This window comes from Camponotus floridanus, unplaced genomic scaffold (assembly GCF_003227725.1).
Source record: "Camponotus floridanus strain SB8 unplaced genomic scaffold, Cflo_v7.5 scaffold20, whole genome shotgun sequence".
NCBI classification, from domain to species: Eukaryota; Metazoa; Arthropoda; class Insecta; order Hymenoptera; family Formicidae; genus Camponotus; species Camponotus floridanus.
Genome location: NW_020229326.1, coordinates 1,353,557 through 1,641,914, shown reverse-complemented (window position 1 = coordinate 1,641,914; position 288,358 = coordinate 1,353,557). Strand labels below are relative to the sequence as shown.

The 288,358-nt window shown below is 41.0% G+C and overlaps 10 protein-coding genes across 22 annotated transcripts; 7 read left to right on the top strand and 3 right to left on the bottom strand.

Moving 5' to 3' along the window:
- The first annotated feature begins 19,506 nt into the window (after window positions 1–19,506).
- Window positions 19,507–21,842, top strand: LOC105249929. The gene is made up of 4 exons (XM_011255730.3): window positions 19,507–19,590; window positions 20,125–20,434; window positions 20,798–20,983; window positions 21,361–21,842. The coding sequence occupies exons 2-4, from the start codon at window positions 20,180–20,182 to the stop codon at window positions 21,406–21,408; spliced, it is 489 nt and encodes a 162-aa protein (XP_011254032.1). The 5' UTR covers window positions 19,507–19,590; window positions 20,125–20,179; the 3' UTR covers window positions 21,409–21,842.
- A 41,328-nt stretch (window positions 21,843–63,170) lies between these two features.
- Window positions 63,171–64,549, top strand: LOC105252714 (ER membrane protein complex subunit 8/9 homolog). Its single transcript, XM_011260237.3, has 5 exons — window positions 63,171–63,437; window positions 63,693–63,769; window positions 63,842–63,911; window positions 63,985–64,079; window positions 64,229–64,549. The coding sequence occupies exons 1-5, from the start codon at window positions 63,234–63,236 to the stop codon at window positions 64,398–64,400; spliced, it is 618 nt and encodes a 205-aa protein (XP_011258539.1). The 5' UTR covers window positions 63,171–63,233; the 3' UTR covers window positions 64,401–64,549.
- A 424-nt stretch (window positions 64,550–64,973) lies between these two features.
- On the top strand, window positions 64,974–66,864 carry LOC105252716 (PITH domain-containing protein CG6153). The gene is made up of 6 exons (XM_011260239.3): window positions 64,974–65,211; window positions 65,576–65,758; window positions 65,894–65,937; window positions 66,007–66,081; window positions 66,164–66,268; window positions 66,399–66,864. The coding sequence occupies exons 2-6, from the start codon at window positions 65,588–65,590 to the stop codon at window positions 66,604–66,606; spliced, it is 603 nt and encodes a 200-aa protein (XP_011258541.1). The 5' UTR covers window positions 64,974–65,211; window positions 65,576–65,587; the 3' UTR covers window positions 66,607–66,864.
- On the bottom strand, window positions 66,812–68,079 carry LOC105252715 (thioredoxin reductase-like selenoprotein T homolog CG3887). The gene is made up of 4 exons (XM_011260238.3): window positions 67,792–68,079; window positions 67,436–67,565; window positions 67,175–67,358; window positions 66,812–67,095 (listed from the first exon to the last, which is right to left on the bottom strand). Exons 1-4 carry the CDS (start codon window positions 67,926–67,928, stop codon window positions 66,965–66,967), a joined length of 582 nt encoding a protein of 193 aa, XP_011258540.1. The 5' UTR covers window positions 67,929–68,079; the 3' UTR covers window positions 66,812–66,964.
- A 366-nt stretch (window positions 68,080–68,445) lies between these two features.
- Window positions 68,446–71,275, top strand: LOC105252717 (conserved oligomeric Golgi complex subunit 6). Of its 2 annotated transcripts, XM_011260241.3 has the most exons (9): window positions 68,451–68,634; window positions 68,785–69,059; window positions 69,146–69,290; window positions 69,363–69,574; window positions 69,649–69,872; window positions 69,948–70,339; window positions 70,411–70,572; window positions 70,722–70,883; window positions 70,958–71,275. In XM_011260241.3, the coding sequence occupies exons 1-9, from the start codon at window positions 68,557–68,559 to the stop codon at window positions 71,189–71,191; spliced, it is 1,884 nt and encodes a 627-aa protein (XP_011258543.1). In that variant the 5' UTR covers window positions 68,451–68,556; the 3' UTR covers window positions 71,192–71,275. The 2 variants fall into 2 exon arrangements, with proteins under 2 accessions (XP_011258544.1, XP_011258543.1); XM_011260242.3 differs by lacking the exon at window positions 70,958–71,275 and having other exon boundaries at window positions 68,446–68,634; window positions 70,411–70,579.
- A 226-nt stretch (window positions 71,276–71,501) lies between these two features.
- On the top strand, window positions 71,502–97,992 carry LOC105252719 (serine/threonine-protein kinase N). 3 transcript variants are annotated; one of them, XM_011260246.3, is made up of 18 exons: window positions 71,502–72,004; window positions 75,673–75,801; window positions 77,772–77,973; window positions 85,527–85,630; window positions 86,263–86,470; window positions 87,205–87,359; window positions 92,305–92,556; window positions 92,627–92,777; window positions 92,855–92,942; window positions 93,018–93,373; window positions 93,454–93,692; window positions 94,727–94,894; window positions 95,392–95,709; window positions 95,801–95,952; window positions 96,033–96,252; window positions 96,332–96,439; window positions 96,513–96,653; window positions 96,797–97,992. In XM_011260246.3, the coding sequence occupies exons 1-18, from the start codon at window positions 71,981–71,983 to the stop codon at window positions 96,938–96,940; spliced, it is 3,159 nt and encodes a 1,052-aa protein (XP_011258548.1). In that variant the 5' UTR covers window positions 71,502–71,980; the 3' UTR covers window positions 96,941–97,992. The 3 variants fall into 3 exon arrangements, with proteins under 3 accessions (XP_011258548.1, XP_011258549.1, XP_011258547.1); XM_011260245.3 differs by lacking the exon at window positions 71,502–72,004 and adding an exon at window positions 74,320–74,838; XM_011260247.3 differs by lacking the exons at window positions 71,502–72,004; window positions 94,727–94,894 and adding an exon at window positions 74,319–74,838.
- LOC105252718 (cell wall protein IFF6) lies at window positions 87,981–92,164 on the top strand. Of its 2 annotated transcripts, none has more exons than XM_011260244.3 (2): window positions 87,981–90,508; window positions 90,599–92,164. In XM_011260244.3, exons 1-2 carry the CDS (start codon window positions 89,657–89,659, stop codon window positions 91,826–91,828), a joined length of 2,082 nt encoding a protein of 693 aa, XP_011258546.2. In that variant the 5' UTR covers window positions 87,981–89,656; the 3' UTR covers window positions 91,829–92,164. The 2 variants fall into 2 exon arrangements, with proteins under 2 accessions (XP_011258546.2, XP_011258545.2); XM_011260243.3 differs by having other exon boundaries at window positions 89,336–90,508; window positions 90,596–92,164.
- A 3,020-nt stretch (window positions 97,993–101,012) lies between the features above and the next one.
- LOC105252727 (tRNA-splicing endonuclease subunit Sen15) lies at window positions 101,013–102,051 on the bottom strand. 2 transcript variants are annotated; one of them, XM_020027986.2, is made up of 5 exons: window positions 102,006–102,042; window positions 101,855–101,920; window positions 101,672–101,753; window positions 101,409–101,580; window positions 101,013–101,300 (listed from the first exon to the last, which is right to left on the bottom strand). In XM_020027986.2, the coding sequence occupies exons 2-5, from the start codon at window positions 101,876–101,878 to the stop codon at window positions 101,021–101,023; spliced, it is 558 nt and encodes a 185-aa protein (XP_019883545.1). In that variant the 5' UTR covers window positions 101,879–101,920; window positions 102,006–102,042; the 3' UTR covers window positions 101,013–101,020. The 2 variants fall into 2 exon arrangements, with proteins under 2 accessions (XP_019883545.1, XP_011258562.1); XM_011260260.2 differs by having other exon boundaries at window positions 101,855–102,051.
- Window positions 102,052–103,821: 1,770 nt separating this feature from the next.
- Window positions 103,822–203,021, bottom strand: LOC105252720 (ankyrin repeat domain-containing protein SOWAHB). 7 transcript variants are annotated; one of them, XM_025408269.1, is made up of 16 exons: window positions 202,859–202,985; window positions 202,653–202,714; window positions 201,475–201,855; window positions 200,780–200,932; window positions 187,555–187,590; window positions 187,187–187,291; window positions 140,060–140,071; window positions 130,141–130,143; window positions 117,145–117,243; window positions 116,914–116,919; window positions 109,296–109,368; window positions 108,695–108,787; window positions 107,221–107,299; window positions 107,083–107,107; window positions 105,383–105,409; window positions 105,002–105,029 (listed from the first exon to the last, which is right to left on the bottom strand). In XM_025408269.1, the coding sequence occupies exons 1-15, from the start codon at window positions 202,983–202,985 to the stop codon at window positions 105,404–105,406; spliced, it is 1,260 nt and encodes a 419-aa protein (XP_025264054.1). In that variant the 3' UTR covers window positions 105,002–105,029; window positions 105,383–105,403. The 7 variants fall into 7 exon arrangements, with proteins under 7 accessions (XP_025264050.1, XP_011258550.1, XP_011258551.1 ...); XM_025408265.1 differs by lacking the exons at window positions 107,083–107,107; window positions 107,221–107,299 and adding an exon at window positions 103,822–104,571 and having other exon boundaries at window positions 104,872–105,029; window positions 202,859–203,021; XM_025408266.1 differs by lacking the exon at window positions 107,221–107,299 and having other exon boundaries at window positions 104,921–105,029.
- A 3,650-nt stretch (window positions 203,022–206,671) lies between these two features.
- Window positions 206,672–277,453, top strand: LOC105252722 (homeobox protein araucan). Of its 2 annotated transcripts, XM_025408283.1 has the most exons (8): window positions 206,672–206,967; window positions 211,357–211,599; window positions 246,333–246,731; window positions 255,007–255,140; window positions 261,580–261,938; window positions 265,611–266,622; window positions 266,745–266,825; window positions 274,310–277,453. In XM_025408283.1, the coding sequence occupies exons 2-7, from the start codon at window positions 211,492–211,494 to the stop codon at window positions 266,782–266,784; spliced, it is 2,052 nt and encodes a 683-aa protein (XP_025264068.1). In that variant the 5' UTR covers window positions 206,672–206,967; window positions 211,357–211,491; the 3' UTR covers window positions 266,785–266,825; window positions 274,310–277,453. The 2 variants fall into 2 exon arrangements, with proteins under 2 accessions (XP_025264068.1, XP_011258554.1); XM_011260252.3 differs by lacking the exons at window positions 206,672–206,967; window positions 211,357–211,599 and adding an exon at window positions 232,877–233,632.
- Window positions 277,454–288,358: the final 10,905 nt, after the last annotated feature.

Genomic DNA, 288,358 nt, shown 5'->3' with positions numbered 1-288,358 from the left:
TTCGCGCTCGTATATTATCGTTATCCTAAAATTGTCCACTTGCCCCGTAAATGGCTCCATCGCGATGAGGAACATTAACATTCCTCAAGTAAAGGATTCTCGGATTCTCAACGATCCATCCAATCCTAGCGAGGAAAAATGGAGATGAACTCCCCGAGACACGCTAACAAGGCGCGAGCGGGCGTGGCGTGAGCGAACGAGTCTCTTAATGAGATCAGCTCCGTGGAAGTGCGCGGTGATGCGGAGATTCGCGAGGTATCCGGCCCGAGAATGACGGGAGAGAGAAGCTCTTTGACACTCCGGTGCTGTTAACTAGAAGAAGAGAGAGAGAGAGAGACGACGGAGGGATAGTAACGAGGAGTAAGCAAGGGAGAGAGCAAGGTGGAAATGCGGCGAGGCCGCATCTTGGAAGACTTCCTCGAGCTCATTACGCCGACAATAATTAACGTTGCATAAAGTGTCGTTATGGAAATAACCGAGGAACCGAGTAGAGCGCGGATGAAAGGAAAGAAAACAGCGAGGAGAGAAGAGGCGAAAAGTAACGGAAAAAAGACCAAGAGAGATCGCGAGAGATAAAACACACACACATACTATCCCAACGTTTTCCGCGTCGACGGAAAATGTTTCCATTGATAGCGATCCGCGCAGCTTCGCGGGATATCCGCGGCTTGTCCGTGTCTATGGTTTCTCGCGCTCCTTCCTTCTCCAGAAAATATAATTCGAATCCGTCCTTCGCCCTGAAAACCGATGAGAGGCGGTCGAGACGGAAAGGATGGCGCTTTTCGCGCTGAATGTCCAATTATTGTATCACGAAATATCTCTTAGGAAATTGGATAACGCGAACTAGGTGGATCCGCGAAGGTGGAGCGCCTGAATAAAGAAGGAGGAAGATTCTCGCGGGCAGAGAAGCGCAGCTGAAGGAGAGGACAGCGACTCGCTGGAAGAGATACAGTCACCTCATCATGTGCCTCATGTTATATATAGATTCATATGTATATAACTGTCTACGTGGAAGAAGCGAAACCGCTGGCAGAAAACGCCAGTCAACTACAGGCAGTATATGCGGAAACCGCGACGAAATGACACTCGTGCTGGCGCTAATTGGGCCCTCGAGGTGACGCCATCAAGAGGGATGCTCTTCCACCCTCCGAGTATGCCCCGACCAGTCCTCCCTCTGCCGCCTTCCTGCCAGCCCTCCCCCGACAATCTCTTTCAACTTCCTCCTCCTCTTTCTTCCTGCTCATGCATCGCGAATCGACGCGATAGAAGAAGATTTTGAAGATGAGCATATTGTCGAGAAGAAGAAAAGAGCAAAGAAATAAATATTTAATCATGTATTTCTCACATTCTTTTCATTCCATAATTTTAAAATATTTCAGTATATTAAGTATCATATTTGGATTGCGTTTAATATTCAATAAACTATAATAAGAAGACGACTTGTGGTTAACTTGCTATAATTTAATTTTTAAATAATTTCGGAGTTGGAAAAAAAGAAACTTAATCAATGAAAAGTGGATAGGACGAAGGAATGCGAAATTGCACACGAAATCATTCTGAATTTATGATTGCTCGATCAAAGCAATCCTTGATTTAGTCTCTTTGATAGCTCATATCACATACGAGGTATTGTCGTGCACTCCTTCACGTACGATATTTGAATGAAAGGAGGATATGAGCACGTGAAATCATCCACGCATACAAATCTCTACTTTTGCATGTAAGATGAATGCACAATGCGAGTGAAAAAATAAAGTTCTAATTCAAAATTAATTCCACAACTGTGTGAATGTTACTGCGACTGTGCAATACAAGCACAAATTATGTGTTTTACTTTAAACGTACTTTAAAAACAACCATCAAAATAATAATTTTAGCAATACAGATTTGTGCCTTGACATTATGTGCATTACTTTACAAATACATCTTACAAACAAAAATCGTAAAATAAGAAGACCACAAAATAAGAAGAAGATCAAAATCGTAAGACTCACCATACGATGCTCCTCCTCTGTCGATGGACCGCAACAAGTCACGATTCGTCTGAAACAATAGAGAGAAATTGCGTATAAAGACAACGATCATTGCTTTATATATACATATATAACGTCGCGGGGAAGAATGAGCGAAAGGAGAAAAGAGGTCCACAGGCACATTCGGGGACGTGCGAGAGATGACGGAAACTGAAATTAAGCATCATGCCGGGCATTAAGAGAAATTATCTGCGTTATGCCTCGATCGTATCTTTTATGGACTTTTGCAGGCACAACGAGCGAAGGCGAGGCAGCGAAAAGCAAGAAATGAGTCGACGGAAATTCGTTGAATTTATATAGTCTGATATATATATATATACATATACAAATACTATTTTATTGCGATATTCAAACCATTTACAAAGACATCTCACCAAACTAGCTCGTTAAATATTTTATGATACGATCGACTCGGCATTTCTCCCCTTCTAAAGCGTCCAAGAAATGATAGCGTGAATGAAATCGAATGCAAAGTCATATACAAAGGGGAGCGCGGTTTCTAAGACAAGTGCGATATAATACAAAGATAAGTACGTCGTCACGTCCGTTGAGATTCATGATTACGAAAAATTTAATTTGTGAATAGAAAGTTTCATTTGTGGCTAAAAAATGTATTTGATTATATATAATCTACAGATATTTATGCAATAAAAATTAATTTATTAAAAATTTTGTAGAAAAATGATTTTACCGGACAACCGAATTCTCCAAACTTGTAAAAAAATTCTAACATCCGCACGATTCCATCATAATCCTATTTTATACGACGAACTTTCGCGGTTCCCCTTCTGTATTTCAAGTTTCTTTCGTTGGTCAGCGCATCGCATGTAAAGCAGACAAATAATAATTGCATCATCATCCAAAGTATGTGCGCGGCTGGACGAAACTGGGACAATATATCAAAAGGAGTAGACCATCTCGCTCTTCTCTCGCGACAGAGACTCTCGTGAATAAAGTTTACCCATTTACAAGAATGGAAACTTTTATTACGCTGTTATGAAGACGCATTATACCACGGAAAATAGTTTTAATGTCTCTTTTCGCACTTTCGGAATTCCGTAACGTTCCGCGTCCCGATCTCGCAAGTTACAAAGTAGTTACGCTATCCCTTTCGATAATGCTTTCAGAATTCAAACATTTGCCAAAAGAGGATATTAAGCAAGTGGTCTTGTATATAAACAATTTGTAAAAAATGTGAGAGAAATCAAAATCACGCTCTCCGCAGATTAATTACTCGGAAAAATATTTCGTTTAAAATAAAATAAACTTTACGCACATTAGAGAGAATCATATAATTAATTTTCAAATTACATTGATTTTTCTCGAGAGCTCGTGACAAAAACGCGCAAATGCGTGCACGCATATTTCGATTCTGGAGCATTAGTTGGAGCATTAGTGCCGACATTCTAGGTATAGAATGTGCTGCCGAAATAAATGACCGGACGTCGCAGGCAGGCATTCATACACTCGGCAGTGACTAGAGAAGTGCCTTGCTCTAGTGCCTTTCGGAATTCCGATCGAGGAGTCTGTACGAGAGAAAGAGAGAGGAGGAAGGAGGCGGTGGCAATTCGAGGAAGGAAAATGAGGCACAAACAGAAAAAGAGAGAATAGAAAGAGAGAATAGACACGCGAGCGAGCGAAAGAGCATGAAGGAGGCGGTGGATGAATCGGTCGATGGGGAAGGAAGCTCCTTTCATGTCAGGATAGTGAGCGATCGACCGAATCGCAGGTGAGTGCCTGCGACCGCGTAGGATTATTTATATAAACGCCGAGTCACCGGTTATTAATGAGAGGTGCCGCCTCCCTCTGTCGGTGGCTATCGACGAGTTCTATCCCCGAAGCAATGCCGGGCTTATATGTCGTCGGGTCGGGTCACCAAAGGTGTCGACCGATCGATGTTCTCCCGAAAGACGTCCTCTACCCGAAATGATTCGGCAAGCTCGATAATAACAGTAATTAAATCCTGCTTAATATTAATTTTTGTTTGCATCAAGGCTGATGATCTCAATCTCCATATCTTAGCATTATTACATATTTAAATATCTCAATATATTCTATTAATTATCCAATATTTATGTATAATTAAAAATTAATAGGATATTTTCATATTTTTCGATGCTGCCGTTAAAACAACGTACGTTAGCTATCTGCTCGATTTTTCTGCTGAAAGTTATAATATTGCACGCGAAGAAAAGTTTTTAAATAAAGAGAAAACTTGTTTCTCTCCTCCTTAGGGTTAAGGTAGTTATGGCGAGGCGCAACGAAATAAGCTTCTTGCCGACATCAGTCGCGTGTCAATCCTTTTGCAGTAGATGTACCTAATCGATCTGCATTTCAGATGCTTCAGAGCCGCATAAGAACCGGCGGACGAGATTTAAAAATTCGTTTCGCCGCCCACGCATCGTTTTCTCTTCCGTGCGTCCTCTTTATTGCACGAGAGATCCGTCTCGGACGAAACCTGCACACCTGCGCGTCTGGCTTCCTTCCAGCCATTGACGAGATGAGTGAAATATGAAGGTTTCTGAGGATGCACAGCAGAACGGGGACACCTGGATTTAGCGATCGTTCTCAATGAAGAGACCCTCGACCGAAGGTTAAAAATGGAGTAAAGGAATGACTGGTCGCCTTTACCTTCTTTTTTTCAAAACCACTGAAGCAAGTAATCTATCTCGAGGGACTTGCAGCGACCTTTGCCAAAAACGAGACTGTATTCTTCGAATATCTCTCGTGAATGACCCACTTATTTTTAACACGGATGTAGTAGCTGTTGCAAATTTACATGTAAATATCATTACCTTAAAAATTTAATTACACACAATTCTTTATGGACGTCACGAAAATTCATCCTTGATTATTTCTAACATTTTATCAATTTTTGACGACAATTATTTTGCCTTCGTTTTCATTATTCACTACTTAATATTTAACAATAATTCCGTATAAAATTGAGAAAAAATATAATTGCACAATCAACTTGCGAATTTATTCACATTGCGAACTGTGCCGTACAGTCTGTAGTTTTCGGAGGCGGCTACGACCACCGCGGCCGTAGAAGGGAGGTTAAAAAGAAATCGTAGGGGTTTATGGTGGAGACGCGGGCGACGCAGAACCAGGTGTCACGAGGCAGCTATACAAAGAAATGATGGATGTCTGGCACGGCAACCCTCGTAACGTGTCGTGCCCTCGGCACCTCAGGTGTCACTCTGGGTCCATGCCTCGTTATCTCGCCGATAGGAGAAAATAAAGCCGATTCTTTCTCACCCTGCATAAAGCCGACATATCGTACGCAAGAGACAGCGCACGACTTCTTTGTTTAATTTATATGCAAATTATGCGGTTTAATATTATACGTAAATGTTGCGTTTATCGGAATTATTAAAGTTAAAAGTAAAATATATATATTATTTTTATTTAAAAATTGTAGAGTGAAGCTGTGCATTATCGCGAAAATAAACACAAATTTTTGGCCTTTAAGGTTGATTCCCCTTTCATGAAATTGATAATATTCACTTTCCTAGATCCAAATATGGCTTCAAGTCATCGAATACATAGGTGGCGTGAAAATTGAATAGCCGATTGTAATCCTTCGAAGGGATTCTCTTCTTCCCCCTCTTCCCCTTCCAATTCCTGACCGGCAAGAACACTTAGAAGTAAGAATAGTGGTCGCGCGCGCGTGTTTCTTCGCACCTGGCAAATCCAAAACATCTCTCGAAGTGGGCTCTCGCTTTCGTTCACTTACATGGGACCTCTCGTGCCTTTGTCGGGCCACGCGCCCAAAGAAATACAAAAAAGATTAAAACGGATCTCTCCGATCTATCTCTCCTACTGACGCGGCGCGTATATTTACAGGGCGATGTAATCGCATTTGTATCATTGATATATAATAAATGTAATAATAATTATTATATAAATGAGATAAAAACGTTAATAAGCTTTTTCAACAGATCTATATCTTCTTAACGCGACGTATCGTGCTATGAATTAACGTTAAGGAAACAATATATTGTCACGCGGGGATTACTTATATATATATATATCTTAATCTCGTGATACGACACTCTATCTAAAGGAAGAAACGCGGTCAAAGCGTTGGTGTCGACACCAACGACGCGAGCGTGATTCGTGTAAGGAAAGATTTTCTTTCCTCGCACGGTCCGGTGGCTTCTTTTTCGTTGGGATAGGTCCTGTCGGGGCACCTCATTTCCTTTCGAGTTGTCGGTCGGGGATTCGGTTCTACAGCGTGACAATTCTTCCTCTCTTGCGCCCGACTTCTCTACTCACTGAAGCCCGAGCCGACAATGGATCGTTGGTCCACCGCGTAAAGAAATCTAGCGCAGAGACGAGAAATGGAGAGGAGAAAGATGTGAAAGAGAGAGAGAGAGAAAAAGAAATTTGTTATGTTTCGAGCAAGTTCTTTTAACACAATGAGAAATAATCAGCAATATAAGAAAGGTGATACTAATAACTGAAAGAAATAAAATGGCATAATATCGCGATACATACAACAAAGGCATATTTATATATCCAATGTGCTAACTTATAAATTTCAAAGAAAAAAAATAGGTAATTTATAATTATAATATTTGATTAATATCGCAAATTAGTTTCTTGAAAAATACTAAGAATATTATAAAGTCTATCGTTTTGTTTAGAATTTCAGATACAAGAGTTGTGATTTAAATAGAGAGAGAAAGAAAGAAAGAAAGAAAGAGAGAGAGAGAGAGACACGAGGGAATAAGAATGAAAGAAAATAACAATAGGATATATACATGGAATTTTTTCGAATATATAAGAAAATGTCATTCATACGCACCGCAGGTCAAAATCGCCATTCATAGAAACGACAACCCCGAAATGAGCTTGACCCAGATGACCATAAAGAATCAATGAGCTTATAAAGCTGCGGGCTAAAATCTATATTACTTGACCACTATTTTAAATAGAATGGAATTTCAGCCATTTTACAACACACATTATTCACATCAACAATAACAGAATAACGATCGATTATAGAGTATCTGGTTACGTTCAAATTTCTATTGTAAATTTATAAAAAACTTTTATCTTTTCCAAAAGGCAAAATAAAAAACAAATAATGAATAGCTGTATTCCAGATATATCACATAAATATGTTATAACTAGCTTAAAATCACCTAATTGTGAAGGAACTTTTTAGGAGCCGTAAACTGAAATATATATAGAACGACACGGATCAGTAGCGGCAGTTAAAAAACAAAAAAGCGCAAAAATAATAACATCGAATCCAAAAGAGAGAATGAAAATGGACTACTGGCATAGGCAAGTGAATGAGAGTGACCTTGACAAAACATCGCGGCCACAGAATGAAGCCGTTGAGCCACGAGAACAAAGAGATTCTGTCGTCCTTTGTCAGATAGTGTCCCTATCTCCGTCTGCCCAACGTTCTCTCTTTCCCTCCAGACTTTTATCTCACCTCCCCATTTCTCTTTCACTTACTTTTATCTACGTCTGTTTGCCACTGTTCGGATTATTACGTCGTCGCTTTCACTGTCTGTCGGTCATCATTTGAGTCTGCCTATACATTGCTCCCATTATTTACATTGCTCCGCTATTTGGAGAATAATCGACAAAAATTAGCATAATGTGACAGAATCGGAAAATTGTAACAGCTTCACACAACATTTTTACAATAAAATGTGTATATTAAATATACATTAATCTTCTTTCTAAAAAGTAAAGATATAAAAATGTCAAAATGGTTCAAATGATACAAATCAAATAAGAATGCGTTTTTGGTTTCCAGCCTTCTTTTGCTTCTTATTTAATTTTCTTCCTCCAAACAACAAAATTTAATTAAATGATCTGAAAGATATTATTTCTATCTATAAATTTTAAAAGCTGAAACATTAGAATATAAAAATGTTCAATTTTTTGAATGTTACTTTTTACAATATATCATAATAAATCGAATTTGACAAGTATAATAAATCGTTAGAGCCAGCTGACCTTTTGCCGTTCGGGGAAGGCGACCTTTAAAACAGAATTCACTACTGACCCTTTAATATCACTGACTTCTCACTCGCATTTTAATGTATAATTAATTAAGTCAAAGTTCACGCCCATAATGACACGCCAATAACCAATCGGATAAAATGTCGAAGGCTTCGGTCAGTTTCCTCGCGACGCTTCTGCTCGGCGATCTCGTGGAAGAAGAGAAAAACGGAAATGCTAAGGACGTGAAGACACGCCAGACCTGTCGATATCAGGGGCGGCGACGTCCCTCGTACCAACAACATCGGATGACAGGGGGTGGAGAGACGATAACAGGAAGAGAGAAAGAGAGAAAGCCAAAGAGAGAAGAGACAACAGAGTTGAACAAGTTGGAAAAACACTTAAGCGGGCAGCTAATGCTTTTATCGCGACCCTTGATTCCACCCTCGCCTGATTTTCGGCGACAAATCAAGGCGCTTGTCCCACCGGGAACGGTAAATACGGTTTTCGACGCCTCCGCGTGAAATAATGCGCGCGTGCGTGCGTGCGTGCGTGCACTTACGAGCGGCGCGAAAATACGCGCGAGCGAGCGCACCCACCCAAGGAGGGTGAGAGAGGGTGAGAGACGAGCCGAGTGGCGGAAGAATGGCACTTTATTAGTGTTTGCAAACGACGTTCCGCCGTCACGTCGTCGCGCGACGTTCCCCCATTTCTGGAACGATTTATCAGCGCCGAGGCAGCGCCGTTTCGTTTCGCTAAAATGGCGGTATTCGCGTGAAATCATCCGCACGTATAGAATGCGGCTACAGTAAATTTCCGACAAGTACGCGAAGCGTCATACGTTATTGAAGAATGTACGGTACATCGCATGCTTGATGCATGCAACGCGTGATGTTGAGGATGATCCTCGAGTGAAACGGAGCGGGAAATAGAAAATACATTATATTCCACGTGTCTCGTTATTTTTCGTTTCAATTATATGGCGCGATCTACGATAAAAGAAAGTAAAAAATATGCCGTTGCTCGATATCTCAAGCTCGCAACGGCTTGATTCTTTATCGATTCTTTCTTGGCGCTTGCCTCGGATTGATACTTTTTATTCCCAAGAATCGATACGAGAAGCGGTTGTCCGGGACAATGATAAACCGTATACGTAGAAGCTTGTTATATGACCTGTCTTTCTCGTAAATCTGAAAATTCGCGCACATTAGATCCACGAAACGACACGGAGAAATTGCCCGCCATTGCTCTCGAAAAATAGCATCGCATGCGCGAGCCTGCGATTAGCGTAGAATGTATGTACGCCACGTTAATCGGATTTTCGATATACGGACAAATTTCTAAACCAATTCTCGACATACAACATCTCTAACAAATCTCTAGGTTGTTGATAAAAGTTGCATTACATACGCGTCTCTCGAAGTCTAGGGAACCTGACATGCAAGAGAAGATCGTTCCGAGGGATATCGTCGCGACGTTCGCCATTTTTTCGAAACTACCGGTCGAGGTTGGCCCCAGAATCCACAACGGAATATCCCCGAGCCATTGAAACAAAATGCCCGAAATCCACGCTGTTTCGAGTTTCACCGCGGCAGCGACGAGGGCAGCACGTACCATTCCGGGGGATGCATCACCCCCGAGTTTCAGGTTAGCGAGAGCCGTTCTGTAGAGGTTCGAAGTAGGCGGTAGGGAAGGGAAGTAGGAAGAGATGGCGCGTAGGGACGGGAGAGGACGAAGGGGAGACGACGACGGCGGAAGAGCAGGAGGAGGATGAGGCGGTGGTGGAGGATGGAGGCACTCCATCGCAGTCCGTCGCCTCGTCCAGAGGGTGGGAGTAGCCGGCGGCGGGGTGGTTTTGTCTTCCTTCGCTCCCCTCTTCCGCGCACCCCTCCTCCGCATCTTCCAAGTGCGCTTGCGTCCTGCCGAGCCACCCACCCTCTTCCTGCGCCGGCCCGTTTACCCTTCCGTCCTCCTCCTCCTCCCCCGCTTCCCCTCCGCTCCCGTTTTACCCCCCCGTATGTCCTCGCGCGCCACCCCTCTATTGATTTTGTTACAAACCGGCTCCATCCCGCCCCCTCCGGTCTCCCGCGACGTCGCCCTCGCCGACCCTCGCGAAGTCCGTTGGAGCGATACGCGCCGATGCGTGTACACGTTGATATATAAATGTATATTGTTTATACATATTTCGCCATCGTCGTCGTCGTCGTCATCATCCCGAACGACTTTGAATTCCGAACGCACGCGACGATAACGCACCGGCTCTCTTACGACTGAGCGTAGTCGATAAAAGTGGAAGTGTAGTGACCCGAAAAACCAATTTCGAGCATCCGTTTCGAAAATAGCCCACGAATCATCCGCGTCTGGTTATAGCAATGATCGATAAATTAATTTTAATTAATTATATCATTTTAGATTAAAGCCATATCCATTCTACAGAGACGGAAAAGCAGGATATGGCTGCGTAAAAAATCTTGTGACATTTTGGCAAAAATATTTACATGACGAAAAATAAGCAACACTTTTATCCATACTATAAATTTAATATTGTACTATTCATTGCTTTAAATTAAAACAAATGAAAATGCGATGCGAGGAGTCGGACGTCGAACGTTAAAATGTGTACGTTACAAACGAAATAATTGTAGAAGAGGCCAGCCCAGTTTTTCTCGCGAAGACAAATACTCTTAAAATTGAGAAAATAAACGCAGGGTACAATGTTTCCGATACAATCGCTGCGTAGAAAGCGTATAATTTCCGACGTGGAGCGCGAACACTCGCGGGGGATAAGGAGCCCTCTCGCCAAATACATAGAGGACCGTATAGTAGTTTGCGTTCGCCGTATACAGAGCGTATTCATTTTTTTCTTTCGCGAGCTATTTCGCCCGTTCTCCACCACGTGCACACGCAGCCGACATTCGGTCGGCCACTCATGGCGGGCCCCCAACTGGTTCAAGTACCACGTGCTCTCGTGGTTCGCCCTTGCGCTCACGTACGGCCAAGAAGTACTCGATGGCATTTGCGGTGGATTTGGCGGTGCTCCGCGCCGCGGGAGCCCCACTTCTGGCCACCGGTAACCATAGGGTACTCCCTCTTCCTCCTCTCTACGCGCGTTCCTCTCGTCTCTCCCGCCTTCCTACCCTCGCTCGCCCTTACGGACGCTCGAGAGGCCCCGTATGATACCCCCGTGATAATCTCCCGTCTATCGGGAGGGAGTCACTGAGCGCGGATTAAAAGGGTGCCTTTTATCCGGGGGTTCCGGCAAGATCTACATTTTTTCTCTTTCTCTCTCTCTCTTTCTCTCTCTTTTTCTGTTTCGCTAAGCTCTCTCGATATTCGTCAAGACGTACGCGCGTAATTCGCGCAGAATGTATTCCGCGGACGTCGTAAACGATAAGTGCATTTTGCGAAAATTGTACAGCGATTGTATCAACGTATCTCCTTTCTAAAATTCTGTCGCGCGCTCACAAACGACGACGTTTGTTTGTGCCGCTACTTTGCCGCGGAGTCGAGTAATTGCGAGAAACTAAAATATTTGGATCGACATCTGCCGGCTTCGTTTCTGTAAAGGAAGCCGGCCTCCTGTCTGTCTCTGTTAAGCCGGCTCCCGCGTAAGTCAGGCATGCGAAGATTCGAGAGCCTTGTTTCGTGAGATCTCTGTGTGCAATTACATTGCTCTTGTAGATTGTGTACAAAAATCTCATATTTGAAAACTACGGCAATATACACTAGCTAAATTATAGTATCATTTTTCCATATCAACACCGACAATACTATATTTTATTATATATATAAAATAATAATTATAATATACATAAACGTTGACTATGCAAATGTCAAAATAATTTAACATGAAAAAGTAAAAGTGCATTCGAGCGAACGAAATTTCGGAGACGTATAAATAAATTTACAATTTAACACTTTAATACAAGTTTGATATAATTTTAAATAGACGTTATTTCACCGGGAACTTATTTTCAAGTCTAATCTGTAGAATACGTCGATATAAAATCTGTCGAGATTAACCGACTTCTCTCGGAACACAAGAGCGCGCTATCGATAAAAATTAATATACTTCGTCAGTCCTTAGACAGATTAATCGAGGAGGTAATGCTCCATTTATTACAGTAAATCCTCGCCACGTGTTCGTCTCCTTAGCCAACAATTCGGCGTTACGTAAGGTTTCGCGTTCGAGGGATAGAATACCCGACCCGAGAAATCAGGCTTGCGTCCAAAGTGGGTTAATAAAGCGATATTAAAGCCACGGGTGGTAGACCCTACGGCAGAATCCCTCGTGTCCACTCTGCGCGGTCTTCGGCCAGCGGGAATTACGTGTGAGAGCCGCCACCCCGTGATCCACCATGGCGTTTCATTAACGCTCCGCTGTCTCGGCACGTTTTTGCGACAAGCTCGATTATTAACTTCACGTTTTATTTAGAAGCTTTTATCCCGCGCGTCGTGTTTACCTGTGATCTCTTTATATTTCGTAAATAAAATTTCTCAATTAAATTTTATTACGTAATACAATTTTTTTAAATATTCGATTGATTAAAATAACGAATGATTGCGTTATAAATATAAATAAGTATTGCAGATCAATTTAAGCAGCAAGAGATCAATATAGTATATATAGCTATTATTATAAAATATATAAACTTATTTTTCCTAATATAAATTTTATAACCTTTTCATTTAGATTTATTATGCGATCGTTTTTTTTATATTTTTATTCAAAATATTTTAAACAATGCACGTTAAGGATGCTTTGTATGTACAATTCCAGCAAAAAGTAGCTGAAAATCAATATTGATGAATATATCCACTTTTGGTGTATTTTGAGTATGAGAAATTGCGTGGAATATTACAATTTGATCTTAACTATAGTGCAGAGATGTATTTTTTAATATTTATTGCGCTTTTACTAAAATATTCCGAATTTTGTTAATCGAAAGGATTAATTTTTGGCAGAGAATTTCGCCTTGTGACAGATACATGGCTAACTTTATTGAATTATATTTAATATCTTTTTAACCAGTTAGTACTTGTATAATATTATTTGAACAAATATTTCCTCTGTATCTAAATTACACTTTTACAAATTTTAAACAAATTCTGAATATTATTTCCATGTGTTTTTGTCATTTGAATCGACGTGGTTATACGTTTCCCATAAGAACACATGTTAATTCGGTGCAAATTAAAATCCTTATAACTTGCGAACGCTTTAGTGAATCGATTTAAAAATTGTACCGAAGATTCTAAACATATGTAAGGACATTCTGTACAATTTTCATTAAATTCTCAATATTTTGAAAATAGATACGAAACATCCTTAAGCATAATTCACCGAGTACTATTTGGACTCGCGATATCATATTATCTGAATTAAAGAGAACTATCAAGAAATAGATCTACCACTTTCGGATGTAGCGATACATTATCGCAGCGTAATCTCTACGAATGTAGAATTTTCAACCGCATATTCCCGACCGCTCTAACTACCCGACAAGGTTGGACACGTAGAGTAGATCGGCAAACTGTAAAGTTTACAAACACCAACGCCCCGTGGTTATTATCCCGTAATCCCGGTGTTTTACATGTTATGAGGATGCGAGAGAGGCGGTCTGTTACCTGCGACCTTCGGTCTTACGTTATTACACACCACGTTCACACATGGTCCATACATATCTCACCGAGAAGAAAGACCCCGCATGATTTTACATAAATTTCACGAGTCGAAACATTATCCGCGAGCGACCGTAATTTACTCGGAAAGTTACAAATATGCTACTGTGTTCCATAATCAAAATATCATAAAGAGAAAGCTGTAACGCGATTATCTATGTGGTAAACAATTATTGTTATCCACCTAATAATTATTTCATGCAGATTAGACGACGATACATTTGTGAAAGTCCCGATTAACGAAACTTTTCAGAATTCTCGCGTTTTACGCAGCTAAACGCGTGTAACAATTGGAAGGAGAGATCCGTCTTAGTTTCGATTTACGCGGGATCGCGTGGGACTTGGACGCGCGTGTTTTGACACACGTAGCCCACCTACACGCGCCACCCCCTCGATCGCACACAAACTCGCACGAGAACTCGCCATTAAATGCATTAGGACACGTTTAATAGCGCCGAGATCTCTCTTCTCGTTATGTAGCCGGCTGCTTGCGTTGGGGTTGCCGTGCTCGTGCTAGCACACCCGGCGAGAGTGTCTAGTTCTCATTGTTCCCGCGCGTCAGACACGTGGCCGTGGCACGAGTCCAGTGATATCGAATATTCCTCCTTGTTTTCTCCGCTTTTTTCACAGCCCCTTCTCTCTGATTGGCACTTTAAAATCCGGACGATCGTCGGGACGATTCGGGACGCGCGGAAGGAAGAGAGAGAAGGGTGTAAAAAAAGAAAGAAAAGAAAAAAAGAAAAAGCGAACACCCACGGAGGTCGGCCATTCAGCTTGGCTCGGATGTCGTTCCCGCGAACTCCCGTGTGTCGGGAAGTTTGCAGGCTAAATTGACCGCGCGGCTGCGATGAAAGCGGTAATTTTCAACCGCGGAAAATCCTGCCCGACGCTGAAGAGTAAATTGTATTTTTTTTTTGTTTGCGCGCGTTCGGGCAGACACACGAATACGCCAACGGCGAATTACCGCGACGAAGTGATAATCTCGCATCTCGAGCTGGCGCGACTATCTCGCTTATACCGCGTTCCTCCGTTTGAATCAACATTGTGAAATTATCGAGATCGTTATTCGTGTTGAAGTTGAAAATTCTAAAGATCCCGCGCTTCAACGACGATATCAGACTATTAGCACGAAGATGCGTTAAAATCCGTACGCCCTGTTTCCCCGGTTTTCCTTTGATATCTCTGGATACGAATAATTTATCACCTGCGCCGCGGAACCCATCCGCGTGGAAATGTATCAGGTGCTCGGGCATTCCCTTTTTCCCTGTCTACCATCGCGCGGTCAATTAATAGGAGTCATTTATAAGAGCAAACCGGGGAATCTGGGAATCCGCGATCCGCCCGGAGGCAATAAATCTCAAGTCGCCGAGAGGCGGCATGGTAGCGGAACCCCTCTTGTAAGCTGGTTGTATTGTAGCTATTACCGAGCCATGCATCACTAGGTAACAACCGCACGATTCGCCGTCTCCCTCATTCCGACAGCGAAACATCTTCCCCTCCTCTCCTTCTCTCTTCCTCTCTCGGGGAAAGAGCGCTAGGACGTCGTCGTAGGAAAGCGCAGGAAAACGCGCGGCGCGCGTTTGGGAAGCTGCGCAGCTGATATCGGACCACCCAGGTTATGCCCTGGATACCTTCTGGTCCGTGGAACGTTCCGTAGGGGAAAACATTACGTCCGATTCACGCACGAAGCGCGATGTTATGGCAGGAATGATGAACGATCGCTGTCGTTAATGAGCGAATCGCGTCTCGCGGCAACGAGTGTTTCGGTGCTCGTAGCCGAAAAAGCTGAATAAAAGCGTCCGTTTGTAATTTTAGCGACTCTCCTCTCTTAAAATTATGCGACAACGTGAAACTCGCGGCTGACAAAAAATATTATCCAACGACAAATAAATCTTCTTCTAAATAGACGCTGTGCTGCCGTCGCGATTTTTTTTGAATCTCGAAGCGAAGACACGCTGTGGACATATTAAAGCGTGAAAATATATATTAAATCTTTTTTTGCGGCGATACAAAAAGCCAGAATCAACGACGATATCTTGGCACTTTCGAAAACATTTGCGATCATTCAATCATTCATTTGACCTGTACGATACAACGCGAAGCAGACGGTGAGAAAACAACGGGCGATACTTGGCGCGCGTAAAACAGAGGATCGCGAGGAAAAAACGATGGGGTAGGAAAATGCACGACTGAGGGAGAAGACGGAGAGAAAAGGAGAGAGAAACGGGAACAGAATATATACGCGCCGTGGTACAGCACAGTCTCTCGCTCTCTCTTTCTCTCTCTCTCGCCGGACAACCGACAGTTGGAGGAACGGGGTGGCTGTCGAGGAGGGTAGTACCTGCCTACTCCTCGCACCCTCGCTTGGCGCTATAGTAACAACACGGGGAAACATAGGGAAATCAATATGGCTTCCGTTGCCCTCATCCCTCTCGCGTGCGGCCCTCGCAGCCGGCGTCGTCTCTCGCTCTCGTCCGATTTTCTCGCTCCTCTCTCGCTACCACGGAATTACGTCTCCCCCCCCGGGCTCCCTCGCTTCGCCCATCTCTGTCTTTCCCATCCTCTCCTTCTCTCTTGCTCCGTTTCTTTCTCTCTATCTCTCTCTAGCACTCGACGCGGACGGGTGAACCCATTATAAGGGGGTGTTACTCCGGGCCAATCCCCAACCATCCGGAGAGAGAAACCGGAGAAGCGAGAGTCCAAGAAGGGCGCATGTGCGTTGCTAGGGCCACCGGATGGGTCGCGCGATGCGATGCGATGCGATGCGATGTGGTTGCGACGCGTTGTAATGCCGCGTGTAACGTATATCAGGTATACTGAAAATATTTTAAAATGTATTTACGAAGCACGTACGCCAATGTAATTTGCACTGTTATATAATAAATTTGTCCAATGGTGTAGCAATCGTCTAAAATGTATTTCTTTAGCGAAGAAAATAATCGAATAAGAATAACAACTGAATAAAATAATGTCCTCTTTGTGTTACTCTTTGATATTTCTATTAAAATCAAAAGTAGAGATATACTTTAATCATTTTGTATAATTTTACGAGATGTCTTGGGATACAATGTCAAAATTTCCAAAAATCATACATAAAAATACCATTGTTAGCGTTACGCAAATTGTATCGCATTGATAATAAAAAGTAATTATATTTATAATGCAATATTATTGATTTTCTGTGTTTAATATGTGTTTAATGTATATATGTACATATATATAATGTGAAACAATTGTAAGAAAATTTATAATTTTAATTTTAAAAAAATATGTATATGTAGAAATGTATCGTATATTAATGTAATTTCTAAAAAACATCTATCTTATAATATATAAAAGTTAAAATCTAAATTCTCTCTCTCTCTTATAAAAAGCTCAAGATATCATGGATGGCTCTCTGACGGCAAACCATGAAACTCGAAATCAGAACTTGCATGTCGGTAACACGGTATCCATGTGTACAGAAGGTAAAGCTCTCACAAGCGATAACTGAAATTCATGCCGAAATTTGAATAGTAACGTCGCAATTGTATATACTTGTGAATAGACTTATATTTATGAAAACATTATAAGAAAAAAAAAATTATTCTTATATTTCGATGCAAAATGATGGTCCACGTTGTTACCACAGTACGCGAGAAATCTCAGCTGATTTCAAGCTGAATTCGCCTCCACCTTTCAATCAATTCGTTCCCCAAGTACCCCCAGAACACTCATCCTCCGCAGCAGATCAATTCAAGAATCGTGAAGAAGAATCCCGACAATTCGTAAAGAGCTGAGATATCTATATTTAAAGCTTTCTTTGACGGTGCATGTTTCTCATTCAGTTGGCGGCGGGTCGAGCTGCACTGTTGCGGGAAACATCCCCCCATCATTTTATCACACCTTCTCTTTGTGTGAATCCAGCACCGTTAGCCTTCGTTATATCTTACATACCACTTGGAATTTATTCTTCTCACGTTGGTCTACTCTAGTTGATTAATAGGAGAGAAGAGACATCAGGAAAGGTCGTGGAAAAGTCGCATCTTGGGTACACACTATCAGGAGTCTTGAAAGAGAGAGAGAGAGATCCTTTCCCGTTTTATAAAGTTTCTTCTGCTCCTTTTTCAGACTATATATCGATAATTCTGAATCTTTATTCTAGAGAAAAGTACCACAGTACAGAAGAACGCGCGATTCATTAATCACGGAGCTTATGAAGATTTTTTTAACTGGTGAACCTTGGAGAACTTCATTTTATCTAAATTTATATATTTCTTAAACACTCGTAATTTAACGTTATTTAATCAATTATTCATCAACACATCGATCAAGGAGGGAAGAAAGCCATTCCATTTAGCTCCTGAATTTTATCTCCATTAGATGATGACGATGATGATGTTTGTACGTGCGTGCGTTGTATATATATGTGTGTGTGTGTATATGTGTATGTATGTGCATGTGTGCGTGCATATATATACAGCTTCTTTAAATTCTCGTAGATTGTCTTTCCTCGTACAACTTTTCTTTATTTCTTTCCTGTCATTATAGAGGCTACTGTGAACGAGGATTAACGAGAAAGAGAGAGAGGCGCACAATTTTCTTTCAAATATTATATACATTAGAGAGAAGCTTTCCTTGTAACGATTCTTTGACAGCTCAAACCATGGTTCACCGAGTGCCTGGTACGAGTCTTAAGAGAACAAATTGACTGAAAGATTAAGAGGACGAACTACATATACTGTTCCAGTCGACGAAACACTGCATCGAATAATGTCCATCGCCCGTAACATTCACTGAGTAGCATCAGACCACCTTATTAAATTACATTTAAAACCTTTTATAAAGGATATGATACCTACATAATCGCTTGCGAGAAAACTCGATCAAATATACAGAAGAAATTATGTTCTATTGTACGTGTTTTTACAATCTGCCCTGTGTCTAACAAAATCAATATAATATCAGAAACAAGTTTATATGCAAATTATACATCAAAATAATAAGAAATAATAAAAATTGAAGAATCAAATTACAAATATTTAATACAATTTTATCCTAGCGGAACATCAAGTAAATAAACTCGCAAAGAGAAATAGAATCAATCAAAAATTCGTAGTTATCCTGAATATCCTCTTTTACCGGTTCTGTATCACGTATGGTAAGTGATAACAATTGTTATAATCCAATGATATCTGTCATCGAGCAATTATTATTCGAAATGTATAAAGTCATTTCCTGAATATTAATAATATGATTAACTGATCTCTATTAAAATAATATCAAAGGAAAAGATGAGAAATTGCAGTCGGTAAAACAGACCATATCATAGACTAAGACTTGCCTGCACCCTTGAGGTATCATAGAGTTGCGGTACGTTGGTATCACACAACAGGCTGCGGATATCAACGGAAAATGGCCTTACCAACCTCGTCGGTAAGGGAGTTCTCTCAGATCATAAAGTAACAGGATTTCACGAGAAAAATTCAAAATTTTCAATAATCTATTCTACCTTCATATTTCACCTTTATATTAAAAAAAAATTCTACTTAATATATTTTTTAGTTGTCGGATAAAAACAATTAAAAATACAAATGTTATAAAATTACATCTATATTTATTTATTTCACGTGTGCTTTAATTAATTTAAAATTTCTTCTTTTTTAGATATTTACATGTTGTGTCTATTTATTACTGTTAATCTGTTTAATTTTAAAGGCTTTTGCGAATAAAATATAGCAAATAATGGAATATTTTCGCGCTTGAATAATAACGTTAGAAGGTCGTGTTTATCATCACGCGTCCTCATATGAAATGATGTACAAGCGAATAGATATGCCAGGATATATACAAGCAGGACTTTCAGTTGTCTGTTGAAGTATTGTCGTAACGGATCGTTCGGATTAAAGCGACTACATTAATCCAGGTAATGTCGATGTGAAAGTGAATTTTATTACAAAAAATAGTGAAGGATAATCGATTTAATAGTATATCGAATAAATTGAGAGAGATTAATAGTAATCATAATATTCTTCGTGATGGAATAATTAGTTTTAAACACAATGTATGTAGCGTAGACTTTAAATTCTATTTTTTCACAAATGTATATGTAATACAAAAAAAAGAGAGATGAGCGATAATAAACGTACTTGTGCTTTTTTTTGCATGATTTAAATAAGAAATTTTGCAAATTTTTAGTACTTGTATAAATTAAAAATTTGATTTCACTGTATAAATATAAATGTATTCATTTTTTTCCATTTAAATAATTTAAACAGTGTTGTGATGCAAATTATTGTTATGTAAGAGTGTTGTGACGCAAAAATATTGACGCGAGCAAAAACTTATAGAATATCTTATGGAAAATATGCAAAATGACAGATAACAAAAAATCTTGAATTAGGGCGATACAATCTTGTAAATATCATGACATATATATTATCATAACAATCCATTTTAGGTCGAAGTATTCGCGTTAAGAAGAGGGATACACCGACGCTAACAAGATAAAAATCATGGCATTGACGTTAGCGCTACCGTTAATGGGTCTAGATCCGGAATGCTTTTCCACATTGAGCATGAAGCTTCTTAAGCTCGAGAACGAACAGAACTCGAGAAATTCACTCGAATCCGGACGGGTTTCTCCAAGTACCGGAAGCGAGTCCAGCGGTATCAGCAGTCTCGCACTGTCCAGCGAATCCGCGTCAGCCGAATTAACGCCGATTTCATCGAGACCGGAGACTCCCGTCAGAGCGCCGAACAAGGAGAAGGTAAACATCACGTGCGTTGCCGAATAATTCAGAACCGATATAAAAAGGGATTGCCGGAATCCCGTACCGAAAGAGAGAGGAAGATAGGGAGAATAAAAAAATCTCGGAGAAATTATTTTTCTGAAGAGTATTTGCTTAATCGAAAAAAGATGATGCGTGTGCAATTTATAACGTTATTGATATTGACACATGTGTCTCTCAAAGAATTACTTTTCCAAGGAATATATGTTTATATTTCGAAAAAAGATAATATGCGATTATTGTATTTTCAAATTATTAATATTGGCGCACGACATCTTTCCATTACTTATTGTACAGTCTTTTTCATAATGATTATAAGTAAGAAAAAGAGATTTTTTTTAGATACATACACCAATTCGCATAATGCACGGAGGACGTGACATATTGAATTTGGGAGCAAATATCAGGCCATCGTTCAATTGGGAAATAATAGATCGAAAGTTGTCTCGACATGAGATTCAGCATATTATAGCCAATCGTTCAGTATATTATCGACTACGCGAACAACCGCTTAATGATTATTCAGTGGTATGTATGATATAAAATAAAATAACATTAATATTTTATACCCCATATCCTCACCCTTTTTTCTTTGAGAAAAAAATTTCAATACAAAATTAATATGAATAATATATTTAATATAAATAATATAGTATATATTCAATATAAAATTAATATGAGTAATATAATATGTGTGTATATATATTATAGAATATATATACATATATATTATAAAATATATATACATATATATTTTATACGTGTATGTAGAAATTGTGTGTGTGTATATATTATTTTCTATAGTTTAAAAACGTTATATGTGTATTTATATAATTAATAATCTTTTTTAATATTATTAAGTTTTTAATATTATATTATATTTAAAGTGAAATTCTGTTTTATAGAAACGCTGCGACGAATGTGGATTTTGCGAACAATCATGCATCTTTTAATCGAGGTGACCATAAAATAATTAACGTGACAATAATGCCCAACGTGCGACATCGTGGACAACTAAACTGTGATAGATCGAATAAGCGGCAGCCGGAAACGGAGACGTATCATAAATCGAGCGTGTATAGATGTATATAAGATTATGTATAGATCTAAATATTTAGAAGGGGACGCGACATATTTCGCAACATGAAACGTGAATATGATAATAATTCATATCATTTACAATTATATTAACAACTTTGTTTATTACTCGTATATTGAGGAAGATATCTAGTTAAGTTAGAGAAATTCGAGTGTATATATGTATATTTAAATGATATACGTTCCTCTACCGGATACGGGCTGCAATGATCTTCCTATTCTTATTATAAGAGAGTGATGAAATTAAGATAAGAGCTGAAGTGAATTTTACGTGAATCAGAATAAAAATACGTCAGGATAATCTATAATGTTTCTATAGCGTTTATAATCTTAGATACTATAGTTCTGAATTTTTTTTTTTTTAATTAGATAAAATTAATTCTATCAGCTCGATTCTATGATTCATCTTTGATGACCCCCCACACTCTTATAAAATAGCTTTAACTATATATAGTGCGTATGTACATAATTATACTTCGGACGAATGACGATAGTGGCTGTAAGAATATCGACGCTTTTTATAGTCGTCCGAATGTAAAGTATCGTGTGACTACAATCTGCTTTTTCATCGAACGATCAAACGATATTAGATCCTTTACGCATCATGTGACGATCTTTATAATAATAAATTAGACGATTCAATTGGAAAAAAGATTGCAAGTTTATTGGATTGCAATCATATTTTGAAAAGCAACACGCTGTTCAAAACTTTTCTACATGTATTCTATATGTATCTCTTTATACAAATTTACTAATTTAAAGATATATCTCATTGTCAAGATTGTCATCGACGTAAGTCGATCGTATATCGTTTTACATTTTTTGCAATTGTATGAATAAGTGCCGTTAACGCTTTATGCAGTATCGTTCTAATGACGCACCGATGGACAATATCGCGTAATATAATATCATTTAATATAATATCACGAACGATCGGCAATGTTTATTAAGCGCCCGAAAAAAGAGAGAAAATCAATCCTTACATTTTTCCGGTAAATGTAATACCTGCTACGGAGGATATAATATACAATTCTACGACGGCACATATTGCATATATATATCTTGACCATTGTTTATGAATGCATGATAAACAATTTTTTATATACCTCAATATTGTTGCGCTATTATAATTATACCTATTTTTACACCAAATAAAATTATGTAAAACGCTCGCAAAATGTCAAAGTTATTCTTATTCTTGTAACGTCCTCCATTTTATACATTCGACTTTCGATTTTTAAAGAGACGAGGGGATGGACACTGTAATTTTTCTTCCTAAAATTAGAAATTTCGCACCATAATATATCGTCGCGTGTTGCCAAAATCAACGGGCCCTTCCAGCAGCGATACTTGAGCCGCGTCAAAGATAAGCGGACTCGGCGAATTAGTGTGTAAATTCGCGCGAAAGGCATTAGAGCCGCACAAGGGGATTGATCGCTCGGACCCTCGTGCCTCTGCATTGTTTCAGCTCGAGCGTAACACCCGGCGTGGCGCTGCGGCCGATTCGATCCACAATCGCGCTCGAACGATCAACACTTTGATGGGAACGACCACCGCTTGCGAAACTTGCGTCTGTTCACGCACGTGCATTCTCCAGCTCCTTATCGGACGTGCGACATTCACGGATTTTTCGATATCCGCGCATCCAAAGAAAAGGACGAATCAATTACTAAAAAAAAAAGAAAAAAAAGAAAAAAATTCTCATCATAAAAAAATTATTCTCTACTAACATCCGATGGTATTCATATTTAATAATTTTTATAATTCTGCAAATTACCACCTGTTTTCGCTTAATTATCAATTATTTTGGAGGCGAGTATAGGTTATGTTTATTAGAATAATAGCGAATTTGATATCGAAGTATTACCGAGTTGCTTCTCGTTCAGCGATCGAGATTAAGAATGTTCCTCGTTTAGCGATTTGTCGCGTTCGGGCCCCCGACACTTGCTAAATACGTCACTGGCGTTTATATCGCTTGCGCGTATTTCGCGGGGTGTGCGAGAACCTTTTAGGCCGCACGCGTGTATATACACTAGCGATATATGCACGCGCGCGCGTTGGAAGCGCCCCGTCCGTGCGTGCACGCGCGGATGCGTGGGTGCGTGCAACGCGCGAGAGATGCGCAGGACGACTATTCAGATATTGTTGTTATTGTTGAGGGAACAATCGCCCGTCAATAGGCCGCCTCGGCACAATGTATCTATTCAGGTGCGGTCAGCGGTGCTCAATCGATCAGGATCCACCCTTTGCGAGTCTCGGAAAAAGCCCCGCGTGACCGACGAAGACTGTCAAATGTGCATCACGAAACTTTCCGTTCCAAGATTTATTCAGCCTAAAATCTTAATTACCCACGAATGGGATACTCTTTTGTCTCTTTTCTGTCTTCCGAGGAAAGGAGAGTTACCGCTTGACTTGCGTATTTTTATTTTATACGATATAAAATATATATTTGACGTTATTCTGAGAAGCGAAATAAAATTGTCAAATTAATTTAAATTATATTAAGAGATGATTGGTTTATTGACTAGTAGCTAAAATTATTTTTACGATTCTCGCAATGTATATATATTTTTTAGTATGTATATGTGTTACGTATTGTGTTTATAATAATCATCTTTAACATATTTTCAATAATTTAAGTTATCGTAGCTTAGTGGACGAATTGATACTATGTGTATATAATGTGCGATTGTGTGTACAAAGTGCGAAATTGCATTGTAAGGACTCGAGTCCTCCTGGTCACCTCGGATTATCAATTGAAGCGTGAAATGAATCTTGAACCGCAATGAAACGTATCGGTCTTTGACATCAAATCGTAACCGTTTAGACGTTGTACCAATCATATTGCCTATTACCATTAATTTGTTTAATCTAGTTTTTGGTTTCTGTATCAATATTGTATCAGATTTAAGGATTTTTAAATTAAAAAAAATTTCTCATAACTAAATTTTAATTTCTATATTAAAAGTCAGTATATTAAAAGTTTTTATAAATTTCTAGAAGCTCTCTCACAAGTAAGTACTGTAAAAGAATAAACTTTAATCTCTCTATGCAAGCGATATCTCGGATTGATATGATAAATACCTGGACGCTATCCTCATTTAAATGTTTAAACGAAATAGACTTTTATAACGACTGAATATAGATGAATGTGTCAATTGCCTATGATTCTCTTATTCGATAAGTCAGAGTTTGAATAGTCAAACGGACGACCGTACGTCGTAATGATACATGATCGACTCGCGCGAAGACGCGCTGAAAAGAGACCCGGTCGTCGGCGACGGAGAAAGAGAGGCCGCGAGTGAGAGCCACTGTCGCGAGCGAGGGTACCCGAGTTCCGCGGCTATAGCGATGATTACGTATGCGGGAATCATTGTCGAGTAACGCGCGATGCACATGCAAAGGCCAAAAATCGTCGAAATCAGTCGAGTTCAACATCAGCATTGTACCTGGGCTTTGTCTCTGCCTCATTGTTGTTGGTCGGTGCTCCTCCCCCTTCTCTCTCTCTCTTTCTCTCTCTCTCTCTCTCTCTCTCTCTCTCTTGATAGAATCTACACGTACGCGCGAGCCGCGGCTGCTGTCCCAGGATGGCTTCTATAGCTGGTCCAGTCACGCATCCAGGACCATTCGCTGGTTATGCCGGTTCCGTGGATCGGTATAACCCTTTTACTTTTAAAACGCGCATGTATACATGCCATTGGAAAAAGGACCACGACAAAGCTAGATGGATAAATGTAAATTCGATACTTTTGCCGTGTACTATTGGCATTTCAAATCTTTCCCTCTTTATCTATAATTATGATCATAATTATAATTATAATTATAATCTTTATTTATAAATCAATATCAAAACGATGAAATAAATTAGTTTGGTATTTTGACAAATCTTTTTAAGCGTTTTAAGAGTAGCTTTTGAATTCTGTTGTATATTAAATAATATTACTTTTAAAGATAAGAATACTTATTTCATTAAAATAGAGCAAGTAAATGTAAAATTCATAAATTGTTCGTCAATTCTTAGCAATTTTCGTACGATAACTCGCGCCTCTAATTCAACCCGCACCGCGAGTAAATCCGATCTCACGCATCCGACGCGCGATCGAAACGAAGGAAAAGGAGCCGGCAGGGCGAATCCGTGTCTGCCTTTTTCCACTGTGCATAATACAGGTGCAGGACAGATAGGACAAGATCTCCGCGATGATATTGGAACGAGAATGAGTGAGCGAGAGGGGTAACATCAGCGGCAGAGCAAGGCGAATCCGGCAGAGGAGGAGAGGGGGGGCAACGAAGCGCGGAGGGCGGGGGAAACGAAAGAGAGAAAGAGAGAGAGAGAGAGGGACGGTAAAGAGAGGGGGATAGGAGGAGAAGAGGGCATAGAGCAGCTGAATAGGAAGCGACACAATGGACCTGGGTGGCTGTGGAGGCGTGTTATCAAATGGGTTCCTCATTCACATACTGCGGCCTGAGCTACCTGTGTCTGTCTGTACCGGTGTCTGTCTGTTATACTTATTCATACCGCCCATTGTGTCCTCCACTGTTGAGTCGAGTTCAGTTCAGTTGAGAACGCGATGGAACGTGCCACAATGCACGAATATGGGCTGCGCCGCACCTCCTCCTCTTGCACCCGCTCCTTCTGCACCCTTCCTCGCATCCCGCGTACCTCTTTCTCTCGCTCTCTCTCTCTCTCTCTTTGCCATTTGCCACCCACGGTCCAATCCGCGCGCGCGCGCGCGCGGGATTCGCCGGGGCCGACTGAAAAGAAAATTGCGTCAGGAAATTGTATCCGCGAGAAAACCCGACCGATAATGCCGAGTTCTTGAAGCGTACACGTCGCGAGATTTCTCCGCCTCGGCGACGGCAACGGCGGTCGTCGAATCTTGCCGCCGACTGTCTCGTTAGACGAGCGCGCGAATTTCCGCGGGGAACGATCGATGGCCCCCGCGGATCCCATCCGGAATTCCGGGATGCGCTTGATATTCGCCGGCAATGGGGGGTATTATCGCGACGCGGTACTTGTCAGAGACGATAAAGACAGGCTAATATGACGCGAATGGGAGAAAAGTTCAACGTTACCAACGTCTCCACTAAAAGGATAATCTCATCCCGATAAAGTTTCTCGTGCGATATTACAATGAGAAAATTAAAAAGATACCTTCTTAGAGAATTTAAAGGGACGATAACTTTTTCTCTCGGTCGCAAGATACGTTGCCGAAAAACGACGAACGAGGAGAGGATCTCGAGAAGGGGAAGAAGGAGGCGCGGATGGTTCTCGTCGCGGTCGCGCGCGACGATATGGAAAGAGAAAAAGAGAGACCGTAATACGTATATAACGTATAAGCCGGCCATAGGGCCCTGGATGAGCCGCCCGCGGACGCAACGGCATACAAAACTCGCTCAATACGTCATTCAGCCGAAGAATACGCCTCGTTCTCGCCATTTTGCTCCCAGAATGAGAGTTTCAAAGGGAATTAAGGATTCAAAGGCATCTTTTGCGCAGCGCCCATAAAACGTCCAACCGCCGCCGCGGCACCGCGTCTCTCCCTCTCCCTCCTTCCCCATCACTCTTTCTCTCTCTCCTTATCTACTTCCGTCTTTCCCTTTTCTCCCTCTATAACTCCTCGTAAGCGTCGTCGCTTGCGTTTCTACAACGTTCTCAAGAGAGGAGTCGTGAATCGCTGAAGCGCCCGTCACGTCGATGAAATATCCACAGAGGAAGGATGTTAAGTTCGTCAAAGTGTCTGGTCCAATTTATTTAACGCGCCCCCATTTAACGGTAAACATGCCAGTCGGATTTTCATCTCGATGCAATTCTCACGTGACACGTGCGAGGAATTTAAAAGCAGGTCACATTCTTCGATCACGAAAAAAAATAATGATACATCTCTCGAATCAATCGATATTGCTCCGATAATTTATGACATTTGAACAATTTCTCGCGAATATTATTATTTGGTTACGATCATTATGCTTTTGGGGTGGCGAATAGATAAAACGAGGACGTACCAACAGAATCCCATAAACGTCCACGTCACCGCTCAAATAGCCGGCCAATGTCCCAGTAACCCCAAATCTGTCTACACTTATCCGTGGAAAAAAAAACTCGCCCTTCATATTTGACGTTTGTTCGGTAAAAAAATGCCCCGGGCCACATGCACCCTCGTACACATGCACATAATCCCACTCCGCGCGAGATGACCTTTCCTATTTACGGCGCTCGCGCGGAACAAATTCGGACGACGATCACTGTTTGCGCTATAAGATAACAAAAGGAGGAGCGGCGGTCGTTCCCGTCTGTCTAGGATTGCGCGATTAACATAAAAATGCGACGGCTCGTAAAAGGCCACCGTATACATACATACATTATGAGCATTATATATCGCGGGAGGGTTATAGTTTCTGATTGTTATTCATATACGGTCGGTAGCAGCGGCCGAAATTCGTGCCAACGCGTGTATCGAGTCAATATAACGTCAACCTAACATATAGAGGCGAAAAATATCGCGAATCTCAATGATATATCGATGGTAATTTTCTCCTTTATACAAACTGTCTATACACAGTGCGAGACATTTAAATAAAATTGAAATATATTCCATCATTTTATATCATGTAATATTAAAAGATTATATCAATTTATGATATTATATTAATTTATTTCTCAAAAAAAAACTTTGCTGCAGTTGCAAGTCTCGAAGAGAAATATTGCTAAAAATCTCTCTGCAATGATATTTACCTCCCATTTTATTTATAACACAAAATACTAATTAATTTCTTTTTACTGACGTTCGTATTCCGTACGAATAATTCACCTTTTCGCCAATAATGCCTGCCTTCTTTTTAAATATCTAACGTAACGCGCGCAAATTTAAACGTTTACTCACCCACTCTCGCTGCGCGGAATTAAAAGGATGAAAGGATGCACCGCTTGTCCAGCCGCATTGCTGTAAAAGCCGAAGATCTGAAAGCACATCACAATAAAGAGTGAATAAGTAAAATATCATCGAATACAATTAAATTAATACAAAAATTAATTTGTGAATAAAAAAAAAAAAATTTATATATATATAATTATATTTATATATTGTATATTGTGAATTAAAAAAATATATAATTATATATATACATATATACATATATATATATATTTTATATATATATAAAAAATATAATACAACATCCGTTAATTTATTTAGCGAATATAATTTCGATCTTCAATTTCTGCAATGTCTGATTACGATCGACAAACGTTCGTCTATTCAGAAGCTGCTCGCGGACGAAATCGAATCTCGTTCGCCCTTTCCTCCGTCGCGCGACACATCGGTATTCTTTCCGTATCCAACACACATTCTCCGCATTATATTTTTCGTTTTATATTCTCCTCTCCTATTTGCGCGCGCGAAAGCGCGCGGCCATACACCGACCTCCCCCGTTTGAGCATTGCCGAGGCCTTATCGGCAGTTATCGGGCCGTGATGTCGCACAATGGGGCAGACAATGCACGGGACAATACACCCTCCGCTTCTAGACTATCCGGCCCTCTCTCACCCGGGGCATCCACCGCCCACCTTCCTACCGTCGTCGACTTCTCTCTTGGAATCAGCGCATCCCCGCCAACTTAATAAACATAATAGCTGACTATGCCGCCCCGTGGTCACAATGAGAGCTCCGCGCAAAGAGATACCAAAGATACGAGGCACCGGCATTGTGTGCCCTGCTCTTTCTCCATCTCCCTCTCCCTCTTTCGCTCCCAGCTTCCCCGCCGAACGGATTATATGTCGACGTGCCGTCGCGCATTTGCCATTCACGAAAGAGCTCCTTTGAAAGAAAGAGAGAAGAGAGAGGGATCTTTGTTACTTGGACGATGAAAGACGAAGAGATTCGCTTCTAGTTATTATCAAATGGTACGGAGTCAATCGAGAGATAATTATCAGAGAGCTTTCTTTACAGTTGAAATTATACAGTAGTTCAATCGTCATCTTCGTGTAATCGTGTTAGAATTTATTTATCGTAGAGTCGTGAAAAAAACACAATCTTCATTTATTTTACTTCAAAAACTTTCAATATAAAATGTTTAACGAATAAAGGTGAGAACTAAAGACTCGAGGTGAGGGGAAAAAGTAGGTAAAATTTCGAATTGCGAGACATTTGTCTCTCGACACGATTCTCCCGTCGTGGTTTGATTTCAAAGGGTGAATTGCCGCACGCATCATCGGATCGACTTCACGCCCTCGTGTATAAACTCCCACTCTACTCGACCTACCGCGGGCTACCCGAACCACCCTTCGCGACCGAACAATATGCTTGTCTTCCCCGCCGCCGTGTAATTACTCTAAACCACGTGCCACCACAGAAAGAGAGAGAGAGAGAGAGAGAGAGAGAGAGAGAGAGAGAGAGAGAGAGAGAGAGGAGGGGAAGTATGTAAAAGAGAAATAGAGAGCGCGTGAGCTGATGCACGAGCCATTGAAAAACGCAGTCGAGCGCCCATTATTTCGAGAAGTTTTCACTTTAAGCGCATCGGATGCCACACACGACTATGCGTGTAAATATATCCGAAATAAATCGCAACCAAAGACACATGTGACTCGTGATTATCATTGCAACGATAAAAAGTTTCGCACTAAAATTTGTATCGAGATAAAAATGCAATGATTAAATTTGAAAATATTGAAAAATTACTACTTATTTTTGTAATTTTTAAAGTACGTACAAATAAATAATAAAATTTATAAATATTAAAATTTAAAAAAATTAATTTCAGCAATATTTTTTGTCGACATTTTCATTACCTTTATGTAATATTCTTTTATTATCAAAATTAATGAGATATTTCGATATAAACAAACAGAAGAATACGCGATATCTATAATTGCAGCTTGATATCGACAGACAGATTTCCATATAACATCTTGCGCTTGTTTCCTGGCACCGATCGTATCTTCGAAATGACATCGGAGAAACGTTAATTAAACGAGCAGATGCGCCGAGGAAATAGTAAATCACACAACCCCGCACAAATAGAGATCGTTCGGAGCATCGCGCATCATATCGTCGCCAGGTTATCGGGATAATGATAAATCGTTTGTTCAAACGGACCCCTTCTAAACCACATTATAACTCGCTGAAAGGGTCATAGAATGCACACCCCTCCAATAGAAGCACAAAGTGAACTCAAATAAAGCGATGTTTAAAAGGCTAAAAATTCTTAAACTCTCAATAAGGGTGCGGTCTCTAGATTGTTTCAAAATCAGACAGATGCTTCTTTAGTTAATACACTTACCAAAAGCAATACTATCGTAAATTCACATTTGACAAAAATATAGAATCGTAAAAAAAATTGAAAGAAAAATTTTATATAAGGAGAAAATATAAATTTCTCAGTCTTTCGATAATCGTTTTAAATATTCTTGACATGAGATTGAAGGCTCAGTCTTTTCTGGCAGTATAAAAAAAATGAACGATCTTGAAGAATTCTTTTTGAAGATTTTTAGAAATCGATTTTTTTTATGTTTTACATGTTTTCATGGATGTTTAAATAGTAAACGTCAATATTTTTAAATCTTGAATATTTAGCTTTTTTTGATTCAATACGAACTTCTGTGCGTAGCGTCTTCAAAAATGCATGGTTTGATAGGTTTTTTTTTGTAAAATGTTCCACGTATAATTGTCTGCAATAAAAAAATCTAGTTTTATAAAAAAGTTTATTCTAATTTTATTCCATAGTATATTTTTACGATACAGAATTTAATTTTATTTAAAAAAAGAAAAAATGATAAAATAGTGCCATTTTATAATTAAATATATTAATTTCCTTAAATATTTCACCTCTTAAACATCAGAAAAATATTAAATATTAATTTTTTAATTGCTAATTAGATTTAGTATCTAACAAATATCCTCCAAAAAACTATCCTTATTCGAAAAGCAACATGTTACATCGTCACTTTTGAATATGCGTAAATGCTCCAATTGAAAAAAAAGTTAAATATTCAAGATTTTTAATTACTGATGTTATTTACATATCAATAAAAACATATGCAAAACGTCAAAAAGATAAATTTCTAATATTTTCAAAAAAAAAATCTTAAAAATCAATTATTTTACTGCTAGAATAGACTCGGGCCCTTAATGCGATCCAAATCCCTCATTCATCAGCACAAGCTTACGCCGTCCGCTTCAAAGCCAAAATATCGAAATAACATCGGCGGCAGATTAACAAGTAATTAACCACATCGGTCGATTCAATAGATAATCCGGAAGACGGCAGTAAAACAAGAGGTAACCTCGTGGGATTGCCGTCGACGACGACAGCGGCGGCGGCAACGGATGACAGCGGTAGCGCGGTTGTGTAACGGCGGTCGCGTTGGCGAAGGTGGTGGTTATAGTGACAGTGGTGGTGGCGTCGGAACCGCCCCGGCTTTGCAACCCCGGCGAATGGAGTGACAATGCTGCCACGAGATTCACAGTTCTCTACCACCCCTTTTGTCTTTCCCCTCTTACTCTCGCGGTCTCTCGCACGCGTTCTCGTCCCCTTTCATACCATTTGCAACTTTCCGGCCTCCCTCGTCTTTCCACCCCACCGTCCCGTGGCGACAGCGGCCCTCTTTCTACCTTCCTATCCACGCCGCGAAGCCTCTTTATCTCGTTTTTACGTGCATTTGCCGTTGCATTCCCAGCGGATGCGTGCCTTGCAAGATCTCGCCGAGAGATTATCCTCAACCGTCAAACGCGCGGATCGAAACGCTCGTGTAACGACACTTCGTCATGAAAGATCACGGAGAGAGAAAGGTATAATATATATATTTATGTTCAATTGCCTTTTAAATATGTTTGTGGAATTTTCCATCGCACATATCCAGCATTCCCTTCTCATAGAACTTTAGAATCGAATCACAAAATTTATTCAATAATTTTACGTCGATAATTCTTTTTCCCCCTAACAATTAAAAACTTTTACGCCGCTCTCAAAATGAATGATATTGCCTTTCCAATTAAAAACGAGTTATTTATTACGATAAATGATTGCGTAATTTATATACCTATTCAAAAGTCATTTTTAAAAATTCTCGAATATATACATATGTATATGCAAATGCTAAAAATCGTATTAGTCGCTTAATTTCGTACGCACTTGATGAAATTTCGATTTAAGGCTCATCGAGATATTTAAGGCCGAAATGAGTCTTTACCTCCGCGAGACGGCAGGGAAAACGCGCACACGTGCTACAGAAAGGAAACAGGGATCGGGGTGGGAAGCTCGCGTGCCGGTCGAATGCGGAGACACGCGATCGAGTGGGACTGGGAAGAGGGATGGGACACGCGCGCGGACCAAAGCATATCGAAAGAATCCACCACTCTTCCATTTCACAAGGACATCCAACGCGTTCGGCATCGCACCCCCGCCGTCCAATCCCCTCCTCTTCGCCCTTCCATCTTTCCGCTCTCGTCTCGATGTCGTTTCCCGCCGCGCGGCATATCCTCACCCTTCGCACCCTATCTCGCGCTCTCTCCCCGTATCAGATCGAGTCCCTCTATTTCGCGTCCTCTATTATTTCTTTTATCAATCTGCGCGCTTTCAGGACGCTTTGAGGCCCGCTGAAAGCTGCGCGATAAATCATGAAATGTAAGAACCCATACGTACGTGCCCGAGCGAGCACACATGAACGCAACCCGTACACATGTACGCGTGTAGCAAGCGTATCCCTGTGCAAGCGGTTCTATGTGCGCGAATATATCCGCGACGAACGAACGAACGAACGAACTGCGTTTTCGTGTAAACTGCTCGCTCGTGTACACACGTACGAACGCGCGCTCATATTTGCTGTATATTTAGAGAGATGCGCGTAATACGTGTGTGTGTGTGTGTGTACGTACATAACCGACGGTTCAATAGGCGGCATTGCCAGGGCGAACGCTATCCATACAGCCCGCCAGATGAGGTCTTCTAGCTTCCGTCGAGTCCGCGTGAAAGGATGCCCCAATAATATTCCATTCACCGAATCACCCCCTCATCCCTCGCCAGCCTCCAGCCTCGTTCGTCCGCGCGCACCCCTCCCCCTCCCCCCGATCGTCGATATATATACTCGTCGTCCGGCCCGACCCGTGCCCAACGTCACCTACCATTGATTTTTCATTCCTGGGCTTTTCAATAGTTTGTTACGAGCTTTCCTTTACGATGACGCGCGCCCCATCCCCGTAATAACCTCCCTCGTTTTCTCCTTCGGCTTTCCTTCGACGCGAAGAAAATTCTAGTTGACGATGGGACACATCGCTTTATTAGAGGATGCATCGACAGGTTCTTTCCGACCCTACCGCGCGATACATATCCGCGAAATATTCTCCCCTTTCTCTTTTCTTTTAAAGAAAAATTAGTATTTTTAGAAATACTTAAAAATTTATAATATTGACATATCACAATAATGACACGTTAGTATCGATAATAATTTCAATATTAAAAAAAAAATTTCTCTCTTCTAAAAAAATCCAATTTTATTAACGAGATCGTTTCCGCGTGTCTTCGCAAAATTGAAGAGACTCGGCCAACTAGGTTTGGCTTCCATTGCCAAAAAAAATGAACACTTAACAAGCATGACGCAGCGTGTGGCTTGGCTAGGAAATCCGTCGGCGCGAATTTCGCCGTGTGCGAAACGGAGCGAAAATAACCTATAACTTTAATCAGGGATGAATAAAGGCAACCCTTTTCGGTACGGCGCTGTGTCAAGGCGAAGAATGGAGATGAGGATGTAGCCGAGTATCGGCATTGTTTCCAAACAAAGCACGCTTTTCATACCCACCCTCCTCTCTCTCCTCCTGCCCCCGCAACGTACCCCCGCGCTCCCCGCGGTTCCCCCCATCCGGGGATCCCGCCCGCGCGCTCTCTCCGCGGGCGCGGCGGCGGTTCAGTCATTTGACACGTAAAGAAGTCTGGCAAGTTGGCATTGTGGCGACCGCGCCACGCCATCTTCGATCCATTGTTGCCGCGCCACTACCAAAACCGCGAGACCGCCCGCTCACCCCAAATCTCCCCCTCCCCGTCCTTCGCGCGGCTCGCCGGCTAAAAGTCAAACCTCTTTCACCACCCTCGTCAAACCGCGAATAATGACGAGTCGATCGCCCGCGCGCTTTCTTTGAGGATCTTAGTCATTCAGGACGGACGTTATGGGATTCGAACAAGTGCGGTAGATGATTTCGTAGCTTTATTATTCCCCGTTGAATCAAAGTTCATTTAAAGAAGAAGGGAAATTTGAATTTCGTGAAAAAAAAAAATGTCGAAACTCTTTGAATTGACAAAGAAGCATGTTAAGTAGATCCACGCTAAAATATTTAAACAACAATTCAAAAATAATTTGGATTCAATATGCTAATCTAATAATGCAAATTACTCGTGCTGTAATTAGATCGGATATAACATCGCTATAATGCACTACGCGAATTAAACGACACGTATACGCACAAACACACTGGCATAACGTAACTGACGTAATATATGCATAGTGATACGATTAAACTTCTCAGCATAATTGATTAACTGACTGTGTCGTGGAGAGGCTCCGTTCGAGCGCGCTTTCACCCCTTTCTCCCCCCCTCTCTCTCTCTCTGCCTCTCTTTCTCTGCGGCGACTATGATTCTCCCCGTAAAGTTTCCCAGGCGTTTGTCGCGGACTCTGTATAATAAATATATATATATATATATATATATATATATATATATATATATATATATATATGGAAGGTTCGTCATTGGTTCCGCGAAACCAACTTCCTATATATTATACGGATTGCAACTACAAGCTGTACGCACATTCTCTCCGTGCTCTTCCTTTACCGCTCCACATACAATAGAATGATATAAGGCTTCATCATTGTAATCATCATCATGCATACAATAAGGCACGTATATGCATAGAGGAAACTCACTCATACATTTCTTCGTAATACTTAAAGATCATTGATGTAACACTATAATTGCATTAGGATGTTTTTTTATTTTATATTTCCTAAACAAAACGTTTGTCATGTAATTACTCGAGTGTAGTGGAGATTAATCGTAAAACAAATTTTTTTAAATAGATTATTCTATTTTTTTTTGCGAATTATTTAAATTTGCAATATATAAAAATACATTTGCGAATTGTTCAGAAATAAACTGAAACAATGGGACAATGAGAAACTAAAAATTCAAGTCATGCGATTTATATGTGACTTAAAAGTAATCGTCTTGCCATTCTTGTACGGCATCGCGATATCCAATTCGTATAATGTACTCCTGATTTGCAGCTATAGCATCGGCTTCATTCAAGTTCGTTTTCGCGTACACAGCAACGTCCCTTGTCGCGCGGGATACACGCGAATTCAAGCACGACTCACGTGCGAACACAATGACCTTCTCTCCTCTCCCTTCCCTCCTCTTTCTCTCACTCTCTCTCTCTCTACGCGCAATCGGAACGACGATTATGTCGTATATGCGTACGAGTAGCACATAATGCAATAACGCGAATCAGTGTCCTCGGGAGATGCTCGCGAAAGCATTACCCGTAATGTTATAATGCCGTACAGAGCGTGTGTGCACGCGTCACACGTGCGAACATTAATAAAGGACCGGCGTCTCGATATATCGACGTTCGATGAATTCCTCGAGCGAATGAATTATCGGCACTTGTATTATACGACTTTTAATAATTTAATTCCTATTTTATTTTTATTTCAATGACACAAATGTATGTAATAAATGAGAGATGTACGAGTGTTTCTCTGAATGAATCGATTGCGTATAAAAATGCGGGAAAACAGTTTATCGCGTAAAGTGACTCAAGAGATTCGGGAAAAAAAATCAATGAAAAGTTAATGCGCGCCCAGTAGATTGATACCGATGAGGGCAGAAATCGCATCTGCGTCAAGAAGCGATCTTTGTCAGCGGCACTGAGCTATCGCGAGACAAATAATCGTCTCTCGACAGAGGAACCTGTTAAAAGTTGCTAACTCCCGTGACAGAATAGGGTGCCGCGCGTTGAAAGGATATAATAGACATGTACGCACGCGTGGAGAGCGGAAGCTGGCTGCAACGTCCTCGTCCACGAATGGGCGAATGGGCGGAGGGGAGGCAAGTAGGGACGCAGCGTAGGGAAAAGGATCATCGACAGCCTGGGATTTCAGGAGGAACGAGGACAACGCGAGACCATACGAATATGTTATACGCTCAAGCTCGTTCGCTCGTAACCGCGCAGCAGAATAGACGAATTGTTCGGCAGCGGGGCTTTTGTCTATTTTACGGAGTTCCAAGGGCTTCCATTGAGGGACGGGCGGGAGAGACGGGGACGCGGGAGAGCGGAGGAAAGGAAGAGAGCCGAAAGCTCGGAAATATATTCTCAACTGAATGTTGTACGGATTCGCGCACCGGGCGTTCCTAATTATTGTTTTCCAGACATCCGTCCTTCGCCTGGTTGCCGCGGTGACTGAAATGCATCGTTGTAAAAGTTTCCTCCGTTCGCAAACAAGCGCAGCGAGCTATCGCGGTGCGGAAAGGATTCCGACTTCTTGAGCCCTTTTCTCGTCTATTCTTGGCTCATTTCCCTCGTATGAAAATAACTCGTATATAATCAGACAGTATAAGTTGACGTGAATTCCATGCATGTAAATAAGAAAGAATCTCTCATTTAGTTTTCCAACGGTGTTTGATGAAAAATTCGCCCGTTGATTGCATGCGTGATGTTTCATATTTGTAATTATTCGTTTGTCATAAAATAATACTATTGGTGAAATGTGTATATTACAAAATAAGTGCAATATATTACAAAATAATACAATATATTACAAAAATAACGCAATATGTTACAAAATAACGTTTATATTACAAAAGTGCAACCATGAAAAATTTTACTATCATTAGGAGAACCTATTATATTTCAAGTGTATACATATCTAATTGTCAGCATAATTTCAAAAATAATCATATGACAAAAAAAAAAGATAAATCTGCCAAAAGACTCAATGTTATCTTTGTGAGATAATGGGATATCGTGAGATAATTTTCTATGGGACACATTTTAAGAGACACACTGATATCCTTTTTGGTATCGTCAATGAGAAGTGAATAAGTCGAAATACGATAACGGGAATGCGAGCAGATCGGGGAAACAGAGGCGCAAAGGCTGAGGATAGGAAGGAAAATGGAGTGGGGATAGGGGTTGATGGTGAGGCAGTCGTATCGGTTAAGTGGGGGAAATTGCAAAACAATGAGACCTCGTGGTAGGGGTAACAATGTGAGGGACAATAGGCCTGATAATGTGCCGGAGAATGGACGCCTAGACAAAAGAGTCGAATAAGGGCGCGCTCACCTACCCGATCCGCAGCACCCACGTTACACCGCCGTCTCGCGTCGTTCGCGCCGCGTACGCACTATGCACGCACAAAGCAAGACCGTAAAAAAGACGCGCGCATATTTTTCAGTCGAGTGTAGCCACGTGAGCGTGAAAAATGTCAAAATCTTTCGTTACGAATAATAGCGACGTGAATAATTTATATCGGGGACTTTTTCGGATTAAGTTTTCCTTTTACGCAACTACTGTTAAAAAAATATCATATATTTCATAGTTTCATATTCATATGCATTTTCAATGCTTTAGAATTCATAGGATAATTAGCTTTCTTCAATAAATATAAAGAATAATATTTTTCCTCTAATAAAATATCAGAGAAAGTTATCTTTTTCCCAATCTTTTCGTTCTTTTACATATAAAAAAATATTTTATATAGAAAATATTTTTGAAAAGAGCGCTATTTTTTATTTATGTTTTTGCGCGTACTTTTATACAAATTTGTTGATAAAAAAAGATAAAATAGAAATATATAAAAAAGATGTGGAACGTAAACGAGATAGAAATAAATGTTTATTAATTATGTTTTGTGATCTATATAATCATGCAAGAAATTACGATAAAGAAAAACGGGAATAATGTACGAAGCACATCCGTATACCGGAGATTAATATCTGATGTTGCGACCGCGACGTCCGGTCACAATGTAACTTTGCATCCTGATAAAGTTAGAAGTCAAGAGATTGCAGGATGTCAGAGAGAGCTCGAAGAGCACGAATTTATTCACCCTGTGTTCGATTATTTTCAATTTAATGTTCACCTATGAGATACATATGTATGATAATAATTATTCTTCCATCCGATTGATTATCTAAAAATCAATTTTTGAAAATTTTCAGGTAAAATCAGAAAATCAAGCAGAGAAAATCACACAATAAAAATTTAACTTTGACAAATCTGAAGATACTTTAATATACGTATAGAGAGTGCATTCAGATTAAATTTAATCTACTAAAATGAATATAATAAAAAAATCTTTTTTAAGTTTAATAAATTTTTTTTTACTTCACAAACTTGCTTTTGATTTATCTTGAGACTCACAGTAATGTTTTTGATAATTGAATATCTAATATGCGCCGCGAAAGGATGAAAAAGAGCTAAAAAAAATCACGAAAAGAATAAAAAAGTTTTCACATGTTCCACCTCGTGGAAAACGTGTCTCGGGATCGGCGAGTGAAAGACAAGCGGAATATGAAAAAAATTAGAAGAAAAAAAAATAAACAAAAGAGATGCGCAATGCGAAGAAAAAAGAACTGACGAAGAGGGAAAAACCGTAACGTTGTGGACAAAAGTGGCCGTGCAAGACGGCGAGCATAGTTATAAACGGTCCATAGAAATTCGCGGTGTAGCAGAATGCAAGCATCTCGCGCGCGTGTCTTCTACTATGCGAAAGTCTGGTACACGTGACTGTTATTTAAGCTTCGCGACTCTTTCATGTCTCTTGTGTCTTACATGCGAGACTCTACCATGGGGTGCATTCATTACGATGAATACCGCGCAAGGTCCCCACAATGGCCTTCTTACTCGAGACGCCACGAGTCTCGGAAACGCAGTCGGTCAAACAACATCTTATCTTTCAGTCTTGGCAAAATTACCTTGGCCAAGTAGTTTGTAATGAATTTAATTCTACTTAACAAACATAGGAATATTTTTAAAAAATATCGTCCTTTTTATATAATGATTAATTGGCTAATATAGCACATAGAATATATTCATGCTCGAAATTCAGATTTCCGCGAACTCGATAAAGCAGAAATGAAAACTATATATATATATATATATATATATATATATATATATATATATATACACACACAGCTATATATATATATATATATATATATATATATATATATATATATACATACACACACACAAGATAATGCATATTTTTTATTACATAAAATTTTGTATGATGATAAAAATACACGCTTTTTTTACCAATGACATTTCGCACCTATTTAAACGGATGAAAAGAGAAGAAAAAATATTGTGCAGATATTTCTAAATAACTATTTCAATTTATTTGATTACCAAATTACCAAACGTAGAAAAAGTATATTATAAAAAATTTTATTTGATCATAAAATCAGAAATAATTTATTGTATTTAATATAAAAATTGCACTTTTATATAAGTATATTTTTAATATACCTATTATTTGCATTTTAATCTCTATTAAGTTTGCGAAGGCTCTTTCTCTTTCTCTTCTCAACGTTTCTTTCCAAGAGCTACAAGCGAAAAGATTAAGAAGAAGACTCGGATCGCTATTGATAAACTATGATTCGTATCCGCGAATCAATAAATCTCGTATGCGAATTTTCGGCCGCGAATCCTAAAAATATTTTACGATTAGCTATCAATCCATGAATTCCGCTCGAATTAAAACACATACTAAAAATCATTGTTCGAGACATAAATCCAAGTTATATTTTTGAAAGCATAATTTGAGCGCAATAATGAAATCTACATGTTAATAGATTTAATAAAAAAAACCACTACACGGTTAACGTAAACATTTTCATATTTGAAATTCACATCGCAAAAATATATATAAACCGAAGTACCGGGAGATTATCTTCCGGAAAACTTTGCGCCGTTAAAGTCAACTAAAGAGAAAAACTCGAGGTATAATAAATTCTTTTGCAGCAACCAATTTCTACGAGCAGGACGGCCGCAATCTTTGCGCGGCTTAAGCAAAGTCGTCCTATCGCGAAGTCGCCACATCGCGGATCCGCCGTCCACCCCGTTATCCGCCACCCCTCCAGCTTCTTCACTACCGGTGCCCTGTGCGCCTCGTCGTGAAAGTGCAGGGGATGAAAGGAGAACAAGAGAAGTACAGACAATGGATTCGGTTCGCGGCTGTGTTGGTGGCGCTGCATTGTCGCCCGGCATTGTTGCGGCCCGGTTATTGTGTCGCTGTTTTGTGACCGATCGCAAGGTGGCGTGCCTCGTATGCGCGAACCCCGTCCACGATCGTTAGGCACGTTCGCGATTATTCGGAAGAACGATCGTTCGACGATAAAACCGGCTTCGAAAGGCGCCCACCCTCCCCTTCGCCTCTTCCTTCCTGGTGCACGCGAATCAGGAAGGGAAGGTGATGTTTGTGAAGTTAACGGTGGGAACTTTTGTCACATTGACTTTACTCGGAATGGGGAACAGGGGGAGGAGACCACGCTTAAGAATTAACGCCACTCGCGTACCTCTTGGTCCACGAGACGAGAGATTTATTTACCATTGCTTCTCGGTCTCTTCTCCCTGAAGACTGCATCTTCTCTTGAAAGATGAATATCTTGATCGGAGCTTGCAAAACTATATACTCTAATAAAGATTTCGAAATAATACATCCCACGTTCGTGATAAGCTTTTTCCACGAATCGGCCGACTGCTCTTCTCGTTACTCGTTTGCAAAACTTGCGGTATAAAAACGCCTGTCATCCTCCTCGCTCCCTTCCCCTCCCCGACATGACACTACAAAACTTTATTCACAAGTAGGAAAAACATATGAAGGAGGAAAAGAAATCGGAAAGGAAGAGGGGGGGGAGAGGATCGGAGACGAAAGAGCGAGAGAGAGGGAGAGGAGGGGAGAGGATTCTCTACTCATCCTCCCGTAGGTCTCATTGTGTTGGACGATTGTCTTAGAATAATGGCGGAGACTCACAATAGTGACTACAATGCTTGCTCGTTTAACAATGCGATGACGTCACGCGGCGTCGTGTACGTGAATGTACCGGTACGGGCGCCCCGGCATCGTGTGCGTCGGTCTCTTTAGACTTGGTCTTTCTTCCCCTCCCTCTCTTTCTTCGCGATGCCCGGTCGCCACCTTTCTCCCGCCGCCGCGGCCACCTCGTGCCTTCTCTCCTTTCCGCGATTCTTTAGTTGGTTATTCAGGAACCACCCTCGTCCACCCGCGGGTCAGCGGCGACGGCGGCGCCAATAATGCCGAGGGGAAGTCATCGACGGTAACGCGAAAAAAGATCGACAAGGCGTCCAGCTTTGTGGCAGCGTGTTATCACGATGATGAAAGCAAACACAACGCGAAATATAAAACAGATTCTATTATCAAAGCAATTGGAAAAGAAAGATTGTCTGTTAGCTTCCTCAGAGATGTCGAGCTCCAAGTCCGAATTAAAAACCACGTTTTTTATATAGTTAATACATACATACATATATATATATATATATATATATAATATATATAATATAATATATATAATATAATATAATATAATATAATATATATAATATTTCGAAGTTGATTATTTCTTTAATCTCTCTTATTAAAAAACCGAATTGTATGTGACACGATTGAATATTATCGATTAATAAGTGTATGGGATTAATTTAATTAATTCAATATATAAATATGTAAATAAATAAATAAATATATCGTGTCACACACAATTCAGTTTTTTAATAAGAGCGATTAGAGAAATAATCAACTTCGAAATATTGCTTTTAGTTATCGATCAATTTTGACTTTTATTACTCGGGTGGCCGCGCGAACCCTTCGCTCCAAAGCACCCCTACGCGCTTGCGGATTCGGTCAAATCATCCCTTGGGATGAATCGAAAATGCAGTCCGTCCCACCTTTTTTACGCTACGCCATAGAGCCTTACTCAGCAGAGCTATTAAACGAGATGATAGGCACGATTATATTGGTAACTTTACACGTCAGTTAAAAAGATGACGGAATGGCCTCATGTATACATACCCTTCCGTATATGAATCAATCTACATCTGTTAAAGCATAAGCGGTTTCAGAAATAAAATATATAATATAGTATGAAAAAATGAAAAAAAAACATCAGAAAAATACACCTGAATGCAAATTATGTATTCGAGAGCGGTACAAACTTGATCCGATTCAACAACAAAGATTTATTCGACATTCAATCAATCCAAACATTTTCAATCTAACGTTCGATGGATATGAAAAACTGATGCCGAGACCGAGAGAAAGAGAGGGAGAAACGACTTTGCATCGATGCGAGATGTACCAACGATAGGTTGCAAAGATTTCGCAAAAGACGCGTGGGCGAAGGGTGATGAAGAAAGAAAGAGATAAAGGAAACCCAGAAAGACAGGGGTACATTGTGCCCGGCCGCTTGATACTTTATTCCGTATAAAAGGAAAGACGGAACAATGGCGGGAACGCGGAAGAATGGAATGAAATGGGACCGAGGGAGACTGATAGAAAGGAAGAAAGCAGAGGCGCGCTCGCGCCAGTGTGAAGACTCATCACTCTGTAAACAATGCGCAAAGCGAGAGTGACTCAAAGAGCGGCGAGATCGTCAGAACTCCTTCTCAAATGAGACAAGAGAGAGGACAGAGAGAAGTCGACACGGCGTGGCGCCGTCGTCCTTCAGATATTTCCACGTGCCTCGTTTTATACAAAAGTAAACGTACACTAAATTTAGGAAATTTGAGGTCTGTAAAGTTGGCACCCCGAAACGGCAAATTTTTATCAAATTTATATGGTATTCGATTGTCTACAATTTATCTTTATTTGTCTATAGCTAATCGTTTTGTGTCTATCTCCGAAAAAAGAATTTTAAATAAACAAAATAATTGAACAAATTTCATCATGAGCACTCAAATGCGTTATAATAAATAATTTATTATTATTATATATTGTATATTTAATAATGTGGACAATCGAATACCACATCAATTGCTAGCTTTGCTGGCCTGAAATATCTGGTCTAAATGTCTAAGAAATTATGTTTCCCTTTGACTGAAAAAGAAGAATGAGAGAAAGAGAAAGAGAGAGAAATTGCACACACAAGCAAACTTTGATAAAAATATAATTTATTACATATAATAAATTAAAATATAATATATTATAATCGAAAAAAGATTCTCACAACACAGGAGAAAAATTTTTAACATTGGAAATTAAATTCTTTAAAATACAAAAATTTTTTTTTAGAATAAATGTAATTGTAAAAAAATGAGGAGAAACTTTTTCTAGATTAAATATGACACTTTTTTATATTTTAATATAATTTTTTTATTATAAACAGAAAATTTTTCTGCGAATACTGGAATTAATGAATATCAATGTACCATTGCTCAAAATTTTTAGTATCTAAGAAACAGACACAAAAAATATAAATCTCAGCCCATATCGATATAATAAAGTTAATGACTTATCTACTACAATAATAATAGACCGTTGACAAGCGTGATTACCTTCAGAAAGAATCATTTAAGCCGAAGAAATTGACTAGTCGAATTGGACTGTCGAATTGACAGTCGAAAAGAAGTGAAAATTAATTTTAATTTTTCTAGATAAGCGTATCGATCGAAATATCGCTTTTAGTGCATATTTCAAGAATAATAAAATTGATTTAAGGCATTTTTTCTACAAAAAAATTCAACAGTTTTACAATATTATTTGATTTTAAAATACATGCTCCATATATGTCTATTATTAAATATAATTTTACTTTTTTAATATCATCGATGAACATGTAACAAAAAAAGTAAACGGCAACAAAAGATTGTAATCGTTTCATCGCTTAACCGATTGGAATGCGTCGAAATTGCAGGTTGTCGTGGCACGAATACATCGCCATTAGTGCGAGATAAAACGTTACAAACTAGGGTTGGCTCTATAGAACTTAGAATTGCACGGACAGAGAACGAGAGAGAGAGAGAGAGAGACAGAGAAGGGGAGGGAGGATAAGAGGAAACGGGAGGGCGGGCGAGGGGTTGAAAATATTTAGACATCCGCGAAGGGATGAATAAGACTAAATTGTATCCACAATGCTGTCTCAGAAGCAGAGGCGCTCTGAATAGCCTTAATAAACTCGCTGAATCCTCGGAAATATTTCCAAGCTCTGGAGGAGTACCGAATGCGGCGAAAACTCTTCCCTTGACTTCACGTTCTTCCCTGCTTTAGCACAACGTTCGCCCTCACCCCCTCTCGCCGTCACCCTCTTTATCGTCTACATACTGAGGTAATGCGAACACCTCGGAAAGCTTTCGGAAATTTTCTCAAGACGCTCCGCGACGAGAAAAATCAACTACCGAGTGTTAATAATTGACGCCGTCATTAAATGCACGGCGAGTCATCATCATATGAATGTCCGCGTTAAAAAAAGTTATCGCGTGCCGCGCGCGACTCTTGATTATACCTTCTCAAGTGAAAATGAGATGTGCGAATAGAAAAAATTACGGCAACTTTATGCGTTTTCGAGACATTACCTCTCGGGAAAACTTAAAGGCGCGCGCGGAAATGTACAATATGAAATATCGAGGCACTCTTACCTCAGGTTGCGCGAAAATATTTTCATCTTACCAGTTGATAGCTCGCATTCGATATAAAGCATCGAAACCCTCCACGCGCTGCCATTGCGTTCGCATTACTCGGTATAATATGTAGATTTACCACCGAGTGCGATACAATTTCACCCGTATTAAGGAGAAAGCGTTCGCCCGTTCTCCCAGCGAGACGATTTGTTCGAGGCTCTCGCCCTCCGGACGTACGCGATCCATTTCCCAGAGCTTTGACTCCCCGCATTCGATGTAAACAAGTCTTCGCGCTTTTCGCAAAACGTGACCGCAAGATACTGTGCGATTTCATTTCGTCTTTAAATACAGGAAAATGTCTGACAAAAAATTTATCTTTTTTCCTTTTTAGTAAAAAAAAATAATTGTATCTCAAAAAACTTAACGATATACGTCGGATACCTTCGATCTATATCCCCAAGACGATAACCGACAGATCATTCGAAGTTCGCCATTCGCGACTTCCGGCCACGACCGAGGCGAACGAGAACGTCGTCGGCAGGAGACGCGGACGGAGGGAGGGAGAGAGAGAGACCGATGGAGGAGGAGAGCGCGGAGAACGAAGCCGAGCAGAAATGGATTCGCGATTTCGTATGAATCGCTAGTTACTGAATAAAGTCTTTTCGCCTGGGCTGGCCGGAGCCGGCGATGGTGGCTGGCTTTACTTTATTATATGTATATTCGCGCTGCAGAGAGCGCGGAGGATGAAACAGGGCTTTCGCGGAGAGCAGTCCGAGGAGGGGAGGGGAGGCGAGGTGAGGAACGTCGAGAAGGAGGAGGACGGGGGAAAATGGGAGAGGAACGGGTATCGCAAAGAGGGAGTTGGAAACGCGCGGGGGAAGGTAGAAGGGTAGCGGTGGTGGTCGTTCGACCGTGCGGTTCTATGAAATCAAAGGCCACATTGTCACCGGAATTACCTCCATTCGGAAACGACGTATTCAGGCTACCGGGCGCACGTGGAATTAACCCTATTTGTTTGCCGCCTTCGAGTCGCGTGTAACGAAGCCACGATTTATTCCGTATATGCTTGCTCGCTCGCCGACGAAAGAGAGAGACGGAGAGAGAGAGAGAGAGAGAGAGAGAGAGAGAGAGGGCGGGAGGGAGGAGGGAGGAAAGGACATCATCATCCCCGCGTGCTTCGCGCGCGCCGTCGATTCAAAGCGTCGAGAAATCGATCGAGAATAAGGAGAGATGGAGACATACAAAGAGAGAGAGAGAAAAGGAGGGAGGGAGGGAGAGAGAGAGACGCGCCGCGCGCTACGCGGGACCCAAACTCGAAGGCGCTCGGGAAAAGGAGCTCGCACCGCGCGGCAAGAATCTGAATCGCGGCTAATGAGTCGCTGCTCGATCTACTTGCTGAATTACATCTGCATGTGCATGCCCGGTAACTACGGCGGCTATTGTGCGCGAATATCTCGGGCCGCTCTACACTCGGCAGATTCGCCGATAGTAATCGCCGCCAACGACCTTTGCCAATCGCACGTGTGCATCTCTCTCTCTTGTCGAGATCCTATCTCTATTATAGATAGCTAACGATTCGAGAATCGATCCGATGATTCAAACGATTCGAAGGGAATCTGTGTATCTCATAATCTTATTATAAAGTTAAATGCGAAAAAATTATCATTATTATTATTAAAATTTTTTAAAATATCAAAACAATGATATTAGAGCGGTAATTTTAATAAAAATTTATGGGGAGAATAAAATGTTTAGGCGCTAATGTGCGCAGTGAGCTCATTAATCGGCGACCATCCGTAACACGTTACCATATTGCCTACTCACGGATGAGGAAATTAGAGCGTATCGTGTCTGTCAGCTGTTGGCGTTACGATTAACCGCTCGAAATTTCACGGTTGCAGATGATACCGTTTAATTGACCGACCGGTGTGCGCCATTCTTGTCAATTTCATTACTGGGATGATCATTCTAAGCTTTAATCTATTACACTGTCTAATATAAATTATCAGTTCCGCAACATATGTTTCTGCGCTATGAGCAAAGATCCCGTGCTACGAAAGACGACGATAATATCATTCAAAGATAATTCTTTCGTAAAATTTACTATATATATCTCGATGCTTCGAATTAGAGCGCCGGTAACGACTGCGAGTTTCACCCACGTGCAAACCAGCTACCATATATAAGCGCACGTGCACAGGTGGCCGTTTCTTCCATCTGGACATGACATGGAAGGATGTTCTCTTCTTGATTCGCAAATCATCCCTTTCGTATACAATCATTTAATTCTCTAAATTTATATTCGCAAAAAAGAAAAAAGTATAAATTAATTGTATATATTCTAATTAATTGTACTGAATTAATTATATTTTATTTAATGCAACATGTGCAAAAGTTACACATAACATATTCTAAATAGTATATTAAAAAAATGTAGAAATGTAGAATATCAGATAAAGATAATTTATACCTATAATTCATTATATTTTTAACTAAATTACATATAATGTATTTATTATTTAATTTTTTAATTTAAATAAGAATATTGTACTTTTTATAAAAAATTTTTTGTAAAAAACACGAATCAGGATTTAAAAAAATCATTTATCTGCTATTTTTATAATCTCTAGTATATTGTTTAAAACATTTTTTGTTTACATTGAATAAAATATATGAATTAATTTATACTTCTTTCCTCTTTTTTCTCAAGTTTGAAACTCTATACAATTATATAAAACTGTATATATAAATATTTCACAATTTTTTATAATATTAAATGTCTAATAATTGTAAAAATGTTTAGAATATTATTTCTGTATTTTATTTTTCTGATATGTATGAAATACCTAGCATGAGCGATCGGTGTCCGAGACGAATTACATGCGCAAAAGTTAGACAAAAAAGTCGCAGCGTTCGCGGAAACCGAGCTTATCAAAGTAGACACACATTGTATAAAGTTTCACGCGAGTGTCTAAGTGGATTTGTAGAAATAATCGTGATCGCGAGTGAAAGTGGAAAAAGCGAGGAGCGCGTGAAGAAAAACAAATGTACGCTACTTCAGCTCGCAACAACCGAAGCTTACCATGAACAGGGATTGCTGGCCTTTTATGTTACCAAACCCCTGGCATTTGCCGCATCTCTCCCTCTCTTTCCCATCTTTCTCGATCCTTTTTTTATCGTTGATACTTTATCTCATGGCGCCTCTTCCTTTCCTCCGCAATCCTCTACGTATTATTATTTTTTTATCAAACTTGAAATAAGCCAGCGATGAATCAAATATGTCACATATGTAATATTGACTCTCACATTATCAATAAAACGAAAAAGAATAAAATAATGCTTTCCGGTGCGCATATACGTATGAGAGGAGAGGAAAAAACTACTTATTAATATTAAAATCTCATTAAATAGAATTTCGTTAATTGCATAACTTGTTAATTTTTTTACTCATTAAAATTTTTATTTTTAATTAAGTAAAATAAAGAATAAAAAATAAACGTGACAATGCATTCATTAAAAATGAGATTTTTCATCATTGTATACTCTGCATTTAAAATTATTTTACTCTAAGCAATTAATTTATTAATTGAAAATAGCAATCTCTGGTTGTCTGTACAAAATTATTATTCTGTGGTCAAACTCGAATTTTCGTTGAACATTTATTGCTGGCATGTTAAACGGCATGGTGATTACTGATTACAATATTGATGGAATTCATTAAAATTTGGGTACATTAAAATTTAATTGGAATTTATTTTGATTTTATATAATTGATTATTTTGATTTTATATAATTGATGCAAATTGCAAATATTGCGATATATTCTTTCTAATTTACCATATTATTAAATAACAAGACAATTAAATAAAGAGTATTAAATAACAAGAGAGAGAGAAAGAGAGAGAAAGAGCGAGAGAGAGAACTGAGAATAATACATTTAAAATATTATTTCTAAATTTTATAACGTGTATAGAAATTCGACACGAAGCACATGCACAAAAATTGGTGAAGAAAATTACTTCGCGGAAGCGAGCCGAGCCGGCCGAGCCTTATCGCAGATAGATATATGTATATGTGCACTTGGGAACGCAAAGCGCGCTCGAACAGGGAAACAAGTAAACATTGCTTGTTCAAATATATAAAATACGACCAAATTAATAGAATATTACAAATATTATATGAAAATTAAATGTTAAAATATTGATACACTGAGAAAAAAATGACGTTGAATCAACAACAACATCATTGTAATTGGAATGTATTTTATTAATTCAATAACATTATCAATCAAATCAATATCAATACGCCATGATACTGATTAATAATGTTATTAAATTAATAAAATAATTCCAATTACACTGATTATTGATTCCACATAATTTTTTCACAATGTATATTAAAAATTAATATTACACACACACAAATATATAAGCTTTACAGATAATTACAATATCGTAAAAATAGGCAAAAAAAATCGGCGAAAACTGTATTTACCATATTATCGAACGCGCTTTTTTCAGTTATATATTTGAAAAAAATTACTCCAAGCTAGGGACTGAACAACGCCACACGTGGGTCGCGCGCGTCTGTAAGAGAGACGCGGCTACGAAAAGATTTAAGAGAGAAATGTAACTCACCATCGGGATGACGAATCCAGGTCGAATCGGCGGAGAAATTGGGCGGCGATGGCGATGCCTGGCGCAACATAAATCAGATCCCAATCCCGGGAGGAGGTGATAGAGATACCGACCACTCTAACGACCACTCGGTCAAAGCCAAACGTCATTGCAACCCGCGGCACTACATCCAGCAGCGGCCTCGGCGCGTGACGCGCTGTCACGATCGTCGCGCAAAATTCAAAACCGAAATTCCGCGCATTGTCCGCGCGTCACCGCGTCACTCACACGCGGGATTCTCTAAATCATCGGCGGCATCGTCCCGACACTTCTCGCGGTGTTCCGAAACGAGGTGTGCCACCCGGCGTGCCGCCAAAGATGCGAAGGCACGCGCGCGAAAGAAGTGCGATCGTCTTTACAATTCGGCTCTTTACCCTCCTTGTCGCGTCCAAGGACCCGGGTTTTCATTTCCATGCTCGTAATTGTGCTCCGATCCGCGATACGCTGTTATCTTTATTACGAACAAATGCCCATTTGAAATGCGCAATTTTATATCGAGACATCGAGGGAAAAAAATAAACAGAATTTTCTTGAATGATCTTTCAATATTTACGCGCAGAAAAAATAGAAAAAAAGTCTGAGAAAAAAAATGTTCACAAGAATCACGTAACACAAGAATTTAAAATAAACGTCAGAGTTGTTCTCTCTTTAATTAAGATTTTCAAATATATTAATCAAATATTATCAAATAGCTCTTTTACGATATATAAAAAAAATGTATCCCTCTATTCAATTTATATTATAATCGTATTGATATTTCGATTACGCAATTTATCACGTTGCTGTTGAAATACGAATTGTCAAATTTTCAAAGTAATTCGAATTCTAAATCATTCAATGCGACGAATAGAAAAATTAGAGAAATTACCTCTACGAGTGAGATTACTAAAATTCACTCCCACGATGTTTCGTTTACTATTAAAATCGAAACGGTGCACTCGCGTATAATAATTTTCATAGAACGAAACTATGAACGATAAAAACGATCGCACGAGACAGCGAAACGAATCGCGACCATCGACGTTCAACGACACTCCCGATCTTCAATATTGCACAGACAGTTTTTCGACTTGTTTGCAAATGTTGATGCAAACGATCGCTCGTATTGAATCGAGAAAAGAAGCGAGGACGGGGCGCGAGACTCGACAGCGAAATGACAATTCGCGTTGCGCGGCAGCGTGGAAACTGATCGCCGTTCCGCCGTTGCTGACGATAGCGGCCTAGTCGGCTCCCCCACCGCGTCTCACGTGATCATCCCCACCCTCGCCCACGGCGCGCTAACGCGGCTATATTCATGGAATAATATGTATAAAAGAATTCGCGAGTCCCGTTTTTTGTCGCATATTTATACAAATTCCCGCGTATATTTATGACCCGGCAGGACGGAGAACAATACAGCCGTCATAGCGATAACATTGTATCGAATCTGAACCTCGTTTTATGACCAAATTTTGAGTCAGCAAAGTCTTGAAAACGCGCGAGTCTCCATTATGGAGGCTAACAGAATTCACTTGCACACACTCGACACTTTGATGAAGCTTGATATACACTCAATTCAACACTCCTGACACTTAGATCCGGCACTCGCGACGTTATATGCGCGTGATTCGATATTTCCGACACTTATTTCACCCTCGGCGAGTAAACGATCGCGAAAATCGCGGAGCTACATCGGAGCTCGCGATCGAAACTGCGGAAGACGAAGCGACTGAAGTGTGGCGCGTATCAACTTCTTTGCAACACGTTACGTCATGTCACGTGATACATTTTGAACATTTACCACTGCAATAATCCGAATACTCGACACTTAAAATTCGGCATTTTCGATATTCGCGATATTTAATTCCAAACTTTCGATATATTGATTTTACTTAGGGCGAGTAAAAATTCTGTACATCATATCTCGCTACCAAACTGCTATGAGAAAAGTGAAACGACTAAAATATTCGACTGAAACATTCGACTGAAACATTCGACTGAAATATTCGACTAAAATATTCGAAATATCCAAAATGGAGATTCTTTAGAACTAACAGGTAACCGAGAACGCAAAAAGAATAGGGTATGTTAAGAAAAGGGAATAGAAAAAGTATAATAGGACAATTTTTTTGTATTCTGAAAAAGAAAAAGAAACGTTTCTTGAAAACGATATCACCGAGTGACCATGAAAACTGAATGAGAACTGAAGTAGTGACAGGTCAGAGATTCTGAAAAATTTTTAACACATTAAACATATTTTACAGAGTTCTTTAGATTAACCTAACCTAACAATAACTTTTTTATTTCTTTTTGTATTTCTAAAAGTTTTTTCCCGTGAAATCTTTCGTTATACCAAACAAAATTTATACTTAATGCGTATATGTACGTGTGTGTGTGTGTGTGTGTGTGTGTGTGTGTATATGCTCATACACACACATACTATGAAACTGATACACCTTTATGTAAACAACAATACATGCTTTATTCAATAGCGTACAATAAATGCTTTGCTCCATGAATACTATCTGGTATACGCGTGTGTTCAAAAGTTATATAATTAAACTTTATTTATAATATAAACAAAAAAAGTAAATAAAGTAATTTGTTTGCCTGTAAAAATAAATGCTACACGATAAATGAAATAATTATTAATAAATTATAGAAGAGCTGCATTTGATAAGGGATTAATATAGGTAATCCATACTAAGAATGGTAACTCGATACTTTGCCGGAGGTGCTTAATTGATTGAGGTCAATTGAACGACGAGCACAATCAGAGAGAACAATCAGTAGTCTGCAAATTATTCCAATCATGCAATCAAAAGAGAGGACACAACGTTAAAAAATTAATATAAATCAAATGTATGCGTCATATTTAATTAGATTTATTATATGACTTAAACGTGTATGATTCCATATGTTTCTATTTTATATTGTATACATAATTCTTGTTTTCTCTTTTTTACATTAAAATATCTTCATACGTTTCGACAAAACAGGTAAAAATCAGGCTTATAAATAATGCCTACATTGTATCCTTTTCGCGCCAAGCTTGCCGAGTGCATAAAGGCCGAGTCAATATAGTTGACGATATTGTGGTAGCGAACGCGCTTTTGTATAAGGAACGCTCGGCGTCTTAATATCGCGGCCGCAAGGATTAACCACGAGACCCACCTAAGAATGGAAGGATCACGGTGGGATTCTAATTAAACGGAAAATAGCTTCATTAAGTTCGTAACAGCCCCGGGGCCACACTCCACGATGCTAAACCTATGCCATGTCGGAAACGGAGGAGCCAACCGACCTCTTCCCCTCTTCCTCGTTCGATGTATGCACGCAGGAACATGTAACGAAGAGTCGTGTATTCCGTAGGCGAATATGAAAGGCATCAATATAAGCGAATCGAGGATAAGCGAGTTAATTGGCTAATCGATTTTCGTAAATTAGGGAAATAAAGCGAGAAAATGGAGAAGCGCGATAAGAAAATGGACGAGTGCGATAACATGCTCGATTGTATTATACATTTTTGAATAATTTCCTGATTAAAATTCGATTCCAAATTGTGTGATAATTTACCAATCCATAATTTAGCAATCTTACCTTGTCTCATTTATCGTTTTCGATCATCATTCGGCCTCCTTCTCTCTTTCTCGGTTGTGATTCGTTTTACTCATTGACGCATCTCTTTTTACTGGCCACTGGTATTTTTACAGTTTATCATATAGCCGATCTTCGCATCGTACACTGCTTTACGAGCGAAACACTCTCGGATATCCTCCATTGATGTTGCATTTTCCGAAGGAGGCGTTTTGTGGCCACCGACAAAGAATCGCGCATCAAGTGGACAAGAGAGCGATGCGCTTTATATCGTTTTATCGTTCGCAGGATGTCGTAAAACGAGCTTTAACGAAAGAAAATTCATATACGTTCATATACTCTAGTAAAATTTTAAATTAAATATATATAGAGAGAGATGCTTTTTTCGCTTTAAGCTTCTTTTGTACGAAAAAAAGTTATTCTTTCTTCAAGCCAATAAATTTTCACATAATTTGAGAAATATAGAAAATCTCTCCTCTATATTTCTCTAGTTAATTTAAATTTGACTTTGTTTTAAATCAATGTTACCATTGTCGCGGATAAAGTAAAATTATCGTCATATGTATAGAAGACGAAATGTAAAATCAAAACGCAAACAATAAAAAACGATGAAATTTCGACATCAAAAACTCGACGTTTTGATTTTCATGCGGGTTAAATGCGCGACGATGCATGCTCGCAATAATGCTCACCTGCAATGCTAGCGCGGGAGATCTCACTTAGGCAATAAAAAGAGACAAACGAGGCGGGAGACGGACAGTCGAATTGGCGATTGCAAATTGCAGATCTATGAGGACGGTTTCCACAGACCAAAGAGGCGAGCCGAGAGACAGAATGGTACGTATATAACTGCAAGAGGAGATGCAAAAGAGGAGAGTTGCGTGCTGAGGAATGGCAAAGGCAGAATGCAACGAATTCGAAAAGAGCAGAGTCCCGCGCCTGCATACGTAATGCCATCGAGCCATTGTCAACCGGCAACCGGCCCCCTTTTGTCTACCCAAGGGGGTGAAAGGAGGGAGGGGGAGGTGGCGGCACAGTCCGCGCCCTCAACACCGCGAGCCGCAGGCAATTCTGATCGCACCGATATCGATCTTCGGCCGATCATTTGCATGCTCATTGTTCGACGACGCCGGCGCGACGAACAATATTCCCATAGTCGCGAGCTGTCCAAACAGATTTTCTTCAACCCTCTTCGCCCTAGGATTAGATACGCGAAGGTTGCAAGAAGGCGATGATATACGATCATGAAATTAAGAATATAAGTCCATATTGCTGTGCGAAAGATGATCCCAATCGCGAAATGATGTTTCTGCACAAATAATGTGAAAAAATGTAATTATTGTACTTGGATTATAACATGCAGAAAAAAGACCTATCTTTTTATGGTCGATTAAAAAAATGATCTTTTTGTCATTTGGAATTGGTGATTATCGTGATATTAAAATCTCGCATTCATCAAAAGAGAAAGATAACGTTATTTTTGACTTGAAATATCTTTTTTGGCGCTTCGTACAAAAAGGCAGAATCTCCTCTATGATGTGTCGGCAAACGGGAAATAGGGAGATGAGCAATAGGACGGGAGAAAACGGCGCAGAAGTAACGAAGGGAGATGGTGAAAGAAAGAGAGAAGGAGATACATCGCTGCACATATTTTTATGTCATAGCGGTAGAGGCGATGCATTGTTGTCGCGAGACAAAAGCAAATGTGGCGGAAAAATTGCGGGGAAAAGACGTGGCGCGGGGTTTCGTGGCGTTCGGGACGAGTGTCGGGAGGGTTGAAAAGAGTGGGAGAGGACCGGGAGGATGGGAAGGAAAGAGAGAAAAAGAGAATGAGAGACAGAATAGAATGGGTTAATGTAGGATCTCGCGCGATTACTTGACGATTATTTTCACCGAATGTTCTATGAAATTCACGCGCGAAAAGTATACAAGTCACATGCGCAAGGAAGATTACATAAATAACGAGTGTAAATTTTGTCGTAAATTTAAACAAATTATGAGATGCGGGAAAAATAGCCATGTCGAAAGATCTCAACAGGACACGAAGAGCAGGCGCTTTAAAAAAATACGTTTTTATAAAAATATATTGTATAGACTCTATATGCTTATAATTGTAAAATATCTATACAAGTCGTCTAGTCGTATATTTATATCCATCGTATCATACTTGTACGAAATGCGAGATAGAAACATTCGGGGCAATTTTTTCCAAATATTTCGCGAAATTTCCGAGAATCTAAAAAAGACAAGTCTAACACGGTACAGTGGCGATTAAAAAAAAAGAAAGAGAAAGAGGGGAAACCGTTCGAGAAGAGACGCAGCGACTACAATTAAGGCAGTCAACCCGTAGCTGGCTGACTCGTTCCATTGAGGGAATTAGCCTGCTCAGGCAGCGAACTATCGAGCAGAATTGAGAGTCGGCAAGGAGATTTCGCAGATTATCAAGCATCAGTTGCCGGGAAGAATAAGCAACCGCCAACCGTCATTTAACTTTAACGCTCCAACTGTCCAGCTCCGTCCCCGGTTACCCCGGAGGGTTTCCGCCGATCCATGCTAATTAAATCTGCCTACATATATATATATATATTTCATCCTTTCCCCCTTCTCTCTCTCTCTCTCTCTCTCTCTCTCTCTCTCTCTCTCTCTCTCGATTCTCTCTACTACTTGTGTCCTATACAGCGCGAATTCTCGGCCCGAGTTGTTCCGACGATTCTCAAGCACGCTATTTATGCGCGCACGATAAACTAGGTGCTCTCACTTTCGCCTCGATTCATTTCTGCTCCTGTCGCGTATTAAGCCCGTCGCCCTCACCGTTCGCAAATTAACCTTCTAGAGTCTATGTTTTATTTTCGGAACGCATGTACTTTTTTTTATGGTACATAAATGAGTGTAAATATGATTTCAAAATTAAAGAGATTTGATTGAATTGTAAAATAATATTGATAATTGGAAATAGATAAATGAAATATTATATAAATAACTACCTTCAATACACAAATATACGGAGGGAAGAGAATGGAGCTCGCAAAGACCTGCTTATTATTGCGAGAGTAAATGCGTTATCTGTATTTCATTCGGACAATTTTCATGCCGTTCTTAGACTTATTTTCCTTTCGACGTCAGCAGTCGGAACTGTGTCTTAGCGATGGTATTCTCTTATTCATTTGATTCAGCTATACGGCTTACACTCGACGAAGCACAGGGTAAAGCGCAAGAGTATGTGTTATTCGTTTCCACAATAGCGTCATTGTTGGAGCATTGTGCTTCCACCCCATTCCGTAGATTCGTCGCGAACACTTTACCTCCTACTCCTGGACCGTTCACAAATACACACGCACCGAGTTTGCTTTACACGCACGAGATCCCCTTTTCTCCAGCTTCTTCGTCGCCTTCTTCCTCTTTTTCTTTCTCTTTACATCTTCCTTACGTGTTCTTTTTCTCTCTCTCTCTCTCTATCTATCTATCTATCTATCTATCTATCTATCTTCTAATAGGTATCATGCGGCTTCGCCCATTATCGTACAAGAAAGAAGCGTTTCTTACATCACTGATATCAACTACTTGCTACGATCGGTAATAATTTTTTATCAGTTTTTGGCGAGAGTTCACCTTCTGTGCCGGATTTTCTTTCGATAAACTATAATCGCTAACGCTATTCGCTAAGATACGAGGAACAGAAAAGTTTTTCTTTTTATAAAATTTCAACGAATAGCGCACACAATACCCTAGAAATGGTCGACGGTATTTTCCAGCTATGGCAAAAGTTGCGAATATAAACGCGTGCACCCGGGCGACCATAAACCCCGCGAATTACTATGTGGCTGTTCACAGGAACGATGCCTGATTAACGACGGCGCGCGGTGCGACATTGTGTCCCAGGGTTGCTCGGAAAGGGGACAACGGACAGTAATGCGCTCATCTCTCAGGCACAATAGAACAATGCGTGCCATAAGTAAAACGCGTCCACTTTCACGAAATACTCGCGAACGTGCGCGTGTAGGTGTGTATATTGTGCTATCGACTGCGCTTCGAAGCTCGCTTGCGCGTATTCTTAAGTATTGTTACCCTAAAGCACTTTTATGTAATGGCTTTTCGCACATTCTTCGGACGAGTTTCAAATATATTGCGTAATGATACAAAAATATAGGAAATTTATATATCTTTATTACAAATATTTTTATTACAGGCCCTTTATGACAGATTTGTCATACAAACATATATGTATGCGTATAAAAATTTTTACGGTCTCTTTCGCTCATAAAGCTAATTTAATTTAATGTTTTATATATCTCTCCCGTCGAATATATAAAATATATAAAATTTTTCTATTCAAATCTCTTTTGGATTTTCTCAAACAGTTAGCGCTTAGCAACGAGAGATAACTATGAGTCGCTGACAAACAAAAAGAATCCAACGCACGAGCCACCGTCAAGCAATGTGCGGAAACAATGCGGAGAAGAAAGAGACGCTATCGCGTAACAATGTGGACAATGGATAGATGGTCACAACGAGAAAGAGAGAGAAGAAGTAAGAGAAAAGCGAATAAGGTTTGCAGAAAGTGCGAACGCAAGACAAAACAAGGCAGAAGAGAAACCACTGTGGAATTTAAACATCTAAGATTATATTTCTTCTAGTGCTTCTTTGAGTGACCAATAATTATCCTGGTGAATGCAAAATGTGATCGAAAATATTAATGCGTTGAATGTGAAAAGCGAGTTTTTATATCTCATAATTAATGTTATTTCATCGTGTCCTCCTCTCACGTACAATATTCCCTTAATTAAATTAAATCGCTTGTTCGAAAGCGAAAAACGCGTTCGACGATCGACACTTTATAGCAGACGAGTCAAGTCGAGAAATCAGATGACCTCAAACCTCCAGGCGCTTTTAATCATCGCGCATCTGGATAACAAAAAGAGAGACGGTTAAGGTGCATCCACGACGACGTGGCAAAGCGGAGCTACCACGTGAACGTGTCCGTCTACGATGAGCTTTATGATTGAAAGAGAGAGCGATGGGATGAGTTAACAATGTGTGGGAGCGAGAAGGAGAATGTCAAGTGGACATTGTTGACGGTGACAATGCCGCTGAAATTGCCGGAGGACAAAGAGGTCTTATGATGATGCTGCTGGCGAGCGAGCGAGCGAGCGAATAGAGCGAGTTGCTCGTGGACAGGGACACCACTGTATTCTCCGCTTCACCCTTTGCCACCAATCTTCCTCCCCCTTTCCCGCGTCTCCACAACACTCCTTCGCCACTTCCCGCTTCCTCTTCTCCGCGACCCTCGCATTATCCGTCATTCTCGAATACTCCCGTATTCCGATATCGCGTGTGGCGTTGTCCCTGTCGCGGCATCTTTACTCACGAATCAGTCGCCACTGCCCATTAACCCGTTATACCTTTCTCCTTTACGAGTGATCTGTGTTGAATATCTCCTTCAATAATTTAATGGACGCTTAAAGATGGCGTGTTACGTTGATACTTAAAAAGTATCGAAGTGTATTGTTGCCTCTATTCCGCGATGACTGGTTATTTCACTGTGGTTACTTCGTGAGTAGCTGTCATCGCAGAGATCATATATAACTTGACAATTCAATGATAATAAAAAATTAAATAAATATGTTTATGATTAACTTCCTTTTTGCTATCGACGAAAATTTTTTGTTTCTTTTGCAATATATTCAAGATTTTTATTAAAAATAAATGTTAGAAAAAATATATGTGAGCATTGTTGCGTGTATCATTTCAACAATGGAGTAGCTTTTAGCTTTTTGAATCATCATATTTAAAAAAAGGATATGAAAGATACAAGATTGCGCATTGTTATGAAATTCAATCAATTCTTAAATCTGTATATTAAATGTATAAACAGTCATCATACTCGGTCGAGCGAATTCTTTTGATATCGTTACTCTGAATCTGAATCTTTCAATAAAGGTAATTCGTGAAAGAAGTTCACGCAATTATCTTTTCACTTGCGTCTTCATAATCCTTCCATAAATAGTATTGCAGATATAATTAACAGTGTATATTCGATATAATCTCAATAAAAATGTTGATAGATCAGTGGTTAAAAATTCTCATACTTGCTAACAAAAAATTCTTAAGAAATTTTTATCATTCGCTTTAGTTTTAACTTCATGTACAAAATTTGTGCATGATCGATAGAATCGTGTTGTCTTATCGCGCGTAATTAAATTGATGGGAAGAAATTCAATTGCCAGGTAATCACATTTTTTTCTCTTTCAACGAGCGAATTTAAAGTAAACGTGAAATTTGAAGGCTGATTTTGCGTTCGCGCTTCCGTCTATATGCTACATTATCGTAAATACAGGCGTACATAGTGCCGTACTAATACACGTATATTCAAGATACGTTTATAGTATGTATATGTATGCATGTATATGTATATATATATATATATATATATATATATATATATATATATATATATAGCCAACGTTCCTTGCTTTCATTCGTTCGCGGAAAGAAGTAAAGAGCTTTGTCGCCGCGGCATCAAAAGCTTGAATAACGCGACGATGAAAGAAGGAAGTATCGGTACAAGAAACTGCACAGTGAATACTGAAAAGAATGTTGTCGCGAGAGGAGAGGGGGCGGCGGCGAATGAGGGGGATGAAAGAGTTAAGAAAGAGCGGGAGCGAGCGGCATTGCAAAAAAGGAGCGACAGATAGAAAGATAGGCAGAAAGAGAACGCGAGAGGGGGCGGGGGATAGAGGATGGGGAGAAAAGAGAGAGATGCGCTCTCGCTGAGAAGAAAATCTTTTGAGGGAAAGTGATGAGCATTTCTGTGGGAGATCTAATACAAGAGCGACGAGAGATAGACATCGGGAAAAATTAAAATGTCTTATAAATTAGCGCGGAGGGTGGTATGCTCTTACGAATTACCCCCGTTGAAAGAAATGATTATTTATTACAACGTGTTTCATTGTCCAAAAAATGTAGAGGGCGATTAATTTTTATTATTTTTCAAAAATGATTCCTAAACTTAAGAAAGTTTTGAAAAATATTATATAATGATACACCAAATATTTGAGGCATTTAGAGCAAGATTGTACTAATAAATTGAACACATACCGTGGATTTAGTTTCTTTTACAGACTTTCAGACTTTTGCCTTGAATGCCTCTCGTTTATACGAAATGCAAGATGTAAAAAAGTATCGCGACGTATCTGTAGAATTGCAAATAGTAACAATAAATGCCGAATGAAAGGCAAGCGGCGAAATACATGAGGAAGGATTGCGTACTGACAAATGCTTCTTCTACGTATGCATCGGATGCGTCTACGTTTCGCGTCTGATTGTCGACGCTAGCCGTCGTCTCCAGCGTTCGCGAAAAGAGGAGCATTTCAGCAGCCTGCATTCCGTTGCGAGAGCGGTGGGCGAAACAATGTGGCTTTTGTGAAGCAAAGAAACGGCAAAGCCCGCCTAAAGAGAAAAGCTAAGAGCGATTGAAATACGCTCGTATGTCCGCCCTTCTTCCTCCGTTTTATTCCCTCCTCTTTCGGATCTCGCTACCGTGCTCGCCACCGTTGTTTCCGCGCCTTTTATATTTTGTATTACAATAAATGTGTGTGAAACGTACATATGTATGTGCGCGCGCGCGCGCAAACATGTGTCTACGTAAGCGTATATATGAAGTATAAAGTTAAACGTGCTGCTAAAAAGATCGCGTTTTGAAGAAAAAGTGACATAATTTTCATAATTTTAAAAAATTTCTCCTTCGAATTCGAAAAACATCTCTGCATCAAGCATATCCTCTGCATCAAGCTTACAAATTAATGAATGTGAACTTGAAGATTGTCATTCGCGACAAGAAGACAGAGGAAACTGTGACTGGGAGAAGGAATTTAGAAAGGGGGCGGGAGGAAGGATAAGAGCAAAAGAATGAGAAAGTAACGACGGGGACCAGAAGCGGTCGACAATTGAGGGTGGTATGTGTCGAAGGAGTATTGGTAGACGCAGATCGGAAAAGGGGGATAGAAAGGGGATGGGGCGAGAAGAGGGGATCGAGGAAAGCACATGGGGAGGCGGCATGGGTGGTTGCAGGTTGGTAGTCAAGACTGCCTTCAGATTTCCAGAGTGAAGCATTGTGTTCCGAAGGCGCATTGTCCTCGCGTCGGCGGGAACTCGACAATGCCGAGTCCGTAAGTTAGTAACCCTACCGTAAAAACTTATCTCTCTCCGCCCCCGAACCGCCGACCTCCAGCCTCCGTGATTCCGTTCGATTTCCAACCTTCACCCCCATCCCCCGTTCTTTCCTATCCCCCTCTTTATTGGCGCATTCTCGGCCCTGGGCCCCGGCGTTTCCGAAGACGCCGTTTCCTCCCTCTTTCCTCCCTTTCTCTCTCTTTCTCTTCAGGTTGCGACAGAACAATTCCATGCCGCAGTTCTGACGTCCTGAAGAAGGATCTTGTGGAATCAAGTCAACCGTCGCGTAACGAATCCTCGTGGCTAAGAACGAGCATCTCGTTTCCGCGAGTATCTTTAAATTGAGCTCTATGATAGCTCCTGCGATACGAATCAAACCATATGTCTTTTAAAAATATATCTCTCGTAAAGAAAATTGCAAATTGTTGGGGGACAATTATAATTGAAAGAGACGAAAGGTTCCCCAATCATTACTATTCTTACTATTACTATTCCAGCTTCTCACTTTTTATTAATCGACGACTTGTGACTGTACGTCTTCTCACGATGAAAACAACGGCTAGCAAAATGTTAATTGTATCGACGATTCAAGTGTATCGCGGGGAGGCGGCAGAGCCAGGAAGCAAGCACAATGAAGCACGGCGGCGCGCGATTCCGAGAGTCGGAAGTGAACGTTCCGGGGAGCGGATACAAACATCAGGGGTTGGCGGGTGGTCCTCTTCTCTCTCTCTCTCTCTTTGTCTCTCTATCCCATCTCATTGGAGAACTCAAGTTGCCGGCCAGCCGGACAACGCGCGGTCGCCGGACAAAGCTTCTCTAATTGTCCCCATCAGCGGCGAAGAATGGACCGCGAGCCTGCCTCTGACAATTTCATTTGTAATTTGCATAAGGCTTATTAAAATCACAATGAATGAGGAGGCGTCCGCTGTTGCTGCGTCTCATGGCGATGATCGACGACGATCGTCCTCGTAACTTCTCTCAAAACTGCTTATCGCGCTTATCAAGAATGTAATTAAGGTCATTCTTAGAAGAATGGAAAGAAGAGTATAATTTTTTTATTGAAAGATATTGAATTCTAATTTCTAAATTTACGAAGGAAAAGATGACTTAAAGCGATTTCCAAATAATTTGTAATAAGTTAAACATGTAATAAATCATATTTATTATTTTCATCTCCTGAAAGAAATTTTTCAAAGCTATTCATGCGTGTGAAAATATTTACAACAATCTAAACTTCTCTTCTTGCAGTAGATCCGTCTGTTATCCTTGCGCAATAATCGTTTACATTTAGAATCTCTGGTTTAATTTTCTCCAACAAATTTCTGAAAATATACAGCTGTCTCATTTCAAATGCAGAAATTTTTCAAGATGCAAGTAAGACAAACAAAATTAATGGCTATATTCGATCAATAAGTATTTAAAAGCGTTTGATCGGCGATTGAAATAAAAAAGCAAGAATTTTTTTTCAAACACTTTGAAACACTTGAAACTGCAGCTAGTGTATCTACGAATCTGCTATAGGGAAGAGAAGTCTCTCATGTTCGCCAGCCTGACAATCGCAATGTTGGCAATACTGGCTCACACTGCTATCTCCTCGCGTCCGCTCGCGTTTACAGTGACGTTTACATTTGACAATGACGAATGTTTTCTTCTCGCCTCGCGCGTACTGTAAAATTATTCTACACGCAACCAAGTATCCGCATTGCGCGATTAATGGTTTGCTACTCGGCAAACAAAAAACCAAGGACGGCAGGGCGGATCTGTACATCGAGGATGCGATACCATTATTCCACATATGCCTACATGTTTCCCCAATGGCGGAAATAGCCCTTACTTTGGTAAATATTTGACAAATTTCGTGATTGTATTATCGTGATCAAGCTTTTCGCAAAATTCTACAGCCTAGTATGTTGCCTGAAACGTGTACCTTAATGCATGCAATAATCGATATATGACGTGACGTGTCAATGTCCTAACCTATATCGCAACGATGAGGTGTCATAACGAGTTTATGCATTTTATTTTATTAATTTTCTTTTCATTCGAAATGTTAGAATAATAGTAATCTTGTGTAATGCTATTTAATATTACAGGTGGACCAGTTAGCAGTTAGCAAAGGCCTTATCCTGGCAGGTTATTACCTAGCCAATGAGAATATAAATGATTTAAGGTATCTTATTTCCTTGATCTTATACATTGCATTGATTTATTTTATTGATTCATTTTTGTGTTTTTTATGCAGTACAGACAGACCAGCTCACAGAATAGCAGATAAAATTGCAGATAACTTTAATAGTGCGCTACTTGTAGTGGTAAGTTTGCTATAATTATTACATCAATATATATTTTATATCTATTTCTATAAATCTTATTACTTTTTACCAGGTGGATAATCGAGAAGTAACTTTAGGTATGGGATCTAGTCCATTGAGAATTTCACAGTCCACAGATGGAAAATGGAAGCTAAAGGATAAAGCAAAGTAATTATATATTTTTAATATCATTTTGAAATTATAATTTTATATTTAATTATAAATAATCATTTAATTCTCAATATAATAATTATCATTTAATTCTCAAAAGGTCATCCATTTTATGTGGGCAATAAAATATATTTATTCTGTTGTAGTATAATTTACGAAGGAGGTGTTGCACACACAGATGCGATGTATTCATTACTAAAAGCAGAAGAGTACAGGAATCTGATCGATTTCGACAACCATCTCGATAATGTTACTCTTGATTGGCAAAATCAAAAACTTAATAAAATTATTGATGAGGCTGTCGACAAACATAAATAGAAAAAAGACAATGCAATCATTCCACACATAAATCATACAAAGATTGTTTTATTTATATGTTACGTTGCACTCTATATATATTTCATTCACTGTATGCAAGTAACAAATGTACATATGCTATAGAATTTATAAATGAATATCACTTGTTTTTCAATATTAAGATTTTACTTCTATATACCTATCATTCCAACAATCTCTTGTTTTAAAACTATATCAACTTTTTGAACAGAGAAATTGCTTAAATACCTTCAATTTATTATACTTAATGATTTTTAATTATTGATGCTAAATTTTTTACAAGTGGCCATTTTTTACAGCCATTTATATTATTTATTTTATATATATTCTCTACTGAGAAGACAAAAAAACTGAAAAATTATTAAAGATATTTAAAAATACAATTTTTAAAACTTCACAAATTATACAATCTTCACTTGAAAATATAAAAGTAATTACAATTGTACTGTAACATAACTTGAAACGTATATACACACATCACTTATATACATTCACACACACACACATCGATTTCCTATTATGCAAAAGAAATATTGTTTACCGACCGATTAGATATACTATATATTGAAAAGGAGAGGGAGCTTCAATGTATGTAAATAATTCTTCAGGACAGCTTCTAAGTTTTCTTGCCTGTGTGTGTCTCAATGGTCTCAACGGTTTCAACTGAAAAGGAAGGTTCTATCTTTGATATGTAAAATATTGCTTTGTTGCAATTGTTTTATTGTTGAAGCGAGGTAGTTATGTGCAACTTAACCTATCGCAGCATAGTAACATACATATTCTTCAAATAAAGGTACGTGACAAGTACAAAGATTGCCAATCATCTTTGTAGCCGGCAACAAAATATTTTAAACATATTTAATACATATTGAAAGAGATACGAGCAAAAATGACTTATTTATTCTTTGTGAAAAATAAATATAGTATCTTTCAATTCGCATGTACAAAGAATTTATGACAATAAAAATTATACAATACATATATTTACGAATAAGACGGAGAGAGAGCGAGAGAGAACAATATATTTATATAAGATAAAATCTATGATATATATATATATTTTTTTTTATTTTGAATTTAATCAAGTTTCATTTTAATATATATAACTTGGGAAAAAAAGTTTGTTTATTATGGTCTTATTCTTTTATTCTTGATAGGATCTGCAAACAATGGAACATCATTGTAATTGTGGCAGTACACACGATACAACAGAATTAGGTGTCAATTATAATTTATATGAAAAAATAGATAAAGATAGAGTACAATGTTTAAATGAAGATGAGGAAGGTAGTGGTGCAAAAGTCTTCAAAACATGGGAAAATAGATTAGATAAATCAGAGGTATTCTTAATAAAAATAAAAATTTTAACAATATTTTTTTATAAATCTCAAACATATTTTAATAAGAAATGAAATTTTGTTTCTTGTTTTACACTTTTTAAGTTTATTTTATTTTTTTTGTAAATTTTATTTTAGTATGTCCAAAGTGACATAGATCCTGAACTCCTGTTCAATATACCGTAAGTACTCAAATATTTATATTAAAGATTGTTTCATATTTATACATAGCATGTTGATTTTTTTTGCAGTTTCACAGGAGATGTAAAATTAAAGGGGCTTATTATAATCGGAGATGAGGATTATTCACCCAAAACAGTAAAACTGTGAGTATAAATTAACAAAAAAAATCAATATTCAAAAAATAAAGGATGAAAAATATTTTACTAAATTTGTGTATATCAATAGGTACAAAAATCGACCACACATGGTATTCGATGATGTAAATACTAGCCCGGAACAAGAATTTGAGTTAATCACAGATTTATATGGAGTCCATGAATATCCTGTGAGGTATATATCTGCTCATTTTATTTATATTTGTAAGATTTATGAAATTTTCGTAACTATAATTACAGACAAGATGCTTATACAAGATATTAAAATTATATACAAGATTTAGGCATTATAAATTTTGTTACAGAACAGTAAAATTTTCATCGGTACAGCATTTAAGTCTTCACTTTGTTGGTGATCAAAGTATGGAACAAATTAAAATTTATTATATTGGTCTCAAAGGAGAATGGACTCCAACTCATAAACATGGCGTGACTATTTGTACATATGAAGCACGTCCCTTAATTAGTGATCATCCAAGTGATTTTAATGAAATTAGCAGAGTGATTAAATGATATTTTGATTGAAATCTATTTTTGAAATCTTGATCATAAACATAGGAAACAAATAATATTGAAAAGATACTATTATAATGTACTGTATCCTGTTGTGGAAATTCGTACAAATATGAAATATTTTAATGAAAATCCTGTAATAATAAGAAATTTTGGTAACAGTTTTATTTCAATTACATTTATATCGTTCATATTCTTATTGGAATTATGTAATCTATGATAAGAAATGTACATTAAAGAGTTTACTTACTTAGCAAATATATTGTACATATTTTCATCACATTACACCAGTAACAAACTTCCTGTGTGGCATGGTATATAATTACATTAATTTTCAAATATAAAATAAAATTAGGTTTTATGTGTGAAATTTGATCTTTCCAACGTCCATATCTGAAAACTGCATGCCTAAGTGGAAATCAATAATTTGAAACAATTCAAGTGGTTGAGGTATTCTGCCCGTTTCAAGTTTTGACCAAACAGGAACATCTAAAACGTATAACAAATGCAATCAGACCAAATATTTAACTTACAAATTGTACAAACAACAAGTATAATTTATACTTACCATTAAAATGTATTTCAAATGCTCCTGATGATATCAATTGACCTTCTATTGCATTACAAAGCAAGAAAACCAATACAGAAGAATAAAAACGATTGCTTATACACCATTGCCATACTGATGTTAAGGGCAATCCAAAGTCGACTCCACTTACAATTAGGACAATTACCAATATTTTCAATGTTCCCTAAATATATAAATTTGTATGAAAATAAAATATATAAATCAACATAGGGTCAACATGGAAGCAATGAATTTAATTACCAGTATTTTCGCAAATAACATTTTGTAACCTGGTGGAGTAAAGTTCTCTCCTTCGATGTGAAGTTCCGGATACTTTTGCTTAAGAATATTCACATATTGTTCAAAGGCTTTTCTATAGCCGCATGAGTAGCTGTAATAAGAAAACATTAATTTTATTTAAAAATAATCAAATTTCCAAACAATAATGTACCAACGATCACCTTAAAGTGATATTAAGCTCAACAAGTATCTTGTTAAGCCCATGTTACATTTAACGATCGTTATAACCATTATCTTATAAGACAAAGACGAATGTCTCTAGTTGCGGTTGCTGTGTTTACCAAATAAAAATCAACAAGCTCGATCGTTAATCTTACCAGTAAAAGAATCTTAACGTCGGCCCTGTCTTTGCGCCGAATTTGCTTAATGGCACTTCCTCCAGCTCCTTGCTGTTCGCATCTATGCTGTGCACCAGCAAAATCGCGAGGATACACAGACGTATTAGCCAGCGCATATTTATCCTAATTCATCGAAGAAAAAACAATCACACTCACTCACGCGACAACTAAATGCAACTAAATGCATCGAATTACTGCATAGTATCTCGGCGTATTCTACTTCTACGCGTTCGTTCTCCCTCCTTGACTTTCGCTCTCTCTCTCTCTTTCTCTTCGCGTTACATCGATTTATCGAATCGAGAATATCGATTATTTATTAGCCTAATTTTGCTAAATAATTTTCTACATTTAACGAGAAAAAAGGATTAATTATCCATTATATTAGATCCCAAGCATCCTTATTTCTTATGCTAGTTCTGATCCTTGAAAAATATCATATTCGTTCTGATAGATATCAATAAATTATTCATTATTCGCGTCCCAGAAAATGTAATTATTGCATGTTTGTCGAAGAAATTTTGATCTTTTTTTCGTTTATGTCGACGGCATCCAAAATATAATTTTTTGTTTATTTTATTATCTGCCAGAAATATAAAAAAATTGTTAAGTCGTATATATGAAGTTTTGAAAGAGACTGTACATATGGATGACGTGTACCATCTGATATTGCTGTCATGTTCCCATTGACATTTGTATATAGGTTATGCGTTACTGACTTATAAGCTTTAAAAATCTGAATTCGCGATGAGCGAGAAAAACATTAATTCCGCTTTAGTGCGGCGAGTTAATAAATTATTGGAATCTAGAATAGAACACGATAAGGTATAAACTTTATGATAAATCATAATTATTTATATTTAGATGTTATTTTGTAAACAATCAAAGTTAAATGGATTTTAAAATGTTAAGTGACTGCGATAAAAAGAAAAATGTCACAATTTTGTGTAATATATTTCGTGTGATATATTTTAGGACACGTTAGAAGCTTTGAAAGAGCTGTCGACGTTTTTCACTGAAAACACATTGAACTCTCGCCGAAACTTGCGTAGCAAAATAGAGAGAAGGAGTCTGGCAATAAATGAAGAATTTTTGGCTGCCTTTAAGGAGGTGAAGGCTTCCTTGGATGACGTTTATCAGGATGTTTTAGCAATGAATACAGCTGTACAATCTATGACTAATCGCTTGCAAGTTACGAAAGCTCAAACGTCACAGCTTATAGAACAAACAACAAAGCTCCAGAATGAAAGGTAAGACAACTTATACTTTGAACGATATATAACATCTATCGATAATGATTGCAATATCAATAAAAGGTATTTGTTTTTATTCTTAGTCAAATATTATCCATACAACAGGAAGTTGCGAATGCATTTATAAAAAATTTCCAATTGACTCCATCAGAATTGACCATTTTGCATGGGTCAGCTAGAGAGTCGCCCATAACAGAGGAATTTTTTTCTGTAGTTAATAAAGTACAGGTAATGCATTAAATTTATTCATTTTTGATAGCAATAATTATTTCTGGTGCTTTAATTTTACTGTCAATCTAGGATATTCATGGCAAATGTAGAGTGCTTATGCAGTCTGGTTATCAGACTTTGGCTCTGGACATAATGCAAAGAATGACACTATTGCAAGAAGCAGCTCTTGAAAGACTATATCGATGGACACAAACTCATTGTAAAAATGTAGAAAATGAATGTTTGGCGCCATTACTTGTTAAAGCTATGAGTAAACTTCAAGATAGACCAGTATTATTTAAGTAAGATGATTAACATTTAAGTATAGATATTATATGTATTAAATGTAAACAAAATTGATATTGAATATTTTTAGATATATTCTAGATGAATATTGTGCAACTAAAAGAACCGCCTTAGTGGGATCTTTCATAGATGCATTAACATTAGGAGAAGGCTTTGGTGGAACACCTAATCCTATAGAGATGCATGCTAATGATCCTAAGCGATATATCGGTGATATGCTCGCTTGGTTGCATCAAGTAATTCCTGTAGAGAAAGAGAACATTCTTACCTTAGTGAAAAACTGTGATAAAACAGGTAACAAATGATTTTTCTTTAAATAAAACACATTGTAAAATATAATCTTGTAATATTAAAATGCATTTATTGCAGATGTGTCAGATCAGGTGAAACAAGTGTTAAGCAACATCACAGAAGGATTATGTCATCCTTTAAAGTCGAGAATAGAGTATGTTATATCTACAGAGGCACCAGCAACAGTATTATACTCAGTCACGACTTTAATTAGGTTTTACCACGCCATTATTGAACAAATCATACCCGATAGTGTTTTAGATCAAACACTGTCAGATTTATTGGCCTTGAGCGAGAAAAGCTTTCTGAGCAGGTTGCAAAGAGAAACGAGAATCGCTCTTGGAGAGCGCGCAGAACCTCCTGGAAGTGATTTAATTCCTGCTCCATCTGTTTCTAGATTGTTATCGCTTCTAAATGAAATATTGTCTGTTGCCAGTATAGCTGAAGATAGGGAAAAGGACATGCTACAAGTATGTATAGCAAAAATATTTTTTTCTGTATTTTAATATTTATTATATGTTACTTTGCATATGGTTGACAGATTGTGTCGTGTATTATTGACCCATTACTTCAAGAAGTTAATGAAACAGCGTCTAGATTACCAACAGTGGATATGGCTGTTTATCTTCTCAATTGCATGCATCAGATACAATCGACGCTAGCATTGTACGAATACATGGATCAGAGATTAGAAAGGTTACAGGTGATTGGTTAGTTTTTATCTAAAAGATAGAATTAAATATAATTGTGAAATTATATCGAAGTTATTTCCTTGCTTTTGGCATCTACTTGTACTTCATGCATCTATTTTTGGCTATTATTGACGTTATAACTGCAAATAATATGATTCAGGCACAATCAGATGCGCAAATCGACACGCTTACATCAGAACAGGCTAGTTCATTGGTAGCGCACTTGAATCTTGGTTCGATTTATACTATTTTGCAAGGACGTGAGCAGGGACCACTCTCATCCATACCTGGCATGGATGCCCTCAGTGTGAAAGAATTCACTGTGAGTGCGATTCAGTTTAAATGACATACAATTGTTTGCTGACATCATACTTAATATATTAATTCTTTACGTAGAATAAATTAGAGGCGTTCCTGGTAATGCCGGATGTCTTGCTACTGCCACAAATAAGTTTATTACAAAGCAACAATCATCGTACGATTACTCAGAAGCGATCGTTTGAAGTAATTGGAGCTATATATAAACAATTGTACGATTCCTGTCACAATCCGAAAAATTTGTATCAAAATCCTAGCAGCCTCTTTTCCAGAACACCCGAAGAACTTCTCCAGACATTAATTTCTCAATAAGTGTGTATTTTTCTTACAGACCTTCAAAGATGTACACACTACATGTATACAATTAGACGATAATAAATCGTATTAAAAAATGAATATTTAATCCTTTATAAACGCAAGATATATCGATATAATTAGCTTATTTAACCACGAATTTATCTCCTCTTATCGAGAAATTTCGATAAGACATTCAAATTTAATATCTCGTGGCGCCAGTGCTCGCGATTGGTGCGCGATTTCGGAGCGTAGGTAACGACGAGCGCTGATTGGCCACGCGGGACGCGTCGCCGCGACGGCGCCTTGCGCGGCGATTGGCCCGGCGTTCTCAGTCAGTCGCCAGTCTGGTGCGGTGGAATGTGGTTGCGTTTGCATCTTGTTCGCGCGTCTCTCATTCTCATTCATCCGTCTGTGTTGTAGTAGTGCGCGCAGCTCATCAACGTCATCGTCATCGTCGGTTAGCGACGTTGTCGACAACAATTCCCAAACTCGGACGGTCATCGCGCTTCTGTAGAGAGAGAAGAAGAGAGAGAGAGAGAGACAGAGAGAGGGAGGCAGACTCGTCGTCGACGCCGCGCGTCACATCACGGCTGCCGTCAGACGCGAAATGCGGCGCCGACGCAACGCACGCAGTGAAATATAACTCCGGCGCCGCGGATAACTCGACGCATACCATGGACCACCACCTAACGTCGGCACTCGGTGACGCGCACAAAGGACGGATGGAAAGCGACGGTAGTGCGTGAAGCGGGTGTGCGAGAGAGCGTACAGCGAGAGAGAGAAAGAGAGAAGTGCGGGAGCAAGATGGCGGAATCGAGCTATTATCAGGTGAGTCTCTCTACGCATCTCTTCCTTTACGAATCTCGGGCGCGCTCTTCGAGTCACGGAGGCCATAATCGGTCACCTTTCTCGGGACGCGGATCCTCGCGAAGAACGCTTTTCCCTTTACCCTTCTCCCTCGCGGGGCGCGTACACTTGTACGGTGGCTCCAGGTGTGAGGGGCGGGAGGAAGAAAGGCAGATCGCGCAGGCTTTCCCTCATCGCGATGACGGGAAATCGACGCTGTTTTCGTCGCTGCTTGGCGACGAGCGTACTCTCGAGCCGACCAGAGAACCAAGCGTGATGGATCGCGCACACCTGATGTGCATCCGATTTCTTCCTCCCTCGCCTGCTACCTGCGCCCATCGTTCGCGTTATTTTGGCTCCGTTCAACGGCTCTCGCTGTGTTTCCTTCCAGATTACCGTAGAAAGCATGGAAGGAAAATTTTTAGCCATCGAGAGAATTAAACGACGTTGATGCAACCAGCATCCTAGTTGCGGATTACTCGGCCTAATTGACTCTGCGCTTCGCGGTTTGTCGCTTGCTCCGAGATGGGATTTTTCTATTTACAATGCGAAGGAAAATTAATTCGGGCTCGCTCAGTGCATACGTTACGTTGCTCTTCGCAGGTCGTTAATTTCGCGAATCGTTGCGAATGTTCAGCGTCGAAATTCCAACTCGTCGAAACAATACCGATTTCACTCCCGTAATCGTTTCACTTGATGTATGTAGACGGAGAAGGAAGGAAGGTAAAGTCACAGGCATTGGTGGAACCGGTCCCGACTGACTTTTCGCACCGGTCGGTCCCCGGTAACACCTGCTCCCCCGCGAGCCTTATTTACCGACGAGATCGTCGGATGGGACGTCCGAGAGGAGCGCGTTCGGTCGTGACAACACGAGCGGATCACCGAGATCTCTGGATCGTTTAATATAATACGAATCGGAGAATCGAGAGTCATCGGAATCAGCGTCGATTCTCGCCTCGCGAAACTTTCACGCTTGTAACTGCGAATCTCATTTTCAATAAGGAATTCGACATCGTACTATTCGCTCTTTTAATTCTGTCGAGGATATCGCGGGTGTAATAATTTTAATCGCGAAATATTATAAATTTAATTTTTTTAAATTCTTCCTTGAAAATGGAAAATTGATCACTTGTATGTTGACGCAGCGATTTTCATAGTCATGTACATACATATATACGTGCGCCAGATTAAAATGTTTTTCTCGTAATGCTGTTGTAATGAATTATTAATGGATCAATAATTCAATGCCATCGCAGATGTTAGAGATGTTTTCTAAATTTGACGTTGCGCTCAACACACGTAATGATTCGCCTGGGAGGTTTGCATCAGCAAAAACAATTCTCCATCTCGGAGAAGCGGAGCTCGCGCTTACGTGTGACTCAGACATTGCTCGTTTATATTTCTCAAGCTCCTCAAAGAGCAAAAACGCTCGGGGAAAAAGGAAGTTCCTATGACGTCGCGATGTCTCTTGACCTCTCGGGATTATTGTACATGGCACAAATATTGTGGAATGTATAAAATTAGATCGTGCGTCAGTGTATTAGTGTCGGGCATATTTCGTACGCGAATTCCCCCCTCGCGAGAGAATCTCCTAAATTAATGTCCAGATGCTTTCATTCTCCTTGAAGACAGTTGGAGTTTTCATCATTTCCTATCTCCGTCTGGCAATTTGTAATTTGTACAGTATAATTTGTACTCAAATTATAAAAAGAGATTTTGCAACAATTTTTCACATATTAGCCATTTTAATAAATATAATTAATAATCGCATACTGTTACACAATAATCCAATCAACAGCTGTATATATAAATTACTATACATTTAAATTAATTTATATTTTATAGTATTATTATTTTTTTTATAAATTTATTTTTTTCGTTACAAATATTTTCTATACTAAATTAAGATACAAATTCGTACATGTTTTTCGCGAGAAATTGATAAATTGAATTTATCACGAGCAGCCCAATCACTACATAAAATGGATTGAAAAAAACAACTACGAAAATTTACAAATGGGACCTAATGCGATACGAACGTGCTTATTTACTTAAGTTTATGTACAAATCTCGTAACACAATTACACGTGATGCGATTACATCAAGTTAGGTACATGTTAGCTGAGGAAATTAATCGGTTGTTTTCTTAAGCACCTTCGTCCCCTTTATGTAAGCATCGTGAGTAGACGATAAGCGTGCAGGTTTTGCAGTCGAGTATCGCTGTTATCGGCACGGCTGATAAGAGATAACGGCCCGCATCGGTATCCGTCTCTTCTTCAGTCAGTTCGAATTCTAAAATTCGACTTTGGAGACGCGCGTGTCGGGCTCTCCGATAAAAGCGCCGTTTTGTTACGCATCTAGGTTCCGAGTGTAATAACCATAGTAGAAATACAGTGCGCGGACGTGATATTGTGGATTTTCGCTGCAACAGGTGGTCGACGTTTACTCTGTCCGTGCGATTGCAACTACGGGATTATCGCTCATGGTGATTGTGTGATTCAGCGACGGATTAATCGGAAACTGTTGTTGGTGTTTTTTTTTCTCGTTTCTCAAACACGCGTGTCTTATATCGTGTTATTATTATAAGACGATTATCTCTACGGCGTGTAATCTCTGTATTTCGAGGCATCGCGCGATGCGTTAACAAGGGATAGAAATATCTCAGACATTTTCGTTTCTTATTAAAGTGTATCTCTCACGGAATAAAAATGTCGTTCATCAGTGTGAATAAAAAGAAGAAATTGGGCGCGTGCAGATGCATCTCGTTGACCAAGACCAGTTCTAGATACCTCCGGACTTGCTTCACGCCGCATACGGTACGTTTTGAAATTGCGTCGAACTTTAAATCAGAACTTTAAATTGGAACGCGCTCTTTGGGAAAATCGAACAGCTGACAATTGTCACCGGTGATTCAGAATCACCGACTCGTGGAATGCGATTTGTAGATTCTTTCTATCTTGTTGTACGTTTCGAGTGTAAGTTCGTTATGAGAGCTTAATCGAATATCCTTGAATGTTTCAATGGGCAAACTAATTGAATCGCAACGTGGGGTGACACCCATCGACGCACAATGGACGATGTTATTTCGCGTTAGCATCGCGAGACCGCGAGAGATCGATACTTTCCCCTCCCTCGCGTGTGTTGCTCGCCTAGAGTCTATATCCGTATCTCTCATGAGTAGGCCACATGTCCGCCGCGCTAGACGATTTCCGGTTAGGAGAGGTGTATTTCGCAATGTTTTCTCGCCGATATCTCCGATCATCGACACAATTTCCGCGCTATTATCTTAATACTACCGCGAAATCGTTATTATGGTTGGAATATTAATGCAGGTGTAATGTTGAAAGATTACGCGATCGATATTATATACACGGAAACGCAATATAATATTGATCATCAATCGATGTGAATCATAATATAGATGAAAAGTAAATTGAATATATTTTTAATACCTTCTTTTTTCTAAACTTTCTAAACTTACTGATAGAACGAGAGCTGAAATTTTATTTACGAAATTTAATTTAATTTATTTTTAATTACGGATTGAATTCAAGAATGATTAATCATCGACCTTATCGTTTTATCTTTGCTTTGCCCGAGTCCTGCTCGCAGTAGGCGTCAATAACGCGAAATCTTGGAATCTGTTTCAGGGCGATTACATCAGACACCCGGTTCTTTACGAACTGTCGAACAAGTATGGAGTGGCTGGCAGTGACCAGGGACCCTTGCCCGCTCGTCTCGACGTGCTGCGAGAGCACATACGCCGAGAAATACGCAAGGTATGTCGAGTTTCGCTTACGCCTTCGTCGACTGCAGCTTCTGCGAAGCTCTCTTTTTCTATGTATACACGATAGCTGCTCTCAACACCATTCTGCGTGTTTTCTTTTCCCTCCGTTCTGGGTACCGTCCTCTTTCCTTCTTTCTTAAAAAACCCTACATCTTAAATAATGGTAATAATAATAATAATAATAATAATATTTAGGTTTATTCTTTTATTTTGGAAATTACTTGAATTAATCTTTCCTTGTTTAATCTTGAAACACCCACTGTTTTCAATCTGTGTCTCGAATAAGAAATAGATCGTTTACAATAGATTTAGATATCTATCGTACTAGTAGAGAAACAAAGGATATAGGATTAATTCGCTCATAATTCTGTCATTTCATAATCGATAGTAACGGGTTCTTCAGTAATATTACGTCTCTGGCTATGAGATTACAAGACAGTAGAAAGAAGGTTACGCGCGATTGATCTTTTCGCGTGTATGCTTGTGTTTTAATATCCGGTGCGAGTAGATCTCATGATCGATGATTTCCGGATGAGCGTCTCGGAACATGCGTTTTAAATCACGCTGCGAATGAAAACTTGAGGGTGGTCCGAACGTTTCTGCGACTCATGTGGAAACGAGTTTCGCGTCCGGCGATATACGATTCCCTTTCTCTCTCACTCTCTCTTTTTTTCCCTCGCTATTTCCTCCTGTTCCATCTCTCGGTATTTACTAAGCGTCTTTACGAGAGACTCGTTATGAGCTGTCTTTAACCAGTGCCTACTGTTAATGGATCCACCGCGAAATAGAGCTGTTCGTGTGCAAATGTAATAATATACGATAAGTTTCTTAACGTAGCACATTTTCATAAATGCTTGTTAGCCGGAGCAATTTGCTGCAAACGGTAAGTCAACTATACAGACAGAATAAATGCATATAAAGTGCCTCAGAAAATGATCATTCATTGAGCTATTATTTCGTCTATAATTTTCTCTTCTATTATTTTGTTCTTTGAAATATAAATAGTTTTTTCTTTTTTTTTTTTTTAGTAATTATTATTAAAGAAAAATTATTTTGGTTCAATATTTTGATGCAATAGTTGGATATACGTAATGTAACATGCTCTAGATTAGAAAAATAAAACTCCTATCGAGTGATTCATCGCGAACATTCGCGGCGAATGTGCAACAGCCGGTAATAGAATAGCGAAGGGTATCATTGGGCACGTGTGCGATTTTACGTCTCATTTGCTATACGAAGGAGCGGCACGATGGATGCGCTTTAAGCGAGGCAGTATAATAAATGTATGCAGTTAAATTTCGCGGAACACAAGGCTCCGCTTTTTCGCCCGAAACGAGCAGTGGTCATTCACAACTGCTATTCGATTCGCGATGCACGTGTCTCGCGTGTGCTCTCTTAAACCAAATAAAAATATTTCCGACTAAAATAGTGACACATAATGAGTATTACTGATATTTTCCGTAAAAATGTTCATATTTTGTTCCTCCATATTTTGTTCCTCTTATGTCTCGCTAATTAGTAGTGAGATATCACCGGAAAATTAGTCATCGTGCATATGTAGCTTTTAAGGTTTTTTCTCTTTATTTTAAATTGTTATTTTTTGGGAAAAGAGAGAGCTCTTCCCCTCCATTCACACAAAGATATTTAGAATGAAACACATATTCAAATGAAATTAATATTAAAATTCAAAATAAATTTCTTTATTTTTTAAAGATATGATAAACCTATCTAAAAATAAATAACACTTAAATTCAAATATTTCTGTAATAAAATATCATTATAAAAAAATTTATCATATAAATAATATTATATGAGATACTTAAAATACCATTGATTGAAACAGTCTCTATCTCTGCAACTTTCAATGAGATTTCACTATTTGCAATATTTTGCTTATAATTGAGAACAATATTTATATCAGTGATAATTTTATTTATGAATTTTTGCATTCTCTCTTCGTAGGAATTGAAGATAAAGGCTGGTGCAGAGAAGCTGAGAGAGGTCGCGACCGATCGCAAGTCACTCTCCGACGTCGCGACGATCGTGAAGAAGGCCAACAGCAAGCTGAACGAACTCCAGGCGGAGCTCCAGCAGCTCGAGAGTCAAATTATACTGACACAGGGCCAGCCCCAATCGCCGCAACAGAATCACTCCAATGGTCAAGGTTCGTAAAGCACAGCCATGAAAAGATACTATCTCTTATATTTGCTTCAAGTTTCTTCCAAGACGATCATGAGCGAATTTTATGTAATGAAACGCCGTCTTCAATCTCGATCTCGCGACAATCATCGTAGAAAATACTAATAACGAGACATTTTCTCGTCGGTTTACGACTTAATTTAATAGATATTATTACATGAATCAGCATAAAATATAGAAAGTTGTAAGCAATTAAAATGTACTTTGGAATTCAAGGCTATTATACGATAAGCGCGTATCGTGTTATTAAATATTCGAGAAATCTTTTTCCATTTTCGAAAGCCATTTCTGATAATTTCACGTTTATATTATTACTCGCAGCAATTATATTTTTCTACTGTTTATTTATCGTGTATCGATAGATATAATATAGTTAATGTTCCGGTATACAGCTCCCTGACCACGCTAACGATGGTTCTATGTCGTTAACGAGGGAACACTTAATAACTTCACCCGCTAACGAGGCGACGTCTTCGGGTAAAGCTCGTCCAAGCATGCCGGGAGCTAGACGTCCTATGTCGCCATTATGTCGTCGACAAATCAAGCGTATCTCTTCGACGCAATGACGTTTCTGACTCATCGATCGTTATATCTCTGGTAGATATGAATCCATATATTAAAGTTAATGGTCGATGAGATAAATATAAAGAAATAGAGAGATAAAGAAAGGGAGATAAATATAGCGAGGGATATATTCTTCTCATCGTAATCGTTCGATTAATCAACAATTATAATAATATATGAAAATGAACATGCTTTGATATTAAACTAACATTATTCTTTCTCTCTTTCGACATTGATCTGTGTATCAGGTGGACAGCTCCGTGCTGTTTGCGATTCGATCTAACGAATGTATACACGCGCGACGGGTTAAAACGGCATTCAATTCCACGCAATCACTAACATTTTCGATCAGCAATAAAGGGACGGTAATTATGCATCTGCGTGTCGACTTTCCTTTAGCTCGAAATCCCTCTCTGTTCCTACCGCGGGAAATGTAAATTGGGAATGATTAACAGAATTCTTTATAATCAGAGGTCGTGGCCGTCTCTCAGTATTGCAGTATCGCGTGTTTGTCGAGTTGATAATATAAATTTAATCTCGATGACTTATTTTATTTAACGCTATCGTTTGACTGTGAATGTTTCTCAGTACTGAATATTTAAAGAGAAATTGGTTTCAAGGAGATTTATTCATTTATATCGCGCGTCACTGTTTTAAATCCTTATCGGACGATGGTTTTATACGATCGTATATGTAAAATTAAAATAGGCTAGCCTAACACGTTCACTTGTGAGCAAAGAATCGTTTGACTCTCGAGGAATATTTTTCGCTGCGTTACTTCGCGATGAGTTGTACAGAGGAACTACAGTCTTGCGTTCGCTTTGAATTGACGGTAAGTGGTAGCGGCTATTTATATCTTGGACCTCGACTCTTGGCTCTCTCTGTATCCACTCCAGTTAAGTCAGTCATCATCGTGTATTCGGTCTCGAGATTCAGCAACCTGTCTTGGGGGTGTCTCATTCAGTTTTCCTCGGTACGATTCCAATCGGCCGCGACGAGATTGAATGCAAGGCGGTTCTGCCATTAATATTCAAAAGCTCAACGATCACGACAGATGATAAATGTCAAACTTGGAGCATTTGATTCGAAATAAATCGATTCGATCGGGAGACTACGGTTTCGGAATCTCGCGGGAGAAAGTCCGACTCTCCTCTCGTCCCTCCTCGATGTCTCGCGATGGCGCAAAGCAGACGCCGACGACGACGCTCGTTCACTTTCCAGTTCCGCCGAGACGGCGAAAACGCGCGTGCACGTCTCCGTGTGTGTAAACGCACACATGCACGAGACGATCGAGAGCGCGTTACGAGAGAGGCGATCGGATCGAGCGATCGCGAGTACCGTTACACGTGCGTACACCTTCGGGGCCCGAAGCTCTCCATCGGGCACTCCTGCTCTCCCTCCGCGATCACCACCACCGCGTTCTCATCGCTGTATATCGAGATCGCGTTACGGCCGAATCGAACCCACGCTTTCGCATTCCATCGTCGACGCTCTCCGGGGAAGTCCTTCTCCTCCTTCCGTCTGCCCGCCCCATCTCTTATAAACTACCTGTCCCGGGCCCGATTTAAGATCCAGCCAAAATCCCGCACGTTAGAGGCATAAAATTCTGCGGAGAAATGATTAAAGCGGAGAGGCTAGAATCTTTTTTTATTGCTAATTTTTTTATTTCTTTCCATCAGAAATGTACAATATTTTTGACGAATCGCTATAAACAAAAAACTTTATTATAAAAATAAATATTTTACATTTTCCTCCTTTATTCTCAACGTGTATAAATTACTTTGATTATCTTTTCGTGGAGGGAATCCCGGATGAATCACGATTCAGCGATATGTTTGCGCTACCCGATCGCGGAAATTCTGCTAGATTTAGATACGAAACGAATCGATTTCAAGCTTATTGACCACGCGATACCGCATGAATTTATGAAGTGCAGTTTATCGGACATGTGCACGAAGTACGTAACCCGGTAACGGTACGAGGGCCGGGAATTTATGAGTTAATAAATTTTAAGTGGCCGCGCGTACAGTTCGCAACTAAATAAGTTACTTGAGTCGTTATTTAAAGCGCTGCCACCGTCCTGCAACATCAAAGTTCTTGCTTTCGTGATTGAAATATTCGCGGTTTTGCGAGATCGAAAATCGTAGAATTATTCATCAGTAACGTAATAATAACACAAGCTCGATTGTTGGATTATTTAATTTATAATAATTTCTCTCTCCCTCTCTCTGTCTCTCTCTCTCCCATGCGCGTACATATAATGCATTGTTTATCATTTATTAAAATTAAATAAAAATATCCCATAATTATCAAATATATATATATATATATATATACACATCAAACGTACGATTAATGAAATTCCACAATGTCTGTCGGATGCCTGTCTGCTGCACGAGCGCATTGCGTTCTCGTAATTGGAGCAACGATTCACATTCACCTCAGAGCTCGTAAAACCTCTTAATCGAGTTGGCTGCTCCCTTTTCGCCGATTACAAATCGGTACGCCTCCTGTGATCTTTATTACATGCAGAGAGACGTCGTTTTACGATCTCGATGTTTGTTCTCGTCGACGCTGCGTCGTTCCACACGCGCATCAAGACATAATTACGTTTGATTATGTCATCAAGATATATTGGTAGAACGCTGTAATCTAGAAAAATCATAGTGTAAAAATATCCTCGAAGTATCTTTTCTAACATACCTGTGACGCAAATATTATGACGATGATAAATTTATCACGGAATCCCAGATTCTCGAGCTAGTAAATCGGCAAACAGATTAGATCGATAAACCTCATTGAACTGTGAGATCTCTTATTTCGTTCGTGATATCGGTGCTGTCTATGCGCTCTCCTCTCGCTCGCATTCGCGGATGACAATTGACAATGACGCCTACTATCATTCAATGATTGTGGATAACCGATAGGTTCCGGTAGCCCTCCTCCCTCCTCCCTCCTGGCCATATCAACCATTATCGAGGGTATCACAACGAGCGTCATTCTCGCAGATAATTATCCAATTCATCTCCTCGTTGCATCTCGGGGAAATTGCACGTCACGAACGCACTGCGCGTGGATCAGCAGTGCGGTATTGCTCGAGTATCCTTATCTCGAGTGATGTTCGCTTAACGGCCGCCACATTACGCGCTTTTTAACGCAGCACTTTCTATCAAACCGGTCCCGATTTTCTCGATCGCCAACCGATCGGTGGCTCTATGCTAATAACTTAACTGCTACTTCGCCGAATGCCCGGGGTTACCCACCGGTAGGTTTTTCGAAGCGTATGCTAATCCCTCGGTACGCTTTTGCCGTTTATGCAAATCGCCGCCTCGGGTATATTTATGGTAAAATTTGTCCGGTGCGCGATAAAAAACTGCGCCAAAGGTTACCGGAGCATCGAGACAGTTCTACTGAAGATATTACAAGGTGTTAAGTCTCGCGTTCTTGCTACATAGATTACATATCATTTGCAAATATGGTTGCTACCGACGAGGATGCGTCATCCTCAACTCGATTGTTCTTTAAAAAAGGAACAAGAAAAAATGCCATTTTTTCTGCATCCTGTAATTTACGGCAATTTTTTGTATCTTAAGAAACGCACAGTAACATGTTTCGTAACATCTGCGAAATTATTATCTTGCGTTTTTTTACAATCTCGGTATAAAGTTTCTAGCTGGTTTCAAAATTTTTTTAAAGTTTCTTAATCTTTTCCTTGAAGGAGTTCTTGGAGATTAAAAAATAAAGTTGATAATAATATGTTTATTTCAATGAAGATCAATTTGAATTAGACGTTCTTTGCAATAGAGTCGGAGCGCTGTCTGGAAATAAGAAAATATCAAGATAATATTAGATTTTAGAATAAAAAAATAATAATCTTACAGAGGTCTATTAACGTAAGCGTTTGTTATACAACGACATGTTAGAGGAATACAAACGTTCGTATGTCGAGCTGGCTTAGACTTATAAATAAAGTGCTTCGCGCACTCGCGTCTCTCCCATACGGTAATTATTTTAATCAATGCCGTAATAAGGATGTTGCAGACTTAACCACCACACACGAACAATCGTTTCTTACATGCATTAACGAACTGCACAAGAGCTCTCCCTCACGATGCGTTCATGCTTTATGAATCGCTAACTCACGCTCGCTGCAGAGAGATGGAACAGCTTTGACATGAACGCAAAGTTATGAATGGGACCCGAGAGAGAAGACAACATCGTGCAATGATAGCGCAATGCATATTGCGGTTACGTGTACAACCGCATATAATTTCCGACTATTATCGGGGATCATCATACGTATAAATTTTTGCCCTGCGGCTTCGCGTATTAACGTTGAATTTTTTAAGAGGTAAATTAAACAAAAAGAGTTTACGTTCTCTTTGTCCGATGGATTTTTTCAGGTCCGGAGGGATATTAAGTACCCTTTCGTCTAAGCATACACGGGACTGACAAAGGCAGCTGCTTGCACTCGATGGCCCGATAGTTGTGCGTTTTGCATAACTATCGCTACTTCAATTGCCTTTTCTTTTACTTTCGCTGCTAGCGAGAAGACGGCAATTATCCGCGTCTCGAGTCTCTCTCTCTCTCTCTCTCTCTCTCTCTCTCTCTCTCTCTCTCTCTCTCTCTCTCTTTCTTCGAAAGGGTTGCGTGTGCCACACTCGTCCGAGTCGTTGAACCGGTAAAAGTAGCCACGAGTGAGCCGCAGTCACCTTGCGTACCACCCTTCCGTTTTTTCTTCCTCGTCAAACTCGCGCAACGATAATCTCTCGGTTCGTTTCGCGCCATGGGACGCCGAGAAAAGAGAGGTAGGGGGACAAGCAATTGAAAGAAGAACCAGAGGAAGAGGAGGGGATGTGGTGCGACGAGGACGTTGGTGGTGGTATCAAAAACAAGGAAGGCCTTTGTCGGCCCCCGCAAGGGCAGAGACGCGGAATATAATGGGGCACGTGTTCGGCCGAGCTGCGCTAATGACACGGTTTCGCCGGGGCTCTCTCGATGCCGCATTGTCCCCGCAAACTCTTTCATGCCGCCTCCACCTCCACCTCCGTCGTTTTCGCCGCATTGTGCAGTGCACCCGTGTGCGTATCTATGTCTGTGAACTCTCCTCCTCGTTTCTCTTCATGTTATATCCACCTATGCGCCGATCCGAGAATAATAGCCGTTCCGCGATTGTCCGAGAGGACTGTCAACGATACCGCGAGAATCGATAAAATTTATTTATGAACGGGAAGTTTGTTGGAGCTTCAACTCTTCTGCGATCGGCTATAATTAGATTCTTGCCAATCAGATGCTCTTTATAGCGAAGAATACATTATGGAAAAGATCTATTTATATTGATGAATATCAAATATTTCGATAAATAAACGCGTGTCGGAAATAATATTCTTTCTTGCATGTAACTCTAGTATCAATTCTATCTAATCCAATATATATTTGCCTTCCTAGAATATGTCAGAATTATGCATCTCAAACTAAACGGACATAAATAACATTATGAATATTAGAAGTATGGCAATCGTTCGTGCCAGAATGAAACGATTGTTAGAATGCATTTTTGGTGAGTTGAAGTATTCGCATGAAAAATCGAATATCCGCTTCTCGTCCGCGCCCTCGCCTCGCCTTATTCGGACATGTCGATGTGTTCTCGTATGCATAGACGGTATATGTACGAGCGTGTTGCTCCCGTCCGTTTGTTTCATCGGCATCGAACGGACGCCACGCATCGTTTATCGTATGTGCACGCGTGGGTGTTTGTACATGCGTGTGTGTGTACATGCGGGGAAATCGTGGAACCGTGGCGTGCACGTGTTTGTGGTGGCTTCCTCGCAGGTACGAGCGCATAATGGGGCATATTTCAATAGAGGAAAAAGTGCCCCACATCGAATCACTAACGAGCTCTAAATTCGATGCGTCGGTCGCATGCGTAGACCAATAATAATGACCAACGACGATGTAAATTGCCCCCTCGAAAATCGTATGCAATTAGTCTTAAAATAACGACGCGTTTTATTTCGCAAACTGACGTTTCTTTTTTTTTTTTTCGTTGAACCTATTATACGAAAGACCGATTCAACTTTTCACCAACAATGCGAAGCACGAATAACGATGCGACATTCTTTGTGCAAATATCCTTAATGAGGGGGATTCGCGATTAAGGACGCATTAGAGCGCGTCCGCGTTATTAAAATATACACGTATAATAAAAGATTACGTAAGGTACATTGATTAATGTAATTGCTGCAAGTTCCGGCGGGCGCGGAAATAACGCTCGTAATTACCGACCTGCGGTTCCCACACTGTTCCGGTACGAGTTATAAATGTGCATTTTATTGTGCATTGTGTAATATAATATTATTACATTACGTTTATATATATTGTTCGTATATAAATTGTAGCCGCAAGTTGATTTGCATATATAACGATTCGCGCACGCCAGAGAGATTCTACGTCTCTTAGAGATGTTTATTGTAATAGACAGGTGAAATGAGTGCGTAGCGAGGAGAGGAAGAGCGATGGGAAATTCCGTAACGGTGCGTTTCTGAAACAAAGCGGAACGTCACTCTTTTTTTTTACCACACTGCCTGCGGACTCGAATACGTGGGAGTCGACACAGAGTCGTTAACGTGTCAGCATTGGGTTATGGAAAGTAGGATCCGAGCGCCGTATGCAATCTCGTCGTCAAATCATAGAGATTGTCGGATACGAGACCCGCACGCGTCTGCGGCAAGAACGCGATTCGCTTATGCGATGATGCGAAAAATCCTGACATGATACGAAGAAAGATATTCGCGGAAGTAAGCGTAAGAAAGCGCGAGCGTAGGAATGTGTTTGGAGAAAAATTTATCAAACTTTATTTTCGCTCCCGTCGTTTAGCATTGTGGGTGTCGCTAAATACATTAGATCATATCATCGGATTCTTTCATTTCGTGAACGCTTCTATTTTTGTTTCAGACACGCCTCTATCACCGATGGGGCCTTCGTCGCCGAGTCAGGAAGGTCTATTCACGGATCTTCGGCTTCTGTCCTTGGAGAAGCAGCTCAATATCGAACTGAAGGTAGATGCCGCTAAAGAGAGCCACTGACTACATTTCCCGATCGCACATAGGTGATCGTGATACACTTGACGAACACGGATGATGTCACGTGATATCAAAACTATCATATTATCAACTATCATGTTTTCTATGAATTGTTACGCGCATACATGTTATCGCAGAATATTCGATAAGACAATGAGTGTTCCCTTGTCTTCATTAGTAATACAATAATTATCGATATTTTTCTCGGTATGATTCAGAATAATTATCGTTAAAACGTTGTTCGACGCTTTCTGCAAACAACTTTGGTAGTTCTCTTTCACTTTTCTTGTATCAGAGCCTTGCGTGAGTCAGCGCAGTGAGCCGCAAGTTTTTCCCCCTACTAAAAATAATCTCTCGTTATATCACGCGAGGATTTGTGAAATAATTAGAATAATACGTTCAACTCTTCCCGATTGTTACGTATTAATGCAATGTTTTAATTGCCCCCAATTATCTTTTATATTCTTCTTCCCATCTTTTTTTTTTTTTAAAAAAAAGGTCAGTTTTTATGTACATTGTAGATAACATAAATAACATAAGTTTATACTAATTTCAATATTATTTTAATAGATAGTTGTACGAACTCTTGCCATTTATATTTGCTACAGGTCAAGCAAGGTGCTGAAAATATGATACAGAGTTTAACGAGCGGCCATCGTGATAAGAAACTGCTACAGGAGGCTCAACAAATGTTAGACGATTCTCGCGCCAAAATCGAGTTCCTACGCATGCGGATAATGAAGGTGCGCCAGGCGCGACAGCAGCAGCAACGAGATGACTCGTTGCCACCGAATGGCGAAGCATCTAGCAATAAAGGTATATTGGTTTTATTAATGCCTGGAACGAGAATTTGAGAGAAAGATAAAACAGTTGAAAATATATATGTATTTAAAAATTTTTTTTTTGCAAATAAAATAATCGACAAAACTTTTCACCGACATCGAATGCGATAAATTTAAGAAATGCATGATTTAAATTTGTGATATTATTTATCCAATATAGATCTCTTTTTAAAAACTATTGCGCTTATTTAATTATATACGCGAGAATACATATGTCAGAAGAAGATTCGGTAAATTATCTCGGACACATTGTATTGTCGACTTTTTATTCCAATTGTTTGAACGACCAGTTAAACTGTATACATTTCATTGTTAACGTAAAGTTTACACGGAACAGCGAAACAGTAAGCTGACATTTACCGCAGCAATGAAATTGTTCCAGAACGCGATACGCGTTCGTATCTCATCCAGGAATTTGTATGCCACGTATTCAGTATAGAAGTACAATGTGGTTACGTTCGTCATTCATGAATAAATGGCATTTCTTGGAAGGAAGCGCTTTGTTCGTAGAAGGATATATTCGTTACGCGCGTAATGGTATGCTTTTTCCATGATAGGCACGATATAAAGTATGTGGGTAGATATACGTTATATAAGAAGATTATTACGCGCGTGCGTTGTTGATACGCGAGGAAACTTTGTATGACTTGCGAATGCAATTTTGTGACGAATATAACATAAATAATAAATGTAATAATGTGCTTATAGATAGGTACGAGCCCAGCTTGGAGCTCGCGTTGGAAGAGAGGGTGGAGGAGCTGCGGCATCGATTACGAATAGAGGCAGCTGTCGTAGAAGGTGCCAAGAACGTGATACGTCTTCTACAAAGTGCCAGAGTCGCTGATAAGAAGGCCTTAACCGAGGTAGGTGATTTATTTCCTCCCCAATTTGCTGCCCGTCAAAGGTAGAAGTGAATGAAGCGCGGGGATCTGTACGCGACATATAATCCGCGAAAGGCTTTTGTAATATACGCGCGCGCGCGTATGTGTAACGTTAAAGGAAGCCATTTACGTCATACTTCTCTGACACAGCTGTTTCGAAACGATAATAATGTGGAAACTGTCTGACTTCACCTCTCTCGATGAAAATATCTTATAATGCGCGGACAATTGCTGGTTCTAGTAAAAGATGAATGTTTTTTAAGAATTGATAGATGACATGTATGTGGGAATATCTCATTTTTTATTTGTGGAATTTTAAAAACTTATATATAATATATATAGAGAATATTTTTCTCTATTTAATTATATAAGTTGGACAATTTTATAAATATATATATATATATATATATATATATTTTTTTTTTATAGAAAATTATATATATATATATATATATATATTTATTTATTTATAGAAAATTATTATAAATATACGTATGTATATATATATACATATATATATAATAATTTTCTATAAAATTATCAAACTTCTAAACTTATAATTGAATAGAAGAACTTTTTTAAACAAAGTAGTCATTCTATGATAATTGAATTATCGTTGGAGACTGATTTCGTTCGAGGCCTCGGCGATGAAAGAGCGTTTCTCGGTTACTCCGGAAAACGACTTCTCGTCGACAGCCAGATTGCGATGTCGGCAGCGTAGAACGTGTCGACGTGGACCCCGTGGAGAATCGGTGGCGACTCTATACGCGCATTTCTCAAAATAGCCCTATCCGCACCACCCCGCCGTACATCTCGTGACGCCTTTTCGGGTCGCGCTTAGTTACCGTCTCTCGAGGAGGACTGGCATCATCATCCAGTATCCAGTAAGCACCCCGCGATAAACCGACATGTGTGCACTGGCCGACCGCGAAGGAGGTGCTCGTGCGATGTATACATTTCCGAGTGGATATCCGTTCAGAAAGATATCGATCATACATTCGGATAATCGCGGCTAGTTAATTATACGATTTAAATCCGAAGACTGAGACACAAAGCCGTCCACGAATGTTACGTCGCCCCCACTCACCGAACTCCAAGAAGATTGACGTCTGTTTCAAAATTGGTTTGAGCTGTCAGGAGGCCTATATATTAAATCGAACGTCTCTGACCGTCTGAGTCATAAACAACCCATTACTTATCGCGAAAATTGGAATCTTGTTCCATCTTTTTGATGTGTGTGCGTGTATAACGTATGTGAATTATTCAGAGAGAAATCGCCATTTTTCAGAGATCATAAGTGCGAAAAAATAATTTCACGTGCACGTAAGATATTCAAATTCATCTCTGACCGCCATTCAGCGAGACTAAATGGTACAAGCGAGATTTTCGAAGAGATTAGCGCATCGGTTTTCGTAACATGGCACATGACTGGCTCGATGACTATGCATCATTATTGCGCACATTTATTATTGCGTCGGTGGTCGTCGTCATATATACGAAAAGTGCCGCCTTATTCCAGATATATTCTTAGTGCGACTGTACGTTGCGCTCCAAATTTATATTGTGCTAATTATACGCGTCTCGTCGTCGCTCAGTTTGTTGCAAGAGACAAAGAGAGACCACGGTGGTTGCAACGATTGCGGAAGTTGTTGTGTAATACTCAAACGACAAACTGACAAGTCACAAGGGAGGAAAGGAGGGGGATTTCGTGCAACGAAATTATTCAATACGAGGAAGCTACTTTGATGAATTGGATTTTTTTCGAGCATCGACGTTAGAGTTTTTTTATCAGCGATGTTGTCGGAACGAAAAGAAACTATTCGCGCTACGATAGTTCTCGAATATACGGAAATCCGAAAATAGATCAAGTAACAGGAATATGCAATATCGCAGTATTACTATCCTTCTGCGAAAAACTGTGCTACAGACGAAACTGTGAAGCACGAGCATGACTCAACTCGAAGAGACGTTATTATATAAGATCTCTCTTCGATGCATCACGGAATCGGTCGAGAGAATTGCATGAGCGACCGCAAGTGTCACGCGTAATCATCAGCAAAACTTTGTGTAGAGAAAAAGAGAGAAAGAGAGAGACACAAATCCATGAACAGAAGAAGAATTCGGACGAGAGAACCGGAACATCGTCTCCTGAAGAAGAAGAAGAGGGCGGATCGTTCGGATGTTTCCCTATCGCGGCAAGAGAGCCGATTGAAGAACGACAATGTCCTGCGGTGGATAAAGGCGCGACGACGGAGATTGAGGAAGAGGAGAGGCGCGAGATGTACGGACGTAAAGATAATTCGGCGGGCGACGGAGGTGCGAGTCAGGTGCCACCGTGGCTCGTGCGCGCCGAAGTCACGATCCGTCATGGCGACACGGTGACCTCCGAGACCGTGCAAATGCCGCCGGGCACCACCACGACCGCCGACGCGGGTGGCATCCGCATGATTTGTCGCTGGAACACAAACGAGCCGTCCAACTCCACGACAGCCGTGCCAATCACCGATGCGTTTCCGTCATCCTCGGGCGGTTTCGGCTTTCAACGGGGAAATATACTGTTCACGTCCACGCCGCCCGAGAGACCGTCCCAGAAATCGTCAAATGACAGATCCTACACTCTACCGCGTTCAAGCTCATCGGGCAACGAAGACTCTGTCTTGTCCAGGAGCCGAGCCAATGATTCCGGCTACAATAGTGAACAGTTCTCGCGCGCCTACTCCAGTCTACCTTCGCGACGTCCGTCTCAGCAATATAATCGTCGGTGTAAGAGCACGTGTAAGATTGTACTGTCCACTACTCCTGAGAAACCCGCGAGTTCCATCGAATCTGTCGATTCCTGGCATCATCGGCCCTCCTCGCACCAACGTTTCTCCCGTCAACAATTCAGCGCGGTTCCAGAAGTCTGCGAAGATTGCGCAGAGGGAAGCGCATCGAGCGCCTTCACCACGCATTTTTGCACTCGCGTCGCGGAAAAGACCGCGAGTAACCGGGCCACAGCGATCAGCAGAGACGCGGCTTCGCAAACCACCGACATCGAATCGGTGCGGTCTTCTTCAACTGTGAAAAGTAGTAGAGTTGGGAGGAGATTAGGCGCTGGTGCCTACAAATCTGACGAGCAAAAAAAGAAGGAGGTGAGTCATTCTTGATGGGTTTTGAATGTAAAAAAATTTATTGTATTGTGAGTGAATCTGGAATATTATGATTGTCTTATCTTCCAGCAGGAAATTCGATCGTCTCCAGCATCGATTGAGACCACCAGTTCCGGTCCTCCCATTGACACGGAAAAATCGGATTCTTCCGCGAAAGAGAACAGCAGTAGCAAACGCAAGTCGCGGACGGTACATATCGACGTGTATTGCACAGGATCCGACGACGACGCCAGCACAGACACGACCAGCGAGAACGAACGCAGCACGCCCATGACCGTTTTTGAAAACGAAGATGTCAAAGTCACTCATACGCAGGCAACGAATAACTTACCGCGGGGATTCCAGGACGCGAATGCGTTCCTAAAGCGCAGCGCTGAACGACGATGCGCGAGCTTTCGAAATACACCGATGAGAATGCCCTCGTTGGCCAGTTCCAAGGGATACGACAGCGACGAGGTGCTGAGCTCTCTCTATCCCTCGCGATTCAGTTCGTATAGCGGGATACGAGATCTAGATTCCGCTCCGTCTATGGCGTCATCCAGTACAGCTCTCTCTCCGTGCGATTCGACGATTATGACGTCATCGAAGGACACGTTCTCGGACATCGAATCCCTGATCAACAGTAAATCCGGCTTGACTCCTTGTGATAGCTTTGAATACGCCAATTCCGCGGATCGTGATAGAATACGTAAAATGGATATTTTAGCGAAAGCCGGTGATGAAAAGAAGAAGACTTGGCGATCGCCGCAAATCGAACGGAAGCATCTCCTACAAAATAGGAAGATGAGGGAGTACTTGGAGAAACACGAGATAGGTTGGTCATCTGGAGAAAGTGCCGAGGATTCCGATGAGAGTGGAGCAGTTGGTTGGAATTTCATAGCCGGCGATGACAAGTCACTCGTTAAAAAAGATTCGATCATACATCGCACGAACAAGGACCAAACGAAAGAATCCAATGCGACACGCGGCAATTATGTCCCGTATTCGAATGTTCTACGTGATCGTATCGGTCCGTTTAGATCCAAGAGCCCGTCTCCTCTTCCTTCAACCATACCCTCCCGCGTAACGTCTCCCTTTGCTGCGCCATACGGAGAAAGAACTGATCATATTATGAAAGCTTCAAGATTTGGAACTGTAATCAGCGCGTTTCGAAAGCCCGGTCATCATATAGGTCCGTCGAAAAATCCAACGTGTACGTGCGAACATTGCCGAAGATATTTCGAGGAAGGAGCAACGAGAGGACGGGCTTATTCGTTGAGTGAACTCGAACGTCATCCGGCATTCAAGTCACGAAAAGAGTGACATCTGATATTTCGCAATAGCTGTTGAAGATTTGAAACAGCTGATATATCAATTCTGTAGGCTCTTTACACAAGCTTTCCATTTTATTTATTATAAGATATTTGTATGCCATGAATTGCGTTCCATTGTTCACGGTTATTGAAGGACACTGTAAATTTGTACATTGTGATTTGTGTGTTTAATTTATATTTCTCTTGAAATATTCCATATATCATAGCTTTTTTTATCTAAATTATTTCAAAAGAGCTGTTAAACACATTCTGTGTTGAAAATTGAGCATTTATACAAATTAACAAGGATGTATATATTGATTGCGCTGTTAATAAATATTAATTATGTTGAATATCATATTTGTGTATCTATGTATATAATTATATTCCTTTTGCCAACATTAAACTAATATCATATTAATATTTTATGTATAAGATATCTTATATATAAAAGTATATTTTTTTATAAATTATAAATCACTACAGGCTCAAGCAAGCCTCGCGGAATCCAGTCGAAAATTGGATTTGCTCAGACTGTCCCTTGAACTCAGAAGACAAGAGCTACCACCTGATAGCGGTACTGCAGCTCAATTAAAAAGAGAATTAGCTAGCGTGCAATCGGCTAGTCCAGTTCCTGTTACTTATACATCATTACAACCGTTCCGCGGTCCTTTGGAGAGTAAAACTACCATACCAGCTTCAGTATCGAGATGCGCCGCTGTCACAGGAAAATTAGAAGTATGCCGAATGAGAAAGTACAATGGTATAACTGATGATTTCTTTGTATAACACGCCATGATATGTTTAGGTAAGGCTTATGGGATGTCAAGATTTGGCGGAAGAAGTCCCTGGCCGTACACGGAGAGAACATCCTGCTAGTCCTGATTTACGTAGCTTCGTTAAGGGTGTTAAAGGACTTAGTTCGAGCAAATCGTATAGTGTGAAAGATGAAACAAGCAGTAAGATTTCAATATTTTGTGATTAACGTTAAAAATTGCATTATTTTGAATCTGTCATTGATTGTCATTGTTTCCAGATGACATTATGGCAGTTATAAAATTGGATAATCAAACTGTAGGACAGACTAGCTGGCGTCCATGTTCTCAACAAGCTTGGGACCAAAGGTATAAATTATATACTTAGTTAACAATATTCATGTCAATAATTTTCACGTTGTGTATGCATATATATATTTCTAGGTTTTCCATTGAACTAGATAAATCGAGAGAACTTGAAATAGGCATTTACTGGAAAGATTGGAGATCTCTATGTGCAGTCAAGTTCTTACGTTTAGAGGAATTTATTGATGATGTCCGACATGGCATGGCCTTACAGTTGGAACCGCAAGGTCTCCTGTTCGCGGAAATAAAATTCTTGAATCCAATGATATCGAGAAAGCCTAAGTTGCAACGTCAACGAAAGATTTTCAAACAGCAGGTGAAAAATTTCCCAAGAGCAAATCAAATGAATATAAACGTTGCAACTTGGGGTAGATTGCTTAAACGTTCGGCACCTTCAATGCACAATTCCAGAAGCTCGGAAAGTCCACCGACAGGTAAGACAAATCAATCTCGCTATTTACAAATGTCATGCAAATCTTGCAAAACCTGAAAAAATCTACCATTTCATTTGTAGGACCACAACCATTGCAACTTGTATTTGATACCTCGATAGAAGATAAACCTGAGACTCCCGGCGAAGTGCCTGATCCGGAGAAAGGTGGATTAGGCGGTGCACGGCCTTTGGGAATGTCAACGACGACTAATAGTCCAACTTTACCACGTCCGCCAGAACATCCTCCCCCACCGCCACCAACTGTTACGAAGAAACCATCTATACCTGCACCTGCACCACCTCCTAAATTAGATCAAGAGGTAAGTTTCTTACATGTCTTTTTATATATTATTGTCGTTATTTTTAAATTAAACAAGCTCAAACGTCACACATATGTTGATATGCGATGATATTTGTTGTTTATTGTATAAATATGTATTAGTCACACACAATATCTGCTTTTGCTGTAAGAACCTTTTTTGATAAGATAAGATTGCTCATGTTGCACACATAAATTTATATCATATAATTATTATATATGTGCAACACGATATTATACAGAATGTATATGTAAAAAATTCAATTATATACTCTCTATATATACTGTCTAATCAGTATATATATATATATATAAAATTAATTATATTCAATATATATAATTTATTATACTTATATCATGACATAATTTCTTATACTTTTTAATCACCCTATAATAAAAATATGAATAGTAATGTGTAAAAATGATCTCAAGACTGGGAATCTTGGTTATGGGTTAAAATAGTTTACAAAATAAATGTGTAATATGTGAAATATATATATATATATATATATATATATATATATATATATGTGTGTGTGTGTGTAATATAAGTTTACTTTTTAAAGAGAAAGTTTACTTTTTAATCTAATGAGTGTATGCATTTACACTACTATCTTGATGTGGCATGTTATCAGATATATTATGCATTTCTTCAATTACAAAAAATAGTATTAGTTTATATATATAATTTGTGCACTTGCTTCTAGAAAGAATATCTCTTAGTCATTAAACACAAGTTTTTTTTTCATTAAATGCAAATATACAAGCTTTCTGTTTTCTGGCAGTTTATCTTATCAATTATTTCACAATGAATGCAACTTTATTTTCTTGCATTCTGTTAATTTTGAAAAAACAATAATTTTCTCCCAAACTCCCTATGATAGTAATTTAAACTATAAATACATATTTTTTCTAGATTTAAATTATATTAGCTATATACATAGTGCATGCGTAAAATTAAAACAATTCTAGCGCGAAATCTAAAGTTTACTGTGATTTCAATTGAGTATTAGTGTTAAAGAGGTAGTAATGTAGTTACAGAGTGCATTAAGGGAGTTTGATTTTCTGCACAACGAGGAAAAGGGCGGGCCTCAGGGTGCAAATTTGAGGCCCCTGGTGACAGAGCCCCGCCCTGTGCTGATTGCACCACCCTCTCCACGCACACCCTCGCCCCAACCTGTCGTCGAGTTTCCTGAGGATGAGGTACATACCTCCACGTACACACAACATTGCTTTGCTTGCTTTAGTGTATGTTGTTATTGGAAAAAAAACAAATGTATTTTCTTTTCTTATTTTCAATGCTTCCATTTCAATTTATAGACTATTTTTTTATTTTTACATAAAGTTATACCCTTCTATATTGATTTATTTATTTAACTTTCAGACTGTGCACGCTTCTGCATGTATTTTTTTAAATATTATATTAATAATATATAATATGTATAGAGATAACTGATAACTATTATATGAAGAATTGAATAATTAAAACATTATAAGTATTGTAACCTGTACCATTGTACTTACAATTACATATTCCTATATAAAGTGTCTTAATTTTATAATACACTAACAACTAATTCTCTTTATACATGATATGTAGAGATTATATTTAACCAGCCATATTAATCTCACTTATAATAATACATTGAAACAATACATTTGTGTATATATTATTTCAATTAAAAATCTTTATTTTGCAGGCTGTATATGAACTGCCAATCAGACCTCATCAGTATAGAGACAGTGCCTATGAGTCGAGAAGACATTCTCAAATTAATGGTATGACTTTGGAAAACTTTAGACTGCTCTCCGTACTCGGTCGTGGACATTTTGGCAAAGTGATACTATCGCAATACAGAAACACGGGAGAGTATTTCGCAATCAAGGCCTTGAAGAAGGGAGACATTATAGCTAGAGACGAAGTGGAATCATTACTGTCTGAAAAAAGAATATTTGAAGTAGCGAATACAACGCGCCATCCTTTCCTCGTAAATCTATTTGCGTGCTTTCAAACTGAGGTATCACTGAAGAAATAGTATTTTTTTCTCTAATTTTTCTGATACGGTTGGTAAGACAAAAGAAAGAATAAAAAGATGATTTTTTTTATAGGCACATGTCTGTTTCGTAATGGAATATGCGGCTGGTGGTGATCTTATGATGCATATACATGCCGATGTTTTCGGAGAGCCACGTGCTGTATTTTATTCAGCTTGCGTTGTTTTAGGATTACAATACTTGCATGAAAATCGCATTATTTACAGGTACATTTATCAATTGCTATTGTAATATGTTAGTGAATAATGCGATGATATATTTTACAATATATATTTTGATTTTACAGAGACTTGAAATTAGATAATTTATTGTTGGATACGGAAGGTTATGTTAAAATCGCAGATTTCGGCCTATGTAAAGAAGGCATGGGATATGGAGATAGGACAGGTACATTCTGCGGTACTCCTGAATTCTTAGCGCCCGAAGTTTTGACAGAGACTTCTTATACACGAGCTGTAGATTGGTGGGGACTTGGAGTCTTGATCTTTGAAATGCTGGTTGGAGAGGTAAAATTTTATGACTTATAAAATATATTATATTTTCATCTTACCAATACTCGGATAAAATATTAAAAAAATGTTTCAGTCTCCTTTCCCAGGTGATGATGAGGAAGAAGTGTTCGATTCCATTGTAAATGATGAAGTACGATATCCACGATTTCTTTCTTTGGAAGCGATAGCAATCATGAGAAGAGTAAGCATTTCTTTTATTTTCTTATTATGTTGATTTAATATATATTTCTTATCTACAAATTCCATTGTTACAGTTATTGAGGAAAAATCCGGATAGAAGATTAGGTAGCAGTGAAAGAGATGCGGAAGATGTTAAGAAACAAGCATTTTTCAGACATATTGCTTGGGATGATCTGCTTTTAAGGCGTGTAAAACCACCTTTTGTACCAGTAATTGTAAGTATTAGTTTCATTGCTGCATAAAACTTGAATACAGTATTTCCCTATTAATAGAAATTGAATTTTAAATATCGACATTGTCATTAGACTAGTGATAAGATTTTAACATTCTTATATGAGAAATGTTTCTTTGTTACTAGCATTCGGTGGAAGATGTAAGTAATTTTGATGAAGAATTTACATCAGAGAAGCCACACTTAACGCCTCCAAAAGATCCTCGGCCTCTCAGTGACTTAGAGCAAGGCCTATTTAAAGACTTTACTTATATGGCTGATTGGTGCTAGCCATAGGATTAATATCTGTGTGCGAACGGAATTACCAGCATGTCATAATTGAAGAAAAAGTTGTTTTCACTACTACAAAATGAAATTTTTTGCACAACTGCATTAATTGCAGGTTGTTTATTTGAACAATATACATATATATATATCTCCCATCATGTATACATATTTCGTATTTTTTAATATTAACGATCGCAGTATATATTAAGAAGAGAAATTTTTATTGAATCTCAGGTTTTCTCCATTATGCTTTTAATAAGTATTTGATACATACTTGGAGTTTACAATCTCCAGTTTCATATTAAATAACATATATATATGCAAATAGATAATTGTTAATGTTTATACGGTTGATGAGATATATAATAGTGCTGTCAATATTCAAGACTATCTGGTTATTTCAGATATTACTCAGATACATTGTTTAATTCGATATAGACAACTGAATGAGAAATTATACATAGAATATTGAAAAAATTGTTGACTAATCGATTCTGCTCAATATTCTATGTATAAAAGTATATTAGATGATATTATTAAAAACTAAATATTTTTTGCTATATGCATATACACACATATACATGATAAGCTAATAAAATCCTACTTATTTTGTAGTACTGATTTGTTTGAAAATATTGAAACATGTCAACTTTTGTTTCTGTAAAAATCTAAAATTATAATAAATTCAAATCATGCTACTTTGTTGAAATAGCTATTCCTTTAAAAATTTTAAATAGTGATAAAGGTGATGTAACGGTTTAAAAGTATGACGAATATCTGGGTAATATCAATATAATTTATATTGACAGCACTAGTATATAAATGAGTTCTTTAAAATTGATTAAAAAATTCTCATCAAATATGTAAAGAAAGAAACGATGAAGTTATCCATCTTTTGACAGAGAAATTTTTTCGTATAAGGATAAATAATTTTAGACTACATTTGCATAGAAGTGATCTCTTCAAACATCGTCCTGTCACTAGCTATTAAATATGTATCATTGTTCTTTTATTTGAAGATGTATTCTTTTCAACACTTTATTATCTATATGTACTACTTTTATGTACAGTAACACACACGTAATTACTCGAAAATTTTATATAAAGTAGAAACTGTAGAACTTTTAAAAAAAGGATAATCATAATGCAAACAATAATTAACACATTTATAGGGAAAACAAAATAAATCAAAATGTAGCTAAAACTTGCTCATGCTCATGTGATAAAGAATTGAAATCGAAATGGCGCTATATATATATATATGCAACAATAATGATCATAACATTCATGCGCTTTTTAATTAAATTTATCATATTAACTATTAATTATGATAAATGGAAATTCAATTCATTTACTATTTAATTTTATTATAACTGGTTTTGTGCAAGATTATGGTGACTTTAGACAATATGAGCTTTGACATTGTGTGAAGCAGCATGTTTATAATATCGTATATCAGAATCCTTTAAGTTTGTTTAACATATATCCAATTATTATATATTTGCTATATTTCGTTATGTATTAGTTATGTACATTCATACTCTAGTTTATGAAATAAGATAATTTTACTGATATGTGCTAAATATATATTATGTATATATAAATATATAACCAAATATTTTGCAAAGTGGATAATAATGGATGATATTTCTATATTTAATAGCTCGAATATTGTGTGGTGTAGTATTACATTACATTATCAATATTTCAATTAATTTTGCCACACAAAATATCCTATTGTGAGACAAATTCATATTCTGATATGAGCATATATTTGAATATCTTTTAAGATTTGATTCTAATTTTGTAGAAAATGATGAAAATTATATAACTATGTTGAAATAGTTGTTAGATTTTACATTTGTGCTTGTAAATTAATTCCTCTTGTAATTGTAAAACTTTTCATGATCTATATATGATAATTTTAATATTTAATAATTAATACTTCATAAAATTTAATCGTTTCTAGAACTCCCACACACAAATATCAGTTTAAATTGAATTCATGATATGTGCTTCATTCATTTTATAAAAGGTGCCTACATAATAATTGGACGATTTTTAATAACACGCAATATAACTAGAAAATTTTTTGAGTGTTATAATAAGTGTATATATACATATATATATATTATATTAAGTGTATATATATATACATATATATATATAAACTTTTCGATTTGTCATTTTTATTTTATAATAATTGTGCGAGAAATTGAAGATTGAATTACGAACCTTATAAAAATAAGAATATTTCAAATAAAACTTGTTAGATTTTATGCAAATTTTGTACAAAACGATATAATCGTTATTTAATGATTCAGAGATTATTCAGAGATTATAGTTTATTTTTAATTTTCATTAATTTTAACAATCAGAATGTTTCTTATCAAAGTCTATTAAGTATAATCTATTTTATTTTATTCTATTAATTACAAATATTGATTGTGAAAAGTTTCTTATATTGATGAAATCGACAAAGTTTTATTTGCAATACTTCTCATTTAAAAATAATCAAGCGTACATATATAATCACTAGAATTATTTGTGAAACCTTTTTAATATCAAGCATTTTACATAGTACGAAAATTAACTGTATCACTAGTGATAGATTCGAGTACCTCTTGAGATCTAGTTGCCTTACTGCAGTTATGTGAATTGACCACTTTTTGGTATCTATTTTATATATAATTCTTATACACAAGAGGGATGGTTTAGATCTGTAAAAATATTGACGATCGATTTTGAACATGCTATATAATAATGGCAACTAATCGGAAAGATATGAATAATACACATAAAATCTTTAATGTGCCTGTTTTTTATATATTATTATTATTATATGTAAGTTTTAAAATCTAATTTGTAAATCTCATCTTTTTGCACACGTATTATGTGGTTTTCTGAAATAAGGAATTCAATTAAAATTACATATACAGCAATAAAAAAAAACAGGCAGAGAAAAGTAGGGCATCATTACAGTTATTAAAGATACGTCACATGTGAGAGATTATTAGCCTAATTTGTAAAGCAATTAAAATAAATCTAAAATTTATGTTGATATTAAGATTGCTTAAATTTTGCGAAAGTATGTAAGATCATCTAGATATCTATCAATACATATGTATATTATTTTTATATCTTGTAGTGTTTAACAATAATTTTTTTACACAGCTCTTAACTGCCCTAAAGTGTATGAAAATCGTATAAACAATTTCAGATGAAATTATTTTTGTCAAAGAAATATCATTTTCTCTACATGCATTTTACATTATAGCTTAACATACGTTATAAGAAAACATTATCATGTGTATAAATTATTTTTCATTGATATTACATGCAGCTTTGCAGAAATTAAATAATTTAACGACTTTGGAATGTGTGTCGAAAACGCAATGATTTAAAGACACATAGAGAATATGTACATATATACAAATATATATATCGTATAGTCTTTTTTGTAGATAGATTTACTTTTAGTTCATAAGAATTTTTAAGTTATATCATTTCTCTCTTTACACATTTTTTTATATATACATAATATTTTATAGCATTATTAGACTTAAGTTTAATTATAAACTGTTTGCTGTATTTATCATTAGTTTTATAATAAGTGAAGAAAACGTTATGTGCCTCGTATTTTGTAGTGTCTACTAATTAATACACGAGAGTACTAAGGCTAGATGAAGATTTTTTAAGAATTAATTTATTCGATGAATATATATTTACAGTGGCAGCTTATTACGTTTCGTTTTACTAAACAATTATATGCAATTCTTAGAAGTATTCTCAAAATCTGCATTATATGCGCGCATGTGAAAATTACTTTAAAAAATAAATATTAAAAATATACATCTTTATACTATCTTTATCCTCTTTTATCTCACACTTTGTTTGTGCCTTACTATATATTTCCTTCCATATATCTCTTTTGTATTTTTTAGAGAAAGAGAGAAGTGTCTTAAAAATTTTCATAAATTCATATAAACTACAAATATGACAACATCAAAAAGAAATAAATACAGTAATATAGTAAGCAAATATATATTACATTAAAATTCAATATTATGTATAAAAAAAATATCATAATATCTCCAAACTAGAATCAGTATTTGAAGATTCTACAATAACACTTGGACCAGAACTAGTATTTTGATCTTTTGTTTCATGAGCAAAAACTATAGTTTTTGCTAATTCATATAAATTTGATGTATTCCTGCGAATCTCTGTCTCCAAATTATATTTCTTTTCTTCTTTTTCTTTCAGTTGTTTAGTTGCTTCTGGTGCCGCTGGTTTTATAAGCCCCGCGCTTATTGTATACAAAACACTGCTGCTATCCTCAGATTTAAATACAAATGTCAATCTGTTGAATTTAAATTTGTTATTTATATATATGTATGTGGAATACATTAAATATTATATTTTATAAAATTATACACAAGAAATATCAAAGATAAAATCCTGGAATTACCGTTCATTTTGTAATGCCTGTTGCATTTTCTCAATTTTATCAATGGAAATGCTGTACTTGGTTGGCCAAGGTATATAGATTTCCAGTGAAGAATGCTCTCGTTTTTTTACTTCGAGATAAAATAGATCAAGTTCCTCCTTATACTTATATTTGACATCCCAGTATCGTTTTACTGTGAATCATCATAGCAATAAATTATATATAAATTTATTTACAGCTTACTTATGTATATTCTGTATTGTGAAAATTGATTTATACCATACCTTCGCACAGTTCAATGTAGACATAAAAGGCGGTACTTGTTTTCACAGGATCGTTACAGCCAAGTTTGCATAAATGATAATACTGTAAGCATAGAAAAATAAAAATCTTTTACATTCATACAAATAACTCTTGATTGCATTCGTCTCTTTTTTTTGATTATTTGAATAAAATACATTACTTACACTAGGATGACATATGTCGTACATTTTCTCATAAGCGTGAAAAAAAATTTTGTATGTCTCGTCCTTCTACGAAGTCAAATTATTATTTCATTTTGCACATCATGGCTTGAAAAAATGCAAAATATAAACAATAAAATATATTTACACGTACACATTGCCAAGTCACTCGCGATCATTTCATGCCAGTCGCCACAGGATGCGAGTCCATCTAGTGTTCAAGATATATGTTAAAAGCATTATCCGAAGAGTACGATTATTTATCTTTCGAGTTGAAATACAATTTTCTAGAGTTACATAAAGATGTCATTGCATAAAAGATATAGGTAGAGAAATAAGGATGAAAACAGTGTTGGAATATATTATATATATTGATTTTAAATATTGTATACTAAATAAAATATTAGTTTTAGTGTCTTTTGTGTTACTGTATTGTGATTTATTTTAAATTTCATAGGTTATATATAGTTATACAATATTTTAATATATTTAAATATATTTATTGCTTCCATATTATATATTACAAAAATAAAATATACAATAATAAGAATTATAAATAAGAATTCTAGTCATATAATATTTTATTGCTGTATGCTTAATTTCGAAAGAATTATTAATACTTTTTATTGATAAATATGCATTAAACACTTTTTTCTTGATATAATAAATTAGCTTGCGTTAATTACATATAACAAATAACATATTGTGCAAAAATTTGTTTAGAGTATGCTAAAATTATGGTATGTATATTGTAACACCATGAAGGCAAAATATGAAATTGATGTACGCTCAAGATGAAAAAGTACAAAAGATTTGTTCTATGAATTTTAAATCTATTTTCTCGAATTACAATTTACAATAAATAAGCGTATTCAAATATATTAAATGTTCCCTTCTTCCTTAAGCTTTGCACACGAATGTGCGATATAAAAAATATATTTTATATATAGATATAAATACATTTATACATTTATATGTTTAGATATATAAAATATATTTTAAATCGAATTTATTAAATAATTTAGTTAAGAAATTATATATCAATACTAATATCGCAAATTATCATTGTGAATTATCTACTTAAATATACAGTACTTAAATATACAGTCATCAGTATTGCGTCACTTATAGAAATAGGGAAGTTTATTTCAAAGAAACATAAACATATATAAATATTATCTATATTTTATCTATAATCTATATTTTATTACTATTTTATGTTGTAAAATATTTTATATTGTAAAAATTAAAAATTATAACAAATACAATAGATATTTTATTTTTCAAAATAGCTTTTTGATCCTTTTAATTACTGGATTTTAATTTGATAGAATTATTGTGAGATAAGTTTTTGATATAGAAATATATGAAAAATGACACTTATTAATCAAGAACAATTGTATGCCAAAGTATATGAAATGATATTAAAAATAGAAGATTATTTTAAAGAGTGAAAAAAATTTTAACATTTTTGATATTGTCTCTTATAATTTTTAATTTTTACGACTTTAAAACATAAAATATTAACAATAAAATATAATTATAATTTATACATATACATACATACATATATATATATATATATATATATATATATATATATATAAAATTATAATTATATTTTATTGTTAATTTTTACGACTTTAAAACATAAAATATTAACAATAAAATATAATTATAATTTTATATATATATATATATATATATATATATATATATATATAATTATAATTATATTTTATTGTTAATATTTTATGTTTTAAAGTCGGAAAAATTAAAAATTATAAGAGACAATATCAAAAATATTAAAATTTTTTTCACTCTTTAAAATAATTTTCTATTTTTAATATCATTTCATATACTTTGGCATACAATTGTTCTTGATTAATAATTTTCATTTTTAGCATATTATATATATATATATATATATATATTATATATATATATATATTTTTTTTTTTTTTTTTTTTCTTCTATTCATTAAAGCAATGAATTCCCTATTTCCATAAGTTATGCGATACTTTTGTCTCTTTTCTTTCACCGGTATTCTAAAAATGCACATAATTTAATAAACTTATTGAAGGAAGTGAATTAAATAAAGATCACTAATGAAATTTTAAATAAACTACATATATATATATAATGGATCCGTATAATTTCTCTATCAGAGGCATGTATTGTATCATAACTGAACATGACAAATAATAACTGAACATGACAAAACAATAATTCCACAGAGAACGGTGCGAAAAAATTTAAAAAGCTTAAAAAATTTTTCGTATTTATAAAAAACCGTTAATATCGTTCGCTTTAGACGTAGTAACACAAAAAATTTCCAAAGGAATTGCTAATTCCTCCTAAGAGACTCCTCGAAGTTTCTCCTTCTAAGCCTTATGCATACGAATAATCACATAAATGATATTGACAAATTACAGTTGCGCGGATCCTCGCCAGGCAGAATCGAAGCCGCAAGCCGTATCCGAATCGGAGTCGTTCTGCTGGACATTGTTGGACGCGTTGACGGAATTGACGGACGTCGTGGACGTCGGTCGACGATGGACAGCCCGACTCGGTCGACTGACTTTGCCCTGTAATAACGGGGTAGTCGGCTGACTGATGGTCTGCTGTTGCTCTTGTGATGAGCTGAAGTCTTGCGGCCGTCTGCTCTTTCGTTTTTTGATAGGTGCGTACTTCGGCGGTGGCATCAGTTTGTGGTCCAGCTTGAATATATGCGAAAGACGAATAAAATATATTAGTCTGTAAACGTTGCGATCTGTTGCACTCGCCTTTCGCATTTGAAGAAAGAAGAAAGCATGAATACTTTTTACTGATCGCGGATATATTAATCAGATTTTGTTATTTCATTGCGAATGCATTCACAAAATGAAGTTTTGTGTATGTTTGCGTGTGCGCTATCTTGTACAGAATGTTATAATCAAAAAGAAATACTTCTCTGTTAAGAAATTATATATTATCTCAATGTAACGCGAGACGTGTTGAGGAATCCGAGAAAATGATACCTGAACGTTATCCGCGGATCCCCATGACTTGTGAATCTTCTCGTTGTTGCTGCTAGCCGTACTGCTGGTTGCCACACCCAGGAACTGACTGAAGGCTTCCGTAGTACGTTTCACGCGAACGTTCAACGAGCCAATTCGTAGGAAACCAAGATCTTTCTCTGCATATTCAATCAATCGTTCTATTATGGTGCTTAAGGGAGCTCTCTCGTTACTCTTCACGTTAGTATAACTTTGCTTGGAAGAATATAGCCAATTGTGACAGGGAAGTGTATTTTTGATCATTGTTACTTTACTACATTAATTCTACTATAAATGTGAGAATATAAGGCGTTCTTCTTAAAAATTATGAAAGTTAATATTGAAAAATAAGCAAAATTATTGTAGTTACAAGTTTGAGAAAAAGAAGATTAAAATTAATATGTTATAATGTTAATGTAATCTATTTAGATTATTTCATGCGCCAAATTAGTCTCTACTAAAACGCTTGGACACCAAAAGAATTATTTCTTACCTGCATGCTTTTTCCTTGCTTTTATTTCTGAAATAAAATAGAAAATCATTTGAAACTGTATCTCGTACATAGTGAGAAATTGGGAGATCGACAAGTGATGTAAGATTATCATGAGTTAGAATAAGATGGAAAAAAGTTATTTTTTTAGTATAGGATTTTTTATGTTAGAAAATATGCCTAATATATTTGATAATTTTTAAGAAGCGATTATATATAATTTTCATTAATAAAACGAATCTACAATTAAAAATTAATTTAAAACAGAAATGTTATTTGTATGATTAATAAAATGATATGATACGCGCTATTATATAATATATGTTAGGTATATAAGAAAATAAGAGAAAAACTCTCTCTTACACAAGGAAATTAATGTATGCGATTAAATAAATTAGTAAAAAACGGGGCCTACTTTCCCTTTCGAGAATTATTATATATCCTGTCTTACTAAGTGTAATAATTATCCAGTGTGCGAATAAAACTGAATGATGCTGAGAATCAACTGGAGTGAGATACACATGTGTTTCTCATGCTCGAGTGTACATGCTTTATTTACGTACAACAACGCATCACATAAGGGCAATAACAAATAATAGCAACGATGTGTGATGTGAAACAAAGTATTATAACTTATATAACAATACAATCAAAAGAGATTCCGCAATAATCTTATTATCACTCATAATTGAAAATATAGCACTATGTTTTCCTTTTTCATCACTTGCTACGTGAAAAATGTAAGTTTGAAGATTAAATTTCACTTCACACATATTGCCAGAGTTACACACAATATTATTTCTCTACGATGCCAGAAATCTGATGTACCACTGCCACTTTGACAATTCACGTTTTATAATCATAGCAAATTATGTAATTAAAACATGATAAAGAAGAAACAAAATACAAAAATTTTTTATGTAGAAAGAATAATAAAATTTACCTCCGATTGATAAGTAGTTATATATCAAGCAGTAATAACAAAGTAGTAAAAAAATTTTATACTGAAAAAATTGATCGGTAATAATAATTGCCAAATGAATTAAATTGTATTGTTTTAATTGAATATTTGATAACCATTATTATTATATTTAAGAATATTAAATTAATATTAAATATTTAATGAGTTCAATTATGGGCAAATTTTGTTTCTAATTAAATAATTTATACTATCAATTAAACTCTTAGAGATTCTTTGAATTAAATACTTCGTTATCTCGATTAAATCTTTTAGCAATTGTTATTATAACGTTTAATGTTTTTAGCGCTATTTATCCAAATCATTTAGCTATTACTAAAAATTTTTTCAGTGATATTTAAAAAGGGTAAAAAAAAATATTTTTTGCAGGATGATACAGTTATATTATTCTTAAAGTAAGTACGTCAAAGCTAAACATTTTAACATTTTTAGTACATTTCAAACATATTTAGCAAAGTAGTAGACGAAGACTTGTCGCTTATAAAGTGTCAGAAGCGAAACAGATTCGTATTCGAACCCGCTTTTTAATCTTGGCAAACAATATCGTCCAACGAATCTCTAGACCAGTTCGCGCAGGGAGGTCCGTGAAACTTTAAGATACTCACGTCAGAGAGGTGTGCAGAAAAGTGACAGTCATACGTTACTCTAAAAGGTGCGCCTACGTACTTTAATGTGACGACACAAGCGCTTTACTACTTTAGCAGAGGTGCGCTTCTGAACTTGCCTGAGCGTAGCGGCAGCAGTAATCCCTACAACAGAAGAATACTTCCAGAACCCCGAAGTACTCACCTAGGAGAGCCCGTTAACACCATTCCGGCAATTCAAATATATCGCATCATATTTCCCGACCGGATCTACGTACCTTAAATCTAAAGCGACAGAAAGATATCCTAGAAATCCCGAGGGAGCAGTATTGTCGGTCGTAGTATTGTCGCATGCTGCTGAGAGTTAATTATATAGTATTGAGAGAGAGGAAGGTGCTGAGATAGACGTGCGAAGTTTAGTATACACCAAAAATTATGAAATAAAAAGTTTAAGTCTATCTAAAAAAAATCTACCTGATCTAATATTCGATCTGTCTAAATCAGTATTAGCTTACAAGTGCTAGTACGATATCATGCAATTCTCGTATAGATTAAGCGCAATAGCCATCAACTCGTGCTGGAGCGTGACAGGAGGCGAATGCCGCGAAACGAGCGTGGAGAACGTTGAACAATGATCGACACGGGATATACGGGGCGGAAAGCAACGGAACTTTGACGGGACACACTTACAAGCGGTGTAAATTACAGTGTACTTCGGAGCGTAATTGGTTTTCCGCGAGCGAAGGAGTTGAAGGCACACACGGAAAGAATTCCTTTAAAAACTTTTTTTTCCAGACGACGATTATGTCTTTTGTTTTCAAACTACTTGTTATGCAAACTACTTTCTTCGTACAGCCTGTTTCTACATGTATATACAGGACGAAAAATACTTCTCTATCGTTAATAAGTGAAAAGAAAGAAGATTTCGATGTTCCCAGGATTAACTTTGCTGCTGCTATTTCGTGGCAAATTGGAGAAGATGTGGGAAAAGAACTAACGCGAATAATTTACAAAACTTTCTAGTGAAATCTTTTCTTTTCGTCAATATACTCTCTTAAATAAAATCGATGCATCTGATCATCACTGAATAAGCAGTGGTTTCAAATAAATATAGCATTGCAAACAATAAAAATAATTAATTTGTGATTGGCTGTTTCAATCATATTTTAATATTAAATATTTTATTAATTTCAATGTTTGTTTTATTTTTATTTTATTCAATGATATTTTAAAATGCGTCATATATTTAATATATGAAATAAATTCAATTAGCAATATATTTTGTTAAATAAAGCCGAGTCTTGTTCGCTTTTTTTTGTAGATTTACATTTTAAGAATAAAAAAATATGATACACATAATTCTAAATTTGAATATTAATTATACAAAATTTTATTATAATCAACAAAAATGGAGAAGAAAAGTGTGTCTTCACTAAAGCTCGGTGAAACACTTGGTGAAATCTTATTATTGCTTTGCAATGACATTTTCACTAATTCAATTTGAGAGAGTAAATTAGACTATTTCCTCTTAAATGAAATTGGAATGAATATTAGACAGCGTTTTATAAGATGGACCAGAAAGTGCTAAATTTGTGATTAATATTCCGATTTTGTAGTACAGAAAATTACGAGGAACATCTCAAAACATCCGCGTGCGCGAGACAACGTAACCCTCTATGAATATTTACAAAAGTTGCGTCACATTCCCCTAAGTGGCGCGTATTTTTTCTTAGAGAGGGAGAATGTACTCACTGTGAAACGTGTCCTGGCTGACTGCTGCCTCCTGCGAGACCAGATATTGTCTGGCCTTTCTACCGCTATAGTCACGTATGTCCTGATTCGCGCCTGAAAATATATTTTCAAAAAACATGTTAAAAAGCGAGACATTACGACCTTTTTGCTATGGAATTCGCTCTCTTAAGTGAAATCAGTATATTATTACAGATAAGCAAGATTTTACAGCATTGTAAATAGTGAAATCTCACTGAAAAAATCATTGATATTTAAAAAAGAAATGAGCCTTGCAACATATATAATTATATAATATATATGAGATTAATTTATTTATTAATTATATAGTAACATTTTATTTAAAAAATATCTAATTTTTATCAAGAGTCTTGTTCATTTTGTAGATTTAATTATCTGAAGAATAAAAAAAAATTATGGTACATATAATTCTTCTTCTAATTTAGAGATTAATTTACGAGACGAAAGAGCAAAGGCCAAGTTTTCGTTGAAGATCAATGAATTACTCATTGATCTTTAATGAAATTTTGTCACTGCTTTAATGACAATTTTATTATTTAGGCTTAAAAGAGCGAAAAAAGGAGAAACTCTTGCGTATACTCACCATACACTTGAACCAAAAGATTGAATATATTCTCATGGCCGAATTGCATGGCGATGTGCAGCGGTGTATAACCCTAAAACGATGACACAAATTCGTTTAATACACTCGTTTTCGCACACGTGTAACAATTCTCGATCGTTTAAAGAATAATAAACCTATCTCATCCGCATCTTTCCACCGTGCTAAACGCACGGAGCGTTTAAGTTATATTAATTAAATTCTACCGGGCGTAAGAAGAACGTGTGTCGATAATTGGTCGAATTAAAAGACCGACGATACATGGTCATAGTTCGACCGGCGTGTAATATCACGCCAACGAAATGTTCGCATCTTTTCACGTTGACGCAAGGTGCACATTATTAATACATTAGAGACGTTCGGCCTACAAACGGTTTAATGAATAATTTATCTCTAATTGCGTGTACGTATGGGTGTAGCTCTGTGCTGTCCGCCACGTTTCCGGCGTCAAAAAGGATACGCCAATCTCTCCCGCTGGAAGGAAATCATAATAAGGTGGATGAAAAAATAATAGAGAGCCCGTATCACACCTCTCGTCGCAAGTACCGACGCGTTGCGTATCTTATTAGGATTTGCTCGAATGCGTGACGTGCCTTCGCGAGGGAGCGATGAAAAAGAGAGAGAGAGAAAGAGAGAGAAAAGAGACCGAGAGGGAGGAGGGAAAAGAAATTAACAGAACGGTGCCGTCGCAGAGACAATGAGTAATTAATGGCATCGTATTATGAATATCACCTCGAGCGTGCGAATTCGCATTTCCGCGACAAAGACGTCGCGATCTGAAACAATCCTTACGTGCGTGCGTGCCTGCGTGCTTGCATGCGTGCGTGTACGTAAGGGACGGCGATGCCGCGAAAGCTAGCCTCGCGTGCATCGCCCTTAACGTCCTGCACGCATGCACTTTCATCCGGCTCCTCTATGTGAATCTTTTTTCGAACACAATGTATTCGATAAGATAGATAACAGATCGTTGGCCGCCAGTTAATCTCGAACTTGGACTTCGATCAACATTTTAATTGGGAGGTTTTAATTAGCGCGTATTCTTAATGCTTATTTAATGTTGGAAATTAAGAAAAAAGTTCCGAGCAAGTCAAGAGATCATTTCCTGATAGAGGTTCGCTGCTCGTCTCTATCTATGAACCAACAGGACGTGCGTGACTTTAGATATATCGTGTATAAATCGATCCTACGTACAAATAAGCAGTCAATGAACACTGTGTATTTTGTGATTAAGCTAAACATATTATTAAGCTAAGATACACACAAGTTTCGATGTATGTTATAATCAGCAGGACATAAAAGAAAAAACGAATATCAGTCCAGACTTGTTAAGTGGACGATATTATTTCGCACACATCTTTATTAAGCGTCGTTTTATTAAGATACGGTATATCAGATTGATCTACAAAAGCAAATGTTAGAAGCCGAGCCCTTACATTCTGTTCATCGTGACGAGCGACACGTCGAGATCCTCGGGGCATCACCGTTACGTGCGCCATTTATCGCGAGGGCAATAGTATTAAGAGAACGTTATCTCGCAATTAGTATCGTTCGACTTGGACGGAGCAGGTGAAAAAAAGGGCTTGCTTTTTCAGCTCGCACGTCAAATAACAGCTGCCGCTCCGATGTTTACCAAGATTGTATCGATACACGAAGTCGATGCGCGGCCAACGCGACACTGCGTAATAGTGTCATTGGTAGTCGCATAAGCGAGTCCGATAAGGGATTCACGAATTATTGATCCCCTGTCGTCGCAAAAGATTTTAATCACCGAGATAATTTACGCTCTCCTTACGTTGAATAGCGAGAAAATTATTCATGACACTTATAGCGTGAAATAATTGCTCGCTCTTACGCGTATCTCTCGCGTCTTTATATTTATAAGCAGTTAAAAATATCATTTATATCCTCCTCTTTAGATACGTAGATTCGAATTTAAATCCAAATTTTATGCCGCGATCGTTTCGTAGTTAACGCGCGTCGTCGCTCAACGTACCTCTTTCTTGCCGAGAGAAACTGGTTTAATTTAGATAAAAGTCGCTCGAAGCCGATCAACCGAGAGTCAGCCAAGCAACAAAGTAGTGCGGATTAAAGTATGCAAAATGCAAAGTCGCAATATACGAGGTGTTTGTAGAATCAAACCTTGAAGGAGATTCCATAGCTTTAACGATGTATGAGATTGTTTTTTTAAATTATTACCTATTTTAAATGTGCTAATGTAAAAAAGGTAAAAAAAAATTGCAGCAATTACAAATAAAAATGAGACAATATAATAAAATAAAATCAAAATTGGCTAAATTTAATATTATTTATTTATTTTATCTATATGTGCGTTTGTGTAATTAGAAGAATTATTGAATAAGATTAAATTAGACTTTTTTGTTAGCGTGAGTTTTGGAAGCGTCTTTTTTTCGCTCATGAATTTATTTTTAATCGAAATGTAATCGGTTGAGATTGATTGTCAACGTGAAATTTTTACAATATCTTTTCCATTTATTTTTAATAGACTAATAAATTAGGACGGATATTTGTTGTACTGACACATGTATGTACGTATGTATATATAAGTTTGTATATTAGTTTATTAAATTTCTCACGTGATTTACCATTTAATGATTTTCGATTTACAGTTTCTGAAAATACTTACAATTAGATTATTTAATTTCTCATGATTAATTTTCAATCTTTTAACATTTCACTCATAAGACAAATATTTTTATATATTTTTTAAAATTTTTTATAATATAAATGATAATGCTCATCACTCGAAAATAAAAAACCTATATAGCTCTAGAAATTCTTATATTGTGTTTCGCTACAAAAAAATACTGAGACATATTTGTTAAAATATAATCGTCAAAATCATCGAAATTCTTTTTCAAAGTAGCACAAACTCAATTTAAAAATATTGCTCTTTGAACATGAATAAGTATCATAAATGACAGAGGAGCAAAATTAAAAAATTCACGGTACATGCAGATGTTGGATATCAACATTTTTGAATACATCGAAAGTATATCATTAATATCATTAATTGTTAATTATTTGCAATCGACAGGCTATTTTTTTCTCTCTTGGCAGTTTTTCACCTTAATAATTCACAGACAGTATCTATGGTAAAATGAAAGTGCGCTCGGTCAGGGACACCCTGTATTCTTGCCGCGGGCTAACATTCGTGAAAGAGTACGCTGTAGCGATGCTCGTGTCGATAAGTACGACAAATTGCGCGTAATTGTGTACGTATGTATGTGTGTGTGTGTGTGCACACGAGTCATTATCCGGTCGAGGTGAAAATGCGAACAATCTACTTGAGAGTACGTTTCATAAAAATATATGTAACACATTCATATATAATAAGGAAAAAAACTAGGTGTATTGAAGTGAAGGCGAGTAAATATTTTTTAAGAAACTTTTGAATCCATTCCCATATTGGGAGAATTTACGAGCGTAATTTGAGTTCCTTTAACGAACATCATACAAGCTTACGAGATGAATCACAAAATAAAATAATAAATTACAGAGAAAGCTATTTGCAGATTGAATTTGCAAACGTAATAGATTTCGCTCCAATTCTGCTTGCGGTGCGCGTAATCGTAATACATTAAAGCTATGTCGTCGGTACAAAGCCCGCGGCGGAAAAATGCGTAACGAAAGGGTCGATTTGAATCTGTACAATGCTTTTACCCTCAATTAAGCCTACCCTCGAGATACGCCGGGCGCGACATTTGGTCGCGCTATGAAGGCGATTAAAAAATCGTCCCCGTCGTCGTTCGGGTTCATGAACGACTGTATATCGTTGGCGTTTAATATCGAACTTGTGCAATAAACGATAGTGACAAATGTGTCAAAACCGCGATCGTAGTTATCGAAACGCGGGACGCACCCTTTGCGCCATCGCACCCTCGCCTGCGATACGGTAGAGCCGGGAGAGAAGGGTTGGTCGCTCGCGCGTGTAGAGAGAATGCCCGCTCACCCCCCTCACCCTTCCAAATTTCTAATTTATTTCACTTTAAAATCCCCGCGTTTTAGATACGCGCGAAAAAACTTACGACGGTACATATACGACGATCACATATATATAGAGCGGAAAATGGCACGTATGGGGTAGACATCGTAACGCGTCACCCTTTTGCCAGCTCCAATAGCGTGCGACACGTGTGTCCTCGCGACAAGTGGCGCGACACCCCCCTGGCCAATTCACGCGCGTCCTCCCTCACGCATCCCTTCGCGATACGGATGTGCATGTACGAGGTGTCGCACAAGTAGCGCGCTTACCCCTATCCTGGGAATCAACTCGAAGGAGCACTCGTTGTTTAAACATCCAAATATCAATAATCTTTGAATAGAAAAAAAAGTAGGAAGAAAATTTTAATGATTACAAGTTACATCTTTGAAAGTGCAGGCTTCCAAGCGTTATGATATTTGAATTGAAATATTTTAAAGAATAATTAGCAAGAGATCCGAAGAATGCGAGTTTACTTGAATTTATATCGAATCTAGATTTCCGTGATATCAGGCGTGGAAACGGGTGATTTCTCAAACACCCCGTACATGGGTGGGTACATACGCGCGGAGGACCCCCCTTTTTATGCTCTCCCGACGATATTTTAAAGTAGCAATGTTCCGGAGCACACGGAGCCTCGAGACAATATCGCGTCCCTACCGCCACTTCGTCTTCGTCTTCCTCTCCGTTCGAGTACCCGCGCTAACGTGTCCCTTCTTCCTGCCTCTTCCTGCCTCTTCATTTCTCTCCCTTTCTCTCTCGCTCTTTCGTCCTGCAGGAACAGGACAGCTGCCGGCCACCAATATCACGCACGCGTATATCACCGTTGAGGATTTTCAATTTTAATATTTTCCTACATCGGGCCGCCTTTACGAGCCGCTATATCATAACGGCGCTTCTCCTTTTCCCTGCTCCTTCTGGAAGGGCGAAAAAAGCCCGGGAAAGGAGCTCGCGCGTTCCGAGGTTATCTCGTTCCTCAACGTAGGCTCGCTCGAAAATCGGTAGGAAAGCAATATCGTTTTCCACGATGTCTATCGTGTAGACATTTCTTATATGCCTCGTATATTTCGCGTGATAGAATTTAACTTCACGACAGCTAAGCTAATTTAAAATGAGAGATACGTAATTCTTGTCATATGTGCAGTAAAGATTTACAGATTGAAATTCTCCGCCATGGGAGCGGTCTTATATATAATAATTCATTTACGTTTAAATCTTCACGGTTTGAATCTCGGTAACTCATAATTAAAGGATGGTAAAAATGTAATAGATAATTTTTCTCTCTCATTATTATAATAATTTCTCAAAAATTCGATCCACGAAGTGAGTTGAGTACTAGTGTATCTAGTATTTTAAACAATTAATTCTCGATCAAAGATTATATTTCGAATGGATCACCCGTTGCACGAGGCAGATTCCGGTTGCATCTGGAGCCTTAACCGCGAACGTCGTTGGCTGTCGTACGCCAGGCAAGGATGCAGGCGCCACATGGGCGGCTTACGAGGGACACCTTCCTCTCCCCCCGGGGCACACGGTGAAACGAGCGGCCATCCCCCGTTTTTTTGCGGGGATTAAATGCAAGGCGATGCAGCGATAAGCCGGTAGAAAACCACGGTAGAAGCGGTACCGGTGACAGATTACGCCGGTGACTGCGATCCGCCTCTTCGTCCACAGGCCGATCGAGGATAAAAAAAGTTGCGAATGGCGGAATTCTTACGATAAGTAAGCCGGAGAATAAAATAATCACAATCGCGTTATGATTTTTCACGCCAAGAGTATCAGACAGCTCGTTGAGATCGAGAGACATTCTCAGCTTGCAGACAATTGCAAAACTTGCGACGAGACGCTTGTGAAGTCGCGAAACTTTGAACGAGGAAAGATTCCAAGTTAAATTAGTAATGGTCAAACATTCAAAAACATTCATATGTGAAAGCGAGAGAGAATAATTTTATTTACTTGCCATATTACTATACTCTTTGTAAAATTCACTATCGACTTTTCCCGACTCTTTTCCAGCAAACCTGTCTCCCGGAGAAACCGGTATCGATGCCCGCGAGCGACGGATATTAGTCGTGGATAAAATCGAGCGATTCCACGCCAAGCTCCGCCGGATGATCTCTTTTTTTTTCACTCGTTTCTCTCCTACGTCCTCTTTCATTTACCGCGGGATTGGGGAAAAGCCGGTGGCCGGGATAAGCCGTAGAAAAGCGCGGCGCGGGAGCGACGCCGGTGACAGATTACGCCCAGCCGCGCGATCCGCAGTCTGGTCCTAAAGCCGCGCCGTGAAAAAGAAAAGAGAGAAAAAAAAAGGAACGTCCAGAGAGGATTCGCCGAGGACAGATCCCTCGTCCGGGGTGTGGATTACCTATTCTACATCGGTACGTACACGAGCGCTACCGTATTCATTATATCCGGGCTGCGTTAATCCTTGGCAGCGGCGCATCGAGTCGGCCCCGAAATTGTCATCGGGGAAGGTACAGGAATAGCGACGCGTGTGCGCATTAATGTGTTTCCCCGTATTATGGAAATCTCTTGTACACTCCATTTTTATCCTGTTACACACGAGTCTCTCTCTCTCTTTTTTTCACTGCTTCTTTAGATCAAGTATTTTCTCGATGTCGCGCATCTTAAAAGCTATCGAAATATTGATGTAGAAAAGATTCTCTTCTCAATGTTTGTTTTTTTTCTATGGACAAGAAGAGGCTTGAGAAAATGAAGGTGAGGAAGAGGAAAAGAACCGCGGTGTCGACAAGCCAGTTGGATTACATCGCGGAAACAAATGAGTCTACCGAGCGCGCCAAGGAAGATCTTACAAGAAGACAAATGAGCCGACTCTCGAAATGTATGCGCTTCGAGTTCAATTTCAATCTAATGATGAGTCGATAGGAAAGTTAAACGAATCGTCTCCTTACGATCTTTTTTTACAAGTCCGCATAAAATTATAAGTTTATCATTTAAAATTTAATTTAAAATCATAAATAAATAGATTAATTTTATCCGATGCAATGTATGCCTATATCGGCAAAAAATAAAAATAATTTTACTATCCACGAAATAACGAGACAGACGAGAAGCCACGATGGAGTTTGTCGCGAGCCGCTAACGAGGGGGAGCTCGTTCTTTCCCTCTTTCTTCTCCATTATAAGTACTTGCCGTCTCTCGTCGTGAAGCACTCGCTGGCTTATATAAGTCTTATAAAGAGCAAAGCGGCGGGACCACACACGTCTGATCCTATCTGCGGGCTTTTCTGTGCGCTTCCCCGCTCTTTTTCTCTCTCTCCTTTTCTTCTCGTCTTCCTTCCTTCTCACGTGGACTGACTCCATTTGTTCTACCTCTTACAACGTGAATCGTTCCCTAAACCGATCCCATTCTCCGTACGTCCGGCAAATTATACGCGATCGTGATAAGGACTGCCAAGGATATTATCCGAATGCATTTGATGTGTTTTGTCTCGATGAACAAGCACCATCGACGTAGGAAATAAAATTCGTTTGAAGCAAACGTTATCCCGATATATAAATTATAAATTGCTATTTTCATCGACTGCGATTTTATCATAAAAGAAAATAGAATTTAATGTTGAAAGAATAAGACACTTACCCCATTCTGCATTCGATGGAAACATCCAATGACCGGAAACAGAAAAATATGAAAAATTAAATTGATCTTCAATCTTGTAAAGACTAATAATATAACATCGAATATAATGTAAATCGCTCTAATATATTCTACAAATAAAATTTCTGATTCTTCAATCTTATAACATCTAAAAAAAGCACTGGTTTGAAACAATTTTTTTATACAGGAATCTCAGAGGAAAAGGGCACTCACCGTGGTCTCGTTGACACTCTTGTTGTAGTCCCTATAGGTGCCCGCTATTAATTTAATGATGTTCTCCTCGCCGTGTTTGGCGCCCCAATGTAAAGCCGTCTGCAACACGCGCGAAGAAAGACGGGGTCATAATTCGACGGTCGTTTAAATCGCACGAGACCGGAATTACCGAGCGGGGTTTTACGAGGAAGCTGGCGCAATGGGAAGGTGATAAGTAAAAATGTATCAGCGCCGAGATTTATGACCGCGGCTGTGGATTTTTCGGGCGCCGAAGGTGGCCCGATTGCAGAGACACGACGCGAGCAGCTGTAACGTATTTTCGGGATGACACGTCCGTGAAATATTCGCGAATTAAGCGACGGCAACGGCCCGGGTGTCAACCGGGACGAGCTGAATGAATGGAACCCATCGTCGGGACGTGTTCGAGAGAGAGGAAGACTCCCAGACCGGCAATCGATTATAGTCGGAACGGAGAGGAGCAAATGCGACTCCAGGAAAGCCGGAAAGGGCAAATAAACGGAGCTTGAATTTTATTTCCACTTAGATAGAATTAAGCGACACGAAAATTCTTCGAGAAGAGAAAGTCTTGGTCTGATTGCAATGGAAGATGGCAACATTCACTTTTTTTCTTTTCTGATATAATAAATATTATATATTTTTACATTTTAAATGCTATACATATTTCTATATTCTTTAAATATTTCTTTAATTAATAAATTAGATGTAATAAAGGATACAAGCAATATTGTAATTGATACTTTGGTTATTAAAACACAGCTTTTTTTTTGTTTATATTTTTGTTGCATGCTTTGCTTCTCGTGCACTTAATAAAGTGCACTTAATAAAGTTATTATTGCTACAAATTATATGCTCGGTTTCTTGAAAAACGTGTAATTCTGATTAATAATACCGTTAAGTTATCCGTCTCGCAGCAAAGTCTCTTGTTTAATCGCAGCCGCGTTCGATTACCCGCATCATATACTCGGCTATCGAATATATATGCACCCGACTGTGACCGCACTGCGGACCCTAGAGTCCGAAATTAACGGCGAAAATTAATCACCAAACCACGAACGCGACGTCGACTATTAACGCGACATTCTCCGGCGAGTCCTGATCCGAGCGAAGCGCGCCCTAAAAGGGCGTACACGTTTTTCGCGGCAAAGAGAGGAAGGGAGACGGTAGAGTAAGCAAGCTTTCGTAACGGGACATGCGTTTTAATTTTATCAAGCCCGCGCATCCCGCGGGTAGATTAAAAATAGTGTCGGTCTCCAGATTCGCGCGGGAACGTCAACGGAAGCTGCCCTCGACCTGAAGCCGGCCGCTCGTACGTCGGCCACCCTCTGCAAGTCGCGGACCACCTCATTAGCGGACCGGGGAGGAAAAAAAAAGACACGTTCTAACGAGGCTACGTACGTAATGACGGGAACCACGCGCGTGTATGCGTGAGCAGGCACATACGTGGCGAGTCACTCGCACAGGTACGAGGGACTCTCGTGCGACTCTCTCATTTTGTATGCGCGGTCCTCGCGGCAAATTAACGGACGACGGATCGAAAGGTACGCGACACTCGCGTCGTAATATTACGTCGCCACGTGCAATGCTAATAAGGTCGGAAGGATACGAGCTATACGGGATTAATCGATCGAATTGGTGTGATTGCGCGGGTCGAGCAATTAATCGGCTTGTAACGAGGATAAAGAATATTGACGCTCAAAATCTTTTCAAATAAACTGAGATCTATCTAGCGTGCAATTTTCATTGTTTCTCTCTTAAATGGAATTAGTATGTTATTGATAAGTAGTGTAATTTCAGTTAAATATGGTATTAGAAACGGTAAAGTTTTTCATCGAAAGAATCAATTAAGCTGTTTCAATTATATTTTTCAATTATATTTGAAGTATTATTTATTTTATTTATTTATTTTATCAATCTTAATCATATTTTAATATTATTTTTGTTTCTTATAATGTTAATCATATTTATTTTTACTTTTATTCAATAATATTTTGAAATATGTTTTGTATTATAATATATATATGAGATAAATTCATAAAAAGAAGAAATATATGTCTTGTTAAAGAAATATTTGAGTTTATCGCATCTTAAGAAAAAATGTGATATGCGCATGTAATTCTAAATTCGAATAAATTTTACTGCTATAATCAGTGAAAGAAAAGGTGGAGGAATAAAATGTATTATAATTAAAGATCAATGAAATGCTCACTTGGATGAAATCTTGTCGCTGCTTTAATCAGCGACATTTTTAGTGATTTAATTGAAGAAGATATATTCGTCGCTAATTTTTTCTTTAATTTTCTAACGCGTTATCTCTCTGTATACGCTACGGATAATTTGAAGAGTGGAGCACACACACGGAATTTACGCATACGGACGAATAATTAAGGGGGGCGCGCTGTCGCTGTACAATTATTAAACGTAGCGCGCATAGCGCGCGGCCAGGCCAGGCCGAGCGGAGTCATTAACCGCGAAGTGCGCGGACATGGTCCATCTAATACGCTCTACGCCGGCTGGCGAAGATGCAAGAATCCGGCTGAATTACACGGGGCGAGGTGCGAAATGAATTTTTACGGTGGTCTCGCGGGGCCATCAGCGCTTATGTGGGTATATCCCGGGGCCGGGCGCACACTACCGGGTGCGGACCACCGTCTACTTCCCCGACCTGGCGTGCTAACGAAGTTTTATGAAGCGCGATAGCGCCATACCTACCTACGCCGCCGTTGACTTTGGCGCTCCTTAATTTGTGAATGCTGCGCGGTGTCGGGCGCGCCGCAAAAGAATGGTATGTCGGCCGACAACGTGATATATCTTCGCTTCCTCCGCCCCGGGACTTCGGTCCGAGTATAGAGGCTACATATCGTGGCAAGTATACAATATATATATATATATATATATATATATATATATATATATATATATATATATACGGTAGCGTTTATGCTTCCCTTTTCTCCCCCGCAAACGCGACTTTCTTCGAAAACGATCCGTGAGAAAGCACGCGATTCGAGTATCGATTTCGCGTCCTCCGTTTTAATGACAGTTTCTGAAAATCTAACGCGAATCAGATAGGAAGGTATCCGCTTCTCCTTCGCTTTGATATTAATTGTGTTGGAGTGGCGTACATATGTATATCTAATTTTTACACTAATTAAAGCTTTAATTAATCTGACGGTAGCCGGTCGTGGCGCTAACCCGATTGCAGCCGAGATGCGAGATGACTACCGACCGTGACGGTTACACTAGTCGGAGCCGCGCATACAATGTGCATCGCTTGACAGTGTCACTGTTGTAAACTCAAAATGAGTTACAACTTGTAGCGCAAAAAATTATTGCGTATTTATTATACATATATCTCATCGAAATAGGGCGCATTTTCATCGGAAGGATGACGGAGGAAGGCAGATCCCCTTCCGTGGGATCCAACGTTCTCGTCGACGGCGGGTGTACGCCACATGTGCGCGAAACTACGTATAAGCCGCAGCTATATAGTTGTCTCTCCGCGGATGCTGATTAAGCCGGGAGCCTGGGAGACCGCGGGCGGTTCGGGTACCCCCGAGCAGCAACAGCGGCGACAACGAGAGCGGGGCCCAGCAACGGCAGCGCAGCTACCGCGAGCCACCGCTCTCTGATGTATGCGAGCGATACAGATATCTCCGGCAAGGAATTTGCGTTGAATTAGCGTATAATCGGCGGGCCGATCTGCTCATACGGAATCCCGCGGCCCCGCTTACACGTGTCCCGAGAGCTGTATTCTCTGCGCGAACACAATATTTAGTGGCGTCGTCGCCGGCTTCTTCTCTCTCTCTCTCTCTCTCTCTCTTTCCTTGCCCGGATCTCCTTCTTCTCCCGTGGGATCCGCCGCCTGGTATGCGACGAGTCTCTTTTTCTCTCCTCCCTCCCTCTTCTTTCAGCTTCCCTGGCCCAAATTTTTCCTTTCCCGCCGCGCCGAAACGACTGGGCTGAGAGCTGCGGCGCGATTTCGTTATTAAGATGGGATTTCGAGATGTAGCATCTCGCTCGACTTGCGCCGGTATTTGTGGCCAGTATTATAAGACCGTCCGCGGCTTCTGAACTCGTGTTAATTGGCTCTCGACGGCGTCGCGCAATTATGCGAGAGAATCCGAAATCTATTATAAATATGTATAAAGGCTTTTAATTAATTTTTTGTGAATGTTTCCTAGCTGTTACTCGAAGCGAAAGTTACACTTTATCGAAGAGATGACAATTAGATTCGCGTTAAGCGACAGAGAGAAAATTATATTTGTCGATCGTTCCATCGAAGATAATCGCGGAGATACTGCTGTCATGAGGGTTACAAGCATTAACAAATTTCCTCATCTCAATCTGTGTTCCTTAACTTCGCCATTCATCTCGAACATCCGTGAATCCTTTGGATGAGAGAGCGAGAGAGAGAGAGCAGAAGCCGGCTGCCGATCGAGCCACGAAACGCTTGCGGTGGGTCGTCCGGATTCAGCGGCGCGATTCGATCTCCCAAAGGTCAATTCTGGGAAATCGGGGGGAGACGTCGGGCGCGTGTCTTCCGATGGGAAGAGAACCAGGGAGGAAGAGGAGGACAACTAAAGGTAAGGGGAGAGGAAGGAGAGAACCGGGTAACGAGCCTCCGGTCACGTGTGCGGCGTCGGGCGTCGAGATGTCAGATCTATCGGCGCGTGCTCGATGGCGCGTGTCTTCGCCTGTTGATCAGTCCTGTCGCTTTTAACGTCGTGCCCGACGTAACACACGTCGCTGCAGGATTGTCCGCCCGATTCAAAGTCGGAGTTAGTCACGAATTCGTGATCGTCGCAAAGATCTTTTGTACGCGATGACGATCGCGGTGTACGAAGACAAACAACGTCGGATAGATAGATAATGAAGATAATATTTGATGAATCGCGTTCGACAAATAAGCGACGTCAAACTGACAGGAGTACCTCCTACTCCGAAACGTCATTGACACGAGAATACTTTTCTTTCGACGTCGATCGATATCGCCGAGCAAAAATTGCGAATTGTCTTTCGCTCGCGCCGTCACTCGGCCGTTGAATGTAGATAAATGTCGAGAGAGGAAAGAGTGTTTTATTTCCTGCTATTGCGTCAAGGAGGTGTGTTGCCCGGAATCCCGTAAAAAGAAGAATGACGCCGTGTGGCGTGCCGGCTTGAACTTTCGCGTCTTGCGCGAAGGATACACAGGATGCAGGAGGTGTCATTAGCATAACGTGGAAGAGTCGTGGTTCGTGATTTATTCGCCATCTCCCGTTCTTTTCGCTCGTAATTCCACCTCCACGTCGAGCAAACACGACTCCGGGAGCCAATGGAGGCATCCGAAAGAGGAGAAGATCTATTAGAAAATAAATTCACACGAACACCTTCGAAGCCCGTGTATTATATTCTTGCGAACGATACGAGCAAAAAAAAAAGAGATACACGTGATTCTAAATTAAATTATAAAAGTGAGATTTAAAATTAATGATTTTACATTCAAAATTGTACTATGTAACATCGCGATTAAATTATGCTCGATCGAAAAGAGAGACGGGAAATTGCGTTGCACGTTCGATCGCGAAACGTTCGTAATTATGTAGATTTCTCGCTGATTTATCATCATAGATGCTACATATCGCGGATTGACGCGCTCACAATGTTATCCATTGCCATCAGGCAATCCTGAAATTGCGATCCATCGTACAATTGAAAAACCGCTTCCTCGTTCGAGGAAATAATAAGAACCGCCGCAACGGATCGCGCAAACGAGGTGTAACTGAAATCACTTGGGGCATTCGCTCAAACGAGCTGTGACTGCACGAAGATCTCTATCCCGGCCGCCGAGTCTTTAATTTCCTTGCAGATTACTAGCTTGCGGCGCGCGATATCCCCTTTGAATATTAATTTTTTGTGGAAACGTACGCGTAGGTTACACCTACGATGATGCGCGAGCGTAATTAAAGCGTAATAAACGAGAGAATAATTCGGTTCTTAATATTCGCTTCATTTTTAATTCGTCCTTAATTAGGCCCAAGTAAGTAATCAACGTGCTTAATGAACGTTTTAACGGCGACGAGACTATGTAACGCGTTTCTGCTCCAATCTTTCGAAACATTCGAGAAGACGACTTTGGCCGAGAAAGAGAAAGTGCGAACGGCGCATGATACATGTACGCGTAATCGTTTTAGAAAACTAAAACGATGGAGAGTTTAAGGACTAGCGAGATCGGTAGGTGAATCCCGAACGCGAAGCGCGTCTCTGCGAGATTTCCTGCTGTCGCAGGTGGCGTCGACGAGCCGCGACGCGACAAGACATCGCCATCAGCCACGTCCATTACCTCGCGAACGTTGATGCGGTCCGATGAGCATCGCTAGTCAACAATTTCGCTAGCCGCTCGCCTAGCGAGCGAAACGCTCGCGGCCGCGTCTTACACGTGCGACCGTGGGAGACCGGACGTCGTGGATTTACTGTTTTTGAGCCTAAGAGGAAGCGTACAATGTCCTGGACAGTAGCTAGTGATCCGCTTCTAACTGTCTCCCTTCCTTTTTTCTCTCTCTCTCTCTCTCTCTCTCTCTCGTATTATTAAGTATTTGAGAATTAGAAGGAACGTGTGTTCAGAGATCGAAATCGCGATTGGTCTCTATTTTTCAAACTTTGACGTTCGCAATATTACCATTTTCGAGCTAAGCTAAGATCTCTATCGCTAGCCTCGATGCAGATTTATCGTTTCGATAGAACGATTGGTTCCGCTCGTCGACGTTTCGGCAACGACCCCCGAACGCTCTTACCGCGCGAAATCATCGATATTCACCGAACCTCCGGGATCCCTCCGTGGTTTCGTGAATCACGAGACTCACGGATACCTGAGCTGCATACACATATACACACACACACATCCACCTGCAGCGGAGTTTAAACGATTAACGGGAGCGGTTTCCCGCGAATAATCGATGTCCCCCGATGTCCTCGGGCGTACGGCAAAGTTCTCGGTCGTCTCGATCCAACACGGTATTTCACGGGGGATTACGCGGCTTACGCTTTCGTTCGATCGTACCCCGTCCTGTATCCCCCCGTCCATCCGCCGTCAGGAATTATCGGTCGTGTGTCGATTATATTTCGCGTAGGCGCTTATCTTCGGTCTCCCCGGAAAATATACGGACTTCTCCGGAAATTGTTACAAAGAGCTACAAGAGATTCAAGCCGATGTTCAAGCCTTAGAGCTGTTCCAAGAGCTAATTTTCATCATATTAATAATCTAGCGAACGCGCGATACCTCTTGCAATTCTTCTTGTACGAGAGCAATAAAAAGATATCTCACCGCTAAACTTTAGATATAAGAAAACAAGTACAAATTACATTTCTATGATACAATTGACATGTCTCGGGAAAATAAATATTTACTGATCGTGCGATTGAATCGTCGTCCGAAAGCTCGGTTTACTCGCTGTACAACGATCCAGTAGATCGATCGGGGATCGAACGATTTGCGGGCCCGCCGGTGGATACAGAAGCTCCTTCTCTCTCTCTCTCTCTCTCTCGGTTCAGTGCCAGGAAGGGACCGGCGGAAGGGGTGAAAGGGTAAGCCGCTTTGCGAATGAGCGGAATTGCCGAACCGCGTTTGGGACGAAGGGAGTAGGCGATTAGGTAAACCCGGGATTAGTTGGACGTCGCTGCTCCCTTCGTTCGGGATCAGGAGAGTTGCCTGGGAAGAGGGGGAGGGAGACCCTTCCTTCCACCTTCGACTCAGACTCGGTGTAGTTTCCACCTGCCTCTCCACCGCTACTACTGTTGGCCTAACCGAGTTCGATTGCCGCCACTAATAATGCCACCCTTGATTTACATGATTGGATTGGCGTCTCGAAATTGAAACTGCCGTCCGCGCGAATCTAACGGAGAGAGTGTGTGTGAGAGAGAGAGAGGGACTCATAGCTCGCTTATGTCTTGTATCAGGACATTGAAATTTAGCAGTAGGACGCACAATCTCTTGGACGTACAACGATCGTCGAATATCCGATGGAATCGAATGTAACGACGTAATGAAAATTCGCGAACGTATCGTATTCATTGCGCGATCTTTCTCTCTTCGATTTTACGTAAAACTGAGAACGGTAAATTTTATATTTCCCATTTTTTTCCTACTCTTTTGATATTGCTTGCGAGTCGAGCGATCCTCCAATACCGTGAGAAATCGTAAATTCTCGTGTGGCCATAATCATACTTGAATAATTCCCCTCCGCGTCTCCCGGATGTGTGGGCAGAGACTAATATATTTCATAGATGCAACAAGAGGACGCTGTTTTCTCGGCGAGACCGGACCCGGAGAGATTAGTATGCTCGTATCTGCATGCACGCGAGATCGTATCTGCCACGAGCGCGGGTCCTTTGTGGATTTTTGTTTGCGTTGCGTACGTATTTATGTGAGCGTCCTTCCTCTTCTTTTCGGCCTTTCTTCTCCGCTTGCGCCCTTCTTCCTTTTCTTCCTCTTCTTCTTCTTTTTCCCATACCATAATCGCGGAGAACGCTTCTACTTAGGAATGCTCCGAATGATTCGCTTCGACCAATCAATCTTTAGAAAGTTACTGTCACACGGCACGAATCTCTCCGGAGGATTTCTTTTGGACTAGGCAAATCATATTCAAATGTCTAAGAAAAGAAAATTTCACCGGCTCTATTTTCAAAAAAATTCATATCTTCGTGTGTAAATTTTTATTTTTCTAGTAATTTTTCGTAAAATACTTAAAAAAAGATTAAAAAGATTAACTATTTCTAATTAAAAAATTTCTTTAAAAAGTTATTAAACTATTAAATTTTATCATCCGTTTATAATTTTTAATTCTTAATTCGTTAAATTTCTTTGACTTTTGTGGCACATAATCCAAATATCTCGACATGCTTATTGATCGTATAGAATTCCTGCGCGGCCATTATATCAATATCACTGTCGAGCTGAGAATATATATCCATTGTCTTGGCGCGAATCTATAATCCCTACTGTGTACCAATTATCTCGTCCAGTCTATCTGCGTTGCATGCAAATTAGACCTTGATTATAGAAGACATAGAGGAAGACATCGGGCTGCTTCCTCACGAGCCGAGCTTTCGTCGTTCACCGAAGGCAAATTAGAGGACCGTTCGAAAAGATTGTTTTCCGATCGGTTACACAACCAGGTAACACGGAGCGTAAAATTATGATGCCGGTGTGTAGAACGTAAATGTGTCTTCGGATCCGTTGGTGAGACGATAACGATGGCGCCAGGTCGCAACCACAATAGAATCGTTGTTCAGGGAAAAGTCGGACAATAGTCGGACACAAGGAGGTGGAGTTTTTGAAAATCAGTCTCGTCTTTCGAACGGTCCTCAGAACCGCAAGTTCCGATGACCTATTTTACCTGACGAGAGATGGATTCGTTCGAGGGCGAAGCGGTCTACCGAAAAGTACGAACCAAAACGATATTTGCGACCGACGATGCTAATCCGATTGCGCGACTCGCTCGTGCTAGTCTCCTTTGAGACGTAACCACCGGCAAACTCTCCTTCCGTTACGCTTTTGTGCAAGTTGCAGGATCAGTTTCCTCGACGACCGTTCGAGTTGGCCGGCGACGACCATTATTTCGTAATGGTTCCTTGCCGAACAGGACGGAACCTGGAGTAAGTGTCGAATCCTTTCTCAAACTTTGTCGTAGCTTTACTTTCCATAATTATCGATACAAAGCAAAGTGTGCCAAAGTCTTTCTCGGATGATGCGTTATTAATTACGAGCGAATCGGTATGCGTTCCAGTAAAGTGTGGGAAACGCGAACGGCCGCTCCGGCTGGGAAAGGAGCATTAAAGGAAGAGATGAACTTTTTTGTGGCAATTTCAGCGCGCGCGTCAATTAAATTACCGCGATGCATCCGGACCCTCGGGTTCGATCGAGCCATATAGGAAGCGCATCGCGCTTGAATGAGACTCTTTCCCACGCGAAACATCTTTAGGCACTAGCATCTCGTGTGAGATTGCATATTAACAGATTGCCTACACACGTAATATTGTAAGTAATATTAAAATTTGAGGATAGATTTACTTACAATAAAAAATATCAAGAAATAATTCACGACCTGTTAAATTATCAATGAGAAACTTTTGACGATATCGTTATCTTCTGCAAACTTTAAAAATTTACACATTTATTATATTATTAAAGTATGTATACATGTTTATTGCTAAATTTATTGCAAATAAAAAATCCATGAATCTCCAGAATGAATAAAAATTCAAGCAATATCACACAATTTTTATGGTACTCATTGTCAGCTAAGCAGAGTTTCAAGAACCCCAACATTAGCATTCACGGACTGCGAGCTCGTCGTTTTTCGGAAATACAACCTGGGAGGGCAGAGTAAGTCGCGCGATCGACGCGTGAATGCAAAGGGACCGACACGGAATAAAAGACACCGAGGAAACGAAGCAAAGCCTCTTGGAAGGCAAAGTTCTCGAGTCGAGACTCCAGACAATTCGTCGCATTAATATGTCGCGCGTGAGTCACGCTAGCGCGTTGTTAGTCGACGAGCGTTCGGTTTTCTGTCGGCGATCGAGATGACGACGCGGCGATAATGACGACGCATCGTAGGCGACGTGCGATTGACAACGATGACGCATAATGGAAATTGATCGAACGCGTCGTCTCTTTTTTCCTTTGTTGTTGTTGCCTCGACGATGGCGCGATGAGAATTCCATTATTTGCGCGCGGCGCGAGGTACGAGAGTTGACACAGAAATAGGCACCAGAAGTCGCATACGCATCCGCGTCGTTTAACGCAATTACCTCGCTGCCGTGCAGACGTGCGTGAAATTTCAATATCGTCCGTGTTGCAGCCATCTTTCCCCGTTAGTTGAACGTGCTTTTATATACACGAAAGCCATTGGACTTGATAAAATTTTGTCTGATTTAAAAATAAAAATGATACCTTCTTCTCTCTTTCTCTCTTTCATCAAAAAATCAAAAAAATATCAAAAAATGATTCGATTAAAGTGAAAATTGACAAGATCGTATGGTTTGGAAATTTCAAATTGTTTTTAATTTTTTTTTATAAATTATCAAGAGATCAAAATTTAAAATTGAACTGAATTGCTCAACGTTAAAATCCCTCGCAAAATTTTATAAACGTTGAAAAAGAATTTTTATATTCGGAGATAAAAAGCTTCATACTTCATGCGCGCGTAAAAAAGAAATCGTGACTCAATTCAACTCGATTAAAAACGGTATGCCGAGACAAACGGTCGAGCAGGACTTTCCATTCAATTTCGAGCATAGAATGTCCTTCAACATTCTCGCCCGCAATTCAGAAACATTCCGTAGGACATTAAATGACGGACCGAGGCCAGTCGATAACCAAGCGTACAAGAGTAATATTCCGAAAGAGAGAGAAAGAGAGAGGGTAACGTATAACGCGTGCAAGGGTGGCACGGAGTGTCGCTTCGGGTACGAGGGGGGTGGGAGGGGAGGGTGGCGGTACGCAACACTCGACACAAGGGTCAGCTACAGATTTTTGCGGGCAGGTCGGACCAGGCATCGGGCAGCTGGCGTGCGGTCAGCCGCTCTACCCGCAGCGTTGCGTCGGTCGTGCATCACCGGCCACCGTATTAACCCCAAGCCCGACGTACTCGGCCAGTACCGCAGGCCGCAGAGTCCACGGGTGCCCGCCAGCGGATCCCGCGCGCCGAGATCCCGTCCTCCGCGTTCCGCCATATACCCCCGATTACCTACCTTCTCTTCCTCCCCGCGCCCTCCCAGCCACGAGATACGGCGCGTATTAACCGTAATCGACTGCGGCGCATCTAGCGTTCTAGATCCGTATATGTATATTTCCTTTTACTGAATCAGCGAAAATATTTGTATTTTTGTACGTGTTTTATGTCGCACTGATTAGAGCAGATTTCATTGATCAATAATTATATTTGCTAGATGCTTCTTTTATTGTAAGTTGTTATTTTTAATATCTCTTTTAATATCTTAAGATGTGATATATCCAATAAAGAATTTTATAAATAAATTTCTTAATCAAACGCAGATATTGCTTTAATAAGATATCTTGTTACAAATTTATTTCACATATATAATGATGATAATAATAATATATATATGCATTTTTTAGAAAAATAGAACTGATTTATGTAGTAATTGACTCTTTCATTTACAACAACAGTGCTCAGACCGTCAGTTATTAATAATTATTATTAATTGCTTTTCAATGTTTCATTCCATTTAAGAAAGTAATAAAAAAATGATAGCGCAATGTGTCTCATTGTTTCTCAGAATCAGTACTAAAACATATTTTCGTTTCAAAAAGAGCATATTTTATCTGGGACATATAAAGAAGATGACAAATTTATACAATTGATTCGAATGGATTAGGCTCTTTTATATCGGCTCGCAAGAAGATATAGTTGACTGTGCGTCGATGGGTCGACAGGTGGCTGGTAGAAAGGTGAAAAGATAAACGGCATCGAAGGATTGAGAGAGAGCTAGCAAGGGCTCATATTCCACATAATGAAAGCATCGACATCAGACGGGCCGACATTGTCGAGTAATCGAAAGCCGCCGTTAGGCGGGGCTTATATAGCGCTTTAGATCGATAAAGTAATTTCGATTGACGATAAACGATAATTGAGAGAACAAGTGCTCGTCCCGCCAAGTTTCTCGACGCGAGAGGACTTAAGCTATCGAGAGGGTACTTTCCCGGCAATCGATTTCGTCATTTTCCATATAAATCAAAAGATACGTAAACCAAATGTTGGCAGATAAAAGGGTCAGAAATCAGGGACGAAAAGAATAAAATTTAAATGAAATTTTCCAATTTCTCGATGATAAATCACTTTCGCGACTGTGTTTATGCTTGAAAAATCGCCGTCACTCGTGTCTAATTTCGTTGCCCAATCGAGCACCCGACTTCCTCGAATATGATAAATGATCGCGCGACGATATCAATAAAACATCGCTTGCACATGTACTTACATACTGCGGCGATCCACGATGAGTGTGCAGATCCGTCCGTCCAGGATGCGTAGCAGGAGACGAGGCGTGAAACAGAAAGGACGATGGTTACACGCGTATCATGCGCGTCAGCCTCGTTAGTATTAATTAAGACCTTATTTATATAGCGTAAGCACGATTTGCATATACGTCGCGTGGCCCCGTCGAGCAAACAAAGTTCAGCGCGTCGCGCGCCGTAGATCCATCATCGTTGTCATTACCGCGTCGCGGCTTGATTGTAACGACGAAATTATCGCCTATATATACGTCGACGATTGCTGACAGGCGGCAATCACGGCCGACGACGATCGTGTACGGGTCGAGCGATGGCCGAGCGATACAGTCGCGCCGTTAAAGGCCTATTCGGACTATCCGAATTTCTCGATCGACCTCGGACGATTCGTCGATGATCCTTTCGGACGTTTCACGGCATGACATTTCAGATAGATGTCGAGGAGGAGGCGAGAAGGGGGACGGGCGCGCGTTGATCTCGATTACGTCGTACCTCGTTGCGATATCGCAGCAACGAGGTGCTCGAACGGGGCTTAAGGTGCTCGATTCCGCGTGCAGAGTAAGCGATGAGGATCGCGAAGACGAGGAAATTCGAGTCGAGATTTCCAAGGCAAAATAGCGGGAGCGTGCGACGAGGGACGCGCGCAAGGGCACGGTGATCCGTCATGATCAAGCGGGAGAGCTGTGATTTAATTGTCACCGGTACCTCCGTGACGAGATGGCGGAAAGCGTGCAGGGTCGGGTAAGTCGCGACGCCGCTTGTCAGCGAGAAAGGATTCTCGCTACGTGCCTTGCGTAAGAAACGCTGTCACGATGTATTCTAAAGAAACCTAGTTTCCGTTAGAGATCTTTGCGCTCGATCTTATGCAAAATTTGTTGAAAGGTATTATGCACGATACTTATATTGTCCTCGAATTAGCTCGCCCTCCTTCTCCTGTATATTATCGCGACGAGTAATCCTATGATGAAGAAACGATTGAAGAATGAAAAGTATTTGAAAAAAGCGCGGCGGCCCTGGCGGCAGGAAGGTAATAATCAAGGGAGAGTGGAAGGGTGGATTGCGGGGTTAAGATCGACTTGATTCGCAGTCAGGTAAAACGCAATGGTGTTTCGCGAATCTCGTTCAACGAGCGGCCACGATATCCAGTCGGATAATTATAAAAGTGCTGTAGAGAGAGAAAGAGAGAGAGTCACCGCCACCGCGAACACATGTAGCCCTCATACCACCCTCACCCTCCCCCTCGAATCTCCCTCTTGTTCACCAATGCCGACACGCACGCTCGTTCATTCGCACGCACGCACGCACACGCACGCATATATATATATATATATATATATATATATAATACTCATATGTATGTGTGAGTTCTACAGGCTGCGTGTGTCGCGGTTCTGTATAATTTGACATGTTGTCGTACACGTTATTATTCAGATAGATCTTGAGATACGCGCGCGAGTCGAGTGTACCTCTCTTCTTCGTTCCCCTTCGTTCTCTCTCTCTCTCTCTCTCTCAACTTCCCTAGTCCACCCTCGTCCACCCCCCCCCGACCATCGTCTTCTCTCGGTCGTCTCGATCTACCGGCCGACACTCGTGATCTCGCGCGAATTAAATATTATGCGTAATACTGCATGTATTATATACATCTCTGTGTTGCGTGGTTTTTTTCGAACGTGCCAACAGATTAACGAAAAAATAATCCAAAAATGTATCCAAAGCATATTGATTAAGTAGTGCTCATTTCCATAATAGCGTTCGTTATCAATGCTATTCCGAGTTTTTTTCGTTCTATTATTTTCAGCCCCGTTTTTCTCGCTTATGGATTCTGAAAGATATCGATAGGTTTAATTAATATAAAAATTAAAGTCCCGATTTAATGTAATTAGTCGGATATTACTCTCCTTTAAATTATTCAATCTCTAATTTTGCCGAAAACTCCTCTTTTATACTTTTAAATGGAAAACTATTAGTTTATTATCTTTTCGAGATAAATAAAAGCTCGGTATCAATTAAACCTATTAAAGCCTAATTAAAACCTATTCCCTCAGAATTCATAAGTATGAAAATCGAGATTGAAAATAGGAACAAATTTCGACCCCGGGAATCCTTTTTCGCTTTTGACATTTTTACGCTTTTAATATCGATCATCGTGCGAGCGCTAATCGACCTTGTTAGCGGGTAGCGAGTCGCTTTCGAATATGCGCATAATAAAAAGCGAATTATTCATCCCTTTACAATCGAGATGTGCGATGCAACGAATCGCGAGCTGCGCTAAATATTCAAACGCGCGTGTAATAAAGCCGCGCCAAGCGCAACCCCGCTCTCCGTCTAATTATTCAAAACTTTTTCAAGTCACGGCGATTTATATCGCGCAATTAGCTCAGCCTGTAACGCTAATTGGAATGAGACCGCATACATCCGCCGCGCACTATACGACTGATAAACGCGGTCTGTCTCGTTAGTCACCCTCTTCCCCTTTTCCTCTTCGCGTCGTTATCTCTTTTCGGGGAATACATTTCAACAAAATTGTAAAAATATCTCTATTCCACTTCTCACTCGCCGTTATTGCAATATCAAGACCGATTAGATAGAATATCAGATAATGGAATATTTTTGCGGGCGAAAAATTCTCAAATCGAACTGGAAGATCTACAATTAATATGTACGATGATTGGACTCGAATGTAATTTCGATATTTCTTTTTGCAACTCTTTTGTGTTCACGATCGATTTGCAATTCTTTTATATAGTATCGAGATAAAATTAAAAGTAAAAAGTGTAACAAAAATATGATTATTAAATCAATGTAGAGCGCTAAAAATGTACATAATAAAGAGAATATTTTATTTATTTTATAGATATGTATATTTAGTTGAATGCGAAGGAAAGGGGGCAATACGTATAGCATGCTCGGAAGTTTACGCGATCGTAATACACGTCGTTAAAAAGTAACTACACTTTGAGCGCGTTACTTTATCTCTCATATTTTTATTCATCAAGACTTATGCCTATCTCGCGCAATATTTTCATTATAATTACAACATTACCATCTGACAGCTGCGAATGAGAAACCGTGCCAACCACCTCGGGAAAATTCATGTTCGTCGTGTAAAAACATAAATTAAAATCTGTTAGAAATGCTGGTTGTATCAATCAATGTCTACCTAGGAAAAGGTAGGCGTGAAGATGCTCCGTCATTAAGGAGATTAACATTTTAAATCTTTTTTCAAGATTAAAAAATAGCGATATTCATCGGACAAACTTTATGGAATTTTTACAATGCAACGCACATTATTCTTCACTTGTCGAGTGTACATAAATTATTATATCAATTACAGTAACAGAATCGAAATAAATATTCATTGTTTCAAGATTTACAACTGTTCTTGTAACTTGTAAATGATTTAAATTTTATCGTAAAACGAAAATGAAATCACGTTATTTCATAAAAAACGAGATGTACAGCGAGAATGGCAGAACGAGAGACATATCTTTATAATCCTATTACTCAAAGTCGAATTCGCACGAGTGATTATAGCACCGGATAACGATGTTAGATGTGGCATGTAAATACCTTGCAGTAGATAACGCATCTACGGCACCGCCCTTTTATCACTGAAACGCGCTCTGTAATTTTGAAATGTCGTCCTGTTGCATTATCTCGCTTCCTGCCTGCTCGAGGATCGGACAAACTCTCACGAGAGTGTCCTCGGTGTGTTTCGTACAACACACTCGTAAAGATACGACACGACGATTCGGGACTAGAGATGTACCTTAGATCGCTTAAATCGCGAGATGGTTTGCTTACGTACGCGCAATACGCACCTGCGTAACCCGCTTAAAACTATCTCGTCTTCTCGCAAATGCCTCCCCCCGTTCTACCCCTGCATATGCATAACAATGCAAGAGGGGGGTCTTTTCTCTTTCTCTCTTTCTCTCTCTCTCTCTAGTCGTACATCGGAGAGATCTCCCGCGGTAGATATAACGCCGGCCCTAAACATCCGCCATTATATCAAATTGTGTATATTTCCCTTCATAATTGCTCGAATTATACGCATTATGTAAATCGGTATGTTAATGCCCTCTCGCTCTCTCTTTCTCTCCCCGTTCCATCTCCGCATCCCCTCGCCCGCGATTCTCTTCCCCTCTGCTCCCCGCGCGCGGCGCTTTTACCCGCCTCGGCCGGGGATTACAGCAATTTCGTTTAAGCGCGCGCGCTAAATATTACTTTATGCTCCTTTTATATCCATCCGGTATCTTCGGGGTAGACGGAGAGACGGGCTCTAAATCGCGCGCGTTTTAACGCACTCTATTTACATAATATTTCGCCCGATCGCGGTGCTAAAAAGGGAGGCGATCGGCTCCGTTCATCGTTCGCTCGCGTCGTCGCGAGATGAGGATCTAGCTAACGATCGACGTATAAAGTCAGGATTCACTCTAAATAATCTTTTGCAATTTGTCAATCACGGGGGCCAAGTGACTGGAATAATGATTACGGCTTAGAGATACACAAATTTTGCCCTCTGCTGATATGCATTTTTCAAAAATATCGCCTATCTTTTTGTTTTAAAATGGAATGCTTAATTTATAACATTTATTGTAATTAAAATCGATGGGTTTTGATGAAAAAATTCTAGTAAAATATTCCATTGAAGTGAAAGTAATATGCAATACGAAATTATACAATCTTAGCAGCTTGATCTCCATAATACGTTATAATCGATATCTCGTAATATTTGCTGTTACAAAAAAATGCAATATGGAGCGCACTTTTTCCCCGTTAAGATGCAATCTCGCGAAGCGTATGAAATTTAATGCATCGATAAGCTCGCGCTTCCTTATTGAGGTATCGAGAACTTCGTCGAATTTGTATCCGTCCGACTTGGAGCAACGATCGATAAATAATCGCGCGATAATCGTTACACGCCCCGAACATCATTCCGCATTTATCTTCATTTCTAGACAGAGTAACACTTTGCACGAATCGAGGCCAGATACACGCATTTCGTCGCAAATTGTTTCGTCCAAGTGAAGTCTTTGGGGACTCTGCACGTATATATACGTCGCTCGTCTTTTTATTTTTCTTCAAAGTAACGGCGCCACTCTCTCGCCCATTTTCTTTTTACCGCAAAAATTTGCCCGAACAATCTGACGCAGGTAATCCTGCGTCTCATTACCGGGCGCCAATTATCGAATGGACGATTGGATCAGGTGCGGTGGCAAACGATCTTCTCGATCGAGCCGCGGACGAGAAGAACGACGACGATCGACGGCAATTTCGATGATGATACGGAATTATCCAGCGCGAAGAGAGAAGGAGAGAAAGAGAGAGAGATAGAGCGTGGTATCCCGAAGAGTGGTATTCGCTACGGACTCGAACTAGTAGAGCTCTCCTCTTCGTACGTCAAGCCCCCTACAATATTTTTCGCGTATCGCATATATAATATATATACACACATACGCATACATGTATATGTATAGAAAGAGATGACCATCGTTGGATCCGCGGGCGAGGTTCGTTACGGGATCCGTGTGATTTTCCATGCAAATTGAGTTGTTCGCCTGTCATTATGCTAATAAAAATAATGGCGCGTCGCGTAGGGGTAATGCAGTTGTGGTAAATGAACCACCGCGCGTCGCGATCGGAGGTCCATAACGTGGTCGCATCGCGGATCGCGACACCGCGACATTTTTTCGCGCTCGTCCGGTCGACGACAGATGGTTGACGAGACGCACGGTGAAAGTCGCTCTCCCGATACCCTCCTCTGTTCTTGCGATACCGGAAAAAAGAAAATGTTCAACTCATCGCGTGAGGGAAAGCGAGACGTCAAAGATTCATCCCACGATTAGTTTTCATCACTCGCAAACAATAACGTATTTGAGAAGAAAAGTTCGACTCCGAATTATTTTCTCCGCGGAAAATTATTTCAGAGGCAGATTTCCCCTCTTCGTTAATTGATGGAAAATCAACGTTGATGTAAAAATTGACGGAATTTTTTGACACGCGCATCAAATTCAAAACTGTCAAACCTATCTGTATTCATTTTCTTGAGCTGGCAGACGCGTCTCGTGAAACGCGTTGCGTACGTTCCTTACGTCATACCCAGGGAGCGATGCGTCTTCCTCGCACGAGCTTCGATAGCAGCTTCGATACGCGAGAATCGCGCATCGCGCGAATGTAACAGCATCGCGATAATAATTGCGTTTTATGTAAGATGCGCGCGCGCTAAATTGACGCTACCGGTCGAAAGTAATAATGCGGCTGTGTGTGTGTAATTAACGCGCATCATTGTGTTCGCGCCATTTAACCCGGAATTTTCCCCCGGCGGGATTAATAATGCATAGGACCGAGACGAGAGGGACAGAGATCGGCGGTATCTTTTCCGCGTGCGAGCGCGAAAATGTGAAGGCGGCGCGCGTCAATGGCTCGTTTCTCACAAAGCGAGCGAGAGAGCCGTCAACGACGCCGGTGCATCGTGGGACCGATGGCGGAAACGTCTGCCGCGCGTTACGTGCGTGCATAATGCATATCGCGTGACTCCGTCACGGATCCGGACAGTTACACCATGTACACGCGTAACAATATCGCGTATCACGGCGAATCTCTCTTTGCCTACCGACGTCTGGCATTTTAATCGAAGCCGCGAAAGAAAGAGAGAGAGAGATGGAAAGGAATCGTCGGGAGAATGCGTATCTTGGTATAGGAACGGATGGTAGCGTAACGAGCGGCGTGCGTACTAATAATAAAATGCAAGAGCTGCTCGCCTCTCCTTCGCGCGTATAGGGCACTCGGTATATTGCATATTACGACCGGCCGGCCGATTACATTGTAGCGCAATTACGTTATCCCTATGTTAGATCTATGCTAATCAACATTGTTACGTCCGGCGTTGTATCATGCGATCGTAAAAATCGCCAACGTGTAACATTTTTAAGTAAAATAAACAACTTTTTTTACAACGCGATAAACGCTCCGCGACTATATATAATAAAGCAATATATATCTCGGATTATAATATAATCGCGCGGCCAAGAATCCCCGCAAGACCGTAAGAGATTTTACCTCGCGTCCTCTTTTTCGATACGAATAATTCGTGGCCCTCTCATCACGACAAAATTATATTCAAATCTCTCTCTTTCTCTCTCTCTTTCTCCCTCGTTTCGTTACGTGCGATGGCTGACTCTCATAAACCCATTCGGAACAAAGCTGCCATAATGACGGTTTATCGCAATTAAAATTATACTTGCTGACTACTGTTGTAGCACAATTACGCTATCTGCCGGTGGATCTGTATTAATAACCGCAGTAATAACAACACATTTTTTTACGTCGAAACGTTCTTACCTCCAGGCTTATCTAACCACGCAGCCTATTATACGTTTGATGAGAACGTTAAGAGGATCGGCCGACCAACGGGTTCCGGTATATACTTGTAAATTTGTTTACAATTAGTTTTCCATTTCCCGCCCGGTTACATAATTAACGAGAGGCGGAACAGTTATTTTTTAATTACCTTAAAATAAGTTCCCTCGCGTTCAAACTGGATTTTTTACGCGACGATCGTCGTTGTGTATGTACAAGCGTGTTCTCTCTCCGTTCGACTCATCGAAAAACGATGGCAGTCCACAAAATTACAAAAAATCGATCTTAGATAGTGTGTTGAATCCAACAAAAACGCAATTTGTAAACGTCGCGTTAGAAAAACTGTGATGGCACGCCCGCTGCGCTTTTACGAGCTGCAGGTTCAGCATGTCGGCCAATTACACCTTCCACGGTTAGGTGGTTCTCCGTCTTAACGGGCAGTTAGTACCAACATAAATGTCCCCGCTGCATGCTTTTAATTGCACGCTTATATTATAGCACCGTGCTCGCGATATGTCTATGTGAAACGGCGAAAAAATCGATAAAGGAACATTTCAGAAGCCAAAGTATGCGAGGCGAATAATAGCTGGCTCTCTTTTGATTTATTTCCGTGAAAAATTATCAATTAGATTTTATCAAAAAAAGTTTCTAATAAATTTCAAGAGGTCTCTTTTCTTTTATTTTTCAAAAATTTCTATTATATCCTTCGTTAAATTTAAATTATCATTAATTTAATCGATTAAGATCAGTAAATATTTTACTAATTTTTTTTTTACTAATCAATGACAAGATTTTGCTCCTTTGTCTTATATCTCATTGATTATGATGGTAAAACTTTGTACAACTAGTATTCAAACTTAGAATTAGATGCATGTTATATTTTTTTATTCTTAAAATAAGACGAATCATAAAAAGTGAACGAAATTCTTAAATAAATTCTTGATTAAATTCAGATATTTCTTTAATAAATAAAATATTTCTATTAATTTATCTCACATATATAATATTATAAGATTCATTTCAAATATCACTGATTAACATTTATTACTCCAACAAATTCTTTCAATGATATTTCATCGTGTGATATATATTTATAACTGAAACCACTTTTTATGAATGATAATATACTGATTTTATTTAAGAGAATTCTCATATCCTTCTTAAATCAAAATATACAACGATACGATTAAAATACAAGTTGACGACGAAGCCTTTTATTCACACTTTTAACAATATTCTAAAACTTCTTACTATAACTCACTCGATCGACATTCGTTTTCATCGCGTAGGCGTGCGACATGTGGGATTGCTGAGTCGCGGGGCCCATCGTGAATCCCCGTCCCCTCCTAGGACGAAGCGGGCTCAAGTGGGTATACGCGCGTTAACTTCTGGCCCGCGTAGGGATACTCGAATTTCGATTATTAATTTCATGAGGGACCGCGACGGGGTGCTACGACCTCCCCCCGTGCGTGTCAAGCCGGGGTCGAGCCCTTCGTCGTGGCTCGCCCTTGGGACCCCTCTGAGACAATGGCCGCCCGCGGCGCTCAATGTCTCCGACGACGTCTGGGGACCCCCGTCGGGACGCCGAAGCGCCACGGCCGCAGTTTTAATGCTATAGAGACGTCAGTTATGCATATCGTCGTTTCGTATTCGGGCCCATACCTTCCCTTCTCTCCCCCGATTTATCAGAACGAGCGAGTTGCCGGCATGATCGACTAAGATGAAGCGACATTACGTTATTGTCGATGGATCCAGAATCGCGTATCTGTCTTTTGTCGACTAATGATATTTATAAATTCCCCTATTAGTTCTGTTATCGGGATCGTGAGAATGCATGCACATTTTCCGCAACCTATCCAAAGGATGAAATAATCCGCGTAAAGGAAAAAGGAGGATTCTATTACAACCAATTATGCGAGATATGAGCAGGTAGAGAAGTTCTTCAATAATTTATCAAGTTAATATATATTTTCTTTGTATTTTGCGCTGCGAATGCCGTTATTACTTCAACTCATTAAATATTATTCTTGACTGTTTCTCGCCCATTATTGCGGATGATGAAATTAAAATAATAATCATTGGTTGTAATAGAGATCCATAGCCTTGTAAATGCAACGTGCTTGCGCGAAAATATTACAGATAAACTTTTCAAAGGAAAATAATCACAGATACTTACGCCCTGCGTAAACGATTCGCGGCGATATCCAGAAAGATTGAACCAGGTCGATTGGTCGATCCGTAGCATGTAACAGAAATGCGTGCGTTAATAATCGAAGAAGTTTCGCGTTACGAATAATTACGAGACGGGTTCGTCTCGCCTTCGCGAAACTTTTTCAGCGATTAGCAATGTAAACTACATGCATGTTGATACGCGCGAAACTTCTCGTTGGCCAGCACAGCTTCTCGTGCTTACGCGAAGAAACTGGCGCTCCGCAATTATTAATTGCCGACGGGGTCGGGGCACGATTTTCTCGGGGCCGAAGCCATTACTTTGTAGCATTTGGCGGTAACTTAATGACCTATACTCACGGAAGTCGGATCCTGAAACAGAAAAAGCGTGAAGGCACGGGTTAGACATGCCGCCCTTAAAAATTCACTTGTACGCTGCGAAACGTTTAATTTTCAATTTTAAGGATCGAGCGTAGCAGCGGCGGTAGGGAGGATGGGTAGGAAGAGAGGCAGGGGCGGCTCCACTCCCGGTAGCCAGTTTCTGCTTTATTGCTCCTTCTTAAATTGCATTCGTTTAGAAATTCCGCTCGCACCGCTCTCGTCGATCGTATTACGCGCAGGTGAGTACGTGCTTACACGTAGGAGGGGTCGAGCGAGGGACAGTGGGACATTAATGCAGGCATAATAATCGGATTGTAATCGGCTGCGCGACGAAATAGCCCTCTCTCTCCATCCACCCCGATCCGTGCATAATGTCGCGCGCAGTTTTCTAAGTATAAAGACGTTCGACAATTTGTTATGCATGCCTCGCTGGACGAAAATTGCATTTAATTCGCCGTTGCTCCTCTCGTGTTTCACCACGATGTAGCCGGCTGTCCGCGTAGGGTCGAGACGCGGATCGGTGGACGGCCACGTTGGCTACATAAATGTAGATGTTTCATTTAAAAAGCCATTTTCGCGTGTTTAGCATAATACGTAATCGCGCGAAAAAAACCGCGCCGGATCATTCCCGATCGAGCGGGTTACTGCGTCGTTAATCGTCAGATAAAAGGAGAATATCGCGAGCGCAAAAATATCCCCCGCCTCCTGATCGATATTCCCCGAACAGTTTATTCCGAGCGTAAATGAGATTCTATCGAAGTATGGAATGCAAAGAATTCTCCGCTTGTGATTTTTTTGTATTGATTAAATCGATATAGATAGTCCGCGAAACAGAGGGAGAAAGGGAGAAAGCGTCATTTATCAAGCGTGTAATATGGAATGTAAATATTAAATTTAATTATGACAAAATTTTATTAGAATTTATGAATAAATTTTTAGAGAAGCTAGAACCCGCTTAAGCTTCCATCATGATATAATTCACGATTTATCTAATAAGGTAAATGACTATAACTTCGTCAGCGGATATAATTTCGTCAAGCCTTCTTAAAATTAAATAAATTAAGCAATCTCGCGTGTATCGATTATATTTCCCGATTTGAACATCGGAAATATTGTCGATATACGAGATTGCTTAATTTATTTAAGAAGGCTTGATGACGAAATTATATCCGCTGACGAAGTTATAGCCATTTACCTTAATTTGTTATTCGATATATATTTTTATCTTTCAATTCATTTTATTTTTTAATTTATTATTTTTCCCTGCTTTTTCATCGACGAAAAATTCTATAGCTGACTCCTGTTTCGTTTAAAAGCATTGTAACAGCCACGTCGACGCTGCACTGGCGCGTTTCAATCAATCTCCGAGTAAATGGCGATTGGACGCATCGCGTAACTCACGTAAATCGCATGCACACGCGCGCGCACGCACTCGCTTCGATCTCTTTACTCTTCGGCGGACAGTTTTACCACCTTGCGACAATATCGGGTTGTCAGGCGATTCGACAACCGGGGAGAAACTCAATTGTCGAAACGGCGATGTATCGAGACCAATATACTCGATCCGTACATCGCGAACGAGCGAAACCTCGGCAATGAAAGTCGTCGATAAACGGTATAAATTTTGGTTTAATTAAAACTCGATATCGCTTGTATTCCTCTAATCCCTTAATCTCGAGACGACATGGCTATATACGTGTCGAATTATAATAAACGTGTGAGAAGAAACGCGCCGGCATTTCCACGTCGACCGCGAGAAAACTTTCGAGAGGGAGCAGTTATCGTTATTCGCGGTTAAGAGGCGGAAGACGAGAGAGCCGCGTGTTTCGAGTCCCGATTCGACATCTCGAGGCGGCGTACAAGATAGATGGTAATACGATTATCCATGGGAATGCTCCGGGAACGCGGGAGAGCTATAACACGATTGCTACCAGCGGCCGTTATGAACACAGAGTATCGCGCCAATAAACGTTTGTATGAGTTTACGGAAAGAGAGAGGGGATGAGGGGGGGAGGGAGAGGAAGAGGGAACAAAAAGGGCAAAGAGAAAAACGCGAATCGAGCGAAGCTCGAGGAAAGAGGAGATCGAGAGAGGAAGGGAGGAAGCTGGAGAGGATGCCTGTAGAGAGGCTCGCCGCAAGATCGCTTCGGCTCTCCCACCGGAATTTCAACTTTTAATAATATAAAGCGAGGGAGTCTCGCGTTGTTACGTTATGATAGCGCGCGCGCCCCGCGCCAAGGGGAGACGGGGGGCGAATTAAAGGCGGTAGAAGGAAGTTCTCTCTCCGGTCTCTCCCGCTGGCTCGCCTGCGGCCGTGGCCGGGGCCGGGGCAAACCGCAGCACAGGCACCGCCGCCACCGCGTAATTGCCGAGCTCTCACTTACCGGTCGTTCGATTGATTATTATTTTTACGCTCCGCGACCCCGCCTTGACCCCATGGTGTGTGCGAGAGCACGGCGGCCTCGCGCTCTTTCCGATCTCATCATTAAGGCATCGCATCCCCGTGATACGGATGCGACAGCGTCATCGAAATGGACCATCTCGCGGAACGAGTTCTTCATTTATCGAGGAAAAATTCCGAAGAATCGTTCCTGTGGATGTCTGAAATTTTGCGAATTTTCCGATCTCTTCTCGGTAGTTTAATAGAGTTAATTTATTACGACATGTTTAAATTTGATCACCGGGCGCTCTGTATTTTTTTCCTTGATAAGACTGACCGCGCGTTCGTCGCGATCTACGAGCTTCACATAGTATATAACATTGTAGTCGGATCTATCAAAAGAGCTATCGACGATCGATCGGTGGCGGGCTATTATCTTTATATACCTCGACCCACCTGACCTTAATGTACCGACCGATGCCGCTCCTTGAATCATGTTATTAAACCGCTTGGTCTTATGGACAAAGGTTGCCAGATGCGGAGGAGGAGGGCGGGAAATGGCGAAATCACGCCACGAAAGAGGGTTCCGAGAGAGAAGAGACGTTCTTTTTCCTCTCTCCTCCTTTTATTTCATAATCAAAATGTGAATACACCGGAAGCCGTGATCGTATAATTAAATAACAAAGTAGGAATTCCTCGGAGAGATTGGACGGTGGTGATCGCGCGCCGGCTTTTTATGCGCAACAGAGTGCGGCGATTACGCGGTTTAGCTCGACGTGGCGCAAACAAATTAAAACATCCGCCTAACGTTGCCGCATTTTAAGCGTTCACCTCGCTCGGGAAGCTCGTGAATACTGAAAGCGACGAGGAGGTGGAGAACGCGAAGGAGAGGATCCGTAAGCGATGCTTTCGCCGCGCTTTTTCTTCCGCGAGATGCACGGAATAACTGGACGCAAGACGGGGCGAACAGGAGAGAACCCGGCGAAAAAACTCCTAGAGTATGAGAGAAGCACAATGAGCCGTATAAATAATAAAAAAAAAAGCTCATCGTTGCACGGAGTTGCGAGACCGAGGAAAACCCGGCCGCGTTGTACCGAATAATAATTACATCCCTCTGTTATACGTACAAAATACAGCAATTTCTCCGGAGAGCTTCGCCGACGAACCCCTTGCGAAAGAAATACGTTATCCGTCCTCTCGTCGCGGAATTTCCGCTCTTGGAACTATAGCGGCAGGTGTTTCGCGAAGCAATTTAAAGCTCAGTCTCGCTGATGAATGAGGGATACCTTGTAGGGTATATGTATATAAACGTAAAAAAACATATTATGTAAATTGCGTGTAAATATCGCTAAGTAATAATTGCCTCACGAATTAATAGAACGATCGATCATATCTTGCAGGGATGCAAATCGAGTCTCGAGTCTGTGATATCGACCATGAACTTTAAGAAATGCGCGACCGGTTTACTCATTTAAACTAAATTATTCCAAATAAATGAGCGTGTCCTTTCGAGGGAGCACCTACATATCCCCCCTCCGTGACATTTATTCACCCTTAATTAATGATCCGCTCGAAAGTCGGCAGGATTAATCGCGTGCAATCAGATCACCGTAATTAATTACCTCGTGTTGGAAGCACTTTGTTTGCGTCGGCGAGGGCTATCTTGATGAAACAAAATTGCGCGACGTTGTATCTGAAAATGTGCAAGTCAACGCGCGATACAGACGACTTATTCTCGTCGACGGACTCGTCGTTTTCTTTGCTTATTTTAAGTACGTTCGATAATTGTTGACTTTGCAAACGACCGCAAACTTTATTACTCTTTTTCGTAAAGTTATCCTATTAGAATTTACTTGACGTATTTATTCTTCCCGACTCGGTACAGATGCAATTCGTATTAAGTTTGTTGCTGCGAAGTAGCAATAATAACTCAAATACTGGATCTAAAATATCTATTCGTCGATTACTTTTTTTTTCGCAAAAATCGATAATTCTGGACATGATTTTTTCATCTTTTCCGCCGAGCTTATTTCTATCAGTTCCCCGGGAAACAGCCTATAGCATGTATAGAGAGCCATATTTTATATAATACGACGGTAATAATGTCAGATCGTATCCGAGAGACGAGAGACTCGTGGAGATGGTTTACGACGTGCGAGCGAGTGAGGAGACTCGCGAGAGCGGAGGTGAAAGGTCTTTACGACTCTTCTCTTCCGCTCCATCCTTTGGCGAGACGCTCGGGTAAACTATTTCCTCGGCTAAACCGTCGGTCGGACTAGATCGGCGACGAGAGATCCCTTTTTCATATATGAAACGGAGTACTCGCGTTGTACCGACAGCCAAGCAGATGCGTAATATTTCGGTGAGAATGTATGTCATCCTGGCGACACGTCACGATGATAAGATATCGTAAGTGTCAACCATTCTACGCTCAAATACGTATAACTGTGATATAAGAGGAGACAAGATTCCGCCATTCGCAGGATATCATTGAGGTCATTCCCCTTTCTATCTTTCTGATGGAAAGAAAAGAATCGTTCCAATGTGCCTAAAAATTCGGCGAGGTCATTCGCGATTGCGAAATATCCGTTTCTTTCGACGGATCGCCCGGCTGAGAATCCCAGGTTCGTGGGCGTGACTATTAAGATAATCGGCGACGACCATTAATAAAACTAGTCTGACGAATCGCTCGCGGAAGTCGAGGAAAACGAGTTAGGGCCCCGGAAACAATAGATCACATCGTTGTTAGCGTCCGAAAGAGGGCAATAAAGAAGCGAGCCTGCGTGCCGGCTTACGTTGCCGAGCCGCTTACAGGATGACGAACGAGCGTTTCGGGTGGCAAATCTTATCAACGGTAGATAGATAGCGCGAGACAACTCTTTATGCGCGTCTCGGACGGATATTCCTCGCGAGAGGAAGGATCTGAAAGGAGAAGAACGGAGAGTCAGAGGTCATCGAGGCGAACACCCACTCCGTACTCTCCGGAAAGCCGCACCCAAGTAAATTATCATGCGAAAGACGCAAACGCGACCGTAAATCACGATTATCAATCGTGCGTGCGATATGGAGATGAAAAAAGGTACGAATAAGATCGTAAAGATCTCTCTCGGAAGAGGAGTATTCTCGATCTAATATGTGAGATTCTTGTGATTTTTATTTTAATGTCGAATTTCGCTTTCACGGGAGAAACGTAATCAATGGCGGCCGTGGAAAACCCCGCGATTTTCCACGGAATTGCGTTAGCGCACGATACGCGCGATTCTTTATTAGAGAATCTGTTATTTTGAATTCATGTGGGTAAAAAAAACATGAGATAAACAAGTCGCCGGGTGAAGATGTAATTGCGACTTCAATTACGCCAATGGTTCGTTACAATAGTGCACGCGATCCCTATCGGCTCCTTGCTTTCCACAGCGGACTGGATTTCTGGTGTAACTTGATTTGTCGAGAGATTCGGTGAGACTATTTCTGTTTCCGAATCTCACGCTCTCGTCTCTAGTGGCATCACACTTTCCTATCTGTCGAATCAAATAGTATCGTATTTTCGCGATAAGGGAACACGCCTCGAATGATTTTCCTCTAACTATTGTGTATTTCTCTCGTTTTCACTTTATGATTATATATATATATATATATTTTTTTTTTAAGATAAAGTTTATCAGATACGAAGAATAGAGTAAAGAAAATTTTGCGTCCATCGCATCGTCCCATCAACGTACATTCCAAACTCAATTTGCGGCATCGTTTGACCCACAAGCTCAGAATGACAGCCAGACGAGACGCGACGCTCAACCCCTGACGGAATAATTTTGCTTTCCTCGGGCATTTTACGAACGAACGAGTGGCGCCTGGTCCACCCTCTGACCTATTCCCTCCTTCTATCCTTTCCCCACCATTTTATACCCGTGGGCGGATCCCGGATGGACCTAATAAATTGTTTGTTGTAATTAAATGAGTTCGAGGGAATCGTGTAGGGCGTGTGGGGTGGCAGGGGGAGACGCGAGTCGAGCGAGGGCGAAAGAGGAGGGGTGGAGGAGGACAGAGGCCTGGGGAATAGGGCCTCTATATATAAAGGAATAAAGATGAACGGCCTATGGATGGGCCGCTATCTGCGCCGCTGGAACAGAAACACGCTCGCGGCGCGACAGCCCCTGACAAATGACGGCCCGAGCGGGGCTATTGCCGCCGCCCCCCAGCAACCCCTCCTCGCAAAACACTCCGCAGCGTACCCCTCTATGCGAAACGGCCGTGCGAGCCACCCCCGACGCCGTCGGGGCCCGGGCCATGATTAAACAGGGGGGAAAACGAAATTGAGCGGCGAATATTCCGTGGTGCGCGTCCGAGTGCGCTTGATAAACTCTCGATTGGCTCCGTCGAGCAACATGACTCTGCGGGCCGCTTTCACGGGAATGATCCGGGGCTCGTGGAACGCTATCGCCGGATTTTTTTTCCCCGCGCGCGGAAAGTTTTTGCGCGAATATTCTCGCTGATAAAAAAAAATAAAAAGATGGAAAGAAGATAAAATGTTAAGTTGCTCGGGAAGAGCAACTTTTCACTGTTATATTACCGTGTGGATATTCGCCAACGCGCGCAATCCCGTTCTTGTCCTCTTAAGGAGGTCTCTCAGACTCCTCTTCTACGATGAAAGAACAGAGCGAACATATATCAGGGTAGAAGGCATATATCCCGCACGAGAACGTCGTCCACGAGAATGTAACCGCGCTGCAGCGAAGAGCATTCTATTTGATTTGCAATTCGAGCGGGTCGTCCTCTCGCGCGCGGCGAGGGGAAGAACAAGAAGCCTGCGAACCGCTTATACATCTATGTTACGTGCGTGTGCTCGTCGCCGAGATAGGACGGGACGGGGCAGAAGGGGAGGACCGGAAAGACGAATTGAAAGTTGCCGCCGTTCCTCGTGTCCCGGGGTGAAAACGCAATCTTCGCGAAGCGGCGGGGCCCATCGCGGAGAGAAACGAACAAATTGATTTTAGTATCTCCTCCTCCCCCTTACCACGTCGATCCAAGAGAGTTTTCTCCGGAATCTCGACGCAACGCGCAAGAAAAATCGCGCACCGTCGTCCTCGACCTAATTGTCGGTTCGACCTTCCGGCTTTCTTTCCACCGTATGCGGCGATTTCTTTTGCGAGAATGAGAAACGAAATGATTTCGAGAGAAAATAGATTGTGACTTTTCATCTCGCGAAAGCAGGCTATAAAATTCACGCGACAGCAATTGAGATAATCAACGAATCATCGACGGAATATATCTGGGCACGTGAATATATAATTAATAATTAATTATTACATAATTCTAAAAAATTCAATTACACGCGATTAACATTTATACAAATTTCTTTTTCCTTGTTTTTTTTTTATATATCGAGATCTTTCATCTCTAGCGATGAGAGAAACCGAAAAAGAGCGACATAGAACAATTGCTTCGCGCTCGATGGACCACGAGGACCAAGAGGGAAAAATGCGCTATCGATACACACCAACGAGACACGAGAAGGGGCAGAGGAGAAGGGAAACAAGCACGGATAGATTCGGAATGCCGCCGATGGATTTGACAGAGAGGCTCTCGCCAAGCGTTGTCGCGTCATTTTGTATTTTATTTTCGAGAGTCGCGCGCGGATTGGACACGGTGCATTAACAGCACTCGTTGTAATGCTTTATAATTCCCCGCGTCTGCCTCTCCTCCTCGTCCCTCTTGGCGCCAGCGGATAACAAGGGGAAAAAGGCACAGCTCGCACTACCAGCCGTCGGATTTTTCGTGTGATAAAATATGACGTCAAAACCCCCCGGGTGAGCGAGATGCGCGTTGAATTAATCCGCGAATTTGCGCGCTAAAAGCGCTACGCTCGGATCACAAGAACAATTTTGCATCGGGTTCCCAACAGGTCTCTATTTTGATAGACTATAGGAGGTGAAAAAGTAAGTAAGAAGCTTGAAATATCACTCTGCTTTCCGAGCAATCTGTCAAAAAAAATATTTATGGGTCGACCGATCGGTCGAATATCGCGAATCGATCATAATCTCGGGAGGAATTCGAGGCAATCCGCGCCGGGCTGGCGTAACTCAGCGCGAGCGAGTATAATGGAACACCATTTGCCGGTGCACGCGCGTTATTGCGCTCGACGAGAGCGGAGCGGGCGCGAGCGGCATGGCGCATCTTTTATTCATCCGACAGAGTGGAGCCTTAATTTGAATTGAATAGGATTTATAAATTATTTCAAATTATAGTCGCGACGCATGACCGCCGGTACGGAGCCTGCCCGGAGCCCCGGTAGCTACGCGAGCGTCGACGACGAAGAGGAGACAACGACGACGACGACGACGATGCTGGCGACCGGCGATCACGATACGCCGCTCTTTACCGAGTCCGGATTGCACCGACAGGTGCAGCGAGTATACCTCGTCCCAAGCGAGAGAGAGAGAAAGACGGAAAGAGAAAGAGGAGACGACGAGCCTTTTTCTTGCGTCGCCTTTTGCCGAGATTCTCTTACGTAAGCACGTGCACGCGGCTTCTCGCGATGGAATTCCAAGTCCCCCGGGCGTCATTCAGTCGGATGTCCGCGCGGCTCCCGCCCGGAGATGAAGAAGAGCATCGCTCCCTTATACCCCGGATCTCGTCCGGGATTCGTGACCAGTATTCGGAGAGGTTGGGATAGAGGAGACGAGAGGCGAATGAGGAAAAAAGCTCCGCGCCGCGGGAGAAAAAGTCGCGGCGAGGCGATCGCTGGGTGATGCATCGATGCGGTCGAAAAGAAGAGGAATCAGGTTCCTCGCGATGAATTCCTACGGATGTAAAAAGGGATCGAGGCTTTATTACTCCCGATAGAAATGTATCGGAACGTCAGTAACTTGTCGTCATTTGCAGCGCCAGCCTCTCCGACGATCTCTCCCTTTCGATCTCTTCGCGCTTCTCGATTCCACGATCGTCGTGAAGATTGCGATTCCGAAAAATGTTTCTTCCTATCTTTCAAGATGACAGGTTTTATCGCATTTCGCTGAGAAATATATGCGTTTTGAGAGGGATCTGGCGAGAATCTGCCACGAGAGCAACATAAGAATACGATAATCTCCAAACATCGGTGGCAGGCGATAAATTGAGAATGATAATGATCATCACGCGAATCATGTTCGATGAAATACGACTTTGACTTTATTCTAGATTATGTATGATTAAATTAAAAATAATTAAATTTAACCTGATTTAATCAATTCTACCATTAACAATCATCAACGAATGAAACACAAGAGATTCGACGCAATTATCTCTTATCTATTCATCTTCGATCACTTATCTCTTCTTATTTTTTCCTGCCAAAAATATGTGCAGGGAATTCAGAAAGGACAAGTTAGAAACGTCTCATTCCGGTCGGGAAAAGAGGTCCGGCGCCGATATTGGCCAGGTCAAGTCTTGTTCCCGTGGAATGATACGTGACGTCTGTCGTTTTGCTTCGTCTCCACCTTTCTTTCTCAGCGTGTGGGCGGCAAGAAACCGAAGAGCGTTCGCGTTATGAATTACAGATTGGCTTGTGCGTACGTACGTGCGTATTGGTCAGACGCACCGCGGGTAACGCATACCTGCGTCGCGAGGAGTTTAAGGCGCCGCGTCGAGTACAATAAGAAAGAAAGAGAGAAAGAGATCGAGGGAGAACGGAACGAGAAGAAGATGGTCCGCGGGATTGAAAAGAAGGGAAGAGAAACGACCAAGAGTGAGCAGCAGGTTGCAAGTCGTTCAAAGGGGTGAAGGAACCGCTGTCGAGCTGCCCATTCTCGTCTGTCGTCCTCGTCCTCGTAGGAAGAAGACAGTGCGGAGAAAAAGAAGATGGAAGGACGAAGGAGACGGAAACGGGGAGAGAGATGGGACGGACCCGCGGATGCACGCGTGTGTACAAATATACATATACATATATATGTATATATATCTATAGCTGGGATACGTCACCCGATTAATTTGTTGTTAGCAAACAGGTTGGCAAACTACGAGCGGATGCTGGCTCGAGCAAATAAAAGAGCCTCCATTTATTAAGCCGGCAATAAAATAGCGCTCCTTCGTTCTTCGTTTCTCGGCGATCCTTCCTTTTCTCTCTTTCTCTCTTTTGCTCTCGAGTTCCCGTGGGTGGAACGTCGAGAAAGAAGGAGGGTTATACGGAGAAGGGTTATACGGAGCAGGGGCAGGTTATACGGTCGGGGAACCAGGACTGATTTATGCGAAAATCGGGGGACTCTCAGCCCCAGGATCCGTGGACCGGAGGTGCACTGCGTGGAAGTAATGCTCCGCCACACCGACGAAGCGAGTTAATCCACCCCACAGCCTGTCGGAAAGCCACGAGGAAGTATCCTGACGAGAATCGAGTTGTCTAGATTCCTGAAAGGATCTATAAATAGAACGATTAGCCGTCTGATTTACCGGGATCTCTCTGTTGAATCTCTCTTTTGAATCAAACACTCGTTCGATATTAGAATATCGCGTTCAAATCTCCGCCCGTTCCCCTCTAAATCTCGATATATCTTAATTATGAATTCCGACAGTCGAGATTTACGATCCTAAAGATCGCGCGAAAAACATGGAGAAAAATCATCGAACCAATTCACTGTAAAATAGAGATCGAGATATCTATTAGATCGCACACAAACACATATGCCACTCAAAAATTGATTTACGACTTATAAATTTCCTCGTCAGTTGTACGACTAGGTGTATATACGATTTCATTTTGCTAGAGTGCGAGTCTTATCACGAATTTGAGGTCGCAACATGACGCGGGTCCAAACGGAAACGACTTCATCTCGAGAGACGATCCGACGTTATACCGAATTTCGTGCAGCGGTGGGGAAATAATGAGGGCGAAGAGGGAACATCATCAGAGGATATCATTTCCAATGGGCGCGACGGTGGTGGCTATGTATACGTTCCATCGCTTCGGGCGGCCACGTCCCCCCGGCTTATGCCAACCAACGGAGGCACCATGGAAACGACGCGTCCCGGGGTCCCATGCTGCGCTAGGAAGCATATATCCTCCGCTATCTAAATAATTATCGCGGCCATTACCATCACGTGGCGTTGTCCGGTGGAACCAACGACGCGACGTAGCGCCCCACGCCGTATTACGGCCAGGGATATTATGTATAGGTCGGTACACGTTGTGCGTGTATCTATGCGCGCGAGCACGTGTGTGTGTGTGTATCGAACGACCGAGCTACCGTGTACGGACACGAATATGATGCACCTACCTATTGTTCGGTTAGGTATCTTGTGGCCGCGAGAGAAGAAGAGAGAGAAAGAGAGGTGGCCGACAGGACTTGCCTTCTTCAATAGCGACTTTTTGACTTCCAACCGCGTCACGAGACGAACCTCGCGGCTTTATTGATCACGCCACTTATACCGACATGTGTCGCGATACTTATCGTGCGTCGTGTATATACGCATACCGTGTCCGGTGACCGCTGATGTGCGCTCGACTATCAGGACGTTTGAATGAAGCTCCCGGGACGTAAAGTAGGCTTCATTTCTCCGCGAGAGAAACATCTTCGAGATCGGAGATTATTCCGCGGATTCTCTTCTCGATGATGCGAGCCATTTTTTCCCCGGTATTCTATATCATACCTCTTAAAAATTTTCATGGAAATTGACGACTTTTTCGATATCCTGCAAGTTACATTTATTACATTTATTTCCACGAAACCGCAAAGAATACACGCTCAAAGGAAACTACAACGAATGTAAATTGAAGAGAGCGATCGTACAGAATAATCTCGTTACCGGAGATATTACCGGCAGCGCGATGTCATACTAGGTAACAGGAGGGTGAGGAGAGGATGGCGAGAGCCCGAGGCAAGCGCGTTTAAGAACGCGCTTCTGCAAGAGCAACCGAAACCCGCTCTCTGCTACCAGACTCTCCCTCTCGGCTCGAGGGTAAAGGCACCGCCAATTAGCTCGAAATAATGAACGCATTTCGGCATCTTTTGTTTTGCTTCCGTTCGCCGCCTCCTAGCTAGCTAATCCGGAGTTCGCCCGGAGCGAGAGAGCGTGGCATCACAATGGAACGGAGAGAGAGAGAGAGAGAGACTCGTGTGTTTCAGAAATTTACCGACGACGACAACGACGACGACGACGACGAATGAACGACGATGCAGGAACATTACAGTTACCTGCATCGACCCCGGCCACGGGTAATAGCATAAAACGTGCTCTTCCACTACACCGATTCTTTGGAAGCTAAATTATTATTCCGTGGTACGGTTGCGTTATTTCTCTCTCTCTCTCTCTCTCTTTCTTCCTCCCGCGAGAGAAGATTTTTGACTATTCCGGTCTCGCACACAATGATGATGAAGAGATGTTCTAACGAAGAAACAAGACCCGCGGGATATTAAACATGCGGTGAAAACGGAAAAATGTAGAGGAACAATGTTAGCGTCAAGATATGTCGACTACGGTTACGCTTTACATTTGCCGTTAGCAAGCCGTGAAAGATGTGTATGCAAGTAGAAGCTTCATCATAGAAAAACATCTTTCCCCAACGTCTTCGAACCAAATTTTACATTTTTTCTGTATTAATGTTCCTTATTCCTGGTCGAAATTTTTCTTCCATTTTCGATCTCAATTTTCAATCCAGCATTTATTTTGAGGTTCTAAGCAATCGGATTATTCTCATTATTTAATCTAGTGTAGTTTTTCCGAGAGCTCTTTTTTAAATCTTTAATTAAAGAAACTTTTCATTTATCGTTTCTCTGAAATATAAAATTGAAGAAATTGAACTTTTAATATAAATCGAATCTCTCTATCAAAATCTTCTAGAATCTATAAAAACGAAAAGTTGAAAATAAAACTAAAATTTCGAACTGACATTTGAGAAAATATTTTTGAGTCTCTTGATTCGAAGATAACATTGCATAAAAAATATTTCATAAATATAAGCACAATTTTCAATCGCTTCAGATACGAAAGTTAAACCCGGTTCGAATCAACCCTGGATAATTCGCGTGTATTCGCAGCAGCGGAGCTGCGAAGAAAAGAGAAAAAGGAGCACAAAAAGGAGAAGAGAAAGAGAGAGAGAGAAAAACGGAACGTAACGAAATCTTTCGAGCGGGCAAAAAGCAAGCGGCGCGATCGAGTGAGAACGATTCAATCAGGAGCCACATAAATCTCCTCTCCGCGGTCTCTCTCCGACACGGGAGAGATCCCTTCTTTCTTTCCACGATCCACCGACCAAGAGACCCGCGTTGTTCCTCGTTCCTCCCATCTCCCCCCTCGCTCCCCCCGGCCTCTCCCGATCTCGTTCTCCATGCCACGAATATCCCGGCCGTGGTATTAATTATGCGCCGTATGCGCTCGCGGGCATTCCACAGCCGGTACCAGTATTTGCGCCATTGTTCATCCGCGCTCTCCTCTCCCGTCCGCTACAGTTTCGTTTGCTCCCTTGTTTTCCCCGCCCCCCCCTGTTCGCCACCCCCTCCCACCCGCTCGTGTCGGCACGTCTTTTCTTTTTACCGCGTCTCGGCGCGCTTTGACGCAACTTGGGCGAGCTTCTCGATAGCGACTTGCGCCGCTTCCTACTATTCGACATCGTCGTCATCGTTCCCGTCACGAGCCAATTTTTCGCCGCCGACGAAACGTGAGCCGGCAAGTCGTTTCGCCAGACTCGTCTTTCACGATGCCGCGGCGAAAAGAACCGATGAGAACGCTCAGATTCTGTTATATTTTTAGTAACATTGTAAATTATATAGGTCAATAAAGAAAAGTATAAGAGAATTACAATTTTCTACGATATTTTTATGACAAATATAATTTTATCAAATTGCTCTATTGCGTTACAATTTTGAGATATTTACGGTTAAAATTGTAAAAAGTTATTTTAATGTATTTTATTATGCTATAGCTGTATTATATGTTGGACGTGTTGAATAAATATTGTTGCGATCAAAATTAATAAATATGTTGTTAGACCTTTCAACTCATAAAAGAATATGATTATATTAATAAAATATTCATGGCTAAATATGGGATATGTGAAAAAATTGCGAATTAGATCATTAAAGGACTCTAAATAATTTTTAATTATGTTTATTCACATTTTTGGCTTTTAAATCACTGAATATGGTTTCACTATACTGAGAAAAAAATAATGTTGAACCAATAATCATCAGCGCAAATACTCCATTGATTAATAATGCTACTGAATTAATAAAATAAATTCCAATTATACACTGATGTTGTTGATTTATTATTTTTTTTTCAGTGTAATAAAATTGATAAACTCAAAATAACAGAATTAATATAGCGAATGTCAAAATATATTTAAAAAATGTTCGGATTTTTACAAGAATGTATACATATATACATACATGTAAAAATTTATGTATACATTTCGTCAATTTTAATCAATCTTATACACATATATATTTAGTGATCTAAAAAGTCTTTAAATTTAATAAATAAATATAATTGAAAACTATATTTGGTTCTTATATATATAATAATATAATTTACAATTTCTGCAATCAGAAATATTCTATTAATTGACATCATAAATTGCTTTTCAAAAATTTATGAAAGTCCTAACAACATGCTTAAGAAAAGTTATAACAAAATTTTTCAATATGTCATATATATACCGTAGGTATAACATTTGATTGAAATAAGTCTTAAAGTAGCTCCAAAAAAAGATCTGTCTCACTTTTTTTCAAATTTTTCAAAATTATGTGGTCCAAGAATTTAGAACCTGAACTCAACGTCAGAAAACCTCGGCAGTAAATAATAATGATTCATTTTCTAACGTTCGAAACAAATTTATTTTTTGTTAAATTATGTTATCATGTATTTATACGAAATATTACGTCTGAATTAATGGTAAAGCAATACATTATTGCCAAGCGGATAGAATCGGCGTAAAATATAGTACGATAAAGACCTAAACTTGTTTCAATTTAAAACTCGTGATGTCATCTTGTCCGGAATTCTAAAATAATCTCGCACGCGGAATGTCGTTATCTACTTTCTTAACCATCGTTATGTTTCTACTCGTTCAGCACGACTTCCTCCTCCAGGTTCCCCGATATTCCCCCCAGTTCGATAATTTATGAACGCAACATCCTCAATCTGGACACGGAATCACAAATAATGTGCTCTCTTTGAAGACGCATTTTTGGACGATCGAGATGACGGCCTTTGACTCTACGGCGGCTATAACGGACTCGAATTCCATCTCTCTTCCTATCTCCCATCTTTCGTGTTCTCGACGAAAGCGCCGCGGCGGAGATATACATGTTTCTGCTTGAATATAATCAACGTCAAGGGTGTGCGTCCTTAGTACATCACTGCCGCGTACAATTATGTCAGCGATGACGCGAGGAGGAAAAGACGGAGAACCCTCGAGCGGGACGCGAGGCATTAAAGTGTCAGCGGCTGGAGTTCATTTAAATCCTGAGATATCCACGTGGTCGTTTCTCGCGGCGCATGTGACCGCGACGCTTTTAAACGCGATGGCTTTCGATATCGGTATCTTTGCGCTATTTTATTTCACGTTTATTCACGCTTTTTTCGTGAATTAGGCTCATTGACTGAGCGCGTTTTCTAAATTTATTAAATCGAGCTTTCTAATAAAATAAATTGATTTATTTACACATGGATGTTTGAGTCGCCGGAAAAACAGCTGTTTCTCTCACGTTCGTTCAGCAATATTCGCGATTTTGATAGGATATCCCGTAATTCCGGGGTTGACACGATGCTATAATCGCCGTCGGAACATTCTCCGAACATCATAATCGTCAGCGGCAGATTCTCATAAAAAACCCGGGATGAAGAGCGACGTTTTCCCGTCCTCGTGACGACTGTTGTTACTAGCGGCAGCGACGGCGGCGGCACTTGTGGCACCGTTAATTTACAACGGCGTTACCGAGTGGAAAGCATCCAGTGGCACTTTTTCAGGGATGATTGATTCAATTGCATCCGCGTGCCGGGTGTGCACGGGACGTTACTCTTCCTCGTCGAGGGCCCTGCTAACCCCGTTATTATTTCCAGCGGCTGCGGTCCGTGTTTTTCGGCGGCACGGCTGTAAACCGCGCCGTTTAAATAAATGGTACTTTTAAACCGATATATTATGCCACCGCCTCCGCCGCCGCCGCCGCCGCCGCCGCCGCCGCCGTCTCGCTCGCCCTTTTCGCGTCGCATTCGTCCAGCCCCGAGAGTGATGGACTGCCGAGAGTGCACACGGATGACTGATTCCCCGAGTGCACGGAGCGCGTATTTCTCGCGCGGGGCGAGGGGAGCGCCAGGAATAGGGGGGAAAGGGACGGGGAGGAGGGAACGCAAAGTGTCACTGGTGCAAGTGAATGTTTTGACAGTGAGTCGCGCTAATCGGTCTTTCCACTTTGGTCTGATGTACGGGCTCGGCTGCGCTTCCCGGCGATTTCTAATTACCGGGGGAGCGCGCATAGCGCGCGTTCCCTCGCTAGTCTTACTTGACACTTCAGAAGATCCCGCTGATCGTCGCCAACAAATGCGCGCCTCGCTTTCGAATCGGCGCGACGTTAGGACGGATGGAGATCGTGACAATATGGGCGACGATTATATTCATGTTTCTCGTATGTACGCAGAACGGGAAAATACATCGAATGTCTCGCCCCGTCGCGATTTCCAGAGTGCGAAAATATACTGTAATAATATTGTAAGAAGGAACGTTTCGCTGTTGGACGAGAAAGAAAATATGTTGGCGCGTTTGCGTAGAGGAGTTTTACATTTTTTGGAGTAAAAACCGTATTTCGTCCGTTGAATGATAATTTATCGCACGAGAGAATCGCTCGATGAAGTTGCTACAGATTCATTTAGCGCGGCTTGTAACGCTGTATAAATATTATATTAACATTTTCGCTTCTCTCCTGGCGTATTTCTCTTTGCGATACCGCCTCAAACTGCCGTCGCAAACTGCATTCGCTACATTATTATATGCGCTATCCTTTCACAATGTTACGCAAGAGTTTTTGCAAATTTATTCATGTAATTAGTCTTCTTCGAGACTGACGAGAATTAAATAAATATACTTTGTTTTCGATAAATAAATTGCCAAAGGCAGAAAAACACCGCCTCCGCCATTCCACGTATTTTTCGTCAAGAAACTCGACCGTCGCACAGAGGTATATTTTGAATTTTAACCGCGATGGGTGACGAGAGGATTATGCGTTTGTTTGCGGGCCATCGTGGCAATGATACGTAGGAGGAAAAATGAGAAAAAAATCCGAAGAAGCGAGACAAGGGGGAATGGAGAGGAGCGAGGGAGACGGCCACGCCGCAAGAATGTTGAGCCCGGAACAGCGACGAGACACGCGGCGACACGTGTAGGTTGAAGAAGCAAAATATATAGAGATATCCGTGAGCACGCGAGTGCTCTTCCCGATCTCTTCTTCTTCTTCTTCTCCGTCCTCATCGTCGTCGTCGCGAAGTTTGCTCGCCTCGGTTTCCCAGCTGCGCGACTCTCGTCAACGCGACGGCGGCGGCCCACCCTCGGCGTCCGTTGGCATTCCCCGCAAAAAAAAGGAACATTCGCCCCCTCGCGCATATAATGGCTCCCTGGCAGTTCTTCTCTCCGCACGAAATCATTTTTTTTCACCGCGCGCAGAAGAGAGACTTCTCCCCCCGCGGCGAATGGTACCTCCACTGATGGTGTTTCCGCCTACAAACGAAATTCCTTTCCCCGAGTCAACTTTGTGCTCGTAGGTTAATACAACATCATCTGATGGAACCTTAAATAGATATTTAATAAGTCCTATTTGATATTTAGTTGGAGTTCTTAAGTTGCTTGACCAAGTTTATTTCTCCGAAATCTCGGAGCAAGACGCGAGAACAAATTAGATAAGCGCGACTTCTCCAATGATGGATGCCTAAAAGTATGTACATTTCTCTGCTTGTAAGCTAAGCGGGCAGGCGAGTGAAACTCTAAGGGCGCGTTATAGAGAAGCGTCGAGGCACGGCGTCGCTAATTGGGTGGTACCGTCGACGGGAAGAGAAGACTCGAGAGAGAACGCTCTGTATGACCCTCGACGTTTTTGTCCGCGTCACCTCGGCGGCGGCGGAAAAGAGGGTCGCGGTTGGTCGGAGTAGTTCATCACCGAGTGAATTGGCGGTGTAGCGGTCATAGCGTGAATCCCGGTCGTTCCATCACTGCTAAAAGGCCCGGGAGTGTTTCTCGTCTAAGCGCGCGTCGCTCCCTTTGCCCTACCATCGTCCATCGTCGTCGTCGTCGAGGTCTTTCTCTCTCTCTCTCTCTCTCTCTTATTTCTCAGACGGGCAACCCCTTTTCGTGCCTGTCGACTTTCCAAAAAGAAGGCGGTCTCCGCGCATATAGACGCGAGAGGACAGAGTGCTTAATGGCGACGATTACTCAACGGATCGAATGGGCTGCGCGCCACGACCACCGCGCGTAACGAAATACCAAAATAACGTCACCAATAAATATACCAGGCACGATGTTACCGCGCGTGCGAGACCCGCCTCGCTTCTTCTCGAACCGCCGAACCCTGGCCCGTCCGACGAATGGCTCCAGAATTAGCCAACGGCTTTACGCTTTCGGAAAATCGATTGTGTTTACGCGTTGAATTTCGTCTCACAATAATCCTCGGCGTTAAAGAAAAAAATATCTTTCGAATAGGCGGTAAGTCGTATCGTATAACGGACACATCGAAACACGAGAAAATTTACAACGAAACGTCTCGAATATCCGCGTCATAGATTATCGAACGGAGATTAACGACCGCGAGTAAAGTGTTATCGTGGAGGCAGCTTGATCGCGAGCAATTTGTTTGTCGGGCGAAGCAAGACAGCGTCGCGCGAGCGAGGACTATCGAGGACGAGAGAAACGATGGCACGCCGACTCGCGAGCACATAAATTACCAGGCCACGCGGCGGCGAGGGGAGACGGTGAGTTATTTGCGTGTGACTGACGGAACGCGCCAGCTGAGGAAAGGCATCGAGGTAAATAGCCCGCACACGTTCCACGACGGTGTCGTCGTCTCGACTTTTCGTATTCCCGCCCGAGGGGTAATGGAGCGTCCGACGGGCGTCCCCTTGATTCCGGGGACTTACTTACGGGACGATATTCGCGTGGAAGAGAACGCAAGAGGCTCTTACCCTGCACGCGACCTACGGATTGACAGCTGTGCGCGAGAGATCTGTCGAGCGGCAGATTCCGCATTTGATATACAATTTTAGGAGCGTTCCTGTAGAATACCGTTCCGTCCCGATGGATGGTATAATGAACGGTTCCACGCGATGCCTCTTCATCGGGCTAAGTGTTTTTGGCAGGTCCGAGATGTATCTTTTAAAAAAAATTGCGGTGTCATTACGCGATATTCGCACACGGCCAAAAGTTTCGACCAACGTAATGAACGTTCGCGTTTTGCGAAATGACATTGCGCATTTTACGAGGCAAAAAAATTTACGTGGCGAGAGGAAGAAGACTTATTATGACGACTGATTTTAAATTTGCTTCCGCTGTATAATATATATCCGTGACTATGTAACCATAATTACGTAAGCTGCTAGATAAATGCGGAATAGACAAAGCCCTTTCGCAATTCTTTACAGAAATATATGCCAACCTGTTCGTAAGTTAATGGCGCTATTAATTAGTTTCGTTTCGTTAAAGCGAGGCGCGGAATCTTGTCGTTGCGCGGGGGAGAATTAAGTGAAATAATTAGACAAATTAGGACAGGCGGCAAGGGTGGCTGGCTGAAGGAATCATTTATCATTAGGATCCGCTATTAATTCCTCGTTAATTCCTCCTTTCCTCGTCAAGCAAGATAAACGAGTGGCTCGAAGGTCTCGTAACTCGGCTCGCGGGCTCTGCGAGAGGCACCGGGACCAGGAGGACCGGAACGAAGGAGAGGGCAACCAAAAAGAGAGAGAAAAAAGGAGAGGAAAAAGTGAGGACTCCGTTAGGCGAGATACGAGTCTGATAGAGCGGCGATTGCATATATCGCGCATACAAAGAGGACTGCGACGTCTCGCACTGACGAGCGTATAATAAATCAGTTGGAGAATCCGTATGAAGTACGATGTAGATCTACAAGAGATGGACGCGATTAGACGCGGGAGGAACGTGTACGTGGAAGAAGTGCTCCGGGCGGTGGAAGAAAATAAGAAAAAAGAACGCCGCGGTAGAAAATAAAGAGAGAAAGGGAGAGGAGAAAAAGGGAGGAACAACGGAAATATACGCGGGCGATTATTATGCTACCGATACCACAAGTGAGAGCTGTTTGTCTTGAGCTTTCGAGGAGAAAAGCGAACCCCTTCTCGAAACACATCCTCGAGTGGCTCTCGACGGGAAGCCCGGATGCTTCTTCTCGGACGGCGAGGACCATCGTAATACGTACGTCTCTGAAGAGCTCGTATGGCTACTCTCTCTCTCTCTCTTTCTCTCTTTTTCTCAAAGAAAGAGAGAGACCTTGATGTTTTGCCGGTCCCCTTCAGGATTCTCACGGAAAAAAGAGCAACATTAGCCCTCAGTGTACACTGCATGCATGGCCTTTCAAGGATTTCCATACGAGCCCTCTTCGTGACGGCAACATTGAAGCAAAGTAGTCGTCGTCGAGGAGGCATGTCCGTGCAAAAGCGCCGCTCGATTAAGTATTTATTATGATGCGTACACTCGACGCTTGTCAGAGTTAAATCCTGCGAATTGTGCTCAAGCTGTTTGTTTCTTCATTCATTCATTTGAAACTCCTTACGATACGTCGCTAGAAATTTTCTCATTCGCGCGATTTTAATTTGAATTGAAAGCCGATCAAATTGCCCGAGTCGAATTTTTCTCCTACTTCGATCTCAATGTTCAATCTACTTTGATATTTTATAATTAATTAAATTCTTTTTTTTAACTATTTAATTTATCATTTTGCTGAAAACTCCTATTGAACTTTTAAAATGTAAAACTGTTTGTTTACTATTTATTTGAGATATAAAGTCGAATCAATATACACACACATTCCACATTTTCTATATATATTAAATCTATCGAAATTTTTTTAAAATAAATGAGAAAACTAAGATTGAAAGTAAAATTTCGGCTCGGATCCGATGGTTATCAATGATTTTCAAACGAACGCAACCAGCGCGTCGTATCACCTAGAATTATCCGGTAAACGCGACGAGAGCTCCCGAATGTCGCGGATAATGTATACGAGAGCGCGCGATTGAGTCAGAGGAACCCGTACATTAGGGTCTTGACGTAGCGAGACTAACCCGATGCACGGCTCGTTGCCGCTGTCACCACAGCACTATCTCACTCATTCGTCCTCGCGTTTAAACTCCCCTCCTTGTTTCTCCTGCGCGACGCACCCACGCGGTCCGTATGTTTGGATAGACGTATATATCGGTCCAGACCGTAAGGTAAGGGCCCTATACGCACCATCCTCATAAGGCACGGCGACTGAGAGTATTTATTAAGCGTGGCCGCCGTGCCGACAGTTATGACGTGGAGGATCGCGTTTATTTGTTTCCACGGTGCGGCAAGAGAAAACGAGAGCCGCTGAAATATCTATACTGTCGTCTACTAGTAGAGTTCATCATGAAAGAAAAAAAAGCAAACAGGAAAAAATTAAATTCAAGATTTTTTGCAATATAATAGGAGAATCTTGATAATAATAAGAATATCTGAATTTTAATATCCGTCAATTTTTGTTTATAATATCAAATTATTTTGAATAAATAATTAAAAAAAGAAAAAATGATATAAAGAAACTGAAATTCTAGTATCTAACTAGAATTCAGTATCTAAGAACACTTTTCTTATATTTTCATTTTTGCGCAATTCTTACAAACTCTTTATTTACTTTAAATATTAGTATTTTATTATTTTCTTATTTTAAATATAATTATAATTTGTCGTTTTTTATTTTATATATTAATAATTTATTTGTGTAAAGAGCGAATATTTATATAATTTAAATAAAGATTTACAGCTTCTTGCCTCTGTTTTTTTTAAATGTCTCTGCTAAGAAATTATTTCAGATAGAAGGAGCAATTATATTTTAGAAACGATAAATATATACATTTTAATTTGTATTTTTGTAGTTTCTCGAAAATCTTTAAACTCTTTAATTTATGTTGAAACTATAATATATCGCAACGATTCTTACACAAATCTTTCTTCATCTAAAATATTTGTTATTTTTATATTGTTACCTCCCCATTAATTTTATGCTACATCTTTTCTCTATTTCTTCCGTGAGATATAAATAAATAAAGTAAAAATATCTTGTGTCTAAAGTTATTTGAAGTCTTTCTCGTTGTTAAACATAACAGGTTCCCTTATTAGAACGTCTCGATCATTCGCGAAATAATCCGACATGAAAAAGAAACGGAAGTAATGCACTTATGAACGTCTGATGTCTATTCTAACGATATTCTAGAAAGATGTATCTAGAAGAATGGCAGTATCGCGAGGTCGTTACGTATTGTTTTACGATGGTGCGGGAAGCGTCGTACTAGTGTTGGATCGCTTCTTTAATCGCGCCGTGGCTATTCCGGAAATTAGTTTTCGCCGGATATTTTCCGCGAAGTCTGTGTATCCTGCGATTTTTGCATATCTATCAATCTACCGCCGCTATCGGCGACAGTTAATCTGCGCCAGAGGCAATGATCGCGTCCATCGTCCGAGAAACAAACGTACCGTGTCGCAAGCGGTGTTCGACTTTGCGGAAATGTAAAATCGTACGCGATTTGATCTGGCCGAGTTATCGAATCCTTGACTTCGGTTTCACTATTCTTATCCGGGGACGATACGAAAAAAAGAAAAAACTTTCCAGCTTTTGAAAAAAAAAAAAGATTGAGGACGAGAGCAAATTCATACGATGCATCTCTGAAGCCACTTGGATAATTTGCCTGATCGGTATCTCGCTCTCTTTAGCAAAGGCGGATTTACGATTTCATGCCTACGATGTGACTCTATGATCGTGTATATTCCGAGAAACGCGCAAATTTATAGATTCTTCGTGCGCGCGCGCACGTCTGCAGCCCGACCGAATTTATTTCCCGACCTTTTGAAGACGCGTGACGTCATACGTGCCGCGAAACAGCGCGGCAGAAATCAGAGGAGAGAAAGCGAGAAGAGTACGAAGGAAAGAGAGCCGCGACGTCCACCCTTACTCGATCGCCAGTTTGTCACGCGTCAGGGAAGTTAGCAGGCGCTATCCAGAAGGGGTTGCACCTGCCGTCACGTTGTCAAGGCTGGGCCGAAAGATAAACGGGTCGCCTTAAGTCGCCGCATTAATTACCAATTCCTGCCGGAGCGCTTCCTGACGTTTGCTTCGGCCGGCCGGGGAAAACGTTACCGGCGAGAACGTTGAGCCACTCTTCCCCTCTCTCTCCTTATTCCGTCTAGATTTAACTAGATATAAATTTCCCGACATTTTCTGTCTCTTTCTCGCCGTGGACATCGCGCTCTCGACGAATCGCCGCGCGTGAAACGCACGAATGATTCCGCCATGTCGTTTACTTTCTTTCTTTCTTTCTTTCTCTCTCTCTCTCTCTTTTAATGTTAGCTATCCCTATCCCCCTCATTGCCTGGTGTTATTATTAGGGTCGTAACCGGGACCACAAATAATGTCTCCGGTCTGGTGAGTGACGGTGAAAGAGGAGAGGCGCGCTCGCGGGATGATCCGCGAGTCTCGAGTCTTGCCGTCTCGCGCTATTTATGGCTTTCGGGCCGGTCGACAATAGGGATCCGAGTACGAATTGAAAAAAGGAAAACAGATGTGCGGCAGATAAAAAAGAAACGCATGTCGCTTGAGAATTTGGCCGAGTGACTAAAAATATGCGCGTTGGAATGCGAGCGAAGTGGAGCGCAGTGTCGGGAAGACAAATCGAATACATGTATAAAGAAAGATACACGAATAAATCTAAGCAAAATAGAGTAACGTAATAAAGGAATATTAAAAGATAATAATCCTTGTTCCCCCTCCCATTTTAGATCTGGCAATCCTGATGATCAGAATCAAATATTCACTTAACGGCCAACACGACTGAGAAGCGGAATCTGAAGCGTCTGCATCCGGCTCGCTTGAAAATTACAAGTAGACATTGGCTCGAGGGCCGTGAGAGAAAGTGCACCACAGGGGTGCATTCGTTCCCACCGATCGTTGCGGGGCATCGCGGAAGACGGCGTCACGAAATTAATTGGATGCGCGTTAAATCCGACAGTGCTCGTTCGACTTTCGCACCGTGTCTTTCTCTCTTACCCGTACCTTCATTTGTTTTAATAAAAATAAGCCAAATGATAAGAAAAACAGCCGCGACGACGACATTTTATCGACGCATTATTGAATGCGCCGTCCAATTAAGATCAAAAAATGTCTTTTAAATCAGCGACGTTATAAGAGATAACCGATTGATCGTGTTTTTTTCACAATGCAGGGAATCGGCGTAGAATTATTTATACCGAGAGAATTTAAATTGTCAAAAGGAGATAAAGTGCTCCTTTAATGACTCCGATTTAATCGATAATTATATCACTGGCTTATCGATCCGCCGCATTTATGCGAGAGAAAGAGAGACAGAGAGAGAAAGAGACAAAAGAAAAGAGGAGAACCAGGTGCCCGTGCGTTTGTGAGTAGCTCGACCGGCCACACAGAGACAGGAGAGCCCGAGGGCGCAAAAAGATGCGTGTGGCATCCGTGGTGGCTCATTAACCGAGCTGCCTCTAAATTGGCTTCGCGGCAGCTCCGCAGCTACTTCTTAGGCTGGCCGTGGAATATTTATGCTCGCCGCGTGGCGAAGAAGCGTCCGTCCGTTCGACTCGTCCGGACCGACTTGGCTCGCAGAGACCTCGAAATCGCCTTATCGGCGATGATTTACGCGGTTGGCGCCCGCCGAAATTGCCCGCACCGTATGGCGCGATTTATTCCGCACGACTGACCCACTTTCGCGCGATATTATCAACCCGGTGACTGATTTATGAACACGAAAATGTAATAACCTTCGGAATGTGAACTTGATCTCTCTTTCTTTCTTTCTCTCTCTCTCTCTCTCTCTCTCTCTGTCAAGTTTAATCCCCTACTAATAGAAGATTCCATTAATTATCATATTATAAAATAAATTGAATGAGCCGATAAAACTCGATTAATATATGTACATATAATTTTCAGAAAATCCGAGGCGTGTACGACTGCCCGTTGCCTATAAATACGGTGGCTACTTTGTATCGTCGTTTATTTTTCTCGCCTCGAAACGGAGAGAAAGACAAATTGCGGGGAGAAGAAGGCGTGCGCGCAAGAGCGAATGCTTTACCTTTGCGCTTCGGGAAAGTCGTAAAGATCGGCTCTCTCGCGGGGAGGATAGGCCGCGACATAAGTTAGCATCGTCGTAGGTAAACCTATCGGCGAGTGATTTTTTCCGTCGTGGCTCGTGTTCCTGATTTACGGACCACGAGTTCAACGTGGCAGGTAAGAGCCTACGTACGTAGGCCATCCTATACTAGCGCGGGGAAGGTGCACGCTTATACCTGGATGGCGTAACGTTTTATGCGACATTAACGGTATATACGCCGCTGCCGCGACGATGTACGCGTACGTAATAGTGCCCCTCCCATAAATTGCTTAAGATCGACCCTTATAATCTCGATTTGAGCGTAACCAATCTCGCGGAACGCGCTGTCGAGATATCGCTCGACAGCGTTAATCTTTACTCGAGAGAGAAGGCACCGAGAAAAATTACACCGCGACAAAGAGAAAGATAATCGGACGTAGAAAGATGCAGGTTGTCTTCTCGTATCAGAGATTTCAATGGAATTTATCACGAGATGACATTTAACGAAAAGCATTTGAAATGTCAATATCGAGGAATGCTAGCATGAAAAACATTTTTTTTTAAACGCAATTGTAAAGAGAAGTATATCATGATTCGCAAAAATTCTTATAACGTTCGCATATAATGAAAACGGTCATAATCTTGATTGCAGTTTGGTGATAAAATTGCACGTTACTTGGCCGCACGAAAGCGCCTGTCGACCAACAGGACACGGAATGTTAATGTAATCGCCAGGAGAGGGTCTCCGCGATGTCCTCAATTGATATCGCCGTTTTAACGATCTACTTATACAAGTACTGTTGTATACGTCGCAGTATTTTCCGCAAGTCTCGTGTACTATTTCAGCGGCCGCGAAGGAACCGAGTGGCAATTATAATTTCATACCGGATTACAAATATCCGCTCAATGTGTGTTGTAGCGGAATGAAGCAACACGTTCGCAAATAGCGCGATAATAAAAAAATTCAGATTCTTGTAGTCGGCTATTTTCTTAACAAAAAGAATATTGCTATAAATTTATTTCATGTATAATATTAAGATAAAAATAAATATTGTGTAATAATAAAACATTTTAAGATATCACCGATTAAAACAGCTACACATTATCACTACCTGATTCCGCTCAGCGAGATAATAAACGCACATAGGGACGCAAATACGGCATCGTTAGTACTGCTGCGAGAGGAGAGGGTTCGAGTAATGCAGCTGTCAGTTATCACTGCGCCGAATGTAGTCTATGGCGAGCAGCTTGGCGAAATGGTGTTAAAACGATGCATCCTTAATGTTTTAATTATGTACATTGAAAGAATCCATGATATACAATTTCTGCGTCCGCATATATAATTCCACTTTTAGAGTCGCGTTTAAAATTGCAATTTAGCGGGAGTGCAAAGTTAAATTGACGATCGCATGATGAAATTTTAATATTATATTACGGTGTGATAAAAATGGAATCTCTCTTAAATGGAATCAGTGCATTATCATTGACAAGCAAGTGGTTTCGATTGCGAGTAATAGCACTATAAACAGTGAAATCTCGCTGCGCGGAATCAATTTGTGATAATGTGTAGCTGTTTTAATCGGTGATATTTAAAAATTTTTTATTACAATATTCTATTATTATACAATATTCATTCTTAATATTACACATAAGATAAATTTATAGCAATATTCTTTTTCTTAAGGAAATAGTTAACTACAAGATTTTTGACTGCAAGAATCTTTATTTTTTTAAATCTTACTACATGTTAGGAATAAAGAAGCGTAGCATGTATATAGATTTAAATTTGAATACTAGTTGTATAAAATCTGGATGCTATAATCAACGGAACATTAAACGAGAGAAGAAGCAAAATGTGTTTTCAATGAAATACTTATTAGTCTTTGGCAAAAATCTGCTGCAATCAGTGACACATTTTCACCGATCCAATTTAAGAGATTATGAAATACATTTCATCGACACATTTGGCAGCTAAATATGTGAAATATATAAAAAGTAAAGATATATAGTTATTTTTGGAGCATTATCTTTATATCTTAATTGTATTTCTGTTTACTTGTTAGCAAGTCCGGCGCCAGTTTCCCATCGCGGATATATATTTTCCCCGGACGTGATTAATTAAACGTCGTTAGGATAGCGCGTGACAGTCTATGGAGAACAAGCGCCAAAACCTGGAAGCGATTTATAAGCATTCACGACGCAATACTCTGGAGTTCTCAAATTGGTAAAAAGACACCAGCCATTTCGTCCCTTTTTTCCTCTCATTTCCTCCGCCCCCTGCTAGCGCGCGACCGAAAATATTTCTCGACGAATCACTCATCGTTTATGGTCTAATTGGCTGAACCCCGTACCAAACTACGGCGCCAGGCGCCGCGCTTCATATAACATGTAATAAGATTTCGAAATTAAAAAAAAAACAATTTTTATTATAAAAGAAAAAAAGAGAAAGTGGACGTAATAAAAATTGTATAACTATACAAAATAGAGATTAATTTTTATACGATAGTGTGTCAATAATTTCACAATGAATGTGAAGTGCGTGCTTAAATTTTTACAAATCTTAACAATTGTCGTAAAATTTGTTGCGTCATTAATTAGTCATTGCAACTCAAATACAATAGATTGATTAATCGATCGCATTCCTCTCATGGTACGCGTGTGGGACTCTGCGGAAGTTCCAAATTTCCTGCTGCAGGAGTGGAGCGAGCCGACGCCAGCTAGTCGTCGAGGCGTTGCTGCCGATCAATCATGAGGAGTCGTCGATCCGGCCCCTTCGGGGGGCCTCTGCGGTAGATAAATGACAGGACGACGAGCGGGCATCGCGCTCCTTACGAGTCCGCTCGTGTTCTCACGTATCCCTCGAGACGAGGCAACTTGTAACGTAATACCCGAGTCTCTTAGTCGTAGTTGATTCGATTGCGAAGAACGGTCAATGTTTAGCCCGACACCGAGTGTCCTGCGTCGTGACCTCTTTTGTCGCGTCACGCATCCTCCAGTGGCTTCGAAACCGGCGCGTAAACACAAGCGGCTTTGCGGAAACATGCGTGTAGCACGTGTCCCGACGCGTTTTCACATGCGTCGCGTGACTACTTGAGATTGACCAGATACCAAGCTCGCTCGATCGAGTTTCTCTCTTTGCGCAAAATGGCCGATCATCATCATGGGATCCGCATCTTCGAGAGCCCGACAGAGAAACTCGATTTAGCTGCGTGTCGTTTCGGGTACTTGTAGAAACACGAGCGCCCTTTGCATTCTAATGAGAATATAGTGCGCCCTGGTGTACATATATACGCGGAAACAAACTCATGTATGAGAGTCCTTAAGCTGATGAAGCACTCGAGATAGCTCTTGGCGCTAATCTACTGGAATTCGGGGCGGTGTCGAGTATAAACGTTAACAGTCACCAGATTTTAGCCCGGATATAACTGTCACCCGAGACGACGTTGTACGTTATGCTAATAATTAGGAGACGCACGCCCACGTCATTCTCGCTTCCTGAAACTAGAAATTCAGTCGCTTCACGGTTTCCCGAAATCTATATTCTCCTCAAAGTTGTCGGTCGTTCCACGCTCGGACCGTGATAAAACATGCATTTCAAAACATAAGAAAAATACCCAGATTAAAATAAACGACAGCTATCTTTTGAGGGTAAAAAATGCCGAGATTGTTTCATATATTTTTCAATTTCAAATTTTCCGTCGAGTATAGAATTATAATTTATAAATGTTTCGAGAACGCTGCTCGTCAACTGCGATTCGAAAAATCACACGAGCATGCACCCTTCCGCGGTCGTTGGTAGAAATTACGCAGTTTCGCTAGGTGTAAATTACGAGGCAGACTCGCGGCTTCATCTCGGGTGACACCCCACCTTCCCCTTCTTTACCCCCGGTAGACGGAATCGAGTAACTAATGTAAGAACGGGTCTAAGGAAACCCGGGGACGATTCGGAGAGGCAACGGAAATGTCTCCAGTAAACTACTAATCACCATAAACCACCGGGCTACACGTGTTACGAATTCTCGGCGTAGATAGAGGAATCACCGCGCCTCTCTCTGTACCTCCCTAGCGTTTGTTGTCCCTTCGGGGAAACCTCAGACGTTTATCTCCATGCTTCTCCCAGCTTCTTGGCTACTGCCCTCTTGCGTAATATTCCCTCTCGCAACACGTACCCCCTCGTTTTACGGCGTCTCTACGACGCGCGTCCGTATTAAAGTTACACTACAAAATTGCAACAATTTTTTTTAAGCGTCACATTAAAAAGCGAATCGATATCGTTAATAGAATTGTGATAAAAATATACTTGCTACGGACAAACTTAATTATATTCTAATTTATCTTTCTCTTTAGATAAAAGAAAAGAGAGAAAATTATTAATCACGTCATAATAATCTTCTTCGGAGCGTAAATATGTCTCGTTATATGTATTTATTAACGCGTAGTTATATATCTGCGTGTAATAAATTTGCATGGCTGCAAAACACATTCTTCATCGGGCGATCTAATATGTTGCGTATCAACGGATATAAACTCCCCTTGCTTCCCGGTCGATTCCAATGTTGGCGTATACGATCGTTCGATTCACATGGCGATAATTCTAGCTAATCTATCGTGGTGTCGATGGGCAATCGATTGCGACGGCGAGGTGCGGAGAGGGGTCGCGGGGACAGGCGAGCGAAGCACCGGGTGCAACTGCACAGCCATCCCACTGCGGAGATTTTAGCCGAACAAACACGCCCACGGGCATCTTCCTAAGTCGTCGACATAGCGTACGAAGACACAAGATACCGTTCCCCCCCCCTCTCTCTCTCTCTCTGTCTTCCTTTCGGAGGCGAGAGAACGCGAAGGGTAGAGGGAGGAGACATTCGTCTCGCATTAGCATATACACGACGAACGAGAGAGAAGAGGCGCAAGGAGGGCGAGGAGAACAGGGCGAGAGAAGAGGGAAACTCTCTTAGTTGAAGGGTGGGGCTCTTATCTGTTCTCTTCCTCTCGGAAATAAAAGTTGCTACATCGTTTTTACGAAATATCCGCTACAATGTCGATTATTCAATGCCAATCATTCTCGTAAAAGGGTAACAAATTTCTTTATATTTAGATAAGGAACTTTTAATTTGCCTTGAAAAATTTATCCCTGTCGCGAGTGCCTTATTCGCCGTAATTCGTTGCTACTTGATGTGTTTGTGAGAACGAAAAGATAGTAAAAGAATCTCGTGCGTCATTTAAACGGCGATACTTAGCGGAGGCACCCTTTTTTTCACCGAGATCGCTGTTTCGGGAACAAGTGTCGCAGAACACATTTCACAACGTAAAACAGATATAGCGTAATAAAAAGACGATGTTTTTCTCTCGAAGAGTTTACGAGCAAAAAATTTTATACCGTCATGTTTTCGACGTCACGTGCGACGCTAAGCTCGAGCGAGGAACCGCCTGGGCTCTTCCCTATTTGTAGAAAAGTGCCAGAAAGCTCGACTCGGACCTCGACTCATTATCGCGTCAATAATGTTTACATTCAGGGGACAGTCGTTGACGAGATAAACGCCTTAAATGACACGATAAGTGAAGCGAGAAGGTAGTCCCTTTTCTTTTTTTTAATTAACATCGTACATACGTTGAGATAAGGCACAGGTGAAACGGATAAGGTTACATTCCGAACTTGCGACGCGGTTTCAGACGGACCGATTTGCTTTATCGCCATATCGAGTTGATAATATGCGAAAATGTAATCGTAAAATATACTTTAAGATAGACTGTGTATCGTAATCTCTGGGCCCGTCCGGACCCGCGATCACCTGCCTCCATTATACCTCCTCTCTCGTTCGCGACGCCATTAACTTACGTGTCACGGCCGATATTTATTAATTATATCACATTAATCCTCCCGACCCAAGAGATTACAGAACGAATGAGCGTCCCGATAAAACGAAGCCACCGCGCCCTCGCAAAGAATGGTATCCTTCATGGCGAGCGGTGGATATGATAAACCATCGGATAAGGATCAAGGAGAGCGGCTCGATGAGAAGAGCGAGGACGAGAGAAAAAGATCGGAGGAAAACGGGGGAGGAGAGGAGAACGTGAAACCAGAACGCCGTAGTCGCCCAAATTAAATCCTCGGACGTCGAAGCTATAGAACGGACCGTTTGCTACGCGAAGAGAGAGGCACGAGAGAGGACCAAAAAGATGGAGAAAAAATTTTACGAGGGTCTAACGGGTGGGTTGGGTCGCCTCACGATGTATACGAGGAGGTATACCCGGTCCCGCCGCATCCGGACTCATGGACCGTCCATCCGACGATGTACAACGTCCGACGTTCCTACGCTGGTACGTTTCACCGGGCCGGAGGTTCTGGCGCCGCGCTGGGCACAAAGTCACTCTGGATCTCGTTCGCCATATCCGTCCCTCCCGGGAGGGTCGCGGGCCAACTTCTTCTTTCCGCGCGTTCCGCTCGTCTCGTAGGCAGAGTTGTTAAAGTTATATTGCCGGGCGTTAAAGCGACGCGAGCGCGTCGCAAAAACAATATGACTTTATTGCCGTCGCACTTGGAAGCGATCGTCCTGCCTTTGGTGGTAGGTATTTAGAGACGCGAGCGCCTGGTGTCTGTCAAGGAAATGTCATGACGGTTCTGCGACAGTTTCCCGAATGAACAAACGGTGACTCAAAGATAGCAACGTTCCAATAATCGAGTATAATTCCTGCCGTATTGTCGCCGTTACGTCGCAACGAGGTGTCTTCGAATCGAGGATCAGCGTTGATCACCATGCGTGTAAATTATGCGCGTGTCCTTCCTTGCGACTAAACAACAACGAACGGCGGCTACAGGTAAATTGGTGGTGCGAGAGCGTGTCCTTCCATTCGCTCGTCGCGCCCACGTGCGCGTTCCCCGCTGCAGCAGGTTTCAAAATATATGACCCACCAGCCGGCGGAACCGTCGACCCGGGTCCGGGCCCGCCGTTTTTGACAACAATTTCCACTTAGTGCCTCCGCGAGACATTTGAGACTCGAGAATTCTTGGGGAACCGAAAGCGTGATAGCTCCAAGGTTGTACCGGATAGTGCGATCGAATCTTGCGACACTGTAAACAGTGACGTATCCCGCATCGTCGATTACTTTTGCTGTACATAGATTTTAGTCGAAAATAATCTTAGGCATAAGGAAAAAAAAGCATACAAAATTCCTCTTCTGCTAATTCAAACGCCTATTTGACTTTACCAGCAATATAATTAGGCTGTAGGAAAGCTCAATGGAAATAAATTAAAAGAGTGTAAAGTCGATTTTAGAATAGATCTCTTTCTCTCTTTCTAGCATCGTCTATCTTTCTTTGATCATTCACACCGTCGCGGCTCATTGAGAGTGTGAATAAGCGCCTCCCCGCGACGAATTATGCGAGGAGCGGCCAAGATGTTTATCATCCAAATGAATTCAGGAGCCAGAGGGGAGATGCGGCGAGGGGGGCGCGTGACTCCGATGGTCAGGACGGTGGTGAAAATGTTCGTTCAAGGTGTTGACACAACGGGAGCGCCGCGAGTGGAGGCGTCGCTACAAGCAAGCCTCATTCACACCTCCGCCTCTCTCGTTTCCTCTCTTCATCGCGATCCCTTTAACATTAAGCCGAAGGCTCTTTCTGGCTCTTCTCCTCAAACGGCGATGGTTCCCCCGATACTGTTGGATTACATCGTTCAAAGTCGAGAAATTACTTGACCCTTACGGATAAAATAGTAGCCTTCGCGTTGAGTCGATAATTGTACGTTTCGAGAGAATGTTGTACGGCAAATATTATTGTAAATTACTGTACATCTCTCGATTTGATAATCATCCAGATGATAATCTTACGTCTTCGTTGATTCTACTCTTGTTTGCGTCGACGACAAAAGCGAACGGGAATTAAAGCAGCAGTCGCAGATTAGCAAACAAATGTCCGCATAATGCGCTTACTTCGAGCCACATCCGGTCGGGTCGATCCGAAAAAACGGCCCTTCGCGACGAGCGCTCCCCTCTTCGGGAGAGAAGGAGGCGGATTACAAAGTTTAAAGAGCATTAAAAAAAAAGGAAAGAAATCACGCGCGCGATATTTGGACAGCCCCAGGACGGGCCGTGCCTTTGAGACGTCGGCCGATTATTGGTCGTTAGGATCATTCGAGCTCCCCGATCGATGAAATTAGCCGTATTTGTATGCTCAACCAGACAACGAAGGCGCGAGGGGAGCCGAAGGGTGAGTAGGTGGAGAGCGGGACGGGACCACCCAGCCCGTGTCGGCGGCGCGAGTGTTAGCATAACGCGTGGGCGCCATTCTTTTCTCTTTATCCTTTTCCATCGCCCTCCTCTACCGCATCCCTATTCCGGGTCGGCAGCGTCGTCGTCGCGACTTTGCGCCCGCGACGCGAGCCTCGCCGGAGACGGCCTTTTCGAGAATTACAATCGATGGGAGAACTCGGGGTGTCGCCTCTATTGTCTGTGTAACTGACTTGTGAAATTAATATCGGAGAACGCTATCGGTGCTTTAAGATCGCATGATATCGCGACACCCGTACGTCTTGGATTGTACTTGAACGTAAAACGAATGGAATCCGGAGAGCCGACCCTGAGAGAACCGGAATCCAAGAGGGCCATTAGTGAAATAACATCTCCCGACGGGGGAGATCATTAATAAACGGCCGAGTCACGACGGTGTAACCGATCCGGCATTGTCTCACCGGATGAATGAATTAACCTCGTTCGTCGTCCGAACAGACGGCGGAAAGATTCACAGGGACCAAAAAAAAAACTGTTTCCGCGTGACGCGTCGCGATGCGATTATCTTACTGACAACCGCATTTCATATCGACTGCTCTTTCTGCCGGAAGATGCAGACGGAAACCTCTCAGAGCCCGCGAGATCTCATGAATAATTCCGCGAGCCGCAAAGAATAATCGATAACTTTCTAAAGAAATGCGTCTCGCAGCCGGTGTCAGCGAGAGGAACATTTCCCGCTACAAAGTTGTCACTTGCCAGCGGAGAAAACTTTGCGATTACATCTCAACGACAAGACAAAAAAAAACGAATAGAAAGAGATAAACACTGAATGAAAAGTTAAATTTTCGTTAAAAAAAAATTTCTTATTTAATCTCAAGTTAACGAATGAGGATTATATCGAGAGAGTTTTATATCGCGAGTATTCAAATTCGCCCGTTCAATCTTTCGCGCGCAATCTTTCTTCCTTCATAAATCAGGGGATTTTCAGCTGGACGAGTATTCGTCTTCGACAGAATTATATCGATACGATGCGAAATGTTAAATTACCCCATTACGCGGGACACTCCCACGAAATTAATAACGAGGCCGCTCGAGGCGTACCGATATTAAAATCGCGAGTCGAAAGATAGTAACGCGATGACAAGCGTCGACGGCGACGCGCGCCAGGTGATAACTCGACGCGAACCCGTAATGAGAAACGTCATGACGGGCGCGATTTCATACGCGGCTTGTGTCTCGGGCTTCGGTAGGCGCTCGGGCCTTTCGTAGGAGGATCATCTTAACGACCATCTAGATAGGTGACGGCGAAATGATCTGTAAGAAGACCGGTGGCAAATGATATCCTCGGGCGGCCATTAATCAAAGGACAGGGAGCGCTAATGAACCTGCTGGAATCACGGACCGGAGAACCGTTCGGTTCCAACTGCGCTCCTCCTCCGACCCGTCCTTCTCCTCCCCGAGACCGCGCGCGTCTTTGAATCCGTGAAACCTCCCCGAGGGTGAACGAATCAACGGCCGGACAAATGAACGAGAGGGTTCGCGAGCGTCAGAGTGATTGAGGAGTTTACGGAAGGAAAGTTATATATTTGCTCGCCAACATCTCGCATCTTCGTAAAACTCGCTCGTGTTTATCAACGGGAGATCATAGGTGTGAATAACGACACGCTGACAGACTCGCGTATCTCGCGGATTTGCATATCGCTCAACAGCGTACATATTGCGTTTTCCATCAAACTGTCCCGAGAAAATTGCAAGAGTTCGCTTCGAGTGGCCGATCGAGAGACGATTATTTTTACATTCGCGAAACTCCCGGAACGCTTTTTTTTCTCCTCCTCGGGTGCGGGTTTAATCGCAACTCGCAGATGTATCGTCAATGTATAGCTCTAATAAATCGCAAGCCGTCATTATACGCGGGGAGGATAAATATCGCGATCGATTCAAAATTGCATAGAAGCTCGATGCTCGACACGCGCGCCAATTACCCGCTACGGTAGTAGATACGATAAGTCGCGCCTGCAATTTGCTTTGTATTATTTGCAGTTTATTATTGTTTTCTCCGAAATCCCTTTCTGCCCCCCTCCCCTCCTCCCCTTCCGCGCACCCCCGCCTTCATCCCAATTACTCCACGCCCCGGGGGCAACCGATCTCCACCATTATCGGATGACACGACCCGGCGCTTTTATGTTTAATTGATATTTTTCGTAACTCTCTACCGCGAAAATCCAATAGAGAGGCATCCCGGTAAACAGATATAATTCCAGGCCCGACATTGCTCTCGTTAAAATATTTCCGATGGAAAATATTCCCGCGCAGACTGATCGATTTAGATTTAAAAGCGAGGCCGTTCGCGCCCCGATGAAGAACGAAGGCCTTCGATTAATTTCGACGCGAAAGTTCCATTACAAATATTTTAGCACGCCCCATCTCCGGAAGCATTTCCGTTGCAATTAAAAGTACCTTATTCTCGCGCTATAAATGAAAATTGCAAAATACCGCTGTGTATTCGTCGCTGTAGACTTTCATACAATTGCTTTCGTAAAATTGCTGGACCGAACGTAATAAACGTCGCGTCCTTTGTTTCCTCCTCTATATTTATCCTTTTTTCTCTGATTTATATCACGTTTGTGTGTCCATGCGCCCTCGTAAAAAGTTTGAAAACTAGATAACATCTAGAAAAAGCGCATAAAACTGTAACCCACTTGACCGAAAACGCTCGTTCCTTTCCCGTTTTCATATACCGAATAATGTTTCCCTCACGAAAGAAAAGTCGAATGCATTTTTTTCCCCCTATTCCTCCCTTCCGCTTCATTCTCGATTTATTGGAACGGCGCCTGTCCGGGGGTTACAAGCGCGAGCCCCACCGCGGCGCCGAAAATGTTCAGCAAAATTAAATGAACAATTCGTTACGGGAAGTAACGACCTCGCGCATCGCAATGGCCTCCCTTTCTCCCTCGTGACCACAAGCGGTGGAATTCGTATAACGCAACTGTATTAATTAATCACTATTTATCTATCCCCCGAGATGTACATTTCGACTTTTCTTAAGCGTTATCGAACAAATCCACATACGTAGCTATACAAACTATTATATGCATCAAAGATGCAAAATATAAAACAAGAAAATTTATAGCAAGAAAGTAGATTGTGTGTGTATGCATGTGTGTGTATGTGTGTGTGTGTGTGGAAATTTTCTCGGAGGAGAAAAAAAACAGAACACTCTTTTCTTCTGGCGAATAAGAGCTATATTTTTCCAAACGTAAAGGCGCTCGCGGTCGACATTTTGCGTAAATCGATGAGAAAATTTTGTTTGGAATCGAAAGGAAGAGAGAGAGAGAAAGAGAGAGAGAGAAACGTGCGCGGTCCAGAAAGGTCCAGAAAGAGCGATACGATCTCGTCTTAACGAACGTTTAACGACGACCGTGTGCGGGTTCCCGAGTGGCGCCAGGTCTGCGTTTCGCCGCGCAATCCGAGAACAGGAAAGGACCAATAAATTTCCCAAAAGTCAGTACAGAGCTATATATTTCGAGTGTTTTAACTCTAATGTGTCCGTAAAGCGAAAAAATATTAGCGCTAAATTTCCCGCAGGAACTGTTGCACGCAGCGTGGAATTTTTTTTTTCAGGCAGCTTTGAAAATTCTCCCTCATTAACGCCGGCGTATATTTTTATATGTAGAGTGATTTACCGAAAGCAAAAGTGTCCGCCGTCCGTATTTAAATGTAAATGTATGTGGCTTTGAAAAATAAAAATGATTATGCTTTTGTGTTTCAACTACAAATCACGAAGATGCAACGCAGTCTCTCGGAGGAGAGATTTCAAGAAGAAAAATCAGTCAAATCAACAGTTTCTCGATCTATCTATATATACAGATGTGTTAGTCGAAAATTATATTTCACAGGCACTAGAAACATAAATCATTTTTAAAGATGATTTATAATTAATTCCTGGAATGACACGTTCGCGTACCGAATATAATAATTTTCTTCTTCTAGTTGTAACACTTCTACGGTGGTTGCTATGTTTGACGTCACTTACAAATTAACAAGCCGACAAGTTTCACCGCAAGATTTACGACGGCGTCGCCGCGTTTTCGACCCTCGAGACGTAAATCCGCTCGTAACGACGCAAAAAGGAGAGCGGATTCATTATTCATATCTAGCGGTTCCACAACGTGAAATACCGTGCATACGTACGTACCTGCGCGATCTAGTCTCTCCCTCGAAAGCCCGAGAAGCGGAAGAGGGCGAGTCGGGTCGGAGCAAAACGGGAGAAATGGTTCGGGACAAGACCGGGGCTGTAGCCAGCTCGTTAAGGTAAGACAACCGAGCCGATAGCGATCGGCTAATCTTCGCCAAGCCCTCGCTTAGGTCGCGTTTTTCTGTATCTTCGAGAGCGAGAGAGAGAGAGACAGAGACAAACGTGAGCAGATTATTTGCTCCTGGTCTCTTCAAGGTAGGGTATATGTCAAGGCAATTAGAACTAAAGATTAATTAATATGTCTTATGTTTCTGTTGTTTTTATTAAAGCGGAATGTGTTGTAGCACAATAGACTATTATATTTTATCCTCAATTATATCATGAGAATTGATAGAGAGATATGAAGAATTATTAAAAGTATATAATTGTTAAAATAATTATATAGAATAATTAGAATTTGAAGAATTTCAAGACGGAAGGAAGGGATTTTGCGAGCAAAATAGACGTATTTATTCGCTCGTAGAATGTCAAGCGGATCGGATGACAATCGACGCGCCAACGGCGTCGTTAACGCCAGATTGAAAGATAACGCAGGTAGAAGAGGAAACAAACGAGAGAAGATTAAGAGGGTGCCGTTTAAATTCGAGGGTTCGCTTTCATAACAGCGATGCCGAAGGAAATGTCCGGTCTGTGTAGGAGGAGTTCGCGAAGCTGTCGACTTGGTGCGAATGACCAACACGTGTGTGTATGCGTGTATACGTGTACATGTGAATATAATAGCCGAGGCGACAGACCCATGAGCCGTGGTCGTTAACAAGCATTCGTAGTCGCATTAAAACAAAACCTGGATCCTTATCTGTGCAGCGTGACACGATACGCGCAGCTCATGTGCTCTCGTTTTTTATATATATATATAATATTTTACATATATCATTATAATTATATTACAGTATTAAAAATATTTTCTATATACATCAAAATATTCTGCACGAATGTGTTTTACCTTCTTCGAATAAATCTTCTCACTTTTCGCAAGCATTAGACACACGAACAAAATTTCAAATTAAATTTCTATTCTAGCAAAGTATTTCATCAAAATTAAAAATATCGATAAGGAAATCTCGTTTTATTCCCTCTTGCAATCCTCAGATTGAATACATTATAAGCGTTTAATTTCTTATAATTCAAGATTCATGAAAATTGTTCGAATTTACCTCCCGCGAATATTTATATGTTCTTCGAGGGAAATTGTGTGGAACACCCAGAATACGATGGCTTGTTCAGAAATGGCGTCCTTGTGTAATTAGAGTCTAAACTCGATTTAACTTAGCGACGCAGCGGCGTTTCGAAGCTCGCCGCTACAAATGACAAAAACCGCCGACCCTGACACTGAAATATCAACGACGTCTCACAAATTCATCAGATGCTGCCGTCACCACTACTCCTCCGCACACGTCGGCGAAGCGCAGAATGCGACTCGCCGCATACACGGTAAAAAAAGATACGATAAAAGAAGGAAAAAAAAATAACCAAACGCGTAGGAAGTTATAAACAAGTTCCACAAGTTTGCAACTTGTACTCTGCGGACTTGATTCCTGAAAATTTGGAGTAGAGGCATCAAGAGAAGCTTCACTTGGCTCGCGAGAAAAGCTAAATTCGCAACTTTCGTGATAAAATATGTTGCTCGAGGTCTCGGAAAATATTTTCAACACGCTTTCCATCATCGCGAGCTAAACGAGGATGGACAGGACAAGAGGATCGGAAGAAGAGATCGACAAGGGATTTCGACAGGGCGCTCCGCATCCTCGATCGCTGTAAACGACGCGGTTTGCGACGTGGCCGGTCGACTCAGACAGGCGTAGCATGTACGAACTACAAACAATGGCTTTGTTTCCCCGCGCAAAACGTGATACAACTGTAAAGTAACAAATATCTCGGCGTAGATCGACACGCGATCCGTCCAATGCGTTTAGAGCAGGTTCTCGTACGGGGAAGCACGCGCGCACGCGTGCATGTGTATGCGTCAGCTATTGCGTTTATAGGAACGCCAGGGGCTCCTCACATTTAGCGACTGTCATTATATGCGGGTTGTCTGCCTCTAGCAACGCCACGACTCTTTACGAATTCAAAGCGGGAAGAGAGAGAGAAAGAGAGAGAGAGACAGCGAGACCTGTATTAAGTATTTAGTTACGCGAAGAATCTCCATAATGAGCTCCGCTTACTAATTGCACGACGATGGTGCGTCTGTGTTTGCGCAGGTATGCGTGTATACGACGTGCATCGTACGCGATCTCCTCCATCTCTCGCGCAGGAGACGCGGTCGATTCGAAAGTGGCGCGGGCGCCGCCATATCGCCCCGACGATTTCATGCAGATTAATTCTAGGCAAGATTCCAAATTCAATGAGACGCCAGCGGTGAATCCCGACGGCTAATGATTCCGCGTTTTGATCGCTACTACGCGTCGGCGATGATATACGGACCCGTAATGGAATCAAAGTCGGAGCGCGATTCGCACTCTCGCGATGCACCTGCGATGTATGTAGCGATAAAACGCTTACACGTATAAATGCTGCTTAATTATACGTATATATATCCTTTTAAATGTATGCTACTCATATATAGCACGCCATTAATCATACACGCTGCATTAAACCTATGTCATTACACCGTCGCGTGTATCAGATAGATATTCTTTGTACTGTAATGTAACTAAAGAGTTTATGTTTATTAGATTACACCTGTTCGCACAGACTTTCATAAAACGATGCCGCAGACATACGTAATAACGACAGATAAGCATCTCCTTTTTTTCTCTCTCTTCTCGAATATCTACGATCTCGAGATATAAAAATATTCCTAATGAGATGATACGGAGCATATGGAAAAAAAAACATTCATCGTTCAATCAAGGGTTCCATAACTCGTCGAGATAAACGATATCGACGACTATGAAGTAAACGCGCATTTCTTTTTAGTAACAAAGAAGCCGAGAAGAAGCGCAGGCGAGCGTCACATTGTTGTCGTCGTCGTCATCGCTGTCACGAATCCGTGGAAAGACTCGAATTCCGAACGGAAAAGGCGTACCGGATGTTTGAGCTCGCCACTTTAAGGACATGCGGCTGGACAGATAGTCATCGGTCTTGAAGCTAATTAGCGGCGCGCAGCGCGAACAAGCAGGACAACAGGGGGGAGGAGGGAAGGGAGAGAGGCTCGATGCGCCAAGGAGAGTGACGGATATATAGAAAGGGCGAAAGAAGAGCGTAAAGTATATATATCCCCCCGCGCGGTGTGAACGCCCTGCGTGCCCCTGTCCTTTTCTCCCCCTCCTCCTCCTCCTCCTCCTCGTCTTCCCCCTGGACGTGCCGGGCTGCGCTGGGAGTGCACGATCGACGAGCGCACGTCACGAACGATTTCGCGGGTAGATATCGTCGAGGCCGACGTTATTCGTCGTTCCTCGTTATTACGCGCATAATTTCTCGGAACCTCGCTCAAGGCGCGGTAAAATTATGCGCGGATCGCAGAGCCTGCCGTGTGCGTGCCGGGTATCCCCGACACGGGTGTACGCGTTACAATGTATCGGTACACCTGTACTACGACATTAATCACGTGGTACGGGACATTCCTGTCACGATGTATACCAGACATTATTCGCGCGAGACGAACGGGGAAAGGCGCCAGGATTATTCGAGAAATATTTAAATTAGACTCGGTTATCGCGTGTCGGCTTATATACAGCGCTTTGCGCCTTGATTACCGATCCCGCGCCGGTTTGCTAGAACGCGGATGATCCTGCGCGATCATGCGATCGTGTCTTTATCGGTGGAATGAGCGATATTAATGTCGAGCGGGTATATCAATCCGTTAATCCATCGGCGAAAACGAGTTTGCGGCGTCTCTTATCGCGATAGTAATTAACGATGATGAAAGAATCTTGTATCGAATCTTATAATCGACGACAGCTAAAACCAATTATGGCGCGACATATCTCAGCGAGTTATTTTAGATACGAAAAGAATTATACGAAACGTCAATTTTTATCAGAAAGAAAGATGAATATATCAAATATGTTTCGATAAATAATTTTTCGGAATAAAAAAAGCTTCGTTACATCATCGATAATATTGCGGTTCATGTGTTTTGAGATTTTCCTTTTTTTCGAGAGAGAAACGGCCACAAAAATCCGACCGAGTCGTTTCCGAATAGCCAACTAACAAATCGGCCGATCTGTACAATGGGGCGAAAAATGAAACTCTAAAGGGGATCCTGGTCGAAAGAAGAACCACCGAGGAATGGAGACTCATAAAAAGGGTACTAACGCCACGCAAGATGATCCCATGTCGAGATGACGACGCCCTGGCGCCCTGATTCCCGACACCTTTGACAGCGCCCCATAAAATCTACTCACAGCTAAAATATACGCATCTCGGGTAGGTTCGATATTTTTACCTGCGAGTGGATCAAGAGAATTGCGGTTGCTTCCTGCAGTTGCGCGCGGTATGATTCAAACAAGATTTAATTACCAAAATCGTAAACTTTGATTTGATTTGTCGCGTATTAAAGATAACTTGGAAAAGAACACGTTTCAATATTTCGCCATCTGACAAGTTCGAGATATATTCGCGATGGGAGATCTCGTCGGAGGTAAATGCCTCGGTATCGTCTAATGATTGTTAATCATCGTAAAGCCATCTTTGACGCGCGCAAGATAAATTTAATAGTAACCATTAAACAAGCGAACGGGAATATATCTCAGCCGTGTATATTCCATACTTCAAAGCACACACACGGCCCATAGGGAAGCGGGACAGGTCGTTTGGTGAGTCGCGCCGCGAGAATAAATGATCTCCGCGAGTCGAATCCGAGGCGCAACCATCTCGCCTTCTCGTCCCCTCCGACCGAGCGTCCGTTCGTGGAGAAATACATAATAAGAATGCAATTACAAAATTAAACGAGGTCCCTATAAATACGCTTAGGTAGAACGAACGGCGTCGGGGAAGAGAGGATCGCGAAACGCGAGGAGGCGGAAGAAGGAACGGTTAATTTGTTGTGCATCAGCAGCACCGGCAGCTACGAAGACAAGCTACGCCGAGAGGTACCGGGGTCGTACTAAGAAAATAACTAGAGATAATTACGCGCATAAATCAGAGTGTTAATATTCGGGGGCGTAGGTAGGAGGCGCACAGGTAGATAAATTCGCCTATAGGTAGAGGTAGGATTCGTGGATATATACATGAAGGAAAAAGAGAAAGGGGACAGCGCGGAGTCAAACGAGAGACGGAGAGAGAGGAGGCAACGCTAGTCGGGGAGGGTAAGAGAGAGAGCGGAATAATGCCAACTTTGGATCGGTAGATCATTCGTGTCCGTTGGATACGCCTCCTTGTTAGTCTGGGTTTACTTAGTCCTTCGACGCTCCTACGACGTGCGTTACGCCCGCTAATAGCCCACCGGTAACGAACTACCGTCGGCCTTTTTTGAGGACCTTTTAAGCGAAAACGCGTTTCTCCTCTCGCGCGCTGCCTCTTATCGATCATGGCCGTCATCGCGAGAAAGGATCGCCTCTCTGGAGAGTCGTCTCTGAAAGCGAATTCCTTCCCACGTTCGCCAGACGGAAGGATACGCGCCACTTAAAGAGCAGTCCTTAGGGCGATATTCGTAATTTATCGGCCGCAAATGAAAGGTGCTCGCGCGCGAATTATTATTTCCAGTCGTTCGCGCCGGATCATTCTCGGTGTCGCTCGACAAGGACGGTTCGTGCGGCATCGAAATTTTTCCCGAGCGGCAGCGACCGACAGTGGCGAAGGGAAACAGCGTTACAGCGGGTGAAAGAAGGGGAGAAAGATGCACGGTGGCGTTGAAACGCTCATAACAGGTGGACCGATACTCGGCTTCGAGATACATCTTCGAGGTGGGCGGTCCCGCACTCCTTAAATCAGCCCGCGGCCACACCATAACATTAAGCTCACCTCCTCCTCCTCCTCCTCTCACGGCACTCTCTCATCTCCGGCCGTTTATTTGTTTGCTTAGAGCGAGTAATTAGAATCCAATACAAATGGTTATTATTTATCGGCATCGAGAGAGGGCGAGCGAGAGCCGACCGCGAGAGAGACCCTTACGAATGCACCAACGGAACGAACGGGGTATACCTCCTGATTGCCTGGCGTTATTAAACCGGGAGATACCACGAGATAAATACACGGAGGCCAAACCCGCAAATACCGGTCGCTATATAATATTGCCCGGGCGATCCTCGCTAACAGCTTTTATTCGTGAGCGACGCAGAACTCAATTATTACAGTGTTGTCCTCCGCGAATAATGCTATTAATAATTCGTTACGTTTTATAAATATCTATCATCGCTCGTTTAAACTGGAATTTTTTTCAATCTCGCTCGTAGCTCGAGCGAATCGCTTAACGCTTTGAGATCGATTTTAATAATTAATCGATCGAGTTTCTAAGAAATGGGAAACGAGAAAGATGCGGGCTACGAGATAAACAAAGTCCACGGCGATCGGCGACAGTTGCAGCTGTCAAAGTGCCATAGAAGCGGGTTCGTGGAAATAAACATAATAGGGACGATCGAACAGCCGCGCGTCACGTCAAACCGACAATGCACCGGTCTTGCATTTCCGAGGAAGGCACGCGCGACTCACAGAAGCGAATCTATCGCGATGCCAGACACGTCCGTTAATAAAGCATAATGGGCAAGTATAGTGCGACGACGATGACGACGGTGTACACCTGACCCACAGAATACAATGGCCGTCCGCGATGTTTGAGAATCACGCGTGAATCGCGCGTGTATGAACGGACCGCTAATACGGGTTCGTAGACAATAAATGACAAAGGACGGTGAAAATACACGCCGCGATTGTAGCAGACAATAAGAAAAGATGTAACGCGTCGAATAAAAATGTTCAATTACTTTGCTATTTTCTTTATCTGAAAAAAAAAAAAATATACAGAATCTAAAGTTAAATTCTCTTATACATTCTGCGAGTTTGCATTTAAATTTTCTCTTCAGAGACTAGAATCAAATGTTTGACTGATTCACTCGCAACAAGATCCTCGCCAGCAATGTCTAATTAGTCGAATATCGAATAATAGTCCGATTTATTTATTCCGACGAAGAGGGATAGAGATACGCCGGGGGTAACGTTGATTAGCTCCGGTGTTGATTTAATTACCGGGAGAGTAATTGGCATGCCTACTGACGATCCCGTTCCCTCTCGACTCTCTCCCCTTTCTCCCCCCCCGGCACCCCGTGTCGCTTACTTCACCCAGCTCTCCAGCACCCTATCGAGTCACACCCTCTCCGGTCTAAACTCTGTTGCATATTCATCGATGATAGATTATTATATGTCTACGTGTACCAAGACTCGGCGCGCGCAGGAACAACCGTTCTTGTCATATACCTATTCGATACACGATAGATATATACGATAGATAGATACGGTGGATAAAAATTTACGCGACCAACGCGATAATTTGGCAAACACTCGCTTTATGTTCATCTGTTCCGAAACGAAAAATTATCGACGCTCGAGTTTTATTTTTTCGCTTTTCAAGTATCGTAAATTGGTTTATTCGCCTGGTTTATGCGTGTGTTTTGCGGAAGAGATATGGCGCGAATAAAAAAAAAAGACAGAAAAACAAACAAACGACAGAGCGGTTCGTTGCCAATTTTCGCGAGTCCGAGACACGTCGCAAAAAGGACCGCGGACGATTTGGGTTCGCTACGGACGTATATAGGCGAACGTATATCGCGGCGATGTTATCCGCAAACACGCGGGTTCGGCCAATTTATCCCAAGGGATGAGGCCGACGTGGCCCGGCCGGTGGTGGGTGTGGGGCAGCCTTGTCCAGCGGAATGAATTCAGCACGCAGCCCCTATGCGGTCGAGCTGCCTCTCCTACCCCTTTCGCCGACCATCTCCAACCACCGTGCAACGTCCCCACCTTTTGATCACTTCACCCTCTCGTCCGCCCCTTCCTCTTTCTCGCTCAACATTCGCGTGCAAGTTAAGGTTGCCTCAGATAGGAAAAACGATGATAAGAGAAGAGATGTATTTAACGCGCAGCGTGCTTCGATCATAAAATTATTAAGATTAGTAAAATTCCATAAATATTTCATTAATTAATCTTGAGAGTATAATCTCTTGTTACTCCATTTGTGTTTAAGTTACATTTTTATATAATCAGCAGTTACGTAATGCGGAATGTAATGAAATATTTAATATTTTTACATCATCTTAACTTTAACGCTCCACGGGGGGCGTCGTTGAAGGAGCAGCTTCGTGGAACGCTTGACAGACGGAGATTTATAATCGATACAAGTGGTGTGAATGGCCCTTTAACCCGTCCGCTACCATCCGCCACTCCTGATCCGCTCCACATATCGCTAGCGTGGTATACAACGGCTGCCTGATTGCCACGGGGGCTCTTAGATTTATTGACCTGTCAATGGCGGCGCGCGAAAACGGCGAATTTACAACGCCGCAGGTGTTAAGTTCTGCCGTGCGTGTAATAACGGCCTGATCCCCAGGCCTTACGGTAAGCCACACACCGTAATTATATATTTCCGAACCTCGCGCCCGCTACCTTTGTCATTATCACCCAAAGTGGCGTAGCCGTAATTCAATGAGATCCATTGCGCGTTCGTACATGAACGATAAAAAATCGATAAAACGTCGCGAAAATCTAGGAAATTTTTGCGCGCGTGTATTACGAGTCGTACATTCCTTCTAGGCGAGATTACGGTGTTTTTTTTCTTTTATCTAGATGTTAAAGTTATAGCTAAAAATATTTTCGTCATCATCTAAAGAGATGAGGGATCTCCCTCATCTCTCGATGATTTGTAACATCGCAATTAAAAGCGAAGCGATGCGAGTTTTCGATATTCTAGGTGAAAAATGTTTCGCGTTATCGCTCGTCTTAGAGTTCCACGTGAATGCTCGTGAAATGATTTACGATCGGGTCAGAGCGAAATGATAGAGTAGACTCTTACCTTGAGTCTGGTGAGACGAGGTTCCTCGGCTGCGAGTTTCGCCAACGCCTGGTAGTCCCCCTGCGCCGCCCTGACCAGCCACTCCCGCGATTTTCCATCCAGTTGCTTTGAGGAAACATCGATCGCGATTATTAGCAATTAATGGCGCGAGAGGTCGATCGACGAAGGATCGATCGGCAACGCTGAAGATCGAGCGAGGCCCGTCCGATCGAGAGCGGGCGAATTTTAATTAAGATCCCCGGCCACGATCCTGGCGTGCATTCATCAAGGTGCACGTCCGACCGCGGAGAGGGAATTATGCCCCGTACAGCTCTCTCATCGGATTGGCGCGCGCAATAATCGCGATCTGCGGTGGGTGATGAACTTACCGAGGCAACGGAAGCGCTGTCATCCTCGTCGGCGCCCTGCGGAGAAAAGAGAGAGAGGGGTTAGAGCTGAGATCCGTCGAAAAATCAACATTACGCGCTACGTCACGCGGACGATCGCGCGCGCAACCGATGGCGGCGAAAACCGGTCCGCTGCATATGGCGTTGGCGTTGGTTGCATTCTGGAGAGTACATCGACGTGTATGTGTGTGTGTGTGTATTGCGAGGATAGTAAGAGAGAAAGAGAATGAGAGGGAAGAAAATGCGTGAGCGCAGCGGGAGGCCACCGCGCGCGCTTCGCCCATCAGATTGATATACGGATCCAATAATTGATTCTCCGGCGCAAGACCTTGGGAGGTTGGCTGGCTCGGCCGCACGCACTTACGCAACTCCCGCCGTCCCAGGAACAGACGTCCCATTTCGGAAACGTCGGTCCTCCCCCTCTTTCCCTCGACACTCGGCAAATCGAACGATTCTCGATCACGATTATCAAGGTAACGGAATACGTAAAGCATGCTTGAGATACTTTTGATAAAATTCTTATACACGCGATGTACTCTCGGTATCGGCTTACGATTCGCTCGAGCAAATCCTCGACGATATCTTAAAGTCGCAAATAACGCTTTTTAACGAGAAACTCGTCGTTTAATCGCGTTCGCGTATACCGATCTTCGACGCGCGGTTTCGCGTTATACGCGTGATACCGCGGTAGGATGACGCCGAGGACGGAGGTGGCGGTTGCGGAGGAGAGGAAAGGGTTCTCTCCCGATCCCAGGAACGCTAAACGACTACTCATCCCTGTTAAACTGTTTGTATTTTCACTCGTCACGGCCGCGTCGGTTGTTCGAGGTGCTCATATCGACACTCGGCCCCGAATCGATCGTGACTCTTCATAAATTATCGGGCCGGCCGCGCGAGACGCGCACTTTGGCCGAGTCATCATTAGCCGGCCACGATATATCTCTATCCATCGACAACATCGCGCGTGTCCTTAAGTGAAATCACGTTTCGAAGGACGCGCGAGACGAGTACGCCCCGACATTCCGACGTTAATCCAATTTCCCCTTCCTCCCTTCGCTCACGTCGAAAGGAGAATCGACGGCCACGTCGCGTCACGCGAGAGCTTTCGGAGGATCTCTTCCGGAAATTTCATCTCTTCTCGAAATGATAGTCACTGACCCCCCGTCGCGTCAGGTGATGCATCGAGGTGCGTTCCCAGCTTTCGTGCTCGCTACGTGTGCTCTCGCAACACGCCTGTACGCGTGCGAATGCACAGATGCACGCCGATAGGACGGACTTTGTTATACGTATGCATCGGAGAGGCTATACTTCATCAACGACGCAACAATTGTATTCGCGACAAAAAGACATTACGTTGCCTGGCGGAAACGAAGGCACGCTGCTGAATTAATATTTAATTTCAACCATTCTCGTATCCCGCAACCGTCTTGGTCATTAACCGTATATAATGAAAAATGCAGCCGCTTTTTATTTCCCTCGCATAAGAGCACCTGGTAGAGAAATACGCAGAGATCCTCGATTATTAATGAAGTATATATAAGAATATGTGTAAAGAGAGAGAAGCGATTCTCAAAAATTCTTCTCCGCATATGCTTCGCGATTAATATGCAAATTGTCGCAAAATTATGCAAGCAACGAGAACCCGACCGAATTCGTCGACATTTTACCAAGACCCAAAGAGATTTCGGGGAGAAAGATTCTACCCGAAAAATGTCCAATCTCGGATGATCGGAAGACAGTAACAGATGTTTACGCTCATATGGTATTCGTCGCTGATTGATTTTTAAGCGATTGCGCGAGATACGATCATCTTCGATGAGATGCGAGCCGAAGAGGGGGGAATGCAGAGACACTGGTTCGCTCGTATCTATTACCGGGCTATCCCGGAGATATGCAAATGTTCTCATCCTCCCGTAGCGCGAGAGGTCTCCGCGAACGATCAGACAAACGGGGCCAGTCAGCGACGGCGCACATGGACCATAATGGCGCGGTTATCAGATAAGCTTATAAGACCCGGGTAATCGTAATAGCATCGCGATGGCGATTTCTTCAGCACCGAACGCCGGATGAACGAGAAGAGGCGAGTCGCCCCTCCATCCTTGCCGCTGGCCTCTTTCGACGAGTCATTGTTCCGCCGTAATTAATATTTTAATTGAGATCAGCGGGAATTAATTAACACAACAGACCTGTTAGAGCCCGCGAACCAATCAATCGCGATCCACTTGTCAGAATCAAGATTCAATTCGCCCTCCTACTCGTCTCCTAAATATCTCTATCAACGTGAAACGATCGAGGATACGATTCGCAAAAAGGAGAATTAATCGCAAGTAAATTGATCGTTAGCGAAAGAAGAGAAATAATTCGCCCGTTAATCGAATATTATTAGCAAATTATCTCTCCTATCGAGGATACGTATAATCCGGATATCTGACGGTGGATATTCCATCGTAATAGCGGATACACGTATGGATGTATGGATACGCTCGTGTATCACGTTCGTAATCGGATAAAAAGCTAACGGACGCGACGCATACAAGCCGCGTAATCACTTAGGATCGTGATCCTAGCACGAGCGAGCGAGCCAAGTGTCATAGAAATGGATACAAAGGGCCCATCAGCAGCCGCGGTAACGAGCCGGCTGACCTACCCCCTTCTTCCCTAACCCCTCTCCACCCCCACCACACATCCGTATCTCTCATTGTTATCGCTCTTCGCGGCGCATCAGTGCCGACTCAAAAACACGCTCGCCCGACAGTTAAGCCGCGCACATTCGCGCGTCTAATTCCGCCGAATGTGGCCAGCGGCAGGTACTCGACTACTCGGGCAGGCATGCACGTGCTTACTCGCGCCCTCCTGCTACCTCCGTCTCCCCTCGTCGCTTTTCTCGAACAATAAAAGGAATACGCGATGTAAAGCGGATAGCGAACGCGCGCACTTCTCGTCGGGGTGGAAACGTTTTAATAAGCAGACGTGCGCCGCTGCCCTCCGAGGGGGCGTATAAATATATTCGGTTGCTCTAACGGCGTGCGAGCGACTCGCCGCGCAAGAGAGAGAGATACGAGAGAGACTACGGGGTGCACGAGGAGCGGATATATCGGCGAGACGATGGAGGTAGGGGGAGGGCGGGGGAGGAGGCAGACGTGGTAGAACGAGAGGCAAAACATGTTGCGGCACGAGCTGCCTCGAGAGCTCCGCGGAATTAGCTTTATTATAACCTGGGGGCCATCCATACACGCCTAACAGCGCACGAACATTCGCCGGCCAATAAGCCAAATGCTAACCAAACATTTTCGCGACTCGGCGCACCCTACAATTCATCCCCCTTCTCGCGTCCCTCTCCCCTGCCTGACCGCCTCTGGTCAGCGCCGAAAAGTCCAGCAAGGAGGATCGATCCTGATTAAAATGGGATGTGTATTTAATGCGACCGTCGATCGACGAGACGCCAATCGTGGCGACGATTTATCATATGCTTAATTCTTCGTCGGCAGACGTTGGATCACGAGTGACCCATACCTTCAAAATATTTTTTATAAAATTCGTGCAATAATTCGAATAAATATTATATTTCATATGTACACTGTACAAAAATGTCAATAATTTTTATTTTGAAAATATCTTTGCTTTTTTTGATTGTCAGTTGTAATGTGAATATTATTTTAAGAAACAAAATTAATTAAGAATACAATATGTATATAATTTCTTTATAATATATTTAACGTGTAAAATGTTTAAAATTAAATATATTATGTAAATATATAATTTATATATATAATATATATTAGATTCATTTCAATGAGATGTGGGCAAAAGAAATTTTACTATGGGCCAAAGCTGACTTAATCTTTGCTAAGTCACATCTCGCGCGATTCACATATTGAATGAAACGAGCCACGAAAATTCGTGAAAGAAATTCTGTGCTTTCATCTCAAGGTGCCCCGATGAAAATTAAATTCTGTTTGTTGATTCTCAAAGTGTCCGTCTAGAACACGCTAGATTAATAGATGCATCGCGCATCTTTATCGCGGTCGCAGAGAGGAATCCTCGTATCCATGTCCAACGATCCTTCTCCCCTTTCTCCCATCGGGAGGAACTTTTCTGGCCGCGGCAGCGCCGTGAAACGATTAGGCCCCGGATTAGTCGAGCGCGCGAGATCGATTATGCGATCCTGCGGATAACATTGGCCTGATTTATTCCCCTAATGGGCGTTCGCGCATTCATTTCGAGGCCGTGCGAGGCAATTCCACGGGGCTTCGTCGGATGGCGGTGCCCGTCCTGCCGCTGACAGGAAAACTCTCGCTGGGTGATTCAGCGTTCGGTTCGGCGACGCCTCCCAACGACCACCATAATGCCTACCTATCTCGGGTATACCCACCTACCTAACGCCATTTCCATCGTCGGGGATCATAATCCAAAGGTTCGGTCGCGGGCCGAATGAAATCGCGTCGAAATACGACGACGAGATGCCCGGTACGACGTTTCGACCCTCGCCGATTCTCCCGTTCGTCCGAAAATTTAAATCGATCCGCCGCTCGAATATAATCGAATTTCAACGAAAAAATATAAATAATTTGCTTCGCGATTCGACGGGTCGTACATTGATGGGAGATACTTTGTCTCGCTCGAGATAGAAGGTGTGGCATAAAATGATAAAGCAAAGCGATGCGCGAAAATACCCTTCACCAAACTCGCGGTTAACTATACCGATCCTCGGGCTCGAAATCGGTTCGCGCGAAATTAATTCTCGACGGATGAATCTCGCGCGTAATCATAGCGAGCGACGACAAGTCGGCGTCGCGCGATTACACGACGGTCGGGGAAATTATCGTTCGCGGACGATCATTATCTCGCGCGATAACGGCGTATGAGAGGAGGCGTATGATTCATAACCCGCGGCCTCGTATTTTCGCGGGTGGCACACGTCGAATTTGGTCCGGATGGGCCAAACACGGGGCATCGACACCGCAACGCGCGCTCGCTCTCGCCCAACCGGTCGCCCTCCCCCCGCCCACCCCACCTCCTCCAACCCTTTCGTTGACAGGATTATATTCGTACGTACCTACGTACCGTGTTCCTCGGTGTACCTCGGTCCCGCAAATACGCGTCGCGTGATCATATTCCCGTCGGATAATAAATTTACTGCGGTACTCGAGCACACGGTTCTGTCGCCGCGCGATTGTTCCGCCGGCAAATGTCACAGTTTCGAGGGGCTTCCAACGGTAAAGCGTCATATAATCGGCACGTTCGTTTTCTGAATGATAATCATGCGTTAAGTGTACGATAGTCCCGACTATGTACAATATTTCGCATATAATCTCGGAAAAACTTGTAGCAATCGTACTATTATTAATATCTCATTTTGTAGAAAATTGTAAATATTGGCTATATAATGCTAGAATACAAGTCTGATGATAAATGCGAGAAACGTTAGGTCGACAATGTGTTGATGTAAAGAATGATAGAGAAGTGCTGGATGGGAGAAATCTTAATAGCCGATGTGTTGGCGCGATAGAATCGTCGTAGAATTAACTTCTCGAAAAAGAACCGTTTCACGAAATGACTGGGCGTGACGAACGCGTGTTGATCTATGCTGTTGCGTAATAGAGTACGTTCATCGAGTATATATTATTGCGTTTCCTATTGCGTAAGACTAACGAGAAAATTAAAATAAAAATTCATTGAAAAATCAACCGATCGATTTGCTTCAACGAGGGAAAATATCGATCCTTTCCTTACGCGAGAACGTTAGACAATAATATTAGAAATTTCGTAAATGCGTAAAAAGAGGATCTGTCCGGTTAATATGTTCGATTCGACGAAGAAGCGAGCAACGTTGGCGTGGCTCCATTGTGGTCCTCGGTATACTTCGATGAAGGTCGAGCTTAGCCGCCTGCGCGGTTTCGTGCCCTAACGAGTTTATCGCATCCTCTTTAACGTTATTAACACGGGCTAACGAACTGGAAGCGCCGAGTCATCCAGGTTCTATACCGAACCACGATGGTTCCGCCAGGTATACACACCTGTATACGCGTGTCTGATCTTTACACGGGCATACGTGTATGTGTACGCAAGCTTGTAAGTGCAGGGAGAGAGGCGGCGGGGTTACGTGTATAAGGTGGGATAAAGGTATGTATAGATACACAACCCGGCCTGTCTGTGCGGCCCTGATACCCGGGTCTCTGGGCTAATTCCGAGGTGTAATCTACGGGTACCATCTCAATGGATTAGCATATAGATAGCGAGGTGGACTGACCGTATATATGCGCACCTAGGCCACGGGGAGAGAACGCGGGCATGTCCGTTTTGGTCCCGTGTCCTCTGTGCGTAAAGGGTTCAGGTGTTGCAGCGACGTCGTCGCGCGATTGCTAGGAATAAATTCCGACCGTCTTGTACGCGACCGTGTCGAAAAAAGTGACGCCAATTAAAACCGATATAATGCAGCAATAATAAATAACGAGAGACTTCTAGTCGACATGAAACTGTTCTTCCTAAACATCGCAAGCTGCCCAAGAAAAATAACGATACTGCTTTTAAAATACACGATACATTTTTTCATTAATAATTTTTAAAATATTTATCGAATCTTTACAATTGCTTTCAAAAGTCTTACTCGCGCAATTCGGCCAGTCTGAAGTCTGCCACATCGAAAGATGCAGAGAAAAAAGGAAGAGAGAGAGAGAGGGAGAAAGAGACGTGTCATCTTTTTTCTGTGGAGACTTCCGTCTTGAAGATCATCGGGGGATAAGAAGCGTCATCGACGCTGATGGCAGCGGACGCTGGGTTACAAGAGGGGGCGGACGGGCCGCGGACCCGGGGCATTTCGCCCGAGGTGATTCGGTCGCGAGGTAATTTGTGCTCACAGCGGGGCTGAGCAAACACGCGCGGCGGGGATGCCACGAAAAATTAAATAACTCGATGACTGGTCACATTCTCGAACGCGCATACAGCTCTCGGGACCGGGCGAACGTGCATATATACATATATACGTCGACGGAGCACCAAGATATCCGCGGAGAAGGGCGCCTCTCGGCTGAATGACGTGGCCCTCTATTGTCCCTCCTCTCTTTCTCTCTGCCTTCGTCCCCGCATTGCGAACGGAACTGGTCCCGAGGGAACACCGTCGGGCCTTGTGCGGCCTAGAACGGTCCCAGGACTGTGCCCAGGGAGCGAGCGCCGGCCTCCCGCAGACTTATGAATACAAATAGCTGCTCACTGCGCGAGTCAGATCTCTGATAAGGTACGCTCCTGGCTTACCGTACTATCGCGCGGCATAAAGTACGAGCTTAGTCTCGCAGGGCCCATATGATCGTTTAACGGCCAGATTATCTTCGCGACGAAGGAGGATACGGATCGATCAGCAAATTCATCTCAACTCGAAAAATATTGGAGTATCGCGAGTCGCGCAAGCGGAATAAAATTTTAATCAAATTTTATTTGGATAGAACAAAGCGCATTCAAACAAATTGCGTTCACATGTAAAAACAATAAAATATTTTCAAAATGCAAAGTAAATATATATATATATATATATATATATATATATATATATATCACGAGAAAGGAGAGAGAGAGAGAGAGTCAATTCTTAAAAAAAATTGTTAAGCTGCTATTACTATTTACTTCATCAAATTTATTTAAGGATGTTTTGTACATTCCCAGCAAAAAGTAGCTGAAAATCAATATTGACGAATATCCACTTTTGGTGTATTTTGAATATGAGAAATTGTGTGGAATTTTTATTAGTTTATTGCATTTTTACTGAAATATTCCAAATTTTGTTAATCGAAACGATTAACTTTTGGCAGAGAATTTCGCCTTATGACAGATACATGGCTAACTTCATTGAATTATATTTAATATCTTTTTAACCAGTTAGTACTTGTATAATATTATTTGACCAAATATTTCCTCTGTATTTAAACTTTTACAAATTTTAAACAAATTCTGAATATTATTTCCATGTATTTTTGTCATTTAAATCGACGTGGTTATACGTTTCCCGTAAGAACACATGTTAATTCGGTGCAAATTAAAATCCTTATAACTTGTGAACGCTTTAGTGAATCGATTTAAAAATTGTACTGAAAATTCTAAACATATGTAAGGACATTCTGTACAATTTTCATTAAATTCATTCTCAATATTTTAAAAGTAAATACAAAACATCCTTAATTCCTAATTAAAATTTTTTCTTATTTAAAAATAAAAACATATTAAAAATAAAAAAATATTAAATTTTATATTTACTAAACATTATATAACTTCTCTCTACGGGATGAAAAAATGCAAAAAAGAAAAATGACCAGACAATAACTCAAAAATTTCGATCCCATGAGGGACCACCAAGAAGAATCCCATGACCCGGAAGGGCGGCGTCCTGTCCGTCGTTGCCGTGACAGTCACAATGAGTCAGTTTTCGGTATAGTCCTGGGACTGTCACTACGGGAGATGAGACTCCCGCGGATGAATACCCCCGGAATGCTGCCATTCAGGCGAGAGAACGCCGGAGAACGAAGAAGGTAATCAACGAGGCTGATTTGGTATAAGCGTCTCGAAAGAAGAAATCTCATGTTATCTACCGTATAATCTTTTTCCAGAAGATGCGGCGGTTGATGGATTAGCGTAAGACCAGAAGCTCGAGTCGGTACGAAAACGTGATGGACGATAGGAATTATGAGAAAGCAACGAGCACGATCCCCATTGTAAACCGTTCGCCATTTCTCCTCCTGTGCGTGGCTCTACGCGGTATAGCGGTATCTGCGTGCCCTACCTATTACCACATAAAGGCCCAAAGAAATTCTGGCGGAAGCGGAGGCGAGGCGTCGCAGCCAGCCGTTGAGCAAACAAATTTAATGCGCGTGCATAACGACACCAATTTAAATGATAATGCGCGCTGTGTGTGCCTTCAAGATTAACTCGTAATAGGCCCGGAATAAATGTCGGCGGACCTGTTGGAGGTGTATCTAGTCGCCCCGTTACATGCGGGAACAGTGGGTGCTAACTACTCCTGTAGACAAGCTTGTTTATATCGGTACGCGCCGCCCGGCACGAAACTTAAGCGTGAATTTGTATAATACGCATCTGGTGCCAAGAAAATTGGTGTCGTTGCCGGATCACGTCACGATCCGCTTCTGTTAGATCTCTCAACATCGTTATTAACGCGATGAATTATCACCGATCGCGCGCAACCTCCAATTATCTGACCGGTTATTAAATTTAACCAACGATATTTAATTATCGTCGAACGAGGTGTTGCGTCTGTACATATTAGCGCTGCGCCATAATTTACTCGATTATATGCGAAATGCTCGTCGATAGCCTTCTGGATAATCCTCCAATGTTGTAAGAGACTATCCGCGCTATCCCTCTCGCGAATGATCACCGATTTTCCCGCGATTATGCGCACGATAGCGCGAGAGAAAAAAGAAGTAGTATTCATTGCGGGAGAGGGATATATCTCATCGGTTACATCGATAAATTCCGACGGTAATGAACGAGCTTATCTCACGGTCGCTTATCGACTTGGCACTCTTGGCCCAAGTGGATTTGCCTAATTAAAGGAACAAGATGTAAACGATTTTATTTCCATTCGTGCTATCTGCCGACTACTTGGAACGAATAAATGGATTCCTCTGTATATATATCTCTTTCTTTCTCTCCGTCTCGTTCACAGAGCGATGTACAACGCGCTTAAACCATCACGACCAGGTGCACCTGTCACGTATTCTATGCTGTTAGTTTGATTAATGACTGAAATATTTCTTGAATAAACAATAAGACGCGCTTAAACTCGTTGAATAGATTGACACTCGGATATACTTGGAAATAGCAACAGTTTAGATTTAACGTTGAAGATAACTCGAGACTGCACGGGCAATCGCTCGGAAAATGATAATCTGGAATTAACCTTCGTTGATCTAATGTCAACGCTTTGAATTTAAACTTGAATTTAAATCGAAGCGAAAAATGTTCGCAGACGTCCTCTCTCTAATGAATATGGGCGTGAAAACGATCTCTTTCTTCTGATTTTCTTTTTAAATGATTACATTAATATTAATATATTCGAATATATTAATTTTATCAATAAATTTACGGCCCTTCGAGAGTTTATCTTAAACAGAAATTAAAAATGTCGAATAAAAGCTAATTAGAGGGAATGTAATCAACATCGATCAGGAGTCGACGAGTCTTCGGAAGTAAGCCGCACGAGAGTAAGTTTGCCCGCGGAGGTGTCTTGTCGAGATTGTCGCGAATAGAATCATGCAAGCTGTGCCCTCGCTTCGCCTCACCTCGCTACGCCTCACCGCGTTCTGAACCTCTTTGCATATACATTCTGTAAGATTACTTTGTGCGGTTTACACCCTGCGATCCCTTCCCTCCCCCTCCCCCTCCGGCGGCCTCCTTCAGCAGCGCGCTGCGCTTCAGTCCTCGCCTCCTTTCGTTGCCGAGAGGCAAACCACCCTCCAAGTTTCATCCAAGGTCCCTAATGTATGCGGAACTATACGGCAGAAATTCCAAGTTCGGCACGGCCGTGTTAGGCGCCTTTACGATGAGTTTCCACCCCCCCTCCCACCCTTTCCCACCCTTCTCGTTCTCGCTCTTTGCCGCACGAAAAGGGACGAGACTCGCCCGACAAGACTCGCCCTCCGTATAAGAGGCGAACACGCGTGATCCTAATTAGAACGCGTTCTCGAGGTGCCGAAGTAAAAGCGAGCTTCTTGTTAGGCGTCTCGACGAAGACGCCGTCGGCATCCACGTACATATACACGCGAACGTACAAGCGTGGCGCACTTTCGACGTCGCCGCTCTCGTAAAAGGGCTCTTGTTCCGTTCTATTTTGCCAACATTTCCAAATAAACTCGAGCCTTAACTTCCACGACACGTGACGATAATTCGCGAGAACGTTCGATGCGACGACCGGTGAAACAAGCTTGAAAATACGAAATCTCTTCTACACGGAGTTATAATATCTCATTATTATTCTCGCGTGAGAGAGAAATGTTTGATACAAGGTAAAAAGCTGAGGTAACCGCGAGAATTCTCACAGAACGACAGGTAAAACGCGTTTCGCCACCCGCGCTCTTTTCTATTTACATAGAAAAGAAGCTGCCTCCGCTGCTCGGAAAAGCATAATGCCTACAAACGGCCGCATTAGTCGCGTATTACATTAGTGTAATACATTGTGTTTCGGTGATTAAATGCACCTGAGGAAGCTATCTGTCGAATATTAACAAGAACAAAGCGTACGTGACGCGAATGAGGATTCTTGTATTCATTTGTGAGCGATCGAAAAAATTAATTGAAAATTATCTTAAACGTTACTTGTCTACAAATTTACGTTTAAGCATCTCTCTTTGCATTTCTGATCCCGCCGGTAGATTTCCCTGTCAATCATCGTGACGTATCTATCGCGCATTCAATGACGCGTAATCAGCCGTTCGGAGAAAATATGACGGGAAACCACGCGAAACGCGGCGACGTGTTGGTCGGCCAACGGCACGCGACACAGCGTTAGACGAAACGGTCATTAGGGATGCAAAGGGCGGAATCGCCCGGCTACGTTGCATAATAATTACCGTAAAGAAAGCCCGGCGACTCTCACCAACGGGCTTCCCAGGAGATTACAGGATGTCCGGAGGCGAGAGAGGATTCTCCCCGCGTGGCCCGAAAACCCTTTCCGCGCTTACAAGCAATAAAAATTAACGGCCGCCCTGGTCGAAGTCCTATATGAAAGGGACCGCCAGGACCAGGTTGTGGCGCTCGAGTAATACATAATTATCATGGACCATCCATTCTATACAGGTGGCAATAAACAATTCCCTTTCGTTATAAAAAAATGTGTCAAAATCTCTCGGCGTCCGTTGATGTTTTGTCCAATTTCGTTCGCGAAAGGAAGACCGAGCTTGTAAAAGCAAAGTATTATGTGATAAATATATTATGATTTTCTTACATAATATGATTGATTTCTGTCATGATAAAAAAAAATTTCGATCTCTCATACCATTAAATTAACGCAAGCAGCTGGAACAAATTATTGGTAAAAATTCTTTTGAATAGATAATTAAAATAGATATTCAAAAATGAGTAGGAGATTCCTCGGTTTCCTCAAAGACGAATTATATCGCAGCCACGAGCGAGTAAAATCTCGAACGGAAGAAAGTATAGAATCCGCATCCTTCCTCTTTCGCGAAGAGTCTTAAACGGTCGGCGCCTTTAATCGCGAGCCCCGATAAACATATCGAAATTATGATGGAGGATCGGATCGCGTAAAAGGAACGAGCGGCAGGCACATCCTGCCGGTGCCAGCTTTGTTGGTCGCGGCGGAAAGAGGATCCCGGGATACCCCGCTCCTCTCCCCGAGATCTCGCGACCCCTCCTCCTCCACTTTTAATTTCCAGGCGCGGCTAATTATGATTTACGGCAACATCGGCGCAACATCCTGATCGCTACGCGAGATACCGCCCGCAGGATATTCAAATGCGATGAATATTGCTCGCCGCGATAAACGGCGCACGAACGACGGGAGAAACGCTGGAGGAAAGGAGACCGAGCGGTGGTGTAAGTGAGAAAGAGAGAGAGGGAATCATCGCGAGAGCGCGTGTAAAGGATACGGAGAAAGGATTCCTAGTAGCCTACTCGGTATGCAAGATGGGCAGTCAGCCTTGTACACACCGCATCCTTCCTCCCGATCCCTCGAGGGATGTATAAGACATCCTCGCGCGTGGATCGTTCCGTGCCGAATCGCTCGTCCGGAGTATTTAAAGCCCGTCGGGATAATTCAATACGGAACCCCCCTTTTGTGTCCCCGCGTGTGTTTGGAAAACATAAGCGGCCGGCGATGTCACAACACGACGATCGCCATGATTTAACTCTCGCGAGAAAGCCGAGATATAACGACCGCTTTTGCCCGAAGGCGGTATATAATTGACCCTAAAAACGCGCGATATTAAAGTGTAAGAGACCCCAATATTCTTCTACCCTTTCGCCGAGATATTAAATCTCACTCTTCTCGTGATTTTAAAATTATATTATATTATAACTGATTTCATAAAATTTTATTATATTGAAATAATATATTATTTATATCAAGAGAATATATAGAGAATCTTTTCTCGCCTTCCTCCGAAATTTATTATTTGCGATTTAAATCTATGTTGTGTTCGCAACGTGTTGATTGCAAGAGAAAAAAATAATGTAAAAGATATCTTACCTTATCAGCTCGTTTCTTGGAGGGGCTGGTCGTGTCGTTAGGCCTGGCAGGAAGATCGGTTTCGCTGGCCATCCGATTGAAGCGTTGCATCCGCTCGCGAAAGCTGAGCTGCTCAGCTGAGGCGGGATTTGTCGTCGCTGCTGTTTCGTCTTCCTATAATTCAACAGTTTCGATTTCACAAAATAGATCCGAATTTTAGTTAATTAATTGCAATTATCAAAAATATGTAGTCGCTAAATTATTAATGAATTCCAAAGAGATAAAAAGAACAATACTGAATTAATAATCTGTAATATGTATGTATGTAAATTTTTAAAAAATTTCTAGAATGTTTTGTAATAAAAATTTGTAGTCATTAATTCTTTCATTGTAATTCTTGAATATTTATTTTATATTATTTTTATATTATTTTCTACTTTATTTATATTAAATTTATATTAAATTTTATTTTATATTATACTCTATATTTTTTATTATATATTATATTATATTTCATAGTATTTTATAATTATTTTATTGTGTATATCATCATTTTATTGTCTATATCAAATATTATTTTCTATATTATATAGATTTATATAAATTACATAGATTATAAATTGAGAAAAAAATAATAATTGTCATTGACAGCGATGTGCGAGTAACACCAATATCAGTATCTACGCAATGATTATTATTATAAATGAAAATCTTACCTTTATAACACTTTCCGAGAAGCCACTTTTATTCCTATCAACGTTTTCCTTATTCTCCGTCTTGAGTTTGTCCTGGCTTTTACGTCGCGGTGGAACGGGTGGTGACGATACCGATGCGCTGGACGCATCCGAATTATCATTTTTTTGGCCGTTTTCGCGTTCCGAGATTGGCGTCGCAGACTCCTCGAAACTCGCGTGAGAATTGTCCGACGACGGACTGAGGGGCGCGGGAGGTGGCGGCCGATAAGGCGGAGGCTCCCGCAGAGGAGAAACCGGAGTAGCTAGATCGGGAGAGGCAAGAGGAGATCCTACTGGTTGAGGGGATGAAAAGTCCAGGAAAGGTTGCCGATATTTCTTCTTAAGGACTAGGTACTTGTCGCCCTGTTAAAGAACGTTCACCTTGAGAGCGGTTTGTCCATGAATAATTTGACAGGAGCAACACACTCGCACATACGTCACTAAGTTTATTTCTATTATATTAATTGCCGAAAAAACAAGATTCCCGGAAATTCAATAAAGATCTCCAATTTTCAATATTATATTTATCTCAAGATTATTTTCCACGTAAACTTTGTATATTTTTCTTTACAAATTTAATCTTCTTTCTCGCTCTCTTTGTTTCTCGCTTTCGAAAATCCAAATAATACCCAGTTCGTTTTGTCTAGAAAGTTTAATATCGTCATTTTTCGATTTGTGAACGATATCGATATTTCGAACGATGTTAACGAGATAACGAAATTCTAAATTTTATTCACACAGCACTGTTTATTATATACACTATATTTTGATCGACACGCAAAGATTGATACTTTAATCAAAACACATTCACGCGCGGACATACTTGTTCAAGTTTACTGAGAAGTCGGTTGTTTATGTTTCTCCGAATACCAACATAAGCTCTCTAAAAAAAACTCAGTTTTTTCTAGATTATAAATCATAGTAACAATTCTCAATCCAACATTATTTATAATCGATATGATACTACGTATAATTTAGGCTCCCAATATGTTCGAACACGGGACGAGTTATGTAGACTATAACAATAACACGGCGATAATAACTTGGTGCGGAATTTTTCAATTGACGCGCGAGCAGAACCGGCAACGTCGCCGAGTGCGCAACAAGTCGCTCCTGTCAAGGAAGCGAAAGGCAACTGCGAGAGAATCTGCGTAACCTACCTCCTCGTTTTTTATGGTGGCCAAGGTGTTGACGTATTCCTTGAACCGATTCCTCGCCTCCACTGTAACGCAAAATCATATGCTCAAATCCGAGGCCCATTCTGCGAATCTGTCGCATGTGTTTACATCGCAGAAGCGGAGCGCCAGGCGACGCCTCGCGACGAGACAACCGCGAATATGCGCATCGGGGCGGAAATTTAACCCACCTCGCGTCTCCGGGTCCGTCAGAAATCGCTTAAAATGCTTGACCAAGTCGTGATTGCGTGCCGTGCCACCGTTTTCCAGCAAATAATTGCGTATCTCCTCGAGAGACAGCTCACCGGGCGTCGCCATCTTGAACAAACTAATCGACGATGCGTCAGAGCCACGTACGGCCGTCCACGAAGCGGGCCGGCCGGTCGGTAAAAGCAGTCGCTGCGATTATCATCGGGAGGGGGAAAAACGCGCCGAACGTCGATCCACACATTCGAGGTAAGAAAAAATTATTATACATCATTATTGCAGCTTCGTTTTTACAATAATCGAGGGGCGATTTGTAATACAAGTGCACGTGCGATATTCGTTTGAAGTATAACGTGATAAATATTCGCTTTAAATATATAATGTCGACTCGTACTCGAACCTTCTTGGTTAAAAGTCGATCCAACAATAAATAGAATAATTAGTTTTCTTTTATTTCCATCGACTAGATAGAACGCGGAATCATACTACGTGTATATAAGACGTCGTACGTGAGAAATAAAACAAAGTTTTATGACAAGCCTTTTTCTCTCTACGTAGCGTCTAGAGTCACCCCTCCCCCCCTTCTCGTGACTTTCAGTAATGTAAATATGGTGATAACCGGAGTGTTTATGTTTCGTCAGTCGTACGACACAACTGTGAGAGTACGCATCGTTCAATTTCTTTCCATAATAAAATAATCACAAGCAAGATTTAAATATTTCCTTTATTGTGTTATATATGAAGCGAAATGTTTCCGAAATTATAATATGATGACTCGTAAGTTAGGCGATTTTGCACGTTAAAATTATGGTTAATCATGGAAGGAACACACATCGTTTCACATAAAGCAACAAAAGAAAGATAATTCAAGATTGTTCAAGTATGTACTTCAATCGTGGAAATGCTTGCAGCATTTAATTAACAGTTAACTTTTGGCTGAGGAAAAACAAGGATTGTAGCTAATTGCTCAAGGTAATTACTTAATCTTACTGTTTTTCTTTATTTGTATACACAACACACACACACACAAGTTATCAGTTATTTTTATACATTGTTACACGGATTTACATACTTATATATATATAAGTTTGTAAATCCGTGTAACAATGTATAAAAATAATTGTAAATAACTAATTATAATTAAATAATCGCGTGAAAGCAGATAATCATCACTTGCATAAATATCATTTTTATTTTATCTTTATGGAAGTCTATTCTGTTAATTGCATTCAATTGTGAATAATGATATTCCAATATTCGTTAAAATTGTCAATAAATCGTATAGAATATAATATATATTTAATAACCGAAAGTATCTATCGATGTTAATGCATCCGTCTCGATATTTTATTCAGCTGCACAAATAGACGAGAGATCCTCAAAGCTTTCCAAAACGTTATTTTGCGAATTTTCCAATGTTCGAACGATGCCGAGCTCTCGTTCGTCCGGATTAAATACGCGTATTTTAAACGTGCGATGGTACCTATATATATGTACATATATTAATGGAAACGTTCGAAAGTGCATTTCAACACTTTCCCGTAAGCTCTTTACTGATCGGGATAGGATCAAAACGCACGACACGTTTCTCTTGGAGCGAAATCTTTTTTTTTTACCACTCGTTCAGGCAAAATCGTAATCTGTCCCTGCCACTGTTTGACGCGAAGGGCCTTCTGAAACACGCGCTTCTATATTTATTCAACGACCAATTAGTAACCGACGCGATAAATTTTGACTTAATTTACGAACGCGATCGTAATTTCCCGTGTACTCTTTAAATTGCTTCATAAGAGAAAATGAGAGACGCAAATAATCCGTGTGAAAAGCTCTCGTGAGATACTTCTTGAATTTCCATTTAAACGCACAATCGTTGATCATGAAAATCGTTAATGAAAGATAATTTACTGAAACATTGTATTTTAATATACAGGAATTAAGATAATTTGCTGATATGGTATAGAACCGTAGTTCTTGTCAGAAAATAATAATTTTTTTTTCTTCGGCAAAGGATAAAAAATGTATTATTTTCCAGATATTTCATTTTTTAATATGTTTCTTAATTCTTTAATGAAAATTCTAGTAATATTCTATTTCAAATCTATTACAATAATTACATTTTTATAATGAAACATTTAAAGAAAAAGCTGATATAAAATAAATTCTCTTACAATAACAAAGTCTTTTCTGGTTTTGATAAAGAAAATATATATATATATATATATATATATATATAAATGTTTATATATAATGTAGCAAATACACTACATTAGCATATTAAAAAATGAAATATTTCATAAACGAAGTATATTTTCACAAATATTGCAAAAAAGAAAAATGTTTATTTTTTGACAAAGGATACCAGTCTGTATTTTATCTGTATGAGACACTATATAAATTTTATAATAATATATGTGTATATGCTGTTATATACATTGAGCACACTGTAGATATTTTTATATCTTGTTGCATTTCACGCATATATTATGATGCGGCTAACATAAAATTAAAGAATATCGCGATACATATTCGTGCACTCTCTCTCTTTCTCTCTCTCTCTCTCTCTCTCTCTCTCTCTCTCTCTCTCTCTCTCTCTCTCTCTCTCTCTCTCTCTCTACTTTTTGTATGTAAGGGGGTAAAAACTATTACAGCGCAAATGTGTCGTGTACACCATGGGGTTCTCTTTCTTTCTTTCTTTCTTGTTAGCTGTACAATCACGCGCCTGTAACAGCAGCGGTTCTTATTAACAATGCCTCATAATTAAGAAAACGACCTTACTAATCACCCTTGATGTGCAGAAATACACGTATAAAACTGCAGGAGGAGAGGAGGGGAGTAGAGCAAGAGTGCTAGAAGGGCGGGTATGCGTGCAGCACGCAGGGCCCAGGTACGCGTATGTGTATCCGTGGACCGGAAGCAAGGCGGTACCTTTGTAATTAAACCCCCTTTATCGGCGATATTCTAATGAAACGACGAGTAATGATCGAGCGGGGCCCGCATTGGCGCGGCAACAGTCGCACGAACATCCTTCTTTTTACTTGGACATAAACACATCGTTGCTTTTTTCGCTTCTTTTTTCATTAAAAAAAATATGAATGAGTTTTGAAAAATTAAACTTTGCGCTATATTCAGAAATTATTCGACACACGCGCGCAGAGATTCTTTATCTATTATAAAAATTTTATAAATTAAAAAATAATTCTGAATAAAAATCATACATAGGAATACAATTGGAGAAATATAAATATAATATATATGTGTAATTATATATATATAAAACATGCCTTTTGTGTAATTTTATATACTTGTTTCTCTTATATGCTTTTTGTTCGCTCATATAATAAAAATAATGAGAGTAATAATTTAAAAGTAATTTTAAAAAAAGACTAGAAACCAAATAAAATGTACTGTCGATGACGTTTCGACTCTGCTCTGGATCCTTTTTAAATAGGAAAAAATTCATAATATTATTTAAATACAACTTAACCGAATATTATGTTATAAAAGTAAAATTTGCGATTAAATTATATAATATTTTATGTAGATGTAATTATATATTTATATATATATGAATGTATATATGAGTAGTTTTTTCTTGGGTATTTTATAATCTAATTGCAAGCTTCACCTTTAAAAAACAATACCAAAATTATTTGTTTAATTATTTTTCAATTATTCTTTTATGATCTGTTCTATATAAACAAAAATGTGTATAAGAAAAAAATATGTATATAAAAACATACGTATCAATTATATAAATTTACATGTATATAATAATACTTATATAAACATTTTTTCAGATATCGACAAGTACTGAGGAAAACATCTTTTAATCGCAATTATGGAATCGCCGATTCAACAAAATTGCAGAAGCACGATTTCTCGGAGGAACGTACACATGCGTAACATCTCGTGGCGAATCACGCGTCGAGCAACCAAGGTAGCTCGACACAATTCCGCAGACTTGGTAGGATTGATGCACGAGATTGGACGCGGGAGAGGCGAGTTATTTCCCGCCGACACAAAATGCGCGCCGCCGGGGTCGAGGTGACTACGGCCGGGAACGAGGACAAAGGATCGCGTCGACGCCCCACTGGTAAGTGCATCTCCACCCGATATCATCTACCCGTGTTCTACCCGCGTTATGCTTATACGCCCATACGTGCATATGTAAGAGATGCGTGCGCGCGCCTTTATACGTCCGGCGCGCAAACTGCAGGGAACCCCGATGCGTGTGATCTATCGCTCGAGATTCCGAGGAAGAGCTGCGACAATTCCAGCTTCCCTCGCCCTTGTCCGAATCGCCGAGTTCGTTTGCGTTTACGCGAGAAATAACGGGAATGCGCGACAGCTCGAGGCCTCGTTTGCGAATAATTTGTACGCCTTGAGGACCCGGATCGGGACCCCGGTGAGGAATTCCGTAAGCGAATTCCAGACACGCGAAAATGATATTTGTTCGTGTGATCCGGAAGACGCGATGATTGACGCGAGATACGCTCGACTCTTTCATCGAAAATTATACTCCATTTATAAATTCCTGGCTTACGACTATATTTTGCCTCGCACGGGAGAAATGACACGATCGCTCGCGCTCGCGATATACTCCGAAAGAGGAGTCCCGTTGAGCTACTTAACGGCAAGCAAGTTTGCGTAACTCGCGCACGAGAGATGTAAGCACGAGAGGGACAACGATACACGGATGTAGACGTTGTATTTCTTACATGAGTCACTTTGTTTTCTCACAATGCAAACAAGGTTTTTTTCCCCGAAACGTCGAGGGATCCCTCTCTTCGAGAATTCGCTCCGTTTAAATGCCGATGAGATTCTTGGAGCGTCGGCGCCTGATTCTCTTCTCGCTGCGGAAATTTTTCCCTAAGAGATTCGCGTTTGATTATCCATGTGGAGAAGCAAAAAGCATCACTGAAATTATAATTATAAACGTAATAATAAATATATTAAATTTCTATAGATCAACGAATAAATGTTGAAAGGGGGGACAAATTTCTCAACCGATGATTTTAAAATTCGCAAACAAATCGCATTCGGATCGTCGCTTCTCATTCACAGACAGTGAGTAAACGTCGGCGAGCAAACGGTAAATTCGTTGGACCCACAAACGGAAGGCGGGGAAACTTATAGCGGCGCTCTATCGCTTCTCTCCGCCGTATAAAGCGACGATAGGGTCGCGGGGGCAATATATACGTCCGGCAGCGACATATATGTATATATATTCGTCCGTAATTGGAGCACGGCGCGTTCCGGCGAATCGTACCGTGCAGTATAAAACGAACCGTATAAAGACCGTACTTTGGTCGGTTTTTGCGGCGCGGTTTTCAACCGCGTACCTCCGGTGGTCTCGTTAGACAGACGATGGGAGGTCCGGAAGAGATCCGCCGCTACGATTGCATTACGCGTTCGCATTTATTTCACGTACGCGCGTTATGTACAAGGTCCCTAGGTCCTCCATAGAAGGATATCGTATTGTAATTTCGAAAAACAAAAAAAAACGAGCATAGACTATTGGTGATCCTTATTCGGATGAATGAGAGGCTTCCGTAGGCTTATCGCATATATCGATATAATTGTCAATTCAGATAGTATAATCTAGTATAATTTGTAATCTTGTTTCGATAAAACACGCGTCGCCGAGTGGATACTCGAAAAAGAAATTATTATGTCGAACGAGAGGAGCGTTTAGGGCCCGCAGATGGGGTGCAGCTGGAGACACAAATAATATCAGGAACGTAAAGCATTTCGTCGGGTTGTGCTTCCTAATGAATCGAAGGGAGAGGGGGAGGAAAAAAGATGAAGCATTTCTCTCTATTTTTTCATTATTTCTCTCTTTCTCTCTCTCGCTCGCTTTCTTCTGGAAGGAAGCGGTCGCAGAAGCTATCGGAGCGCACAATCTAGTCTGCCACCGACTACCGTTTACCAGCCAGGCATTAGAAGTTGTCACAGGTGCTCGCCCGTATATACCATGCACGCACGCACGCACGCGAAGAAAACGGGCAAAGACTCTCTCGAAGGGAGGATCCCGCGTGTATGTTTGGCTTTCCCACAGTTTTGCGCGCGATTCCTCGCTACTCCGCGGCCTCGCGCCGGCGTTTGCCGACGGACAGACGGAAGCCGTCGCGAACTTCAAAGATTCGCGATCGATGGGGGCGAGGGTGAGGAGGGACGGGGAGAGGCAGAGGAGGACCACTCTCTCTTCCTCGAGTGGTATACGCATATTATCACGATGCCTGCCTGGCCGGGGTCGACATGTCCTCGTCGGCAGCGCGTGCACACAAAGTCGAGGACTCGGCCAACACTCCAACGGCAGCGAGTTTATCGTCGAGGACCGACGGTCGGAACAAAGTGCGGCGGTGCCTCGCAATCGGCGAGGCTAATGGCAATCTTGTTTTACGCTCGGCGGCTGCTATGCTGTCACGCGCGACAAAAATCGTTTGCACGTGAGCGAGATAACTTATTATATCCGCCGAGACTCTCTGGCGCGAGCGCGTGTGTCAATGTTGGATCAACAACATCCACGATGCATTCAATCTCTCTTTTATCACGCGAGAAAACAGTGAATTTTTTCATACGAAAGAGAATTATATATCTCGTATATATAGTAATTTTTTTTCTTTACTTACGCTTCGGACAATTTGATCGATTATTATTTTAAATAATTTTTATAAATCGTTCGAATCAATTTTTGCCCTCTTTCTCTCGACGATGATATTAATTGATTGACATTTATTGATAGCAAATTTCGACGATGCCATACATTCCAGATAGCGTTTCGTTCCACTGTAATTTTGCGATAACCGATAATTGCGGCGTTCAAGCGGTCGTTCAAGATTCAATCACCAAGTAAAGTATCCATCCAATATACGCGAGCGTTCGAACCGAACTGATAAATTACAAACGTTTATACGACTCGATCAATCATCGGGCAAGTCGCGCGTTGCACGGAATTGCATCGCGCGATGATAACGACTGACAAGTGTTGAATATTAGTGACGTTTTAAGCGTGCGTCAGTCAGCTAAACGGGAGGGGAATTAAAATGCGAGCGAAAAGTGTACGCGGTAAAAAATAAAATGAAAAAAAGAGCGGTAGCCGAACAATCGTCGGAGCTGAATCGATGGCTCGGCCCTGCAAGGGATCCAAAGTACTATCAACGAATCGTGTCGCTGTCAGTAACGGATGCATTAACGCATTCATATCGCATTTCGGCCCTTCGTTCGATTACATCCCGTATGCGTATCCGTGTACTCGTTTTCTCTCCTTCTCCTCTACTCCCCTTCCTTCCTCTTCCTCCCTGATAGGTGTCTCGATACATTTTTTCTTCGTTGATGAGACAGCCGTGTAAAAGTCGTACGTAAAATAATTCGCGATCGAAGCGGGATAGCGAGAAACAACCATATTTATCATTAGATACTTTGTTAGCGCACCTCCCTTCTCCTCAAGTACGAGACATATTTTTTTCGTACGCGCGTGTTGATGTTTAAACTAGATTACTCCGACCTGCTCGTATAATTAATATTTATCGCATCACGTAGATTGAGATAAGTCGAATGATTTCTTTCAGAAACATTTATACTCGCGTAATTACGCGTGCAAATAAATTCGCGTCGTCATCGACGAGAGGAGCCTCTTTCCAAGAGGATACCGATTTGCCGCGACTCCAATATCCTCTCTCCGTCTTTCCGATATCCCGTCGAATTCCCGCGGTCGGTTGGCTCGTGTGAGACTCGGCGAAGGGCGCGCGGGGTTAAGCGGTACACACGGGTCGGGATATAAGTGAAATCGCAATAATTACCGGCGGCACGGATCACAAATCCCGCAATACGGTAGTTGGTAGGCGGGGATGGTCTACCAACAGGCGCATACAGGTATTATACGCAAGCTCTTTGTCGGGGGACCACGGAGGAGAGGTGGGGTACGGTTTATATTGGCGCCACCTCCTGCACGGTTAAGCGAGCGACTAGGGCAGACTTACGCCTTACACCTCTCTCGCTCCCTCTCGCTCCGCATCCCACCCGCCCGTCGTTCTCTCGCTCTCTCCTTCCCGTTCTCCATCCCTCTCGCGCCTCTATTCTCCTCTCCCCCCTCCCTATCACCGACCCTCTCTCGTCTCTCTCGCCGCGCGCGCTCTGATGCTGCACAACTCCCGCTCGCTGGGCTAACCCAACCTAACCCGCGGGCGAACTTCATTCCACGCCGACTGACCACCACCGACGGCCGTCGTCGTGTCCTCGACGCCGCCGTCGCCGTCGCCGTCGTTGTCGTTGTCGTCCGTCATAGAACGCGGTCACGCGACACATCGACTTGGTCGTCGGCGAATCGGTGCTTTGACGTACGCGCGTCTTTCTCGTATCCTTCCGTGTTTTCTTCCTCTTGTCGGCGGTGGTGTATATCGGCCGTCCGGTGCGTCGAGCAGGTATTATTGTGACTGGGATATACGTGACTGGATTCTGAGAGTGTCAACTGTGCTTACAGACTCGCGTGCATCGGGAAAATTAAGAGGACGCGTCGAAGGGAAGAGAGAGAGACAGCGAGTCCGACTTATCCCGTTCTCCCTCGGGGGAGGACTTGTCTTCCGGACGCGGACAAGGGAAGGAGGAAGGACCGATCATGGACATGTCCGAGGATTGTTGGGAACACGTGGGACTGCTCCAGGAGGTCTCCGCGGAACCACCCCCGCCACCGCCCGCTCCAGATTTCCTGATTCAGCAGCCAGAGGTGAGTAATAATCTTTTTCTGATGATGAGTGGTCGCGTTTTGCGACGATATTAGAGATTGAGAGCCTAGTCCGTCCGACTGATTCTGCGAGAAAGAAAAGCGCGGGAAAATCATGTAGTGCATAAATATAAAATCGTGGGTCGATCGATACGTCTTTTTCATCGCAATAAATTTTTCAATCGTTCCAAATTTTTTTCTTCTCAACAATACAGAATTAATTTGCATAATATGAGGAGCGCACGTTCAATTAAAGCCAAAAGAGCACGCTAAATTTGCAGCGAAGGTAATTCAGAATGACCGAGAGAAAATGGGGATGCATATAATCATGTTTCTTATTTAAACACACGAGCCTCTGATATTTTCGGTACTTACGCGAGATCTGTCATTTAAGCGCGAACTTGTTTTATTGGCGAACGCTTTGGGAGGAATCCGAAACGATAGCCGGAGGGTGCGTGCACTTACGCGAGTTATTTTTTTATTTTTATTTTAATGAAACGTGCGCCATGAAAGGGGGATTCCGGTGTGGAAATCATTATCATAATGATACAGGGAGGCGCGCTGATTTCATTCCATGAAAACGATCGCTGCACGTACGTCATACGAGAAACGTATATTTAATTACTCATCGTCTTCCTTACCTAACTTTCCTAGAATACCAATTTATAATACGTCGTTATTATCGGGCGCCATTTTGATTTGCTTCGATGATGAATTTAATTTTTGCGACGATCGCCACATTATGCTACTTCGCCGTTAACGATTTAATGACGCGAGCACATCGCACTTATACTTCTTTTCTGTTTTATTTATCAGAAAAATTAGAGATGATAATTTACATATAATTAAAAAAAAAGTAAAACACCTTTCAAGAACTTGATAGTTTATAAATTAAATGTTTCCATTTGAGAAATAATCGCGCCTCTTGATCGCATCAGACGACTGTTATCCTTTTAAATGCGTGAAACTATATCTTGAACACTCCGTATATCGGATCGTAATTAAGAGCCCGAATTTACTCTCACGAGAAGCCGAAGCGGTCGAACCGCGAGCTCAGCAACATTCCAATAGGCAGCACCTCAGAAAGAAGAAGCACCTGGATAGTCGTAACGATTTCTCTGTTTGTTCAAGCCACAGTAAATTAGTAATAATCACGCGGGACCACCTGTCATCGGTCCGATTGGTTCGAACCGAAGGATTTATATGTCATTATATACACGTTACCTGCGCGCGAAGGGACGAAACGAACCGTCCTCAAAACGATCGGTGAACTAACCGGCGAAGGGACCTCGGCTCGTTCCGTTTCAATTTCATCAGGCCCCTTGCATAACGAGCTCTTCCTCCATCCTTTCCTTCTCTCGTCCTCGCTATAGCGAGGCAGCGAGAGTCCACGGGGCATTGGTTACGGTGCCCTGTAATCATATCCGAAATTATAGGCATTTAGTCGGGCATGAATGAGCGGATAGGAAAGTTTAAGAAGAAGATATCGGTGGCATCGGCGCGTCAGAGGCGCGTGCAGGGCCCGGCCTCTGCTTCCTTTTGCACCCTTCCCTCCCCTCTCTCTCTTGTCCCCCTTGCCTGTCCATTCCGTCGCCGGTTTCTAAAGGCACCTGCACCTGCATTGCCTCGATCAGAGCCCAGATTCACCTCCGATATAGTCGCTCTACCAGTCGCATCCTTCCTTCCGCCACACGCATGCGTATGTGTGTGTGTGTGTGTGTGTGCGTGTGCACGCGTAAATCCCGAAACATGACCAGCGACTGTAATCCGTCATGCACGATGATAATAACTGCCGCATATATCGCGCTTATCATCGTATACTACTGTTCAGCAAAATCGGAACATTCAGAGAGAAGCTTATCTCTAGAAGTTTAGTTTCCCATATTTCATAGATGCATTAACGAAAATTTAGTCTTTGAATTTGGTAGGTGTCAATCGCAAATCTCTATGAATTTTATCGAAATTTTCCTTCAATTGAAATCTCGACTATTACCTATATTTTTCGTTTTACAAATCGATAGATACAGATAGAGACTCGACACAAAGTATTGAGAGAATCATTGTAGCGCATATTGCAAATATACTCAAACTACTATGCAAAAATTGGCATAGAAATCATTGTTTTTCAATCGAAGAAGGGAAAGTGTGGAAAATTCGCGAGAGGAATCACGGTGGCGCAAACGCGCTAATTTTATAATCGACGAAGGCGTTTCTCGATACCCCTAAAGTTATGTCACAGAAACCCGATCGCCCAACCTGTCTCGTTAAAACGAGATACGAGAGTGCGATGGCGTATCCTCGAGAGGATCGTCGAGGGATTAAAGTAAGCGATCGGTCCAATTAAAATACGAGGGGGGGAGAGGAGAGGACTCTGCCCCTCGTATCCAACACGTGACAAATGCGCGGCCGCCGCGCCGTCCCAGCTGCGACGCTGAAAAATGTCGGCGCGCCGAAATATAGGCTGCTAATCGAATCGCACCTGCGTCCCGAAAACCTGCGTTACCTCGTCTTAAAAGCTGGTTTCGCGGCGCGAGCGTCGGGCCCGACTCACGTATGAGTTTCCCACGACGGGCGAGCTTCGACTCTCTCTCTTTCTCCTTCTCTCAGGGCTCGTGTGGGAATATTTGGGCTTATTACTCGCGCGCGTTCGATCGACTATCGATTTTCGTATTCCTTCAACGTGTGCACGTTGCCTTTCTTTTCTCGTCTATCCCTTTCCACGAGCCTTACACGACGGTCATCATAGATTGGCGCGGCCCAAGCTCCGAATCCCTCGAGCAGCTCTCGAAGGCGATGCGCGGACTCCCCGTGCACGCGACATTCCATCGTGTTTGATGCCTCGCGCGTGCAACCGAGGCCTCATTCGCGGGCCGGGAACCGTGAATTCCGACATGAAATAAACACGAGACAACGGTCGACTCGCGACTCGCCGGCACGTACGCGCTTCGATCCGTGAGAAAATTCGGTCGATTCGACGCCGATAACGCGCGACTCGCTTCCGAATTGCCCCGTTTTCTCCTGGCAGTCCGCGAGGTCTTAACGCAACTCGAGAATAAGTCGGAATCAAACGCGACGGAGCGTGCGACTCGCCCGGCACGTACGTGTCGGACGAGCCAGGGTACAGTAGACATAGTCGTGAACGATTTGCGAAGCAATCGTAGGGGCTTTGCAGGAATTTTAATTCGAGACATACGAGTATTAGATGGCGTGGGAGAGAGAGAAAGAGAGTCTTCTCTCCGTCGTTCGTGTAATTGATGTAAGTCGCGTGTTAAACGACTAAATTCCGATGCCTGAATGCGTCCGATGTACAGTGACGATTGTTTGTTCGGATCTTCTTCTCTCTTATGTTCCTAATTGAGCTCGTGTGCAATCGCCCGAAGACCAATTATACTTACAATTAACGCGAGGGGAAACGATATTTTTGGCCAACGCCGCTAGCGATACTCGAAAACAAATTATTTACATGCGATATAAGATATATAAGATAATTATAATGTTACTCTGTATTACTACTGTGTAGTTTTCTTAGGACGCTCGTTAATTTAGTATTAATGAATATTACTTCCGTGCCCGCATTAATTATATTCCATTATATGTTAAACGCACGCTCTCCGTATATAAATATGTTTACGTCGTTAATTTTATTCTAACGATGTGGTAATTTTCCCAGCCGTGGAATACATTATTAAAATCTCTCGCGATAAAATAAAAATACACGCAACGCACTCATTTATTAATTAGTTACGATGTCAAGCGATTACTATATTTTTCTTTCGCCTCTATATTTTTCAATCGATTTGCAATCATATCTCTCTCCCGCTAAACCTTCCATTAGACGATGTTATCTATTCGCGATTTAATATCCCACGCGGCAAAGGAAGGGCTCTTCGTGCCATTTCGTAGAGACGAGAGGGAGCGAGGGAGGGAAGGGAAGAGAAAAGTGTCGCCCGGCTGGCCTCTCGACGGCCCCGTTCGATGACATCGCCTTTTCCGAGACTCGTTGCAAGGTTCACACGGCCGAGCATTTCGTACTTTAGTCGCACGCAGGATACGCACTTGTCGTGTAAGCACTTGTCGCCACCCTTCCCGCTCCCATCGAGACGACGTCCGATTTCCGATCCGTCGCCATTCGTCCCCCTACGCCTATTCGTTCTCGCGACGTCGTTTGACCCGAGGCTCGCTCGCTCGCTGAATGGAGCTTCCTCCCGCACACGTGCGTCCCGCATCCACCGGACACGTGCAGCGTCGCCGTCGAGCACGACGAACCCACGGAGAACCCCATGGTTACGCTTACAGACCACGTCGACGCCCGTATTTTCTCTTCGTCCTGTCGTTCATCTCGAATACATAGCCGCAACAGCGATACATTAGGCAGGGGTGTGAATAATGATTTGCTCGAGCGCGATACTTTTGCCGGAGAGATCCGGCCAGAATAGACCTGCATTATTCTAATTTCGAATAAACATTTACAAACGGGACATGGGGACTTGTGTTAAGAGTCCTCCTATCAAACGCGATGATCTTTCGCATCGAAATGCACTTGCGCATTCTTGGAGGAAAGGAAAAGAACCTTCCGGGAGTTCGAAAACGTTAGAGTCGAGAAAAGCTCCCGTGTACGAGGCAGCGAAGAAAACAATCGACCACTTGTTGCTGAAAAGATTGTATCGAGCATTCGCTAGAGAGGCTTCGCGAAATTAAAAAGCGGCGTACATAGATTCGAGAGTAACCGCCATGCTCCGTCAAAAGCCGACGGCGAGGATCCGCTTCGTCGATGAAACGATTCGATATTTCAAGACGCGTTTCGTAACGGAAGTAATACGCTCGGCCTAAGAACAAGGATGTAACTTTGCCGTTGTTAGACGTGGCGTACGAGAGAAGCTTTTCTTTTGTGTTACTAGTAGACCGCAGCGGCTTTCTCTCTTTCTCTCTCTCCCTCCCATTCGTTCTCTCTCTCTCTCTCTCTCTTTCTCACGCGAGAATAATTTCAACGGACTGAAAAGAATCGCCGCCCACATCGCTTTCGAATCACTTTAGCGCAGCACGTGATATACCCTACTCGTAATAAAAATATTTTCCGCGTCCCCATCGAGTGGTAGGGTCGACTTCATCTTGCTGTGGCTTGGAACTCGTCCGCCTCTCTGGTCGAAATGTTTTCACAAATATATGTCATATATATATAACTTATTTTTACATCATACTACTTATTGTTAATGATTATAGTTATGCTTGACGTAATTATATTAATAATTTCTATCGTCGTTGAAGATTCAGAAAAAATCGACATATAAATTAAAAATAAATTAATAAACATAAATTTACAAAATATGTCCATATCCATTTTCTTTCTCTTGTATAATCTGTTGGAAAATGTGTAGAAAATAATAATAGAAAGAACAATTGAAAAATAATTAGAAGAATAATATTTTTGCTTTGATTTTTTTAGAGAATGTGAAATTTGACAAAAAGGATACAAAATTTACCATATATTATGCTATATAATCATATGTGTAATTATATATATACAATATATTTTTTTTTTATTTTTCCTCTTTTTTATATTTTACTTTTTCTAAAAAAACAAAATTTAAAAATGCAAAGATTATTCTAATTATTTTTCCTGTTCATACGGATTATACAAGAGATTGTAAAAAAGAAAGAAGACATATTTTGTGTATAATTATTGTACATGTATATGTATATTTATATTTGATAATATATAAGCTTTTTTCTTTTACAATTATCCGAGATAACAGAACGTATTGAGTTGTTTGGTTGACCAAGAATGCCGTAGATCTGATACAATATATTCTCAGCAACTAAGGATGCTTTAGGCATTTTTTTTCAATCAGGGTTACATTTTCGGCTCGCGAATCCGTGCGGACGAGATCCACGGGGGGTGAAACCGACCGCGCGTTTTCAAAGCACGCACCCTTGGAGACGATGTTCTCGCCGAAAGTTTTCGCCCTCGATGTAAACGGCAAGTTGGCTTTCGCCGTCGGGAGAGGAGGGATCCCGTCCTAATTGAACGACCCTCGGTCGGCCGACACACTTCGCCATGAGGGTAGGTTTATCTCACGTTAAGAGCACCAGAGTGCGAGTGGATGAACAAGCACGTATATAAAGAACGACCTCACCGACGACGATGTGTATATAGTATATACGCGTCTCTCGTCTTGCGAACTCTCCTCTTCTCTTCTTTCCGTCATCTCGTAGAAGTCGTTACCTTATTAGCCGGGGGGCATCGCGCGCGTCTCGACGCAACAGTTCGCGGTCCAGCTTCTCCTCCAGTCCTAGGCTACATCATTGTGTCGAGCAAAGTATCTTCCAAGTTAAGTAGTTAATTTTCTTGGAAAAGTTCTCGCGAGGTATCGTACACGACTCTATACGAGTCTCCCGCGTGAGATTGTAGATGATGCGAGACAATGCGTTTGCACAAGAACTCTCTAAATTGAAATGCGTAAAATTCCTCGCGATAATTATTTAAGATTAAATTTAAGATTATTAATGCAAATAATGAAAATTCGAAATAAATCTTTCCCTCGATATTTCAATAATTAAAAGATATTTTCCCTTTTTTTGTAAAAAAATAAATTTTCTAACGTTGTCCGAAAATTCAGCGGGGAAAATAGATGAAAGAGAAAGCGCGGTTAAAGTGCCTTCTCGAAGGGAGATGGGAAAGAGGAGCGGCGTTCGACACGAGGGAGGTGGTGTACCAATGAGTCGGATGGAAAACGACCCTTCGCTATATATATACCCGGGGGTTAGCCGCTCTTCCCGATTTCCTTCCACCGGGAGCGCAGCCACTTTCCCGCTTATTCAGCAATGATTCAATTCGGATGTGCTTTTTACGCCCGTCGCGGCGGCGGAGGAGCCAGTGGGAGGTTACCGAGCCGTGCTCCGTAACCCCGCAAAAGGGGAAACGAAAAAGGGGGATGAAAGGTAGACGGGTCAGGGAGGAAGGGTGGAAACGATCGGGGAAAGAGAAGCAAAGAAGGGCCGTGCAAAGTTATCCCGCGCTGAAAACAGATTGCTCGGCATTCAGTCGTCGAGAGCGGGTCCTCCTCGCTCTTACGGGAAAGAAGGAGACAAAGTACGAGTACAGGAGAGTCAACTAACCGACAAGTCGTTCTTTTAATTCAGCTCACCGCGAACTTCTTTTCCCGCCCGCTCTCTTATTCCATCGGAATGAACGGAGCGGCGTCACCTGGCCGGATCCCTCGTCCGATCCGGTAAGGAAGTCGTGACGCGGCATCTTTACCGTGTCATACACGAATGAGGACTTTACTGACGACGGATTTTCCGCGAGAAAAGCGCAACTTATGTGATTCGATCTGACAAGCGTCTCGAACAAATCGCCCGAGAATTCTTGAATGACACTAATTGCGAAAAGCCATATTTGTTGAAGAAATTTTGTCATTTTAATAAGTCTCTTAGCTATATTTCTAAATTAATTAAATACACATACGCGGATGAAGAATTCCATAGAAATGAAGGAGCAAGCGAATGAATCGTTGTTTATCAGACAGCATCCCCTCGAGCGCCAAGCTCATTGCATTACGTTCAAGCATAATAATAAGTCTCAATAACCAATGAAATGCGAATATAAAAAGTTTACCGTATTATACCGACATACCGAGGCATTTCGCTTGGAACGAGGGTCTGATGTTCCCGATGCTCCGCCGCGGGACCCGCTCTTCGCCGGCGGCCAATGCGTGAAATGAAAAAGCGCTCTTTCTCGAAGAACTCTAATGACGGGAGGGAGGGAACACCGGGCCCGCTCTCGCACACGTTTAATACACCTCCTCTTCCTCGACAAAGTATATCGGGAGCCTCACGATCGGCGTAAATCAACATATACTCGCCGGCGGGGCCCCTCACGTGACCCATGGCTTACACGCACGTGAGCACGAGCTAAAGAAACCGAAAAAAAGCGACTCTCTCTTCCATGATGATAGTTTAATATTAGTCCGGTGTACGGTAACATGTCAGTCAACCTCCCGACGTTTCATACGCCGTCGCCGCTTTTCAAGATCCTCGCGTGTAAGACCGATATTCATGAAGTAACGACTTTCTCGCGAAAAGGGTAGAATAAATAAAATCGTTTAATTCTTCGCTCATTTACCGCTGAGAATTCACGCTCTTTCTACTCGTGTAGAATCCTGTTAAATGGAATCGGCGTATTATCACTGAAAACAGGTGAACAGTTACTTACGACTAATGATACTGTTTCGATCAATGGTATCTTCAAATGTGTCTCATATTATAATATTATATATGAGATACATTTTTATTGTATATTTTATTGAAGAAATATTTGCATTTTTTACCAAGAGTCTTGTTTATTTATTGTGGATTATAATTATTATATATAATTTTTGTATGCTAGTATATCATTCCATATGTTCGTATGGAGAATTTGCTCCGAAAAAGAGCAATTTAAAATAAATCTAAAAAGCTGTAAAAACTATATACTGCAAGCATGTATTACTAATTTTGCAGAGAAATCTTGAAATCTAAAACAATAAGATACTCACTGATTTTTGCCAAAATCTCGTGCCACTGCTTCAGTTAGCGATACTTTCATTGATTCAATTTAAGAAATTATTCGAAAAAACGCAATAAATTATATCATTTCAGCCGCGATGCGTTCGCGAGATGCGCATGTTTTTGCGTCGAGCGGAAAAAGGAGGACACAACGTAATGTAAACCGTAATTTAATAATTCAGCAAGATACGTATATACACGACAGATTGACAACGCGTTGCAAGAAGCGCAGGAAAAAGAGGCGTCCGGAAGGACGCGTCGAATCGGGCCCTACGATCGGTCGCGGCGCGCACGGCTGACGTGACGTAATACGGCTCGGCGGTTTACTCTAAAACACATCGGTCAGTCGCATATTAATATACCTGAGACCCGAGTGTAGCCAGAAGCGGGCAGCTGCCGGCTCGTTTGCAGCACGCGATACTCGCGCTCTCACCTGTAACGTATATCTCAACCCCTCTCTCTCATTCTTTTTCCTCCTGTTCTCTCTCTCTTTCTCTTCCTCTCGCTCTTTCTCTCCTCGATTCGTCGCCTCTGTCTTCGTCCAGGGCCCCGTACGTCCTCTCTTCGTGTCCGTATCTATCTCTCCGCGCGAGGAACACTCGAAATTATTATTCCCGGCTCTCGAGCCGGTTAAAGGCCTCCGTATACATCGGCCGGTTAATGTGCGTACAGGGTGTCCCGATATTCAAATACAACGCGGATCGGCCACCGATCTCTCTCATTGGGAATGTATGTGTATATAGTACACACCGGCGCACTTGACGTAGGCACACGCTCTCCCCGTCGATGCCTACTCATGAAAAATGAACGACCGTTAATGACATGCACTTATGGCTGTTAAGTCCTGCATTAATCAGGCGTATCAGAACCGTATCGTTTCCGGACCACGTATTCTTAGAAATTGTCAAGTATTTGGCATTGAGGCACGCGAACGATCCCAATCGAGGCGTTACAAATGGCGATAGAATTGAAGGGTTAAGACCATAGGATTTTAAGACTCGCTTTAAGCGAGCAGAAGCGAACAAATACAATCGATTGCAAATAAATTCCATAAATATCAATTAACGCGTCATTTAAAAAATTAATAATTTTATCTAAAAAGATTATTTTGTACAAAATCTAATAAAATATTATCTACAATTTTTTAAATTTAATAATTAATACTTGATTATTTGCGATTATTAGTGTTTGTTTGCGACAGATACTTTTTTTTCATATTTTAGCAATTTAAAAATAGAGCCTCGATGTTAATTTTTATAAAATAGATGTTTATTTGATTTTATTTTTTCTTAATAAAATAAGATAAACATCTATTATAAAAATTAATATTGAAATATGGCTTTATTTTTATATAATTAAATTATTAACGCATCAGAATTCTCACAATTCTTTTTTCCTTTCTTTGAGAGATTGCGTTTTTAGAAACGCATAATTATCTCCCTTTTCGTATTATTGCGATATGCATAATGACGATTCTTTGCATTCACACGTATGTATAATATAAAAGTCGTCGTGATTTCGATCACGCGCGAGGCGTGTCCTGACGAGGCGTCGGTGACAGATGATTATTGGACGGATTGTATTCTCTGGGAACTTGAGGATATCTCATTGACAAACAATATTCGCGCGCCTTGCGAAATCGTGAATGCCGACCCGTGTTCGGCAATCGAGGCACGATCGCGCTTAAATGGCTGATAAAAGCGTCTGCGGCGATCCATCATGCCGCGCATCTCGTCGACCGGAACGGCCAGAGGCCTATTTAGGCGGGACGATTTCCAACCATTATCCTGCAATAACTGATCGTGCACGCCACTCGTAATGTAGTCTCAATTTTACAATTTGATGCTTGCGGCATATTAAATATCTTACACTTGACAAGATTGCGATTTCAGTTTAATATTAATGGGCGTTTTCCAGCTAGCGATACAGAAGACATAGTATAACACAGTGAATCATTTCATCCTTATTTACATTCGGCAATCAACAAATCACATCTACCTTTTCAAGAATTAACATGCAATTTTCACTTCTCATAATGATAACAAAGAAATGACTTTACGCATCATTTGATTACGTTTGATATCGCGATAATAAATTAAAGACTTAATAAGCACTCTTTTAGGTCCTTAGAACACACTTATCTTTACGTTCGAGTTAAATGTTAAGAAACTTCTCAAATGTAACGACAATTTTTATGAGAAATTCCCTTTTTCTTGATTTTTCGTAATGACTCGCATGTATCTGGAGCAAACTGCTTTGGCATGAATGAATGATCATAAAGGCATGTTAATCGCCCGCCTGGATATTTGTTAACAGGTTAAAGTAGGTGGTCTTATACTATCTTGTTGCCCGCGTTACACATGGTTTATAACATACATAAAGTTGCGAGACGGTTTCTTCTCATGTTTGCGCGAGTGTGTTATTATTTATACGATCCGCGATCACTATGCTGCGATAAATTGTTACGTTTCCTTTATCAGATTCGTTAGGTAAATTTCTCTTTCTCTTTCTCTCTCTCATCAACCGACTATTGCCGGCTGTGCAACAGCCGGAGTTAGTTACCCTTTAGGAGCTCGTATATAATTGGATCTTGATATAAGTTATATAGGGCACAACGGAACGAAAGGATATGAGTTTAAGTGTCGATTAAGAAATTCAGTTTTCATTAAAAAATATTGCGATAAACGATATGCGTATTCGGATAAACAATATGTACTCTCTTTACTTTCTTTTCTCAGTCGGTTTCAATTGTCAGTTTATATTGTGTTTTGTTCCTACTCTTTTAAAATGAATTCAGGGAAATACCACTGATCAAAGCTATTGCTAAAACAAGATTTCACTGAATTAGTGAATATTTCACTGCTCTTGAGTAAAAACACTTATACTTTTTGCTCCGTCTTAGGTTCCACTGATTATTAAGATTAAAAAATCAATAATACATATTATATTTTCAAAATGAAGCTTTCACAGGTTTTTCTATTTATTTCGAATTGTTATTTTTGAGAGAAGTCATACGTCTAAAATAAAACACATATAATTATATTCAAATTCAAAATTATATACATATTGCATTTCTTTATTCCTAAGTGATGATAAACTCGTAAAAATTGAACAAATTTTTGGTCAGCAATTTAGATATTTTTGTGTAATAAAATATAAAAATTTATTTGTATAACACATTATATAATATGTGAGACGAATTTTGAAATATCATTAATTGAAGCAGTCATTATCGATAATTTATTCTTTCAATGAAATTTTACTGATTTAAAGTATTATTTGCAATATATATTTAACCGATATTATTCACGATTATTCACTGCTATTCGATGATAACACAACGATTCTATTTAAAAGAATATAGTCTATGAAATAGACTATCAAAATTTTTGTCAAATTTAATTTGCTTAGAACATCAAAATTTTTTAAATCATTATATTATCGATAATCATGATGTCTGAGTGAAGAATATTAAAGATATTTATTGAAGATACTTATGCTGTTCGCTTAAAAATAAATTTGTACAATATTTTTAATCGATGGCGAATCATAATGGATTTCTCAATTTCTTTCACGGACCTCTTCTGACTATCACAATCGCTGTTGAAGTCAGTTGGGAAATCGCTGCGACGCTTGTTAAGCAATTGTCGGTTTTACCGTTGACATTGCGATTTCCTCTTGCTCTCACTGGTCATTTTAACGCATTCTGAGGTAATGGTCGTTTCTTGTAAAGAAGTTAATTGGTTCCTGTAACAAGCTACTATGCATACGTAAGACGTTGGCGACGTTCCTTCTCGAACGTTTCTACCGTTCGAATTAACGTTTCTTACCGTACTGACTAGAATATAATGAGGCTGTCTTTAATTAGATCGTAATCGATTATATATACTAATTTTCTACATAATATATAAACCGCAACTGATATTCATTCGTGCATATGCACATTCTGCGTAGCTTATAATAAATGCAATTATTTTTATTTTTATCGCTGAAATAATATATGATTATATGTATAATATTTTAAATGTATTTTCATATTATAATTTAATCCAACGAGAGCATAATTTTAAAACTCTTATTCCTCGGGTTTCCTTTGCCAAAAGAGATATCACTATTAATTCGAAATTGAGAAAAAAGTGCGAGAATTTGCAAAGTGCGAGAAACAATCTATCAAGAGCACGGTTTCTCACGCACGGATCTTACGGACGGATTTACGCCATAGGGCCACTTCCTTCGTTCGCGCCGCGCCTATCCTCGGGAATGAACGAAGGCACGTCGGTATAGTAATCACCATCACCATCGCCTACGCTCGAGCGGGCGTGCTGAGCCGAACCGAGCCGAGCACACGATGCACACCACTAGTCTCGCCTCCTTCGGCGGCGAGAGAGTCGGCTCTAGGTGGTACTTCTCCGGTAATTTTAGCCGGATCTGCATATTTTAGCACGAACACTTCCGCCGATCATTATCCTCCTTCGCCGCCGCTCGACCCGCGCGACTTTGTTGCATACAATCGCGGGACGGTGGAATCGCGCGCACGCGAGGCTACCGGAGCCGTGCAATCCGCTTTATGGAAAATCGTTGCACCCTGACCTGCACTCCTCCCGAGGAAAGCGATCGGAGCGATTATACGGAGGGAATTGCCTCAGGAATGTATGATTTGCGCCAAAATGATTGTAACGAGGTGTCATGGAGATGTTTCCTCGCAATTTTCTTTGCAGAATCGATTTTAGATTTTATCGATTGTTTGTCTTACGCATTTCTATCGACAACTTTATATGTGTGTAAAATGGCGACGGCGACGCAACGGCTGTGAGCGTGAAAGATATATAATGATGATTGTGAAGACTATAATTATTGTAGCAACACTCGAGGCAATTAATAAAAAGATGAATTATCAAGATGGATAATTACTTCGAAGAGTTCATACACGCGATTATTCGGCAACAAGGATTGTTAAAGCAAGTTATTATATGTTTAATTCTTAAAAAAATTTGTAGTTTCTAAACATTTCTTTTTATCTTAAAAAATTAGAGAATTTTCTCTTTCTCTCGTGGAATTTATTAAAATTTTTTTTTTCAAAATTCTCTAATAAATTTGTTCTTATATAGTAAGAAGCGTTGATCGGTCAAAATATCCGAGTCGAAATTTTTTTTTCTTATATGTGTATATATATATATACAAGTGTATGTATATATATATATATATATATATATATTCTGCATATATTTAATATTTTAGCAAAATACAACCTTTATTATAATTCTTAATGATAAAAAAATAAAAATGCAAACAAAAAATGCTGAAAATGTTTATCTTGTGAAAGCCATTCAATTTCTTTCAAATCTAACATTTGGAACTTAAGTGGCTCTTCATTCTTCTTGATCTTGTATAAATAGAAAATATTAGAAAGCGCATGCAATAAAGAAACATATTTCGAAAAATTACATTAAAAAATTTTCTAATTTTACATGGAATTTTGAATAAAAATAATATCAGTTTCTCAAGGAAATTTCAATTTCTCAAAGAAATTTTTCCAAGATTAAACAGACATTCTATAAATATATATTAATGAGAAACATAAAGAAATCCATTTTTCCGCCATTCGCAATTCCGTGATGCTTTATGCTCTCCTTTGCATTATCCGCTACACATACGCTCTTTGAAATTGTTACCTTTCAAATCAGTTACGCATGCCGTGCACGCATAGCGTAATTTTTCCGCCACAGCTAGACCGAGAGATATCGTTATGATTACTGTTTTTTCCGTAAGAAACTTCTAATCGCTCTCTAATTTTAATCGACGCAACGCACAATAAAACGCAATTACAAACTGCGCGTGTAGACGCGACCGGATTCTTCTTGAATGTACAGATTGACGATCGTGCCTCGAATATCTTGTATGTCGATGAACGCGAAGTACATAAACGAACGAGTTGGAGGCGTTAGAGGGAAGGAACAAAGAAAAAAACGGCTTTAAATGAATTTCAATGGGCGCGGTATGATTCGAGTCTTTTTTTTTCTCCTCTCTCTTTCGCTCTCCGTCTCTCTTTGGGGTAAAAAGGTTCGCTAGGAACTCTGGTCGCGCTGTCTTTCTCTCTTTCCTCCTTTCGAGAAGCAAACACGATTGGACGCCAAAGTGTACGGCCTTGTTTCTCTACATTATGGATGCATTATAATTATCTATTCATTTTCCATGAGCACGTAACATCACGGTAAGTGCTGTTCATGCGATCTTGTGCGCTTTGCCCTTGATTGCGAGTGAGAAAAGGAAGACGAAGACGTGTAAGATACGCGACATACGAGGTTGATTATTACGTGTTGCTGGAACTGTTACGCTTGAATTGATACGTTACTTGAGAAATGTGTTCTTTTCCTCTAAATATGAGCTTGCATCAACTCATGCAATGTTCATAAAGATAAAAGTATTAACTTTAGGCGTAACTTTTTGATGCAACCATTAAAAGCGCAGATTATGGAGAGACTCCGGAGTGTCTTTTACTATCAGAGTTCCCTCTGTCTTATTTGCTTCCTTGCGAAGACAGAATCCAGCAAGTAAGATTTCAGCATTATGTTCCAGAATAAAGAATGATCAAATATTGAAGGAAAATTTTCGCATCGTGTCGCGTCCTTTGTTTTAACTGTTTTATTGTCGTATTACTCTGCGTTCTGTTCGTGTATCGCGAAATCTGTCGTGCAGCCGATGTGGCAAAGACTCCGGAAAATATGCATCGCGATGCTTATCGCTGACGTGATACGTTTCCGTTCCTCATAAACAATGGATAATAGCCGTATAATGGCATCGCAATTGCGGTATCGCGATAGCGTCTAATATACGTGCTTTGTCAGTATTTTTGTGCAATATTGCCAGCTGTCTCTTTTCCCGGACGGCTTTATCCCTCTTTTTTCCTCTTTTCGCTCACGCTCTTTCTATAATCGAGCCTCTATTGAGCTCTTTTCGCGATTATTCGATGTATCGAACGGCACGCACGTTTTACAGCGTTCGAAAACGCATAGCCAAGAGACAATAAATAGTGACCGGGTTGCACAAAAGGGAGAAGAGGACGCGAAAGAACGATGGACGATGAATACGCGCGCGTACATCCGCGCCAAGAGAACCATGTTTTTAACCCTTTGCGCGATGTGCGACAGCAAAAAGTTTCGCCATTTATAGCGGCTAAACATGTGCCGTCTATCACGCGCGATCTGCATTAGACTTCGTTGCAACGAAAGGGTTAATGAAAACCGTTCGACAATTAGGCTCGATAAAGCCTGACAGCGTCTCCACGATATTCTGCGTTCAATCCAATACGAACGATCACTTTTATGGCAATTATTCGTTCATATCCCTATTGTCGTGTTGTGCCAGGCTCTTTCCGGGCTTTATTCTTATATAATTATATAATTGATATATATATATATATATTTGATATTTTTATATCAAATATATATATTTATATATTATTATACATAGTGCAAAATTTGTTTCATTTAAGATATCATTTATTAATTACATCAGCAATTTTTTATTCTACATTTAAACTAATTATACTTCTTCGCTAATAATATCGAATAATTACATTGTTAAAGTATTTTTTTATTATTCAGTACGACTTTTTATTACATTCGCTGATCTAAAGTATTCGTATACGCGCGAGAGTCTGCGCGTCGATGATCTTTTGTGAAAAATAAAATCGCAACTCTGTGGCTTAGGTGTCCCCGCGTACGAGGGGGTGGACTCCCTCTTTCGTGCGCGGGGATAAAATGGAAATGCCTGGCAGCGGGCGGTATAGGGGAAACCCCGTGGATTCGACTGTTTCGAGGCGAGAGTGCGAGAGAACGAGAGCGTACAAGGGAGCCATCCGGATTTGCCCCTTCGTACTACCACCCGCATTGAAAGCAATGTTTCCTACTCTTATGCCAAAAAAAAACTCCCCGATTTATTTCTCCGGACGATCGCACATCGGAACGATATATATGGACGCCGATAAAATCCGGCGGTGACTGATCAAAATCTTTCCTTTTTTTCGGCTACATGATGTTTCCATCGATTCGAACGATTCAAACCTGCACGAGAGATGCAATCCATCAACTATTATTTCGTCACCCGCGAAAAAAAAAACGAGATTTTATCAGAAATGAGATATCTCATTTTTTACATACATTTAAATAATTATGTATATATATATATATATATATATATATATATATACATAATTATTTAAATGTATGTAAAAAATGAGATATCTCATTTCTGATAAAATCTTGTTTTATATATATATATATATATATATATATATATATATATATATATATAGTTTAATATTGAGCTGAAGTAAATGTATACAAAGTTTCTAAAAAGTCTAAATTTTTCGTTCCGACTAATTTTCCCTGGATGTAATTTTTTATAATGATTTGAACGATTCGGAGTTTTAAGATTGCTCCGAAATTTTTCTCGAGACTCCACCGAGGAGACTGTAGAATCTGTCCGCGTGAACGAAGAAAGAAGAGGGTCGTCGAGCGAGCGAGAGGAGCGCTGCAGTTTATTTCGGTCGGGTTAATTAGTGTTGCCTCGCGAGGTTTACGGTTGACATTTCGTTGGTCGTTCGTTCGTTCGTCGTTCTACGGAGGTAGGGAAAAGGGAGAGAACGCAAAGAAGGACAGACAAGGGGGCTGGGAGGAGGGACCGGCTTTTTTACGGCAACACACTGGTCGGCCATGCCGAAGAGGAAGACGAAGTCGACGCAGAAGTATAGAGGAGGAAAACGGACGAGTTACAAGAACGTTCCGACCAATAAAACTGCAGTGCCCCTCGAAGGTACCCCGAAGGCGCCAGGGCAGTCTGGATCTCCTCTTATTAGCCTCTCCACTTCAGCGTGTTCGCCTCAGAAACCCGCGTAACAATCTTTTGTCTTATTCCGCGGTGTGAATCGCGCCATTCGAATAGAAGCCCGCTTTTATGATTCCACCGCGATTGCTTTTGGAAAGAGCAGTAGAAAATCTCGTAAAGCAGTCATAAAAGCTAGTAGAAGCATTACAATAGTATAATGTAATAAGATGAGTGAATTCTCTCTCTCAGAGAAAGAAGTCCGTATTAAAAGAAAAAAAGAGTCTGTCTAACGAAAAGGAATCAGCTTCTCTCGGTCTTGCATGATTTATTCTCGAAGCTTTCGAGGAATGTGAAAGAAGTGAGAAATTTGAAAAAAATACTTGTATGAGTCGTAAGAATGAACAGTGAAACGAGAGCGAGGAAATAGGAAGAAAGGTGGACAGTTTGGTACCTTATTAAGCATCCTTATCGCCAGCTCGAGCGTGACATGGTCGTTTAACTTTTACTCGACCCGCGAACAAGTAATGAACACACACCGACCAGCAAGATAGAACCCGACAGTTCCTTCTTCTTCTGTTAGAAATCTTGACTTTATCACATTTGAAAAACTTGACGGCTGTAAACAGCAAATGACTCGACGCAACTTGGACGCGGATATTTCAGTTGAAATTTACAACGGTCCTGTCCAGTTAGGGGCGAGAATCATGTCGGCATAGAAATCGAATATTTCTCTGAGTTTTATAGGTGTCGATGTCACATATGAAGGAGCCTTCTTTCCATTATTTTAAATAAAAAACCAATCTAAGAATCGAAAATTGCATCGCAAAACAAAAATCCGGCTACGACTAAAATAATTACGCGCTATAAAATGTGGAAGGAAGATGACCCTCTGTTTCCGCGGTGATATCATTCCTTTTATCTGTGAATCGTACGCGATAATATAACAGGGTAACGATAAAAACTGACGAACCACGAGCGCCCCGCGTGTTTCGTTTTCCCGTAATCATAAATGTTACGTCCAACAACGAAACAAATGGACGTTCAACATCCGAGTGATATTTTCACACTGCGTACCACCTGCCGCCACATTTCATTTTGTCATCTCCGCATCCGTCGCGTAATTCTTCTAGTTTAATTATTCCATGTTTGTCAAACAATATTGTTGCGTATTGCGAACAAAAAATATTTTCTCGCTGTTAAATTATTTAAAATATTTTTAAAATATTTTTAGTTAAAATATTTAAAATATTTTTAATATAAAAATGTACCTGTATTACAAGTTTTTAAAGTTTCTCTTGGCTATAAAAAGCACGAAAAGTGTTGTATTCTAAATCTTCAATTTCAATATAAGTCAGTTTTTTCTATTTTTATTAATGCGGACTGTAAATTGTTTTTTTAACATTTAACAAAGGTTTTATTATATTATTTTTAAACCATTATATTTCGCCTATTATTATATTTATTATTTTATTTATATTATGTCAAAAGAATTACCTGAGAAATATAATATTTGACTTTTGCATGAAAAGCCATCCTCCGGGGAATTTCCGATTTTTCGACAAAAGAAAAAAAAATCTCTTTTTCTTTATCTTTTGTCTACTTTTTCGAAATTAAAAACAAGTATTCCCAACATTATTGAACAATGTTTGCGAAAATAATTTATTATCTTTTCTTTTTTTCTGTATCTATTGTAATGTTGATGCAAAACTTTTAACTCGTTTATTTCGAAACTATAAAATTTCTTGAAAATAAATTAATCAATTGGACTGAAATTTTGCAATGCATTGTTTTTATTGTTTACAAATTGCAACAAAATTTATATTGTTGTAATTTATATTGTTAATTTATATTGTTTTACAAATTACGAACAAAAGATTTATAAACATTTATCTTTTTTACAATTATTGAAAAGTATGAAAAATATAAAAATGTGAAAAACTAATTCTTTAAAGTATTGTTATATTTTGTTATATTTTTTTTTATACAATTTTTTGTTGTAGTTCTTTAGATAATAGTCATATTTACAAATTAAAAATTTGTAAATACTTTTTTGTTTTAAACGAACAAAACTTTCAATATTATCCAAAAGAAAAAATTTCTTGTATGCGCTATCTTTTACTTCCAAAAATTCCAACATTTTATTATTATTATACATTCGAAAAATCTCTTTGAGAAAAATCTCTTTCGTGCAGTGAGAGTATAATGTTTTCTATTGAGGGATGATTATCCGAGAGGAACGCAGGATTAAATACAAATTTTGTCTGAATGTTGCACGTGACTCTTTGGAAAGAGTCGTGGCAAGAATGAGGCTCCTTGACAAAAGCTGCGGTTTTGGGACAAGTTTTTTTTAAAACTTTGGTATTATATTCGTTCACGAACATAATCGGCAAATCACCAGGTTTACGCAGAACAATAAATCATCGGGTGGGGCTCGTTTCCTCAAGGTACCCGGGGTGCAGGTACAAGATTCTCGGAGGGATGTTTATCTCGTCTTGAGTACCTCGTCAACCTGTCAGTTAATCCTATTAGTAGCGGTGGATCTTATTGCGTCGCAACTAGTATCTTCTCGTTGTCTCCTGACAGTTTACCATTTTTATCCGTTCTTGTCCTTTTTCACCATCCTTATCTTCAAGGAAGTGGACCTCAGATTCGTTTTCTTTGTTATAAATTAGCTTGTTTAGAATTTATCAATGTATTATCGATAAAATATTTCTTTCTGACTTTTAAATCAATAATACTACTTAATATGTGTGCAATTTAATGAAATTCGATAAACTATATCCGGTTTTTATTGCAGAATGAAACGCGACCACTTATCGTGTTTCTGGGCGATGAAAATTCTTGCATACAAGCGTATATAGCAATCTCTTGCGCTAATTTAGCGGATAAGTATTTCATGCGCGTTTAATGGTTTCGGCCCATTGGTACGACCTAATAACCCGTGAAATTATTCAAGTTGCACGGTACGGGGTAAATCCCACCGGCTAATCTTCTCGGCGTCCATCGCTCGTGAAATTTTCAATGGGAGAACAATAGGCCAGAACAAATGTTTGGCTTATGCACCGGCGCCAGAAACATACGATACTGTACTGGGTGACCGCGACCCCGCTTTGTCTATCGATATCCTCTCTATGGTAAACTCTTTCTCGAAAGCGCGATATATGATGAAAATTTTAATTTGTAACGTATTTCGGAGATGTATTATTTGTAATGTACAACTTGCTACTAGGAATTTGGAAAAATGTATTTAAAATTATGTTTATATCGGTACACTTTTTTTTTTCAAACGCAACTTTCAACGCGTGTCGAAAATTGGCTCCTGCTAAGATACGAATTTGCGCGCTTTGAAAGAGGACTTTGTCGCGCTGACATTTGACAATCGCCCTATATTTTACGATCTCACGGGCCTGGACGCGATATATCGGCCGGAAGAGATCCGCCTCCTCCTCGCGCGCGAGCGGGGACGAGAGGAAGTGGGAGAGACGGAGAAACGCGGATTTATTCAAGTCCCTCGACGTCGAGTTGACAAGAGTAGAGCCGCGTAAACATACTCGTTTCTCCTTGTTCAGCCGCGATCGTGCAGCATCCCGCGACGAGGCAGGGCGTCGCGACGCCGATCGTTCGACGATACTTCCACTCGGGGTGAGTGGCGCGACGGGAGGGGATGAAAGGCGTCGCGACGTCGATGGATACGTTCAAAAAATAACTTTCGCGACCAATCGTGGACGGCCAGGCAACCCATGGATCCCGCCCTTGGACCAGCGAACAATCCCGCGATTGCTCCGTTCCATTCCAGTCGCCACCCATGATTCTCGGTGGGGATACCCGATGCTTTCGGTTTTCCTCGCCAGAGGGGGAGCCGCGACAGAGAGAGCACGGAACCGGAGGAGCTCGCTGAAGTGGTGTGAGTGCTGCCGAGTCAGTCGCAGACTGGAGTGCCCTGTGAGAGCAGGGGACGGACCGAACGAACGAACGAGAACTTGTACTCTATATATCCTGAGCGCGCCCGCCGACGCTTTGCTCGCGCGAAACGAATGTCCGTCTATCCGAATGTCCGTCCCGCATCTCTCCCGGTGTCGTCGTCTCGATATCGCGTCCCAGTGTCGCGTCCCGTGCCAGCTGTTTTCATGACGTGCCGCGTCAGGAACCGCGAGCCGTTCCGTGTCGTCGCGACAAGAGGAAGATTCTACGCTATCGCGGCTCGTCGCTGATCTCTCGCCAACGTCAAGCAGGAACTCGGAATTGAAGTGCGCGATGACGTCTCATTGATGAATCGTGTGATTGCTGGAGAAAAACGTGCGTCATGAGGTCGGTCACGGCCGACCAGGACTTTGGCGCAGCCTGATGCCAGATCTTCTCGATGCCGTCGTGCTCCGACTCCGTTTTTCCGTTTAAAGACATTGTCGCGCGACGTATAGAGACACAGTGAAGAAGAGAGAAAGAGAGAGAAAGAGAGAGAGAGAGAAAGAGATAGAGCGATAGAGGGCGAAAGAGAGAGAGAGAGAGAGAGAAAGAGAGAGTGCAGTGCGTGCAGGTGCGGGATTGTGCCCCGTTCCGCGTACATTTGGGGAGAGAAAAGGAGAGAGAGCTGCACGTCGACGCGCGTAAACTCCAGACCATGTCAGCGTACGCGCAATTCGGATACTCGTATCCGTCGGCGTCCCAGGTAAGCCACTTTATCAATCGCTACAAATCGCGCTGATGCGATCAAACTGTTGAAACTCACTCTGTTCGATGCGCATCGAATAATTTAGAAAACGTAACCGCGGAGGAGTTTCTTTTGGCCCCGCTTAAAATGCAGATTTATCGTCGCATAGATGTATCTTGTAAACGTAGATTCGATGCTGTATTTTCCATTTATCGCACGTTTACGTAAGTAACTTGCCCCACGAAGATAGACGAGATTTATCTCTCTCGAAACGAGAACCGATCTTCGAAGAAACGGAATTCCACGCGACCGGTCGTTGCCAATAATAGCGCACAATTAACATTCGCGCGAGTTCGCTCGAAGAAAGCGAGATCGCCTTAGAGAGACGCGCGCCTACCTTACCTTCCTCGTAGGCAGGCTAGAAGCTGCACAGAAAGGCGCGGAAACTCAGCGACGGCCGTCGCTCGAGCGCGTGACGCGACGATGGAAAAGGGTCCCGCATTCTAATGTCACTTGGCGCTATCGTTGGGTTCTGATCTAACGCTCTCCAATCTCTCGAATCGAATCTACGTCGACACAGAAACTATGATACATATAAATGATGCCTAGGAGTTTGCACGTTCAACGTTAAATACAGATTAGTCCCCTTCTTTCCCCCTTCCATGCACATGGCGCACTTTAATTTATTAGCTCTCTGAAACGAATTGTATGTCGAAGGTACGATTGATCGATGCAGAACGCGCGAATGAAAAGAATTTGGAAGATAACGTTACTGTTCTTCTTTTTGGAAAGATAGGACTTTAATTAATCACTCGCGTATCGATTAATTATCTCCGGTTTTGCGGCAAAAGCGAGACCTTTGCGATCGGTTATTTATAACGATGGATCTCTTTCGCATCATGGATATTTTTGACTTAATGAGATCGTGGCATCCGAGCTGGTTTTACGGCGATGATCGACACGGATGCGGATTTTTCGAACGGAGTAATTAAGAATTTTTGCGATCCAATTTTACGCGTAGGATGGATGCTATTAGAGGTCAAGTAAACAAGCGCAAAAGTAGATATTCCTGCATTTCTCAAGTCAGTGTAATCAGACCGATTGATATATATAAATCGATATACACGGACATATCGGATAAGTGCTTTCCGCCTATTTACATTTCCATTGGATTACACGCAATTCGACTACGCATAACTAAATTAACAAAAATTGTTTGCTAATTAATAATAAAATGATATTTTCAAGAAGAAATATAAATATGCACTTATTTGCTCGTTGATTGAAAACAAGTTCTCTCCCGGTTTTCAGCTTCAATAATTCCATGTCAACGTTATCTCGTTTATTCACACTCTTCGTATATAAAAATGAATAATCAATATAATTTTAATACATATACTATACATATAAAATTGTACCGTTAATACTAAATATATAAATAATTTTCTATCTTCATCTTATTCTTAATTATTTTTCTATGGAATAATATCAGTGTTTAAAAGAACTTTCAATAATATTGTTAGCTTTTTATTTATTCATCGTAATACTCGAGTATTATTAATGCTATACATAAAAAGACTGAAACGAAATAAAATTTCGGCACATTTGGATATCATTTAAATATAGATCGAAAAAACGATGTCAATATTTATATAAATTTACATGAAAAAATATGACGATATTGCAGTATCTTAGCTCTTGCATAAATCTGTTTGTAACAATCGCTCGGTACACATAATATTAAAATACACTGTTGAATATGCGGGACAACATTAATGTTAACAAAACGTTGAATGATATGGCATTATAAAGATATATTATGTGTCGGTTGTCGAGTTAAATTAGATAGGCGGTAATTAAGATTCTAGTTCGTCCGCGATGAATATTCAGTCGCGCGTTTCGTTGGAGTTTTTCTTCCGCTTGACCCTTCCGTGTCAATTTCGCTAGTGAATTTATTGAAAATCGCTTCAATGATTTTATTAACGATGCCGTTTAATTTATATTAAAATTAAAAATATGAAGCAAGAATGTATAATTTCGGTTTCATGTGCAATGCGAATCGTGGAATGTATCACATAAATTGTTTTTATATTCATTTAATTGGATTTTATAAATGTCACATAGATTGGTATATATATATATATATATATATATATATATATATATATGGAATTGATGGATAGATAAATGGAATGTATCACATAAATTGTAATTACACATTGACATGTTAAATAGAAAAAAGAAAAATCAGTTTTGATCATTTTTTTACGTCAAAAACTCAAAAATTGTCTTCCCGCAAAAAGATCGATTCTGTAAAAATTATACTCGCGGTACGTTCGTAGGACATCCGGTACGGGTATTACAATTTTGTTCTTCGTAGATATCTTCTTCGAAATTCCCTTCTCCCCTTTTCAACTTCGATTTTCGATCCATTTACTTTAGTTAGATAGTTAGATAGTTTAAACAATTGGATCACTCTTCTGAAACTATTTAATTTATAGTTTTGTCGAAAACCCTTCCAAGTGGGAAACTGTTCGTTTACTGTTCATTTAAAATACAAAGTAGGATAAGATAAATTAATCCTCGAGAATCTGTAAGGGTGAAAAATTTGACGTTAAAATTGGAGCAAAATTTCGATTCGGGATGATGCACGCGCATCGCGCATTCTCCAAAAAAAAAAGAGAGAAAGATGGAAATAAATAATGCCCGATAAAAGCGCCGCGCACGTAAAGTACATCGAGGGTCGCGCAGGTGCAGCAATAATACGGGTAGGTCTACCCGCATCGACCGCCGCAGCCGCGGAGGATCCGTTGTAAGCGAGTGAGCGCTGTAAATTGCATTATTATTTGCCGCAACGTCAAAGTTGAAGCCTCGATGAATTCCGGACACGGAGGCGCAGCTTCGCCGATTCCCGGGGAAAAAAAAAAGATAAAAATATGACACCGAGATCTTTCTCTTTTTCTCTTTAACGAGTCAAGAATCTGCATAATCGTGCTGAGCAACGCGGTACCTTCACTTTATAAATACCGCGTTCTTGATTGATTCATTGGGACGTGAAGTAATTTGAAGAGAAACTTTGCGCCGTGTTATTTCGATGTAATCCGTGCTTCTCGTTGCGACACATCTCTCCCTCGAGATCCCATAAAATTATCCAAGTCCTATGAATTCGTTAAAACACGAGTATCGAGCGGTGAAATTTAAACAACGTCTAACGCTTCAATTACTCAAGATACCTGACCGCATTTGATTCGTTAATATTTTCTACAGCAAAATATCCTCGAGTATTTATTTCATTGGAATACGTATGTATACGCGGGGAAAAAATTTCTTCCGTCACATTCAATATACGAGATCAAATGTAGGATAGAATGCGTCGCGTTGACGATGAGCCGTTCATTTATTCGTAATCTACATACATCGCGCAAATGGAGTAGGAGATCCGGTTATACCGTTGGAAACGAATGATTAACATGTACATAAGCGTAGTAATTATGTATAATTATCTAAATGGCGTTACGAAATTTGTCATGGTTTACGAACAAGTGCGCGTTGCACGTCCATGCCGTAAGATAATGACTACCTTGTACCGATGATTTCTAAGCACATGCGATAATTGACGTTTATACTCTATTTATTAACGCGATTCGCCGTAGATGGAATAGGACAAGTCGTAAAATCTACAATTTTAATTACGGATCAATTATATCCCGATAGCTTTGATTACTTAATATTTGCTAGCGATCTTATCTCCTTGAAATTATTGTAAGATTAGTGTAGATAAGAAATAAGATATATAAATAAAAGGCTTAAAGGACCAACGCAGAGATGACTGGTTGCGAAAAATAAAATTAAAACGGTTATCACAGAAATGTTCTAATCTATCATATTCCGTTTATTATAATAACGATATACGCGCGTTATTATAATAACGATATACGTCCGGTTCTCTCTCAGTCGTGTCCCTTCATAGACTGGAGGGTCACGAATTTGATTGGGAGAACATTTCCATTCTAGAAGAAGAACCGAGATTTAGAAAGAGACTGATTGCAGAAATGTTGCATATTTGCAGTCAGTCTCATAGCATCAACATTCAGAGTGATACTGAGTTTTTGGATAGGATATATTTGCCGATTATTAAAAAGTTTTCACATTGAATTTTTGGAATTGTTTGGTTCTGTTTAAATTTCTCCTTTTGAAGTCATATTCCTTCTTCCCTCTCCCCTCCCCCCCCCTTTTCCATAGAGTGGACTCTCGCTTGCCTCTCTTCTCGATCAAGTCTATCAGTTTAGCGCTATTAACAAGGACGTGTGTATTGTGCCGGTTTCGCTCTCCCCTCGAAGTAATTGTTCATTATTCTCTGTTAATTTTGAGACAGGGTATGAATTTTTCTTAATCGTGTCACACTATTTATTTGCATTATTGCTGTTCTGACATTGCAACTGTTTATAACAGTTTTTTCATTATATTAGTAGTCTCGTCTCATTAATCGGGTAGTATTTTGTTATAATTTAATTGTGTTTATGAGCTCATTTCCGTCTGGTTTTTTTATATAGATATCTAGAATTATCCTAACGCATTGTTGCCCATTGCATCACTTGGCCTGTCATGGACCTACGCATCTTTGACGGTTGTTTATCTTTGAGATGCATGTTGGACTCAAGGCGGAATTCTTTCTGGATTGAATTTTTTCATCGAGGGGATCATGGCGTTTGTTGAGGGCATAGCGAGATTGCTGCGGTGCGGATTTGCGTATCCGCTTATTTGCGTTGTTGCGTTTTGCTTGCCGCATTTAAATATCATCCGTTAAGTTGCGAGAACATATCGACTTTTTTGACTTCTCAAGGTTTTATTATTATTTATTATTGTTTGCGTCGTTTGACAGCTCACTTCATTTGATTTTACATCATGTATTATTTTTTGTCTTTATATTTGTTATTTTTATTTTGATTACTGATATTGATAAGGACCTGAAGATGGTCGAAACGCGCGTATATCGTTATTATAATAAACGGAATATGATAGATTAGAACATTTCTGTGATAACCGTTTTAATTTTATTTTTCGCAACCAGTCATCTCTGCGTTGGTCCTTTAAGCCTTTTATTTATATTTTTGATTGATTTATCTTGTGGACCTTTGCATTATTATTTTTAATTAGAAATAAGATACACTATGTAAAAAATCGTAAACGATCTACGCCACAACATCGTTCAAGAACGCGTTTAAACTATTACCGACTTAACTGTTACTGAAATTATCATAATCAAGGAATATAAAAAAATGAAACAGAGCTTGTGAGGAAAAAGTTACGATCAGATTTCCTCGGAATCTTTTTTTGAGTCGATTATTAAAATCAAAGAGGGAGGTTACGCTTCTTAGAATGCATTTTAGAGTGTGTATATGTGTGTGTGTGTGTGTGTGTGTGTGTGTGTGTGTGTGTGTGTGTGTGTGTTGTATATGTATGTATATGTATGTATGTAAACGTGTAAGCGCGCGCATACTAAAAAACTTGCGTTAAACTGGTCGCGATCGTTCCGTCATTCAACGGCGTCTATCTACGCTCGAGCATCGTGTGTGCTCTGTTCGTTAACAATAAGTTACACTACCGTGATGGCAATAATGGGAATCGTGCAACGCGATATATCGTGCACCGCGGCATATAATTACGACCGTCGACACGGAAGCGCCTCGGCATCCGTGATATCGATTTTCAGGATCGTGCTCTGTAGGTTCTCTCTCTCTCTCTCTCTCTCTCTTTCTCTTTCTCTCTCTCTCTCCTCTCTCTCTCTTTCTCTCCCTCTCTCTCTCGCTTTCATTCACGCCGCCCTCTTTTTGCGCTGTTCGCGGCCATTGTTATCGCGAGGGAATCGACGCGAACCCTTGGCAGAGGAGTGACGCGAGAGATCGACGAGGTGGCTCAATTGCGAGTGTGAGCGCTTCGCTAATTCTCGCCACTCCTCTTGCTTTCATGAACCAGTAATTAGGCGATATCCGAGAAAGAAAGAGAGAGACAGAACGAGATGAAAAGGCTATGTAAAGAAAGAATCCAACTTGTTTCTCTTTGATACTTTTCTCCCGATCATTTCTCCCGATTGTCGGTTAATTAGAATTTATTAAGGATATATCCGGTCGCGAAATTCGTGCGGAACTTTTATTCCCAATAGCGCAGTATAACTTTAATGATATACAAATTGCCGCGCCCGTGTAATTACAGAGTAAAACTACAACTTTGTTGTGGCCGGCTCCCCGCATCGGTTTACAATAATGCCCGACGAGATATTAGCCTTTCATTTTATGCTCTTCTCACGATCGCATGTCTGAAGAGAGAATTTCGTGGTCCCGCTCACTTCGTTAACTCGCATTATTATGCCGTCGTTATCCGGTTATACTTTGTTATTACGCGCTGTTTATCTCGTATCACGCGGGATTTGGCAGCGGCATGAAAACACCGTCGCCCGATGATTGACGGAATCGGCAATTACGCCACGAATTCTCGCACGTACTTGCCGAACGGTCCCGGGATTCTGTGTGTCTCGCCTTTACACGCACGTCGCGCGAAAACCGGTTGCCGGTTTTAAAGGTGCACGTGTCTCATCCGCATAGAAACGGCCTCGTTTCGTGCGCGCGCGCGCGCGCACTCCAACTTGTCGCTCTCTTTATTTTCGCAAAATTTCGGAAGGATCGACGAAGGAGAGACGCGCGGAAATCGAATCAATCGGACCGAAAAAAGAGCAAACTTACTTTAGAAAGAAGATCGAAAAAAATTGATTGTTTGTTATCTTTCCCATATCGAAAGATAGACAGAAAGATAGGTAGATGATTGATTTCTCTAGGATGAATCTCTTGAAATATATAGAATACATGTATAAATAAATATATAAGAAAACATTTGGAAAAAAATTAATTGCATTATGAAATGTTTATATATAGAAAAAAAATTAGTTTCAACAATTAATTTAAAAGAAGATTATATAAATTTATTTATGAGAATTGAAAGAGAAAAATAGCAATACACACTAGGCAAAAATAATCTTTCGGAATACGCCACAGTATATACAGGCGCAAATAACATAACGATAAATATATTAAAATTAATAAATATAAAAAGAATATAATAAAAATATAAAAAATATAATAATCTTAATATTTTTAAGATGTAACATGTTGTGCAATTTGACGATAATATAAAGCTAAATTTGATATCGATAAATTTAAAAATAATTGTATGAGAAAGAGAGAAAGAATCTGGTTCATCGCAATTCATTTCGGAGCAGTCCTTTTCCTCGGCCGATTTAATTCTGGCGGATCGGAGCGGATGCTCGTAAGAATTTTCCTCGGCGTCGATAAAGGCCTCAACGAGCCGCGTAAAAATATCCCGTCGCGAGTATCACGACGTTCGCGCCTTCTTAACGTCGAGTTACCGCCACTTTAACAGCAGTCTTTAACGCTTCAAATAGATCTCATTGCCCTACGACATGCGTGCGCGCGGTGACGTTTTTACAGCCGCGCTCACGAAACTCTCCTCCCGCGTCCCGTCTGTCGCGTCTCTCAGACGGACGTAATTAACGCGGAACTGTCGCCGTCCGCTCCCGTGTAATGCTCGCGACTTTCGTGATGGCTTCGCACGTCGCATTAAGCTCGCCGACTAACAATCCGTCCGTATTTGTAAACCCTTGCATTATCCATCGTCTGTCGTATTAAACATCGCGCGTTAAACAATCCTTTCCGTGTCGTGCTACTAGAATTTTCACTGTTTCAATTTATTTGGCAGATGCGGAATAACTCGATTATACAATGTTGTCGAGAGAGTAATTAATTACGTCGTATCGGATAATTGGCGCCGAGTGCTTGGCTCTCCTGCGACGTTGTTTTTCGCAAATGCGCAGACAACTGCTCGACGAGAAAGGCAATCTGGAACCGCTCGGCATTCTGTTAAATTTTAATTGAAGATCTCTTCTGTCCGCACATTATAAAAGTCCCCGCTTGGTGGCTAATTTGTCGAGAGAAGAAGGGCCCCGTAATGCCGTTGTCGTACAAGAATTCGCGCCGGAGAGGCCGAAGGGAGAGCCGCGAGACTCTCGCTCGCTCTTACCGATGGTTGCGATTTCGATGAAGAGAGAAAGATACATGCCCGAGAGAGAAGACTTGCGGCTTGCGAAAGAGGAGCGGTCTCCGAGGAGAGGCAGACGAGAGAAAAGATCGACCACGCGTTCAATCTCCCCCCGGTCGCCATCTTTCCAGTATAAATCGCGCGTCCGCGTAATTGGTGGCTGCCAGTTTGTTGTAATGGATTTACGAACATACGTCTTTTAAAAAACGCAAATAACAGGATTCGGGCGTCGCTGCTTGAGAAACGTTGATATTCCAGCTACTGGTGAATTTTATCGTGAACAAAAGAAGGAAGGGATAGAGGGGAGGGAGAGATAAATTGTTGTTTACGCGTTTCATAAAAATAGATTAAAGATAATGTAGTAAAGGCGAAGCTAAATGTCTCGATTATTTTCTCGTAGATGATATCGATGATGCATGATTAACCCCAACTACACTATTCAATTTCATTCCTGACACTTGTAATCCTGTTTATAAAGGTCGGTCGCAACATTGCTACATGTGTGCAAGATCTGTTCTTGGAGGACTTCGGCTTCTCCGAGTTCTTTCGCTTCCTCCCCTTCCCCTTCTTGCTTTCGTTCACGCCTGTGAGCGTTCGTGCGTGTGTCGCAGCCGCGTGCAATCATGTGGATGCGTCGATAAATGACAGTGGTGAGATTTTTGCGTGTATATATTGTACGTAAATACATGTACACAAGATTTGGAAAAGAGAATGTATAACAAAAGTCAGACCAGATCAAACCTCACATTTTTAATAAGCGCGTATAAATCAATGAAAAAAGGATGTTACGCTCCCTGGAGAAATCTGAAATTCTCAAGGATCTTTTTTAGCTAGAAAAATCAGGGAATTATTATGAAATTTATTTTAAAAGGAAACTTAAAGAAATTCTTCTTCTGATAATATAATGCCTTAACAAAATATACTGAATATATGTAATATATTCATCATTGTAATTTTTAGTGGTGAAAAATGAAAATGTTAAGTATGTGAAAAAAACGTTAATCACGAAATCTATTGAGTTTATGTTATATTTAATGAATCTAATCTTTAAATCTCTTTATTTTTCCTTTGTATAAATGAAAAGAGCATTAGAAAAGCACACAATAAAAGAAATTATTTGAAAAAGTTGCAGCTCTCTAAAAATTCTCTTTCCAGAGTTTGAAAAAAATACCTGAAAGATCAGGGAATTTTTTACAAGATTTGGGTAGACACCCTGGAGAAAACAGTTTTCGCACAATACGCTTTGTCGCAAAGTCTTCCTTTGCATGGAATTCTCGCGATTGTGACAGAATAAAAAGTGAATCTCGAATCACATTCTTTGTCGACTACGTCACATTCTGTCGCTACAAAGATCTTTACTTAAGTTGTACATGGTGAAAGTTGTAACGGAGAATGCTTTCTATCTCGACAAAGTGACGAATCTTGTCAATTTCGTGAGGCAGATTATTGGGAGACTATCTCTCGATTAATCGTTGCGATAAAAGCAACACTGATTTATTATTCTTAGAAGATGCCGGTCTTTTTTTCTTTTACGATAATGAAAATTATCGATCATGCGATAATAATACGATAGCAAGACTTTAGCATCCATTTGGCCTTTACTTAAGCAGTTAAAAAAAAATTTTAATATATAAAAATGAAATATGGTATGTATTTAAGTACATTTCCATCTATTCAAAAATGAAAAAATACTTAATTTTTTGCATTAAAATGTAAAATTTATTAATTACTACATATGCTAATATATATAAATTATTTGTTTCTTTTTTTAAATGTAATATATTGAAATTTCCATATGGAAAGAGCGAGAGCGAGAGAGAGAGAGAGAGAGAATCATCCGATATGCAAAGCTTGAGGGAAGGAGAAAAATTGAATCATTATTTCAATTATTGAATTATATCGACTTGCTATTATTTGCTATTATCGATCATTTACGAACATCAGAAAACTTTGGCGATTCAACTTTCCACGTATGAAATTAATCTTAGATCGCAGCCAAGCGAAATAGCAACGGTGTGTTTCGTTCAAGAAATCATGCCAATAATGTTTGCTATTTTCCGGACGATGACGTCGAATAATCGAACTTTCACCACATTTTTTTTTACGAAGAGTAGAAATCCATTTGAGCAATAATATCATTATGCAAACCACAACGAAGGAATTTCCTAACTTCACGACGCGTTTATAAATCCTTATTGATCCTTACGAACTCGAAATTACTTAACGTACGTTCACGTATATATCGCAAAAAAATACGCAGGCTCAAGCGAAAAAAACTCTTGAATGGCGGGATTCGTACGGAATCCAACACGACTCGGCTTCTCGAGGGGTTGCTTCGCCAACGAGCGCGTCGCGGAACGATCGGCGACAAGGTGAAGGCGACACGAGGGAGATAGGGCCATATCACGACGACTCTTCCTGCGCAACGAGATCCGAAGGGTTTTCGCGGCGGCTGCCGCGGGGGTGGAGGCGAGGTCTTAAAAGGTTCCGGTGGGAAACCCAGCAGGGTGTGAATGGCTTCAGACACACACGCCGGAGGTGCCCGGAACGTTTCGTTAGAGGCGAGAAGAAAAAGAGATCGCGCGTTGGAGAGGACGGCGCGAGCAAACACGTATGCGTACACGTGCGCACGTACACGATAAAACGTCGCGTGTCGTTATGCGTGAACGGGGACACGTGTGCGCGCGCACGTAACTCCGAATTCGCCACCGCATACCACTGTAACTCCACCACCGCGAGAGTCTGGAGTCTTTGTTCGCAAAAGTTGGGTTTACCTCGTTCCTCGTCGTCGACGGTCGCGCCGTCCCTTCTCCCCCTTTATTTTTGCAAAGTCCCGAGATATTTCTTGTGAAAATACGCGAGGGTATTGACGACGCCCGCGGAAAAATCGATGAGCCCGAGATTGTAAACAGTACGACTCGAGATGTTGCGGAAGCGTTTCCTCACGAATTTTCTCACGAAGACAATTATGTAGATAATTGTTGCACAGATGTTGTTTTAAGAAGGCAAAAATGATTTCGAATCTTTTTCGAAATAAAAGAAATATATCACAATCATATGACGAAGGAGCATCATATATTAATGGTCCAACTTTTGAGTAAAGATCCACGTAAATAGTCCCTGAGGTATTGCCTAACGATCGAGAGACATCTTGTCGCGCGATGAAAAATTCCCCCAACATGTACGTGTGCAAAAACTTGGCCGCGAATTGTCGTATTTTTCTAGACGCGCTGACATTGAGATTGATAAGCCCGATGTCGCATGAGTTTTTAATAATTCACGAAAGGGAGAGGGGCAAATAAAAACGCGAAGGAAAATTGTTTGTGGAGATAAATTTCTCGTCGATCCCATCCGTCACACGCTCTCGTGGGCGTTTTCGACATGATCTACGAATAGAAAGATCTATATGTAAACGAGTCAGTGTTTTTCGGATTGTCTCTCTCTCTCTCTCTCTCTCTCTCTCTTCTCTCCTCGATTCGTGTAACGGAATGCGAGAGAGATCGGAGAGGAGGCTTTATCAACGCGGATATACAAGCCGACTTGCGGCGGCGGCTCTCGAGCCTCTCGAAATAACTCCGCACCCTTGCCGTATTAATTACCGGGGATTCATTCCGTCCTCATTTACAATGGGCTAATTTAACGTGAGGCAGGCTCTCCGCGAGCGAGCACGCACATGAGAGTGACGTCTTTCTGTTTATACAGGCTTTACGGAGCTATTAATCGTGGGGGAATAATCGTTCGCGATTATTCGCCGAGATTCTTCTCCGATAAGACTTAATACAGCATGAAATTTATATCGTACGTTTATTCGTAATATCTTTTTGACGAAGATGAATGATTATCGAAGAAAATCTTATCAAAATTTTTGTATTAAAAAAAAAATAGAAATTGTAAAAATTTTTTCTCATCGTTTATTTTGTCAAAAAAAGCCATCGTTAACAATTTGCGTAGCATTATTTCAAATTCCGTTAAAGGAATTTCTCCCTCTTGGCAAGAATTTTCTTTTACAAGATATTCTTGCAGAATCGCTATCTATTTAAATTAATGAATTCATGAGATTATTATACTTCAGGGATTATTACTTTGTATATATGCAACATCTTGCGAATTGACTTCTAATCGGCCTTTTTACAGTTTTCGCATTTCATAAATATATACATATTTACTATTTATATTCAACATATTCATGCTTGCGGATATCGGGAAGTCGATGAAGCGATGTAAGTTGGCTAACAAGACAGCGAAAAAAAAAAATAAATTTTTTTCTGTATCTCTCTAGTCGTGCATGCATATGTAGTACATATGTATGTTCTTATCGCGATATGTCTATGCATATTTGCGTGCAAGCAGCTGCTGTTTTACGTGTTATTTATATGTATCTGTACTGAAAAGTGAAGAGAATACAGAATGAGAATCCGTTCAAAAGGAATACAAAGTTCTCCTACACACAATTGCATATACATACGTACATCGACTCGAAACAAAGTGGAAAAATTAACTTTTCGATTTCCCGAACAAATGTATGGAATTCGTTTAAGTCTCGCACGTACAAATTATACTACATTAACTATACAATTATACTATGTTAACTATGCGTTTCTGCTTTCAGCTCTTAGTGAGTGGCGGGCAGCCGACGACGGCGACGTCGCCGGCAATGTCATCGGGGAGCGCGTTAAGTCCTGGGGGCTTGTCGCCCTCGTCGACGGCGACAACGACGACGGGGATCGGGCCCGCGGGCACCGGCGGCGCCACGACCCCCGTGGGTGGTGCCGCCACCGGGCCCGGTTGCTGCGAAAACGGGAGGCCCATGATGACGGACCCCGTGACGGGGCAAACGGTGTGCAGTTGTCAGTACGATAGCGCCGCGAGATTGGCGTTGGGCGCTTACCCTCGACTAGGGCCCACCGCGACCTCCTATTCCTCCTACCCCACGCCGACGCCATCCACCACCGATCAGGGGCCTTACTCCAGCATCGGTATGGACAGCTCCGCGTTCTACCCGCCATTGGTAAGTTTTTGTTTATTTTTTATAACATTTATCCTTTTTTTTTAACACAATTGCGTTCTCCGAGAACCGAGAATGCAATAAAAAAAAACGAGAGAAGAGATGTTTAATTTTTAATCGAGCATCAATAGGTCTTCTAGATTCAAAAACATCGAAAATTTCCGTCATAATAGTTTGATATCAACTAATACAATTGAAATAATTTTTTCGCGAATTTTTTAATCCGTCAATGAATTGCTTTGACTCATTCATGATATCAAATTTATTACGTTGGCACTATGACAAAAATTAAATTAAAGGAGAGAAATTATAATAATCGTATTATATATTATAATAATCATATTAATATATATATATATATATATATATATATATATATATTTATTATATATTTTTATTGCATTATTTATTTTATTTTCTAATAGATTTTTTAATATATTTATTAAATATGTTTCGTGCCATATCTTCCGAAATTAATCTCGAATCTATATTTAACAATCAACCATCTGCCGTGCTCTAATTTAAATTATACTCTACTATATTAAAAGATATCACAAGTTCCTCGTGTAATCTGAAGGCTCGACCTTCAACACGCTTCGCAACGTATAAAGCAACCGTTGCCGGATGCAAATTGATCGGTTCGTCGTACTAGGCGTACCGGGCGATTATTGCTCCTCCAGTATTAACTTAAGACGGATTAGCACGTGGTGTTGCCGCGAATTAGCTTGGAATCCCGGCGATGGTACCCTCTTTCGGACGTCGGCCCCTTGGCTCAGGAATTCGTGCGTCTTCGCAGGCTGCCGGGTACCGGCTGCGTCAAATTATTCACGCGTCCCTTTCTCCTAGAAACGGCCGATAATCTCGTTTAAGTTTCGCGGAAGGCGCGTTGCTCGTTACGTTTTCAAGGGGCTGCCTACGATGACGAATTTGCACGCATACGTCACCAGGGAATTCTTCTCGACCGATTGCGCGTCGCTTCAGTCCTGATTCCGTCGCAGAGTTGTCAGGAATCTTGTAAAACGTATGTTAAACACGTTTTGTACTATAATTTTCGCACACAATTTATTATCTCGTCATTTTATATCTTGTACAACATTGAAAATATTTTATGGATTGAAATTATGTTCAAAAATATATTTACTCGGCTTCTTTTCTGGATGGAGAAACTACAGATGTCCTGCATGAAAATTAATTCGTGTAGGGTAAACAAAATTAAAAAGAGCATTCAGATGATTTTTTTACCCCATTAACGGAATTTCGTGATCGAGAAAACGGAACAGGTGCATCGTTGATGAACGCGTTCGATGCCATCTCGAGTCGGAAGAAAATGCAGCAGCCAATTAAATTTAAACTTATCGGATGGTTATACTAATTGGCCGCTTCTAGACGGCGTTGTCGATTAATGATTCTTCGCGTGGCCAGCGACCCGCGAGACCTAAATAGAACCGCCACTGGAGAAGAAAATCTAGGAAAAAGGAATCGTTACAGCCGAGTTAATAATGATACAGTCTATGTTCCGTGTTTTGCATCGCGATTCGATGGTACGGAGATTTATACTGATTGCGATTCATCGCGCGTAATTTGTACACGGCTTATCTCGTAGCGAAATTCAACGAATGCATTTATCAGACATTTCTCATTTCTCATGTATGCAATTAGTAATACGATAGAAATTAGACGCACTTTTTTCAATCGCGCATATGCAGAGAGCATCATTAATCAATTCTTGCGACTAAATCAATTAGAGCAACGACTATTTATGAATCGTGTGACTGGGCAATCGCGGAATAATTGAGATATCAATGACAATTTGATGAAAAACAACTCAAGCGTTCCGGTCGAGAAAACGCTACTTTCTTATACATGAGTGTAAAATCAACTTTTATATCAACGCGTTCTACATGTGTAGCACATAATCTATCCGTAATAGCAATTTCTGTAATGGCGAGGCGGCGTGCCATTGACGTGCCGTAAATGTGTCATTACCACGTATCAGATACGTATGCGGATATCGCTACGACACATTTTCATTTTCGTCATGCTTGTACAATTGAAAAAGCCATCGGCTTTTTGATGTTCGCCGCGTAATCAGTCAGTGCACATCGCCAGATAAACGCTGATACGAGGAAAAAAGAAGGAGACGGCAAATCTTATCTCTCAATAACGTAAAATGGCGTAAAAATCGCGATTACAATTTTGCGAGTTTATATTCTTGCGACTCGGTATGCTTATTCTGCAAATTAACTTATTATTAGAGCGCGGCGATATCATAACATATTTATGATGTTGGATACGTAGATGTCGAGATTTACTACTCTATCAAATGTCCTGTATGTGTTATTTCACAGTCACTTTCACATGATAATAATATCGCGAGGTTAATGTAGTTAATTAAACATGTCTGGTGGATTGCAAATACGCACTGAGGTCCGGATCGCAGATTTATTATTAGATTGCGGGATCGGCAAAAACTGCGAGAGATATTAATAACGTCGATCTATAGATAGCGTTTATGCGATAAATGTTAAAAAAAGAAGGGAAAAACACTGATTACTTTACATAATCTACACATTTGTTTCAATATTTCTCATAAACAGTGACGTGTTTTTTTTTTTCGAATCGAAAGAACATTGTATACGACATAATATTTCGTATACGATACAGATCGCGAATGCGCACCAACTATCTCTTTTTCTTTATCTCTCTCTTTCTCTTTCTTTTTCTTTCTTTTTCTCTCAAGCGAATCGAAGGAAGGAGACGAATGCTCATCGCTCTCGCGTAGGATGCGAACGAGTTTATAGAATCAATACACGGGATGTGCCGTGAAACAGGGAGATGGGAGATGGGAGAACTGTACCGGGGGATGCTGCGGCGACGAGAGTGCGCGAACGCGAGGGAGGATGAGAGCAGGATTGCCCGAGATAAGAGAACGACAATAGACGCGAGAGTCTCTTCTCGTCGGTTGACGGATTTGTCTTATTTCCAAAAACTCTGGCGTAGAAATTTTCAAGATTTTTCCAGATACAGCGTAGATTTCGATTAGAATATCTAAATTTGTTCCAAATGGATATTTCGTATTACGATAAAAAAAATTAGAAATCTCATTTCTCTTCCAATTTCGGTCGAATCGAAATAAAACAGCTGTAAACATTCGCATTTTGTTCATAGATTTTAGATTAAAATTAAATATCTTTGTTAATCTTTAGTAACTCCATGTCGAAGTGAAGGCAAATGATTGAGTAATTGAATTAATTACAATATTTTCTTGTTTTTTCTAAAACATTATCTGACAGAAATTGGTTATGAATTGATGCGCGTGACGTTAATATATCAAAACGAGCGATGTATTTAATATCTGTTATTATGCGTCTTGATGTTCGCTCTGATGAGATGTCAAGCGATTTAGCTAATGAGAATGTGCTTGCTATTTTATAAAGCATTATATTATATATGAAACGAATACTCATCCAACCGAATCAGGTAACACAATAGCAACATTTCGCGACTGTAGCATGCATGTCTCACCGCAATACAAAAGTCGTAACGTTCCGATTCACGATGTCATGCGTTATTTTACGGCTCATTGAAAAGTGTAACACGCGTAGCTTTCTTAATCGTAGATTGTTACACTTTTATAATTGGCACTTAAGTGCGTTTAGCATGCAATGTGATACGTGCAGGGTGCGTACGCATAGTTGCGCGCATTACATCCGCGAAGTATATAAGAATTATGAAACTATTGCTGAATATTTTTGTATCCACAAGATTTATTCGGATTATCGATTTTGATTGTGTGTGACAATTAATGATTAATTTTTGATATTAAAAGATTTTTACAGAACTTTACTAACTCCCTCTCCTTTAATTCTTATAAAAATCTCTGTACAGACGTAGAAAATTTAAGCAGCGTTCAATGGGAAAATTTAATATATAAAATATGAATTTCTATTTAATGATAAGAACATATCTACCGGAGAACGTATCTACCAAGAGGGCGGATGTACTGTAAAAATGGATAAGATATCAAAATTCTTTTTTTTAAAGAAAGACAAACGATTTTCTGAATATTTTGAGTTTTATAAAATGAATATTGAATTTATTTTAAAAAATATATATAGAACATATAAATAGCATTAAAATCTTTGAAACTTAAAATTCTGTAAAATCATGTTTTTCGATTTTTATTTACCTTTTTCTTGATAATGCTCGCGTTAATATACAATGTATTTTCATTTTTTGAAATAAATTATAATTTGATTATTTGCTTTAAAGAAACTGTAATTTTATTAGAAATTTAAATTATATAAGAAATTGTAAAAATTATAAACGATTAAAATTGACTGTATTCAAATACGATTAAAAAAGAATTCATCAAAATTAATCAACATATATATGAAAGTAAATAAAATTACTAAGGATATATTAATTTAATATTGAAAATAAATTTGCTATGTCTTACACTCTCCAGATATTTTTCTTCCAGATATTTTGTCAAAAAGATTAGCATTTAAAAAAATTTTTTAAAGTCGGGAAATATGTCTTAAAAGGATGAAGCTTTCTGCTTTTATTTTTAATGGAAGCATCAGTTATGTGCAATGACAAGTAAAAGATTTTATCGTGTATTGCATAGATATATAGTTTATAACTTCTTTTGAATTTTCAAAAACAAAAGATTTTAACAAAAAATTTTAACAAAAAATTGTCTTGTTTTATATAAGAAATATACTTATACCTTTTTAATATTTTCAATTTTTTAATAAATTTAAAGAAAGTACTTATTTTTATCACGTAAAAAATGAAAAGAAATAAAACTGTTTTGATTTTTTAGTTTTATTTCGAATATTTTCAATAAAGAAACTCTCATTTATTTGACATTTACTCAATATTCATCTTTTTCAAGTAATTATACTTTTTTAAACTTATAAATAAAATAACTATATTTTTCTCTTCGAAAAATCTTAAATTCAAACTTTCTAAAAGCGTAAATTAAAAAATATACATTTCTGTTTACATATTGTTTTTTAAATAATAAAATTCTGTTATTGTATTTTTATTTTTAAATAATGTTTAACGTATTCATTGAAAAAAAAACGTTGAAAACTATTTATTTCTTTGCAAAAGTTATAAAGAAACGAAATTTATTTACATGTATTATATTTATTTGATAATTTCCATTACAGTCATTAAGTCATATAGTAGTGTAGCGTTCTAGAGATAACACAATTCATGGTTGTGTCGGTGTTTTCACATGACGCTCTGTGTGTGGGATAGTCTCCGAGTCGGCGAGTTTCGATGTAATTGAGACCGATGAGCGTGGATATGCGATAAGCTGAAGGACACAACGATGCCCTTCGCGTTGCGCGATCCTCCCCTCGCGCGTATTGGTTTATAGTCCTGAGAGACCGAGCGAAACCCCAGGAATGCCATTTGTCGCGTGGGACGATACGACGCGCGGACGTCATAGTTTTGCACCTTTATCGGCATAAATTGCAGTCCGGCCGGTCAATCGTTCGTGGAATTTCAACGTCGTAGATGCAATTTGGCGCACGCGACCCACCGGCACGCTTGATACGACAATGTAGCCCGGAATGCCATAAGCGTTCCTAGTGCGGGAATTTTGAGCATTTTGACGAGGGGATGCGCCGTCCTCTCAATAGTTCTCATCCGTATCGTTCGTATCGAGACGATTTGTCGAAAACGCGAGAAAGAGAGAGAGAGAGAGAGAGAGAGAGAGAGAGAGAGAGAGAGAAATCTTTATTTTTTTTATAAAAAAATATATTTACTTGTGCATGGTGAAAATTACCGCGCTAATGATATATATATATATATATATATATATATATATATATATATATATAGTGTAAAAAAATATTTCTCTAACGATTATATAATTGTAGTATAATGCCTCTCGGGGCTCTTATCGAAGTCGTTTGAGAAAATGCGAAATGACGCTTGTCAATATTCTTAATAGCATTTATGTCAAGTGCATAGATAATATAATTCAAGTTTATATGTTTTTATTTTCATGCGTTTTTATCTTCATGCAATTCTCAGAAAATATAATCTGTCGATATCGATTAATTATAAATGAATTATTAATTATAAATGAAAATGAAACATTTGAGATTTTGATGCTTTTTCAAATATTTTATTTGTAATTCTAAATATAATTGTGCACATGATAGAACAAGATATGAAATATTTGGTATGTTATTTGTGAAGCTTTTGTGTGTGTAAAATTAATTATAAAGGAAATAAATAATAATTATATGTATAATATAAATTTACAATATATAATATAATATATTGTATAATAAAATATTAACATAAATTTTAATACTATCAATTGCGCGACTAGGAGCAAAACATAAAATGTATATATTACAATGTAATAATTGTTATACTCTAATAATTTTCATTTGCTGATATTTTCTTGTGCTTAATTGTAGCTATAGTTGACTTTCTTCTGCGTTTCTCTCTTTACTCTTTTGAATTTTTTTATCGGATGTTTGAGCAGGAAGTACATGTTTCGGATGATTCGAAACGGTGGTCCGATTCAACGAACATTATAATATAATAAGAATCGGATTAGCATTGAATGGAGTGGGTGGCGCAGCGGGTTGTCGAAAATACCTATAAGACCCCCGTAAGACCTTTACAATGCGCGCAGAGTGGTTATTAAAAAGAAAATAGAATATCCATTTTGCACAGATATAAATATTTAAATATCTATTGCTTGAAAATTTCATGTAAATATCGTATAACTTGCCGTTTATATAGATTCCGATTGATACACAATCCGTGAATAGTTTACAAAACTTATGACGGAGGAGGGAATTATTCCATCGATTATAATATATATATATATATATATATATATATATATATATATATATATATATGATATAGAGGTAGGAAAAATAAAAAAAATATTTTATCATAAAATGAATATACGTGTTCGCGTTTTTCACAACAACCTATATAGGGGCTGCTGCATTAGCTTGTCCCGAATCTAGAGAGTCAAGTTAAAGCCACCTTGCGCTCCCTAATGCGCTCGCATGCATCGCAAGATTTGGGGCGCGCGCAACGATTATTGCCACCTTAATGCAGGCGCGCTTGGTATAATCGGTTATAGCGAGCGACCGGTGACCCTGGTGTGACTGCGCAGCCGTAACAATAGTCCGAGGCGTCGACGTCGGACCACCCGCAGTTCGCCATTAAAGCCGCTTCTGAAAAGAGGAGAAAATAAAAACGGAGATATATGCGTGTGCCGGAGCCACACTCGATGAGGGCCGAGGCAAGAGAGAAAGAGAGAAAAAGAGAGAGAGAGAGAGAGAGAGAGAGAGAGAGAGACGGGAAGAGAGTCAAGGACACCCGTAAGGGCCTTCGAAAATCGAAACACGGGTTAGAGGCGAGGGAATGAATCAGAACGCCGACGATGACGACTAGATGTAACATGAAACTCTGTGGCGCCAAAGACCGTTCCTAAGCCGTTGCGCTAATAATATCATCCCATTGTGCTACCATTAGAATCGCATAACGTGCCGCTTTCTTCCCTTTTCTCACCTGCACATTCATTCTCTTTCTCTTTTTTTCGCTCTCTTCCTTTATATTCCCATCTTATTCCTCTCTTCGGTGGTTCCTCTTTTATAGCGCGTCTTTATAATGTATCCCGCGATGACACCACGCTCTATTAATATACCAACAAGTCGATGTCTATCCGTGATAATGTTTTAGAAATACCTGGTTAACTCGCGGCATCCTTCTATCCCTGCCTCTTAAAGCCGTCGCAAAGTAACCAAAAGGGTAGAGGATGGTTGAAAGATTTCTTTCAGGGACATTTATCGTGCTCGTATAATCTTCTTAAGGCTACAAACCGCTCACTGTGTACGGTGGTTTAGGTCGAGCATTATATTTATACGACCATTACGATTCATTGTAGTCACAGTCTATCGATGAAAATTGAGATGGATTGGATTGAATCTCCATAAGGTTCTCAGATACACAGCCTCACGTATCTCAACTCTCAACCTGTAGAATAATCTATAACTAGAATTTAATTAGAATTCTTTGCAAATCTATATAATTTTCGAAAAATGTCAAATCACGTGAAATACTCAATCATCCAACTTCCCCAAATTTTTTATTTGTTTTTTTTTTTTACGAATCTCCAAGATAGCATGTCAATGCATTTAACATCGGGAAATTTATATACACGCGATATATGTACACACGTGTTAAAAATAAATTATAACGCTTATCGCACACGCTCTTGCAGGGTAATCCGTACGGGCTGAAGGACGCGACGGGGATGGGCATGACGGCGGACATGGGTGCTGCCTGGGGCACGGCCGCCCTTCAACCTGCCGCTACGGGTTACTACCCTTACGATCCAACCCTGGCCGCCTACGGGTAAGTTTATCGCCAGGTTTCATGGTCTCTCGGCTCCATTAGATTAAACCACCGCCGGGAGAGCGCCGAACCGTCTCTCCCCCCTTCTCACCCGGGGGCCCCCGTCGCCTTCCGCGCTCCTCGCCATTAAAACAAGAGTCACGATCGCGTCGTCGCGTATATACTCCGCTAGAAGCGTTTCCGCGCGACGACGGTTATCGTTATCGCGCGAATCCGTAATATCTCCTCCGTGCACGTGCGCACCTGAAGAGAGAGGTAGAATGGACCGTTATAAAATTGCGTCCGACTGCTGAGATGAGCTGTAACGCTGTTCGATCGAGAAACCACATCCGACGTGGAGAATAATTTTTCTGCGATAATAGATGGATAATATATATGATGGTATTTCTATCCAGCATTTTCAAGGATAAATAGATATATAATTCATAACTCGTCATTTACATAAGTCTTGATTGCAAGTACATTACATATTAATACGGTAATACATCTGATAATCATTGTCAAATCGACATTCGATAACTGTGATTCCCGAATTCTGTCAAACTCGAAGGGGGGAAAGGAGGATGAAGAGGGGGCGAGGGAGAGCTAGGGTTGAAGGTGCTTCGGCGTTCGAGTTAGGCCAAACACGACGGACGGCTACAAAATGGCTGTAGGCAGCCGAGTGGGCGTATATAATGGGGGCTTCCAGATTGGACGCGTGTGTACATACACGCACATGCATATACATACATATACAGACGCGCGCGGTATCGCCACATCGCGAGCGTAGGGAGAGCAGTAGGTCTCTCTCCGTAGGAGAGCGAGTGAGTGAGTTTATTGATTGGCTTCCTCCCCGGGGTTGGCTCGCCCGTTCGCCAGGCCTCTCCACTCTACTCTCGAACTCCGTCGCTCTCTCGTTCTATCTTCATCTCTGTCTCTGACTCTAAATCGCTCTCTCTCTCTCTCTCTCTCTCACTCTCTCTTTCTCCCTCCCTTGCTCTACTCCCCGCGTCAGTCTACTCCCTTTCGACTACTTCCCCGGCCACCTCCGTATCCTCCAAACGAGTCGGCTCCCACAGGTGCTTTACTTGCTTCGCTTAGCAACCCTCGTGTCCGCCTGGCAAGCACACACGCGCAAATGTATGTACGCGTATACTCGCGCACGACGTTCACGCATAGGCAGGCGCGCTGTGACTCACGCAACGGGAGGCTTTCCCTCCCTCATCGGGGCCACCCCCGTTTAGGTATATAGTCTGCGTGTGCTCGACGACGGCGGCGGCGGCGGTGGCGGCGCCTGCCAGAGAAACTCCGACGGGTAGGCATTGTTTATCGTGGAATTCAGCGCCCTTACTGTCTCGCTCTCCCTCGCCACTCTCTCCCCGGACACACAAGCCTCTATTAATTTACTTGCTTAATAATACGACGGCCGTTCTCTGTCGTTCGCTTCTCCCGCTCCTGGAATTTTGCTCCTCTTCCCTTAAACGGGTTACTACGCGCTCGTTCACTTTCGACGCCGTCGGACCGCTATTGTTTTATCAGCGACGTTGAAAGTTGCGGACTCTGCGTTGTTGTTGGCGACACAAGGAAGGGTGCCCCGGGCCGTCGCGCGCGAGGCCTGTAAATTGAAGCGACTCGATTGGGACGCTCCGGCGCGAACGTTCTGATTACAGGAAATGAGAAATACGTCGTTACCGACTACCCCGTGAAAGGGTTCCTTTGGGGACACTTTGAGCGGGGGCAAAAGTGTCTTTCTCTTTTTTTTTCTGTTGCCTTCACGTAAATTGATGGAATTCTCTGTTCTTCTCCGTTCGCGTCGTTGTACACCCGAGCTTCATTCTACGTCCTGTTATTTATTATTGGATGATGAATGAGCGCGTCTGTTCTCTCCGTGTGCAATAAGATAATACAGCGGATATTTAAGACGTCAATGGGGATTTCAATGACAGGGACAGATTTGTCGTGCAGCTTTTAGTAACAAAATATTATTGATACAATATGCAATGTGACAAATGTGACAGAAGTTTCTATACAAAAGTTTCTACTCTTTCGAATCGTTAAATGTACAGTCAATCTTATATCTCTTTGACGGAGCCGTTGAACGCCGTCGTTCTTTTTACCTGTTAAAAGATAGGACATTGCGTCAGCGAATAGTACCAACTTAATTTTCGCCCGATCGGGAGATACCGCTTTTTATTCGATGAACGCGCGTACGGACGTTGACTATGTTGGGATCAGAGAAATGCGCGGACTTTTTCTCTTCGATTCCCTTTAATTTCCCATAGCACTGCTCACTTATCCGCGTCTTTTCCATCTATATCGTCCAGAGAAAGAAATGCCTAAACCGATATAATTCTAGAAAAACTGCTCAATGTACAGAAAATGTACAAGATACACTTCATCGATCGATAAAGTAAACAATCGAAATTCTTATATTCTTACAGTTTGATTAAAACAAAAACCCAGAATAAATGCGATTCAGATATTTCGAGAGAGTAGATTCAAAATAAGATATTTAATCCTCAAGATTACTTTTCATCTTTATATTTTTTAATTTCAAAAATAATGATCGTTACAAGAGGAAGGAATTTTTCAATGCTTTATTTCCTTCTGATACCTCACTAATATGTTTTGTGAATTATCAAGTACCTGCTTCGCTTGTTCTTGTCTGGAATAACGCGTAGGAGAAAGCTCCGATGATTAGACACAGACAACATATCGGTTCATCGTAGAACGCGAATGCGGAGGCGAATCTTGTCAGCGAAGCAGATGCTATGTACGGGAGACAAAGACAGAGAGAAAGAGAGAGAGAGAGAGAGAGACTAGGTTGGTTGGTTGGTCGGATAGGAAACGTTTGCGCATCCAAAGCCGGGCGTAACTATTGAAGCTATCTGTGCGCATAATATACATACATAAACACACATACATATATATACACATGCTTATACGAGGACGTAATTACGCGCGTTCTGCCAATATTGGTTAACCTTTCGAGGTTGACGCCACCATATGCAAAGCCTCTAATGAGTCGCTCGAGTGCCGGCAGTGCCTAGTATTACGCACCCTTTCACATCGTTATTAGCCGTCGTAGCTATTCGACAATCTTGCCGTTTCACTCCCTCTCCCCTTTCCCCGTTGCCCCACACTCCCGTCATTCACCGCCAATTTCGTTTCGCATATATAACACCGCTTCTCCCTTTCACTCCCACGAGTAAAGTATGTATCGCGCTTCTAAATTGACGCTGATCCTCGACTTATACAAAAATACGAGCGACCTTTTTCTCGTCGTTGCGTGAAATCAATTTGCTGAATCCGATGCATCTGACGTCAACGATCGATTATTGATCTTTCGTTCAAGCAATCGTTCTAACAACGAAAAAGATATCTCTTCTTATTTGCTTATGGCTAGTAATGGATTAAAGGTGACGATATTCTTATAAATAAATTATTCAAAACACCGAGATTAATTGAAATTCACACGAAAGCATGGAGATACGTTAAATCTGTATGTTTATTGGCAAGTCGCGCGTTAGAAACTCGTACACGTCGAGTTCTCCAAGGACGCTTGTCGCACGGTTTATGCCTCCGCATCAACGGAGAGCCGTGTCGAGGAGTTTTATACGATGATAGATAGTGTTATTTCACACTTGCCGATCCGTGAACTTTCGCGTTACGAACGTAACACAATCCTTTAGAATGGATAAATCCAAGGCATTTAATTATTGACGTTTAAAGACCCTAACGCGCTTATTACACATACTTACCGGTAAAGAAATGCAGGTCGCAAAGTCTGAATGCACCTTTCTCCTTCCTTATATTATTTGTACATCTTCGATTTAATAAAACCTTTGTATGATTGAAAGAATCGAGAATAACGATGAAATTTTCGCGAATCAATTGCGTTGTGAAAAAAAAGAGGAAGGGGGAAATTGGATCGTGCTCATCGCGCATCTGCCAAGTTTTTATGTCGTTCCCATTCGCATCCATCGACTGTTCGCGTATACGAGACGCGCGATTACGTCGATACGCAATCCCAGCGATTTCCTCTCGGCACGCAACGGTACACTTAGTATGTAAATGCCAAGAGAGAGAGAGAAAGAGACTCGTTGTGTATGTAGATAATTGCACGGCGCGGGTCGGACGTGTGGGAGGCAGTCGAAATTGCGCATATTAATGAAGGGGGCGAAGCTTGATTGTATCTGGAAGCCGCTCGTCAGCCTCTGTCGATTTCTGACGGGCTTCTGATTCGACATGGCTCTTTTCTTCGCCAGAATGTCACGATTTCTCGCACTGCAAAACGAGTAATTATTCTAATGTGGGGCGAATTAGCGGAAAAATTTGAGAAAAAAATTCGTCGACACGCAGGCTATTTCAAATATATCTATTTTCTCTCTATAAATGCTTCATTTTCTAGCGTATAATTGGAGCATAGATATTGAAAACTAATGTAATAACTCTTCGTAAAGTTCGCTTGTAATTCACGAGAAGCTTAAAAAACTTTTCTTCTGTTTCGTGCAAGGACTAAAATGTCCCAGACGAAATGTCGTCAAATATCGTATAATACATACGTGCGTTTTATTGTTTCGTCTTTCGCGAATCGCTTCGGATTCGGAAGCCTATCGAAATCGATAAGACTCCTTCTTGAAGGACATGGCTGCTTTCTTGCGGTAGTAGTAGCAAAGGAGGAACGTAGTCGGAGAGGAGAGTGAGAGGAAAAAAAAAAAGGGAAAGAAAGGTAGAAGTCGAGAAGAGGCTCGTTTTACCGGCGACGTATCCCGGCGGCCGCCTTTCCCTTGTACGAGGGAGTTTAATAGAGGGTGAAACGTCCTCCACCTTCTTCGAGTCAGCTTCCTGCGGATTGCTGCTTCCATCCCCGTCGGGACGCGGTCATCTCAGCAATCTCGGATACGGATCGCGGTGCTAGTCGAAGGTTGGAAGGGGGTTGCGCAACTTAGCGCTCGTTGAGTGAAAGCGAGAATCTAATCATTCGCCATTCGTTCGATTTACCTCGATTTCCGCTATCTCTCTCTCCCTCTCTCTCTATCTCTCTCTCTCTCAATCTCCGGCTTCTTCCTGTAATCAAACGATTTCTCCAATGATCTGAACGGCACGCTCGTCTAATTCGATTACATAAAATGGAAATAGAGACTTGACAACGTTTATTTTCAACGCCGTTTTCAATTGCTATTCGATAACGATCGTTTGCCGCAGCAAAAGTAGAGAACCCGCTATTGTGATTATTTCCGTACGCAACATCTGGGAACTGCCAGATCGTAAATTGAGTAAATTGACGGTTGATCGATGTCGTCACACCGCGCTTCAACGAGACCTTTCGCTTAAATTATTTCGAAACCATGTCTTGTAAATTATATTTCCTTCGTCTCTATATTATATTCCCTACAAAATTTACGAATGTTATAAAAAGAACCGGCGATGCTTTTCATCGTTGATGTTTCGATCACGATTCAATATCGACACATACGAGATTTTCCTCAACCATCGACGAGCAATAGTCTCGTTGGGATGCGTTCCGCTCGAGGCAAAACATCGTTGCTAACCACCACCATCGCCATCGTGAACCCGCTGTGCCTCCACCGTCGTTTCACAGCCGATGGATCGTCGATAGGTATTTTAGCCTGTAGTATATAACAGTATCCACCTATAACATACTCGCGCACCGGGTTCTTCGCCGGGGAGAAGGGAGGTAGACTGAACGAGGGAGGGTGGGCGAGAGGGGATCGATCGAATCGCCATTACGGCGAGTGAGTGCCGGGGGTGCACGATGGAATCACGCCGCCGCTGGGGGTTTATTCCCCGTATATATTTGCCGGAGTATCACCCCTCGACCCAGTAGGATACCCCTCCCCTCATCCCTCTATCCCAGAGGGGTTTGATGTCGAGCAAGGCGAGAGAGAAGGGAAGGAGATACAGAGAGAGAGAGAGAGAGACAAAGAGACAGATCTAGGAAAGCCGAGGGCTCGTGCAGAGTACTTCGGACTTGCCAAAATCTGCAGGGAATTCGCACCCTCGACACGATACCACTTTTCGAGTGGAGTGGCTCGTTTCGACAAATATGGAACAATAGTTACTTTCTGTGGCAGGCAGGCAAGCGGCGAACATTGCTTAATGGCGATTATTCGATCGTTAATAACACGTTTGACATTTATGATGGGATTTTTTTTATTTTTTAAAAAAATGTCTTCTTTCCAAATAAATAAGATAGATGCGTGCACGATCGAGTACTCGGCACACGTGCGAATGTACATATGTTATAATTATTAATACGGGAAATAAGAGACGCACGTGTGCAAATATTATCTACGATTTACCGCTCTTTACATCTCGGCTTTCGTCGAGTCGCACTTCCTGTTTACAAGCCGCTGTTCACCCGCGCGTAACGAAATTTTTTCAAAGGACTTCAGGGACGATCTCATTGTAAGCTGCCCGCCGTTGTCTTTTTCAGATACAGCGCCGGCTACGATCTGGCCGCACGACGGAAGAATGCCACGAGAGAATCGACGGCGACCTTGAAAGCTTGGCTGAACGAGCACAAGAAGAACCCGTATCCGACGAAAGGCGAGAAGATTATGCTGGCTATCATCACGAAAATGACGTTGACTCAAGTCTCTACTTGGTTCGCGAACGCGCGGAGACGTCTCAAAAAGGAGAACAAGATGACATGGGAACCGAAGAACAAGACGGACGACGACGACGACGCTGTGCTCTCCGATTCCGAGGATAATAAGGAAAAGGACGATCTCGCGGCGGATAACAGAAGCGACCGAGTCGGCGAAGAGGCGAGACGAGGCCTCGATGATACCGGTAAGTCTTTTTCCCCTCTCAATCATGCAGGCGCGTAGTACCACACAGTGTCTACTCAAATCTTGTAAAAACAATTCCTTGGAAACTCCTTGATCTCTTCTAAGTATTTTAATTCAAAGTTTCAACGAGATTTTTAAAATAAGTTCTTTTATCATGTTTTTGCATTTTTAATGCTTTATTATGTTTATTTATATAGAGAAAAGATTCAGAGCCACTCAAGTTTCAAATAGTCTGAAAAAACATTAAATAGTTTTAAAATAAATAGTATTTTAAATTAAATAATTTTAAAATAAACATTTTTCTCGCATAACATTTTCATTTTTTTATCACTAAAAATTACAATAAAGAATATTTACTACTATTTAATATTTGTCAAAATGTTAAATATATAAATAGAGATAGAGATATTGAATATACAAATAGATATAGATATTTATAATATATATTTTAAATATATAAAATTCACAATTTATCGGCAAATGTCAGTTGCTTATGATAAAAACAAGAGAGAATTTAAAAAAAAAATTTCTTGAATTTCAATGAAATTCCAAAAAATTCCCTGATTTTTGCAGATTCAAAAGAAATCTCTGAAAATTCCATATTTTCCAAATTTTTCTAGCGAGTAGACATCCTGGATTATCAGAATTCATTCGGCGAGACGTTGCCTCGAGATACGGAATCGTCACGTTTCCACGCGAATCCGCGAGAGCAATTTAGAAAATTCACACGGCGCGAGATCTGACGATTGACACGCGAGATCCTAGTTTGCTGTTCGCGCCGCTAACAAGACTACAAACTGTAAAATGGAATGAAATAAGAGACGTGTCTGTTAACGTTATGGCGGTAGAAACACCGATAATAATAACGTATCGATACGACTAGCCGGCTATGCCTGTTTTGAAGACTCGTTTAAGAAAAGCAGGATACACAGTATCCGCGATAACGTCGTCGTCGGCGGTGTTATCAGAAAATTTCTATCGTTAGAAACGTCCGATTATCGATATTGCGAGAAGTATTGTTGGTGTCGTTTCGCGAAGGTAGGTCCGGCGAGCAGGGCGAGCCGATCTCTTTGACTCCGGAATGTGTCGATGGCGTGTTTACCTCGCGTGACTAGGTTCCCCGATATCGAATACCCATCAGCTGGCGTTTCTTGTATTGCGCAAGCGTGCATATCGCGTACAATGCAAATCGAACTTATAACTTTGCTCTAGTCGAGCGCGACAATTATTTATAAAAATTTTTTAAACTTTGTTTTGAGAGAAAACATGTCATGAACATTGTATTCATAAACACTTTCATATAAATATATCTTTGCTCCAATAAATCTCTCTCTGTCGTTCGCATTTCATTCATTTCTGTGGAGCACTCGATAATTTCGTTGACAGCGAACGATTTCGAAATACGAAGTTGCAAATTTCGGCTTACATCGCGGCTGTCGATTCACTGCAAGCGCGCGGTACGCTCATTAAAGGTCCGCTTAATGTCCGCTTGGTTCCGTTTCCCAAATTGCGCTTCGGATATCGAGGGTATCCCGCAGTCGCATTTCTTGGCGCGGCGGCCGGAAACGGTGAGTTAGGAATTCGCAGCGGAGCGCGACGCGGAGCGAGTTCTATATTGCGGGGGCGGACATAATGGTTCACATGTGGGTAAACACAGTGACAGGTTGCGGGTTGCCGCGCGAAGAGATTAATGGCCCTCAGTTCGGTCCCCCGGTGGACCGGGCCGACGGCCGTTGGTATTGGTACCCTGGGCTCTGGATCCGGGCTGCTCGCCGTGAGCTTGCCGCGAGCGTGTAGGTAGAGCTCTATACGTGCACACACAACGACAGGAGCGCGTAATTGTATGCGTGCGCGAAAGAGGGAGAGGGTGCGCCTGGGCTGAGTAGCCTCCGTAGAACCATATACTCCGTGCCGCGGGATCCATAGATGTATGTATGTATGTATGCATGTATACACACACACAGGTATACATACATACACACATATATATATATATATATATATATATATATATATATATATATACACATTGTGAACTGTATATAGATACACGTGCGGGAGAACGCGCTGGTTCGAGGTACGGTGATGTATCGGCGCCCGCGGCGAGACGAATGGTACGGACCCTCCTATGGCCACCATTACCCCACCGCACATTGGCCAATATCGAGTCTCTCACTCTCTCTCTCTCTTTCTCATGCGCTCTCGTCATCTCGGTTTCTCTCTCGATAGCCAGGATATCCAGGTCCTGTCGTGCTGCGTCACGCGTACTGCAATGGCTCGTAATTTCAAAAGACCGAGGTGAGCAGCGCTCCGACGATGCGCGCCGGCTTGGAAAAGGCTTGACGAGAACCGACGGGAAATTGATTTGCAGCGCTGGGTTCTCCTCTCTCGTGAAAGCAAGCGTCTTGCGTCTAAAATTTTGCGGTTTTTCTCTTCTTAGATAAAGTGTACATAGGTGTATATCGATACCTTGGTTGCGGAAGACGAATACACACATACGTACATGCCAGTGACCTTTAGAAATTCAAAGGGGAGCTTTCGGGAGCGTTCATGAATTTCTACGTCGAGTTTCAGAAAGATAGGTCCCACGAACTGTCAGCTACTGTATAGGCGAAGGTTGAAATATTCGTATTCAGGCGGAATATATTCGAGCTCTCTTTTCGAATCCGCTATTGTTACGTAAAGTCGGATGCGGACAAAAAGTTGGTTTGTTTCGCGAATTAACGAGATACATAATATCGAGAAATAGAAAACGTGTTGTTGCACACTTTTATCGGATACGAATCTAAAAATCGTAAACATAAATACAATTTAGTTATTCAATTGAAACACACGGAATCTGCCCACACGGCGCGAAGATTATGAGATTAACGTCTGATAAAAGAGGGTCAAAAGTTAAAGAGCCACTTGTGGACTCGACGGTAGTATCTATTTAGTTGGCCCATAAGGCTCCCTTTATAAGGGCGTGCATGCGCCCTAAACCGAAACTCTTTTTTTCTCTCTTTTCTCTTTCTCTCTCTCTTTTGCACTCTAGATATATAGCAGAACGCCCTTCGAGCTTGGGAATTATCGCTTGACGACCCATCAAGTAAACCCTCTGCCGACACATTCGAACCTCTTAATGAAATTCTCACCCCTGACTGACTGGCTGGCTTGGCTCGGTGGCTGCCTGGCTGGCTGGCAGACGCTCGGGACGATCCGTGAAGCGCCCCGAGAGACGACGGGACAGGGAGATCGGAGAAAAAGGACAGGGATACGACGCTTCATCTTTCTCCCGCGCATCCTCCCCGCATGCTGCCCCGAAGGAAAACTGAAATCTCTCGCGCCCCAAAGTGGTTGAAGGCTTCGCTTCCCCTTTTTTCACAGCATCCCTTACAGCTTAACTATATAGGGGCGTAAGAGAGATATCCGCCACTCTCGCGCCGCTCGACGACCCCTCACGACGACGGAATCCCGTTATGTTGCGTTCTACATCTCGCTTTCGCGCACGTCGAGCATTATAAACCATTAATGCCTATATTCCCGGCTTGTATCCACTTTCGCGAACTGTCTTCGACGTGACGAACGCGACACACAATTTCGTGCCAGAATATTTCATATTCTGTTGACGTTTTGCCGAATCCACGTTTAGTTTATAAGTCTATAAATAATCCTTCCTTGACATTGTTTCCAGAGCCAATGAGGCACGTGAAAGCGGAGCTGCTGCAGCATGAGAAGGAACTCGATGACGACGACGATCTGGATCTCGAGGACGATCGTCGACGAAGCGAGCATCCGTTTCATCATGCGATGCAGCATCACCACCATCACCATCAAGGCTTTGGCGGCGAGGATCATCTAAAGGACGAGGGCATCAAGCCGGATTGTAGCGCGGGCGTTCCGATTCCCGCGACGAAACCGAAAATCTGGTCCCTAGCGGACACCGCAGCGTGCAAAACACCGCCGCCACCCTCGCATCCCCATCATCAGCAGTATCATCATCAACATCATCAGCAGCATTATCCGCAACAGAACCAATATCACATGCCTCGTCAAGACATGATTCAAACTGACACGCGACATTCGTGGCTCGGTCCGGCAAGTATGGTGGGAGGCGGTGGCACCGGAAGCGGTGGCGGTGGCACCGGTGGCGGCGGAAACCTGGGGAGTTCGTTCGCTCTACCCTCCTCGGCCGGGATGAGCCCGTCGGCGGCAGCGACGGCTCCCTTCACAGGCATGACCGCGAGATACGGCGGCCTCCTCTCGTCCTCGTCCGGCAGTCAACTCCATTACAATCCCAACTCGTCGTCGGGCTCGAGCTCGAGCGCGTCCTCCTCGGCAGCGGCAGCGGCGGGGTTTCCCGAGGTTGGCACGGACACTCCACCTCAGACGCCGCCCAACATGAAAGTGGCCACGCCGAACGGGGTGATTCAGGGTCCACCGGGTGGTTACTGTCCTGGTGGCAACGCGACCGGCGCGGCAACTAACGGCAATCCCAACAATCCGTACGGCGCGGCGATTCATCCCGGTGGCGGCGGCAGCGGTTATCTGTCGACGAGTTCGGGCTCGGCCAGTAGCGCATCGTCCTTCAGCTCTCGGCTGCAAAGCTCACCGGTCGGACATAATTCCATTCTTCATCAGCATCAAACCACTGCCAGTTTGCCGCCCACGGAGGCCAGCACCGCGTTTAAACCGTTCTACAAAGGGTAAGTGGAGAATACTGATGTCTGATGTTGGATATAATCTTTATTCGATGTAAAATAAAAAATATTCTTTCTTCTAAAAAAGTATAAGAAATAATTAAAAGTATGCGTTCTTTTTGTTTCAGTTCGCAATCAATGGGTAATGGCTACGTATCGCCAGTTTAAGAGCGCCAGCGCAAAGGTCCAGAACGATGGTCTTTCTGAAGGTAAGTCGCAGTTTTATCATTTTTTCGCTTACATCGATCTTCGTTTTTCGCGACGCCGCTCTTTGTTATATTCTCTTCGTGTACATGCATCGAAAAATTTCAAGTTTTCTACAGAAAGATCGATGTTAAAATCCAGAATCAATCCGTATTATAACTACGTTAATGTCACAATGAATTATATTCGTAATTTATTGTCGATTGTAAAAAGAAAAAAATCTCGGACAGAGATGAGCAGAAAAGAAAAGGAGGGAGAAGGGATTGGACAGAAAAAAGACAAGTTGTCCGAAGCAACGGTACATGACTGACCGGCTTATCGGTACGAAAATCGATACAAGGATTCTCGCTTGCGCGAACGGCGAAAGGCGAACGCCAGTCGAATCGTTGTTGAACTCTGTTATGCCAAACTCGCACATGGACACCTCGAGAACAATCGATAAGAAATTAATATCCGGCGTGTCGATTGGCGTGTCGTTAAGCCGGTCGACTCGAGTTGAAATAATAATGGTATCGTGCATCGAAGTAGCGTGTGTGGGTAGGCCACAGTCGAGAAGCTGAAGAGAGAGATAGAGAGAGGAAGGAAGGGAGAGAGAGAGAGAGAGAAAGATGGAGAAATAGGGAGAAAGAGGCTATCGCCACCTTCTTGACAGTGACAAATGGATGGAGATTTCAATCAGTGAATGGAATCACCACTGGCTAACCGCGTCTTTCTCTTACAACGTAGGTCGACCGTAGCTTCTTATGTATGTATGTGCGCGCCCACATGTGTTGGAAATATATATTCGGACACACCTCAACCTGTCGCGTTGGTGACCGAACGAACGAGTTCGGTCCGGTCTCCTGTTTAGGTCTCTTTAAGCTTAAGATGGACACCTCGAAGCTTTCGTAAGAAGTGTTAACGCTGACCACAGTCGCGTTATAAATTTTAAAATTATGTATGTCGCAAATTTCTCTCAATTCGAAGAGAATGTCGAGTAAACGATGAGGTAGGACAGACGCATTTAGTATGAAATTTGTGTGCGAGTTGATAAGTCGATGGAAAAATAAAGAAGCGGTTGTACGCGATAGTCAAGAGACGATCGTTAAAGCATTTCCGGAAAAGCCAGAGTCTTCGTTTTCTCATTCGCGGCCGTGAATAAAGGGAGGGTCGAAACGGCTGTTCGCTCGTTTCCTTACAAACGATTCGCGGGTTTCATCTCCAGGGCTTACCCTCCTCGGTCTCATTCTCCTTCATTCTTCTCGGCGAATTCTCCCGAGGTATCCGTAACGCTTTTCGCGGTGCGAGCGCGAGTCTCTGAAGGTTATCTGATTCGTCGAAATCGTAAAGGAGTCCCGGATCGCTCTTCCTGCGAAAATATATTTCCTGGTTTCAATCCGCATCAATTCGAAGGCACTTCGAGCAAAATGAGATCCTCTCGCCTCTCTCCGCCAACTATAGCCAATGAGGATCCGTTCGACAAGATCATGATTCTTGCATAAAAAATATAAGTCTTTATCCACATTAGAGAGTATAGATAATTTAGAGCCGAAAATAAATATTTTAGATTATTTGATTTTAATATAAATAATGTTAAAAAATAATATTCGCGCGATAAGTTGAAATAAAAACAAAATAAAAAGTTTTTAAAACGCTAACGCGAAACGAAAGTCGCGAAGATGTGAAAAATTATTTGTGAAATATCGCCTGTGCGATACAAGGTGATGGAGATTCGAGAGAATCACGAGCGAAGTCAGGGCGACGCATCGAAGCTGCGAAAAACATCCGTCGTCGTTGTCTTTGTGGGATGCCACGACGTGAACGCGGAGTAGAAAGGCTAGTGAGAAGGAACGGGGGCGGAGGATAAAGGGGTGAGGAGGATCGTCTTTTCGGAGGAAACCGGGTGTTAGCCGGTACTTTCTTATCTCGCGGCGATCTGATCCTAATTTATAGCCGCGTTCCAAATAAACTAGTTTTCGCTGTCGTCACCTCACCTCTCCCCCGCCTCCCCCTTGCTATCTGTGTATATGTATGTGTGTGTGTGTGTGTATAAAACGCGTTGGTTATAATGCTACCTTCTCTCCAACATCCGTTCCATCCGGTGACCATCCTCGATCCTTCTGCCTCTTCTCTCTTCGCTCACACAGGGGGACAGGTATACGAAAGTGTGAGACGCGCGAGACGCAGCGCTTTTTGTATTACCTACCATTAGGGATAGATTTGATTTTCGCTTCTTGTTTCATCCTCTTTTCAATCGCGGGATGCGTAGAAAGAGAAAGAGAGAGAGAGAGAGGCAAAGAACACAAGAAGCTCTCTCCCGTCCGTGCCCTATAATTGCCAATTAGCGCAGGGATGTTTAATCGTTATTAGGATGTGGAGGAACCTGGCCGCAGGCTGGTTCCTTCTAACGATCGTCGCCTTCCAGCTAAACGATATTTACACGATCTCACGGCATCTGCATTAAAATTCGCGACCACCGTGCACATCCGCCACGGAGGCGAGAGAGGATAGGCGATCCTTTTAACGGTTTCGGGATTCCGGACTGCGGCGGGAAGAGATTCGGGTGTCTCCTTAATAAATCCTCGAACACGTCGCCGCGGTTTCCTTTCTCTCCATCCCGTCCCTTCCTCTCTTTTCCCTCTCGAGGGAAGCGTCGCCGGTGACTCTTTGAGAAACGCGCGCGTTTCTGGAATTCCCGGTCTCTATCGCCGGTCGTTTTAGCCAGGTCGACATCGTTTCTTCGTCGTCGCACGGCCACGTCCTTCTTTGTCCTCGACCTCCATTCTCATTTCGAGTGTTTATCGCGCGTACAGTTGTCTTGATGTGCAAAATCTCTCCGGAAAACGGTAGCCCTGGTTTATTTACGTTCCTAGATACGCATCAGGACGGCTGGTTGCTAATCAGATACCACGCATCGCCGCCTTTCCGATCCTGACGAGAGACGAGGTGTCGCTATCATTTACATAATTTTCACGACTTTCGAGTTCAGCCGGACAGATGCAAATGTTATTGATTGGGAATAAAATCGCAACGGCTTGACGGACTCTTCTCTGTCTCTCTCTCTTTTCTTTGAATATAAATTGACGCGTTAATTTTAAGATTGGACAGATATAACGAGAGATACTATCTCGGCTTATTAAAAAAAATGATGCCTTTCAATATGATGATCGCCCTCGTAAAGATCTTGGTCATCCTTACGCCCTTACGCATTACCACGTTAATATCCGTATTACTTGTGTATGCTTAACGGTATTATTAATAAAGTTATAAAATAAACAGACTCTTATCTCTCTCCCTCTCGGACACGTTATAATTAAATCATTATAAAAAACGCGTTGTTATTATAATTTTTCGAGAAAATTATAATTCTCGTCGATATATGTAGCGGAATGTTAACTTCTCCTTTAAAAATGCGTAATTTAAGGTAGGAGAGAGAAAGAGGGGAGGCTATCAGCATGAGTTATTATTAAAATTTTCGCAACCTGGTGCTTTCATTTGAATTAATGATTGTTTGATGTTTATAATTTCATGCCGGTCTGTCTTTTGCATTATTATGCGAGTATTATCCGCGGCCGGCCACACGAAAGCATCGTAATAATTACACGATGACACGTTGCCATTTACGGGAGCATTTCGCTTGTTCCGCACGATATCCGCCGGCGGAGAAAATTCACAGCAATGAAATTCGCGTTATCGCGTTGAATTTCGAAAACCTCGTTTCACCCCGGAATCTGGTTGATGGACGCGAGTTTTTCATTAGCCAATCTTTTCCCCCACGGCGATCATTAAATTACGATATAACATTGAAACGATCCTTTTTCCGAGAATTTCCTTAATCGACACGATCCTTGTCTCTCGCGATTGTAAATAAATCACCACATGCGAATTCGTATACACGAGAGGAATATCAAGCCTGAGATCTTAATCCGTAATCTTTTGAATGCGAATCTGTATATCTAAAGAGAGAGATTATCTAAACACATGCAACTGCAAGTGATTTGCTAGCTTATAAATTAGAGAAATAATTTGTGCATGTATATATGTGAAATATTTTATATATAGGTGTCTGAATATATTTGATTTGATTTTATCATAAAATGTTTCATAACTTTTGGATCATCAGAAATAAATAGGTTTTTATAGAACATTAATCGTCGAAAAATAGTAGGACAGAAGCAGCTTTGCACTTATAATGACATTTTGATTATAATTCATCTCGGGATAAAAACAAATGCGGTTAAATTTTGCTGTTGCTCGAAATTCTTACATGAAAAAAACAATTTAATATCAATTGGCGTTTTTCAACAAGCGACACAGAGGGAGGACACAGTGTAACACACACAGTAAATCATTTCATTCTTGTTTGCATTCGGCAACCATCAAGGATGAAGTGATACACCGTGTCCTCGCTTGTTGAAAAACGCTCAATGTCAATTTGATTGTTCATCGGGATAATTTTCTTGGTAACATTTATTAATCGATTACCAATCATAAGTATTCTCTTCCCTTCCCTATTATCAAATTGGCAAGGTCGTAGTCAACGCGCTGATAATAATTTATCGATAAAAGCGTGCAAAACGTTTTCTTATCATCCAGATAGATCGCTTCGACAATTTCGCAACGACAGAGAGTAGAAACGGGGATGCGGCATATAAATGATAATCGCATCAATGTTTATCGTCGCGGTGGTTGCTGTAACATACGTGCATATAACATCCAGATGTCACTGCAAAACTTTCGAAACGACTTACCGCATAATCGCGCGACATTTGTCATCCGGGCCGACGGCGTCGCGCGGATGTCATTTCGCGGTCCGACGAGCGAACGAGGATCAGGTGGGTAAAAAAGAACGGGGAGAAGGAGAGGAGAATGACACGACAGATAGAATAGATGTCTCGAAGTATAACGTTTTCAAATATATTCGTGACAGCGACCAACAGTTTCGAAACAGATATCGAAATTTAATTCCGTTTAAGGATGTTTTGTATCTATTTTCAAAATATTGAGAATTTAATGAAAATTCTACAGAATGTCCTCACATATGTTTAGAATCTTCAGTACAATTTTTAAATCGATTCACTAAAGCGTTCACAAGTTATAAGGATTTTAATTTGCACCGAATTAACGTGTGTTCTTATGGAAAACGTATAACTACGTCGATTCAAATGAAAAAAATACATGGAAATAATATTCAGAATTTGTTTAAAATTTACAAAAGTTTAGATACAGAGGAAATATTTGGTCAAATAATATTATACAAGTACTAACTGGTTAAAAAGATATTAAATATAATTCAATGAAGTTAGCCATGTATCTATCACGAGGCGAAATTCTTTGCCAATAGTTAATCATTTCGATTAACAAAATTCAGAATATTTCAGTAAAAACGCAATAAATATTAAAAAATATATCTCTGCACTGTAACTAAGATCAAATTGTAATATTCCACACAATTTCTCATATTCAAAATACACTAAAAGTAAATATTCGTCAATATTGATTTTCTACTACTACTTGCTACTTTTTGCTGGGATTGCACATACAAAACATCCTTAATCTCATTCTCATAATTGTTGTATATATTGCCAAAATACGATTATTATTTAAATGTATCACTAATCAACGTTATTCAAAAATTTGCGCAACCTGATATCCTTTCAGAAATGATTCAATTGCAGAAAATCCTGCATTAACTCTACAATTCATGCGTTTAAAATTAAAAGATAATTTCCGTATTTCTGTTTCTATAATAATTTTAATATTCTTATCGTAATTTACATTCATGGGACGTACCATGTAAGAGTGTTGTCTTTCGATTGTGAACGTTCTAAATGCGGGTAAAGTGAAAATGAAATTGTTTTTGGAAGAATTATCAGAGTCACATGTATACACACTTAGAACAATTAGTTTTAATGATTGCGATCAATATGACAAATGTTTATTTCACAAAATACTCATATAATATAATAACTTATGGTAAAAAGACAATATATATCGACCGTATTTGCGTCCATTGGAAAAAATGCAGTAATCAAGCATCGACATAAATATCGATTCATCACTATAGTTATGCGCAGAACCCAGCTAATGATGAATTATCTAGAGAAATTTTGATCGCCAGCTGACCTTATCAATTTGAAAATCGAAAATCATTAATCTGCGCGATCGCGTTGATAAAATTCTCGCGACTTTTACGCTCAGAGATTAAAATATATCTAATATCTAATCGAACGTCGGGATTTGCGAGTATACATATTTGCTATTAAAGTCCTCGTTGTGTAATACGCGTGTCAATCGAAATGCCGTCACGCGGAAATAGTTGACAATTGTCGCGAATAGTTATGGGCGTATAAATGCCCGCGTTACGATATACGTGCGGTAATAGCCGGGTGAGCAGCGTGTTTTGCATAACGATCGCATTTTATCTCGCGGCGTGCACACACGCGCGACATATCATTTATTAACACTGACACAATCGTGTTGTCGCGATACCAATTACCCGGAGTAGCGTAAATAATCGCGCAGTACATAATGAGTAGGTTCTCGATCTGAGTCCAGCCGAATTAATGCTATCAATATAAACAGGATTCTCTCGAATACTCGGATGCCTTCCGTTACCCAAATTCGCGGGTATTAACCGGCTATTCGAAAATGTTATCTTGGATTTACCCAGGTACCCGAGTATTAAAATCGCAGGCAATATACACGGATATCAAAACTTGCGGATAATATACCTGAGTATTCTGATGCGTTTAAAAAATAGCCGATAAATACATATAATAAAAATACATGTATAATAGCCGATAAATACATATAATAAAAATACATGTATAATAGCCGATAAATACATATAAATACATATAATAAATACATAAATATTCCGATGTATAATATATATTTTTCATTAAATATAGCGCTCTGTAATTGGTGAGCGTGAATTAAGAAACACTTTGAAAAGTATTTGGGTATTTAGATATTTGACAGCATTAGATGAAAAGTGTACCGCTTGGACGTGCGCGACGATCCCTTGTGAAGGTACATAAGTGCGTATATAAGTAATAGTTTACGAATAATCGTGGCCATTTAAGCCGATTATCCGTTTTTTAAACGAGCTTATAATTGCGATTGCAGCTTTATCGGTGCAATCGTTATATTCATGCGTCATTCGTACGTCAGCACCTGAGACTTTCCTGATAGTCTTTCCCATCTCTTTTTCCTCCTTTGCTCTATTTTTCTAAATAAAATGCATTTGCGACTCGATAACTCATCGACCTTTGTGACTTGTTAGGCAAATACGTAGCTAAACGACATATATGCTCAATATTGTCAAAGCGTGTAAAACGACTGCTCGGAAAATAATATTTGTTTCAAAACGGTGTAAATATCCTTACTCGATAGCCAAGTGCATCAGATACCAGAGAATTCCTCTTTTCCTATAAACTTTGCGGAAGAGGAGGGAAAGAGCATGCCGGCGCCGATCTCTAAGATCATTTCCATTTCTCTGTTGCAGAATAAAGCGGCGCCGTTGAGGAAGGGTCCTGCGAGGAGGTTCTGCGGCCGGACTGTAAATACGCGTTCCTGAGTGGTCTCGGGATTTATTAGCGTTATCTCGACCTCGCGGAAAGAGCGAGAGAAAGAAGCGCAAAGCGAGTAAAGCCTGACACAGGAAGGAAGGAAGGTGCTCGACTCTTCGAGATACATAAATCTCGTTCCCCGACCTCTGGAACGCGCGACTAGGAAAAGACGTATGAGGAGGGAGAGGGCCGGGAGAAGACCGGGATAGAGGAAGCGGAGGGAGGGAACGGTTGAAGAAGCGCGGGAGTGTGCGAGACGGGAGGAAGCAGCTTAGAGGAGATTTAGGAATTAGGAGAATTACGTCAAAGTGCCTGCTTACGCACGGCTACGTACGGCGAAGCGACACCGCGGCCGGGTAAGAAGAAAGTATAGGGAGACGCCGGATTTACGTCCGACGCGCTCTCTTCCCTCTTCGCTGCTTGCGAGAGCGCCGCCATGCTTTCGATCGGTGCGACCGACCGATCTGGTTGACGACGAGAGGAGCGAGGAATGCGGGAGGAATGTATACTCTCTTAAATGGAATTGGTGTACTATATCACTGATAAGCTGCAAATAGCGAAATTTCACTGAGAAAAATATCAATTAATGGTTGATTTTTCAGTGAAATCTTATTGCCAGTTAATTAGTGAGACAAGTTGGAGGAGCAAAACGTGAGTGTTTTCATTGAAGATCAGTGAGCATTTGAAGTATTATCATTTATATATATCTTTATTAAAATTAATAAATACATTTAATTAATAAATTTTGAAACTAATGTATTTATTAATTCATTTTATTATGAGCAATATATGTTGACAGTTGTTGAAAATTAAAACAGTATATATATATATTTTCTATTCTTGTCACTTGAAATCTTATCATTGTCATCAGTGATATTTTCACTGATCCATTTTAAGAAAGTAACGATGCGCGGACGATTCTTAATTCGCTTGTAGAAGAACGCTTCCATTAAGTCACCCAGATCAGCTGGCCGACGAATGACCTTTTCGCGATCATCCTCGAACATTCATTGGCGCATGTTTTCACATGTATATTCGTGCGCGCGCACACATATGCACGCGTGTCTATTAGACATGCATAATTACGAATTTGTTTTCTTTTTAATCAACGGTTTATTGCCGATGATTTAGCGTCTTCTCACGAAGACAAATTCTGGGAGTATGCGTAGAGTCATCGATTCTGTAAATAAAGGACGCCTGTCACCGAGAATATCGGTGTCACACTAAAGATCGCATGCGTGTACATATATATATTTCTGACGAAAAGGTGGATCGTTTAGGATTCTGCTGCATCTCGGCGGACAAACGATCCGCCTCTTCCGCAATCGCTAATCATACGGGCAACGTGCAAAATAGCACCACTTCTTCGTTACGGAGTATGTAACGGAATCTTTCTTGACGATCGTCGCTCGTAATTCGGCAGAGAGATTTCGACGAGACGGAATCACCAAGTCGCGCGATATCATCGAGAGAGAAAGAGGAACTTTATCTACCTGTTGTAGGCTTAAGGCGAAAAAAGGAGAGACAGATTACATTACAAAGCTACTCTATCGTTAAACTTACCACTAACTCCTTCAATTATCCGAATGAAATATTAACGTATACCCGAATACCCGCATATAGAGATGGCATGATAAATAATACACCTACGCATTACACACACGGTGACACACGCGCAAGTATCTCTAGGCCGTAGATCTTAAGGCTGTACCTACTACATCACGAAATTTTATCGGCGTGATGCGTCTTAAGAATCTTGCAGAGAGAAAGACAGAGAGAGAGAGAGAGAGAGAGAGAAAGAGAGAGAGAGAGGATGCCTCCGCCGTAGAGAGTACATTGCTACATTATAAATATGAATATATGGTGGATCGTACGAATAAAGTCTGTATGACGTGACAAGCTTACGCGTGTAGTAATATTATCAGCGGACAAGACACGCGGTGAGAGAGAGATGGGATAATAATCGTTAAGGATCAAATTCGTCCCTTTTCGCGCGACAGCCGTGCACTCGCGCATCTCAAGAGTCGAAAGAGAGAAAAAGAAAATCGTATATTACTCCTTCCACCTAGATGTTTTACGATTGTTGTTTAATGCTATATTTTATTGTACTCTCTTGCAGTTATTAATTTTTTTTTATTTAGAAACAATTTTAAGTTTTTGTTGCTTAATTAGTCGTGTTAACGTGAAGGTTTTACTTTTAAGAAATAGGGAAGGTTAATAGTTTGGAAAAAGTTGTACAAAATATACACACGAGTCATCGCGAATGCGTAGCGTAGAGGGGAGTCGAAATGCGGCGTGCACGGTGCTCGAAATTGTTGATATTTTTTTATATTATATGTATATTATATCGTGCGTCTTTTCGGAGAATTCGCTAGCGCGAATTACTGTCGCGTTTTGGAGAAAAAAAAGGAGCAAAAAGAAAAAAAAGAAACAAGTTTAACAATTTATTATTTTGTACCTTGGCGTAAATGTGAACGAGAATGAGCGCGCGAGAGTCATGGTCGACGATCGAGGATGTATCGAATGCAACATTGTACATTGTTTTGTAAAGAATACATTTATTTATATCTGTGATAAAACGGGAGAGTTCAATGGAGGGGAAGTAAAAGAAGAAGTAGAAGAGGAAACGATAACACACATACACAAGGCGTTCGCGGTATCGGTATACTTTGACGAGGACGGTCGGTGCTCGTGCATTCGCTGACACACGTATATCATAGTATAATTATATAGATACGATAATGTTTTTTTTTGTAAATATAATCAATAGTATAAAAAGAGAGAGAATGAATGAGTGAGAGAGAGCCGAAGAAAACGAGGGTCGAGTGTACCGTTTTGCGCGAATGATAATTAACGAAGGCGAAGGGTAAATAAAATATAAATATTACATATAAATATAAATATATAAAACGCACGTTTTGTGTACATTGTCGCACCCTCGTGAGAGAATCTATTTGTTGTGAATAGTACAGGTATAATGAGATACAGATATATACTAGAATTCTACCAAGTTTTATTCGCTTGTTCGTACTTCGATTGTAAAGTAATTAAACTGTACATAGTTCTGAATGTGAATATAAACAGAATATATATATATATATATCTATTATTATTATTGCTATTATTATTAAAAAAATATTTCGATATTATTATTGCTATTATCATTATTATTATTTTATTATTAATATTATTGTCTATCGCATTATAAATTCACATATTATATTAAAAGAAAGATTATTACGTTCTACGTGTGCACGCATCATACTTTCCTTCTCCGTCTACCTCAATTATAAAACACGTTAGTCGCAACATTACTTTCCTCCGGTTACTCGCGACGAGAATTTATGAATAAAAAGACCACTTTAACATCATAGCACGTTCATTGTCGTTCAAAGAAACCCGAGTTTCACCATCCTCGCCTAAAAGTCGTCCTCGCTCAACAGAGAGATCGGCAGGTATCACCGTGCCCCTGGTCCGGACGATGCGATATTCGATCGGGCTCGTTCTATCGAAGGTTGCAACAACGCGCACCTGTTTGCGAATCCCTCCCGGCTTTTATTTTCGGCATCGCGCGGATTTTAAAAAAGTCACGGACGAGTTGTAAGTCGCAGCACGCGCGCAAGCCGCAACACAGGAACCACATTGTGCCTATTCTAACGTACCACAATGGACGTCTCCGTTTTGAATATTCGAACAATGGTACTTTTGCGGTGGGTGGAGTTTCAATGAAAATACATGGTTCTCGGCGCGGGGGGAGGAACGGGAGGGACAATGGATCGCGCTCACGCTGCTCTATCCCTCTTCCTCCGGAGAGAGGATAAACTCGGTAGTTTGCAGCCCGTTAAAGTTTTGGGGGATACGGCATACATACGGACGATAAATATTGGAATAAGTTGCGCTATAATAGACATATATATATATATATCCATGTTACTTTAAAATCTGTTTGACAGCTGCCATATATCGCACGTTGCGTTCGTTCATTTCAAAACTAGTGTATGAGAGAGATTATCGATTAACATTAAAGCTTGGGATAAAAAGCGTTTGCTTCTGCTGTATTAATAAAAAATCCCCCGAACCTTAAAACGAGACCACCCAGACCCGGCTCGTCGAGGGAGACGATGCTCTCACCTGACCCGCGTCCTTCCGGTCTGTTGGCAACAAACACGCACTCGCGGCACGCACGGCCATCGAGGATTAAAATTCAAGCAACGAGAGTAAAGTGAAATTCCGAGGTAGCGTGAGGGTCCCTCGCTCCGTTCCCCACTACGGATCTTTATATTCTCACGGATGCAAAAAATATTTGGCGTCTCTATTTTTAAGAGAAAGAAAATACGGGGTATTCTTCGTACATATGCAATTAAAAAAAATTCACTCGTGCAAATGTACAAAGGTATCACGCGGTAAAATTTCTTAATTCCCTCGTATGTGGATAATCACCCAGCGGTCGTCACGTTGCGTGCCGCTTTTCGTGGCCCACGATATTACGATCGCACCTCCGTGCACGGCTATATTGCCGTATGTTAAATCCTAACAACCATAAATTGGGCAACAAAAACTCTCCTCGCGGCGGGCGCGACGGTAAGACAAAGGATTAGGACCTCCAATTTCGTGGCAGGATATAACGCCATAAAGTCATAACGCGTGTCGGTTCTTTTCCTTTTATTTTCGCCCTCGGTCTCACTCTCGGTCTCTCTCTCTCTCTCTCTTTCTCTCTGCATCACTCTTCTTCCTCTTCCTTCCTCCTCCCTTTTGCAAGTGGCATCGGTGTATTCCACTTGAGCCGTATTTACCACGCCGCGCGTCGATGGGGCAGATGCAGCCGAGCCAAGTTTACATGACTCGGTCGTATAACAACGGTGCTATATCATTTGACGAGAAATATGGGACCTCGCGCGCCTGTAACGTACGTAATTCAACGCGGGGGATATACCGCGAGCAAATCTGCCGCGTCACGTCTCCAAATTGTTTCGGTTCGAGAGGCACGCGAATATAAATATCGAGCCGGCGTATTTCAAGGAGAGAGATCTATCATTTAACGACAATTCGCTCTTTCGTGGCAACACGCATGCGCAATCTGTATCGCGACTTGTTTTCGTCATCGCGATACTCGAAGCACCCGAGAGAAACGCCATCCCCGTGTGACCCGAATAATAATTTATATAATTATCCAACGAGAATATCCGATGGATTAATGATCCGTAGCGCTACAAATACTTGCATAAAATTAATATTCATGAAATTCCACGATCGCACGCGCTTCGTGAAATCTCGCTCGATCTCCGCGATCTCTCCCGTGTGTCCAAGCGGGCAATACGAGAATAACAATAACAGGAATGATATTAATAAATAACAGCGGTTAAACCATGAACGAGAGAAAGAAAGAGAGAGAGAGAGAGAGAGAGAGAGAGAGAGAGAGAGAGCCGAGATCGATAACCCTGCGTCCGAGCATTACCATAAATTTAAATGTCCACGCTCTGCCTCCTTCTTCCTCTCGCTTCCTGACCTCTCTTTTCCCGATTTCTCTCCCTCTTTTTATCTCTCTCCCGCGCGCGAGCATTTCCCCATGACTGCCGCCCTTTTTACGGCTTACTTTATGGCAAAGACTCAATTTGGCCGCGGCGGTTGCTGCGCGTTCTCCGGTGACTAATATACCGGGATGCGCCGCGTGGGGTGCAACGCGGTGATGCATCGCCACGTATGCCTTCTTCTCCCTTAGGAGATGGGGCCCCTCTACGGGACACCTTCGTTTCCAACGCGCGGGTACGCGTTTTTACGAATGGCTCCCCTTATTGAGCATAGGCGGCTCTCTCTCCCTCCCTCTTTATCTTTCTCAACGCGCTGCTCCACACAAGAGATCGTTTAATATTCCCGACTCCCTTAACGATCGCGAAACCATACATATGTACGTGTACATGGCAAAATATATTACTATTATTTTCTAATAATAAATCTAGAAAATTGAAAAAATGTAAATGTAAATAAGAGTAATTTTTAGAAGGATCGATTTCAAACGAGAATATAATTTTGGCCTCAAAGGGAATAAATACATTGGAATGAGATATTCTCGCTGCGCGTCAACTACCCGCTTTGTATATTCAATGTTATTTTCGATAATCATATTTCATCACTCTCTCTTTCATTCACTTTTTGTCATGTTGCTCTCATAGTTTGCGAGCGCGCACTTACGAATGGGCCCTTCACGAGTACACGGGTTTGCGGGGGTACCTCACCACGGGCACCACGTTGGGCCCCGTCTTCCTCACCGTGGGGCATCGGAGCCGCGCTAACTTACGCCGGATTACGAATACTATTTCATTGGAACGCGAGGAGATCCCTCGGAGGGACCTCGGTCACAATACGAGGGACCTCTTGTGCGTCGAGCGGATATCGCGTAGTATGCAAAATATCGCGTCGTTTCCTATGATATACAACGATGTGAGGATAGTTGTTTATCGATGTGAAGCCAATTTATTATACGGTAAATCCTCGTTATAAATTATTCCGTAACGAAGATTGTAAAATAACGTTGAAGAGAGACTAAATAATGTAACCGGTAAAATATATATATATATAGTCTCTGAGTTAATAATTTCAACTTATTTTATATTATTAAAGAGAGAGAAAAAGAATACATTAATAATGACGATAGATATATTTATGACCGATACTTGTATCTCCGTTATGATATAATCTTTTAGTTTTAGCACCCGTATGTAGAGCATAAACATAGAGAGATAGTATCAATGAATTAAGCGCACCGCGTCCGTGTAATCCTAACTTGTTGCGGTAGCGTTATTACGATGACTTCCGGCTAACTTACCCACCGCAGACCGCGAAGAAGTCGAGCGCGGAAAGTTAATGACAAACCGCGTATCCTGGAACCGGTTGCCGGCGAACTCTCGATGAAAATTATCCGTCAGGATGAATCGATGGAATCATCATTGACGGTGCCATTTTATTTAGGAGTTTCTCCGCTCCCAAGAAGCGATGAAGCTACCTGCGAATACGCGAGCAAATACGTAAGGACAAACTTCCAGCTGCGCTGGAATGTCGAATTTCCTTTTGGCAGCATCCCTTTGCTCGACACTCCCGTCGAGCTCGACGGGAAGCACATCCGTGTGACTTTTAATGTTGCATCGAAGACGACACAAATGTCCCATCTGTCGACTTAATTATAATACATCGTAATCCTTTTCTTGATTCAACTTGAAAAAGTTTGAAGAGGAGACGACTATTTCTAATTACTTGTGATTTTTTTGATGAAAAACATTATTTAAATTAATCGTTATAATTAGTTGGATATCTTTTTCTTTTTTTTTAACAATAAACAATAATTGTTTAAAAATAGCAAGAATGTAAAAAAAGTTCTTATAGCATTAGAATGCATTATAAAATTAAGAAGAAACAAGGTAAACGATAGGTGATCGGTAAAAAAAAAGAAATATATATATTTATTATTAGTGAATAATCACACATGGATTTCAGGAATCCGGTATTTGACTGGCTCGTGTCGTCTCGATGGCAAAAAGTAATATTCCAATGAGCGAAATAATCTGGAGTACAAAATAGTGGACCGAGATAAGCCGACGAGGAAGAGGCAGACCGCGGATGCGCGCGCGCTCGCACACTTATCTGGCACTAAAGATGTTTACACAGCGCACTCCGCGCCGTCGCTATCACTTCCCTACCCCCCCCCCATCCCCATTCCCGCACCTCCCTCCTCCAAAAGAACGGGGCACTCTAATTGATTTGTGGCTCCGGCGCTATCGGTGCTCGTAACTTAAATTAAATTACAACGAGCAATCGCGTCCGCCGACTCGTCGAAAAGTTATGCCTCGAGACCGCAATGCCACTCTCTCGCCTCATCTCGACTTCGCCTTCAACGACGGAGATTACTTCCTCGCGGGACAATGCTCATCTTGTTACAGAGCACGAATGTATATTCGGATATACATGTATTATTTAGCTACCGCGATGTTGACGACAATATTTTAAATCGGGTTCTCCGACGTCGAGAGCTCCTGGGGGCGGATGGATACATATATCGAAGGCGATAAAAATGATTTGATACCGAGGAAAAGGTTCAAGCAAAAACTCATTCGAATTTAGGGGAAATCGACAAGGTGACAATGTCAAGGATAACGGTATCTAAATAATCTTAATATATTATGATAAGACAAGACCTAAAGAGAAAAGGCGAATAGAAGCTATAGATTGATTCTTAAAATTTCTTTTTTAAGCTTTCAAAGAAATACTAGACGGATATATATTATTCAACACGAAGGATATATATTATTCAACACGAGATGGCTGATAAAGTACATAATTTGATGAAAACTGACAAGGGATTATTGGAAAATTATCGTAGCGCATATTCGGGCAGAAATGAATACGAATTGTAAATGAATTGATGTCAAATTGACTCATATATCATTTAATTTTCCTTCTTGACAGTTTTACTTCTTCTGACAGCTAATCAATGTCACACGTATAAAAGTGCGGATTAAATTCAATTACAATGTTCTTATGCCGCGAAATCTTGTAATTGATCCGTTGTCGGTGACAGTTTTAACGATGTTCGTTATATTGCTTAAACTTTGCCCTAATTTGTGATAAGTCATAATCGTTTCAAATATTTTTAAAAGGGTACAAGTAATATTACCGAAAATCAATATTAAGCGAGGAGAGAATTATCGAGTCAAATAATAATTTATGATGGTACAACCACATAATCGCTTGTAATTCCTTTATCTACGGTTTTGTGACTCTAATGAAATGTCTTTGAGTATCGTCAAGTAGCTTTCACAAATAAGATAATAAATTATAGTCGATTTCGGTCACTTTTACAATGAGAGACCACGAGCCAAACCAGGAATTTGGCTGGCCCTCTCTCTCTCTCTCTCGAATATTTGTTGTACAAGTCTCTAGAATATCTGTTGTATGAGTAGATACAAAACTATCAGATGCGACCACAAAAGTAGATACCGGATATACCTTGTTCATTCACAATCAGACCCTATCTTATCGGGCTAACCAGAAAAATAACCTTCCTAGGCCGTCAGGACACGTTCCGGTCAAAGTTTTCTCTCCTTCGCCCTTCGTTTCTTGCTCGTCGTTTCTCGAAATTTCGTGATTTAAAGTTACGAAGTTGTAACGGGCCACGAAGATGCAAAGTGGAAAGATAGACCCGTGCAATGCTGACCGTTTCTAAGATAGAATGTCAAGACGTTCATTGTTGAAAATGTACCCTCGGAAAAATAAAAAAATTATTTCTACGAAGATTTGCGAGTATTGCTTCAAGGTCTCGGCTACGGATCAGCCCTGTGTATCTGTTTCTTTCTGATCCTCATTCTTTCGCTCGCTTGTTAAAGTCAAAACTCACATGACACGTTCATCGTCGAATATCGATGCTTCGTTGATGCTTCGGTTTAACGAAGCAATTATCTGCTTCGATAGGCCGCCTCGGAGAAATGTCGGCGACTCCGATCGTGGAGCAGTAAAAAGTTTCCAATTAATGAGACCGTAAAGATTTTTAACGCTTTTCAGATATACTTCGAGATTTTATCATTCGAGATTAAATCAGTCCTCCTTTTGTTCTTGTACGGAAAATCGTGAAAACATTTTTCACGAGTATATTCTTTACGACTCTAATTCTGGGCCAACTCGACGGTACCGTGAGAATGGTATTCGTAGGTGTACGCGTTGACGCCGTTCATTCACGTTCCATACCTTTCATTGATGCCGCGAGTCCGGAACACAGTCGGAGCGAACAAACGCGGCTCCTCCAAAGGAGAAACTATGCGGTCCGGATAGCGTAACAAGGGAGGTCCGCGCATAAACTACTCCCTCCGCGACTCCCGTGAGACCCGCGTGCTCAAAAACTCCGGATCGCGTCTCGGGAATGTGTGAAACCGGTAGAGATGGAAGGAAGGAAAGAGATTGACCGACCGCCCGAGCGATCCCAAAGGGATCACGCCCGATGACACTTTGCGACGGAATATAACCCAATTTTTTGTCTTGTATTCAACTACAGTAGCTGTTTATAATTAAGCATTTAATTTTATTCATTAGTCGGCGAGAAAATGCGCTTATAAATCTCAAACATTGAGAGAAGCGTTTCTTTTTCTTTCTTTTTTTTTTTTTTAGTAGAGTCGCAAGATTAATCTTTGCTTCGGAGAGAGGACGATCGAGAAGGAACGGTGGCCGTCCGAAATATTTCGAGGACGCGAGACATCCCCAAGAATGTCGCCGCGACACCTGGACCTCTCCCTTCGTCTCCTCCGTCGTTGCATCCGGTGCAAAATGCGAATGCAGCGGCGAGACGCGTTACGTCAGCCGTGGCTGCGATTTATCACCGTCGCCGCTCGATTCGGCCATTCGCCGGCCATCCGCCGCTTAGAAAGCCGTCATTATTTGAGAATAATCTAAAACCGATGGTGATTAGTGGAGGAGATCCGCCGCGCCGGCGGCGTCACCTGCGCGATCAGCCTCTCGTTTATATCGAGGCCGCAGCGGCGATTCCGGACAGACGGGACGGTCGATTTCAACTATCCATCATCGCTCGTCCTCTACTAAATGACTCTTCGCCTAGTATCGTCGGATGCTGACTTCTGTTTCGACATCCCGTTCGTCCGTTAACGTATATCCGAAACACGAAGACAGATTTGCACTTCATCTGTGCCGAAGTGCGGAGAAATTTATTGCGCGGAATTTTTATTATGATTAATTAACAAATTATAGAGATTATGGAAAACGCTTGGTCACATGGGAAGAAAAAGAAGACGAAAGTTTTTATTAGTACGAAACTTTTGAGTAGTTCCTTTTTAATATTTTTTGACACAAGATAATTATAGGAAATAGTTGTGTACTGTAAAATGAAATATATCGAGAGAAGGGTGTCAAAACCGACAATTTGCATTTGGGGAAACTTTTATTAAGCCAAACCTTTTTTTATTTAGGAGATCCCTATATCGGTTTTACCGATATACTTTTCTTTTTACGGATTTGCTACGACTTTTATGAATGCACACATTAAAATCGTCGCTTATTCTCCCGAAGGTTAGTCACAGACATTAGGTCGTTACAGTGACTTCACCAAGAAAGATTGTTAGAATTTGCACCTTCATTTTTCCGTGAAAAAGTATCAAGGGGATAAAAGGTTCGAGGCAGGTAAAAGGCTAAGATATTCACAAAGAGCAACGTTAATTATCGCGTGTCACAGCCAAGGTCTCGATTATCCCTCGGCTAGTTATACTTCGTTTTCCTCAGTTTGTATTTTGTCGACATTTTCTTGTTGACATGTACTGCTCCCTTGTAAAAAACATTCGGAGTGCCCTTGTGTGGCAAAATACGATTTTTTACTCTAGCTCTGACCTCAAAAAAAGAAGCTTGTTGCAACATACTCTGTGATTTGTATGTTTATAATGCGCATCCATTCTATTATATCTATTATATAATACATTCATTCCATTATAATACACCCATTCTATTATAAATGGAAAAAGAATACTACTATTGAACATGCATTTCTTGAAATCTTCTAGTCCCGTTATCTTAGTCCCGTTACTTTTTAAACAATAAACTTTCTTTTCTTTTCTTTGAGTAAAAATGTTCTATCGTATTAAACGGAACACATGCATTTAACCAAACTGAAAATAAAGCTTATTCGAAAAAAGCTCGATTTTTTAGGAGCGGCAATAAATCTTTTACGTAAAGATGTGTTTTTCCGTTATTGTGTGTGCTTCGTAAGGATTTTAAACTTCTCATATATATATAACTAACGTAAGATTGCAGAAACTGCAAGCGCAGCTACCTCATTGTTTCTGCTATTTTAAAAATACATATCAGAAATTATAAAAATCCAAAGAGTTTTGATATAAAAATATAAAGCTGATTTTTTTATATAGTTGTTTTTGTTTAAATTATTTAGTTTTTTGAATTTTAAAAGTAAATCATAATTTTTATAAGTAAAAAATTGCATTTTAAAATTAAATAATCGCAATTCTATTAAAAAATATAAATACACATTTTTCTCTCTCTCTCCTTTATGTATATATATATTTTTAAATATTATACAAAGAAAATATATTGAATATTTGACATCCTGTATAATCTGTTATATTACATAGCAATCTCATTCTCAAATATGTTTATGACGAATATGTAAGTAGCTTACTAATAGCGGCTTATAGCGAATGTCTGATTAATTTGTAATCGATTGTCAATTCAAACAATTTTCGGGAAGAGGATTTTGCGCGACTTATCGTATATGAGAAAAATGTCGGTCCCAGTCGAATCGTGCAAGACACAGCGGCACGGTGATCCTCCAGGGTCGCGCGATTTCGTCGAACAATTTATTAGCCATTATCTGAGACAATGCCGGCTACCTGGGCGCCAAAGGACGCGTATGCAGTTTAAAGCGTGCGACTTCTCTACTGCCGCGAGAGACGATGTACGGGGGTGCACTCTTCTGCCGTTGTGCAAGAGGAAGCCGGCCAAGGATGGCATAGGTGGACCACGCATATACGCACCTTCGCTCCTCTTCTTCGACGTAGCCGAGGCGAGCAAAGCGGACAAAGAGAGAGAGAGAGAGAAAGAGAGAGAGGAAGAGAGAGAGGGAGGACGAGCGGAGGAGAAGTGGAAGAAAAAGTCGCCTAATTGATGCTTCGTCTTTGTTTTGGTTAATTCCAACATGGTTCGGCCATTAAAACGTCCCGCTATATCGGCGGGCCCGATCTCCGGTGCGAGATAAATGATGACACCCGCTCCAGGGGTACCATACTTACCACCACCACTACCACCGTCACCCACTACTACCACCATCATCGTCGCCACTACCATTTCTCGGATCAGCGCTGGTGTATACGGCTGGTTTTCTACGGTCACTATAAATGCCCGTTCTCTCTCGGGCCCCATCGGACCCGCCGCGCTCCCGAAGGACACCCGATAATCGTAAGCGGAGGTTCTGAACGAGTTTCTTGAAATCGCGCTCGATTTCACGCTTCTCGATGAAGGCCCGTTTAAGAAAGCGTAGATATCACTCAATCGCCGCGTTTAAAACATGAACTTGTATGTACCAACATCCTCAAATCAACTATGTCGTGATAATATCCTTAAAGTACAGTCGGGAATCTCGGGTCCGTTATTATTATGTCACAGAATTGAAGAATTTTTAAGAATATACTCTAGTTTAAAATGCATACATACAAGCTCATCGTGTTCTGATGCACGATACGTCACGTTCAATCTCTGTTAGCTTACAACTACTTGAGAATGATGGTTAATATCAGGGGAAAGTGACGATTTATGCGAAATAACGCAAAGTACGAGCTGTCTTCGCTTAGAATCGTGTCTAAAAACCATACTCGAGACATTAGCAAGTTTAAATCCGAGAGAACCAACGGGATCCTTTTCGAAAGCGCGCGCGCACGCGATGTAAAGCCCGCCGAGGTCGTCGCACGGCGGTCCAAGTGGCAGGAATAAGGTCAAACGACTTCGGCGCGACTTGGAACGTAGATATCATATCGGACGGGGAACGCCGAGAGTGTATAAATTTGTAAAGCCGGGAGCCTGACCACTCAACGCCGAGTGGCATTAACGGCCGGCGATCGCCACTAAAACACTAAAGTATTAATGTAAAACACATTCTGATAGAGATATTCTTTCGTCCTGTGTTTCGTTCTCGCGTCTCGCGTGGCCTCCTCCTCGGTCGGCGCCGATTTCTGCGCGCTATCGCGACATGACAACTCCGTTTCCTGCCGTTTCGGATCTCGATTTCGACGAAGCAGCGAGAAAATGTTTGTATCATCGCGTACTGAAACTATGCTCCTTCACGCTAAGCGAGAAAGAAATTTTCGCCTGGGATACTATAATACTACTTAATGGGTAGTTGTGTAATGTTACAAGCACAGGTTTTAAGCACAAAGTTCCTTGTTTCATCTAAAGTACAATCCGTTCTACCTGTGTTTAGACATTTTTTCTCT

Coding starts and splice junctions, on each gene's coding strand:
- LOC105252718 (XM_011260243.3), top strand. CDS start 89,657: ATGTACGGACGTAAAGATAATTCGGCGGGCGACGGAGGTGCGAGTCAG. Junction 90,509..90,595: donor ACGAGCAAAAAAAGAAGGAG/GTGAGTCATTCT, acceptor CTTATCTTCCAG/CAGGAAATTCGATCGTCTCC.
- LOC105252719 (XM_011260245.3), top strand. CDS start 74,731: ATGTCGTTCATCAGTGTGAATAAAAAGAAGAAATTGGGCGCGTGCAGA. Junction 96,440..96,512: donor CGATAGCAATCATGAGAAGA/GTAAGCATTTCT, acceptor CCATTGTTACAG/TTATTGAGGAAAAATCCGGA. Junction 96,654..96,796: donor CACCTTTTGTACCAGTAATT/GTAAGTATTAGT, acceptor CTTTGTTACTAG/CATTCGGTGGAAGATGTAAG.
- LOC105252716 (XM_011260239.3), top strand. CDS start 65,588: ATGGAACATCATTGTAATTGTGGCAGTACACACGATACAACAGAATTA. Junction 65,938..66,006: donor GAACTCCTGTTCAATATACC/GTAAGTACTCAA, acceptor TTTTTTTTGCAG/TTTCACAGGAGATGTAAAAT. Junction 66,082..66,163: donor TCACCCAAAACAGTAAAACT/GTGAGTATAAAT, acceptor GTATATCAATAG/GTACAAAAATCGACCACACA.
- LOC105252720 (XM_025408265.1), bottom strand. CDS start 202,985: ATGGCGACGCCCGGTGAGCTGTCTCTCGAGGAGATACGCAATTATTTG. Junction 201,856..202,652: donor CCACCATAAAAAACGAGGAG/GTAGGTTACGCA, acceptor GTTCTTTAACAG/GGCGACAAGTACCTAGTCCT. Junction 108,788..109,295: donor TCTTTTGGTTCAAGTGTATG/GTGAGTATACGC, acceptor ATATATTTTCAG/GCGCGAATCAGGACATACGT.
- LOC105252714 (XM_011260237.3), top strand. CDS start 63,234: ATGACGAATGTTTTCTTCTCGCCTCGCGCGTACTGTAAAATTATTCTA. Junction 63,438..63,692: donor CGGAAATAGCCCTTACTTTG/GTAAATATTTGA, acceptor TTAATATTACAG/GTGGACCAGTTAGCAGTTAG. Junction 63,770..63,841: donor GAGAATATAAATGATTTAAG/GTATCTTATTTC, acceptor TTTTTTATGCAG/TACAGACAGACCAGCTCACA.
- LOC105249929 (XM_011255730.3), top strand. CDS start 20,180: ATGGCATTGACGTTAGCGCTACCGTTAATGGGTCTAGATCCGGAATGC. Junction 20,435..20,797: donor GAGCGCCGAACAAGGAGAAG/GTAAACATCACG, acceptor GATTTTTTTTAG/ATACATACACCAATTCGCAT. Junction 20,984..21,360: donor CGCTTAATGATTATTCAGTG/GTATGTATGATA, acceptor TCTGTTTTATAG/AAACGCTGCGACGAATGTGG.
- LOC105252717 (XM_011260241.3), top strand. CDS start 68,557: ATGAGCGAGAAAAACATTAATTCCGCTTTAGTGCGGCGAGTTAATAAA. Junction 70,340..70,410: donor GGGAAAAGGACATGCTACAA/GTATGTATAGCA, acceptor TATGGTTGACAG/ATTGTGTCGTGTATTATTGA. Junction 70,573..70,721: donor AGAGATTAGAAAGGTTACAG/GTGATTGGTTAG, acceptor AATATGATTCAG/GCACAATCAGATGCGCAAAT.
- LOC105252727 (XM_011260260.2), bottom strand. CDS start 101,878: ATGTACGACATATGTCATCCTAGT. Junction 101,581..101,671: donor CTACATTGAACTGTGCGAAG/GTATGGTATAAA, acceptor GATGATTCACAG/TAAAACGATACTGGGATGTC. Junction 101,301..101,408: donor CAGGCATTACAAAATGAACG/GTAATTCCAGGA, acceptor TAAATTCAACAG/ATTGACATTTGTATTTAAAT.
- LOC105252715 (XM_011260238.3), bottom strand. CDS start 67,928: ATGCGCTGGCTAATACGTCTGTGTATCCTCGCGATTTTGCTGGTGCAC. Junction 67,359..67,435: donor TGTTATTTGCGAAAATACTG/GTAATTAAATTC, acceptor TTATATATTTAG/GGAACATTGAAAATATTGGT. Junction 67,096..67,174: donor ATTTGAAATACATTTTAATG/GTAAGTATAAAT, acceptor TATACGTTTTAG/ATGTTCCTGTTTGGTCAAAA.
- LOC105252722 (XM_025408283.1), top strand. CDS start 211,492: ATGGACATGTCCGAGGATTGTTGGGAACACGTGGGACTGCTCCAGGAG. Junction 255,141..261,579: donor CCAACCCTGGCCGCCTACGG/GTAAGTTTATCG, acceptor TGTCTTTTTCAG/ATACAGCGCCGGCTACGATC. Junction 266,623..266,744: donor TTTAAACCGTTCTACAAAGG/GTAAGTGGAGAA, acceptor TTTTTGTTTCAG/TTCGCAATCAATGGGTAATG.